We start from the raw sequence: 263,893 nt of genomic DNA, 5'->3' as shown, positions 1-263,893 counted from the left end.
AACAGCAAATGAATCATTGGGGCCTGATTGGATGTGCAGCTAACGGTCGCTACAGCTCTGCTTCAGGATTCCCATCAAAGAGAGTGGCAGTCAGTTATCGCTACAGTGGACAAGAGCTGCTATGGTTGGTACAGAGTATAAACATCAGTGTGGTTTACCAAGTGGCTTAGATTGAGGAGTATCCAAGGCCTGCAGAGCTTGCTAGCCCCACCTTTAAACAGCCTTGTTTTGTGAAGGGCCGGACGGCTTGGGGGACCTGGTCGTGGGATACGGAGCTTCTTAAATTCTAGGCTGCTCCTGCAAACTCAGCCCATATCAGTAGCCACGGAAAGCTATCGTTAGCCATCTGATAGCTGTTTGGTGATTCTCCGCCCCAGTGACACACGCTGCTATTGCGATCGCTGGTAGTCTCTACGGCAAGGCCCAGCTTTGGATGCACTATGGCAACTGGATTCCCCTCTGGAGCAGAGTGAAAGACACTAGTTGGGCTATGTGTTGTGGGAAGCTTGCCTTGCTACTGCCCCAGCGGGAGGGAAGATGTTGGTCTCCAAAGGTCTCAATCTGGTGCCTTTTACTGGCATTAAATTCACCCCAAAATTAGGAAAAATAATCTGTGTCGGGAACTGTAGGCGCTCACAGTTGACTTAATGTTTCATATTGTATGTCCCAACATGCTTGTGGATTAGTAAATTGCAACCACACATCTTTGTGTATCATTGCTTAGCTATATACATGCACACTCTGGTCAAAGGTGAGAAGGAAACTGTATTGCAGTCTCTGTTTTTGCTTCACGTGCTAGGCTGCCAGTTTATGAAAAGTTTTAGGCCTGATTTGCATTGAAAGCAGAAGATATTCTGGATGAAGCTGTGAAAGCTGACCTATGGAGATAAAATCAGTTCTTCTGCAGAAAGCTAGTCCGTGTTCTTCCACTGATTTTTTTTTTTTCTTCCTGTAGCGTGTTGCTTTCCTTGGTATTTTATATATGAACTGCAGATGTTGATACAGTTTTTCCAAAACCTGATACTAAAACTTTTTTGTGCTATCCTGAGGGAGTGTGTCTTTAGAACTGCCAAATGCATCTGTTGACATGGAACAGTTTGTCAAAATGGGGATGCTGCCATCCTTTCTATGAGCACATACTGAGGTGTGTGTGTGTGTGTGTGTGTGCGCGTGTGTGTGTGGTGTGTGTTGGGGGGCGGGGAGGGGTGTTAAATGGTTTGCCCTGAACTGGAGTCTGTTTGATGTACAGTTAAGATCCTGACAGTCTCTGCATTTTATTTTTTTTAGTCCTGTTTGTACATTGACAGCTAGAAATTTACATAAAACTACTGTTTAGCTCAGGCTCTGAAGGCCTGTTGCAAAAGCATCTTGTTTGCCTGCTAGTGTTCCTACAAAGTGAAGGGGCATTATTGGTCAGCATGCCAGGTTCCAGTCAGAGGAACAAGCACTCCTCTTTTAGATTAGTGGAAGTGCAGAGTGCCTCCATCTAACTCAGTGTAAATCCAGAATAACACTGATGGCAACACTGGATTTACACTAGTTTAAATGAGGGCAGAACCTGGCCTTGAATTGGTGACATTTCACACAACAGAGTAGGAAACACACCATTTTGTTTGTTGCAAAATGCGCATCTATTTTTTGCAAGCTTTCAGAAGAAGATTTTAACTGCCATTTGGAACCTGATCTCTATCACACAGGTGCAAATCTTTGCATCTGACTCCAGAAGAGTTGCTCCAGGTATACCCTGCTGACAGAAATCAAATCTCGCCCTGTGACATTTTAAAAAAAACACTGTCAGGTTAAATCATATTTTAAAACCTCACAAAATAAATTTCTGTATTGTTAGATGATTGTAACTGGAAAAAAAAATTAAAAGTCAAGTTCACGTTTCACAATTTATGTAGTTTTTATTACTTTGTATGTTTCTTTCAGCTTTGACAGTGAAAATAGGTCATTTTCCCCTTTTGGTTTCTAGTCAGTTTCAGTTTTATGTTCACCACCACTAGCCCAACACTGCAGTGTTTTGCAACCCAAATACTGCAGGGGGATGTAATGTTTGTGTGGTGGTTTTTGTTTTTAAATTGTTTCAATTTTTTAAATTTTATTTTCTATCTATAAGTGGATATTGGTTTATAAAAGCTTGTTTTTAAACAAAACCTGAGTTTTGGATCCCAATTTGACCTGACAGGTCACTATTAAATGAAAATCATCCCTTCCCTACCAACCTCTCTGGTCCGTGGTATCAGTGCAAAACCCTTTCTTACCATGCTCTGCATGTCGGTTTGCGTTGAGAAACAAAATAAGGACCAATATTCTGCAGTCCTTAATCGAACCAAACTTCCATTGACGTTAACAAGCACCCTGCTCTTACTGGAGTCAAGGGCCAAGTGTGATACGCTCATTTTAAGGCCCTGATCCTGCCCCATTGAAGTCAATGGGAGTCTTGCCACTGGGAACAAGCTTTAGCACTAAAGGCCTGAAGCCGCAGGAGGGGCCTGATTCTCTGTTGTCCTGCATGTTGTGCGCTCATTTACATGAATGCAAATATTGCCGAACAGAATGGCAGTGACTTTACATGCTTTAAATAACTGCACATCGTGCAGGATGATGGAGAATGACAAGGACATTTCTTCACACATGACTAGGAGGCAGCAAGGAACCTGTACTTGTGCATTTATTTATCCTCAAGAGTTTCCCAATGAGCAGAAGCAATTGCAATTGGGGCAAATCATATGCAAAAGCGAGATCTGGAACAGTCTTAGGCAGAGACCAGAATCCCTGTGGATAAAATAATCCTGAAAAACAACCATCTCACTCAATGCTGCAGAAGCCTGATGGCTTTCTCTGCTCTGCCAAATCCTCTCTTTGCTGAAAGAGTTCTGGCAAAGGCCATTTCTCTTTTACTTCCTGGCTGTTTTGGAGAACTGGGTCCTGGACCTCCATCACTTGAGTGCCCCAAATTCCCGTGGAAGTTTGGGGTGTGCAAGAAATGGAGGATCTGTGGATATTTTTTTTTTTTTTAAGGCATAAGCAAAAAAAAAAATGGCAGAATGGGTAAGAAGGAGGGAATCTGTTCAAATGCTTTGCTGAATGAACTCACTCAGCCATCGTACGTTTGGAAAAGATCAACTGTTGGCAAAGGGGGAAAAAAGCACAGGACTTATTGCAAGAATCTGGCTCAGTTTTCCAATAACTTGATTTTTAAATAAGTAAAATTCTAGCTCCTGCACAAACTATGGATATCACAGCTGGCCTGTTGAAAACAATCGCTCTGATGGAATAGCTGGGCTATTCTGATGTTGTTACCTAAACTTTTTTTTTTTTTTTTTAAAGCAAGAAACGCATTGCGTATAAAAAGGTGTCCCTGTGCTAAAGAAACTTAGCACTGGGAAGCCATAGCGCTAGCTATCCGGTGGATCCCTCTTACAATAAATCCAAATACACTGAAACGTATTTATCATAATAATCTCTGCTGTACTGAGACACTGTTGTAGAGAATTTACAATTATATTCTGCTGTGGAAAAGGGTTTTATGGGGGTGGGGGAGTGTCTGTGGAACAGTTGTAGAGAAATATCCTTCTTTCTCTTTTACACACCTTAGCTTTTCCTACACAGTGTGTGTTTGAAAATAAAATAAAAGTCAAAGATTTTGTCTGACTGTTTGTATGAAAATAGAGACTCTCATGTTTTGTGACGTGGAAGATTGGAGTGTCCCTTTGTGTCTTTCCTCCCCCACCCCCTTTAAAAGTAAAATTAACTCTGTTCCATAATTTTCAATTCCTACTATGAAATATTTATACAGAACATAAGATGCCAAGGTGTATGAAAAAGGTGGCATTCTCATTCATGAAAGATTCATCATCTTGGCTTCCCCTACCTGCTACCCACTGCAGATTGACCCACAAACTAATTGGTCTGGTAAATCTAAATTAAATCAAGGACTGTGCTTTTTGACTGGCATAGGCTTTGTACAAGGAATAAAAGCTGTAAAAGGGAGGCTGCTACATAGGGTAGCCTTCTAGACCAGAGCAAATACAGTAGAACCTCAGAGTTATGAACATCTTGGGAATGGAGGTAAGAAAAATGCTGCTTTCCCGTTGTTTGTTTTTTAGTAGTTTGCATTATGATTTAACCAGGGCCGGCACCAGCCCAGCAAGCAGGTGCTTGGGGCAGCCAACGGAGAGGGGCGGCACCTCCTGCTCTTCGGTGGCAATTCGGCGGCGGGTCCCTCACTCCCTCTCAGCGCGAAGGACCAGCGGCCAAATTGCCGCTGAAGACTGAAGCGGTGGCAGTAGAGCTGATCAGGATCGCGGCCTTTTTTTTTTTTTTTTTTTGGGCTGCTTGGGGCGACAGCAACCCTGGAGCCGGCCCTGGATTTAACACAGTACTGTACTGAATTTGTTTCTTTTTTTGTCTCTGCTGCTGCCTGATTGCGTACTTCCAGTTCTAAACGAGGTGTGTGTGATTGACTGGTCAGTTTGTAACTCTCTGAGATTCTACTGTATAACGATCTTGAAGACCACCCCTTGTTCATTTCCTGTTATTAGTTTAGTAGTGGAACCCGCTAACAATATAAAACCAGAATTTCTATCAACAAAAAGGCTCAATGCCCTGTTGCTGAGCGGCAACCTAATAGTTCCAAAGTGAGTTGTTCCAATGGTGAAATACCCACAGTGTTAAAAATTTGCAACTTATTTCTAGTCTGATACAGAATAGGATTTCTTTAGATGATAAATGGAGCAGCAGGATGTTGCTAATTCCTACCTAAGGCAGTTGCATCAGATATGGAGGTGGGTGGGGAATCAGATTAATAAATATAAGTGCCATAAAATAACATCTAGACCTTCAAACCATTTTGTTCTCTTCCCGGCAGTAAACATTTCCTGCTTTATCCTATTAGCCTCCACTTCCCCTATTGGATTTTTGAAAGATATGATCTATCAAGCAGCACACATTTGCATGCAATGTTTTTTAAACAAATATGCCTTGAAAAGTCTAGTAGTGTTGGCTGTGAATTACTGGAGTTGATTAACTGCTTGCAGTTCATGGACTCCCTAAACTCTTTATACGTACCAGCTAAAATCTTGAGTAAAATCAAGGTGAGGTCAGAATTAGGCCCTTCATCTATTAAGCGGGGTTATCACAAACATTTTAATCCTGTGCCATTTTCAACTGTGCTTTCTCTTTACTTTTATGGTTAATAGGTCTGGACTATTAATGCTTTACCAACAGCAATGATACCAGCATGCCTGCAACTTAAAGGGATAATGTTCAAGTTGGGGAGCTCCAAAATTTGACCTATTGCCCTGTACTTAAATTTGATACCAAGAATGCAGGAGAAGCCCTACAGTAACACTTCCATTGGTGGTTCTGCATTGTCTTGGTGCAATTGGCAGTAACTCCTCTGTGTTTAAGTAACAATCCTTTTCTTTTTAAAGCTATAAAAGTTGAGATCAATCTATTACTAGCTGTTATGTTTGCTATAGGCAAAATTGATTTCATTCAGGCAGGTGATCAGACTAGATGGTCTAAAAGGGTTTTTTCAGATCTACCTGCTGAAAACTTTTGACCTTTAGCAACTGGCTATTTCAAAGCGAGGGGGAAGATTACCTTTGCCTGGGTTTTGGCTTAGCTACGGTATCTGAGCACCTCACACTATTTAATGTATTTATCCTCACACGGCCCTGTGAGGTAGGGCAGTCCCGTTGTACAAATGGGGAATTGAGATACCGAGAGGCTAAGGGCCATGTCTGTAGCAAAGGAGGGACTTGAAGATAGGTCTTCTAGTCTAGCACCCTACACACTGCCCCAGCTGTGTTCTCTCTTGGTGGGTGAGGAAAGCAATTGGGGTACAGTGGCACTGCAAACCTCCCTGTGTCCAGGTCATCATGGCTTCTCTTGTTCAAGCGTGCCTCAGAACAGGGGCTGAAATGACACTCACCTTTAGAAACAATGGACTTTCCCACTAAAGCACAGGAGTAGATACTGATTTGTAAAGAGCATTTACTATAGATTTCATTGGAGGCACTAGCGCGATTGATTGCTGTTGCCAACTGCTGATAACAGAGACTGCAGCTGCTTAACCTTGAATACAGAGTTCATCTTCAGCTGTGCTCCTAGAGAAGAAAGAAAATCAATTAAACAGCATTAACTTAGCTTGCTAATCGACAAAACTATGTATGTTTTACTGCCATAGAATAATAAGAACATATAAACAGCCATACTGGATCAGACCAATGGTCCATCTAGCCCACTATCCTGTCTTCCAACAGTGGCTGGTGCCAGATGCTTCAGGGGAAATGAACAGACCAGGGCAAGTTCGAGTGATCCCCCCTTGTCGTTGGGTGCCAGCTTCTGGCAGTTGGAGATTTAGGGAAACCTGGAGCATGGGGTTGCATCCCCCTGACCATCTTGACTAATAGCTAAGTTTATGGAGGAGAGGTTCATCAATGGCCAATTCTTTTTTGAACCCAGTTGTACTTTTGGCCTTCACAACATTGCTTGGCACCAATATTTAATTCACATATAAATATCATCTCTGCCCATCACAGATGCATGTTCATATAAAAAATTCAGAAAGGCTTGAGTCTCATCTGACTAAGGTCCATTTGTATCCCTCTAGCAGTGCAAATGGGCTTTAAAGGGGTTGTAAATGCCAAGGCTGCAGTGTAAATGTAAATCAAACCCTAACTGTCTGTTCATATCCACACCATTTGGTGCCTCTTTCACTTTACACAATAACAATATTAGATTATAAACTCCTTAAACAGCTTAAAGTTTGCAAGCCTACAACAGTCTAGGAGATGGAACACAGAAATACATGATCACTAGGGTCAGCAAATGTTGGTGAGTTTTAATAAAAAAAGACATTGTCCAGAGATTATGTATTGGCCATGTTCGGAAATTTAAAAATAAACAGGCTCTGATCCTGCAAACATTCATGCTGGTTGTCCCATTAAACAAATGCAGAGTGTTTCTAGGGTGAGGCCTGCAGCATCTCACAAATGCATCTTGCAGAAACTTATGCCCATTATAAGTAGCTTCAACAACTGGAATGAATTAGGAGTAATAAGGCTTCATTGCTTTTACTCTGGTCTCGCTCCTGCAGACACCCACCAAAGTGAAAACTGATTAACCGCCTACATTCAGGCCCATTACTATTAACAACTCAAAGAATATTGATTCCACCAGTTGCCTGTACTGTACAGAATATACTGACAGTCATTATAGCAAAGCAGGCTAATGCCTGGTGATCTCGCTGGTTAATCGTTAAAGTGGTTGAATCCACCATTGGACCTGGTAGAAATTCTTGTTTCAAACTGTCTTTTTCCCTCTATTTTAAATGCGTCACTGTAATTATGTGTCATTTGTTCAGCACACTGATGTACTGGCTGCACAGTACACAGGCACCCCTTACCTCGAAGCACTTACATAACACACTGGCAAGAGTAGCGTGTCATACCTCCCTCTAGTGGACGATCCCCTAGAGCATAGCAGCCTACTACTGCTACTAGCTAATGGGTTAGCTCAGAGAGAGAGATGCTGAGGTGCTGACCCCTGCTAATGACCCATGGGTGGAGGCAGGGTCATTTATACTTAGAATCTGAAAGATTCAGAGATGACAGGATGCACTGGGAAACCCAGAGGGGGAAATATTTTAGTAGGTTGATTAAAAGGTGCTTCCTTTAGTGCTCATAAAATGCCTTGTAAGATGTGCAGCCTGATACCCAGAATCCCAACCCATGCATCCCTGGACTCCGTGGCTGTGTGCTCCCAAGCTCCCAGCACATGCCTCCTGGATATCCTGCCTGTGCTTCCCTGCACTCCCAGACCATGCAGCCTTTATACCTTGTCCATGACCCTCCATTTCACACCTGTCCTAAGGGCATGTGGCAGCGCCAGCTTATCCTCACCTCGAGCTGGGAGAAGGCCTTTCGGATGCTCTTCCACAGCCCCTTGAGCTCTGTGCGGACTCGTATCCAGAAGTGCCGAGCCTGGCGGTACCGGGCCCGCCGGACGTCCCTGACAGCGCACAGGTAGGGGTTGGGGGCATTGCAGGTCACCTTGGCATAGTCGCACTCACGGTGCTTGTGGCTGCACTTGCAGTGGCCATAGCTGCAAGCCACGTGCTGGAAGCGCAGGGCGTTGTAGTCGTCCAGATCTAGCTGCAGGCCGGGCCTCGTGTAGGCAATGTCCCGCACCCGGGACATGCTACCCATCTCACAGTTGCAATACCACTTGCTCCACGCCAGCCACTTGTAGCGGGTGTCTCCCACGCCGATCACTCCTCCAGAGCCCACGGTGTTGCTCAGGACATCGTTGCCCGTGGTGACCTCATACCCTCCGTTGCTGCCGGTGATGACCTCATACTCTACACCGTTGGCTGTGGTGAACTCATAGCCTACACCGTTGCCCGGGGTGACCACTTTCTTGCTTGAGACCTCCAGGCTGTGCCCACCAACCTCGGGCGTGGTGGCCCTAGCCAAGGCAGCAGAGAGTGTCTCCATGGCGGTCGGGGCTGTCATGCCATTGATCATGGTGGAGGAGGAGTGGGCGGTGGCTTCTTGGGGCTGGTCGCGCCCCCCTGGGCCTACAACCAGGGCCAAGGCCACCTGCAGGGCCAGGAGCAGGGCCAGGGCACGAGGGAGCGGCCCCATTGTCATGCGGGGGGGCGAACCCCCCCCCCTTTCCACAGGCTCCTCTGGGAGGGGACTGGAGTACCTCACAGGGGATGGGGAGACCCCAGGCTCCTAGGAGGGTTATGGGCGGGGGGGGGGGGGGCAGAGCCTCTCTCAAAGGCTCAGGCAGTTGGGAAGGCTTGGGGCTCCCCAAGCCTCTGGGAGGGGTTATGGGGGGAGGACGGGACAGAATATCGCTCAGGCAGGTGGGGGGGTGCAAGGGATCCCCCAGATCCCTGTGGGGGTTGGGCTCTCTCAGGGGGGCTCAGGTTGCTGGGGGGCACAGGTGAGACCCCAGGGGGCAGAATGACTCTCTCGGGGGGGGGGGCTCACGTAGCTGGGGGGACGGAGGGGAGAGGCCAGGCCCCTGTGGGGGGCAGTCGCTCTCTCGGGGGGGCTCAGATTACGGGGGGCGCAGGGGAGACCCCAGGCCCCTGTGAGGGGCAGTCGCTCTCTCGGGGGGGGGGGCTCAGATTACTGGGGGGCGCAGGGGGAGACCCCAGGCCCCTGTGGGGGAACAGAGACTCTCGGGGGGGGCTCAGGGGAGACCCCAGGCCCCTGTGGGGGGGGGGAGTCGCTCTCGGGGGGGGGGGGCGGATTCCCACAAGCTGTTGCTGGGGGGGGGGGGGGGGCGCCGCCTTCCCCAGGCTCCCGAGCGTCGTTCGAACGGGGGGAGGGCGCGGTGGGCGGGTCGTTGGCTGGGCGGGGCGCGAGCCTGCCCCTGGGTGGGCGGAGGCACGCGCCTGCTTTGCACCGACATTGCAAACCCTGGTGCAGCGGCCAGACCCGCCTCCCGCGCCGGGGAGAAGGAGGCGGGTGCACGTGTTTTGTATGTGGGCGGGTGGCGTGGGGGCCGGCTCAGCCCGGCAGCACAGAGGAGGAGCAGGAGGCATTTGCTGCTTTGCACGGCACGCGGTTTTTTGGGGGGGCTGGTTGCTTTTTGCAGGGCAGCCCCCAGGTGGTGGCGGCGGCGGGGGGTGTGACACACCCTTAGCCTGCTGCACCGGCAGGGTGCATGCATAATGCATTACCCTAGATGCAGGGTTAGCTTGGTGCGGTGGGAGGATGGCATCTGGTCTGGAGGCGGGGCGGAGCGGCTGGGAATTTGTGGCTTTTCAGGAGGGTCTGGGAGGGGCCTGGTGGATTTTTTTCAGGGGCCCCCGGCGGGGGTGGGGTGGTGCAGTTTTTCAAGGTGTCCTGGCGGGAGCCCGGCAATGTAGCGGGGGGGCAGAGACTCTCTCAAAGGCTCAGGCAGTTGGGAAGGCTTGGGGCTCCCCAAGCCTCTGGGAGGGGTTATGGGGGGGTTAGGGTGCCCTGGGGGAGAAGGGGGTGCTGGCTTTGTTCCCTTTGCTCTAACGTGGCCCTGTCTAACCAAACAGCACACAAGGCATCTGTGCCCTTTGCAGGTTCGCAGGGTGATAGAGGCCGAGCTCAGCTCCTGCAAAGGCCATATAGCTGCAGCGTTTGCCCATTGCCCAGCCCTCAGGAACTAGCCCCACTGCCGCCAACACCCCCCCCCCCCCCCAGGGTCCCAGTTTCAGTGGTCCTGGAGGGAGCCCCTCCCTTTACAACTCCATGCTCAGTGCCTTACTCTGCCGCCCCCTCCTTTTCTAACCCAAATTAAGCTATTTTAAGAACATAGGAAGGGTCATACTGGGTCAGACCAAAGGTCCATCAAGCCAAGTATCTTGTCCTCTGACAGTGGCCAATGGCAGGTGCCCCAAAGAGAATGAACAGACAGGTTATCATCAAGTGATCCATGCCCTGTCACCCAATCCCAGCTTTTGGCAAACAGAGGCTAGGGACACCATTCCTGCCCATCCTGGCTAATAGCCATTGATGGACCTATCCTCCATGAATCTATCTAGCTCTCTTTTGAACCCCATTATAGTACTGGCCTTCTCAACACCCTCTGGCAAGGAGTTCCAGAGGTTGACAGTGCGTTGCATGAAAAAAATACTTTGTGTTTGTTTGCTACCTACTAATTTCATTTGGTGCCCCCTTGTTCTTGTATTATGAGAAGGAGTAAATAACATTTCCTTATTTACTTTCCCTATACCACTCATGATTTTATAGATCTCTATCATATCCCCCCTTAGTCGCTTCTTTGCCAAGCTACATGAGAAACCCAGAGTTCAGAAAAGGTACGACGCCTGGCCACTGTCTACAATACGCTCCACTTTTGCTGCCTTCTTCCCAGTCACTGACCCCAAGGAGTTGGGATGCACGTGTTGATCGTTTCTGCCCGTGGCCCAGAGCTTTGAAAATGCCACTTGGCCACGGGTTTTGACAGAGAAACGGCTGAGGAGCCCGACGTGTGTCCAGTCACTTTATTTCATTTTTGTAAACATCCAAACTTGGTACAATAAATACAGTGCCTGTAGCGTCGGCGCTAAACGCATCCACGTGTGAATGTGCAAAAAGTGCAAGCACCAGCCCATGCACCAGCCTTGTCAAAATAGTTACCGCACTGCCATGGGGGCTGCCTAGCTTTGCGGCATGTGTCTGCCATGCTCTGGGAGGGATAGGAGGGGGGAGATGGTACCCAGACTCTCAGGGGATGGGAGTGCCATCTGCTGCTCTCAGGAAACCCCCTCCAGCTTACCCCAGACAATAGGTACGTCTACGCTGCAATAAAAGACCCACAGCACGGCTATGGCTGATTCGGGTTTGGGGGGTTAAAAATTGCAGGGTAGATGTGTGAGCATGGACTGGAGCCTGGGCTCCGAGACCCCCATGCGGTTCCAATCAGGCCTGTCAAGAGAAATTTGGGGCCCCGGCCCATCATATTTGCTGAGGCCCCCTCCCCTCCCATTTCACCTCAGTTACAGACATTTTGGGGGTCCCCCTGAGCCCCTCTTTTCTCCCCTCATGTCATCCTTGATGCCAGTGTTATGATGTGTACAGTGGTTGTGCCTGGCAGCCTGGGACCCCATGGCGCTGGCACTGCGAAACAGAACAACTCGTCCCTGCCCCAAAGAGCTTCCAGTCTAAGGCATCGTTCAAGCAGCTGCTATATTTACATCAAAGAACACAGCTGGGGTTTAGATCAAGGGTAACATTTTCAAAAGCCCCCTAAGTGACTTAGGAGCCTCGGGATATTTTTAAAGATATTTAGGTGCCTAAAGATGCAGATAGGGAACCTCGTGGGCGGGAGCCCCGCCAGCTTTTCTGCCTCATATGCATCCGAAGAAGTGGGTTGTAGCCCACGAAAGTTTATGCTCTAATAAATTTGTTAGTCTCTAAGGTGCCACAAGTACTCCTGTTCTTTTTGCGGATACAGACTAACACGGCTGCTACTCTGAAAGAAGCACCTAGGTGTCTCAACTCCAGACCAATGGGAATTAGGCACGTTTGAGCCTTCCCCAGCACCTCTTTGCACCTTTTGGCTCCCAAGTACCTTTAAAAATCTGTCTCTCAAATCCCATTTTCAAAAGAGACTAAGGCACTTAGGAGCCTAAATCTCCTGGACTTTACCTGAGACTTAAGCTGGGATTTTGAAATGTGACTGACGATTTTGGGTGCCTCATTTGGGGGAGGGGGGATGACAGCTTGAGATACTTAAAGGCCCCTGCTTTTCATAAAGCGCCGAGCTCCCACCCTTAGAAAGTCAGGCCCCCTCAAATCAGACCCCCAAAATCACTAGTCCCTTTTAAAAATCTTGCCTAAGTCACTTTTGAAAATGGGACTTGGGGTAAAATTTTCTAAAGCGTCTAAGCGACAGGCACCGAAGTCCCATCACCTTTCAGTGAGATCTAGGCTCCTAAGGCCCAACGTCTCAGACATATTTAGGTGCCCAACTCCCAGTGACATGCGTGGGAGTTAGGCACCTAAGCACCTTTGAGGCTCTGGGCATAAGGCACTTGAAAATGCATCAAAGTCCCTTCGGTGCTTGTGAAAATTCAACCCCCCCCCCTTGCAGTACCGGGAACCCAAACACAGCAGCATCAACCAGAAAGTGAAACTGCTCGGTACAGACTCTCTGCCTCAACCGAAGTGAAACAAAACAAAAGAGAACAGCTAAGAGGTGAAAAGTGACGTGCCAAAGCCACCTAGGGCTGTTGGGCACCCATTGAAAGTAAGTGCCACCTGGGGAGTGAATTGCCAGTTGTGCCTTGGAAAATCTCCCGCTCAGCTCTGAAAACTTCCTGCAGCTTTAACAGCCTGGGGGTTTGTCGGTAATGTGGCAGGCCATTTGTTGCTTTAAAATGTCAGAGTAACACGGGGTTAACTCTGGCAGCTTCCTCGCCCCCACACGTGCAATGTTATGCGGGGCTGAGGACATACACCCAAGAGATCTTACACTAAACGAGGACTACGGATGCATGCCTGGGCAGCGGACAGAGACAAACAGCAAGGAAGTGTAGTCTGGGAAAGTTAAATGCAAGGTTATTATGGGCCTGGGTGTTGAGAGAGCTGGTTAGTTTCCTGCATCAGACTCCTGACAATAAACGCTTGGGAGAAAAACGCTCTCTGTGAAATACATTTGCCCTTGTCCCGCTCGCCAGCTTGCAGCATCCCGTCACTGCCTAGGGGGAGCTGTGGCAGGATGCAGAGTGAAGTCTTTGACCCTGGGCATGGTATTTCCAGCCACCTGGGTCCTGGCTGCTTCGGTGCCATTTGCAAATGGAGACACTTCCCTTGAAAGGTGCCAGGAATTAACAAAGCTAACGCTGCCGCACTGCTTTCCCCAGCGGGTCCCCGTTCTCCCCTCTCCCTTCCAGGCTAACCTGGAGCTGGTCAGCGTACAAACTGGAGCATCACTTTTCCAGCTGCCAGGACCTGGGCTTTATCTGCCTCTTGGGAACAGAATTCTGCAGCTGGAGCCGAAGTGCCGATTCCACAAGGATGCAGGAGGCATCCAGCGCCTTCTTCCAGAGCTGGATCAGCTCTTCGGGGCTCAAAGGAACTCCTCCTCCTTTGGCCAGCGCTGCGCTAAGGCGAAATTACTCCCTCTCCTGTAGCTGCAGGTGAAACAAAACTTGTTTCCATCCATAAAGCCAACCGGGATCAGTCCGATTGAGACCAACAGCCACTCTGGTTTTAGATCCACAGGGGTACGTCTACACTGTGATAAAAACCCTGTGGCTGGTCTGGGTCAGCTGACTTGGCCTGCGGAACTATAAAAGTGTAGTGTAGAGGTTCGGGCTCTGAGGGATTGCAAGACCAAAAGGGACCGTTAGATCATCTGGTCTGACTGCCTGTCTCACAGGCCAGAGGACCCCGTACTGAGCCCAATAACGCATATGCTCCTATGGTCACGTTTCTAACTGTAACAGCACTCACATAAAAACCTGTGTAAGCCAAGTCCTCCATTTAAGCCGGCCTAACCTTAGAAGCCCCCCAGTGTTTAAACCAATGCATCCATTTAAGCTGGACCTATTTACAAAGCCGCCTTTCCCAAACACGGTCGTTTCGGTTTCTCCTTTAAAGGAACACTGGTGGGAAGAAGTAACGGAGTTACAGAACTACGCAGCGCGACTGCCCCCTACTGGTGCTGGGGTCTGCTGCCGTGCCGCATCACCGCTGTGTGTCCCTGGAGCCGTTCCAGCTGTGATCCAGCCTAGGGGAGAAGAGAGAAGACATGAAGGCACTGATGTGGCCATTGGTCCAGATTTTGTCCTCTGCTCCAGCCCCTGGGCCAGGGGAAAATTCCCCCCAAAGTAGGCACAGTGTACCCTAGTGACCCCGCATAGGGGGCATGCCAGGGGTGGCGATGCAACCCATAGGCAGCTGGGATGGGCCAGGGTGCTCTGTGTTACACCAAGGGGGTGTTCTGGCTCTAGGGTGACCAGATGTCCCGATTTTATACGGACAGTGACGATTTTGGGGTCTCTCTCTTATCTAGGCTCCTATTACCCCCCACCCCCTGTCCTGATTTTTCACACTTGCTGTCTGGTCACCCTGTGTGGCTCCTGGAGCAGCGCAGAATGCAGCAGGCGCAGTGATGGTGTAAAGTCGTGCCATGCCTCTTGGGCCTGCAACACAACATGGGACCCGGACCTGAGAGGAGAGGTCGGCTCAAAAGGGGAACGGGGATGATTTTGCTTTGCGAACTCTGGCCTTGTCTGCACCAACGTGGTTTTGCACGGGGGTGACGTGCGCCAGTGCAAGTCGCCGGCGCAGGCATCGACACGACTGGTCTGAACTGGGGCAGCTACGTCGCTGGTGCAGTTACACCAGCGCAAGCCCTCTCCCGGTGTAGCACTGAGAGCCAGGACTCCTGGGTTCTATTCCTAACTCACTTCCCTTCCCTGTATAAGGGGGTAATAACACTGACCTACCTAAGTGTGAAGGGTTAATAGCCCCCCCTCCCTGGGGGGGGGAATGGCAAAAATTTTGGTGCGGAGGAATAAAAAGGGGAAGAAGGTGACTGGGGAGGGCGGGGGGAAGATTTCAAAGGCTTCCACTTAGTCCTCACTCCCCTGGAGGCGGATGGATCCAGAGCCCCCCATCCCAGCCTAGTCGAACCTGCCGCACCCCACACCCAGCCCGAGGGGCCCCAGCCCTCGACGCGAGCAGGGAAGGATGCTCAACTCACTGTCGGATGCAGTCGGGGATGTGAACTTGCTCAAGAGGAATCTGTTGCGACAGCTCCCACAGGCTGTCCACGAACTGCACTTTCCTGCCAAACTTGGAGCTGGAAGAGGAGGCAGAAGAGGGGGTAGGTTATTCAGGTCACACGAGCGGTCGTTTTCCCATCAGGGCGTCTCGCAGGGCGCCAGGATGACAGCCCTCTAGTCTGGTCTGTTCTACCCAGGTTCCTAGCCCGCCCCCAGCACCGGGGCACCTTTCACAAAACGTGTTAAGCAACATGACTTACATCTCACTAGCCACCCAGCCATACACACTGCCTGTCCAGTGTCCCATCTCCAGCTGTGGCCAACCTCTGCTGTGGCAGAAAAAAAACCCAACCCCAGAATACATCCGGCCAAAATTCCTTCCTGACCCCTGCAGGCCATCAGCTGAAGCCCTGAAACATGAGATTCCCCATTTGCACATCCCCATGCATGCCGGGGAAAGCTCAGTGGGTTTAGGGGGAGATACTCTGTAGCTCGTCTATGGAGTCTCCCTGGCCTCTCCCCTGCCACTGCTGATACATTAGTGCCAGTTAGACAGTCCAAGTGCTGAGTCCTAACAGCTGATTGCACATAGGCCAACAAACAGCCAGTCGATCCCAAGCTGGATGGGAACCAGCAATCTGTCGGCAAAAGGCACTCTGGTGTGGTGCAAATGGGTGTAAGCTCATGGAACTATGCCAGTTTACACCAGGCAAGAATCTGGCCCTCTTATCTCACGCTTGGTGCAAATAGTGCAAGCTCACACACAAATAGGTTAAGGTCAGGACTCTCGCACACACACACCAATAGGTTAAGGTCAGGACTTTTGAAACGGACTAGTAATTTGAGGTGTCTGTTTCTGGGGGCCCCACTTGACACCCCTGAAAGAGGCCTGATTTTCAGAGGGTTGGGGCAGCGTTGCCAGCTCCAGGCGTTCCACAGTCACATGTTCGGCCTCAGATAAATCATGAGATGTTTTTAAATCTCATGATTTTTAAGCCAAACAAACAAGTTCCTTTTTCTTTGTTGTCTGGTCTTTGAGCCTTTACTATGCACTGGGTCACATGCCAAGCTTTCCTCTCCAGCCACGAGGGCAGGAAATGCCCTTTTTTATACGAAAGCCAAGATTTTTCCCGTCATCACCTAGCTCCGGGAGCTGGGGCTTTAAGACAAACATCAAACACGGAGAGAGTTGCCAGCTCTGCTAGTGCTCGGTGCGTTCTAAAAAAACAAACAAACCCCCAAAACAGGCTCCTTTTGGATGCCTCAAATTGGGCCCCTGAATCACGAAATCGTTGACCTGAATTCTGCAGCTAGCATGTGTCCATCCCCAGCGGCTGTATGGCATGGGGCCTATATCTGACTCCCAGCTGTTCGCCCTGCAATCTCAGCTACACTCCATCCTGCTGCTGTTCTCTGGAGGGACTGGAATATGAACTGGTACCTGTAATGTACGACGCTGCACTCTGCTGAACAGCCTGTGTCAGGCTGGCTTATGCTTACTGGCGCCCCACTTTGCTCTTCCCCAGACTGTAGGGTAGGGGGCAGAGGGAAGCACCATGACAAGGCTGCAGCTGGCAGGTGAAATCCAGGTCTTTACACGATGCCCATTGTCACGGTATCTGGGCACCTAGGAAACGCTGGCAGAGTGCATCCAAAAAATCCTGGGCTAGACTCTTACGCTGTGCCTGTCACCACAGTGTCTGGATGCATAGCGGATACTTGCTCCATGTACCCATGTAGCTAACAGCGCTGCTCTCTGGCAAGCAGAGCCCTGGCCTGCATTGCTAGCAGCCGCGTGGAGGCCCAGGCTCAGGGAGGAAATATTGCTGAAGGCGTAAAAAGCTCTCTGCGTGGAACAGTCTGGGGGGGCAGGGAGGGGGCTCTTGTCTCTCCAGCCAGCGAGGTGTTAACACGCTCAGGTCCTGAGCGCAAGGGGACGCACCAGACACTGTGGCTGTTCCTAGCGCCCCCTAAGGGTAGCAGTTGGACTTGCAGACACTGGCTCACAATATTGGAGTGTGGTGAGGCACAAGGGTGGTCTGTTGCTAATAACGTGCAGCCCACCGGGCTTATGAGCGGTCTGGGCACGATCTCCAGGGGTGCTCTGATACTGCAGGCTGGGTGGCCGCCAACCCCCTTGCACACACACCCCTCTGTTGGTAGCCTCCCCCCCGGCCAAGTAAAGCATCCAGCTCACACTACCTGAGGAAGGGGCGGATAACGGCCATCAGCGCCTTGACATACCAGGTGGGATGGACAATAATCATGGCCTTCAGGTTCTTCCGGAGCCTGAAATGATGCAAAGAACACAGGACATGAGGTACCGATTAGCCGGTGGAACTCACTGCCACAAGATATCCCTGAAGCCAAGAGTTCAGCAGGACTGAAAATAGGGTCAGACGTTGATCTAGCTAACGAGACTCCCTTGTTACAGTCGTCAGTGCTGAGGCCGGCACTGAAGGAGGCTAAGGGGAATCAAGGAATCCCGCTAGGGTTCAACCGGAGCTGCATGCCTTTGAAAATCCTAGCTTTAAAAAAAAACACGGGGCTTGCAAGGGCTATAAACAATCTTGCTTCATGGCATTAGCCAACATCTAACTATCGGGAGCCAGTAGGAGGTTTCTGGATGGGCCCCAGGTCCAAGGAAGGGGCTCTGAAGACCTGGAGTTTTTTCTTTTAAAAGTAGCTAAGGGCTTGTCTACATGGGGAAACTGACCAGGGTAGCTCCCCATATGGACACTCCATTCTGGAATAAATCCTGTGCTTACAAAGCCCAGAGGCTGGGAGCTGGGGTGCCAGAGAGAGCCATAGGGTCTGCCTCTGTCCAGCAGCCTCGTTAGACAACCCCCCACCCCTTTATACTCACCACAGCCCAGTGCAGTCCCTTCTTCCAGCCCCTCTAAGGGAGGCTGCAGTTTCCATCCTCACCCAGGCTGGGATTTTTATTTATGGCCCAGCCTGTATCACAGTGTCAGCTTCACTGGCCTTCGCGCCGTGCGAGCCAGGTAGGAAGCAGCTGTTTCCCTGTTGCCAATGACTATGGGGTGCAGATTCTGGCAGGGATCGGGGGTATGTGTGGGGGAAAGGGGTTGAAATTGCAGCCAGCCAGAGCCACCGCTGAACTAAACAGGGAACCCACCCAGTCCCGAGTCCTCCACATGGGCGACAAAGCAGCCCTGGATGGGGAGCGGAGTCTGTGGGTTAGTGCAGATGGCTCAGTATGAAAACTCCTGGGTTCTAGTCCCACCTCCGGGAGGGAAGGTATGTAGGACTCCTGGGGTCTGTCCACAGCTGTGGTGACTGTGGGGCTGGACTCCGGAGTTCTATTCTCCACCCTGGGAGGAGAGGGGGCTCTCGTGATTACAGCAGGGTGGTTGGGAATTAGGACTCGTGTCTTCCGTTCCCAGCTCTTCCATCAACTCCTGATAGAGTCCTGGCTCACCAGTGGTTAAAGTAAGCGGGGGAACGGAAGGGGGACGGGGCTAACATCGAAGAGAGAGCTCCCCCTTTGTGGGCTGGGGAAGCAGCGGTCCCCTGCTGGGTCGTACCGCTGGTCGATGGTCCGGTAGCATTGCTTTATCCAGCCGAAGGCCGGGATCTGGCTGCGGAGTGTGGCGCCATTCAGACACACCAGGATGTAGCTTTCTGCCACCATCACCTCCAGCGTCCCGATGATGTACCTGCCGGGAGAGCAGAGAGGAGGCCTGGAACCAGCCCTCCTCTAGGCACAAAGCGCCTCCACGCTACAGTCGTGGATTTAGCTTCACATCACACGCAACCCTCCCCCCCCCTTCCCCCCCAGCAGTGAGGTAAATTGTCTTATCCCCCACCCCTATTTCACAGATGGGAAACTGAGGCACGGAGAAGGGCTGTGACTAGCCCCCACACAATGAGTAGGGAATAGAACGCAGGAGTCCTGACCCCCTGTCACTTGCGCTAACCAAGAGACCACATTCCCCACCCAGAGCTGGGCAGAGAACCCAGGAGTCCTGACTCCCACCCTCCCTCCTTCCCCTAACCACTAGACCGCACTTCCCTCCCTGCTGCAGGGCTGGGCAGAGAACCCAGGAGTCCTGACTCCCACCCTCCCTCCCTCCCCTAACCACTAGACCGCACTTCCCTCCCTGCTGCAGGGCTGGGCAGAGAACCCAGGAGTCCTGATGCCCAGTCCCCAGCACTAACTACTAGCCCATATTCTATATTAGGCATTCACAGAGCGCCCATTGCTGTAGCATTTAACCCTCTTGTGCCAGCAACTTCCCCGTCCTGACTAGTGCACTAACAGTCCTCATTTATGGTCTGGGACCGGAAGAGACTGTGAGTGAGCTCAGAAGGGGAACAGCCTGCGTTCCTGTTGGCCGCGCTGCAGGCAGCCAGGCAGGGCTGAGGAGGAGACGGTTATGAGCGAGAGGCTTATTTTAAAAGAAGGTTTTGGCACTTTAAGGGTCGATTTACCAGGACAGTAAAGGGTCAGAGAAACAGCTGCGATGGCATCCCAGGACCTCCTGATGTTTATGGGGAGATTCCAAGAATCCCAGGGCAAAGGAGCCCCCACCCACTTACCCACAATGGACTTCAGGCCTGTTCAGGGGTTTATCTGTTCCTGCTGCTCTCGGCACTAGGGCCAATCTCCAGTTACGCTGTCCCTGAACTCAGGGTGAGGGTGGTTTTAAGCCGCCTTTGGGCTCCCGCATATTCTGGTGCCATGGAGTAAATTAGAGGCACCTTGGGAATTCTACCTGGAGCAGGGAATAGCCAGAGTGCCCTGCGCTCTGGCCACACGCCCAGTCTGCCCGCTATGCCAGGGCAGGGCACAGGGCCCTTGCATCAGGGGGCTGTTTGCACGCACTTTAAGGCTCCTTTATGCTGCCAGGGCAGCCTGAACGTACTAAGCATCTGACGCTGGCTCCCCTGCCCCTCTGTGCTGCGCTGAGCCCCACAGCAATTGAGACTGGGGTGGGGGGAAGCCCAGCCCGGCCTGGGAACGTACCCGATGCAGAGGTTTAAGGAGGCAACATCCCTTCTGCCCCCTCCAGTGACCGCAGCTTTACGTCGGCGTCACTTTCCAGTGGGGGGCCCAGGGCCACCCCCAGCCCACCGCCCACTCCCCCCCTCCCAGGCTGTTACCCATGTGGTTTGTTCACTAGCCAGCAGGGGGCAGCATGCTCACCTGAACAGGTGCTCCATCACGTACTGATAGTCAGGGATGCTGCTGTGGGGCAGGTAGCAGGAGGCAAAGAGGATGATGGCGTTGAGGCCTTCTCCGTAGTACCCTGGAGCGACAGAGCCGAGCGAGTGGGTCCAGCTGGCACAGGAGCCTAGCCCCACCCCCTTACACCTTGGCACACCTGTGCTCCCCCACGGGGAAGCTCCGGGATTGGCCCAGACCAGGTCGGTTTGGCTGCTTTGCTTGGCCCCCGACCCACACGGACGGCGCTGCCATTGTGAACGGTGTCCCGTGGTGCTCTGGGGGCCACAGGCTGGGCGGAACTGGGTTTAATACAGCAGGCTCGGATGCCGGGATCCCGTAGGGCTGGGGTCATGGATTTCTTGGGGCAGGGGCTTCCTCTGATTGGCTGCATTTGCTATGCCCCGTAAAGTGCCTGAGGTACTGACCGGCACCATGTAAATCATAACTCTGGGACCCCACTCCCAGGAGAACCCAGGAGTCCTGACTCCCAGTCCCCTTGCACCAAATTCCCCTCCCAGAGCTGGGAATAGAACCCAGAAGTCCTGACTCCCAGCACCACCTGCCCGCATCTAACCACTAGATACTACTCCCCTGCAAGAGTCAGGACTAGAACCCAGGCGTCCTGCTGCCTCCCATTCTAAGCACCAGACCCCAGGGCTACGCGCTCCCTCGTTACCCCCATGGGAGATGACCCTCTTGTAGGGCTCGACGACGCTCAGATCCACTTTCTGCTCCCGCTCGTCCGTCAGGAAGATCCTCCACTTCCGTCCATCCTTGTCCTCGACATCCACCACGCGCCCCTCGCCGAGTTTCTCCTCGAGCAGGCTGCTGTCCAGGCGCCGGGCCCTGGGCAGTTCGTCTGTGGAGGGGAAGGGACGGGGGGGGCGGGGGGGGGAGTGTATTAGGAAAGGCTCCTGGGCTCTTTTCTGCACTTTTACCAATAACCAGAGAGCACCTGGGCCCTGCCTTGTGTTCTGCAATGCATGGCCCCCTCAGGGCACTGGGGTGCCCATGAGATGGGTGTCAATGGGTGTGGGGGAATGAGGCCAAGGAAAGGAGAATCACACCCCCCAAATGACCCAGTCCCCTCCCAAACCTTCCCCCCAAGCCCAGCTCCCCTGGAACCTTCCAGCCAAACATCCACCCCAAACCGCAACCAACCACCCCCGACCCGTCACCCCCCAACCATCCCCCAATCCCTCACCCCAACCAACCCTCGACCCTCCAACCATCCCCCAACTCCATCAAAGAAACAACCCTTCACCCCAACCAACCCTCGACCCTCCAACCCCTCAACCCACCAACCATCCCCCAACTCCAAACAAACAATCCTTCACCCCAACCAACCCTCGCCCCTCCAACCCCTTGCCACAACCAACCATCGACCCTCCAACCCCTCACCACAACTAACTCTTCAACCCCTCACCCCAACCAACCCACCCCTCAACTCCCCAACCCCTCACCCCAACCAACCCCTCACCCCTCCAACCATCCCCCAACTCCATCAACCAACCAACCCTCACCCCAACCAACCCTCGACCCTCCAATCCCTCGTCACAATCAACCCTCAACCCCCAAGCCCTCACCCGTCACCCCCCAACCCTTCACCCCAACCAACCCCTTGCCACAACCAACCCTCGACCCCCCAAGCCCTCACCACAACCAACCACCCCGACCCCTCAGTCTCCCAACCAACCCCTCGACCCCCCCACCTCTCACCCCAACCAACCCCTCGACCCCCCACCCATCCCCCAACCCCTCACCACAACCAACCAACCTTTCGACCCCCCAACCAACCCCCAACCCCTCAACCACCCACCACAACCAACCTCTCACCCCCCCAACCATCCCCCAACTCCATCAACCAACCAACCAACCTCTCAACCCCCCCTAACCCCTTGCTCACCAATCAAAGTGACATTGTGCACACTATATGTTTTATGGAAATATGCTTATGACTGTGAATATGATGTAACTGGAATATGCTTTATGCAAAAGGTCTCTAGTAAGGTATCATAAAAGTTATAACCTACTGAATATATTCCTCCTATTTGTATGCATGAATCATTCTTATATCTGAAGGTAGAAATATGAAGTATAACTCTGAGGGCCTATTGTAATTATGCAAAATGTGGGCCATTAATGGTGGTTTAGAATCTTGATGGCTCACATTAACTAGGACAATTGGTTGTAAATGGCTCTGTTTACTTGCAAACCTTAGTGTGTAGGTGTGGGCCAGCCTGTGGGTAATGAAGAATGAGTCTCACAGGACATGTGACCAGGTCACATGATACTGGAATCCATCTTAAATCTGGTACTTTTCCATTTAGAAGGAAGGGTGAGGACCCAGAGAGACAAAAGATTCCGGCCTTGTGCCAAAGCTATAAAAGGGGGAGGCCAGTCATGAGAAAACCCCTAGTTTCCACCTAAGATGTCTGCTGGAATTAACAAGGACTGTACCAGGGGAAAGGATTGGGTCCAGACTAGGAAGGAGTCTAGTCTGTGAAAGAAGCTTATTGGAACATCTCCGAGGGTGAGATATTACCTGTAAACAGTTTCTTAATGTATTAGGTTTAGACTTGCGTGTTTTTGCTTTATTTTGCTTGGTAACTTACTTTGTTCTGTCTGTTATTACTTGAAACCACTTAAATCCTACTTTTTATACTTAATAACATCATTTTTGTTTATTAATAAACCCAGAGTAAGTGATTAATAACTGGGGAAGCAAACAGCTGTGCATATCTCTCTATCAGTGTTATAGAGGGCGGATAATTTATGAATTTACCCTGTATAAGCTTTGTACAGAGTAAAACGGATTTATTTGGAGTTTGGATCCCATTGGGAGCTGGGTGTCTGGGTGCTGGAGGCAGGTAACCTGCTAAGCTGTTTTCACTTAGAGCCTTCAGTTTTGGGGGCATGGTCCAGACCCTGAGTCTGTGTTGCAGCAGGCTAGCGTGTCTGGCTCCACAAGGCAGGGTTCTGGAGTCCCAAGCTGGCAGGGAAAACAGACTCAGAGGTAATTTCAGCACATCAGGTGACAGTCCCAAGGGGGTCCCTGTGACCGAACCTGTCACTCAACTTCCCTGGAACCGTCCCTCCAAATCTCCAGCCAGTCCCAGCCCCGCCCCCCAAGCCTGCCCCCCATTTCCACTCGCCCTTCCTGACCCACCACTCCAACTCCCCTGCCGATCCTGACCCACCACCTCAGCTTTGTCTAAGCCCCCTGCCATTATGAACCCCAACCAGGCCTGCTTCCCACCCACCCCTGCACCTCAGCCAGACCTGCCCCCACTCAACCCTCCCCTGCTCTGATGCTCAGCCCAGCCCAGGCCAGCCGCGGGCGCATCCTCTCTCCAGCCCCACCTTCCCACTCAAAGTCATGGCCACCCTCTGGCCCGTCCAGCAGCTCGCTCTCGGATGGTGTCTCCAGCTCGTCCACGTTGATGTCCAGGCTGCCGTCCGGCGTGCGCTCCGGGTAATCGCCCGACTGCACCGAGCCCTCGGCCCGGTCTAAAGAGAGGCTGAGATCCGGCGCTGGCAGCCGCTTCTTCATGTGCCGCTTCCCGCACAGCTCCAGGGTGTTCGGGGCAACTGGTGGGGGATGGGGAGGGAAGGAAGGATCAAGACAAACAAAAGCAAGAGAAAAGGGACGTGAAACAGAAAAGAGAGGGGGGAGGGAAGGAAAATGTATCATCCAGAAAACGCCGCTGCTTATGCAACGATCTCTGGATTGGGGCCGAGTGGACAAAACCTTCCCACCCAGACCAGCTGTGTCCTGGCGGTGTTTGGGGATGCGGGGGGACGTAGCCCTTGCCTGGCTGCACCCCCATCACTCTCACACCCAGAACCTTCCCTGCTGGTGTTCTTGGGGTCTTACCTTCCTACCTTCACCCGCCCCCTGGGCACGGCCTTACCTAGGCTGGGCTCCCCGCCGGAGTCTTCAAGGTCCTCCTCAGAGACCTCCTCCGGGAGAGGCCTGGAAGACAGGGGAGGATGAGACACTCAGGGGGACGGGTCAGGGACGGCTAGTGTTTCTCAATGACCGGTCCGTGGACTGGCGCCGGTCCCTGAGATCTCCCTGCCGCAAGCCGGTCCCTGGTATCAAAAAGGTTGAAAAATGCTGGGCTAGAGCATCCCTCCCATCTCTGAATTGCTATGTTCCTGTGGGGGAGGGGGCTAGGAGTCAGGACTCCTGGGTTCTATCCCCATCTCTGGGAAGGGAGTATGATCTAATGGTTAGAGCAGGGCAGGGTCGGGGGGAGAGTCAGGGCTCATGGGTTCCATGCCTGGTTCTGGGAAGGGAGGCAAGGGGCTAGAGCCAGGGCCAGCTCTAACTTTTTTGCCGCCCCAGGCAAAAAAGAAGAGCGCCGCCGCCGCCGCCCCCCCCCCCGCGAGCGCCACACCGCCGTACCCCCCCGCGAGCACCGCGCAGCCGAACCCCCCCCAGCATCACCGAAATCCCTGCCCCCCCCCAGCACCACGCCGCCCGAAGCCCCACTCCAAGCGCTGCGCCGCCCGAAGCCCCCGCCCCCCCTCCGAGCGCCGCGCCAAGCCCCCGCCCCCTCTGAGCGCTGTGCCAGCCCCCACTCCCCTCTGAGCGCCAAGCCCCCGCCCCCCTCCGAGCGCCGTGCCGCGCCAGCCCCGCCCCCTCCGAGCGCCGTGCCGCGCCAGCCCCCGCCCCCTCTGAGCGCCGCGCCAGCCCCCGCCCCCCCGAGCGCCCCGCGCGGAAACAAAAAAAAACCCCTCCAGCGCTGCCCCGACGAACCAATAAATAAATAAAAACCCGAGCGCCGCCCCACCCCAAGGTGCCGCCCCAAGCACGTGCTTGGTCGGCTGGTGCTGGAGCCGGCCCTGGCTAGAGCCAGGGTGGGGACTGTGTGCTCGAATGAATGTTATATCATCACATTGTGCCTCAGTTTCCACATCTGTTAAATGGGAATAATGACACTGACTTCGCTCCAGAGCTACCTACTGTGGAGTCAGTTGCGGAGCAAGTTTCACACCCAGGAGGCTCTGCTGCTGAAACCCTGCCCTGCTGTCCCCGCTATTCCAGCCCTGGGCTGCCCATGCCCAGCTCTGCCGACGCCCCTCAGTCCCAACACACAGCCCCCCCACTTGCTATTCCAGGCCTTGGCTCCTCACACACACACACAGCTCTGCCGATGGCCCTCGGCCCTCTGCCCTCTCACGTCCAGGACGAGCTAGACCAGAAAGTCGCACAATGTAGTGGACCAAACCAAACCAAACCCCATGGGCTGAGACCACCCAACTCATTTCACATGAGGATTTGAACCCAGGTCCCCGAGAAGGCTTCGTCCTGGCTCTCAAACCCCACCTCATGTCATTTACAACGTGGATACTTTTCTGTCCTCTCCCCTTCCCTCCCTCCTCCCCCCCGACACTACCCGCTGGGTAAACAGCAGAGCTCAGCCGGCACAGCTGTGCACCGTTCGGCACGGGACCGCTGGCAACAGCTGCCTATCGGAAGGAGGTGGGAATACAGCTCTTGCAGCGGCGCCGCGGCAGGTGTTTTGCCTGATGGATCCAGTCGCAGACACCAATTGCGCTTGCGTGTGCTCAGAGTGTCTGTGCCGGGTGCTTTCCACTGCGGGGGTTAAATAGAGACTTTGCTTCCTCTTTATGGCCAACTGTTTGCTAGTTATTTTGTCCATCGATCCCCATTCTACAGGAGGGGAAACTGAGGCACAGAGCCGGGAAGCTACTCTCCCCAGGTCACTGGCAGAGCTGGGCAAAGAACCCTGGAGTCCTGGTTGCCCATCCCCCATTCTATCCACTCGATTAGTGCATTCCTTGCCCTGAGTCAGCCACAGAACCCAGGAGTCCTGAGACCGCCAGGCCAGGGGGCTATCTGCTGGTCCACGCCGCCTCTACCAGTCATGTTGCTTCTTGAAAGAGGACAGTTACCCCCTCCCATACTCCGAACCCCTTGGCTGTGCCCTGAGCTCCCTGGTGCCAGCTGCCTCATCAGACTGACACCCGTTCGCCATTTTCTAGTCCTTCCGTTCCCCCATTAGCTCCACCCCCGCCCTCCCCACCCCGCAGGCTGAACCTCTGATCCCCAAGGATGCCCCCGTCCTCCTGACGGTGCAGTTCAAATTCACCGCGGTGGCGCCAGCCCTTTGGGGTCCCTCAGGGGCAGTGATGTGAGTGGGGCAGGGGCCATCTGTGTCACCTCCCACTGCTCCCGCGACAGGGCGACAGGAGATGCGGTGAGGATCCCAGCCAGCACCCCCGCTCTGCAGCGCAGTCCCCCCTCCCGCTGCATCTCTTACCCCGGGAACTCCTCGTCCTGCCATTCCTCCTTCAGCTCCATGTCCTGGATGGATACGGCTCCCTCCCCCTGCTCGGCCAAGTCCTGCTTCTCCGGATCCCTCTGGTCCCTGCAATGCCAACGGAGGAGAGCTTGGGCTGGAGGAACCAGGTTCAGGCCAGTCCATGATTGGGCAGGAGAACGCATCTAAACAGGGACGACCACAAGGCGGCTCCATCCTCAGGGGGAGGTTTGGCCTGAACCGGGATTGCGGCCTTTCCGGAGACAGGCCCCCGGGCTGTGAATGGAGCCCGTCCGCGGGTCAGACCCAGCCGGGCTCCTAGGAACCAGGAGCTGTTACCACCTCCCACGTGGAATGAGTTTGCTGGGGCTCAGCCTGGTGTCCCAGATGTCCCCACCCCAGCTGGCACTAACATCGGGAGCCCCTCGTTGGCAGCTTGGGCACAGAGTCGCAGGAGGGAAGGGGCTCCCGTCTCACCCATCGAGGCAGGTCCCCGCCGGGCAGGGCAGGGCAGGGCAGAGCTGTCTGGCCCTGCCACTGGGACGCCTTCCCCAGGCTGTGGGTCTTTCCCGAGAGCCCCGGGATGCCCCCACACAGCCTCCTGCCCAGAGGGACCAGCGCCAAACCCAGCACCACCAGGGCCCCAGTGCAGCTGGCCGCTGCTCCCCCCTTTGTCCCCGCTGCGAGTGGGCAGAACATGCCCATCCCTCAGCGAGGGCGCCCTCTGCCACCTCTCGGCTCCCCTCCGGGCTTGGTCTGGCATGGCCCGATACGGCCCCCGGAGGGCGCTCTCGGTGCCAGGCCAAGGGAGGGTCGCCCGTTCTTCCAGCTCTTCTGGAGCAGGGAACTCGCTGCAAGAGAGAGATTGTCTCGCGGCCACCTCCCCCCACCCGGGCACACAGGCCCCATCCCCATCCCCCCACCTGGGCACCCAGGCCCCACCTCCCCACCCCAACCTGTCACCTGACCCCCACCTCCTGCCATCTGGGCCTTGCCTCACCACCGGACTCACACCCCACCTCCTCCCTTCTCACCCCCCCCCCACCGTCACCCATGCCTCCTTCTCCCCATCTCTTTCCCTCCATCACCCACCCTCCACCTCCCAACCAACCCCGTTGCCTGACCACCATCTTCTGTCACTCAGGTCCTGCTTCCCCATCCATCGCCCATGACCCAGCCCCTCCTGCTTCCCCTCCTGTTCCCCGTCAAACACCCCCCACACACCCTGTTGCTACCATGGGTGGGCATCAGCGAGGTGGAAACAGGGTGGCAGAGTTGGCACCATCTGACCTGCCGGCTCCCCTTCCTCGCCGGCGAGTGCCCCCGCAGAGCTCAGCTCTGCTCTTCCCCTGCCTACAGCACCCAGGAGATGGACTCAAGCTCTGAGACTGGGACCCAGGTTCGCATTCGGATCCCACCTCCCCGAACCCCAGGGGGTGCTGAGTTCTCCTGGATGCAAGAGCGCTGAGCCTGCAGCACGGCCACCGTCCCCATCCCCCACCCACGCGGTCCCCCAAAGCCTGACTTACACCCCCGCTGCAGCTGGGGAGGAACCAAGACGCCCGCAAGAGGCACCCACCCACCCACCCTTTCCATGACAGCCTGGCTGGCAGAGTCCCTGCCATGCCCAACCCACGTCCCCTTGTCCCGAGCCTGCCCCAAGGCAGAAGCCCTGTGTTGAAACATACGCGGTGATCACAGCTCCTCCTCTTTGACCGTCCATCTCCAGCTAGCACCGGGCTAGAATCACCTCGGCTGGCGTGTAGGGGATCCCGTAGCTGCCCCCCGGCCTCTTGTGGCAGTCGGCAATTACCTCTCAACACTGCTCAGTTACAAACGCGTCCGGCTAGCCCCACTGCTGCTTGGGCCCGTTGCAGGGAAGGAAAACGAGGAGCATTGGAGCGGCTGCTCAGAGCCGGCAGCTTTCCCTTTCTCCAGCCAGGTGACATCAGCCCTGTACCTGGCGGCACTCGCTGGCACGCCCAAGAAAATCAACCCAGCGCCACCCTAGCAAGCCCTGTAGTCTAGCGCAGGGCTGGTCCTGTTTACACAAGCCCGGAGTGCCAGCGCAGCACCCAGCCACTCTGCGTCTCTAAGGAAACTTAAATCCAGCAAGCAGGGGGGTTTAGAAAACAGGTGTCACTTTGGGCCCGCTTTGGGAACGGGGACTAGGAATCTTTTTTCAGCAGTAGGGGACCCCATTAGAAAACGGGGAGCGAAGGTGGATTTGGATTGGCACTGGCGGGCAGGGGGAGATGAATCCGCTTCACTTCCTTGCAAAGGGGCTTCTGAATTAACTCACCAAGACCGGGGGTTTTGAAGGCGTTCGGCGGCCCGTTCCCATCGGCTTTCGATACCATTTTGGTGCCTGACTCCCCGAGGCGCCTCTGCAAAACCTGCGAGCGAACGTGCTCTGTCCGGCGGAAGGGCTTTAGAGCACCGTTTTTGTAATGACACCCTGCAGCCGGGTCCTCAGTGAGTTTCGAATCCGGGCCCTTCAGAGCTAAAGGCACGGACCTGGAGAAACAGCTCCTGGCCTAGCTGCTCTTACATGGACCGTGTCCAGGGGAACAACGAGGCACTCGATGATAGCCACCAGCCGGCCTAGCCAGTAGCGGCAGATGGAGTTTGACGCTGCTTGGTTTGCTCTGCAAGATAGGCAGGATCTTTATTGGCCACTGAAAAGACTTGATGGTGCAGCCGGCCCTGCCTCCTGGGCGCTTCGTTGCTAGGCACAGAACAGTTGCTGCGTTCGCCAGCCCAGCTCCCCACTTTGGGTGATGCAACAACGCAAACTCTCTCCTCTAAGAGACGCCACCGATGGCCTTCATGCTGGGGCGAGCTTCCAGCAAGCTCGCCTCCTCGTGCCAGCTAAGTGGGTTCAGGCGAAGGGGCATTGCCAGCTGGCAGCGTGGTCTAACAGATAGGGCATGGGATTGATTTTCTGTCCACTGCAGTATGTTGTGAGGCAGGAGATCTGGGTTCTAATCCTGGCTCTGATCTGTTGTGTGACTTTGGGCCAACCATGTCCCTCTTGTGTATTCAGGCTGTAAGCTCTTTGGCGCAGGGGCTGTGGCCGGGCCCAGGCGTTACTGTCATATAGAGAACAATCAAGTGTTGACGCGATATTTGGTGCTCTTCTTAAAGCTAAAAGTACATTTCTAGCCTAGTGGTTGCAGAAAAAAAACTTGAGAACAGGACCCGAGCGCGATCCTAAAGGCGCAGAAGCCAAACAGCAAAGAAAAAGAACCCAAGCTTCATTTTTTAATAGAATCTTATGATTTTTTTAGGGCCTGACTCCGTATGTTTGAACAGCTGGGGCTGGTGATTCTCCAATCACTCTCACAGGTGCAGGCAGAACAAGGAAAGGGAGGGGGATTCTCTTTGAGCATCAGTGGAAGCAGCTTTGTTGAGGTCGGTAGAGCTAAAACGTAGCTCAAGCGCTGGTTGAAAATTTTCCGACAAAACAGTTTCCTATCAGAAAATCCTGACTGAACAAAATCAAAATGGTTCCCGAGAACGTATCAGTGGATAATGGAAAATGATCCAAATGTTTCCTTTCAATAAGGTCAAAGCACTTTGTTTTCACTCTATTGTTCTGACGTTTGTGTTATTTTATATCATACTGATGATATTATATCTTCTGTCTTGCCACGTCTCTATTCCGGGCCGGCGACTTTTATAGCCTTCTTCCAAAACTCAAGATTGTACTGTGATTGGCCGTGATGCAAATTAATTCTATCATTTACACAAAAGTCAAAATGAAGCGTTTGGAATTTCAACTCTTCCTGCCAATTTGCGATGAAAGAAAATTTTGAAAGGAATTTCCTGCAGAATGGAAATTGAAAGTTTACCAGATTTTTATCCACAATCTGCCTGGGTCACAGGCTGGCCGTGCGTTGTGTGAAGAACTTCCTCACGTTTGTTTGAAACCTGCTGCCTATTAATTTCGTTGGGCCAGGCCAACTTCTTGGGCCGTGCTTCTTGGGTTCTATCCCAGATGAGGTCATCCATCAGAGCTGCTCCCTGGACTACCCTTAACATTTAGCTCAACATAGCTACAGCGCTGAAGGGTGTGCCAGTCTAACCCCTGCTGTAGATGCGGATGCTTGGGGAGATCCAACAGCAATGAAATGCCCACTTCTGTCGCTGTAGGAAGCAGCCACACTACAGCGCCCTCGCTGTGGAGCTGTAGCACCCGCAGTGTAGACAAGGCCTTAGCTCTGGCTACACCAGCTAAGGCCCTGCTCCCTCTAGTCTGTCTCCAATAACTTCTGCTGTGTTGCAGTGGGAGAGGGATTCAGTTCCCTCCGGACCCTGGGGGCTGTGCATAGAACAGCTGGGCTGGAGGAAGCCAGCGGACCAGGCCTGTGAGGACGTAAGCAGTGTAGGGGCATGGGTCAAAAATGTCTGTGTCAGCAGAAGGGAGAGGAGGCAGCAGTGAAGTGATGCTAAGAGCCAGGGGTACCCTCATGCAGGGATTGGGGTGTCTTCCCCTGCCCAGCCGGCCTCTCTCATCAGGACAACGTGATTAGCATCTTAATGAGCATGACGACACCTTCCCTGCTGCCAACACATTCCTTTCCGGTGATCTGTGGCTTCCGGGCACACGCCCTGCTGCTCCAACCTGCCCTGGGCCGGGAGCTCCCAGACAAGCTGGCACACGACTCGGTTAGCGGGTCCCCGTGGGGCCAGAACTGTGTGGTGCATACAGATGGGGTGAGGCAGCGGAACGGGCTCTAACACGGCTGGGGCTGTGGGGAGGGGGTGCTGTCCACAGTGTCTCCAAGGCCTGGCTTCTTCGCTATTGCATTGCCATCAAAAGTTGTGCACTCGTCATAGATTCCAAAGCCACAAGGGACCATTGTGACCATCTGGTCTGACCTCCTGGCCGCACAGGCCAGAGACCTCCCCCAAATCATTCCTGGAGCAGATCTTGTAGACCAACATCCAAACTTGATTTAAAAACTTGTCAGTGGAGAATCCACCATGATCCTTAGCAAGTTGTTCCAATGGTTAATTGCTCTCACTGTTAAAAATTCACCCCTTATTTCCCGGCTGAATTTGTCTAGTGTTAACTTCCAGCCGTTGGATCCTGTTACCCCTTTCTCTGCTAGATTGAAGAGACCACTAATAAATATGTGTTCCCCATGTAGGTACTTATACCTATAAGTTACCCCTTAACCTTCTCTTTGTCGAGCTAAATAGATTGAGCTCCTGGCGTCTCTCACGGTAAGGCAGGTTTTCTAACCCTTAATCAGTCTCGTGGCTCTTCCCTGACCCCTCTCCAATTTATCAACATCCTTGAATTGTGGGCACCAGAACTGGATCCCACCAGTGCCAAATACAGAGGTAAAAACCACCTCTCTGGCTCCTCCTCGAGATTCCCCTCTTTCTGCATCCCAAGATCGCATAAGCCCTCTTGGCCGCAGCGTCGCACTGGGAGCTCATGTTCAGCTGATTACCCACCACAACCCTCAAATCTCCTGCAGACTTGCTGCTTCCCAGGACAGAGTCCCCCATCCTGTAAGCTGTGTCTGAGCAACTAAGCAGGATCAGACCTGGTCAATATTTGGAGGGGAGACCTCTAAGAAGCAGCCTAATACTAGTGCCTACCTACCTTTTTTCTCAGTAGGTCTCAAAGCAAGTCAATATCATTATCCATTTTACAGGAGGGAGAACTGAGGCATGGTGAGGCAAAGTGACTTGCCCAAGGTCATCCAGCAGGCCAATGGCAGAGCTGAGAATAGAATGCTGGTCTCCTGAGTGCCAGTCCGCTGCTCTTTCCACTAGGCCACACTGCCTCCCTGCTCAGTTCTTGGATGGAGACCTCTAAAAAAAAAAAAGCCAGGCTGCTACAGGAAGCGGTGTCGCAATGCAGCAGGGCGCACTCTCCCCTTGTGAGCTGCTGGCGCTAGGTCCTGATGGAGGCGCTATCTTTCACATGGGATATAAAATCCCCCATCAGGTGCAATTTCCGGCATTCTGGCTTAAAATCCAGCTCCCACAAAATCACCTCCCGCTTGGCAAAGCTGCTCCTGCGGTTCCAACCGGGTGAGCTATGAAATCCTCGGTAAAGCGCTTTACTGCTGAGTGACACGTTGACTCTGAAGCCTAATGGTGGCCGTGAACATTTGCTATTTCATTGCTGCTCATTTTAAAGGGGAAAAGGGGGATTTCGGGTGGGGCACGGGATTGTGGGCAGAGTGTAAAGTCCCACCACTTCCTCCTCGCCCTGCCTTCAGAGGAAAGAGGCACAGAGACATTGAAACATCCACCCTCTCTGTTCAACAGCAAGGGTTTGGGTGTTTTTCTGCTTCACCCTCCTTCAAAGAAAACAAACAAGTCATGAAGTTACCTCACAAGCTGGAGCGAGTCCCTGTATAATTCTCCAGTGATTATGCTCCACCTGCCTTCCGAACCGTAACATGGGCTCTCAACTGTTTTCACCACACCAGGAGCAGTAACGGAGCCTTTTCCAACCCCAGAACGCCCTGCCAATCCAAATCCATCAATTCTACACCCAGAAGGGACGCCATGATCATCCTGCATAGCACAGACCAGAGACCTTCCCCCAAATAATGAGACAGACCATCCCCACCCTGAAGAGTGTCCAGTCTAAACTGACACGCCAGCCAGAGGGAGGGCAAAAGGAAATATTTAATGGGATTAAAAATCTTTAAGCAGCAATGATCATTTAGAGCTTGTGATCTTTGAGTGGGATGCATAGGCAGCATTCAGCAAAATCCACATGTGTTATAAAGCATATTGCGGCAGGGACTGTCTTGCTGTTCTGTTTGTACAGCGCCTAGCACACTGGGCTCCCAGTCAAGATCAGTGCGACACAAATAATAATAGAATTTTACAGTTACGGCCCCTGTGTAAATCCTTGTCATTCCATTGGTGCCACGCCCTGTGACATCAGCTCAAGAGCTGACCCCAAGCTGCTGGAAACTGACAGTGTTTCAAAACACCATTTCTCTCCTTAGCAATCCTGAATCATCTGCTTTTCCCCCCATCACAGAGCTCCATTCCCGTCTTACCCACCGGCCTGCCTACCCTCTCCCCGTCAAATCCCTCCTCAAGGCCCACTTCTTCTGCCAGGTCTAAAATAATTAGCCAGCTAATAAAAGTCAGGGTATTATTGCTGTTATTTATATAGTAGTAATGTCATGGGCCAGAATGGCATGGTGCTAGGCGCTGTACAAACAAAGAACAAAGAGACAGTCATCGCTCTGAGATCCCAGTCTAAGTAAGGGTAGAAATGAAACCACGGATATATGGACCTCAATTTTCAACAGTAACTAGTGATTTTGGGCTGCCAATAAAATTAGGATTCTCATGCTATTTGCAGAGGTGGGGGGGTCACTCCTAAAGTCTGATTCTGAAGTAGTAGCTTACTGCAGCACACATTCCATTGCACTATGGCCTGGAATTTCAGCTCAACTCCCATGCAGGCACATACATAAGTTAGTGCTGAGATCTTCAGAAAGTCTGGTCCCAACTGTGGGTGCTACGCACTGAAAAACCTGGCCCTGTGCATGGCAGCCTCTCTACAGGATCAGGCTCCACTTTCAGAAACCATCCACTTTCTGAGCGGGATTTATCAGCCTGTCTGAAAGGCCAGGCACGGTATGATACAGTCAATCAAATCACAAGCCAATCAAATCACAAGGACAACACATGCCTGATTCTCCAGCTGCCTCCCCCAACAACCCCAAACCGTGTTTGCTGGTTCCACAGTCTCTAGACCCCACACCGATAGGCACTCCCAGGTACACTCAGGAGAGACTCCTGAAGTTGCCTCTCATTGGCCCAGCCAATGCTGTGGACTGGGAACCTGAATCTCCTAAGCTAGATTCAAACAGCGTGGGACACTCTGGATCTCATATACACTGGAGTGGAGTCGCTCTGGATCAGCGTCTCTCAACCGTTCCAGACTACTGTACCCTTTCAGGAGTCTGATTTGTCTTGCGTCCCCCTAAGTTTCACCACACTTAAAAACTACTTGCTTGCAACAGCGGACATAGAAATATAAGTGTCACAGCTCACTGTTACTGCAAAATTGCTGACTGACTTTCTCATTTTTACCATGTACTTATGAAATCAATCAGTTGGAATATAAATATTGCATTTACATTTCAGAGTATAGTTTACAGAGCACTATAAACAAGCCATTGTCTCTATGAAATTTTAGTTTGTACTGATTTCGCTAGTGCTTTTTATGCAGCCTGTTGCAAGACTAGGCAAATCTTGAGATGAGTTGATGTACCCCCTGGAAGACCTGTGCGTACCCCCAGCAGGGATACTTGAGAACCACTGGTCTGGATTAACCAAGATCAGAATCCGGCCTGACGGGGGTCACAGACACCCAGCTGGGCTACTCACCTTTGAGGCTGAAGTTTCTCATCATAGTCTGCGTAGGAACCCATCGTTCCAGCCCTCAGAAAACACTGAAGTTAGCTGGGTTCCCCTCCCACCCCTTCTTTGGGAGCCAAATCCCCAATGGATTTTCCCTCCTGTGGCTCTCAGGACACCAGTTATGGCCCCTGTGCTGCTCATCCCAAACTGGTTTGTCTGCATTAGCACCTCCTGACTCCACCTGATGAGAATTCACTGGGTCCTAGTGCCCATTGTTCCGCCCCTGCAGACAAAGCTCTGGAGTGGCAGAAGGGGGATGTGTGTGTGTGGGGGGGGGGGGGCGATTGCTCCCTGTTACCCCCAGTTTGCCTGCTGCTGTGTCTGGGCCAAGGAAGGTAGGCCCAGGCACAGGGCTCCATCGTAATGAAACGTCCTCCAAGGACAGCATCAGCTTCAGGCAAAATCCCTGGATCCCAACTGGCACCCCAAGCTCAGGGAAAAACTGGGGGCTGCAGCTCTAGGTAACCCTGCAGCAAGATTACCCGGTCCTAGCATTAGACCATAGGCCCAGTGGGAGCAGACAAGCAGCCATGTCCTAAGGACCTGAGAAAAAGGGCCCCCCACCGGCCGCAGGGGCTAGTTATCTGAGACAGACTCCTGCGTCCTATTCCTGGCTCTGCTGCTGACTCACTCGATGACCTTAGGCATGTCTCTGTACCCCAGTTTCCCCCCTCCAGTACAGAACAATGCCCCCATCTGTTCCCGGCAAGATTCCCAGGGGCCTCATTTCCCATATCAGCTAATTCTGAGCACACTGCAGCAGCAGCTCTTTCAGCCCTCTGTCGGGGAAGGGAAGCAGGAAAAGGGGTGCCAGGCATTAGTCACAATTCACACACCCTCCTCCAGCCAATTGAGGAGGAGCACTGAGGGATCCAAAGTCAAAGGTATCCTCTGTATCTCAGTTGTGCCTAGATGTGCTAGGGGCTGTACAAAGAGAGAGCAAAAAGCTGGTCCCCGCCATGAAGGAGCTTGCAGATTCTGGCTCCCAGCCTCTCTCGTGGGCAGGAACCCCAGGATGGGGGAATATGAGGCCCCAGCAGGAATTTGAGCCCCGAGCAGCTCGAATTAAACTCCCAACCTGCTCTCTCGTGTGCGAGCTTGCAGTGCGTGCATGTGGGCCAGCATCCAGGGGAAACGACCAGGGCCGTTAACGACACTGACAAACTCTCCCCCGGCCTCCAGGCCCGGCTCAGCTTTTCCATTGACTCAGAGGAGCCTGGGTTACTGCGAAACGCCATCGGCAGCTGCCAGGAAGCACACTTGGCGTGTGGGTTACCGCAGCGACACGGCCCCCCCGACTTCCCCTGCTCCAAGAACCAGCCACTGCCTCACCGGCTTCCTGTTTTCTCTGCCACACACTTCACTCAGAAACACAGTCAAGCCTTTGCCCTGGCTTTTGGGATTTCCCAGCATCCCTGCCCTGTACGTAAGGGGACACATGCTGTACTGAAAAGGAAAAGCAACGGAGCGCAGAACTAACTCACCCTTGGGCTCGTCACGGAACCCCTTGTCCATCCGTGCCGCTCACCAGGCTGTCGGACGGGAGGGCTTTGAGCAACTCAGCTGGAAAAAGCTCTAATTCAGCGGTAGAACCGCCTTGGGGCTGAGTCAGGGGATTAGGACCTCTGCATGCAGTTCCCAACTCTGCCACTAACTCCCTGTGTGACCTTTGACACGTCGCACCATCGCTCTGGACCTCAGTTTTCCCATCTGTAAAATGACAACTAACTATAAGCCGGTCTTTACCTACTTAGACTGGGACAGAGAGTCTCTCAGGTTGTGTCTGTGCAACACCCAGCACAATGAGGCCCTGATCTCGGTTTGGGCCTTAAATTGCTCTGGTAATATAGATAAGCCTAACAAATGCTGTTTCCATTATGCCGCAGAGTTTCACAATTCAGGGGTGAATTTTCCCCGGATTCATCACAAATAGTCCGCAGCATGTATCTCCCAGCAGCCCTTTAAAAGAAACAAAACTCATACAGGGTAATAGGGTGAAATTCTCCAGCCTCTGTTATACAGGTCAGACTAGAAGAGCTAATAGGCCCCTCTGGCCTTACAATCTAGCACACATGGGCACATGCCTTCTTCAGTTTACATACAAGGGAGACTTTTCCAACCCAGGCGTGATCTGATCATTGGCCCCAGGCATCCGTCAGCTGTGTCTGCATCTGCCCCTCTGCCAATGAGAGCAGGCGCTGATGATGTCATGTTTCCAGGGTGGAACGAACTGATGCTCACCGAGGAATTCTGGGAAGACGGGTCTTTCCGCTTAGATGAGCCTCCAACCCTCGTGCTCATGTAGTTGAATTGATTCATCAAAGCAAGGATTTTTTATTTTTATTTTTTAAAAGAAGAACCGTAAGGCTTTCAAAGCCGGTCACCCCTGCTTTTGCAGGGCCCAGTGATATGGACGGAGAGTGTTTTTCAGCCTTTAAGGATAGAGTCAGTGTAGCGGGGTGGTTACCCGCGCCTGCCCTGAGGGGTTTAAAACAGCCCTGGAGGAGGGCTGTGGAAGGGCAAGATGCCTGGGCTGATTGGGAGGAAGCAGGCTCAGCTGGGGCCATGCCCCAATCAGGGCCCCGCTGGCCCTATAAAGGCTTGAGCCAGGCGCTCAAGCAGGCAGTCACTCTCTGCATTCAGAGAGAGAAGGGCCTGGCTGCAGGGAGCTAGAGACAGGGTACCTGAGTGGAGCAGGGCTGGGGAAAGGCAGAGGAGCTGGGGAGCTCCAGCCTGGAAAGCCCCAGGCTGTGGCCTAGCATAGGCCAACAGGTACTGGGGGTTGCAGAGGGCAGCCCAGAGGTAGGCCAAGGGAGCAGGTCCAAACCTGTCTTAAGCACTTGAGCATATGCTTAACTTTAAGCATCCTTTAAAAAAACAAAACACCCATTTAACTCAAATGCTTGGCAAACAATGGGGAAGAATGCTCTCTTTGTTAAAGATCCTCCCAGCTCCCGGAAGGCTACTCCCCACTTAGTTCTCCGAGCCCCTCCAGCAGAAAAGCGACTTGACATGACTGATATTTCTAAAAGTATAAAACCAAGCAGGGACAATTTTAAGTGCCTTTCAGGCCTTTAAACAAAACAAGGCAGCAAAAATATGGGTGTGACCCCAGTTTACTTTTCCATTTACAAGGGACCTTTAACCCAGCTCTGGCAGGAGGAAAGGAGTGTTTAGACTGAGATTTCCAAAGCAGCCTTTGAAATGTCAAAGGGATGTGGGTGCTTAACTGGCGTAGGCCCCTGGGAAAACCTCAGCCTTTGCGCTTTTATGGTGGTCATCACAGGCCCCATTCACCTTTGCCCTGCACCTTTGTGCTTGGAGTGTCTTGAAACAGTTTAAAAGTGTAAACTGTCACTTTAAATTTCAGGGGTTTTTCCTGGTTCTGCTTGTAAGAGCTCTGTAGGGAAGCATAAGACTGGATCTAGCAGCAATGGTCACTCTCTACAGAGAGCCAGCCTAGAGCACGGTGGAGTGAGCTGTCCCTCTGTTTTAGACTGGGTGACCAGATGTCCCGATTTTATAGGGACAGTCCTGATATTTGGGGCTTTTTCTTATATAGGTTCCTATTACCCCTCCCTCCCCGCCGATTTTTCACACTTGCTATCTGGTCAGCCTAGTTTTATGGAGCAGCCTGTTTTGCGCCTCTCTGTTTTGTGGTTCTTATGTATTAACGCTCTGAATGCTAAGGCTTTGTCTTCACTACCCGCCGATCCGGCGGGTAGCAATCGGTTTTTCGGGGATCGACTTACCGCGTCTAGTGAAGACGCGGTAAAATCGATCCCTGATCGCTCTGCCGTCGACTCCGGAAATCCACCTCGGCAGGAGGCGGCAGCGGAGGCGGCGGCAGCGCGGCAGCGGTCGACTTTCCCGCGTCCTCACCGCTAGGTAAGCCGACCTAAAATACGCAACTTCAGCTACGGTATTCACGTAGCTGAAGTTGCGTATCTTAGGTTGGAACCCCGCTGCAGTGTAGACCTAGCCTTAAATAGTTGTGTTGTTATGACCTTCCAGCAAGAGAATTTGTTTTTATCTAACGTCTCTGTGTTCAAGCCATGATTGTAACAGGGCCGTCTTTTACATCCGTGCAAAGTGAGCGCAACAATGCTACCGTGGTGATGCAGCGGTGTTTCACGCCCCACTCGGCACTGGTGCAAGGAGGTGGGGAATCAAGCCTCATGGAGAAACTTGCTCCGCTTTGAAGAGGGGGGGGGGGGGGCTGCTCTGTGCACCACTCATGTCCCTTCTGCACGTGGGTGAATGTCACCCTCTGTCCCGCTCTTCAGTCTTATCAGGGAGGCAGCCCTGGCCTTCAGACACACCCCTCAAATTTATGAAATGGGTGTGAGAATACCAGTGTGGCTCTTTAGCCCCCTCTAGTGGCTACAAAACACAGAGCCTGATAAGTCTGCTACTGCCTAAAAGTTAATAATGAGTCACGCGGCCTTTTCGCTCAAGCTGGAGAGGCTGGTGCTGTTAGAGACTGGGTTCAATCTCTGCCAATGATCCATCCGTGGAGGCTGTCAATCCACTTGCATCTAAGCCAGAGCAGAACTTGTCACAAAAAGGGTTGCTCGGTCTTTTGTGTTTGATTATGATCTCCACAACAAATACTATGAATAAGGTTACGTTTTAGTCATGGGTATTTTTAGTAAAAGTCATGGGCAGTAAACAAAATTTCATGGCCCGTGACCTGTCTATGACTTGTACTATACCCCTGACTAAAACTTGGCCGGGAGTGCTCTGAGGGGGCGGTCCGGGGACACCGCTGGTGGGGGGGGGGGGGGGGGGGGGGAGCAGGCAGCTCCCACTGGCCGGGAACCACAGCCAATGGGAGCTGTGGGGGCAGTGCCTCCAGGCAGGGGCAGCGTGCAGAGCCCCCAGCCCCTCTGCCTAGGAGCTAGAGGGACATGCCGGCCACTTTCAGGGAGCCCCCCAGAGGGAAGCCCCTTCCCACACCCCAAACCTGAGCCCCTTCCCACACCCAAACTGCCCCAGCAGTGGCCGGTGAGACTGGCCCAGGGGATGCCTGATCTGCTTGGGCAACCCCAAAACCAGCCACACTGGCCGCTGCAGAAGTCACGGAATCCTTAACCATGAATAGGGGGTGGATGGGTGGGTTCTAAAATATACACCACCATGAGCAGGGGGAGAGTGTGTGTGTTAAAGTACACACACACACACACACACACACAACAACACAGCTCAGGGAAGCGCACACATTTAATCCTTAAAATGCAAGACCATCAGAATTACAAAAACAAAAAAACTTTGGTTATGTAATATTTCTCTTTTCATACAACAATTCTGAAATTAATTTTGAAACATAGCATATTTTAGTAGACCTGTGGCCTAAGTAAAAACACAACACCCCAAAAGTGTTGGAAGGTAAATTACCATATCAAATCATTAAAAAAACAACAACAACAACAAAACTAACAAAACTTGACCCTCAGAAAGCACTACCAGCTGAGAACAGCGGCTCATCCTGCTGCAGATGGGCTTGCCGAGAATGGGACAGAAAGGCTTATGGACCCACTGCGACGACTCTGAGGTTCTCATTGGTTCTCTTGCTAAAATGGGATTTATACAATGCTACATTGGATGCAAAATCAAACCGCATTCTCTTCCCTGTGCCTCAGTCCCCTCCATTTAAATAAAGCTGCTTCTCATCTTATTTTGCCTTGATTACATACTGTATATTACTTCAGCTGATACCCAGCTTAACAGGAGCCTGCATCCAGAGTGAAATTGACACCCCCCTCCAAAGACACATCCAACCCCGATTCAGGAAAGCACTTAAGCATGTGTTTAACTTTAAGCACCCTTCCCGAAGAGGGATGCTTTCCTAAATCAGGGCGTGGAGGCCAATTTTGCTGGCTTATGTGATGCATTAACCTTGGTGCTGGCTCCCCTATCCCTGCACAAGGGTGAATTACACCCCAGCTCTGATAGAACTGAGAGTTTCCCTACCCTACTCCCCCACAAGTTCAATATTTCCCTTCCCTAACCCCTCACCCCAAAGCAGATTTTCTTTACCCCCCCAGATTGCAAACGCATCCTGGCTCCTTTGATTACCATGTGGGGCAGCCCGAGCTGGGAGCTCCTGAATCATACCCCAGTAGACACCAACTCGCTGATGGCGAGACACGTCCCCCGCTGTGCCTCACTTTCCCCCAGCTGCACAGCAGGTATAATGACCACACTCACCCAGAGGGGTGCTGCAAAGACTAGTTCAAAAAGGGCTATGTAATATCATCCCCAACTCTAGCATCCAATTGTACCTGGCAGATACTAAAGCTTTTGTTAAACCTTCCAGGGCCTTTCTGCTTCCCTGCTCTTTAGGGCACAGATTGTCTGTTGTGTGTTTTTACGGCGCCTAGCCCCATGGGGTCTTGGTCTGTGACTGGGGCTCCTGCATGCCACTACGATACACATAAAGAAGGAGATCACACCTGGTTCTGTCTTATTTCTGGTGCAAGGTGCAGGACCGACAGCCTCTAAGCCTGAACCTCTCAAGGTATCCTCCATAAATAAGGATGCACGTTGCTTTCGTAGAGACAGCATTACAGCTACAAAATGGAGAGGGATTCAGACGCAGCATTCATTTCCTGGTATCGACCTCATCCGTCAGTGCAGCTCCCAGACCCACCTGTTCGAGCCTGTGCTTGTGGGACATATGGACAGACACAGACAGTAGTGTAGGAGGCTCAGGGCTCCGCCACCAGGGGGTCTCTCTAGGGTGCACGTACCATAGAGACGTACAGTGGTTAGATGATTCACAAGACGAAAGGGAGGAGGGGAATTCATGACACACTGAGGAACGTGTCTGGGGTTTTAGCACCCAAGGCTTATTGACAGCCACCACAGACAATTGAGTTACATGGGTGTCGGACTAGGGGGTCAGGAAGTTTTTCGCCTTCATGCAAGTGCCCCCGCAGAGTGGACCTGGCTTGGGGGCACACGCGGTTACTTGCTAACCTGCAGTGTCAGTACCTGAGGCCTTTTTAGGAGTCACAGGCCATTGCGGTTATCACGTGAGAGCCCAGAATGACAATTCTGGAGAACGCCAGTTCCTGGGTGCCAGGTGCACCAGAACCACCGCTCCAGGCTGAAAGTCCATCCTAAACAACAAAAGCACCAGCAGGGCGGCGGACAAGGGCCATTTCCAAGGAACGGAGCCTGGAAGAGATTTCGAGGCCAGATTTTCTGGTTTTTGCAGGCCCAATTGTACCAACCTGCAATTTAGGTCAATTTGCTGCTTGAACTCCTGCTTTGCAGACAGAGTCCGGGCCATGGGGCCAAGTTTGCAAGAGGGCTCAGTTCCTATGTAAGTACCTAAATAAAATGGGACCACGTGTTCCTTTGGGGCCAGATTAACTAAAGAGCTGTCTCCCACCCCCTACCCTCTGAGGATAATGGGGAATCTCACCCCATCCCTCTGAGAACAATGGAAGCTGCTGGGTGGCAAGCATAAATCATTTAAGGTCTTGGCTACACGGAACATTTGCACTGGCATAAATCTAAGGTGTAAATTTAAATCAATATATGGATATAACCCCTGTGTGGAAACTGATTTCAGTTACGCGTGGCTGATTTTGTTTAACTTACGTCAATTGGGAACAGGCTTAATTTAAACTGAAATAAGCCCCTCCTCCCCTCAGAGCCCACTCAGGGGTTTGCACTGATTTAACGATATTAGTTAAAAAAAGATTTAACTTGAACTGGTACAAATTTTCCATGTAGACAAGGCCTCAAGGAATCTGAACTGCCAACCCACGGAATCGTAGACACGAAACCACGCCTGAAATCAAGGGAGCCCACAGCAAAAGAGGCCGAGTTGAGGGCAAGCTGATAGCGTGGCGCCTTCGATAGTTTAATGAATAGTCGCCACCTGAAAAGTCTCTCCTTCGTCACCTTCAACTATCAGCAAAAGATTAACGGCTACTTTCCAAGGAGAACTATGCAAGGTGCGTGTCCCCAGGAAGGGGAGCAGTAGCGTTAACACAGCTGGCTTTACCAATCAAAGTGGCATTAAACAGAGACAGTAAAAATGATCCAAGCTGTGGGTCAAAGACACACCCTGCCAGTCCCCTCGGGAGAAGGAACAGACGCACTGGGGCATTCTGTACGGTCCATTTCCCCACCTGCAGGTCGGACTGTGCCAAAGCACGGGTAGCTCACTCTCCAGCAGGACGGTAAAGACAGCAGCCTGGGATTTTGGGGTTATTCCCTCTCAGTGACTCGGAAACAAACGCGCCCAATTCACGAGCGCAGAGGAGTTTTTTCCTCATTGTGAGCCCTGCAAACTCAGCCAGGGCTCCAAAAGTCAAGCCAGGCTCCTTCCTTCTTGTGCACCCACCCCGGGGTGGGGGGAGGAACAACAGAAAAAGCCCTATAGAACCTGTAACTGGAAATTAGAAACAATTCCATAGATGATGCACAAGGAGGAATAGACCCGAGCCCCCTCCCCGCAGACCTGGGCTGGTTCCGTGGGGCTAACGAGGAGAGACCCCAGCCCCCTCCCCAGGCTAGCCCCGGTTTGTCCTGGCCCTGGGACCAGCTCCCTTTCACAGTCGCTTTCCAGGGCTGAGCTTTAGGAACCAATCACTAGAAACCCCTTCACACAACCCCTGGACGGCTGGCTGGAATTCCCTGCCCCGGGGGTCAGTTTCCAAAGCTACCCAGCCAGGGTTTCAAAGGGATTGGACAATTACGACCACAGATAACGGGGAAGTTGGGAAGGAAGAGTTTTCCTTTGCGCACGGTGCTGCACAGTCAGGCAGGTACATGACATACCCAATGGCTCACAGGAGGCAAGACGGCTGACTGGGTCACATGGGCCGGGGGAGATGGGAGAGAAGTTCCTCTCCTTTATTGCTGTTCCCCGAGGGGGATTCTGGATGGAAACAAAGCTGCCAAATCTACAGAGGGTTCAACGAGAGTGGGGCCGAGATCTCCGCTCCCACGATGTCAGTCCAACGATGGGGACGCACGGGGTAAGCCTGTGCACACAGAAATGGGACACAACGTGGACTGGGACTCAGGGGCTGCTGGACCTGGGCGTTCTTGCACATAACACAGCACAACTGCTCATGACCTAGGGCCCGGGGACGCAAGAGGCAGCTGCGGCAGGGCAGGGTTTAAAGAAATCACTGTAAGAGAAAGAGGTGGTCCTTGTGGGCACAGTCCGGCCAGGATCAAGCCCCCGGGTGCCTTTGAAGTGCAGCTGCACTTTGCACTGGGGGGTGCCACTCTGCTGGCATTTTGGTTTGGCTTTCCTATGAAATCCCCCGCTGGAGAAGGAGCTCCACGGAGGTCGGTTCCAGAGCATCGCTGACAAAAGCGCCTGCGTCTGGCTTTTATTGCAGAGGCCGGGGTCCACGTCCCCGCGAGACAGCTGGACGTGTTTCGTCCACACACAGAAAGAGGCCGCTCGTTTAATCCCAGAGCGGATTGCAGTCGCGTCCCTGAAACCCGAGCGGGCACCAGCCCCGGTGTCACTTCTTCTCGGGGCTGCTGCTGGCGGAGGGGCGCACCACCGTGATGTGGCTGAACTTCTCGAAGATCGCCTCCGCCGACAGCTTGGGCAGCCCCCTGTCCAGAGGGCACTCATCCACCAGGCTGTTCATGGGGGTGGGAGGCAACGGGGCATCGTCCTCCAGCAGGGCATCCCCAAGCCTCGGGCACCTGGCAGGATCTCTCCTGCCCCTTGGCTCGTACTCCGGGGCACCCGCTTCGCCAGCCACATCCGAGTCCTCCGGGTTCTCGTCGCTTTCGCCGCAACCGGCAGAGGAGTCTTTCGGCTCGGGTCTCGTCGTGCCACAGGAATCCTTGTCCGTGGGATGCATGGGGCCAGCCGTTATGCCCCGCTCCCTTAGGAAGTCTTTAAGGATCGGGAGGACTTTCTTACGCGATGCGACTGTGTTGCCTTGGTGGTAGGCACAGATGTTGGGGTAGAGGTTCCCCAGAGGGGAGAGGTCCAGGGGCGGGTTGTTAGAGTGCTCCAGAACGCCACACACCTAGTGGGGACAGAAACACGAGGGGGTGAGGAGCCGGCTGGGAGCCAAAGACCCTCCCGAAGGCTGAACCTGCTGTCGCAACGCAGCAGGGATGGGATCATGACACACGTAGTGACAGCAAAGCCAGAGCTGAGGCTCACCCTCCGTCTGTTCTGGGCTGGGCCCCCCAATTCCCCTCCTACATTTCTGCCGTTTGGGGCACTAGCCATGTTATTCGGATACACTCAGGGCCCGATCCCCCACTGGTGTAAGCTGGCGCAGCTCCACGAATTTACACCATTTGAGGGGATGGAATTATACAGAGCTTGCCTCCCACTGACTGGATCCTGGGCGGGGGCCCCATTCTGCTGCACCCCACGATTGCTGCTGCAGCACATCTGAAATGCCGGGGTGTGAGCAGAGCCCAGAGCTGGGGTCTCTGTGCTCAGTGCTCCCAGCCGGGCCCTTCTGATCCCAGGGTCGCTGTCCCCCCAAGCTTGGATACAGGTCCCAGGTTGCTCAGTCTGCCGGACAGCAGGCCAGATCCTCAGCTGGTGTCAGTCGGCACATCCCAAGAGAGCGACACTAATTTACAGCAGCCGGGGATCTGGCCCAGGGACTCCAGTGGAGCTACAGCAGATTTACCCCAATCAGGGAGCTGGCCCCCAGACTCCAATGGAGCTACAGTGAATTTACACCAGCTGCGGATCTGGCCCACAGACTCCAATGGCGCTACGCTTATTAGAGTAGCTGAGTGTCAGACTCCAAGTCTCCTGTGCCTGGGCAGCCAGACAAACGAGAGAAAACGCACGTGCCCCCCACAGCCCAGGGAAGGGTTTCACGCTCTCCCAGACAACGCGGTCGCTGTGGGGTTAAGCGTGAGGCACCATAAGGAGCTCAGAGCTTAGCGTTAAGGAACAAGTAAAATCTGTGGACACCGGCTGGGAGGGTAGATGTGGGGGCGGGCGGGGGGGAGGGGGACGGACAGGCTGGGTTCTAATGATCGACATTCAGCTTGTATCTGCCAAGTCCAGCCTCTGGAGCAAAGCACCAGGTTCGGGAGACGCCAAGGGTGCACGTCGGGGCAGGATCACATGGAGGACATTTCCCTTTGGAGCAGAGCCGGTTGCAGGGATGGAAAAAGGAGCCTCTTACCTCCCATCTCTAAGGCCGCCGTCTCCCGCTCGGTCCCCTCGGCTGCTGTGATCTCTGACCCACCCGGGCGATTAGCCCGTGATCCCTCCCACGGCTTTAAACCTTTGACCACAGTTAATGAGTGACGAGCGATGGCGCGGGATTGGGCGGGGGGGGGGGGAAGAGAGCCATTGCTGCACGGCTGGGGATGGGGGGAGTAAACACGGCCTCCCCCCTCACTCTCGTGATATGTTCTCGCCAGGCTCTGGGAAGCACTGAAGCAAACTCTGCAGGCACGTGGGCTGCTGCATTGGGGGCGGCCTTGGAGCCGAAGGGTGAATGCTGACGCTGGCACAGCTCAGCAGCTACCCCGCCGGCTACGGGAGCGACCACGGCATGAACAAGCTCTGATGAACAGGGGATGGGGGGCGGGCCCTGCAGTGCTGAGCCTTGAGGGGTTGGGGGAGGGGGATTCGCGGGGACCTAGCAACACCCACCGAGGTGGCAGGGGGAGGGGAGCAGGGCTCTCAAGCGGTTTTGCTTCCACTTGGGTGGAGAGTGGCTTGGCTGGGAGCTCGGCACATCAGGCAGGCGAGCAGGTTTCAGGGCGGACGGTGCTTGGAACCAGACAGCCGTGGAAGGTGCTGGAACAGCTCAGGCGCTTGGGCCCCGATTCAGCAAAGCACTTGGGTGGGTGTTTCATAAGGCACTGACTCCCACAGGACTCCAGCGCTCTGCTGAGCCGGGGGCCGAGGCCGCAGGAGGGCGGGGGCTGGAGGAGGTAACCCACCGGGGGGGTGCCACAACCCTGTAAATCCTCTCCCAGCCAGCCACCCACCACTGCAGCAAAGAGGAAGGGGCCGGCCTAATCAAGGGAAGAACCTCTGGGAAAGCAGCGTGCTGGAAACGCCAGTCCCCTGTGAGATTTCTGTAGCGCCTATCACTGTAAGAGCGAACGCTGTCTTGCATCTGGACTCCATTCAGAAGCATCTCAACTGGGTAGGCGCTGAACAGGTCACCAATGCTTTTTTGGCAGGGTAAAGAGTGTGCTGGTCCTGCTACAGCCCAGCATGCTGATCTGGGAATTCACAAGTCCAGGGGCATCCAGAGAGTCTGATACCCAGCGGGGGCTCTTCCTACAGGCAGCTCTCTTGTTTTTTATGTTGGACAAACAAAACCCTCAGATCCCAAATCCACTCACGTTCTGCCCCATTTGCAAAAGGAGCAAATCTGTTTCTGCTCTGGGCTCTTTGCAGAAGCAACTAACCAAGGTTCCATTCCTCCCCTCGCTCCATTTCTAGGAGGTTCCCAAGGTGGGGTGGCATGGAGGGGCAGCTTTGGGGGCAGGGATTATCAGGGGTCAAGCGACGGCCAGACTAGAGCAATGGGCCACTATGAGAACAAGTCAGATAGGTTCTGACCCAGCAAAGGGGGGATAGCTCAGTGGTTTGAGCATTGGCCTGCTAAACCCAGGGTTGTGAGTTCAATCCTTGAGGGGGCCACTTAGGGATCTGGGGCAAAATCTGTACTTGGTCCTGCTAGTGAAGGCAGGGGGCTGGACTCGATGATCTTTCAAGGTCCCTTCCAGTTCTAGGAGATGGGATATCTCCATTAATTATTATTATTATAAAGCACTTAAGTCATACATGTCTAGAAAACATGACCTAGGAGGGAAGACTGAAAAAATTGGGTTTGTTTAGTCTGGAGAAGAGAAGACTGAGGGGGGCCAAGATAGCAGTTTCCAAGTACATAGAAGGTTGTTACAAGGAGGAGGAAGAAATATTGTTCTCGTTAACCTCTGAGGATAGGACAAGAAGCAATAGGCTTAAATTGCAGCAAGGGCAGTTTAGGTTGGACATTAGGAAAAACTTCCTAATTGTCAGGGTGGTTAAGCACTGGAATAAATTGCCTAGGGAGGTGGTGGAATCTCCATCATTGGAGATTTTTAAGAGCAGGTTAGACAAACCCCTGCCAGGGATGGTCTAGATAATACTCAGTCCTGCCACCAGTGCAGGGGACTGGACTAGATACCTCTCGAGGTCCCTTCCAGTCCTACGACTCTATGTGACTGAAGTTAAGCACCTGTTTAAATGCCGGGCAGAATCAGGGCGCAAGCACGGGATTTAGCGCTTGCAGGCAGGAATCACAGTGCCCTCAGTTTGTTATATGCATGGGCTGCCGGGACTGGCCACTGAAGCAGGGCGCGGGGCTCGGGAATATCCCTTGAGAATGTGAGGGCAGACCCCAGGCAGGCAGGCGGCATGCCCCGACTATGCTCACCGCTGTCCGCACCGCCACGTGCTGGCTGTACACCGCGAGCTGCCGGAATGGCTCGTTCCGCTCGTTGAAGGAGATCGTCATGGCTACCAACCCGCCGTAGCCGTGCCGCTGGCAGAAGGCGCACAGGTCCTGCTGCAAGCCAGGCCGCTGCAGGAAGGCCTAGGCAAGGACAGCGATCAGCGTCAGAGTCCGGAACGCACAGGCACGCGACGGGACAGGACGGCGGGCAACGCTGACAGCTCCTGCCTATCTTACTACCCCCGCCCCCAGCACCACCCACTTGTCTCATGCACCTGTTATGTCTGAACTGTTCAGACTGCAGGCTCCTTGGAGAAGGGATGCTTATTTGGCAGCAGTGGGGTCTAGTGGATAGAGCAACAGACTGGGATACAGGAGACCTGGGTTCTATTCCCAGCTCCGCCACTGGCCTGCTGGGTGACCTTGGGCAAGTTCCCTCTCTGTGACTCAGTTCCCCACCTGTATTATGGGGATAACAACATTGCTCTGCCTCAGAGGTGGGTTGTGGGGGGAGGTGCTCAGATACTACACTGATAAGTACCACAGAGAAAGAGAAAACCTTCCACTGCCTTGCAAGGTAAATGGGCAGCATTATCCCTACTTCACTGGCAGAGCTAGGGAGAGAACCCAGGAGTCCTAGCTCCCAATCCTAGGATCAGCTTCTTCCCACTTGCACAGGGTAACATTTAAATGGCAAAATGCACAGACACCCAGCGGGTGAAAGCTGCTTTCACTCCTGGGCTCTATTCCCAGCTCCGCCACCGACTCCCTCCGTGGTCCGGGGCAAGTCACTTCACTTCCCCGCGCCTCGGTATCCCCACGTTGCATTGATCCTTACCTCCAGCGTCACGTACACAGCACTGATGGCAAGAACGAGCCCGTCGCTCGACAGCACCTTAAGGTCCTTCCGCAGCATCTGGTCTGTAGTGAGCCCTGGAAAAACGAGAGGGGCAAGCGTGAGTGAAAAGGGACTTTCGTTCCCAGCAGGAGCTCGGATCACTTCCAGGGAGCTTTGTGTTTTGCTGCTCCGAAAAGACTCAGACAGCGCTCGCACACACAACCCTCTGACCACGCTGCTAGGTGGATTCTTGGACTGTTTTCAGATGAATTCAGATACTCGTCTGATTTAGTACCTCCAACTATCTAAGCTCCATGCAGCCCCTGCCCTTCCCATCCGTCCCATTTGATCCCCCCTCAATCCGCGAAAAGCCGGTACCTGACACATCGAACTTGGCTGTCTGCAGAGCCTCAAACAGGACGCTCCTCGCCGGGAGGTCTGGGAACTTGGATTCCAACAGGGCCACGTACTGAGTGTCTTTGGGAGTCACTTTCCCAGCTTCTGGAGTCATATTGACACAATCCAGAATTATCGTACCTTTAAAGCAAAGAGAGCAGCAGTTGACACAGAAACACAGTGTGCTGTGAGCCAAGCCACGAGAAAACAGAGACCATACACAGTTGTTGTGGTCTCAGATATGAGCTGGGGAGTTAGAGCCGCTGGGTCTAGACAGGTGCTTTGGAATATCTCCCCTAGGCAAAGCCATGCTGCAGTAAACTGCCTTGCAGGAGTCCAGGCTTTGCCGCTTCCTGGGTCAGTGCAGATGCAGCCGTGCTGAGCATGCTGCTGCTTAGGGGTCGGTTTTACAGCCAGCAGGATACAGCCTGGGGCACGGGCCTGATATTTGCGGCTGTGGGTCTCCGCCCCAGAACGCTACACCCCTCCCTGAGCATCAAAGCCGGCGAGCACTGCTCTCACCACGCAGCAGGGCGGCCGTCTGTCTGTCCAACAGCTCCGCTGGGCCCTGCACGATCCTCTCCGTCACCAGCGTGGCACAGGAGCCCACCAGCTCCGCGGTGACCCTGCACCGAGGCGCCCTCTCCAGGGGCCGATGGTCGATCACCTCGATCACGGCCTCCTCCAGGGCTGCGTCTCCGCTGGGTGGGCGAGACGGGGAAGTGAGAGTGCCCCTCTCTGGAGAGGTGGGTGCAGGCCGGGAAAGGCCCTGGTTTCGTCCCCAGGCGTTTCTCTCTGCCATTTCTCCCCCCACCCCCGGCCCCAAAACGAGGGACTTAGGGTCAATGGAGTCACCCCAGGGATGGATCCTGTCCTTTTGGCGTCACCATCCACCCCAGAGCATCCAAGGGCGTTATGGCACACCCTGGTGGGCGTTATTGTGTATTTATCGCATCACCCTGGGGATAGACCGAAAATTCCTCCACTCTCGGGCTCTCTTCCTGCCCCCCGAACCAAAAAGGCCGATGCGGGGGGGGGGGGGGGGCTTATTTCCTCTACATTGAAAATATATTGACATGCACATGCAAAGGAGCTGGGCTGAAGGCGGTGCTGCAGCGAGGGGAGGGGGTCTTCAGCCCCTAAACAGGGAAAGGATGGTATGGCAACTGGGGGGGGTGAGGTTGGGGTAGTCATGTAGAGGGGGAGACAATATCCAGAGCGTGGGCAGGGGTGAGGGTGGTGTAGGAATGGGGGGGGTGGCAAGGCGGGCACAGGAAAGGATGGTAGACACGCATGTGGAAGACGAAGGGGGAACACCATCGTGTTTGGGTTCCCAGCGCTGCAGGGGAACACTGTGCAAACCTGCCTGCTCATATCAGAGATTTTACAGCTCATCCCCTTTAGCAAAACCCTCCCAGAGCACCCAGGGATGCAGAGCAGCTGTGGGGAAGCCGCAGCTCCTGTCTATAGGCCCCTTCCAGCCTCGAGAACTCTCCCGTCTCCTCCCAAGGAAGCTGAAGGGTTCATGAACTTGTCTGGACGTCAGATCCGCTCTGGTGGGTAACAGCCCATCCTGCCCAAGCCCTCTGTGCCTTGTCCCATGCTGACCTCCGTGTGCAGAGAGCTGTCCCTGGGAAAGCCCCGTCTCTTCCCCAGTGCCCATGAGACGTGAGCCAACAGCAAGATTAGGAATATTTTAAAGCGAGTCACTTGCTCCTCTAGGGGCTCCCACCTGCCCTTGTGCACCTGTCTTGCATAATCCAGCAAGGATGCCATCCACTCCATGGACAAGACAGTCCCTCTGTTTATAAGGCTAAGCAATTTCATCTACTTCGATTGCATGCTCATTGGGGCAGAGGTCGTCCTTCTGTTCTGTGTCCATACAGTGCCTAGCACAACAGGGTCCTGGGCCAGGATTCTACCACAATACAAATAATAACGTCTTCATTCGCCCATCATTTACTCCCCACTCCATCCTGCCTGGAGCCCCCACTTTCCCCCCCACCAGGGATTTAAAGATAACACTGAGCTGTCGTATCGCGCGTTCTATCCGTAGATCTCAAAGCACTTTACAAAGGTGGTTCAGTGTCCTTAGCCTCATTTTACAGATGGGGGCACAGAGAGGGGAAGTGACTTGCCCAAGGTCACCCAGTAGGTCGGTGGCAGAGCCAGAATTTGACACACACACACACACACACACACACACCCCCCAAATCTCCTAAATCCCCTGCACTGCCTCTCCACTTGCCTCGGCAGGATGTGATGGTCGACCAGCGTCAAGGAGAGGAGGCCAGTCCGGTGCAGCGCATGCAGGTCAATCTCATCCCGGAAGATCAGGCAGCTGTCGGGGATCTGCTGCTCCTGCAGGAGGAAGGCGCTCTCTGTGCGCAAGGGGAACTCCGAGCGGGGGATGTTCAGCACGGGGACAAATGCCGCCTTGGACTCCAGAGAGGTCTGCAGGAGAACGCAGCGAACCACAGGGACGGTTAGCAGCAGGCCTTGGCTACGGAGAGCACGGCCCAGGGTGGGTCCAGGCATCACACAGCAGCTCTAGCGTGTGTTGGTCTTAGTGCTATGTGGTCGCCAGCCCATTTCCCCACATCCCCTTCCCTCCCCATCCTTGTTAAATCCACCCCAGCCAAATCAGAGTGCCAAAGCGGAGCCAAGCCTCCGGGCAGCACTCACCTTTGCCAAGTAATAAGCCAGGGCAAGCGCCGACACCATGGAGTCCAGATCGCAGGCTTCATTCCCCAGCACCACGTGGACTTCCTGCCTGTGCTGGACATGTTCCTGCCAAGAGACAGGAGGCTTTGAATCCCAGCAGAGCAGGCCCAATGCCGCTGGCACGGGAAAAAGACTCACTCCCATGTGCTGACGCAGAAGGAAAATACAGGCCGTCTCCCCTGTGGGCAGGCTGAGCTGGGAGCGGCACGGGGGGGGTGTCTGACATGGCAGGGTCTTCCCGCCCAGCTCCTCCCTGCCTGGCCCAGTAAGGCTCGCTCATCTAGACCCTTTGCTGGCTTAAGGACCTGAGGCTCCCAAGTTCATCTGCTGAGCAATCCAGCACCACACTTGAACCTGATCGCTCCCGGCCCCCCAGAGCATGTGTCCTACCCAAGCACGTAGCCAGCGCCTGCCCCACTCTCCTCCTCGCATTAAATGAAGATGCTGAGCAGGACATCTGCTCTGCCGGGACAGGAGAGGAGTCCGTAGGGTGAGCAGAGAAAACGAAGTGGCCAGTCATGGCTTCCAGGGGCTACGAGCAGATGGGCGAGACCAGGTCAGCACCACACCTGGGCTCCTCCAAACCCTGCTTTTGGATTCTCTGCCACCAAGATGCTCCAAAGGTAACAGTGACCGGACACCTCTGGGTTAGAGGAGCCAATATAAGGAGAGACGTTCAGCTGATTAGAGACGCTCTCTGTAGTGCTAGATTCACCTCCCACTCATCCTACCCCACTGACTCCCCCAGATTTACAGGCTGGCAGTGTTTAGAGACGCACCTCGGGCTGTCTGCCCCGCAGTGACCACCCCGACCCAGCCTGAAACTGACAAAGGAACGGAATCCCTTCGGGAACACAGCAAGAAGGAGCTGCATGACTGTTTTCCACTCGCACCCCTTCAGCTGGCAGCAGCGTCGTTCAATGGCTAGAGCAGGGGACTGTGAGCCAGTACGCGCTCATGCTCAGACCAGGGGACTGGGTATCAGGACTCCTGGGGCCCATTCCTAGCTCTGAAACGTTGGGCCTGTAAAATAAGGTTAATAATACAATACTGTCCAACGGCACAGAGAGGGTATGAGGCCTGCTGCGTGCAAACGGCTCGGAGGCCCTTGGGAGGAAGGCAATGTCAGTACCACCGGCGACTGCTTTGCACTGTGCTCACCGGAGGTCAGCATGCTGCGAAAGGGCTGCTCTGTGTATTGAAACATCTGGGGTTCACGGAGCAAAAGGGAAGGTTTCTGGCAGCCTATAACACAGGCAGCCAGATCTCAGCACTGCGTGCTCCTAACACAGCAGGCCCATAACCGGCTCGTCAGAGACGCAATCAAAACTCCAGCTGCTATTGATTCTCTTTGGTTCTGAAACATGGGGGGGGGGGGAGGATTGAGGGGGGGAGGCACGTGCAAAGAGAGCTGCAAGAACAAGCTCTGGGCCAGATTCTCCTTTCACACCACTTTTACTCTTGTGTAACTCCACTTTAGACCAGTGCCCGTGAGAAGATAAGCAGGCTCCTCTGGTTGCAGCCAGAAGTTCAGATGCAAGGAAAACGGAAAGGGATGAAGGAGGGAGTTTAAAACTGAGGTGCACGATTCTCCGTTTGCCACGAAGTCATTTACAACAGTGCAACTATGCTGACCTGCCAGCATTTTACAGCGGCGTACGTGACTGTATGAAGTGCAGGGCAAATGGAGAATCCGGCCCAAGATGTTTGAGGTTCAACGTGAACGTGGGGGGAAGGGCTGGCTGACACGCTTATGGACTCTCTGAGCGAGCTCCGACACTCCAATCTCCACACTGGCCCTTTTGCTACAGTGCTGAAACTTGCCAATGAAAAGTAAGCCTGCAAACTACACATGGGTAGCTAGGTCTGGGTGACCGCTTATGAATGAAGCATTTGGTACCTGCAAAAGCAAACGGATGCAGCAGCCAAGAAGCCCTCCTTGTCAGACAGCAAACAAGGCAGATTTGCACCAGCTCCCTAAAAGCTATTTGCCATTCCCCGCAGGTGCTAAGAAGCAGCATCCGTTTCCCAGTTACCGTCAAGAGAACAGGCAGACACACTCAGCGCCGGTTTGAAGCCTGGCTGGCCAAGCACTTTAGATAAGCAAGGCTGGGATAGTGCATTTATGGAGTAGAGTTAAGAGCTGCATGTTATCGAGCGAACATGCAAAACAGCAGCATATGGCCCCAGGGAGGAAAGAAAACAACCTCACCGAGAAATGCACAAGCAATTTGCACTAAAAGGCACTCAAAGGCCTTGGAGAGGGATGTGTACAGCCTTTTCAAAGCTAATTTACCTTCACGCTAGCTGGGAATGGCAGCGATGTCCCAGCCATTCCTGCAAACACATTAAATCAACATGACGGGTCTGAGCCATTAGGATTGTAAGAGACACACTAGCACCTTTTGGAATCAGAATGGATTTTTTTTGAGGGGGGGGGGAGGAAAGGCAATTAAAATTGTCATTCCATCTAAATAATACTATCATCTAGTCTGATCTACTACATACCACCGGCCACAGAACCTCACCCAGTAACTTCTGCATCCAGCCCAGACCTTCTGGCTGGGCAAGCGTGTATCTTGTACAAAGACATCCCGCCCTGACTCAGTGTCTGCACCACCATGACCCTAGGAGAGTTGCTTTAGCCTAGTCAGCACTGATTCACTTCTACAGCACCCGGTGTATCTCGATTTGAGATCCTGGGACTGCAATCCATAACAATGGTGGGTCTCTTCCTGAGATACTGGATTCAATCCTGGCCCCGCTATCTCCAGAAGGAGATTGCCAGAACAGAGAGGGCCTTATGGGAAAACATCCAGATTGAAAAGGCGGAGAGGGTTTAGTTTCCAGAAGCGATGCGAGAGGGAATATGATTGAGTATGTAAAATAGCAGACAATGGAGAGAAGAGAACTTGGGACAGTCCTAGTTATCTTCCCAGAACACAAGAACAAAGGGACATTTTTCAGCAAAAGGCAGCCAGTTAAAGACTGTGGAAAGGAAATGGTTTTATTTGTATACAGCGTGCACCTAGCCTGTGGGACTCTCTGCCACAAGATTTCAGCAAGGTGAACAGCTCAGTCAGATTCACAAGGATTGGATTTTTATACTGGTAATGAGGGCCTCCAAAGATACTTTAGGTGGGATTAAAGAAAAGATTGGAAGGGAAATAGACCTTCCTGCTTCAGGGCATACACGGCCACTAAGTGAAGGTGACAGGAAGAAAATTCCTTTACAAGCAGGTTATTCCGTGGCGGCCCACCGCAAGGGTGGCTTGCACCTGCCTCTGAAGCAGCTGGTACTGGCCTCCTTAGGAGACAGGACAGTGAGCTGGCTAGAGAGAGGAAGGGTGGTGCAGTGGTTAAAATGCTAGACTGGGGCACAGGAGATGTGGGGTCAAGTCCCTGTTCTGCCTCAGGCTTCCTTGCACAATTCACTTAGTGGCACATTTTCAAAAGCACTTAAGTGACTTAGGAGTCTAACTCCCATTTTCAAAAATGACCTAGACACCGAAGAGTCCAAACCTTATCGACTCTGAATAAATCACTTGGGTGCATTAGCACATTTTCCCCTTCGCCTCTCTGTACCTCAGTTTCCCCTCTATACAATGGAGATAATAGCCATGCCCTGCCTCGCAGGGGGGCTGTGAGGATAAGTACATTAGATTGGAAGGGGCTCGGATGCTGCGGGGATGGTGATCAGACTCAGTCTGGCAATTCCTATATTCCTAATTTGTGAGATACAGAAGGGGGGGGGGGAAGAAAAGAAAAAAGTTCACTTTTGAGCTACTTCTGCAACTGTAAATAGAAAATGCCAATGGTGCAGACCTGTAGTGATGGCAGAATCTGCTGATGAGGAACTGACTCATTCATACTAACAGAACACGAGGCTTATCTCAGGCGCTGAGTTCATCTTTTGGGTTCAAAACTGAGAGGGGAAGGGGAAGCCGACAGGCAAGGGCAACTTTGGAGACACAGCCACAAAAACAAGTTGCGGGGGGAGGGGTAGAAGATATCCTAACCCAGCATGCCAGGTGGCTCACAGAGCCTTGGCCAGCAACCTGCCAAACTAAACCAGAGTTTCTTCGTACACCATGAGCAGACAGACACCGTGGGGCTGAATGACAGAACGTCAGTCTGGGAGAACAACGAGGAAAGACAGAGGTTATGTCTACACTGGAATCGGAGGTGTGACTGCAGCTAAAACTAGCAGTGAAGACGCAGTGACACAGGCTTCAGTGCGGGCTGGAACAAGCCCGCCAGGGACTCTGGGTATGCGGTCGCATTGCTAGCTCGCATGGGGGTCCGTGCCGCTGTGTCTTCACTGCTAGTTTTAGCCACGCTAGCTAGTATCGACATAGAGAGCACAGCGTGAGAGGGTGTCTACTTGAAAAGTCTGCACCCAACAAGAGTCAAAATCGCTGCTATTGTCTGCCCACAGCGCAATCCTCAGCGATTTGAAGGGGTAATTCACAGAAACAGTAGCATAGCTATATATACACGGCACATACCCAGCAGGGGACTGGAGAGGACTTGAATCTTCTGAAGCGGTCTGATCAAGGGAGGTCACAGACCCACCATCCCAAGCCAGGGTAGTATTCAGAGCAATTTACTGCAGTGCCTAGAGAGGTCTGCACTGAGCATGGAGCCCCACTATGTCAGGCACTGTACCCCAAGACAGTTCCTGCTGCGAAGAGCTTACAGCCTAAGCAAACAAAACAGAAAGGGAGGGGAAACTGAGGCAGAGAGCAGGAAAGTGATTTGCCCAAGGTCACTGGCAGAGCTAGGACTAGGATTAGAACCCAGGACTACTGAGGCCCAGTTCAATGTGCTATCCCACTGGGCCACGGTGCCGCTCAGGCTTCTGGCATCCCCTTTTCTGCTGCCCAACTTTTCTTTTTTTTTTTTTTTTTTTTTAGCCTTGCAAAGGTAACACGCATTGTCTCACACCCAGCCTGCAGGCAGCATTAATTTGCAGGCCCGGCGGCAGCGCGACTTCACGTGAGTCTCAAGCAAATGCAGCAGACTTATTTTTGCGGCAGGCAAAGACGCACACGAATAGCAGCCCGACGACGTCACCGACGCGCTCGGCGCAAACAGGCCGCACTCAATGAGCCGCACACAGAGGCTTGTTTATGTGCAGCCCCAAACAAACAGTTATTATGGAAGAACGCCCATCCTGCATTCATCCCACCAGCTCCTCTCTGCAGTCAGCCGAGTCCATCAGGCCGGGAGAAAGCAGCTTTTTGTGCCGGCTCCCCACACTTCCACCCCTCTCTGTGTTCTGTTTGATCTCTAGAACAAGGGGACCCCTTCTCCAGGTCAGCATTTAGGTTTTGTCTATGGCCTGGCTTTTAGTCACCGGTGTAGTTATGCTAATGCCAATCCCTAGTGCAGATGTAAACGAATGCAGCGTGTGTATCGTACGGGCCGCATTCGCCCCGGTGCCCAGTCCGTATAAACCACTACACCACACTGATTCAGCAGTGAGGCAGATTTGGGTACATGGCCAGGGACCTATTTACCAACAATCTCCTTCTCCCCAGGTCCTACTGCCACAGATGCAGTCAGAGCAGGGCACTCCCCACTCCCATCAGAGAGATGGTGCAGTTGGTGGAACTTTCTCTGTGAGGGCCCTTTAGTTTTGAATTCGTTCCTTCTGCCCTGGTCTGAAACAGTCCTGCCGGGGTACGCTGCCAGGTTCATTTGCTTTTGGTAACAGAGACGACTCCAGCGGAGACCATAAAGACGGGAAATACGGTTCTAGCAGCCAGGTGGTGATTTACATTAACGATGGGGCGAAGGAGGCTTCCTAGAGCAAACAATGCATCATGGAGCACGTAGAACCAAAGACACATGCCGCTTTTTTATAGGTTCATGCGAGTTTAAGGTTGGAAGAGACCGATTAGATCAGGGGTCGTGAACGGTGAATCGGGGTTACTGGGAGCTGCGGGGGGCCGTGCCTGCGGACGGTCAACATAAACAAAATGTCTTGCGGCCCGCCAGCAGATTACCCTGATGGGCTGCATGCCGAAAGTTGCTGACCCCTGGATTAGATCATCTAGTCTGGCCTCCTGAATAACACATGTCACCCAGACACCCCAATATTAAGCCCAAAGACTAAACCAAAACATTTCAGCTCTCAGGAGACTAAACTGCACGCCACAGGCAGAGAACAGGAGAGACCAAGGTGCCACCAAGGGCAGGGAACTGATTCGGTGGAACGTGCCATGGGGAGGAAATTCCTTCCAAACCTGAATATGTGAGCAAGAGCCATCAGCCAGGCGTCTAAGAAAAAGGATTCGCGGTACCACCTCAGAGCACTGGCCCACCCCATCTAGTGTCCCATCTCCAGCTGTAGCCCATCGTTGATGCTTCAGAGGAAGGCAAAAATAATCCCAGCATACATGAAGTCAATTGTGCATCAGGGAAGAATATTCCTTTTTGACCACCCCTTGCATTTTTACAGCCCCGAAAAATAAATACCCGATACCGAAACCTGCACTGGTGTCAGTGATTGCACACGGTGCAGAGCAAGGGAGAATCAGGCCCGAGGCAGAGAACACAATGCGATACACCACTGGCTAAAAATCCTTGTGTTAAATAAGGCCTTAGCACCACTGCTAGGTCCTCTCTGCTACCCAGCGCAGAGGAGCAGGCCGGTCGGTGAACAGCACAGGCAATGTTGCCAGGCAGCGGGGGGGAAAGAGAAAGGAAAAGTGAAGTCCTACTCTTTGGGAGTAGGTGTCCCAGCCCTCCCCTCCTCACTGCAGCACTGGAAGGTAGGTTTATAGAGTGTCACCTGCCTTCAAGACTCTAGCAACATGGAAAGGTGGGGGACTGTCCTTCAGCAGAACCTCCAAGGGATGGGAGGACAGGAATGCCTACCTCACCTTACGGAGGCCCCACGCTTCTCCCACATGTATCACCAGCCAAAAGGCAGCAGCTTCAGGGTCACCCCAAGCAGCACCTCCAGGGACAGACGCAGGGGGCACAGACAGATTGCAACGAGGAAGTTTTAGCACTAATTCAAGAGTTCTTGCATCTGCTGACGAAAACGCCCTTGGAGGCAGACATGTGAAACGCACTCTGTCCATGGCCTAGCATTCAAAACACACACTCAACACTGGGGAAGATGAATGGAATGGGTAAGACACCATGTTGCTAACCTATCCATTTCACAGGGGAAAGTGGGGATAATTCTTTATAGCACTTTGTAACTGTGGGGAGGAAAGTTGGTCTTGCAGCTAAGGCACTAGACTGGGACTCAGGAGATCTGGGTTCTAGGAAAGTCACTTAAATCGCTCTGCACCTCAGTTTCCCCATCTGCAAAGAGGGGATAATCTTCTTCCTCTCCTTCCACCTTTTGTCTATTTAGACTGTAAACTCTTCAGGACAGGGACTGTTTCTTACTCTGTGTGTGTGCAGCGGCTGGCACAATGGGCCCCTGATCTCGGTCACTCTGTGTGCGTGCAGCAGCCGGTACGACAGCCCCCTCATCTCAGTTACTCAGTATCTGTGCAGCACTAGGCTCAATGGGGCCCTGATCTCAGCAGGAGCCTCTGAGTGTTACCATACTACTAATAATAGCAGTAAGTTTTAGTAAGAGGAGATATCACTGCATTAGCTTTGCTATTCATTCCCCCCCCACCCCCAAGAACTGAGGAGGGTTTTCAGAAAGAACAATCAAAGCTGAGGATTAGCCGAGAAATAGGGAGGTTTTACGGTATATTGAAATGTCAAGTAGATTTTTTTTTTAAAATCTCAGCTGATATTTTTACACCTCTGCGCAGAGAGAGATTAAACATATTACCGGCTGCTGACTAGCTCATGTCTCTCCTCAAAGAACTGCATAAAAATACTCATCTATAATTTCCTTACCATAACAAGGTATCAGTGTAGAGAAACATGACAGCGCTACACTCTGGTTAGGAAATCTAAAGCTATTAGAGGAGAAATGTAATTTAAATTGCATAGTAAACAGGATCAAAATAGACAAGCCTCTTCTGTCTTTCATATCTTCCATTGCTCCTCAAGCACACGGATATGACCACAGCCTGTAGCTAGCTGAGTGACCTAATTCTGCATTGCATCTATTAGAAGGTCTCTGAAAAAAGCATTGTATCATGTTAGCTAGGTTTTGGGGCTTTTATTATTTTTTTATCCCTTGACCAAATAAGATGAATGACATTTTCCAGATGCAGAGAGACATTGGAACTCGTGGCATGAGAATTTCTGCCCAAACACAAACTCGTGTCATGGCCACAAACAGCATCCGGATGTCAAAACTCATTGCAAGGAAACACTCAGCAATTATCAAACCTGCTTGCATAGAACTGTTGCCTTCACTTGAATTTTGGCACACTTGGGGAGATGGGAAGAAACACACTCTATTGTAAGAGACAGGCAATCTTCCATTTGTATTTCCCCACCTGGATTATGCTCTATCCGATAGGTTCATGCTAATCACGATATCCCCAAGCTTCTCAAGTATATCACCATCTCAAACACCTCAGAGGCCAGTGATGACTGTTTTATTGCATATCCCAGCCTTACTAACTTATTCCACATAAGCAAAGCAAGAAAATACTAGGCCTCGAAAAGACAAGCAGGGCCCTGAGGCCAGAATGAATCCCTAAAGGAGGGCCCACTCATATTTCATTTGACTGACATGTCTTCATTCATAAGGTCCTTTTGAACCTAATAATTAGTGCTCACAGCACTCTATGCTAACCCCTCTCTGAAAAGGTTGCTGCAAAGATATACGACGTCAGATGTTCCGCTCCCACAGCCCTGTGCAAAAGGGAGGTGTTGTACAGATGGGGAAACTGAGGCCCGGAGACTTCTCCAAGGTCACATGAGACGTCGGCAGCAGGAACAGAACCCACGTTTCCTGACTCGCAGTCATGTGTCTTAACCACAAGTCTGTTCTTTTGCCACTTTGCTCACAGGTCAGAATGCCCCACATTATACATAGCTGTCAGCCTGTGACTGCTGCTGGACAGTTACAAATTGGTGAGGGTGCCCTAGCCCAATGCAAAGAGAATTCTCTCTAGACTCACAGTGCAGTAAAGTCTCAGATCTGACGCACAACTTCGCCCTTACCATGAGTTTATAGCCTGGGCAGAGATCACATGTAAACGAACAAGCTAGACCTTTGCTGATTTTCGAATCAGTGGAGCTCCTTAATTTCTAAAATTTATCTTTTAAATGTTACAGCCAAGGTCTACTTCATTCCTGGAGAGAAGTCTACAATACAGACAAGGCAACCACCTCTATTTCCTGCACTTCTTATTTTGACACTGTAACACGTTCACTTTAGCACTGTGCACAGCTGCCCATCACAGCAGAACTGAAAATGCTAAAGAAATGAAAACAACAGCTTCTCCCTAAGGGCAAAAAACGGGTCATTTCGTGCAACCACTTCTGACACTCCCTCTCCCTGCCCATACACACTAACATTAAACACCAGCCCCTTTGTTTCCACAACTTCAAACTGTTTTCATAATATTTGTCAGTGAACAGGTCCCACAGGTAAAGGAAATTATATGGGTCCAGGATATGCAACAGCCAGTTTGAACTAGCACCAAAACAAAACATCTAGCCTGATGGTAGAATTTAAGTCCAGCATCACATGAAACATCAGAACTAGATGCCACTGGAAAATTGATTTGAAGTGAGTATATATATTTCTTATAATCTCTGGTAAGTCACTTTAAAGGTGTATTTTGCTTAAATTTCGTTCTCTACTTAAATTCGCCCATGATTTTAGCAGTCACTGGTTCTAGGGGTTCTTAAGACAGCAGACAGTGCTTCAAAGTCCAGCACCCCCATAGCAGAAAGTCTTAGGCTGGGATTCTCCTAGGAACTTGAAAGGAGTTTGGTACCCACCTTTCACTGAAAGTCAATGGGATTTGGGAGTCTAACTTCCCTGTAAGGATCCTTTGAAGATGCCAGCCTCAGTCTCTAACTCTCCTGGATCAGGAAAGATCAGCTGCTAACATCATTTTGAAAAGCCGCAGGGGCAGGGGAAAAGCACAGTAGTAATCAGAGCACTGTGATTTTCAAGGTTGTGGTATAAGGTTAGTTCCAGGACGAACACGTTTTGCTAAGTTCTGGTTTCAGTCCTGTCACCAAAAAGAAAATACTTCAATCCCTGGGTATCCTTTGTCCTAGTTCTGCAGGTGTAAATGGGCTACATCAAACTAGGCTCTTCCGTTGGTGCCCATCCCTGCAGCATCTGGGCACCTCAGCCTAGATCCCAGTCCAGTCCCAGAGTCAGGATGAGGGGAGATGGAGGGTCATGGAGGCAGCATGGAGGGGGACCATGGGGTATGGGGAAGCAGAGATTGAAGGGGGGATGGGGAGGCTTGGATGGGGAATGGAGGAAGCTGGAGTACCAGGCATGGATGGATGGGGGAGGAATCGGGGGCAGCGGTTGGCAGGTGCTGGGGGGCAAAGGGGACCATGGACTAAAGGAGCAGGGAGAAGTAGGGGGCAGCGATGGACAGGGGTGAGGGTGGGGCAAGCTGTGGAGGGGAGGTCAGGCTGGGGAGCAGCAAGTGGGGGAGGTGGGTTGGGCGTGGGAGAGGCAGGACCAGACTGTGTGGTTCTGGAGGGCGCAACAGGGGGAGGTTCAGGGGGCACCAAGGCTGAGGGAGCAGGGGGGAGAGCTGGGGCTTGTGAGGGGGGCGATGGAGGGAAAACTTTGTGGGAGCCAGATATGAAGTTCCATCTATGGTCCCCATATGCCCCCCATGCCCTCCTGACCTCACCCCAGCCCCTGCCCCCCATAGCTCCTGCTTCTTCTACAGTCCCTCACCCCCCAGTGCCCTCCTCCTGCTTCCCCCAGCCCCTGCCCCCCATAGCTCCCGCTCCTTCCACAGCCCCTCATCCCCCCAGTACCCCCCTCCTGCTTCCCCGAGCTCCTACTCCCCATAACTCCTGCTCCCTCCACAGTCCCTCACCCCCCAGTGCCCTCCTCCTGCTTCCCCCAGCCCCTGCCCCCCATAGCTCCTGCTCCTTCCACAGTCCCTCACCCCCCAGTGCCCTCCTCCTGCTTCCCCCAGCCCCTGCCCCCCATAGCTCCCGCTCCTTCCACAGCCCCTCATCCCCCCAGTACCCCCCTCCTGCTTCCCCGAGCTCCTACTCCCCATAACTCCTGCTCCCTCCACAGTCCCTCACCCCCATGCCCTCCTCCTGCTTCCCCCAGCCCCTGCCCCCCATAGCTCCCGCTCCTTCCACAGTCCCTCACCCCCCAGTGCCCTCCTCCTGCTTCCCCGAGCTCCTACTCTCCATAACTCCTGCTCCCTCCACAGTCCCTCACCCCCCAGTGCCCTCCTCCTGCTTCCCCCAGCCCCTGCCCCCCATAGCTCCCGCTCCTTCCACAGCCCCTCATCCCCCCAGTACCCCCCTCCTGCTTCCCTGAGCTCCTACTCCCCATAACTCCTGCTCCCTCCACAGCCCCTCACCCCCCAGTGCTCCCCTCCTGCTCCACCAGCCCCCCATAGCTCCGGCTCCTTCCACAGCCCCTCACTCCCCCAGTGCCCCCTCCTGCTTCCCCGAGCTCCTACTCCCCATAGCTCCCACTCCTTCCACAGCCCCTCACCCCCCAGTGCTCCCCTCCTGCTCCACCAGCCCCTGTCCCCCATAGCTCCCGCTCCTTCCACGGCCCCTCATCCCCCAGTGCTCCCCTCCTGCTCCACCAGCCCCCCATAACTCCGGCTCCTTCCACTGCCCCTCACCCCCCAGTGCTCCCCTCCTGCGCCCCCAGCCCCTGTCCCCCATAACTCCGGCTCCTTCCACTGCCCCTCACCCCCCAGTGCTCCCCTCCTGCGCCCCCAGCCCCTGTCCCCCATAGCTCCTGCTCCTTCCACAGCCCCTCACCCCCCAGTGCCCCCTCCTGCGCCCCCAGCCCGTCCCCCATAGCTCCCGCTCCTTCCACAGCCCCTCATCCCCCCAGTACCCCCCTCCTGCTTCCCCGAGCTCCTACTCCCCATAACTCCTGCTCCCTCCACAGTCCCTCACCCCCCATGCCCTCCTCCTGCTTCCCCCAGCCCCTGCCCCCCATAGCTCCCGCTCCTTCCACAGTCCCTCACCCCCCAGTGCCCTCCTCCTGCTTCCCCCAGCCCCTGCCCCCCATAGCTCCCGCTCCTTCCACAGCCCCTCATCCCCCCAGTACCCCCCTCCTGCTTCCCCGAGCTCCTACTCCCCATAACTCCTGCTCCCTCCACAGTCCCTCACCCCCCAGTGCCCTCCTCCTGCTTCCCCCAGCCCCTGCCCCCCATAGCTCCTGCTCCTTCCACAGTCCCTCACCCCCCAGTGCCCTCCTCCTGCTTCCCCCAGCCCCTGCCCCCCATAGCTCCCGCTCCTTCCACAGCCCCTCATCCCCCCAGTACCCCCCTCCTGCTTCCCCGAGCTCCTACTCCCCATAACTCCTGCTCCCTCCACAGTCCCTCACCCCCCATGCCCTCCTCCTGCTTCCCCCAGCCCCTGCCCCCCATAGCTCCCGCTCCTTCCACAGTCCCTCACCCCCCAGTGCCCTCCTCCTGCTTCCCCGAGCTCCTACTCCCCATAACTCCTGCTCCCTCCACAGTCCCTCACCCCCCAGTGCCCTCCTCCTGCTTCCCCCAGCCCCTGCCCCCCATAGCTCCCGCTCCTTCCACAGCCCCTCATCCCCCCAGTACCCCCCTCCTGCTTCCCTGAGCTCCTACTCCCCATAACTCCTGCTCCCTCCACAGCCCCTCACCCCCCAGTGCTCCCCTCCTGCTCCACCAGCCCCCCATAGCTCCGGCTCCTTCCACAGCCCCTCACTCCCCCAGTGCCCCCTCCTGCTTCCCCGAGCTCCTACTCCCCATAGCTCCCACTCCTTCCACAGCCCCTCACCCCCCAGTGCTCCCCTCCTGCTCCACCAGCCCCTGTCCCCCATAGCTCCCGCTCCTTCCACGGCCCCTCATCCCCCAGTGCTCCCCTCCTGCTCCACCAGCCCCTGCCCCCCATAACTCCGGCTCCTTCCACTGCCCCTCACCCCCCAGTGCCCCCCTCCTGCTTCCCCGAGCTCCTACTCCCCATAACTCCTGCTCCCTCCACAGTCCCTCACCCCCCAGTGCCCTCCTCCTGCTTCCCCCAGCCCCTGCCCCCCATAGCTCCCGCTCCTTCCACAGCCCCTCATCCCCCCAGTACCCCCCTCCTGCTTCCCCGAGCTCCTACTCCCCATAACTCCTGCTCCCTCCACAGTCCCTCACCCCCCATGCCCTCCTCCTGCTTCCCCCAGCCCCTGCCCCCCATAGCTCCCGCTCCTTCCACAGTCCCTCACCCCCCAGTGCCCTCCTCCTGCTTCCCCGAGCTCCTACTCCCCATAACTCCTGCTCCCTCCACAGTCCCTCACCCCCCAGTGCCCTCCTCCTGCTTCCCCCAGCCCCTGCCCCCCATAGCTCCCGCTCCTTCCACAGTCCCTCACCCCCCAGTGCCCTCCTCCTGCTTCCCCGAGCTCCTACTCCCCATAACTCCTGCTCCCTCCACAGTCCCTCACCCCCCAGTGCCCTCCTCCTGCTTCCCCCAGCCCCTGCCCCCCATAGCTCCCGCTCCTTCCACAGCCCCTCATCCCCCCAGTACCCCCCTCCTGCTTCCCTGAGCTCCTACTCCCCATAACTCCTGCTCCCTCCACAGCCCCTCACCCCCCAGTGCTCCCCTCCTGCTCCACCAGCCCCCCATAGCTCCGGCTCCTTCCACAGCCCCTCACTCCCCCAGTGCCCCCTCCTGCTTCCCCGAGCTCCTACTCCCCATAGCTCCCACTCCTTCCACAGCCCCTCACCCCCCAGTGCTCCCCTCCTGCTCCACCAGCCCCTGTCCCCCATAGCTCCCGCTCCTTCCACGGCCCCTCATCCCCCAGTGCTCCCCTCCTGCTCCACCAGCCCCTGCCCCCCATAACTCCGGCTCCTTCCACTGCCCCTCACCCCCCAGTGCTCCCCTCCTGCGCCCCCAGCCCCTGTCCCCCATAGCTCCTGCTCCTTCCACAGCCCCTCACCCCCCAGTGCGCCCCCAACCCCTGTCCCCCATAACTCCTGCTCCCTCCACAGTCCCCCCTCCCGCTTCCCCCATTGCCCCCCCAGCCCCGCCCGGCACCTGCAGGGCGGCCCGGCGGCTCCGCACGAAGCGCTCCATGGCGGGCGGGCAGCGGGGCAGGAGGCGGCGGCGGCCGCAGCGGGCCCTGGCTCCGGAGCGAGCGAGCGGCTCCTCCCGCCGGGGTGGGGAGCCCGAGCCCGGCCCCGGTCCCGGTCCCGGCTCCTCGGTACGAGCCACGCGCGGGGCTGCCGGGAAATGGAGGCGGCCCCGGAGCGCCAGAGAGCGGGAGTGTCACTGGGTGGGTGTGACTGCGGGGTTGTGTGTGGGTGTGTAGGGGAGGGTGTGACTGCGGAGGTTGTGGTGTGACTGCGGGGTTGTGTGTGGGTGTGTAGGGGAGGGTGGACTGCGGGGGTTATGCGTGTAGGGGAGACTGTGACTGTGGGGTTGTCTGTGTGTGTAGGAGAGGGTGTGACTGTGGGGTGTGTGTAGGGAAAGGTGTGACCGTGGGGGGCTGTGATGGGAGAGTGTGTGTGTGTCAGTGGGTTGTGTGAATAGGAGAGGGTGTGATGTGAGAAACCATGGGGGGTTGTGATGGATGTGTTTGTAGTTATGAGTGTGTGTGTAATCAGGAGTGTATGTGAATGTGGTAACTTGTGATTTTATAGGAGGGTTATGAATATAGGAGGGAGTGTGTCGGGGTGACTGTGGGGGGTTGTGTTGGGGATGTGTGCGGAGTGTATAGGAATCTGGTCTGAGTGTAGGGGGTTGTGATGGGGAGGGAATGTAGTTGTAAATGTGTTGAAAGGTTGTGCATGTCAGAGATTGTGATGTGTATGTGTAGCTGTGAGTAGTGTGTAGGGGAGAGTGTGTTTGTGTGGTGAATGTGTATGGGATTGGTGTGATTGTGGGGGATTGTGATGGGGGAGTGTGTGTGTACAGTGAATGTATAAGGGTTGTGTTGGTGGAGTGTGTAGGAAGGGGTGTGATGGGGCAGTGTGTGTGCTTGTGAATGTAGGGGGTTTTCTATTATTGTGGGGGTTGTGATGGCAGAGCGTGTGTGTAGTTGTAAATGAGTGTGCATGGGGTTCTGATCAGGAGTGTGTGTGTAAGGGTTGCGATGGTGCAGTATGTGTGGGAGGGTTGTGTGTGCAGGATAGGGTATGTAGTTGTGAGTTTGTACATAGGAGGGTTGTGAGTTTAGGGGGTTGTGATGTGTATGTGTAGCTGAGAGTGAGTGTGTATGGGTTCTGATGGTGGAGTGTGTGTAGGAGGGTTATAAACATAGGGAATTGAGTCGGGAGAGCATGTGTGTAGTTAGTGTGTAGTTTGGTGTGAGTGTAGGGGATTGTGATGGGGCGATGTGAGTGTAGTGGTTGTGATGGGGAGTATGTGTGTGTAATGAGTAGAGGGTTGGTAGTCAAGGGGTTGTGATGGGGGAGTGTGTGTGTAGTTGCGTGTTTGTATGTAGGAGTAAGCATGTTTGCAGGGAGCTGTGTGAGGCTGTTTGTGTGCCGAGGGGTTTGGAAAGCATAATCCCAACTATACATATAAAATGATGGGGTCTAAATTACCTGTTACCACTCAAGGAAGAGATCTTGGAGTCATTGTGGATAGTTCTCTGAAAACATCTGCTCAGTGTGCAGCAGCAGTCAAAAAAGTGAACAGAATGCTGGGAATAATTAAGAAAGGGATAGATAATAGGACAGAAAATACCATGTTGCCTCTATATAAATCCATGGTATGCCCACATCTTGAATATTATGTGCAGATGTGGTCGCCCCATCTCAAAAGAGATATATTAGAACTGGAAAAGGTTCAGAAAAGAGCAACAGAAAATATTATGGGTATGGAACAGCTTCCGTATGAGGAGAGATTAGTAAAACAGGGACTTTTCAGCTTGGAAAAGAGATGGCTAAAGGGAGATATGATTGAGGTCTATACAATCATGACTGGTGTAGAGAAAGTAGATAAGGAAGTGTTGTTTACTACTTCTCATAACACAAGAACTAGGGGTCACCTAATGAAATTAATAGGCAGCAGGTTTAAAACAAACAAAAGGAAGTATTTTTCACACAACACACAGTCAACCTGTGGAACTCCTTGCCAGAGGATGTTGTGAAGGCCAAGACCATAACAGGGTTCAAAAAAGAACTAGATAAATTCATGGAAGATAGGTCCATCAATGGCTATTAGCCAGGATAAGCAGGAATGGTGTCCCGAGCCTCTGTTTGCCAGAAGCTGGGAATGGGCAACAGGGGATGGATCACTTGATGTTCTGTTCATTCCCTCAGGGGCACCTGGCACTGGCCACTGTCGGAAGACAGGACACTGGGCTAGATGGACCTTGGTCTGACCCAGTAGGGCCATTCTTATGAGGGGTGTTCATGTGCTGTGGGGTTGGGTAGGCGAAGGTGTGTGGGGGGGAAGTACTTTGCAGGTGGGGGCTATATGGAAATACACATCGGCAGCAGGTGTGAGTGTGTGTAGTTGTGGGATTTGCGGGAAAGGGGTGGGTGAGTAGTTGCTGGAGGATATGGGGGCTGTGTGTAGGAAAGGGAAGGGGTTGTGCTCCAGTTTGACAGGAGTGAGGCAGATCATTCAGGCCAAGTGACAGGGACAGAGGGAGCTCTGTGGAAGTACTGATGGGGCGGGGGTCTGGCTTTTCACAGTCACACGATTCCCCATCCCTCTTCCAGCTTTCCACACCCTGTAACTGTTGTTGCCCTGAATCCTGATTTGTTGTTCGCTACGTTTCTTTGATCCAAAACCTCAGAAAACCACTGCCAGAAAACAATATTCCCTGCTACCTAGCATCCAAGTTGTGTTTTACATAACCCACTGGCTCTCCTTTAAGAAGGACTCATTGCTGGACTGGTTCTTTTTCCTATGTTGTTGCAGCAGTCCTGCTTCTCATTGTGTCTTCTGAATTATTCCTCTTGCCTTTAGCTAAGCTTCAGATGTGCGACCCAAATCCAGTGCAGCAGCTGGCTTGTGGGAGATGGCATTTCTTTGACAGCTGCGGTTCAGAAATAGGGAGGCCAGTGTGTGAGTGCATGTCTCTGTCATACACTCCCTTTGCAATAAATACGTTAATTAAAAAAGCAAATCGTCACAGGGCAAAAATAACCTGCAGCAAATTGCAATTAGGCCAACAATGTTGCCTGTGAACCAGTTTTACTTCCTAATAAAGAAGCGCAAAACAGATTAAAGAGAAAAGGGTACGTCTAAAGGGTAAAAAAATCAAATATGATTTTAAATCGTGATTGGCTTCAAAATTATGAATATTTTTATAGCACCGCAACATTTTTTGGGGGGGTGTCTTCTTTGCTTTCTGCTATCTGAGACTTTAGGGTTCAGTTGCTTCATGTTTTTAAGCATTTCTCTTCAACCATAAGGACAAGAAAGTTACTTTTTTTCTTGTTTCCTTTTTAAGAGTCTCTTGCAATCTCATGAGTCCAGCAGCTAGAAATATCACGAATCTCGTGAGGCTCGCAATGAAATCTCGAGAGGTGGGAATGCTGCAAGAGTGACAGTGGGTCTTGTGATGCACGTGCCTATCCCTGCAAGCTCATTTCAGACAGGCTGATATTTTTTTGACTACTTAATAACTTGGGCTAGGTTGAAACCTAAACATGAATGGCTCTGCACAACCCTGTGCCATCCATTATGCCAATCAGGATGATTTTTAAAGGTCTTCTGGTGATATTTGTCCAGGGTGAGAGTAGAATTGGCTCTGCTGGAGGGAGGCATCAGGGAGGCATCAGGTATAAAACCCCATGAGCTGTGATGTACTAGTTATAATGTCCAGGTGGCAGCATTTCTTATGGAGATAGGCAAGAGGGGTTTGTTATTTCATCTGGGAGGATGTAGGGGTGACTCATAGAGACCCTGGCATGGGGTGAGGATGAGAGAGTGGGGGGCACACAGCTGCTGGTATGGGAAGCATAGGGGGAAGGGAGACTGGAGGGAGAGGAGAATGGGGTAGCACACAGCCCCCAGTATGGGGGGGAGAGAAATGGGAATTGGTGAAATGAGGGGAATGCAGCCCCAAGCCTGGGGGGAATGGGGGATGTTTGAGGAATGGGGGGTACATGCCCCTGGCATGGGGAGGTTGCAGGGAGTCCCTGGAATAGAGGGGTATGGAAGCGTGGTACCCAGGGAGCTGGAGATGGAGGGATGCGAGAAGCCCCTGAGGTGTGCAGTGAGCTCAGCCTAGGCAAGCTACAAAGTGTGCACCCTCCTAATTAATGTCATTGCAGGGCTAGGCAGATTGTACTCTCTGAATTATTATCTGATCATTTCTGTTACAACCCCCTCAGCTGCTGTCCTAAATTTAAAGAGTATCCCACAACTGGAAGAGTTTCCCCTAAAGATGAGTGAGGCCCCCCAGAATCTTATGAGGCTGGCTTAAAAAACACAGGGGCTTTTTTGTTTGCTTATTTTTATTTTTTAAAGCGAGGTTCTTTTTCTTTGCCATCGGTTGTCTCAATCATGCTTTGCTCCGCAACCATGAAAGCTAGAAACCTACTTAAAACACACATGCCACACCTGAGAGTCACACCTAATCACATGCCTCCAGCAGCTGGAGCTTTAGGAAACACGCACCAAATATTGCCAGACTCACAATAAAATCACAGGAACTGGGTGTTGTTGGATAAGAAACTAGATGGACCAGCCCTCTGACCCAATATGTCAGATCCTGCAGGCCTTAAATGAGAATGATGATATTTCAGTGTAATCCCCAGTAGGTTGATCTGCTTTGCTTTCGCTCTGGACTCTTATCCTATGAGACAGCTCCTGCACATACCAATTAAGGCTAATTTCGTTGGTACTGTTTGCCCTGCCTTTCTTTCTCCAGCCAGTTCTTGTGTATTGCTTCAACTGGAAGGGAGGGGGGAAATAATCTCTTTTCCCTCCTCTTTGGCTGCTGTAAATCCTCCAACCCAGCAGATGTCTCTTCCGCAAACACAAAAGCTAGGCCAAGAAACCCAAGTAGCTTTTCTTTCCCCAGCAGCCTGGAGTCCTGTCCTTGATCAATTCACCCAGGGGGAAAAAAAATAAAAAATAAAAAACTTCCTAGAGAAGGCAGCAAAGTAGCATCAGAGAGTTCCAGGGGCGTGGGGGTGTTTTGGGCACCCCATGCAGGCAGGAGAGCTTGCATGCATCTATGTGTGTGGGGGGGAGGAAAGATACAAGGTTTCAGCACAGTAGTAGTACAATCTGGATTAGTTGCATTTACATTTGCACCAAGAGGGGTGGGGAGGGAGAGCAGCGTAGTGCTGACAACAAGACGAAGGTGAGAAAAGTCGTTCCTTGCCCTGAAGCAGCTTCAGAGTGAAATCTGCAAAGAAACTTTTACACCCATATCAGGTAAAAATCAGGAGGCACGCGGCTTGCGTGGTGGGGAGTGGGACAGATGCCAGCTGTGAAAGAAATATGGCTGCTGAGGAACAGAGTTTGCAGAGGGTGTATGTGTATGGGAGGGGGGTAATCAGTGGGTTGTGGTCACTGTCACATCTGTAATGTAGGTGGGGGGGGTTGGATCCGCAAGGCGACAACTCATTTGCTGGCTGTCTTTGGGGCAGGGGTGGCTGACTCAGTTGGGCTGGTGCACTGTAATAAAATACACCTCTACCCCGATATAACGCTGTCCTCGGGAGCCAAAAAATCTTACCGCGTTATAGGTGAAACCGCGTTATATCGAACTTGCTTTGATCCGCCGGAGTGTGCAGCCCTGTCCCCCCCTGCCCCGGAGCACTGCTTTACCGTGTTATATCCGAATTCGTGTTATATCGGGTCATGTTATATCGGGGTAGAGGTGTATTTGGGGGCTGGGGTTGTTTTTAAGAGTAATAATCTCTCCTGTAGAGCTTTAAACCTGCTGCAGGCCGTTTCCCTAGTCCCCAGGGCAAGCAGTGTCTGTTTGCACGGTGCAAAAGCTTCGCTTTTAATGTCGGCCGGGGGCACCCATATGGGCAAACCCATCTTGCCCCAAGAGCAGCATGCTCCCAGATTCTGAAGCAGTGCAGAATCTGCTGCTCAGAACCCGGCTCTGGGGTTTGCCGGCGGTTTGTTTGCAAAGGGAACTCAGGACGATTATGGAAAAAATGCCCAGCCACCTAGGGTGCGGTGTTTCTACAATTAATGGACAGGCTTGGGAGCGTCTCTGTGTGTGTGTGTTGCAAAGCTTGAGACAAAGATTGCTATGTGGTAAAACACAAGGAGGGGTGGATCCAGAGGCTTGTGATTTGGCTTGGAGGAGTTATCCAAAGCAGGGGGGAAACTTTGCCGTGGCAGTGGCGGCCTGAGTTTATAAGGCAATGAATCGAGAGTGGGAAGTTTGCTGGGACCCTGGCTGCTCTCTGGTTCCGGCCTAAGGCCTGCCATCTCCTCCCCAGATGTTCCTTTTATTTTGCTGCGCTGGAGCGTGCAATCCTGGAGGAGGGAGGGGCTCAGAGAGAGACGCCCCTGGCTCTGAGTCCATGCTGGGTGTGCCCAGGAGAGCCACACAAGCATTGGTGGCTGCTGAGAGCCCAGACAACAGGACCCCAGTTAAGAAACTGGGTCACTCCAGGCTAAGCTCGTAAACCCGTAATTTGCAGTCAGAAGCGGCTCGTGTTCTGGGAAGGGGATGGGGGCCGTGGATCACCCTAGCTTGCCTGTTGAAAAGCTGCTCTCTTAACCCCATCTCTCACGGAGAATGGCGAGCAAGCGAGCTCTCTTCCTTGCTTTGCGGTCCCCATGACTCTGTCCCCTCAGATGATCCTACAGGACACAGCAGTAAAAAGGTCAGCCCTCCTTTTCTGTAGCTATTTATAGAGCACCCATCCCCGTGGCATCTAGGTCCTGAGGCCTAGATATTTGAAGCCAGCTGCTCATGTGGGAATGGAGACCCCTTCTCCTTCCCACCTAGGCCTCTCCGACTTAACCCTTTCTATCCTGGGGCCAAATTCACTGCCGGTGTAAATGAATGCAACTCCGATTTCAATGCAGCGCCATCGTCCCATCGAGCCCCATGGTTTCACCAGCTCTGAGTCTAATCTGTGGCCTTGTCCGAGGGCTTTCAGAGCCAATTGCTTGCTGCTTGTACAAAGTAAATTACAGTTCTTACCCATCACAAAACTTTTAACTGAATAGGGTTTGCATGTAAAGGTCCCTCCTCCCCTCTTGTGTTTTGGTATGTGGTTTGGTATGGGTATGTGCTGTTTTCCTCATTTTACAGGTGGGGAAACTGAGGCATGGAACTGGGAGTGGTTTACCCAGTGGGCTACGGCAAGTCAGTGGCAGAGATGGGGATAGAACTCAGGTGTCCTGCTTTCCCCACTAGACTCCAGGCCTGCTAGCCGCTTAGGACTGAGCCTGGACATAAGCAAGTGACATACTCTAGTGGACTAAGGCTGGGGAGGAATTTGGGTGAAAAGTGTTTTCTTAGGGTTTCACTTCTGATAAGTTGCCTTTGTCGGCTGTGTTGCAATGGCTGTTTTGACAGCTCCGGGGAGTGGCCCGGGGAAGGAATGTGAGATTCTGCAGCATGACATTGCCATGCAAGTCTTGTGATATTTGATGTTTCTTAAAACCCCAGGTCCTGGCGTCATGTGGTGTGGGAGAATCTCAACTTTCCTTTTTTTAAAGTTTCTAGCCCTGGTGGTGGTGGAGAAAAGATTGAAAACATAAAACTGAAAGGCTCAGTCTCTTTGTCGCTGTTTACAGATTCAGACTAACACGGCTACCCCTCTGATACCTAAAGGCTCAGTTATTACTTGTATTATAGTCATAAATGAGGACCCCACTGTGCAAGGTGCTGTACAAACAGAAGAAAAAGAGGGCCCCCATTCCAAAGAGCTTCTAATCTAAGTATAAGAAAAGAGAGAACAGATGTATACAGTCAGACAGGGGAGCACAAGGAGACAAATAATGGGCAGTGCTCTCAAAGGCCGAGAAGTGAATAGAAAGAACCCCACATCTATATTAAAAAAAAAAAAAAAAAAGGCAAACCCCAAACAAATCTGTGATTTCTTTGGGATCCTGACTAGTGACTTTTATTTATTTTAGTACCTGGGGCAGGCAAGACTGGTGACAGCCCCATGACTGCAAATGTTCTGATCGTATTTTCCTTGGGAAGAGACATCAGATATATACTTTTAAAGCAAAAGCATTTCCAGCTGGCAACAGGGCTGGCTTGACAGTCTCAGATCTCAAGTCCCCTCTATCACTGGCAAGGCATGTAACCCCCACTGCTTCTCCCACTTCCAATGTGCCTCAGCCTTGATCTGGGGAGGGGTCCCCCAAAGGGGAAGCTCATGTCCGTGACCCATTCAGTCCTTAGTCTTGGCAGAGAGGTTACCAAGGAGGGTTCAGATGGTGTCTAAACTGCAGGTGGCTTTGAAAGCCTGTTTTCAGACATAAGACTACAGAGAATAAGGTGGAAGCAGGATGCTTCTCTCGTGAACGGTGGGCGCCTGGATCCTGTCTCTCTGTAATCTATCACAACAGACTCCATTACCGCTCGTGCTTTGGCATTAAGGGAGCTGGCAGTGAATTACAACGGCAAGACAGAATTCACAGCTGCGTCAGTATCATTTTCTACCGATTGCAGGGTACAAAGCCCTGTAGCTGGCAACTCTTCACCACTCTCCTTTCTCCCTGTAATCCCCTATGTACTCCGCATGCAAATAGAGGAAGCTTTAATGTATCCTGGCTGCTTTTAAGTGTGCGTTTAAATTTCTCTGGTCTTGATCCAGCAAAGCACTTAAGCATGTGCTTAAGTTTTAAGCACAGGAACAGTTCCAATTGACTTCAGTGGTACTACTAAGGTGCTGATAGTTAAGTATGTGATTAAGTGCTTTCCTGGATCAGGGCTGAAATTATTTGACTTTCCTCTCTTTTTTTTTTTTTTTTTTAAAGCTGTGGTTGTAGCTGGAAAGGGGCGAACTTTACACAGTCGCTTTTTCCGTTCCGTTCGTGTGAATCAGATCTGTAGACCTGACTGAGGCAAGTTTTTTCAGGCCTGTTGCAGCTCTGAGCCTTGGTTGTAGTTCTTCATCCCTCGCTGGTAGAGCCGTCAACAGCTGACTGCCGAGGAGGTGGGAAGAGCCATGAAGGAATTGTTAAGGGCTTAAATTTGCAACACCAACACCTGGGGAGTAGTGAGGGAGCATTTTTGACTTGTAAATCCAGCGAGTCTTAACGATCAAACTATCCTCGAAGCATAAGGGATACACTGTCAGCTTAACTTTGAGCTAAAATTTAGATCCCGTATAAACAAATGGAGGGCCTCATCCAAAGCCCATTGAAGCTACTAGGAATCTTTCCATTGACCTTTGGCTTGTCTACACGCTCAGGCTGTACCACTATAAAGCAGTAAACCTCCCACTCCTGGTCCATGTCTACGGTGCTTGGCTGGTGTAGCCATACTCTTCACACAACGCACAGTTAACCTGTGGAACTCCTTGCCAGAGGATGTTGTGAAGGCCAAGACTATAAGAGGGTTCAAAAAAGAACTAGATAAATTCATGGAGGATAGGTCCATCAGTGGCTATTAGTCAGGATGGGCAGGGATGGTGTCCCTAGCCTCTGTTTGCCAGAAGCTGGGAATGGGTGACAGGGGATGGATCACTTGATGATAATCTGTCTGTTCATTCCCTCTGGGGCACCTGGCATTGGCCACTGTCGGAAGACAGGATACTGGGCTAGATGGACCTAGTCTGACCCAGTATGGCCATTCTTATACTAGTATACTATACCAGCAAAGCTCACCAATGGAGCTGCGCCGCTGTAGCGCTTCAGTGAAGACGCTGCTACACCATTGTGTGAGCTTCTCCCGTTGGCGTCGTTAATCCATTTCCGCGAGAGGCGGGAGCTATGTTAACGGGAGAAGCCCTTCCCACTGACAGTGCTGTCTACACCCAGGGCTAGGTCGGTATAACGGCATCGCTCAGGGGGGTGGATTTTTCACACCCCTGAGTGATGTAGTTATACTGATGTAAGTTTGCAGTGTAGACCTGGCCTATGTATACTGGCAAAACTGGACTTTGCTGGTACAGCTTATTCCAGCCTCTACCCTGAGCAAAACCAGCGATACCAGTAGAAGCACAATGTTGCTGGTACAGCTGTGTACACTCTAGGGCCTTTTGTTGGTACAGCTGTTTCAGCTCTTTGCACCCCTGACCGGCAGAAGTCTGTAGTGTAGACATAACCTTAGTGTGGACATGGGGTTATATTGGTAGAGAGGTGCAGCTGTTTCTGTGGGTACGTCTATACTTACCTCCGGGTCCGGCGGTAAGCAATCGATCTTCTGGGATCGTCTTGTCTAGACGCGATAAATCGATCCCGGAAGTGCTCGCCGTCGACGCCGGTACTCCTGCTCCGCGAGAGGAGTACGCGGCATCGACGGGGGAGCCTGCCTGCCGCGTCTAGACCCGCGGTAAGTTCGGACTAAGGTACTTCGACTTCAGCTACGTTATTAACGTAGCTGAAGTTGCGTATCTTAGTTCGAAGTGGGGGGTTACTGTGGAGCAGGCCTGTGTGAGAAGGCGAATAAACTCTACTGGTATAAGGCATCTTTGTGCTGGTTTAACTGCATCCACAGTAGGGGTTGTACTGGTATAACTATTAAGGTTTTAAAAATAAATAAATCACCTCCTAACCAAAACGGATAGACCAGTATAAAAACTGGGATTCATAGTGATGTTTTTAATGCCAGAAGGAACCATTAGATCAGTCAGGCTGACCTCTGGGCTGTGTTATGGAGAGTTTCACCCCGTCACCCCTCTATCATGCGTGTAGGCTGTGTCTTTGTGAGTTTGGGATCAAGACTTTGAAGGAAAAAAATTGCTGTTGCCACTGGAAATTTCCAGTTGCTTACATGTTTGCAACCTAGACATTGCAACATTGAGATCCTGCACCAGAGAAAGTTACATTGGATTTTTTATTTTCAGTTTTAACACCTATCGAAGGAAATTTTTGTTTGACTCAGTAATTATTGTTATATTTATTTATTTCAAGAGCGCCCAGAGGGCCAAATCAAGAGCAGGGTCCCAGTAGTGTGGGCTAGTGCACTGGATTGGGACTCAGGAGACCTAGATTAGAATTGTAGAATATCAGGGTCGGAAGGGACCTCAGGAGGTCATCTAGTCCAACCCCCTCCTCAAAGCAGGACCAATCCCCAGACAGATTTTTGCCCCAGATCCCTAAATGGCCCCCTCAAGGATTGAACTCACAACCCTGGGCCAATGCTCAAACCACTGAGCTATCCCTTCCCCTGACTCAGCCGCTGGCCTGCTGGGTGGCTTGGGTGGATTTGAATGAATTGAAGCAGTTGGTTTGGGATGGGGTAGGGAATCAGTGCTTTAGGATCAGCATGGAAAAAAGGCCCAGAAACGGGAAATGCAGCCAAGATTTCCAAAAGGGGACCGATGCTGCTGGCCTCGTTTCTGGGGAGCCAACTTCAGACACTTTTTAAAGGACCTAGAGAGCAGGTTCGCAGCTCTGCCTGATAAACAAGGCCCCCTTAAGGCATCTGAAATTGGGCACCCAAAAACTCTGGTTGCTGGAAAGTCCTGGCCTGTATTGCTGTGTGCCAAGCAAAGCTGATATCCGTTAGGGGTGTGTCTGTCCAGCTGCAAATGAGCTGACCTGTAACGATTATTGGAATTATTAGCTCATCTTTCTCTTCTCTTGTGTGTGTTTATTCAGTGAACAGGGAGGAGTCTTGCTACTGGAGCTCCATCTGACAACCCCAATGCTGCCGATACCCCAACCCAATTAAATCCCGAAACGGAGAAAAACAGCTACGGAAGAAAAACTGGAAAGGCAAGTCAACGCACTAGGTGGAAAGACCCACAGATCAGGTCAAAACAAGATAAGAAAGCACCAGCCCCTCTGCTCTGTTGACATAACCTCAAGGCTAGAGAGAAAAGGACCGTTGGGTAAAGAATTGAGAGGAATCAGGAGATTCCAGACCACTGATAAGGCGAGAATTAGCCAAACAACCCCACTGACTTTGCTTTTCTTATTTTATGACTTAAAAATACTTTTTGTAGGAAAATCTTTGCTCTATAGATTGAAGGGGCTGGGAACATACATTTTCTATAATTACATCAGGCTCTTTTTGCAAACTAGTTGTTCTGTCTTTGTTTTGAGTTAAATCTCTCCCCTTCTTTCTAGATTATTGTTACTTTTCTACACTCAGAAAAGCATTGAGACGCCAGTTGCAGACACACCTTTTTTTATTTTTTAAAGGTGATTTTGAGCTATAATTATCCAAAGTATACACACACACACACACACACACACAGAGCAGGTGGAATATTGCATTTCATCAATGTTGAGTAATTGAATTTAAAACAGGAAAGGAAGAGGGATTGGGATTAATTTGCTTTGAGGAAATTGATCGATAAGGGATAGGCCAGGGATCAGTTTGGAATCAGTTTTTTTGGGGAGGCGGGGACATTTAAAAAACCAACTTTCATAGAAACTTCAAAGTGCCTAACAGATTTTATTTTTTTTAATACCCTGGATTGACCAAGCAGAACTAAATAGATTCTGGAACAAGAATTAGACCGTTTTAAAAGGAGTTATTTATTATAATCTTATCCTTTTTAGATATACTTTTTTTTATTAATTTGAACAAATTTAATGGGAAGGAAGGGGAATCTAAATTAATAGACAGGAAGAGGAAAGCGCTCTGAACCTGATAAATGAATAAGAGTTCATTTTGCTTAAAACACACTAGTTTTATATCCTTGAAAGGAACATAGTCCTTGATTGTTACAGACTTGTTACAGACTGTTACAGACAGACTTGACGTGTTTGTAAAGGCTAGGTTGAGACGTGGGGATTTTTTTTTTTTTTTCAGAAGCAGGTTGTGGTGGTTGTTGTTGGTTACCCCCCTCCAGTCGTGTTCAGTGGAATCGGCTTCCCTGAGAATTTGTAGAGTCAGGGACGGGAGCGAAATACGCGACAGTCAGACTGCAGCGGAAAGTGAACCGGGATTGTAGCTGGCGCTGCTTGCCGGAGAGGGACCAGCCCACGCGATCCGCTCCCTGCCCCGGTGAATGTACTAAGGACACCGAGGGGCACTGTGGAAGGGGTTTTGTCTGGGCCAGATGGAGCCCCGACTCGAGCAGGTGGATCCCATGGCTACGAAAGGGGACGATGTAAACACGGAAGTCACCACACCTGAAATCTGCCAAGCCCCTCTGGGGCTAGAGGAGGACACTGCTGGCATGGGGGATGGAACCCAGGCTGCAGCAGGGCAAGGCCGCATGCTGAATGGGCAGGAGCCAGGAAGCCCAAAGGGGATTGGGGTAACGCATAGCGAGGAGGCTCCTTCTGGGCAGGGCAGCTCGAGCTGCCAGCAGGCCGCAGGCCGGGAGCATGAGGACACCCCAAGGAAGGATCCGTCCCCGGGAGCAGGGCCCAGTGACGAAGCCAGGCGGCTGGAGCGTGGGGAGCCAGAAGGAAGAGCGGACCCCAAAGAGAAGCAGCCTCCCCCAAGCGGGAGCATCCAAATGGGAGGCGTTGACTCCCCGCCGGACGACCCCATCTCCAGCCTTAGCCCAGGCACCGCAGAGCAGGCATCTGACGCCACCAAGGCCCGGCCCCCAGCCGGCGAGCCCGAGCCTGACTTCTATTGTGTGAAGTGGATCAGCTGGAAAGGGGAGAGGACACCCATCATCACCCAGTGTGAGAACGGGCCCTGCCCACTCCTGGCCATCATGAACATCCTGTTCCTGCAGTGGAAGGTAGGTGGGAGCTAGGGGAGGCCCAGTACTGCCGTTCAGAGCAGGGGCGCTGGGCGCGAGGAGGGGGCGGTAAGGACCTAGAGATCGAATGTAGTTCATGTGAGAGGCTGCTATCTAGTGGCACAGAGGAGGCTACTTGTACTGAGAGGTTGGATGGCCCCAGGGTTAGGACACTGACCTAGCACTGGGAAGACCCAGGTTCAAGTTCCTGCTCTGCCACAGACGCTGAGACACCAGTCATTAGCATCTCCATGCCTCAGTTTCCCCAGATGTAAAATGGGGATAATCGCCCAGCCCCACATGGGTGCTTGAGGCTATAAAGTGCTCAGATACGATGGGGCCCAGATAGGTATCCAGGACACGGGGGAAACCTGCCGCAAGGGGGAACTTAATGGGTGGTGCTAGCTACCTGCTGTTGTGCACGTGTGGGGAAACGTGCACCATGCTCCTCAAGCTGCTGTTGTTCTGCAGCCGCTGAAGCGTTGGCGTTCTGAACTCCCGTTGTCAGGGTTCTTGCCGGCGCCAGCCCACTGAAGTTGGTGGAAAGACTCCTATTGCCTGCAGTGGGCTTTGGAGCAGGCCCTGGGTATCCTGGGATGTGTCTGACATTATGGTAAAAATAAGTCTAGTCAAGTCTCATGCTTCAGGGCACCTGCTGGCTACCGCAGGGATCAGGAAGGATTTTTCTACCTCCGTGCTGTGTTGCTAGGTAGCAGGGCCCAGTGGATCAGGGCCTGAACTCGGGAAACCTGGGTTCTATTCCCAACCCTGCCGCTGATTTGCTGTATGACCTTGGGCAAGTCACTGCCCCGCTATGTGCCTCAGTTTCCCCATCTGTAAAATGGGGATAACGCGACTGATGCGGTGTGGGAAAGTGTTTAGCAATTGATGGATGAAAAGTCCTGTAAGTGCCACCTTATGGTGGGGTGGTTGTTTTATTTCCATCTTCTGAAACATCAGGTGTTGGCTGGTGGTGGTGTGGGTTTCCCGACATGGGATAATGGGTTATGAGGGCTAATGGTCTGAATCAGTATGGCAGGAGGCAGACTAGATGGACCAAGTGTCTGACCCGTTATGGCTGAAGCGGGGCTACCGGGTTAGCTGGACCATCTCATGTGGCATGGCAAATCTACGTAAGGATGTTATTGGTATTGATTATCCCTGTGCCCTGATTCAAGGGGAAGCCTCGAGGGTCAAAACAGTGCTGGGAGAGAGGGTCCTTCGCTAACTTCCCCACCCCCCCTCTGTCTGCAGGTGAAGCTCTCCCCCCAGAAGGAAGTGATCACGTCGGACGAGTTGATGGCGCATCTCGGTAAGTGGTGAATTCAGGAGAGCACCTGAGGGGACTGGGCTTCCCAGAGCTATGCTGTGTTCCTGGGGTGCTCAAGATTCCCATCCGCTTCTCTGGGAATTCTAGGTACACAAAGAAGAAGACAGGACCGGACCCTCCTGCCTGCTTGTGTGGGTGCCTTTCTCCCCTGCCCCAAACACAAATGGGAAACGGGCTGCATTTAGTGCGTCTCTGTTCTGTTCCCCCCACCCCACTCCCTCCATCCCAGTCTTCATCCCCTGATCCCATCAGGACCATGCTGCAGGGCTAGACTGAGAGCCATCAAAGGGGCCTTTCCATTGAAGCTGTGCAGGAGTTACCATCTTCACCATCATCTAGATCCAGCCCACGCCCAGGGATAGGCAAAAAGGAGACTCCAGTTCCCGGCTCTGCCACAGACTCCCTGTGTGACCTTGGTCAAGTCACTTAGCCTCTCTGTGCCCCAGTTTCCCCATCTGTACAATAGGGATAATAGCCCTGTTCTGGCTCACGGGGGGGAGGGGGCTGTGAGGATAAAAATATTAGAGAATGGCGCCCAGGTATTACGGTATTGGGGGACTATATAAGTACCATCCATCAGTAATAGGGACTGGGTGTTTTCTTGTCTCAAAGGCGACTGCATCTTGTCCATCAAACCCCAAGAGAATTCGGAAGGGTTGCAGCTCAACTTCCAGCAGGTGAGACCATCTGGATCCACCCCCCCCACACACCTGCAGAGTATCGAGGGAGGTCCGGGCGGCAGGGTTTAAAAATGCCTATCCTGTCATCCTGAACCGCAGCCCCACTGCGAGGGGGAGAGACCTCGTGCGCTGCAAAAGGAATCTGCAAATCAGGGAGCTGTGTAGCTAGCAAGAGTAGTCTAGCAGTTAGAGCGCTGGACAGGAACTTGTTCTGCCATTGGCCCGGTTGATGCCCTTGTGCGAGCCACTTAATCTGCCCGGTGCCTCAGTTTCTCCACCTATTTAAACAAACAAAACCCCCAACGTGTGTGTCTATATAAAACAGGGATGGGCAAACCGTGGTTCCCGAGCCACATGCGACTCTTTTACAATTAGTGAGGGCTCGCAGAGCCCTCCATGCTCCCCCCCCATTCTCCACCTACCAGACTTGAGCCCCGAGCCCCGGCAAGTGCCTCCCGTGGGGCAGAAGCCCCAAGTCCTGGCAGGTGTGCCCAAGTTCTTGAGCTTCTGTAAATTGTTCTATGCAGCTCGGAGGGTCAGTGAATTTGGCCAGCCCTGATATAAAATAAAATAAAAGTTATTTAGGTAACACTTTCCATCTGGGTTATAGGGATTAAAAAAAATTCCACGCTCACATTTGTTGCTGGTGAAGGCCAGATAGGTGCCTGAACGCAGACTAGTTGATTGAGCAGGCAGCGGCAGGCAATTTCAGAGCATGCTGCTCCATCTTCCTTCGCCCTGTGTCCACACTCGGGATGCCTTCTGCCTCTACGGCACTTTCCACTAGGGTGAGAGAGGAGCCACTGAACCTAAAGGAGAGTGTTGGCCCAAGAACAAATGGGGATTAAACTGGCCAGGAGTCAATGGAGACTGGAAATTTAAAAGCGGGTTTCTAGCCACCAGAGGAGGGAGGTTCTGGACCAGCCTCCAATACGAGGGGGAAATGGCCTAACTAGTGTTAAGATGGAGCTTGATCAGTTTCTGAATGGGCTGACGTGGCAGGGTTGTCTGTGCTAGCAGGACGCTGGACTCAGTGACCCAGAAGGCCCCTTTCAGACCTGTGTCCTCCGTTCCACATGAGCATCTTGTCTGGATTTCGATCCGCTGTGCAGCCTCCTTTAGTTACTGTATGCAGCACTGGTTACCCCAGCCCCAAAAGGATAGGGCAGAACTAGCGCGGGGTTCAGAGAAGGGCAGCGAGAATGGCTGGAGGCCTGAAAAGACTGCGATGCAGCGAGATTGGAAACATTGAGATTGTTTTACCTTACAGAGGAGGCAAATGGGGGGGAAGGATAGCTCAGTAGTTTGAGCATTGGCCTGCTAAACCCAGGGTTGTGAGTTCAATCCTTGAGGGGGCCATTTAGGGATCTAGGGCAAAAATCTGTCTGGGGATTGGTCCTGCTTTGAGCAGGGGGTTGGACTAGATGACCATCTGAGGTCCCTTCTAATCCTGATATTCTATGATTCTAAGAGGAGACACCGTAAAACCATATGCAGTAATGAATGGGACAGAGAATGTCGAGCAGGCACTTCTGTTCTCTCTCTCATTTATTTGAGAACAAGGGGACAGTCGATGAGATTGAAAGGTGGTAAATTCTAAGCTAATAAAAGGAGACGTGTGGTTAACCTGTGGAACTCATTGCTGCTGGAGGCCACTAAGGCCAAGAATAGAGCACAGCTCAAAGAGGAGTTGGGTGTCTATATGGAGAACAAGTATAGCCAGAACTAGAATAGCTAATGCTGACTATATGAGCACTGGAAGGGAGACAGAACTTCAGGGTTGAAATCCATCTCTGTAGGGGCTAGGAGGAGCTGTTTGGTGAGGCTGGTCATCCCACATCTGCCTCCTGTGGGGTTTGTGCACCTTCCTCTAAGGCATCTGGAGCTGGCCATTGTGGGAGTTGGGATACTGGGCTTTAGGTGGGCTCGGGTCTGATCCAGGCTGGCCATTCCTATGCTCAAAGCACTTTGCAAGCGCTTGTCTACACGGGGAAATTGATCGGCATAACTAGTGCCGAAGAAGCTCTTCCGGAGCAGCTGTCCTTGTGGATGCTCAGTTCCAGAATAAAAGTGACTTTATTCCAGAATAATTACTCCGCTTTGGAAGTGCACTGATTATTCTAGAGCAGAGTGACTCTTGTTCTGGAGTGGAGTGTCCACACGGGGAGCGATTCTGGAGTGGCTCCTCTGGTCAATTTCTCTGTATAGACAAGTCCTGACTGAGTCTCACAGCTGGCCCTGCTAGGAAGTTAATGTGACAGTAGTGCCCGATTCGGGATTGGGACCCCATTGTACTGGATGCTGCGCAGACCTCACAAGAGACGGTCCCTGTGCTGGGAGGACACAGATTGGTGAAGTGAGGGGCCAGAAAGAGAACCCGAGAGTCCCGACTCCCAGTTGGTACTGCTAGGAACGCTAGCCGAGGATCAGGCAAGTCCCAGAGAGACTCTCCCTGCTCGGGAGTGCTTATGAACGATGTGACGACAGGATGAAAGAGACCGACAAGGCAGGGATAGGAGGAAAGCAGGAATCCCAGCCCCTCCCTTGCCACAGCTCCTCTGTCTCTTATCTATACAAGGTGCTGTCCTCTCTCTTTCCCAACTCCAGAACGTCAACGATGCCATGATGGTCCTGCCCAAACTGTCCACGGGGCTCGACGTGAACGTGAGGTTCACGGGCGTCTCCGACTTCGAGTACACCCCGGAGTGCATTGTCTTTGATCTCCTGAACGTCCCGCTGTACCACGGCTGGCTGGTGGACCCGCAGGTGAGCGCCGTTGCTGTAAAGTCCACCCTGTGCATCGAATGGATACAAGCCAGAGCCGGTGTGTCGGTGCATGGAGGGGGGTGGAGCAGGGGAGGGGGAGACAGCGTGATCTAGTGGATAGAGTCCTTAACTGATCCTTGTAGCACTGACTGGCGTCTCCAGCTCTGGCACTGCCCTGCTGGGTGACCTTGGACAAGTCCCATCCCTGCCCCGTGCCTCAGTTTCCCCATTGCAAAGTGCTTTGAGATCTGCTGGTGAAAGAGCAATAGGAAAGAGCTAGATGGCATTATGGTTATTATAGGAGCGGGGACAAAGGCAGCTGTAAATTCAGAGGGGGTTTTAGGAATTGACGAAGCTGAAGTCCTGTCCAGAGCTTCTTAATTCAGCTTATGGCTGCTGGTAGCTGGGAACATCTGGGGGGAAAACGAAAGGTTTGGAGCCCACTCAAGGGCCGTCACTCCACACAGCGGGGTGACACCCATCCACGTCAGCTCCAAGAACAGAGGGGACGGTCTGTGGGAGGGGACGGTCTAGCCGGGCAGGAGATGGTGCATTCTGTCTCTGCAACGTTGTGGGTCGTGCCAAGCTGACGGCAGTTTCGGCCCCGACTGCAGAAGGAAGTCGAGCCCAGCCCCCAGATAGCGGGAGAAGAGCAGAAATATCTCTGGGGCCAAGAGCCAGTGTTTGGGTCGATGCTGAGACACAAGGGCGAGCGGGTGGGTCGGGGGGGTTGCAGGTGAAATCCTGGCCTCGCTGAAGCCGACGGCGAGACTCCTGTGGGCTTCAACAGAGCCAGGCTTTCTGTGCCCGTCGGCTGCTAGTTTGAATCCAGCCGGGCTGGTAGTGACCAAGCACTCTGCCCCCCCCGGAACGGGGCTCCGGTCCCATTTTCAGAGCAGATGTGTCCGGATTGCACCCCCAAAAAGCCACCAACGTAAGAGCCGCCCTCGTTGGCTGCCCAGCAGAGAGCTGAGGATGGAGCGGGCCACTCTGGCTGAGATCTCCCCATACAGAAGGATGGGCTGCCTTCTTCCAGGACAAGTGGGGGCAGGGGAGCAGTGTGGTGGCCTGGCTGTCCCAGATCTGGGAATAACCAGGGGCCCCGGTCTCCTTCATTTACAACTTAAAACCAAAGGTGTAGCTAAAAGACCAATGGCGACACCAGGGCAGGTTTGCCCCATTGCTGGCAGCGGCACAGAGGGCAGGCAGCCTGCACCGCCCCGAAGCAGGGGCAGTGGGCACCCATCTGGCCCTTACTGGACCCTCTGGTTCTTCGGCCCCCCTTGGGGCTTTGCAAGGCAATGGATAGCCAGAGCGCAGGGCTGCGCCAGAACCCTGGATTGGGTGCAGGGCTGGCTCTGCTTGAGGGGAGCATCCCCTTGAGGGGCAGAGGGGCAGGTTGCACGGGCATTAAACTCCCTGTGCACCGTCCTCGCTGGCGCAAAGGGGCCGCAGGGTAGCGACCGGTCAGGCCTGCGCTTTCCCTTCTGGCCTGGCTTAAAAAACCCTCTCGGGAGCCCTCCTTGGGCCATCTCCTTCCCCCTCCCCCCTTCTCCTCCAGAGCCCGGACGCGGCCCAGGCCGTGGGCACGCTGAGCTACAACCAGCTAGTGGAGAAGATCATCACCTGCAAGCACTCGAGTGACCCCAACCTGGTCACCGAAGGTAAATCCCCATCCCCCGGAGAGCTCAACTCCCCGACCTGGGCACGGGGGGGACGTCCTGGGTGCTGGGGCTCCCCTGGCCTTCGGGGGCTCCTGACATTGTTAACAGAGGAGGAACAACGAGCTGATTATCTTTTTAGCTGTACCTCCCCCGTCCTGCAAGGCGCCGAGCTTCTTCCCCCCCCCCCCCCCCCCGAACACCAGAGGGCACTCGCCCCTCGTTAGGGGCATTGTGAGGGAAGAGATTTCAGATCTGCAATGGAGTAGACCCCATGGCCAGATTCACCCCTGCACTGGTACGGGGGGAGGGTACAGTCTCCCCTAATCAGGGGTTATGGGAGCCTGTGCCACCCTTAGGGGACCCCCCCGTGTGCCAGCGGAAGAGTGCAGAATAACCAGGGTACAGGCTTGCTCACGGGCAGCGAGGAACTGGGGTTCCCCAGGGAATCGGAGGATGTGCATCCGGCCTTTTGAGGGGCCTGGCTGCGTTGAGGGCGGGGGTGCTGCAGGTGGGACACTCCCCCTCACCCCATTTCCACCAGCCCACCCAGTGTCGGCAGGTGGGAAAAGCTCAGGGAGGAGCCACCCTGCGCCTGGCTGCGTTTCCGTTCAAGGCCTTGCTGGGTTGCCCTTGCTGGCGTCAGACAACCGGGCCGTCAGGTTGCGCCCAGGAGGGTTAGCTGGGGACGAGGCATCAGAGCCATTCCCTGGCTGCCTGGGCAAACGCTGACTCCTTTACAGGCATGGAGGGAGCTAAACCACTGCTCGGCAGAGCACCTGTACCCCCCCACCCCAAAGGTATTTCCTCCCAGCCCCTACTGCTGCTCGGTGAAGCTGCAGCTTGTTCGCTCTAGGCATGTGCTTCCCAAGCTGTGGGTCGCTAGGCAGAGTGGCCCAGTGGGTAAGGCGCTGGATTGGGACGCAGGAGACCTGGGTTCCGTTCCCTGCTCTGACACTGAGCAAGTTACTTCCCTTCCCTCTGTCTCTGGTTTGGTAAATGGATTTAGCTACTGTCAGTCAATTTGTAGGTGCAAGCTGAACCGGTTTCACACCCAGCACCATGCTGAGCGCCGGTCTAACAACCCCACCCCTGTTCACACCTGCACCCCACCCCAGCTGACAACTCGTTTCTCCGCCCCAGGCCTGATCGCCGAGCAGTTCCTGGAGTCCACAGCCACCCAGCTGACCTACCACGGGCTGTGCGAGCTCACGGCCGCGGTCAAAGAGGGGGAGCTGAGCGTCTTCTTCAGAAACAACCACTTCAGCACCATGATCAAGCACCAGGTCAGCCCGGCCCCTTCCACCCACACCTCTGCCTTCCATAACCGCTGCTGCGTGCTGGGGAGGCTCCAGGAAAGGGTTAATGGGCTACTGAAGGCCCAAATAGAGACATTGGGGAAACAGAGGCACAGCTGCTGCCCCAGCACAGCCCTTTATGGCCCGGTGCGGCATTTGTGGCAGCCGTGCCTCAGTTTCCCCAGTGTCTCTATTTGGGCCTTCAGTAGCCCATTAACCCTTTCCTGCCTTGCATGGAGGCTTGTGTGCCCCACTAGAGGTGGGGTGATGGTGACCCCTTGATTGCGACGTCCCCATTGTGAATCACAGGCTGCTGCTCCGCCCGCCTTCCGAGGGCTCTCAAGTGGACGCTGTCTCTTATTCATCTCTCCACAGGGCCACCTATATCTGCTGGTCACGGACCAGGGCTTCCTGCAGGAGGAGAAGGTGACCTGGGAGAGCCTGCACAACGTGGATGGGGACAGCTGCTTCTGTGACGCCGAGTTCCACCTGAGCCAGACCCTGGGGAAGGAGGCGGCCGGCAGCTCCCCCCAGGAGCAGAGGCAGGTGGACCAGGTAGGAAACAAACGGCTCAGCGGAGGCCCGACTGCGCTGGGAGGTGGTTAGTTACATTATTGTAGCTGAGTGGTTAGAGCAGAGGGGGCTGGGCTTCAGGACTCCTGGGTTCCTTTCCAGCTCCAGGCAGGATATGTGGCCTAGAGAATGGAATTTGTAGCTCTCCTGCTCTTCTGACTGAAATGTGTCACCTCCAGGAATCGATATCTACTGTAGCAGGATCCTTATCTTTAGGACAATGTTGTCTAGCGGTTAGAGCGGGGTGACGCTGGGAGCCAGGGCTCCTGGGAGCTGTCCTGGGTGGTCAGTGAGGGAGATAGGAGCTCAGGATCTCTCTGGGTGGCTCTGTCTCTTAACCCCTCTGAGCTTCCATCCCCCCCTGCACACACACTCCCCATAGAGCAAGGTTGATAGAACCTCTGGGGGCGGGGAGAGGGGGTCATTGCGGACAGGTGACCTAGCCCAGAGCCTCCGAGCCTTCCAAACCCCCCTCTCCCGATAACCACTGCTAAAGTGAATTCATGCAGAGGCCTGTTGAGACTGACGTACCTCCTCAGCGACTTGTCTCTAGTTCCTGCCCCTAAGTGTTTTGCAGCACTGTTAAATGACTGCTGCGTTGCTCCCCAGAGGTGGCCGCATGCCAGCGCTGGGCGAGTGAGCCCTCTTTGCACACCTGCTGCGTTGCTCCCCAGAGGTGGCCGCATGCCAGCGCTGGGCGAGTGAGCCCTCTTTGCACACCTGCTGCGTTGCTCCCCAGAGGTGGCCGCATGCCAGCACTGGGCGAGTGAGCCCTCTTTGCACACCTGCTGCGTTGCTCCCCAGAGGTGGCCGCATGCCAGCGCTGGGCGAGTGATCCTGTACGTGCACAATTTGTGTAGGGCTTTGGAACCCTCTGGGATATAAGATCTCCTCCTCTTCCGTGTATCTCACTCCCTGGAAGTCCCAGCACTGACCACGTCTTTTCCCCCCCCCTTGCCCCCAGGACTACATGATAGCCCTGTCCTTGCAGCAACAGCAGCAAGGCCCCTCTGCCCTGAGCGACCTAGAGCTTGCGCGCCAGCTGCAGCAGGAGGAATACCAGCAGCAGCAGCAGCAGCAGCCAGCGACGCCTCCTGCGCAGGTAATGGGCCCTGGCCTCCCTCCCAGAATACGTTGCAGCCCCATCCCACTCCCCTGCTATGAGGACCTTCCTTCCTCAGGGATTCTGGGGAGCCTGTCAGTGCTGCTCCTAGACCGGCCAACAGGGGGAGCTGTGGGGGTGGCACCCTCCTACAGCGAGTGAGACTCGAACTCGTGCCTGCAGGGTGGGGCAGGGTGGGTCCATTCCAGCCTCCCTTTAACCCTCTCACCCAGGAGTTGCTCAGCCCGACCGTCCCTCTTGTGTGGGGACGACGCGCCGGTCACACTCGGTGGTGCTGGGACTGCTACTCCGTCCTGTGCAATTCTGTCTCCTCCTCCCCACGGCCTAGCTGCGGCCCGCAGGCCTTTGCTCCGTGGCAGAGGGCGGAGCGGGGATCTGCGGCTTTGCATGGGAATCTAACTCCAAAGCCTCCGTGTTCTCCGCTGCAGCAGCTGCTGCATCTCTCAGGACAGCGACTGGAGCCTGGAAGTGAGGCCGGGCACCTGGGTTCTGTTCCCAAGCCCGTGGAGGGTGCCAGGGGGGAGACGCCTATGGAGGGTGCAGTCCTGGAAGTGGGGACCCATTGACTCAGATTCCTAGCTCTGGGAGGAGTATTGCCTAATGATTAGAGCAGGGAGCTGGTGCCAGGACACCTGGGTTCCATCCCTGGCTGCGCCAAGGCCATGTGCCAAGTCACTTCCCCTCTCTTTGCTTCCATTGCCCCTTCCTAGGAGAGGCTATTGGTGGGGAGGGGAGGGGAATGGGACTGGTCTGAAAAGCACCCTGAGATCGCTGAAGGCAGCGGCTGCTTTTTCGTCTCCTTGGTTTCAGGGGAGAGCTCAGCCGTCCAGCCGGCCGGCCGGGGAACGCAGGCAGAGACACAAGCAGGAGTCGGACTGCGTCCTCCTCTAGAGCCGCTCGCCCCCTGCCTGCTGCTTTCGGACCCCTCGCTCTCCCACGGTCCTGCCGCGTCACCGTAAAGACTCCCAGACGACAGCCCCTGCGGGGCTCGCCTCACCTCGCCTCCGGTTCCCCCGCCCGCCGCCCTCCCCAGCACAGGACCCGCGTCCCTAAGAACTCGGTCCTGGCTCCCGCACTGCGGGGGTGAAACCTCGGGCCGTGCTGCTGGCGTTTCCCCGGCCCCTGGCCTGTGCATCGCAGTGCGTGGGGGCCGGGAGGGACCTCGCAGGGCAGAGTCCAGCTGGGCTGTGCATCGCCTGTGGTTTCTCCTCGCCCCCGACGCCCTCAGCTGTACCTCGCAATTCTGAGCTCTCACCAAAGATGCCGAGTGTTCTCCTCTCCCAGCTCACGCCGGGGCCAGGCCCGGGGCTGCTCTCGCTCCCGCTGGCACCCTCAGAGCTTCCTCCCTGCAGAGCTCTGTGGTGGAGGCAGAGGTCAGTGATCAGAGCCCAGACTCCTGGGTTCCATTCCCAGCTCCGGGAGCGGAGTAGGGTCTAGTGGATAGAGGGGTGGGGCTGGGAGCCAGGACTCCTGGGTTCTATTCCCAGCTCTGGGAGTGGAGTAGGGTCTAGTGGATAGAGGGGTGGGGCTGGGAGCCAGGACTCCTGGGTTCTATTCCCAGCTCTGGGAGTGGAGTAGGGTCTAGTGGATAGAGGGGTGGGGCTGGGAGCCAGGACTCCTGGGTTCTATTCCCAGCTCTGGGAGTGGAGTAGGGTCTAGTGCTTAGAGCAGGGTGGGGCTGGGAGCCAGGACTCCTGGGTTCCATTCCCAGCTCTGGGAGCGGAGTAGGGTCTAGTGCTTAGAGCAGGGTGGGGCTGGGAGCCAGGACTCCTGGGTTCTATTCCCAGCTCTTGGAGGGAAGTGGGATCAGTGCTTAGAGCAGGGTGGGGGTGGGAGCCAGGACTCCTGGGTTCTATTCCCAGCTCTTGGAGGGAAGTGGGATCAGTGCTTAGAGCAGGGTGGGGGTGGGAGCCAGGACTCCTGGGTTCCATTCCCAGCTCTCACCCTGACTTGCTGTGGGATGCTGGAGCAAGTTGCTTCCCCCCCCCCCCCCGTTCCTCCATTTCTCCATCTGATAAAGCGGGGGGCGGAGGGGAGAAAAGGGGGTGATGGTACCGGTGCACCCACTCCTTCCTCAGATGCTTTGGAATCCACAGATAGAAGCAGCTGTGATGCTGTGAAAACACAGAGGCTTATTTAACAGGGACGAAGCGGCAGCTGCCAGCCTCCCTCGGGCAGGGGCAGCTAACCCACCAAGCGTGCCAGGCAGCTGCCCGGTGCCTCTCGTGAATTCAGTGCAGGATCTCTGGTGCAGGGGGAGCACTTACAAAGGTGGAGGGACACCCGTGTGTCCCTCTCCTGCCGCAGGTGCAAGGAATGCTCTGAGTTGCTGCCTCCTTGTTTCGATTCTCATGGCAGGGCGAGCGCAGAATCTGAACGAGCCCATCCCATCTAGTCTCCCCTTGGGCGGGCCTGATCCTGCACTCAGCGGTGCCGCTGGGAATTCGGCGGGCAAGGCCATCGGTTCTAATTAACTAAAGCAGCGTTGGCTGAGGAGCGAGTGGATCCGGGGGGGATCTGTCGGGTCAGAACTCTCTGTCCAGCCCAGTGACGCGATCCGAGCTGCAGGAAGCGCATTTTCAGGGTGCATTGAAATAATTACAGAGTAAAGCGCTCAGAGCCAGGGGGCGGGTTTGGATGTAAATTCCCTGCTGGGACGAAGCTTTCCCTTAGCCCTCTCCGCCATGGCAGCGTCCTCCCTCCAGCAGGGATGGGTTAAACCAGGCCCTGTGGAACACAGCCCGAGGAAGGATGGTGGGTCGTTGCCTGGGCCGAACCTCGTTGGCATCAGCAGCCACCTAGCTGGGTCGGGGGAGGCACTCGGAGCTTTGCAAGTTGCTGAGTGATGCAGGACACTCCTGGTCTAGCAGCAGCCAGCAGGACTTGCAGCTCGAGTGGGGGAGAGTGCAGTTACCCCGGCTCCCGGGTGACTGCACACTGGATCCCAGCGCCTACCAGGGAGGAGGAGAATTGACCGAGATGCTTGTGGCCATTCCAGGTCAGCGGTGGCCGAGCCCACAAAAATGTCCAATATCCCACAAAAAGCATCTCTTGTTCCTGTCCTTTTCTGGTTCTGCCCGATACCTCATCCTCGTCTAGACAGCCTCCTCCCCAGAAAAGCTGCAGTGGGGAGGGGCATGTTTAGGAAAAGGGATCAGGGTGGCTACCACGTGTTGGTTAACCCTGCCCCGCTCCTCATCCTGTGACGTCCCCCACCTCCACCCCGCGGATTGAATGGGATCAGGATCAAACCTTGAGGATACGAACGACCCTTCTGCGGTAGGCGCCTGGGCACTCCCTTTGACAGTGGGCTGGGCTCTGTCCCCAAGCTCTGACACTCTCGGGCTCAACGAGTTTTACTCTTTCTTTTCTACTCTCCGTTATTTGTAACACTGCCTTAGACGTTTGGAAATAAAAGTGTCTTTCCCTAGGGTGCTGGTGTAATGGTTTGGGGGACGGGGTGTGTCTAGGGCTGCGGGCTTGTTCCTAGGCTGCTCATGGGGTGTGTCTGTCTCCCTAGGACTGGCGTGATGACTTTCTGTATGTCAGTCTCCAGGGCTTGTCTGTCCAATCCAGCCCTCGGGCTCCAGTCTGCTAGGTGTTTGTCTCTCCCCCGAGGGGGGAGGAGGGATGTCCATCTGTTTGTCCATCCAGCATGGGTGGGGTGGGGGGGCATTCTGCCCCTTGCAAAGAACACAACCCCCCCCCCTCAAATTCCAATTAAAGTCCAGTGGGAGTTGCTCCTCTGCGAGCCAGGCATAGTGCCTTTAGGTAGGTCCTACATAAACCGTGAAGACTGTTGGGGGGTTTTGTTGTTGTTTTGGTGGCAACAGAGAATAAATGAAAGTCCTTGGTGTCTCACCCATGACCAAAGCACGTCTCGAGCCCAGCAGCCTTTTCCTTCCAACTGTTGGGGCCTCCAGAACGGGCTGCCTGCAGTGTCTTTAGGGGATGTGGCCACTTTTGGAGATGACTGAGACTCGACAAACTCCCTTCCTGCAGGTCTCTGGCAGAAGAGGGTGTTCTGTGTCAGGACTAAACCCATCCCCCCCCTTCCCTATCCACTCTCCAGTTTTGGTGTCTGGGTTTGTCCACGGGACTGGGAGTTACTCTGGAATAGCTATACCTGATTAGCATCCTGTGTGGACACTGAGTCTGGATTGAGGGAATTTGTTCTGCTGTAGTTTAATCTGGATTAAGATAAAAAGGAAATAAGGCACTCTTCTGCCAGAATCAGTGTCTCTATTGAGGAATAGCTACTGCAATGTAAATCCATGCCCTACCTTAATCTGAATTAACTTTTGAGTGTAGACAAGCCTTCATTCGGTTTGTTCCAATCTAGCAGCCCAAGACGCTGCACCTCAGTAGCATAACCTCCCTCAGTCCTAACCTCAGCCAGGCCCAGCACAGCGCCGGTGTGGGAAATGGACAGCGCCTTGGTATGAGCAAATGAGCCAGGAATCCAATTTGTGTTTAGTTCTTCTAGCTTTTCCGAGGCCCCCTTTGCCAGCCTGTCAGTCACCCGGCGGGAGCCACTGTTCATCTTCTCTTGCTAGTCTCCATTGCCAGCAAAAGGTACATTTAAAAAGTCGCTGTTTATGTAGGACCTGCCTAAAAACGATACGTGGTGCTACAGCAACAGTGAACCGTTTCAGGTGTCACTGAGCAACTGACCCCTGGGAGGCAGGACGCCTGGGTTGCATTTCCAACTCTGGGGAGGGGCGTGGGGTGTGGAGAAGGCCTGGGAGTCAGGACGCTGACTCTGCCACTGGCTCCTTGGTCTCCCTGCATCATGCCACCTCTGGGCTGAGAAAATTAAAGGGGACGGCTGCTTCATTCTTTCCATAACCAAGGGTTTCATCATTTATTTTTTTAAATGACGCTTGTTTCACTTTGGCGGAGTGATTCGGTTCAGCAGAGCTGCAGGGCCTCCCATCGGCTTCTTTCCAGGAAACGAACAGGGCGAGCGCTCGATTCTAGCAGCGTTCAGTCCTACCAGAACCCTCAGCCCCCCCGCATGCCCTTGGGCCAATCACGTAGCTTTTCTGGGTGCCGGCTCCCCATCCATGCAAGGGGGATAACAACACCGCCCTGCCTCCGAGGCGCTCTGAGTCCACGCCACTGCGAGCGGGGCCAGATATGCATATGTGGCTCTGCTAGAAAGTTGTACCACTTTGAACTATAGCCTAGTATAATTAAAGCAGCAAACCCCGCCCTGCTTGGCCCTACGCTACAGTGATAGACCAGCAAAGCACGTTTACACTGGCAAAACCGCACTTTCACCGGTCTAGCTTGCGCCAGCCCCGCCCAGTGAAATGAGCGACGCTGGTAGAACTGTGTATAGGGTGGGGGTACAGCTCTGTAGCTTGGGGGATCACGCTGCTGCCCACCATAGCTATACCAGCTGAGGTCAGGGTAGCCCTGGCCTTAAAGGGGCAGCTCTCAGCTATATGCTGGCAGAAGTCTATAGCAGAGGACTTCCAGGGGGTACTCAACTCATCTAGATTCATGTTTCATAGAATATCAGGGTTGGAAGGGACCTCAGGAGGTCATCTAGTCCAACCCCCTGCTCAAAGCAGGACCAATCCCCAACTTCCCTAAATGGCCCCCTTAAGGATTGAACTCACAACGCTGGGTTGAGCAGGCCAATGCTCAAACCACTGAGCTATCCCTCCCCTCCTCAGCCTTTCTCAGCCTGGGGGTTGCAGCCCCTAGGAGGGTCACGGGATGAGTTTAGGTGGATCGCAAGTGCAGGGCCAGCATTAGCGGGTGGCAAGCAGGGTAATTGCCCAGGGCCCCACATCACAGGGGGCCCCGCTGCCTGAGGCTCTGACTTCACACAAGGCTCTCACTGAAATGTAAGTACAATATTTATATTCCAGTCGATGCATTTGATAGAATGATATGGTCAAAAGGAGAAAGTCAGCAATTGGTCAGTAATGGTGTGGCTGTGACATGCCTGTATTTTTATGTCTGATTTTGTAAGCAAAACTGAGGTGAAACTTGGGGGTACACAAGACAAATCAGACTCCTGAAAGGGGTGCAGTCGTCTGGAAAGCCACTGATCTATAGGGTAGGCCTGGCCCTAGTGGGGATGCAGTTATATGAGGAGAGAGGTGCATTATGCCAGCATAGCTAGTCCTATATGAGAAGGGGAATCAGCCATACCAGTATGAGGTGCTTTTACACTGGTATACACGGTATGATTTGACCCATTGGGCTGACTAGACTGGTTAAAACAAAATCACCTGATTGACAGTTATGAAGGTAGAAATTTTAATAGTGGCCAGGCCAGAGAGAGGTTCAATTTTCCTGACTCTCTATTGCCAAAGTCAAGGGATCGAACACCAGGTATCAGGCCTGCAAAGATCACAAGCTTGGCTAAAAAATCATGAGCTTGTTCAAAAATAATAAATGTGGAGTCTGGCGCCCTGTTCCCCAGGCCCCGGTTTCTGAACTTTGAGGGTTTCCCTCGGGTCACATTCTCAAGCCCAAGGGCTAAAAATTGAGAGTGTGTCTACACAGCAGTGTTTTAGCAGCTGGAGCGCTGGCCTGCTGGGTGACCTTGGGCAAGTCACTGCCTGCTCTGTGCCTCAGTTGCCCCATCTGTAAAATGGGGATGGGAACACTGCCCTCTGTTAGAAAGCCCTTTGCATTCTGCAATAGCAGAGCTTGGTATTATAATTAGAGAGAGAAATACTGGGGTAACCCTGGGTGTGGCCCCTCTTATTTCAGTAGGATGGGGGGTGGTGGATTTCACTTAAACCCCTTCCCAAGTGACATAGCTAAGTGGCCCTCTTGCACCAGGATAGGTGTGTCCATGGAGGAGGTTATACCAGTATAACTATATCAGTTTAAAAAAAATCACATTTTTAGGTGATACTGGAAAACTTTCCCATGTGGACAAAGCCTGTTTTGAAAATGCAAGCCAGTGTTCCCCCAGAATCACATGACTCCTGGAGCTGGGACTTCAAGAACATCACAAGAATTGGCAGCACTGCTGATTTCGCAGCCCCGGGCCGGCTGCATGTCCTGGTATTCCTAGAGTCCAAGGCCAGAAGGGATCATTGTGATCATCTAGGCGGAGGCCACACAATTAAGTATCCAGGGTCCTGGGAGGGCAGGGCTTGCCCGGGCAGCCACCCATCCCTGCTCTTGTTATTCAAGGCTCGGGTATGCGATCACATACCCCAGCTGCAGCGTAGATGCACCCTGCTGAGTGCGGCTCGTGGCTGTTTCCGTGATAAAATGGCAGAGGAATGAACCCGATGTCACGGGGTGGACTCATGCTTCCCACCCTCCCTGGTGCACCGCTCCCCACCATTGTCTGCAGGCCAATGGGCTGAGCGGGTTTCTCCGAAGCTGGCAGCCACCCTACAGGTCTTCCGCCCTGCACAAGGCTAGCAGCGCTGCCTGGTAATCGCCTCTCATCTCCACCTGGAGCAAGGAAAGGAGAGAGCAATGAGACATTTCCTCCTCCTCTCCAGCCTAAACCTTTACAGCAAGCGCTGGAAGAAAGCAGCATGGTCTAGTGGTTAGAACAGGAAAGTTGGTGGTGGAGGGCCCGGATTCTAGGCCTGACTCCAAGGAGCAGGCTCCGGTCTTGCTCTCACTCAGCAAGGGGCTGGGAGCCAGACCTCCTGGGTTCTAGTCCTGGTGCTGGGAGGGAAGTGGAGTCTAGTGGGTAGAGCAGGGAATCTGGGAGTCAGGATCACGGGGGGGCTTGGTCTAACGGCTCTATGCCCCTGGATTCTAGGGCATGCTGTTGTTGGGTCTGTCTCTGCCCCCGGGGAGAGCGCAGCGTGCTGACCTGGAGACAGGAGTACAGAGACTTCCCATGGCGCTTCTTGAACTCAGAACGGATGCTCAGCAGGTCGGTTTCACTGCGGGAGATCAGGATGCGGATCAGGACTTTGTCATCGGTGCCAGGGCCCTGGGGGGGGAAGGGGAGGTGCATGCTCAGGCTGGGAGATGGAGAAATTCCAGCCGCTAATAGATGGGAAGTGGAGCCCCAAGTTCCGGAGGTAGGGGTCACCGTATCCCTGTTAGTCCATACAGCCCAGTATCTGCCCCCGGCCAGCAGACTGATCTAATGCAGCATCGGCCCCCCTCCCACTGGCTAAAGACCCTGCCTGACCCTTGTGGCATTCAGAGAACCCCCTGCAGCCTGAACATCACTGCCGGGCTCCCCCAAAAGGGGGCTGGGCCCATACGCTGCCGATGCACCGGCGCGGGTTGAAGGCGACTCACCTTCATGGCGCTGTGCAGCTTCTCGGCGAAGTAGCGCGGGGTGTTCCTGCACACCGAGGCTGAAATGAGAGAGGGGCTCAGGGTTCAAACCATGGCACAGGCTGGCTGGCGTGCAGGGGGCACCGCTGCCCTTTGCTGGGTGGAATCAGAACTGCTCCACTGGGTGTCATAAGCCCTGTACTGTACACAGCGCCTGGGGATTCTCCCATAGCTGACATGACGATGGGGGGGGTTGTTAGAGTAGGATTCTCTGCCCTGGGGTTCGCTGCTGTTGCCTTGCACCATGGTGTCACCTGTCACATCCTAAGGGACCACAGAACTGATACAGACCCACGACTGGGTTTAGTACTGAGTCGTGTTCTCCCCCAGCGTCCTCTGTTCTCCCCCAGCGTCCCCCCCAAGTGCAGGGCCAGCAGGAGGCAGAGCCAGCGCCACACTGCCCCGTTCCCAGCGTGCTTCATCCCCCATGACCCCTTCAGTGCTCAGCCACTCAGCGGGGGCTGCCAGCCCAGGAGGGCTCGCTGGAGACAACACTGCAGCTGGCGTCTGCGAGGCGAGTGCCGGCCCGCTAGCAACTGCGCTGACACGGAGAGGCCAGCGGACGGCAGTGCTCCTTAGCAAGCAGGTGGCATTTGTCCCGGTGCCCCAGGGGCAGTGATCGCCCCTCTTGTCCCTCAAGGCCAGGCAGCTCGGCACCAGCCCCGAGTCACCTATCGAGCCCAGAACCCTTTGTGCCCACTGCCATGCGCATGCTCGTGTTCTTCTGGGCCTCAAATGGAGCCCAAAGCCTGGCTCTCACACTTGACACTGCAGGGTCTGTTTATAACGGCTTAGTAAATAAATGAGTAGCTTGGCCCAGGCTCCCATTACGCTAGGGGCTGTACAAAACCAGTCCTTATCCCACAGAATGTATAACCTACATGAATCAATTGAGTGTTATAGATGGACTCAAACAGGGTCCTTATAACCATCTATGCCCCCTTCTTCTGGTGGCCGCATAGACACGCCCACCACCCACTACTCATGTCTGTACCATGTCTACCGTCCATTTGCCAGGAATTAGCCCTTTATAAATGGGGCCCGCACCCGGCGGGTGACACCATCAGAAAACAGGGAATCTGCAATAGCGACTCCCACTAAATGTTCTCTTCTACCTCTCCGGCCGCCATCCCTGAGCACCTCCCAGGCTGTAGCGGATCGATCCTCCCAACCTGCTGTGAGGCAGGTAAATGCCATGGTCCCCATGGGAAACTGAGGCACAGAGCGACTGGCCCAAGGTCACCCTGGGAGTCTAGCAGAGCACAAGTGCCCAGCTGACACACTAACCCCTGGGCCATCCTGCCTCTCTGGACCCCACTAGACTGATGGCACTCTCAGGTTCAGGGGACCCAGCCTCAGCCCGGTTTAGTGCTTACCCAGGGCCAGCATGGCGGCCTGGCCATCTCCCCGGAAGCGCTTGCAGATGGTCTCCTCCACCTCCAGCCCGTGGGATTTCCGGTACTGACCGAACACTACCGAAGTTGGAAAGGGGAGAGTTAGTCCTGGCCTGCACGCGGCGCGCTTTGCCGGGGGGCCGGCCCGGGACTCTGTACCAGCAAAGCGCTCCGGGGGCAGGGAGACACTGCGTATACCAGCCACACTGCGCTCTTACGGGTAGGGCTTCGCCCTGCCGAGCAAAACGAGTGACATGGGTAAAATACGGCGCTGCTGGCATGACCACATCTACCCTGGGGCCAGGACGCCTCCAGACATTTTTCACATGGTATGCGCCTGCCACCCCCGTCCTGGCTGGCTCCCCCGGGCAGGTACCCACTGCAGTGTCCCTTGCTTGTAGCAGGTCTCCAGGCTGTTGCTGAGCGAGTCCTGAGGGCAGAGCAGAGGGGACATGGGCTGATGGAGGCTGGGCAGCCCCCCAGTGGGGAGACATGGTGCAGGAGCCGGCCCCACGGCAGTGGTAAGGAGGCGCAGTGCTGGCCACCCCACTGACCATGGGTCAGACCTAAGCAGCACTCGGACCCCATGCATCAGATCATGACACCGCTCACTCAGACTTGGCCCGACCAGCACCCTTGTCATGACCGGGGGGCTGCAGGTCCACACCTGAGTGGACAGTGAGGTGGCCGCTGCCACTTCGCCTTTGCTGCCATGGGGCTGGCTCCTGTAGGGCTTCCCCCCAGGGCCCTGCCCAGCCGCACCCTGCTTCCAGGAGTCCATTAATTTAGTTGGGGATTGGTCCTGCTTTGAGCAGGGGGTTGGACTAGATGACCTCCTGAGGTCCCTTCCAACCCTGATATTCTATGATTCAATTTCCAGGGGTACCCCTGAGTCGGGCCACATGGACACAGAGAGAGAAGGGCCCCGACTCCCTGTGCCAGCTCCTAGCTGGTGTGCGACGCCAGGGGCTCCCTGCAGCAGGGCGTCCGGGCCTTGCCTCTGCTGAGATGCTCAGGGCTTCGCTGCGTGAAGATGCTTATCCACGTCCTCTCACCGGCCCCCTCGCTCCTGGCTCCTGGGTCTGCAAGAGCCTGGAAGGAGGAGGAGAGCGGTGACGGGCTGCGGGTGCTGCGAGAAGTGGCGGCCCCCCCCACCCCCCAGGGGGCTTCCCCATTAGCCTGGAATTAACCCCACTGTGTTCTGGGATGCAGCAAGATGGGACCGGGGGCACCTATTCCAGAGCCATAACCAGGCAGCTCTGAGCAAAGCTTGGCTTCACTGGGGAAGCTCGGACCTGAGGCACGCAGGGGGCATGTGATCCAGCAGCACAGGGACGAACAGGTGCAACGGGCAGGGACAGCCGCCCATTGGCGCCGATCGTGTCACACTGGCGGCATGTGGCTGGTGTACAGCAAGGTGCAGTACTGACTGCTGCCACTGGAGGGCTCCTTGGCCTCCTTTGGTCTAAAAGCAACCCCGCCCCAAGGCAGCTCTCTAGGGTAACTGAGCAGGATCCATGGGGACCCCGTGAGGCAGGGAATCAGTCCAGCAGTAGGATTTCAACAACTCACCCCCCCACCTCGGGCACATCCCCAGGCTCACCTCGGCATCCTGCTGTATCAGGGCATAGTCGATGATCCCGCTGTAGTGCTCGCGCTTCCCCTGCAGGGTAGAAGGCCAGAGAGACGGATTTGTGACATGGTCAGAGCTGGCGTCCCTCGCCCCACAACCTGCCTAACGGTATGTCCGCTCGCAGTTACAGTATTCAGCCACTAGAGGACCCTTGGGTGGGCTGTGTGGAGGAGGCAGAGAGTGACTGTCTGGTAAATAACAGAAACAAAGCTGGGTCTCAAGCTGGGTGGAAGCTTGTCTGTTTGCCAGTAGCTGTATGTACCACGATGCCCACAGATGCTGAGGGAAGGGAGTGTTGGAGATGATAAAGTAGATGGGGGAGGGCTCGCCCCCCCCCCCCCTTGCTTTGCTGGTTTCTGTGACTGAACAGTGGTCCCCAGTGTACGTGCCCATTCAGGTCATGCGGAAAAGGAACCAGGCAAAGTTGTACCTTTGCTAGCGCCAGGAGAATTTCCTTGAACCAACCGCTGGTTTCCGAGGCTATGTCCTTTTCAGGGTCTGCTTTAAAATCTGGAGACAGAGAAACCACCCTGGTTAAAGGGGAATTCAGCTCAGTGGCTTGCATGGGTAACACCGCCGCCAGCTAGAATATATGCAGGGATCAAACTAAGAGACCTCTGGATCTAAAAGCAGCAACCTCTTCTGCTTGAGTGAAAGGAGCACCCCTGGTAGGCTAGCCACAGAAGCCTGTATATATACTCTAGCGTTGGGGTGGTGGGACAGAAAGCTACCTTAATGTGCGACCACATAGGACTGGTCCAAAATTTTTCATTGAAACTGTTTTTTGACAGAAAATTGGGGGTTTGACTAAAAAAAAAATAATAATCACAAGACATATCTGCTCCCCCACAGAAAAGTTTCATTTTTCATTGAAAAGCAGAATGCCCCAAAACTGAACTCTTTCAATTAGGAAATGCTATTGCAGTGCTTCGTGGGAGCTGTAGTCCAGGTGCCTCATGCTCCCCATGTTCCTCTCTTGGGCTAGGCTCCCTGGCTGGACTACATTTCCCATGATGCATCATGGCCAGTGATTCCCATGATGCAGCACCTCCCCCACCAAAAGGGGAGAGCATGGTCCATCATGGGAGATGTAGTCCAAGCAAGGAGCCTGGCTGATAGATGACAAAATGATTTCCCTCCCCTTCCCGCCATTTTCATTGAAATTTCCCACGAAAAAGAATCCCAGCCGGTTCTAGAGACACACGGTTCCAAATGTCCTCAGGTTAACAGGGCCCTTCCTCCCGAGCTCAGACAGCGCTAACCTGGGGCTCCCCTCACAGCCCCTGGCCTTCCCCGCCCCCACTGTTACCTTGCTGGTAAAAGGCCAGGCTTTCTCTGAGCTGCTGGTTGGATCGAGTGGAGAGAATTTCAGTCAAAGCATCTTCGTCAGTGCCTATGCCCTGTGAAAGCAAAGGGCACAGAGCGGGTACAGGAGTGGCTGGCACAGGAGTGGCTGGCACGGCTAAGGGATGAGGACGAGCCCGCTGCTGGCTGCACTGGAATAGGGGGCGGATAGAGCCAGCCCGAAGGGGAAGCACTAAGCCAGGAGCAGGGATGGGCGGCCCTGTGGGCAGTGATGCTGCTTTGTGGCAAGCTAGCCCTCGGGACGGGGACGGCATTTGCTGCCTGTTATCACGTCCCCCTTCTAACCTCTCCGTACAGCTCCTGCCACCCTCCTTGTCTGTGCTGCTCTTCTCGGACCTCCCTCCAAGGTGTCACCCCAGAGCGGCAGGATACCTGGGTTCTATGCCCACGGACCAGCTGGGTGAGCTTGAGCAAGTCCTTTCCGCTCGCAGTGCCTCAGTTTCCCCTCCAACTCTTCGTCTGGTCTGTTCTGACTGTGAGCTGCTTGGGGCAGGGACTGTCTCCCTTTGTGTCTCTGCAGCGCCCGGCGCCATGGGGCCTCTACACATCATATATGATAATATCACATCCCAGCACCTTGACTTGGCCAGTCCAAAACCCCCTTGAGCTTTTCTGCTGCTATATCCCCTTTGCAAGCCCCTCACTCACTGCCCCCTCCCCAACTCTTCCTGCTCCTCGGACCCCTCCCACTGACCGGATGAATTTGTCGAATCTCCTCTGGGTATTTTCCACCTGTGTTTATAATCTCTCTGGCGGGCCCCTCGCTGCTGGACGCGACCAGGCACAGAGTCGGGAGCAGGGCCACGTGCACCCCACCGGCCTCCCAAGGGGGAGCTGCGTCCCCAGGCCGTACCTGCATGGCCGCCCTCAGCTCGTGAGCGTCGTACTGAGCCGGCGGCTTCAGCAGCCCCACGATGACCCGCTCCAGGTTCCCAGACAGAGCCGCTTCCATGGATTTCAGCAGGTCCTGGAAGAGAGCCCCGGAAGGGTCAGAGCTGAGGCCAAGCAGCGGCCTAGCTCCAGGCCCCAACTCCCCTGAGACAGGAGGCTTCATGCATTTGGGGGTCCCCCTGGCTGCTCCCTTCCTCAGGGCCCTGCGAATGGTCACCCCAAGTGGGTTGGTCTAGCAGTTGGAGCATGAAACTAGCCAGGACTCCTGGGTTCTGGGAGGGTGTGTGGTCCAGTGGGTACAGCAAGAGACAGCAGGTCAGGATTCCTGGGCTGTATTCACGGTTCTGCCACTGACTCGCTGGGTAACCTCAGCACAGCCTCAGTTTCCCCATTTGTTAAGTGAAGAGAGTAAGGGCTCCCATACGGGGAGCTACAAGGGTTAATAAATATTACTTGCACAGAGTTTCAGATGGAAGCCTCTAGAGAAAGGAAAAGGGTTGCATTGAGGTGGCCAGTGTCTCCGGGTGCACCGCTGCCCCCTAGTGGAGAGATTTGGTAATGTGTCATAAGCCCTATACTGCCCACAGCTAATGGAGATTCTCCGTTGGCGCAAGTGCTGGGGCCTAGGCTATGGCTATAGGAGGATCAGAGCAGTTGCAGTGAGGATCGCAGTGGCCCGTTGTGCAGTGTAGAGGCAACCAGGATGTGTTGGGTTATTAATATGACGGGGTGGGGGTTGAACCCAAAGGAGCATGGGGACACAGAAAGGAGCCCGCTGAGCGGCTGCTGTGTCTTCCGCATGGCTGGTGCATTGCCAAATGCCCGGCACATGGCCCCACCTTGTGCACTAGGGCATGTCTCTGCAGGGCAGACAGACTCCAGTGCCTGAGACCGGCCCCAAGCGGACACCATCACTGCTGCTGAGAGCCCAGCCCAGCGCCCCCCGGGGCCCTTCCCATCACCTGCTTGGTGAGGGCCTGGAACACCTTGGTGATCTGCTGCCTCTGGGCGCTGGTCCGATTGGTCAGCACATCCAGGATAGCCCCATGGTCAGCGCCTGTAGCAAGGGGGCAGGAAAACTGGGTGTGAATATTCAGCTGGCTGCCGGGATCCCCTCCCCGCACCCCTCCACGGTGGGATCGCGTTACCATTGCCCGCGATGGCCTCTACGAGGTGCTGTACGTCACTCTCCGCGTCGAAGCCCAGGTAGGGTTTGATGGTGCCCAGCGTCCCCCAGGCTGCTGTCTGTGGTAAGAGTAGAGACGGTTAAGCGGGTAGTTGTTATTGAAACTCATATATGGAACTTGCTGCTGTGTGACATTGTTGAGGTGAGCCTGTGGGACTCCCTGTTACGGGATATTGGTGGGGTTAACCCAGGGGATTCACTGCTGCTAGATATTAACATGATTAGCTTGTGGGGCCTCTCTGCCCCAGGTTATTATTGAAGTTAATTCATGGGACTCCCTGCGACTGGATATTACTCAGTTTAACCTGTGGGACCCACTGTCATTGGATAGTACTGGGGTTAATCTGTGGGACTCCCTGCAGTGGGATATTACTGAGGATAGCCTGTGGGACTCCCTGCCACTAGATATTATTATGAGAGTTAACTCATGGAATTCACTGCTACTGGAAATGATTTAACCTGTGGAACTCACTGTCATTGGGTATTACTATGATTAACTTGTGGGACTTCTGCCATTATGGAAGGTAACCTGTGGGACTCCCTGCTACTTGATATTAGTGGGGTTAACCCAATGGAAACCCAATGGAAACTGTGGTGCTGCGATTGCCCCCAAATCACCCCCTCACAGTGCCCAGGGTGATCCCCAAATCATCACCCCCCACTTGCTAGGGTGAAACGCTCACCATGGTGCCCAAGACCATCCTTAAAATACCCATGATGCCTACAGAGACCCCCCGAAACACCCTTCCACCCATGCCCCACGATGTCCAGGGCAGGGATGCCAATGGTGCCCCCCTCCTCCCACGCTCCGTGGCACCACTCACCTGCTGGGCCAGGGGCAGCTGGCTGAGAATCTCGTGGGCGAGGGAACGTCTGTCCATCCCGTCCCCCAGGAGCATCGCGTCGTCTTTGCCAGCAGACGGCTCTGAAAGGCAGAGAGGGGAGGGGGTGAGGCCCCCCACGGGGAGACTTAACTGTCCCCCCGGCATCCCAAAACAGCCGCCTTCAACAGGCCCGGTCATAGGCCTGATTTCCTCAAGCCTGATCCGATTGGGGTAGGAGGGCTAGTTCCCTGCCCCGGTCCAGGCCTCCTGCCAGCGCCCTGCTCCTTTGCCGGCCCTCGGGGACAGAGGACGGAGAACTGCGGGGCGCGTGCAAATTCAAAGGGGACGGATTGAGAGCCCTGGAGGCCACCTTATCTACCCAGCTTGGACAGCGGCAGAGCAAACTTCCCCTGCATAGTGCCCCTGCTCATGGGGTGTGTCCCCCAGCGCTGCCCTGGAGGGGATTAAGTGCACCCCAGTGGGACAGGCACTGACCAGAGAGCCACGTGGGAGACAGGACACCTGGGTTCTATTCCGTTATCTGCTGTAAGACTCTCAGCAGGTGTTTTGTGCCTCAGTTTCCCCTTCTACCCGTAGCTGCCTGCTCTATTTAGACTGTGAGCTACTCGGGGCTGGGGGGCGGGGAGCAAAAGGGGCCCTTTGCCCTGGGCCTCCCATTTTAGAGGGCCCCCTAACCGGAGTGGTGCTGCAACCCCATGCACTAGGTTGCAATGCCCAGAGTGGGGAGCCAGCCCTGTGGGACAGTAGCCACCGCTGCTGGGCGAGTGCAGGGCAGACCCCTCCCACCACCCTGGGCTTCCCCCCAGGGAAAATATTTTTGGAAGGGTGGGGAGCCTCTCTTTTAGATTTTGTCTCAGGCTCCCCAAAACCTCTGTGCACCCTGCAGGGACTGTCTCTCAGGTGTGTCTGGGCAGCGCCCGGCATGATGGGGCCCAGGGCCGGCTCCAGGCACCAGCCGAGCAAGCTCGTGCTTGGGACGGCAGATTCTGAGGGGCGGCATTCCGTCCAATCCTAGGGTGGCACGGACGCCCTTTTCTTTGTTTTGTTTCTTTTTGGTTTTGGTTCGCTGCTCCGGCCGCCCTGCGCCCTGGTGTTTTTTGTTTGTTTGTTTGTTTTTCTTTTGTTTCGCCGACGATTTTCAGCGCGCCACGGAGGAGGGGAGCGCCCTGCTGGGTGCGGGCTGCGCACTCCATCTGCCCCAGCCGGTGCCAGGTCTGCAGCAAGCCCGGCAGGGCAGCCCGCGTCCTTCCCTCCCCGCCGACCGACGACTTTCAATTCACCTGCAGGCGGGAGCAGCCCGGAGCCCTCCCGGCAGGCGGCGCGGCGGGAGGGGCTGAGTGGCGAGCGCCCCGGCTGAAGGAAGCCCTGGCCGCCCCCCTTCTCTCCTCCCCCCCGCTAGCCGGGGGGCGCACTCCGCTGCCCGGGGCATGTCTGCAGCGCAGGGAGTCCCGCTAGCCAGAGTGCAGCCGCCGCCCGACCAGAGGCTCGCCAGCGCAGCCGGGGGAGGCAGCCGCGAGCCGCCAAGTAAGTGGCACCGAAAGTTTGCACCCTGTTTTTTTTGTTTGGTTCGCCGCTCCGGCCTCCCTGCACCCTGGTTGTGGGTATTTTTTGTTTTTGTTTTTTTGGCTTGGGGCGGAAAAAAAGCCAGAGCCGGCCCTGATGGGGCCCTGATCACGGTTACTCTGTGTCTGGGCAGCACCCAGCACACCAATGTTCAGGCTTCTACAGCTTCGGTCATTGGCTGGAGCTCCATTGATTTCAACAGAGCACTGCTCATGGACAACAGCTGGGGACCTGGCCTGCACGTCTGCCGCTGACACACACTTCCCTGCGGTGAGGTTTTCCCTGAGCTAAAGGGCGTGGATCCAGTTTTGCCAACGTAACCGATGGGTGTGCGCTCTCGTCCCTCTCTGTGCTGGAGGTGAGCGGTGACAGCTCCAGCCACAGAGTGTTGGCGCTTTCGCCCAATTCGTCACAGCTCCTGCTTTTGACGGCGGAGGGCCCTGGCGTGTCAGCCCAGCTGGCCATCAGGCAGACGGGGATCATGGCGTTTGAAGGGAATTTGTTCATTGCGGACAGGGCTTTAAAAGCAACCTCCAAAGGGGTGAAATAAACGAGGCCCATGCTAGCAATCCAGGCCGCGTGTCTGGGGTGAGGCGAGACCGCTTTGTCTAGAGATCCAACCAGCTCTTCAGTGCAGCCAGAGCCTTTCCACAACCGCCTCCCCTAGGGCTGGCCTCCCTCAGCACCAGCCAGCCCCAAACCTCTTGCTTTCCAGGCCCCCTCGCCAGCCTCTCTTTCTCAAACCGCACCCGGCTGGGGGATGGGAGGGCGCAGTCCGTGACACATGCCTTGGACAGGCGCCAAGGGGAACTGAGACCCACGAGGGCTTTTATTCGGACTGTTTCGAGGCTCCGGGTTGCTTTTTAACTCAAACATCTTGGGAGGAAAGCCAGTTCGAGATGCCCAGAGCTCTTTGCAGGTTGCCTCTCCCGGCCTGGCCTTTAGCGCGGAGCTGGAGCCTTTGCCACCAGCCCGGAGATGGCCTCCTTCTCTGGCTCCCTCCTCCATCTCCCGGCTGCGCTTGCTCGTGACCGCGGCCCAGCGAGCCGCCAGGCAGAACTAACTTGTTTAGTCTATTGCGAGCGGGGAGCTGAGATTCTAATCTGGTCTGCGGGGAGTCTGGCGCAGGGGATGGGGGGGGAGTACGCTGGGGAGCCTTGCACGGGAGAGAGAGCCTTTCACAGCACGCCCGGGGGAGCGTTGCTCTGGGGATCGCGGCATTGGGGGGCTGCACGCGCTCCTTCTTCTCCGTGCCCAGTGCCCCTGCCCCACTCTGTACCCCTCTCCCTCTTCGCTGCAGCCCCATTGGGACACGGGGATCCCTTACTGGTGTGAAGCCCTGGGAGTGGCAGACATCAAAAGCAGGAGTCCCCCTAAAGTGTAAGGCAGATTGGCCAGTTAGTGGGGCTCCATCTCCCCCCTGCTTCTCAAGCACTATTTGAGGTTAAGCTCCCTGTGGAAATGCTAAGAATTATTATGAATTAATGAATCCACCCTGTGGGAAGCCGGTAGATGTATGCGTCTGTCCAGCTAATCCCCATTGGGATCTAGGTACTGGACACGCTCTTGATCATCAGCTGCGGATCCACCCCTGTTAATTAGCATCATCCTCATTCCACACATGGGGGAACTGGGGGCAGAGGGAGAAAGTGAGTGGGCCAAGGCCATGGAGGGAGTCAGTGGCGGAGCTGAGACTCGCTCGCAGGAGTCCTGACTCCCAGTTCCCTGCCCTCACCACTGGAACACACTCTCCTTCCAGAGCTGGGAAGGGAACCCAGGCGTCCTGACTCCCACCCACCCACCCCCGCTCTAACCACTAGACATCACTCCCCTCCTAGACCCAGGAAAGGAACCCAGGGGTCCTGACTTCCTGTGTTGTACCCATTAGATCACCCTCCCTCCGGTAGATAACGCTCTTCGTTTGCAACCCAGCTGGTTTCCCAGGGGCCTGGCCAGCGGAAGAGCTGGATTTCCCAGAGACTGAGATAGATCTGACGAGGCTGCACTTACCCCGAGCCGCGCTAGACAGAGTCCGGATCAGTGCACGCTATGACCCGACCAGTGTGTGTGCTCGGCTGGTGCAGGGCAGGGGCAGGACTAAAGTAATCTGATTGGCTGAGGTCCACACAACTGGTGGGTGTGTATCATCTGTCCCATCCCCACCCCACCCCCGAACAAACACCCTTCTGTGCAGGTGTGGGGACGAGGGGGGGCATAGAAAGAACCCTCCACCCCCTAACCCACCCAGAAGCAGCCATGGCAACCCACACATACAGCCTGCCCATCCTCCCAGCAGCCGGATCTTTCAGGACACTGGCTGCATTGTATTGCGCAGTCCTCGCTTGACGTGACATCCACCGCCAGCCAGTACCCGCTGGGGCAGCGGGCACCGGAGGGATGCCCCTCCCCGGGGGGAGCAGTCATTGGGCAGGGAGCTGCTGGCGAGAAGTGCAAAGAAAAACCTGTCCAGCGTGTCGCTCCAGAGCTGGGGTGGGTGGGAGCAGAGAGTCAGATGGTTCTCAGCTTGGCTTGTGCACCGTGCCAAGCTTCGCTCCTGCTGGGGGATGCCAGACGGGCCGTGCCCCAAGGGGAGCACTGGGGCGAGCGGCTCTGGTTTTTTGGATCGGTCGTGACCGGACGTGGGTTTCTTAGTGGGGAGGCAGCGAGTTGACTTGCTACAGCATGACCTGGGGACGGGTTCCCATCGGGAAGCCAGAGAGGGGGAACAAGTGGGGTTGGCCAGAGGCCAGGCCTACCAGCGCGGATCATTCAGTGGAGAAGACGGGTGGCGGAGGGGTTAGTGTACTAGCCTGCCCGTAGCGAGACCTGCTTTCAACTCCCCCCGCTGCCTCTACGACCTTGGGCAAATCAATCAGGCCCAGATCCTCAAGGATATTTAGGTAACTATCTACCCCTGAAATCTGGGACTTAGGCCAGGTCTACACTGCAGGCCTATATCGGTGTAACTATGTTGCTCAGGGGCCACGTCTAGTGGAGCCTGGGATTTGGGGGCGGAGTTAGATTCCCAGCCTGCCATCCTGGAAAAGGCCTCTTGGCCTGGAAGATTCTCAAGGCAGAACGACCTACCCCTCCATATACACAGTGCTTGGCATGGAAAGGGAGTCTCTGGGAGGTTAAGAGGGGAAACTGGGCAGAGGAGTGCGGATTGTAGGATCATTGGGGGCTAAGCCACTGATATACAGTGGGGTGCAAACACCACCTGCTGCCACTGAAGGTCTGGTAGGGCTGGAGCAGCTGCAGTAGACCCAGCTGCCACCAGAGAGTGCCAGAAGGAGACAGCACAGAGCATGGATTTTAGGGTTCAATGGGACCATTGGAATTCAGTCCCACACACTCAGAGCCCTGTGCCTCCGTCCCCCATGGATCCTGCAGCCGCACCGGTTCAGCAGCAGCTGCCGCTGCCTCTTAGCAAGCAAAAGCTGGTGTCGGCTGGATCCGTCTAGGTGGCCAGCGGTGCGTTTGTTGCATAAACCCCCACACCTGCGTGTGCTGGGCTGAAAACGCGGGGGTGTCTCTCAGCTGTCCGGAGCTGCATCTAGGGGTGCACTGAGCTAGCCAGTCTGACTCCGAGCCTCCTAGGCCCAGCGCTTCCAGCTCAGGGGAGTGAGATATGGAGCCGCTCGGCTCTAGGGTACAAATTGCAAACGTCCCAGCCGGCGGCTGTTGGCTGGCCTGCATGCAATGAGCCAGGTGGGATGGGGAAAGCTTGCCCCGGCCATCCCCATGCTGTGCTTGTTCTGTGGCTAGAGAGGGGATTTCAGCCTCCTGAGGCCCTGTCCATCAAGCCAGCAGGAAAAAGCTGGATGGGGTGGGGGAGATCTCGGTGACTGGCGGCTTCTTTCAGGCATCTGTCCACGCACAGTTCCTCTGGGTGGCGTCCACAGACTCCCTTTTGGGGCAGCAGGCACAGTCTGGGGTGCTCCGCTCGGTGTCCCCTTCTGGGTCCCTCATTTTGACCCTATTACTGTACCCCCATCCCTCTGCTAATTTTTAGTCCCCCATGCTCAGTTGTCATCTGGGTCCTGTGGCCCCGCCTACACCTGAGGAAGGCAGGGCCTTTTGGTCCAGTGGGCCCTGCCCACCATCTCAGTCATCAAACAGGCTGGGGAGAGCTGATGGCCTTGTGATATGACCCTGTGCTAGGGGACTGGGGTTTGATTCCCTGTTCTGCCATAGACTCCCTGGGTGAGGTCCTTAACTGCTCTGTGCCTCAGTTTCCCACCTGTAAAATGGGGATGGTATTTCCTCAGCTCCCAGGCAGAATTCACTTCTCTTTATTCCCCATCTGGGGTTAAACAGAAGCAGGAAGGAACCTGGGCCATTTTTCCGACCTCCCAGGAAGGAGCCCGGAGGCCCTGGGTGACTCAGCCGGCCCCCTTGCTGCCAGACTGCATTCCGAGCAGAATTTCCTTCCTTGTCGAACAAGATCAAACAATTCCTGCCTCGGAGGAGAACGGGGAATAAGTAACAAAACCACTGATGAGGGCGGATCAGATGGGCCCAGAGCCCCGCGTGTACAACACGGCAAAGGTTTCCGTGCCTGCCAGCACCTGACTCCTGGCTCTGACGCCCGGAATGCTGCGGGGCAGTCACTGCTGGAGGGCAGAGAGCAAAGTCCAGGGCTGGGTCCCAAAGCTCTCGCTGGGGGGGGGGGGGGTGTTGGAGCTGGGGTTGGGAACTCGGAAGCCCCCCCAAAGTTAGAGGGGATAAATCTTGGGTGTGGGGTTCATCTCTGCATTCGGGGTGAGGAATCTTATCTTAGCCCTACATATGCCTGTCTGCCTAGCTAGGGCTTGGATGTGCCGCCCATCCCCGTGGCATCTGACTCCCCAGCCGAAGGCGCCCCCCAGCTCTTTTGTCCCAAACGGTATTTGCTGCTGTCAAGCCTCCTCTGAACTCTTCTGTTGGGATCTGCTCTCCCTTCCCAGCCTCTTTGCCCCCAATACCCGAGCCCACCCCACAACTGAGCAGAGCCCCCTCCCCAGCCCACCTGCTGCAGCCCTACAAAGAGCCCCGCCTCCCCCACTTCCCTGGCCCGACTCCCCACTTATTCCCCTCAGCCTCAGCCCTTTCCCTCCCCTGCACCTCCTCACCCCTCTGCGCCTGTCTCCTTCCCCCCACCGCTGCCCCCCGCATGCCTTGTCTCCCCGCTCTCCTGAGCAATGCTTTCCCCTCCTGGAGAAGGGCTGTGTTGCAGCTGCTCAGGTCCAGGTGAGCCAGCCTGCCCCCTGGGGAGAGGGAAGGGGCAGGAAGCCTTGGCTGCCCGCTTAGTACCCATGGTAGCTGGGAAGCCGGGCACGTGCCCCCCAGCCCAGCTGGGGAACAACACTGCAGCTGGACCCATCTAGCCCAGCATCCTGTCTTCAACAGTGGCCAATAGCAGATGCTTCAGAGCAAGGTGCAAGCACCCTGCAGCGCTGGGATAACCTGCCCCCCAGGGAAAGTCCCCGGCTGATCCCAGGAGCTAGAGATTAGTTTATGGCCCTAAGGAGAGAGGTTTACAGCCTTTCCAGAACCTTTCACTCCTCCCCGCTGGAGGTTTTCATTACCCACATCCATGTCTGATCCTTTCTGGAATCCCTCTAAGCTCTTAGCCTTGATGCTATCATGTGGCAGTGAGTTCCGCTGACTAACGGCAGGTTGCGTGAAAAAACAGTCATTGCATCCCACTGTGATGCAGCAATGGGGTCTGGAGTGCCTGGCCGCCAGGGCCCCACCCTGTGCTCTTTGCAGACCCAGAGCTCCCATCGGCAGCAGTGGGAGCTTCCGGCATACAGGCCCCATCCCCAAGGTTAGAATAAACCCCTGGAGCCAGTGAGCCTGATCCTCTTGCTAGTCAAACTGCCTCTGATGCAGAGATTCTGTGGGCTGGACAGGGGCCAAACAGCTTTGAAGACAGATACTGCTGCAGGATCTCTCAGGCTGTGGACGTGGACAGGTTCCTGGTACCAGAGGTCCGAGGGACTATCTGCCTGGCAAAGCCAGCCGGGGAGGGAGGGAAGCTGCCATACCACACCCTGGGTTGGCTGGATTTTATTGACTGAATTTCCTGGTGCAATATGAGGCCACACTGTCCCCTGGAGTTTAGAGACCCTGGCTAGACACTTGCACGCTCGAATTTTAGAGGGTAGATTATTATTGCCTGATGCTATAGATCTGCAATAAATAGGCCAGTTCTCTCAACATCTCCCCTGTTCGCGCCCCCTCCCTCCCTCTCTCTGCTTTCTCCCAGATGGCCTGGCATTGCTTCCCTATTGTTCTCTGCCCGTCCCACCTTTGTCTGAACGGCAGTGAGGGCTATTATTATCATTGTTATTTATTAGGTGTATTACGGTAGCGTCCAAGAGCCCCAGTCACTGAACCCAGGAGCCCCCAGTGCTAGGGGCTGTACAGACTGAACAAAAAGACTGTCCCTGCGCCAAACGGTTCATAAGCGAAAGGTGAGAGCATGGTACAGGGAGGCAGGATGCCTGAGCTCTAATCCTAATGATGTGTGACCCCCTGGCATGTCATTTCTGTGCTCCATGACTCAGTTTCCCCCCCCCTGTAAAATGGTGGTACAGACCTCCACTTTGCCCAGAGCGTGGCGATCCTGGGATGAAAAGCGCAAGGTGTTTATCATCTGATCTGATTATAAATCTGTTCTGGGAAGCTGGGCAATGCCAAAGGAGAGAGGCTCGTCAGAGGAGGGAACTGCTAATTGTTCGGCAGGTTACCTTGCTGCGCCACGCCTGTTCATGGCTGTACGGAGAAAAATATAGTCCTGGTAGATATTGGGCAAACTTCCTTCACACAGCTGTGCCGATGCCCCTCAATCCCGACCCGCAGCCCCCTGCTATCCTAGCCCTGGGCTTCCCCTGACCCCCGCTCTGCTGATGCCCCTCAATTCCAACCTGCAGCCACTGCCCTGACAGCCCTGGGCTAGCCCAAAACAGCTTTCCCGATGCCTCTTAATTCTGACCTACAGGCCTCCCATCCCCCGCTATTCTGCCCCTCCTCCCCCAGCTCTTCCGAGACCCTGCATCATGACTTGCATGCAGTCATACCCCACCCCCTGGTATTCGATAGTCCTTTCTCTAATTTCTATTCGTCACGTCTGCGGGTTTTGTTGTTGACTCTGCTACTTGACTTGCTGCGCGACCTGGAGAGATTCACTTTCCCTGTCTATGCCTCATTTTCCCCATCTATAAAACAGGGATCACAGCTCTTCACCGAGACACAGGGGGTCTAATTCATTAGTGCCTGTGAAATGCTTTGAGATTTTCCGATGGAAGGTGCGAGAGAAATGCAAAGTGTCATTATTATTATGGTAAGAAAATCTGTCCATGTAGGAGCTGTTGCAGGGCTAGCCCCTGGGAACTTTATAGCAAGAGGGGGAATTGCACATGGATCCTTCTCGCAAAGCCCAAGCCCATGCCCCTACCACTTGAGCTAAAGGAGAATCACCATTTATGTATAGGACATATGACACACAATGGAGTTGTTTCAATTCCATCCAGTAGAGGGCCACTCTCTGACTCTCCTTCTATATCTCTCACACACTCTGCCGTCCATTACAATATTATTAATGTAATTGGTCATTATTTAAACTCCATTTCCCAGCAGGCTATGATCCCCATTGCTTTAGCCTTAACATTTCTCAGCACTTACACTGCTTTTCACTTTCAAAGGCTGTGCATTCATTAGCTTTTAATCACCCTATTAACAAACCACACTTTCTCTACCTGATTTGGAGAAGAGGGGGTTGTGTTGTTGGAGGCGCTCAGTACGTAATCCTCAGCTGTGAGTATGCAATTTTTTCCAGGAATGCGAAGCCGATCACTGCTCCTGCCCTTAATTATTATTTTTATTATCAATAATAATAATAACGCTGATCCCCTTTCTGCTTCATATTGCCAAGGTGCAGCAGATGGCAGCAGAGTAAACATAGAGATGTTTGTATTACAAACATTTGCTCAGCAGTGACTCAGCAGTCCTGTAGGTCTGGTAAATTAGTTCTCCCCAGCTGGGCTTTTCCAGGCTCGTGGGCCCTCCAGGCCTAATGACAACAAAGCTAAAACCTTGGACTGTAAAGCCCTACCCAGCTCTTGGCTTTCATTCGGTGAGATGAGCCAAACCGGATGAGTTTTTGCGAAAGACTCACGTCCCGATCACACAGCTGGAGTCAGATGGGCAGGGCCCAGAGTGGCACCAAATTCTAAGGTAGATTGAAGTCCAAGTGTCAAATAAATAAAGAAATTTAATTTAATTCTACTTTATTCTGAGTTCTATTCCCCGCTCTGCCACTGGTGACCTTGGGCAAGTCACTTCCCTGCTCTGTGCCTCAGTTTCCCCAGCTGTACAATGGGGATAATGATACCTACCTCCTTTCTAAGGCACTGTGAGATCTAGGAATGAAAAGTGCTGGATAAGAGCTAGTTAATAATCATTTCAATATATAATATAATTATACAATTATTATTATAAATCGCATACACACAAGCCTGTTCGGTACAACACATTTTTTCTGTGTACTAAAACCAGTCGTACTCTTTGGGCCTTTTGGAGAATACAGTCCAAAAAATGGGCAGTGTGGAGCCTGGGATAAAATGTTATTAAGGCGTGTGCTAATGCTGACTGTTAATTAATTGTTACTCATAATTAATGGTGCAATCATGCTTGTATTGTTTATTGTGCTTGCTCTCTTGTTGTTTTGATCTAATCTCTTCATGATTTCACTTGCTTACAAATTTGTTTGCACGCCAGCAGCCTGCAAAGGAGGGCGGGAGGCGTTTGCAGACAGATGCTCTGGAACAGACATGCAGGGAAGGGGCTCAAATTTTCAAACGTTCTTAAGTAATTTAGGAGCCCAGATCCCACTGGCTTTCCTTGTGGCTGACGCTCTGGAATCGCTCAACTATTTTAACCAGCGTTCCTATCCGGGGCAGCATTTAGGGAGAGGTTGATAGAACTGGACATGTTTAGTCTAGAGAGGAGAAGACTGAGGGGCGACCTGATAGTCTTCAAATATGTTAAGGGCTGTTATAAAGAGGATGGGGATCATCCAGAGCCGTCCCTAGGGTACGGCGAATCAGGGCAGCCGCCCTGGGCCCCGCGCTTTGGGGGACCCCGCGGCCGAATCGCCGTACCCTAGGGACAGCTCTGTGTGTGTGTCGTGCAGGGGGCGCTAGGCCGGACTAGTGGGGGCAGGGTTAGCAGGGCCGGCGCAACCCATTAGGTGACCTAGGCGGTCGCCTAGGGCACTACAATTTGGGGGGCGGCGACTGCGGCAGTATTTCGGCAGCGGGACCGTCCGCTGCCTCTGTGGGGGTGGCATTTCGGGGCGGGACCTTCTGCTGCCTAGGGCGGCAGAAAAGCTGGCAGTTAGGGTGCAGGGGCCAGACTGGCGCAGGGGGGTTAGTGAGGGGCCTGGCACCGGCAGCAGTGACCCAGCCTGCCCCGCTGGCTCCCGGCGTCACTTGGGGGAAGGAGGCGGAAGCTGGAAAGAGGAGGGGCAGGAGTGGAGCAAGGGCGGGGCAGGGACTTGAGGGAAGGGTTGGAGTGGGGGCGGGGCCTGGGGTGGAGGGGGCAGGGCCTGGGGCAAAGGGGGCGGGACTGTCCCGGGCCCCGCACCCCCCTAGGGTCGGCCCTGGGCTCATGAACTCTTCTCTGTGTCCACTGGAGGTGGGACAAGATGTAACGAGCTTAATCTGCAGCAAGGGAGATTTAGGTTAGAGCAGGAGTCGGCAACCTTTCAGAAGTGGTGTGCCGAGTCTTCATTTATTCACTCTAATGTAAGGTTTCGCGTGCCAGTCATACATTTTAATGTTTTTAGAAGGTCTCTTTCTATAAGTCTATAATATATAACTAAACTATTGTTGTATGTAAAGTAAATAAGGTTTTTAAAATGTTTAAGAAGCTTCATTTAAAATTAAATTAAAATGCAGAGCCCCCCGGACCGGTGGCCAGGACCCGGGCAGTGTGAGTGCCAGTGAAAATCAGCTCGTGTGCCGCCTTCGGCACATGTGCCATAGGTTGCCTACCCCTGGGTTAGAGATTAGGGGAAACGGTCTAACTGTAAAGATCGTTTAGCATTGGAACAGGCTCCCAAGGGAATTCCCGTCACAGGAGGTTTTTAAGAACAGGTTGGACAAACACCCATCAGGGATGGCCTAGGTTTACTTGGCCCGGCCTCAGCGCAGGGGGCTGGACCAGATGACCCCTGGAGGTCCTTTCCAGCCAGACATTTCTCTGATTCTCCGTGTCTAACTTGGAGCATGTGCTTACGTCCCACGTGCGTGCGAGCGCTGGCCTGCATAGGGATAATTTCCTGAATCGGGCCCTGGAAGACTCAGCGGGTGACCTGACCCTGCTCTCATTTGACCACCCTGGGAAGTTTGCCCAGTGACTTCAGTGGCAGCAGAACTGCCGCCAAAATGGGGCAAAGGCTCCGCCCACGCTGAGCTCATTGCAGGATCGGGGCCATGGGAGGGCGAGGGGAGAGAGGGGAAGAATGTCGCAACCTCTGCTGAGGCCACACAGAGGAAACGCTCAGTGGAATGTGATTCAGGCCAGAGAAGTGACTGCGCAAAACACTGACCCCGCTTACTCAACCTGCTCCCTGCGTGTCTCTGAGTCACATCCCCTGATCCTGGCAACTCGGCCCTCTCGCTCCCTGCCAGCTGGGGGGAGTGAGCGGCGGGTGTCCTCTGGACCCACTGAATTGCCAGCTGCAGTGGCGTTGTGCCCAGGGGTGGTGGAAGGAGCCAGCTGGAGTTTGCGATCTCGGGGGTGCTGTTTAGGGGGGTGCTTCTCTAGACGTCAGTGGCCTGGCAATGACTACAAGCCCCGGCATTCTGGGCTTCTGTTTTACTGCAACAGCACCCTGAGATCAGGGGCCCTAAGTCCTGCTTGTCCTGCCCCCCTCCCCCCTCCCTGTTCCCCACCCCTGCAAGAGGTTACGCCAAAGACGCAGACAGGGATGGGAGCGCGGAAGTGCCGAGCTCTTTGCATAGCCACTTCAAGAGACAGCCAAGGAAAGCAGGGTCTAGTGGTTAGAACAGGGGTCTGGGCATCAGGAGTCCTGGGTTCTGTCCACAGCTCTGGGAGGGGAGTGGGGTCAAGTGGTTAGAAGAGCACGCAAGGAGTCAGGACTGCTGGGTTCTATCCCCAGTTCTGGGAGGGGAGTGAGGTTTAGTGGTTAGAGAAGGGGGGACCAGGACTCCTGGGTTCTCTTTCCCAGTTCTGGGAGGGCAGTGAGGTTTAGTGGTTAGAGAAGGGGGGACCAGGACTCCTGGGTTCTCTTTCCCAGTTCTGGGAGAGTTGTGGTGTCTAGTGTTTACAGCCAGGAACTGTGACTCAGACGACCTCAGTTCTACTCCCACTGCTGGGAGGAAAGCAGCATCTAGCAGCTAGAACAGGGGACTGAGCGTCAGGGTTCCTGGGATCTATTCCCAGCACTGCCTATGCAACCTTAGGCAAGTCCCTGCCCTGTGCCTCAGTGTCCCCCATCTGTAGAATGGTGCTGAAGTCAGTGACCACATAGGATTCTGCTTACCCAGAGAAGGAATTAAACCTTTTCTTCCTGCTGGAGCATGTGTCACTGCCGGAAAGCCCCTGTGAGTCAGGCTGAACCGGAGCCAGTCCTGTTAGGGCAGGATGGGATTACGTGCCATATGTTTCCCGCTAGTTCCCATCACACCCCATATGGTTAGAGCCCCCGATGCAAGTTGGGGACACTGATCGTTCTGCTTCTCTGCGCCTCTGTCATGCACTGGGCAGTGTGCGTGATGGCTCCCTCCTCCCCGGGGGGCAATCCACAGAGGACATGAGCCGGTTACAGCCCTGCACGCTAGAGGCTTGGCTCTTTGAATCACACTGCAGCAGCGCCTGGTTCAGTCCTGGTGTGGGTGGCATGCATTCTTCTGCACGGGCCTGGATGGTGTCATGGTGCCGGGGCTATGGTGGGTGGCCCTGGTTGCAGAGGGCAAGACGGCCAGGGCTAACCTGATGGAAGGTTATGAAAATCACGACAGGGACCTTCCCCCCCTCTTCCCCAGGGAGCCAGGGCAGACAACAGAGCACCAGGCTGGTATGTTTACAATGATCGCGGTTGCTAGGCGGATGGGATTTCTTGTTCTGTACCGGCTGAAGCTGCACCAGGGTGTGTTTCTGCATTCCTAGGCATGGCAACCCACAGCCAGTGCTGTGCATCACGGCTCTGCCCAGCACTGCGTGTTGGGATTGTATTGGTTTAGCCTCTCACGGTACGTCTACATTGCAAAAAAAACCAAAACCCAAACCCTGGAGCAGCGAGTCTCAGAGCCTGGGTCAACTGACTCGGGCTTGCGGGGCTCACGCTACGGCACTAAAAGCAGCAGTGTAGATGTTCCCACTCTAGCTGGAGCCCAGGCTCTGAGAGCCACCCCCCCTCGCTGGGTTTCAGAACCCAAGCGGGAACGTCTACATTGCTATTTTTAGCCCCTTAGCCCAGAATCAGTTGACCTGGACTCTAAGACTTGCTGCTGTGGGTTGTTTTTTTGTAGTGTAGACATACCCTTAATCGACTATGGATTTGGTGGAAGGTAATTATGCATCTTGGTATTATTAATTAGCATTCTCTGAAAGGCACCCAAAATTGGACAGACAGACAGGCTCAGCGGACGAGTCTAGGTACTGATCCTGCAGTTGGGCCCCCTGGCCGCATGTGCAATCCCATGGGGCAGCAGGATCAGGGCCTCAATAGACCCTTTTCACACCATGGGGCAGATTTCCAAGGGCTCAGCACCCACAGTCGGGGCTGGGGGCCGGGGTTTTCTAAACAGCTCCGCTCCCATTCGGCCACCAGAACGAGTGGCCCAAATTTCCAGTCCGGCACCCAAAAGGGTCACTTTTGGTGAGAGTCTTGGCACCCAGGATGCTTCCCATGCGTTGAACTCTTCTGAAAAGCAGGTCCCTTGTACTGTGGGGAGCTGGGCTCTCTGGGAAAAGGGTTGACCGTATAGCTGTATTTAAGGTACTTACGGGGCTCCTCCCATTACCAGAGCATCTGAGCGCCTCACACCCACCCTGTGCAATAGGAAAGTGCTATTATGGACCCCATTTACAGATGGGGGAACTGAGGCCCTAATCCTCAAAGGTTTGGTCCCTAGTCATTTGCCCAAGGAGCCTGGGTAGAGTAAGGAATTGCACTTAGGTTTGCCAAGTCCTAGGCTAGTGGGCTAACCACTAGGCCAGTCTTCCTCTCTGGGGAGGGGTTTGTTTGACCTCTGTCATGCCTCACTATCTTAGGTTCTGACCTGGCCCCCACCACCCTAGTATCTGAGCATGTAACAGTCTTTAATGTATTTATCCTTACGCCACCCTCGTGAGGCAGGGCAGGGCAGTTATCACCATTGTACAGATGGGGAAACGGAGGCAAAGTGACTGGTCCAGGGTCACACAAGGAGCCCGTGGCAGAGCAGATACTTGAACCCAGGCCTCTGGCTAGTGCTCCGATCACTGCACCAACTCTCCCTCCCTGCCTTCTCCCCGAGTGTCATGGCTCCATGCCCCCATGTTTAACACGCCAGATATTCACTCTCGCCCATTAACTCTTTAGTTGCTGTTTTATGGATGACTTGACACACCCCTCCCTGAGGCTCAGGGATGCTTCGCCCGCCCTACGGAGGGGGCAGAAACCTCCATCCCTCTAAGGTAGAACTACAGTGCAAAGAAAAGACCCCTAGCAGCGAGCCTCAGAGCCAGGGTCAACTGACTTGGGCTTATACTAGGGGGCTAAAAATAGCAGTGTAGCTCTTTGTGCTTGAGCTGGAGACCCTCCGTCCGCACTGGGTCTCAGCACCTGGGGCTCCAGCCCGACTGTCTACACCAGGGGTCGGCAACCTTTCAGAAGTGATGTGCCAAATCTTCATTTAGTCACTCGAATTTAAGGTTTCGCGTGCCAGTAATACATGTTAACATTTTTAGAAGGCCTCTTTCTATAAGTCTATAATATATAACTAAACTATTGTTGTATGTAAAGTAAATAAGGTGTTTAAAATGTTTAAGAAGCTTCATTTAAAATTAAATTAAAATGCAGAGCCCCCCGGACCGGTGGCCAGGACCCGGGCAGTGTGAATGCCACTGAAAATCAGCTCGTGTGCCGCCTTCGGCACATGTGCCATAGGTTGCCTACCCCTGGTCTACACTGCTATTTCTAGCCCTGTAGTGCCAGCCCAAGTCAGTTGACCCCGGCTCTGAGACTTGCTGCCGGGGGTCTTTTATGGCAGGGTAGCCGTTTCCTCAGTCTTCTGGCCCTGGGGTACTCCCTGCAGCCGCCAATTGGGTGTCCCTGCAAATCACAGAATTAAGCCCAGTCAGTTATACGCCCTCCCCCCCGCAAGCACACACTTCTCCATTTGGTCTGAGCAGGCCTGCCGCTCGACAGAAAGCTGCCTGACTCACCACCGTGGCCACCGTGTGAGTTAGATGCCTCCCAGGCGGCCGGTTGGCTGTGCCACACATCCGCTAATTGCCGGCGCTGCACAGGTGGGTGCTGCAGTTTATTGGGTGAGTGGAGGGAGGCCCCTTCAGCCACCGACAGCGACTTCGTGGGGTCACTTTTTGGGGCTAAAGGAAGAGGACTTAGACTTACAGCACACTGGAGTGGGGCTCAGGTGACCCAAGTTCAATTCCTAGCTCTGCTGGTGACCTTAGTTTCTCCATCTGTAAAATGGGGACAATGACACTGACCTTCTTCATAAAGCACTTTTTGATCTACGGCTACAAAGAGCTAGGGATCTGATTCTGTTGACAGCATTGGCAGGACAGCAACTGGTGTGAATTGTGGTGCATTGATAACTGTGTTAATTATAAACTGTCACTTTAAATTCTCGGGGGCCTTCCTGGCTTTGCTGGCAGGCTAGGGGGCTCTGTAGGGAAGCATGCGATATGGGCCCAACAGCAGTCAGTGCCAGTCTGCAAAGAGCCATGCTAGAGCAAGCTGGGGTGAGGTGTGCCTCCCTGCCTTAGGGAGCAGCCTGCTTTGTCTCTCTCTGTTTTTGGTTCTTGTGTGTTAAGGTCTGGAGTTTAAGAAATAAAATCGTGTTATGCTACAACCTTCCAGCAAGAGTATTGATGTTTTCATCTAACATCGCAGTGTGCATGTCCAAAGCAATGGACTCTCCTTCCTTCTTGCGATGTTGGGTAAAGGAAGTTGGCAGCTCATAGCTTGGTGATGGTCAGAACCATGGAGTACCAAGGACCGAAGTAGCATTCCTGTCCTCATGTTACAAGGCGCTCTGTTTGTCTACTCCTCTTTGGATTCACTCCATAGCCACCGACACAAAACCCTGGCCAAGTGCCATCGAGAGCTCTATTAAAAGCTCTTGGTCGGTGTCCCTTGCCAGCACCCTGTTGCCTCTTAAATCCAGACTCAAGGGCCATTTTTCAGGGAGCACCTACTACTTCTCCCCCTGATAACAGGAGGTTCCTATGTCTGGTTTTCATTTGGCCAACCTCGGGTTTAATCTTGTAGCCAGGCAAGATTCTTCGTTTTCCACTACCAGGCAGGGTTGCGCTGTCTACCTTCAGCTCCTTTGTGTTTAACACCAACACCCAGGTTTCACAAGAGAACTCTGTGCCTTGGCAGGAGTTCATAAGAATGTATTTTAGCTGGTTCCAGGTAGGGTTTATCAGACCTGCCGCTATAGCATGGGATAGGGCGTGTCCAATTGCTCTCTTGAGTTTGCAAATATAGATGATGTGCCTCAGTGTTTCTCCAGCCTCTGATACACCAAAAAATAAGCCAAGCTGGGTTCTCACCCAAGCATCGGGAACTATGGCACCACATTGTGCTTTGTGCCACTGTAGACAAGCACCAAGAAAGCAGCATAGAGATTTCCCCCTCCCTATTGAGTGGCACTGCAAAAGCCATAACAGAGATTCTCATTGGGTGCTCTCTGTACTGCCACTGGACATCCTGGTACACTGAGCGTGGCATTGCTGACTCTCAAGCTATGATGGGCCCCTGAGACTTTCCACTACACGCTTCCTCTTTTGGTTTCTCTCACCTGCCACTCTTGCATCACGTTGGTCAGATGCTCAAGCTGTGTGTCTCCTCCAGGCAATGCAACAGCACCCCCAGAGAAGAAGCTCAAAGGAGCAGTCTCTAAAAAGCTAATGCATCAGGTGACACAGAGATGGCATCTGAGGTTTAGAGTCCTTCCCATCAGCCAGACTTACTGACAGGACTTCCCCAGCGGCAGAGTGAAGGTTGCAAGGAGGGGCTGGTGTGCACCTCGGCATTTCCTAGTTTTCAGAGGTTTAAGTAAGGGGGCCCCTCAATGTTCTGGAAAGGCATGAGGCCAGCCAGACTTAACGCTGCAATAACAAATTTCAGAGTAGCAGCCGTGTTAGTCTGTATCCGCAAAAATAACAGGAGTACTTGTGGCACCTTAGAGACTAACAAATTTATTAGAGCATAAGCTTTCGTGGGCTACAACCCACTTCTTCGGATGCATATAGAGTGAACCATATATTGAGGAGATATATATACACACACATACAGAGAGCATGATGCTCTCTGTATGTGTGTGTATATATATCTCCTCAATATATGGTTCACTCTATATGCATCCGAAGAAGTGGGTTGTAGCCCACGAAAGCTTATGCTCTAATAAATTTGTTAGTCTCTAAGGTGCCACAAGTACTCCTGTTATTTTTGCAATAACAAAGTTTCTGGGCAGTGAATTTCCCTAGTTGTTTGGGGAAGGGGGGGGGGAGTGAGGCACACAAATGAGGGGCGCAAGGAGGCTTCCTGGGAGCACCTCACTGCAACTCAGCTACCAGCTCTGCCCTCCTCCTTGGGGCAGGGATGGGCCAGTAGGGCTGGAGTGGCTCTGGGGAGGCAGGAAGGTGGTATGCAATGGGTTCTGAGCAGCATATCGACCATTGGCAGACAGCCAGGGAGAGTGGAGGGGAGCCCCAGGTGCTGCACCCCCCACTGGGAGCCAGCGTATTGGGAGGGGGTTCTGCATAACCCTCTGTAGCACAGGAGGGTGCAGAGGTGTGAACTGGCCCATTGCTGCCTTCCTGATGCCCCTTTGAACATGCTGGAATCCAGCAGTCACAGCTACTTGCTGTTGTTTGATCACACTCAGGAAACAGGCTCTGTCATCCTCATACACCTTATCTCTCTATTGATCCCTGTATCTATCGATCCTCATACACCTCATCTCTCTATTGATCCCTGTATCTATCGATCCTCATACACCTCATCTCTCTATTGATCCCTGTATCTATCGATCCTCAAAGACCTCATCTCTCTATTGATCCCCACATGTATCTATTGATCCTCATACACCTCATCTCTCTATTGATCCCTGTATCTATCTATCGATCCTCAAAGACCTCATCTCTCTATTGATCCCCACATGTATCTATTGATCCTCATACACCTCATCTCTCTATTGATCCCTGTATCTATCGATCCTCAAAGACCTCATCTCTCTATTGATCCCCACATGTATCTATTGATCCTCATACACCTCATCTCTCTATTGATCCCTGTATCTATCGATCCTCATACACCTCATCTCTCTATTGATCCCTGTATCTATCTATCGATCCTCAAAGACCTCATCTCTCTATTGATCCCCACATGTATCTATTGATCCTCATACACCTCATCTCTCTATTGATCCCTGTATCTATCGATCCTCATACACCTCATCTCTCTATTGATCCCTGTATCTATCTATCGATCCTCAAAGACCTCATCTCTCTATTGATCCCCACATGTATCTATTGATCCTCATACACCTCATCTCTCTATTGATCCCTGTATCTATCGATCCTCATACACCTCATCTCTCTATTGATCCCTGTATCTATCGATCCTCAAAGACCTCATCTCTCTATTGATCCCCACATATATCTATTGATCCTCATACACCTCATCTCTCTATTGATCCCTGTATCTATCCATCCTCATACACCTCATCTCTCTATTGATCCCTGTATCTATCTATCGATCCTCAAAGACCTCATCTCTCTATTGATCCCCACATGTATCTATTGATCCTCATACACCTCATCTCTCTATTGATCCCTGTATCTATCGATCCTCATACACCTCATCTCTCTATTGATCCCTGTATCTATCTATCGATCCTCAAAGACCTCATCTCTCTATTGATCCCCACATGTATCTATTGATCCTCATACACCTCATCTCTCTATTGATCCCTGTATCTATCGATCCTCATACACCTCATCTCTCTATTGATCCCTGTATCTATCGATCCTCAAAGACCTCATCTCTCTATTGATCCCCACATGTATCTATCGATCCTCATACACCTCATCTCTCTATTGATCCCTGTATCTATCTATCGATCCTCAAAGACCTCATCTCTCTACTGATCCCCACATGTATCTATTGATCCTCATACACCTCATCTCTCTATTGATCCCTGTATCTATCGATCCTCATACACCTCATCTCTCTATTGATCCCTGTATCTATCTATCGATCCTCAAAGACCTCATCTCTCTATTGATCCCCACATGTATCTATTGATCCTCATACACCTTATCTCTCTATTGATCCCTGTATCTATCGATCCTCAAAGACCTCATCTCTCTATTGATCCCCACATGTATCTATCGATCCTCATACACCTCATCTCTCTATTGATCCCTGTATCTATCTATCGATCCTCAAAGACCTCATCTCTCTATTGATCCCCACATGTATCTATCGATCCTCATACACCTCATCTCTCTATTGATCCCTGTATCCATCTTTCTATTGATCCCTGTATCTATCTATCTATCCATCCAGCTATCCGCGTATCTCTTTCTCTGTCTCTATAGATCCCCGTCTCTCGCTACTGATTTATCAATCGACCCCGTCTCAATCTATCTATTGATCCCCGTATCTATCCATTTATCCCCCCCCACCTCTCTCCCGCCTCAGCCTGCCCCCCTCCCACCCCGCCCCCCGAGGAGCGGCCGCGCGGCGGCGGCAGCAGTGTGGGGCGTGGCCTCTGGCCGGCCCCGCCCCTCCCCGCCGGGCCCGCCCTTCCTCCCCGCCGGCGGCTGAGGCCTCGCGCGGCCGATCGGTTTCTCCGCGGTCGACTGCTGGGGCTTGACCAGGCTCTCGCGCGGCGGCGGCGGGCACGTCACTTGGGCAGGGCGCGCGTTGCCCGGCGCCTGGCAGGGGACCGAGAGGCCGCAAGGAGCTCGCGCGCGCTCCAGCTCTTCCACAGGTGAGGGTGAGTGTGTCTGAGGGGGGGGGGCTCGCCGCCCTCAGGCTGGGCCCCGGCCCCCGGCCCGGGGGGGTGGTTGGCAGCGGCGCCTGAGGGGAAGCGACTTGCGGCGTTTGACGGGAGTTGGCTGCAGGGTGGGGTTTCGCCAGGCGGCTTCTCCCCGCCCCAGCGGCCCGAGAGAGGGAGAGGAAAACAACGGCCCCCGCTAGGGGGCGTGTGCAAGGGGAGCCCCCCCCCTTGGATAGGGGGGGTTGGGGAGGTCTCCATTTCTCCCTGTCTTTTGTGTGTGGAAGTAATTTTTTTTTTAAAAGGGAGGGGGGCGGTTTCTGCAGCCCCCCCCCCCGCCCCTTGCCATGACTAATGGCTTCAAACGGGCTTTGGTGCATTTCAGCCAGTGTCCGCCCACCTGAGAGTTCACAAGAAACTGATTCATGGGGGTGGGGAAGGGGAGTCGGTCCCTCTCTGCCTATTGCCTTTGATGGCGCCTGGGCTTGAAACAGTCCAAGACAGCGTTAACCCCCCCTCCCAGCCCATTCTTCGGTGTCTTTTCCACGCCCTGGTCTTCGCTTTGGCGGGGGGGGGGGGGGGGGGTTGCCAAGTTTGTTTGCCAACGAGGAGGGGGGGGTCCATCGGCTCTCCCGTTTGCAAAAAGCAGAGAGGCGGGAAGCGTTGGCGAGGTTACGTGGGCCGGCCGGCGCAACTTCTGTGCCTGCGGGGTGTGGGAGGCCTGTCACCCTCCCCTTAAAATGAGGGAATGCAACGGGCTGGGTGGATCATGCACCGCCAGTAGGTTGGAGGAGCGGCTGTTGTCCCACTGTTAAAGTATCTTACCCCCCCGCTGGATGGGTAGTGCCTTATGGAGTTTGGACGATGCAGTTTGTGCGATATAATTATTTTCCAAGTAGTCTATGGTCTCTTCCCCACCATACTCCCTACATTTGGGGTACATGCTTTCTACGTTTATAAGGCTTTTATTCATTTGCTTCCAGGTTTTTTTGGGAGGGGGGGGAGAGGAACCAGCCCTGCCCTCAATCTTGTTGCTGTGGTGAGTTTGAGACCTTTCCAAAAGCACACGGTTTTGCAGAACGCGTAATGTAACTGGGAAGGTTTGCAGGGAGCATGTTTTCCAAGGCCTCAATTACCGGAGTTTATCTTGTTTTGACTCTTCAGATGTTAAACAGCACATATCTCTGCCGAGTCTTTTTATGTTTTTTAAGCTCCTGGGCTCCTGACTTCCCACTTTCTGAATTCCAGGAGCCGTAATGTGACTTGCCAGTTAACGAGTCTGAGTCAAAGCGGATTGTAGTCTGTGGAAAAGATTCCATATCATGCATTAAGTTCTGGATAAATGTTCATCTTCAGAGACCCTGTGTTTCGGGGGGATTGAATCGGAGAGGACGTGAACTTTTAATGGGGCTTAAGGGGATGGCAAAATGCAAATTTAATAGCAGCTGGGCTCCTAACTCCCCTAGGGTACTCTGAAAACCCCAGTTTTATGTGGCTCAGGAAAGACCACACAGCAAGTTGGACGCCAGGGAAATTCCTGGCTCCCAGCCCCATGCTTCATCTGTGAGTACATTCTAGCATTCAGTAAAATAGGTTTCATTATACAGAATCTGAGGCTGCCTTCCAAAGTAAGATAGCCGGATCTCTGGGCTCTCTCTTAAACAGAACGAAAGACTCTGTTTGTAATGTTCATTGATTCAGCAATACAGGTTCTCAATTACCATATTTTTTTGGGGGGGGGGAGGAAAGGGGACAGGAGCCCAGGGTGGCAGAACCCTTGTTGACTCTGTACGAAACAGGGGGAAGGATGGCCCCGTGGTCAGGATACTAGTCTATGACTAGGGAGATCGGTTTAATTCCCTGCCCTGTCACAGACTTCCTTTGTAACCTTGGGCACGTCACTTAGGAAATCAATGGAAGTTAAAAGCCTAAATACATTTGAGCATCTGGGCCTTAGTTCATCTGTGCCTGAGGGTCCCCAACTGTAAAATGGGGGTGATCCTTCCTCACAGAGGGTTTGGGAGGATAAATAGGGTAAAGATTGTGAGGTGCTCAGATACTACAATAATGGGGGCCAGATAAGGACCTTAAGTTAGAATGTCAAGTATCAGAGGGGTAGCCGTGTTAGTCTGGATCTGTAAAAAGCAACAAAGAGTCCTGTGGCACCTTATAGACTAACAGATGTATTGGAGCATAAGCTTTCGTGGGTGAATGCCCACTTCGTCAGACGAAGTGGGTATTCACCCACGAAAGCTTATGCTCCAATACATCTGTTAGTCTATAAGGTAGAATGTGTAACCTGCTTGATGCTAAAGTAATTCTTGGGCACCTTTTAAAATTAGCCTACTCTGTACAGAAATAAGTCAGTGAATTTCTGGCCAAAGGAGGCATGTTGATAGCTGTGTTAAAGGGGATATGTTTCTACCTTTGAGATAAAGGTCTCGTCTCAAATCTTGTTTTAACCAGGGTCATCCTAGTTCTAGTTTGTATTTACTGGGGAGCCTGAATCTTTGGCCTTGTTCGTGGTGGCTCCAGCTGACAACCCTGGCACTGAGCAAACCAAAACACTTTAAAAGCAAAAGTTTCTGATTCCAAGTTCATCCCAAAACAACCCTCCTCTCCATTTCCATCTAGATGGATTAATTCCAAGGAGCATTATTTATACAGCAAATCTTGCAAGGCTCTCAGTGGAAAATGGTACTTGATTTACTCTTTCCTCTTTATCATAACTGCAATTATAAATATTCCCTCTTAAAAAAAAAATATATAACAGCTTGGCTGAGTGAGCAGAATCTTGTGGGGGCACAGGCAGCACCTGGCACTTTGCAGAGATAGTTTAAAGAAGTGTGTTCTGCCACAAAGAGCTTTCAGTCTGAAGCAAATGTAGGATGCAGTATCATTACCACTTCTGTCTCTTGCTAGTGCTTTGGCCTGATCTTTTGGTCTGGTTTGAGCAGGGTGGTTCCCCGCACCCATGTGGAACCACACTTTTGGGCTGGGATTTGCGTGGAGAGGTCAGATTGCAAGATGGGGGGGGGGGGAGGGTTTGTGAGCACCCAGTTAACCAAACGTTAATAATCCATGCATTTTCCCTCCCGCTTCCCTAGCTCCGTGATTTGAAGTGCTGGATAATCAAGACTCAACTGCTTCAGGTTAATTATTCACATCAGTAGAGAGTTTCATATGAGCTATCTATTTTTGAGTGTAGATTTACCCCTTTTCTTCCCCCTCCCCAAATGACTGGTGATTTATTTTTTTGATGCTTCTGTTTTTGGGTGCCCAACTTGAAACACCTTGGGCCAGATCCTCAGCTGGTGTAAACTGTCATAGCTCCATTGTGGCTATGGCAGGTACTTGAGACACTCTGAAATTCAAACCCCTTTTAAAGCGCTTTGAGTTCGGTCCCACAAAATGACTCATTGCTTTTGAAAATCGTGGCTTTGTTATTTTTAAGCCAGCAGTAGCAAAGCAGAAGTTGTCCAGATGTAATGTGTTAACTATGAAGACAAAAAGACTCTATTCTCAATAAATCCCTACCTGTCACTCAGGAATTATAGGATGTCAGATGGGTTGAAAGAATTTTAAGAATATTGACCTGTCATCACTACTGCTCCATGTGTGTATGTTTACATAGGCTGATCTGTTTCACTTTTGTTTTTAGTTACTTTCACTTTCTGGTTCTCATGCCCCTTGGATAGCTGTTTGGTTGGATTTGGTTGGAAATCCATGTGTGGTTTTTCAAAAGCACTCAAGGCCCTGATCCTATAAACACTTACACACAAACTAAACTTTTTACTGTTATGAGTAGTCCCATGAATGTGTTTTTAAAAAAACATGAAATGAAACCAGGAGGCAAATAAACAGAACTCAACACTTAGATTTCAAAGTGCTTTGCAAAGGAGGTATCATTATACAGACAGGGAAACTGAGGCACACAGATGGGTAGTGACTTGCCTGAGTCACCCAGCAAATCAGTGGCAGAGCCAGGAATAGAACAAAGTCTCCTGCGTCCCAGTCCAGTGACTTACCCAGTAGGCTGCACTGTTGGGTTCTGTTGATTTGCCTTCTGTGGTGTGTGTGGTGTATTTTGTTTTTGTTTTGCCATTAGGGGTCATGTTTTCAAGCTTTTCTCTGCAACCACAAGGGCTAGAAGTGATAGATTCTCATGTAACCTCCTGACTACAGGACCGGGGGCTTTTTTAACAACAATTATCACAAGACTCATGATTCAAATTGCAAGAATCGGCAACACTTCTTTGCAAATAAATCCTATTTCTCCCTTCTAACCTTCTGAAAGCCTTCTCCAAATAACTGAAAAACCATGTGTGTGAATTTTTATGCATGTATGTTTAAAAAAAAAAAAAAAAAAAAAAAAAGGAAATTGTGGAGGTAATGAAACTCCACTGCTTAATCACTGCTCTGTTGTAACCCCACCCTAATCTCTTATCTGTAAAGTTGTCTACTTAAATCAGGATGCCTGTCAAGTGAGGACAGAGGTGTTGGCATCTTAATACTGCAGAGCACATGAGATGCCTTCTGGTGCTGTATCAATAATAATGCCACTTTAAAACAAAACAAAACAAAACAAAACCCCTGCTAACCCTAAATTTGGAGACTAATCTTAAATTGATGATGTCCCTTTAATTCTGAGGAGCATCACTGCCAATGCTACAGATTTCCCTGGTTTTGGGGATCACAAGCACATAATCTCATTCATTCATTCATTCATTTTTTTTTAAATTAAAAAAAAAAAAAGCATGGAATTAGTTAAACAAAACCCAAACTACTTGATTAAATTCCAAATGCAGCTGATAAGCTTTTTCATAGCCTGCAGCTGCGTGTCTACCTCTGTTTAGATCTCTGAATCCAGCTCTCTGCTCAGTTAGTTGCTTACATTCTTTGACTGACAAAAATCTCTTTTCTTAATGGTCTGGCTCTCTCTAGCTCATCAGCCAGCGAGCTGCACAGTTCTCTATCAGAGTGGCTTTGTGGTCTAGTGGGTAGGACACCAGCCTGAGACTTGGGAAACCTTGGTTTTCTTCCCAGCTCTGCCACTGATTTCCTGTTTGACCTTGTGATTCCCTTTTCTGGGCCTCTCTTTTCCATTCCCACCCATTGTCTGTCTGCCTAGTTTTTGTTTGTTAGGCCCTGATCCTGCAAACGCTTCTTATCATGTGCCTAACGGTGACTCATGGAGGTAAAATTAAACATGTGCATAAGTGCTGGTAGGATCGGGGCTTTACACTGGAAAATGGGAATGATAATCAGTCCTTGTCTGTCTGGTCTGTTTAGATTGGGGGCTCTTTACGGGCAGGGTGTGGTCCTCACACAGTCTGTGCAATGCCCAGTGTGACAGGGCCTTGACTGGGGTCTCAATGTGCTGCTGTGACACACTGAAGCAACAATGAGGATGTTATTTTGGCAATGAGTTTATCAATCGGTTTACTCTTGATTAGCATAGGATGGAGGGTTTTTTTTGTAGACTAGTTTAGGTAGCCAGTCTAAGCATCTGAGTTCTGTGGTCTTGTGCTTATGACCATGTGCTGATGTGAAGCAGTCATAATTCTCCTATTTTATTATTTGCATCATAACAGTGCCTAGAAGCCCCAACTGGATCAGGGTCCCATTGTGATCAGTACTATACGTAGAATCATAGGACTGGAAGGGACCTCGAGAGGTCTTTTAGTCCAGTCCCCTGTACTCAAGGCAGGACTCAATATTATCTAGACCATCGCTGACAGGTGTCCGTCTAACCTGCTCTTAAAAATATCCAGTGATGGAGATTCCGCAGCCTCCCTAGGCAATTTATTTCAGTGCTTAACTACCCTGACAGGAAGTTTTTTTTTTTTTGAGTTCCTGTCCAGTGCCTGAACCATTTGCTGCCCAAACTTTTGGAAATGTCTCATCAGCCAGGTGTGGCAGTGGGACAGTTGGAACGGACCAGAGCCATACAATGGTTGGATGTTTATCTTTTAAAAACACCCCAAACCTTGAAGAAAAGTTCTAGTTCAAACGGGAATTAATTCGGGGCAGTTCTTGGGCCTGTGCTATTCAGGAGGCCAGACTAGATGATCACAATCTTGGAATCTATGAATCTATAAATGAAAAATGAGCTGAAAAGCATATTAACTGACTTAATGATGCTGCTTTAGTCATCCCATCCCTAAAATGGACCGCAGCACTCGTTAACCCTTGCACTCCCCTGAGCTAAAGGGATTGGCAGAAGAGTAACTGAGGGATTGATTTCCCCTCCCCCCTCCCCCCTCCCCCCATAGGCTCTTTCTTTAAATATATTTTGTAAGTAGCTATTTTTGCAAAAATTCTGTTAGCGATCTAGGGAATCTCACACAGTGTTCATTAAAAACTAAAATACTTCTGATTAGCTGTACGGGTTAGTAAACAAACCAAGCAATAAGGAAGGAGGTGATCAAAAGTACCCCAGGGATTTAGGGACCCAAGTCGTATTGACTTTGAATGGCACTTGTGCACCTAAAAATCCCTTTGATGCTTCTGGAAAATCTTCCTTTACATTATCGTTAATACGATGAGAGGCCCTGTGGCCTGGTATGTAGGATACTAGACTGGGTCTTGGAGCCCTGAGTTCTATTCCCAACTCTGCCACTGGCCGGCTGGGGGTCTTTGGACAAGTCACTTCCTGTCTCTGTTTCCCTGTGCGTTGAATGGGGAGACAGGGATACTGACCTCCTCTGTAAAGCGCTTTGAGATCTAGAGATGAAGGGAGTGATGTGTAGTGATTAGAGCCATTTGAGAGATCAGACTCCTGGGTTCTGTTCCTGTCGCCGGGTTGGATATCAGACAGGTCACTTCCCCTTCTTGGTGAGAGACAGCCCCTGTCCCAAAAAGCTTTTAATCTAACCCATCTATAAAGAGAAGATAATGCTCACCCACCTTCCTCTGCTAAACCAGACCATAGTCTGTTGGGCACAGCAGTGGGCTGGGTGCCAGGACCCCCTGAGTTCTAATCTTGGCTTGGCCACTGACTCGCTGGGCGACCTTGAGCAAGTTGCTTCCCCGCTCTGTGCCTCAGTTTCCCTCATCCGTAAAATGGGGGTAATGGGATTTTCCTCCCATACGAGGGGGTTGTGAGGCCAAATCAATGTTAAGCTCTTTGGGATCCTCTAATGCAGGGGTAGGCGACCTGTGGCACACGTGCCAAAGGCGGCATGCGAGCTGATTTTTCAGTGGCACTCTCACTGCCCGGGTCCTGGCCACCGGTCCGGGGGGCTCTGCGTTTTGTTTTAATTTTAAATGAAGCTTTTAAAACATTTTAAAAACCTTATTTACTTGACATACAACAATAGTTTAGTTATATTATAGACTTATAGAAAGGAGACCTTCTAAAAACGTTAAAATGTATTACTGGCACGCAAAACCTTATTTTAGAGTGAATAAATGAAGACTTGGCACACCACTTTTGAAAGGTTGCCAACCCCTGCTCTAATGCAAGGTGTTAGGGGAGTAGGGCTGTAGCATCATGGGGCACCTACCTGCCCTTTGTGCCTTTGATCGTCATCAAATCATAGAAATGCAGGGCTGGAATGGACCTGGAGAGGTCATTTGGTCCAGTCCCCTGTGCTGAGGCAGGCCAAGTAAGCCTACAGAATCCCTGACAGGTGTTTGTCTAACCTGTTCTTAAAAACCTCTGACAGGGGTTCCACATCCCTGTTGGTAACCTGTTCTGGTGCTTAACTATGCTAATAGTTGGGACATTTTTCCTCCATTGCACCCCAGATGGTCTCAGTTGACATATGGCAGCTTTGATCCATGCCAGCTACAGCCCTTGCTCCCATTTGTTTTAGCAACAGCATGGATTTCTTGCTGTTCTTTTCCCTCCCTCCTCCTTACAAATCTTCCTTACTTAGCAAAGCTTCAAGACTGAAGAGGAGGGTGTGGAGACAGGCAAATAGAAACCAAGTTCCTTGGAAGAAGTGTCATTCCCTCCCCCGCAGTCTATTGAATCTTTAAGTAGACAAACTAATATTAGCTCTGGCACGGGGCAGGGCAGACCTCCCTGAGCCAGCAGGTCAATCAGGGGGCTTGGCGCACTCATCCCTTGTTTCACTGAAAGTAAAATATTGATTGTACAGCGAAGATGCCAGAGGCACTGATTTCCCAAGGCTGGAGGGTCATGCCAGTGGGGGCCTGTTCTTGGTTGTCATTCAAACCTGTAATTCCGGACGTCAAGATCCTTTCATGGGACAGCTCTGCTCCTCCCCTCTCGCTCATCCTCTCTCTGTGGTCTGACGGATAGAGCCTCAGGAGACCTGGGTTCTGTTCGCAGCTCTGCCGTGGGCCTGCTGGGTGACCTTGGGCAAGTTGCTTCCCCTCCCTGTGCCTCGGTTTCCCCATCTATAGGATGGGGATAATGAGACTGACCACTTGTGTAAAGTGCTTTGAGATCTCCAGATGAAAATTGGTAGGCAAGAGCTAGAGCGGTGTATATACACAACCCTCCAGCTCTTATCTAGTGCTTTTCACCTGGAGAGCTAAAAACACTTTACAAATATATAACATTCCATTGGTGTTTAGAGGCCGCAACTGAGATGTGGGCCCTATCATGTTAGATGTGGTACATTCACATAAGGTAAGTCTACACTGCAATAAAAGACCTGCAGCTGGTAGTTGTTTCAGTGTAGTGGCTTGGGCTTGGGCTGGAGCCCGGGATCTGGGACCCACCCCTTACAGTGGGTTTTCCGAGCCCAGGGTTCAGCCCAAGCTAGAATGTCTACGCTGCTACTTTTTAGCCTCTCAGCCCGAGCCCATGTTGACCTAAGTTCTGAGACTCTGGGTTTTTTATTGCAGTGTCGATGAACCCTCTAGGGGATGGTCCCTGCTCCAAACAGCCAACCATCTAATGGACGTGAAGTGGGAGGGGAAATGGAGAGACTTGCCGAAGGTCAGGGCTGAGAATAGAACTCCTATCTCCTGACTCCCAGCCCGTGCTACCTCCCTGTGTGATGGTCCTATTAAATCTGTATTAGTGCAATGGGCTACATACCCCACCTGAGCTGGGATCTTATCCCTCCCCTCACTCTGGGTGCTACAGGATTAAATCTCCCCTGGTTGCATTTTGATTTGTACTGTGGTAGCTCTTAGACATCCCGTAAGTGCCCTTTTGTGCCTGAACTCAGAGATTATGAATTTAAGTGGGGAGGGGTCTGTGCACTGGCTTTTTGCAAGGGGAGGATCTAATTTTCAGAGGTGCTGTGTCCCCGCAGCTCCCGGTGACAGCTGTAAATCAGGCCACTGATTTAGGTGCCTCCTGTTAGGTCCCTGATTCTGGAAATCTCAACCCTGAACTGAGGAAAATCAGGACCCTGGTCTGGTTCCCTGATCCTCAGCTCTGGTTTCCGTCATCCAATGTCCTTTACTTAGTGAAATCTGAGAGTGCGGCCTGTTTGTGTTAGTGCCTAATCCTGCTTTGTGAGATTGTTTTCCTTCTTCTTTGTCCTCCTGGTTCCTCTGCAGCAGGGGGAGGGCGGCCAGCATAGCTGTATACCCAGCACTGCCTTCCCTAGGAAGGCTGAAGCCTGGGAATTTAGCATCTGTGAAAGTGAGGATGTGCTAATGTCACCCAGGCATAGGGTGGACAAGTGCTACTGCTCTCTAAACCTCAGCCAGCAGCACTCCTCGCTCTTCCAGTCCTGTCTACACACTCCCACATCACTGCTGCTTCAATCCTAACTCGCAGCCTCTACTGCCATTCCTGCCCTGAATTCCCCCACCCCTCAGCTCTGCCAATGTTGTAGAAGTGCAGGTAACTACAGTGGCATCATAGACTATTGGGCTGGTGGTACAAGATGGGAATTCTACAACAAGTGGGAATATGGATGAATTGCCAAGAGGAGTACAAAGGAATAGTACAAGCATGTAGGGACAAAATCAGAAAGGCTAAGGCACAAAATGAGTTCTGCGTAACAAGGGGCATAAGAGGCAATAAGAAGAGGTTATTTAAATACATTAGGAGCAAGAGAAAGGCGGATGAAAGCATAAATTTTCTTAGCAGGGAAGGAGAGCTAATAACGGACAAGGTGTTCAATGTCTATTTTGCTTCAGTATTCACTAGAAAGGTATATTGTAATTGTAACCAGATATTTAACACAATTAATATTAGCAACAAGGGGGAGGGAACGCAAGCCAAAATAAGGAAATAACAGGTTAAAGAATATTTAGATAAGTTAGATATATTCAAGGCAGCAGGGCCTGATGAAGTTCATACTAGGGTATTTCAGGAACAGTCTTAGAGCCATTAGCAATTATCTTCCAGAACTCATGGAGGAGGGCTGAGGTGTGAATGGACTCAAGAAGGGAAAACATAGTACTGTACCTCTCTTTAAAAAGGGGAACAAAGAAGACCTGGGGAATTATAGACAAGTCAGCCAAACTTGGATACCTGGAAAGACACTGGAACAAACTATTAAACAATCAATTTGTAAGCACCTGGAGGATAATAGGGTGATGATTAATAGCCACCGTGGAATTGTCAAGAACAGATTAGGGTTACTGGCCTAGTAGATGGGGGAGAAGCAGTAGATGTGATATATCTTGATTTTTAGTAAGGCCTTTGACACAGGCCTACATGACAATCTCAATAGCAAACTAGGGAAATGTGGCCTAGATGAAATTACTGTAAGGTGCATTTTGTAACTGGCAAAATGATTCCTCTAACAAACAAAAACATGAGGCCTATCACCTGCTTAAAGCCAAAGTCCAAAGGCGGCTATGTGACATCAAAGACAAGTGGTGACAAGAGAAGGCCTCTGAGATCTAGGGTTTCGTAGACTAGGATGACATGATAAGCTTCTTTCAAGCAACAAAAGCTATATATGGGCCAAGCTCCAAAGGCCCAATCCCCTTACATTCTCAGGATGGCTCCACCCTTCTCAAGGACAATGCAGTCATTAAACAACTCTGGAAGGGGCACTTTGAGAGCCTACTAAACCGCGAATCCACGGTCTCTGAAGACTCCTTCGAGTTTATTCCACCACGCTCAGCAATGGAACACCTTGCTGATCCCCCATCTTCTGAGGAAGTCTGGCATGCCATCACCCAGACAAAAAATCACAAGGCACCAGGCCCAGACAGCATCCCAGCTGAAGTTTTTAAAGCTGGTGAAACAATGCTCCACCACAAACTTTGTTAACTCCTTGACAAAATCTGGACCTCTGAAGAAATTCTACCTGACCTTAAGAACGCCAGCATTGTTACAATATTCAAGAAAGGGGACAAATCTTTGTGTGGGAACTACAGCAGTATTGCTCTCCTCTCAATTGCAGGGAAGATTCTTGCCCAGATCCTACTAACCTGTCTCCTTCCCCTTGCTGAGGAATTCCTCCCCGAATCATTGTGGCTTCAGGCCATCCTGAGCTACAACCGACATGATCTTCGTGGCACGACAGATTCAGGAGAAGTGCAGAGAGCAACACCAGGAACTGTTTATGGCATTCATCGACCAAACCAGGGCCTTTGACTCTATCAATCGTGATGACCTATGGAAGGTGCTGTGTAGGTTTTGGCCACAGAAATTCATTTCCATCAACAGACTACTTCATGATGAGATGACTGCCACCATTTTGTGCAACAGCTCAGAGACCGAACCATTCGCACCGGTGTCAAGCAGGGCTGTGTCATTGCTCCAACACTCTTCTCTATTTACCTTGCTGCGATCCTGATTCTCATTTGCGACCGCCTTCCTGACAGAATCTGGATGGCTAACTCCTGAATCTTCGATGTCTCCAAACAAAATCTAAAATCACAAAAATTGGCATCTCTGACCTTCAGTCTGCAGATGACTGTGTCATTCTTGAACACACAAAGGCCGACCTGCAAAGCACCCTAAATCTTTTTGCAGATGCCTATCACAGCCTGGGTCTCTTTCTCAACATTGGGAAAACCAAGGTACTCTACCAGCCCTCACCTGCACAAGCTACTCTTCATACTCCACAAATCACCATGAGCAGAGAACCCCTAGAAAATGTGGACTATTTGCTGTACCTTGGCAGCCACCTCTCCCAAACAGCCAGCATTAACACAGACATTGAATACAAGATCCGCTGTGCCAGCACATCTTTTGGAAGACTACTCAAACGAGTCTTCAGTAGTAGGGATCAAGATACCAAGATTTTGGTGTACAAGGCAGTTGTCACCCCCACCCTTCTCTATGGATGTGAGACCTGGGTAACCTACAGACGACATTTCAAGCGGCTGGAGTGGTTCCAGCAACTCTGCCTCAGGAGCATTCTCAGCATCAGCTGGGAAGACCGACGCACTAACCTCAGCGTTCTCTCTGCAGCCAACATCAGCAGTATAGAAGCACAGGTCATGAAATACCAACTCCACTGGGCTGGCCACTGTACATATGCCTGACGCTTGCCTCCTGAAGCAAGTGCTCTTCTCTCAGTTAAGTCAGGGAAGAAGGGCTTGCGGAGGGCAGCAGACGAGTTTCAAAGACCTACTGAAAGTACATCTTAAAAAGGGAGGCATCAACCCAACAAACTGGGAGGAGTCGACACGGAACAGAACAGTGATGCCACACCATACACCAAGCCACAGCTCACTTTGAGGAGAACTGACGTGCTCATGAGACAGAGAAGCGACAAAGGAGGAAAGAAAGGGCACAACACTCCAGCCAACAACTGTGTCTCCTCCAAGATTACACCTGTCACTTCTGTGGGAAAATCTGCAGGGCAAGAATTGGGCTCCTCGGCCACTTAAAAACTCACCGATGACCCCCCTTGGCAGACATCATCCTCGCATCGAGGGATAGCTGAAGAAGACGACGACTATAAGGTGGGTGCACAACTGATTGAAAAACCACTGTCAAAGAGGAGTTATCTGTGTTTCGCTGTCAGATTGGGATGGCATATCTAGTGGGTGCCACAAGGGTCAGTTCTGGATCCAGTACTAGTCAATATTTTCAGTTATGACTTGGATAATGAAGTGGAGAGTATGCTTATAAAATTTGCAGATGACACCCATCTGGGACGGGTTGTTAGCACTTTGGAGGAGAAGATTAGAATTCAAAACAACCTTGACAAATTGGTTCAAAATCAACAAGATGAAATTATGTAAAGAGAATTGCAAAATACTTCACTTAAGAAGGAAAAATCAAATGCGCAGCTACAAAATGGGGAATAACTGTCTAGGCGGTAGTACTGCTGACAAGGATCTGGGGGTAATAGTGGATCACAAATTGAATCTGAGCCAACGATATGATGCGATTTTGAAAAAGGCCAATATCATTCTGGTGTGTGTTAGCAGGAGTGTTGTGTGTAAGACATGGGAGGTAATTGTCCCACTCTGTTTAGTACTGGTAATGCCTCAGCTGGGGGACTGTGTCCACTTCCGGGTGCCACACTTCAGGCAAGATATGGACAAACTGGAGAGAGTCCACAGGGAAAGCAACAAAAATATCAGGTTTAGAAAACCTGATCTATGAGGAAAGGGTAAAAAAAATTGGGCATGTTCAGTCGTGAGACAAAGACGACCGAGGAGGGACTTGATAACTGTCTTCAAATATGGTAAGGGCTGTGCTAGATTGTTCTCTATGTCCACTGTGGGTTGGACAAGAAGTAATGGGTTTAATCTGTAGCAACGGAGATTTAGGTTAGATAATAGGAAAATCTTTCCAACTATAAGGTTAGTTAAATGCCAGAATAGGCTTCCAAAGGAAGGTGGTGGAATGCCCGTGGCTGCAGGTTTTTAAGAGCAGGTTAAAAAAACGCCTGCCAGAGATGGTCTAGGTATTCTTGGTCCTGCCTCTGTGCAGGGGGCTGGACTAGATGACCTCTCGAGGTCCCTTCCAGGCCGAATTTTCTATAAATTTATGGCTCCAGCATCAAGAGTAGCTACTCCGCTTGCCAAGAGGCAGCCTGCTGTAGCAGTCAGAGCTGGGATGTCCTGAGTTACCTCTGTGTCTTTGAGCAAGACTCTCCCACTTTCTGTACCTCGGTTTCCCTAGCTATAAAACTGGAACTAATGCGTATCTCAGTGGAGAGGGACTGGGGCTTCATGTATGGTTGAACGTTGGCTTGGTGATGCCAGTGTGAATAAGCATTAAGCGCTAGGGTTTCTATTGGCATCCCTCTAGGAGGTGAGTGCATGCAGGTGGACAAATACCTGCTCTACATTGCAGATATTGAGCACTGAGGTAGCTGCACTAATGCAAACCCCTAATGTGTACGTGGGTTACACCAGCGCAGCACAGTTTCCGTCAGTGCTGTTAACCTGGCACAAACGGTGTCCACGCTAGGGAATTTGCAGCAGTAGCAACCATGCTGGGGAATGAATCCCCAGTTGACCAGGCCAGAGATCCCTGCAAAGTGGTCAGTTGATTCCTTCAGAGGGGATACCAGAGCATCGGTTGCCAATCCCCTAAGCAAACACAGAGGAAGAATGGTCTGGGGCTGAAGGTGCTGGCCTGGGACTCGTGAGATTTGGGTTTCGATTCCCAGCTCAGCCACCGACTCCCTGTGTGACCTTGTTTGGGCAAGTTAAATGATCTCTCTTGGCCTTGGGTTCCCATCTGTAAAATGGAGATCCTTTCTCCCGCCCGTCTCTTGCTCTACGTTTGTGCAGCACCTGGCACCTGAGCTGGGACCTCTGGGTGCCGCCATAGTACACACACTAAAGTAGCACTGTTATGTGTATTTAGGGATTATCATGCAGTTCAGGGTATTGTCACTGCAGGGGAGATGAGTGGAATCCACTCCTCACACTCATTGCTGATGGGTAGATTGGAATAGCTTTAGGGCAGTGACTTGTCGTCTTGTTCTGTGCTTTGTACAGCGCCTTGCGCCATGGGGTCCCTATTCATGACAGGGGCTGAGAGGTGCCGTAATACACCTAATAAATAGAAATAGTTTTACAGCAATTTCCTCCCCAAATGTCATATCACTACTGGAAGGCCAGATCTAGACTAGAGTCTTTTGCTGGTATAGTAATGTAGCTTAAGGAACTGATTATTTATTTAACATCTCTTCTGTACCAGCAAAACCGCAGTGCAGGCGCAGTTATTCCGGCATGAAAGTGGGTTTGCTGGTGTAACTGATTTTGATTGATATAAGCCATACTGGCAAAAGCCCTCTTTTGCCAGTATATGATGCATCTGCACTAGGAAGGTTTGCTGGTTATAGCTACACTGGCAAACCCTTTCTAGTGTAGACCTGGCTAAGATGTACACCTCTACCTCGATATAACGCTGTTCTCGGGAGCCAAAAAACCTTACCGCGTTAAAGGTGAAACTGCGTTATATGGAACTTGCTTTGATCCACCGGAGTGCGCAGCCCCGCCCCCCCGGAGCACTGCTTTACCGCGTTCTATCCGAATTCTTGTTATATCGGGTCGCGTTATATCGAGGTAGCGGTGTGCTGATTTCAGGACCATTATTTTTGTCCTTTTCTAACAGGTATGAAATCTTTCTGAAAATACAGCATTGCTCTATTAAAAATGATACCATGGGGTTCTATATTGACTGTTGTTTTCTTAGCTCTATTACGGTAGCCACTGTAATCTTTCATCTTGTTGATTTCAGCTCAGGTCCTGTTGTGCCAGGCCCTGTACAGATACAGTGAGAGCCAGTTCCTGCCCTGAACAGCCTACACTTTAAATAGCTAGATGATGTCTTCTGGAGAGAATCTGCCAACCCCCCGGAGTGCTCAAATCTGATGAGGGTGGTTCAAAAAAAAAAATCATGAGATCTTAATAATGGGTTGTTTTTATTTACTTCCTGTGTCTTGGACCCTTATAGGGTCAATTGTCCAAGCTTTTCTCCACCATCATTTTAGCTAGAAACTTGCCTTCTTTTTTTAAAATTGTGCCGAGATCACAGGACTCCAGGAGATGGGGCTTTAAGGAAAAAAAGCAAGTCTCTCAATATTTTCTGAGACTTGCTTTTTTCCCTTAAAATCATGAATGTTGGCCGTGCTGAACTTGCTTAGTTTACGAGTAAAAATTGGGTGAGGGGTATTGTTCTGTCATCCTTGCATTCTGGGCTCTTTAGGGTGAAGACTAGGACTTCTTCTGCCTCAGGCAATCAGAGTTAGTTAATTCTGATGCATGAGCTAGATTTTGTTCTGGCTCTTGCTGCCACAGCTGTGCTGAGACTTTGCAATTCTAATGGAAGAAAAAATTCATGCTGGCATTAGTGCATCAGTGTAGTTATGCCCATGCAAACACTTATCCTGGAGCAATTTAATCTGGTCCCTTATGGAAATAAGATGGATGGCGTAAGCCTGCTTTACCTGCTGCAGAGCTCTTACATTGGGGTTTTGCAATGATTATACACCTGCAAATGCCCTTAGTGACTAAGGTCTTTTCTACACTACAAAATTCAGTTGACCTAAGTTAGGTCAATTTACAGCCATTGCAGTAATTATTGCGGTGTTCATGTCCACACTGCGCCTGTTCTGTCGATGGTGTGCGTCCTCACCAGAAGTGCTTCCACCGACTTAACTGTGTGGGGCACTGACAGTTGGCGCCCCCTGCCTCGAGGCCAACAGCCAAGAGGCGATGTAAGTAATGCAATAGGTATTAAGTTGGTGTAGTGGTCAGCTTACATCAGCGGGAGCGACATTGACCTAACTCTGTAGTGTAGACCAAGCCTCCAGTAAGGCGCTTGTCTGAGTTTAAAGTCTGGGGCTGTGGCTGTGCATCCCCATCCTGAGTAGACTGGTTGAGTGGAGGAAGCTGCCGTTTATTTATTTATTTATTTATTTATTTTTAACAGTGTCCCTTTAAAGGTGTGCCCGTTCCATGGCCCTGTTGCTGTATCCTGGGGATTTTTCATCCCTGTTAGGAGGCAAGAAATGTTCAAAGTGGGAGACCCTGGTGCCAGTGTGTGCTGGTGGGTTGGAAGAATAATTCAGCTGGGTGGGGTGGGGAGATATTTGGCAAGAACTAATGTCCTCAAGGCAAACGCCTGCCACTTCCTATGGCTGCTTCGGCAGAGTGGGTGTGATCTGTGCGCTAGAGGAACGTTGGATCTGATGCACTGCTGAGAGTCTGGAGGGTTACCCAGGATTTCTGCCCGTGCCCCTGAGATCAGAATCTGACCCTTAGACATGCAGCGAAGAGAGCAGTTCCCACTAAGGCAGATCCTGTTGGGTTTTTCTTCAGCACTCAGGGAGTCTTTTTACCCCAGGTCTCGGGTCGCGGAGCTAGGTTAATCATCTCTCTGTGACCCTCCAGAATGAGGGCAAAGTCCCTGAGCCAAACCTTTGGCCAACATGCCAGCAGCACAATAATTTCACAACCCTGTGGTGACTGGCTGGGTCAGGTGGGCTTGAGAATGTTTGCTGAACGATCTGGCGGATAAGACCTCCCGGCTGCTAGCGGGGTGCTGATTCAAGGGCTAGGTGTGGATTTCCATGACAGCATGCAGCTGATCCCGACTTGACAGCAGTGTCTATAAGTCACGTGACTCCTCCGCACCTCATTGCTGTCATAGTTTGGTCAATATATTTGTTGTTTGTTCTAAACCTGGATTGCAATAGGGTAACCTCGGTTCCCCTCCTGAAGCTCTCCTGTTGCTTTAAGTGCTTGCAGAATTTTCCTTGTTCTGGCCTAGTTGGGTGATCATGGGTGAGCCATGTCCTTCTGTGCCTCAGTTTCCCCATCTGTACAATGGGGTAATGATGCTGACCTCCTTTGAAAATAGTTTGAGATCTGCTAATGGAAAGCACTAGATAAGAGCTAGGTACTAGTAACCAGTTCCTATCCTGAAGTGCTGTGTAGTGTTACCATGTGGCTGTTAAGCACTAGCAGCTGCCACATTCCAACCCAGAGGTGGCTGCATCTTTATAGTGGCTGAAGGGAATTGGTGTAGATGGCTTGTAATTTTGTAAAAGGATTTGGGGCTTTCAAAATGATCAGGAAGGATGAAATCAGATCTTACGGCACCCGTGAGACCTGGCTGTGTATTTCAGATTGAATAAAGGAGCAGGGAATTCCGGAGAAGTGAAGGCCCTGGGCTGGGACTCGGGTGACTGGGTTTCGATTCCCAGCTCTGCCACTCCTTTGGCTGAGGCCCTGAGTAAGTAAACTCCATGCTTAACTTTAAACCTGGCTTCAGAGGGACTGGAGCTTGTGCTTAAAGTTAGGTACATGCTTAAGGGCATGCAGCACTTTAACTACATTGGTTTAGAAACTGCTACAGTTAAAGAGGTACAGCACCATAGCATGAGCCTTTCTGAGTGCCTTTATACCAGTATCACTGCGTCCACAGGTTGTTCCAATTTAATTATGGTGGCAGAAAATCCCACCCCTAACCAACTGAGTTAAACCTGAACAAAAAATGTGAATGGAGCCATGAATCTCTGGGCCTCAGTTTTTCATCTGTGAAATAGGGATCATAATCCTTCATTTGTCTGGCTTATCTATTGAGACAATGAGCTCTTTGGGTCTCTTGTCCTCTGTCTGTGCAGCGCCTGGCACAATGGGGCCCTGATCTTGGCTGGTGTCTCTAGGCACCTGTAATTATTATTTATGTGCATTGCGGTATTGCTTAGGGCCTCCAGCCAAGGACCACAACCCACTAGTGTGATTAAGTCTGATGTGCAGGGACTGTTTGAGACACGCGAGGGCTTTGCCAGCTTCTTTTGCCCTTGGGTGCAAAAGTGAGTTCATAAATCAAACCTTAGGCATCTTGCTCCTCGACTGTCTTTATAACAAACCAGCCCTGGCCAAAGAACCATTCTCTAGAAAGGCACGTTGGCTCCTTTAGGGAGTTTATCTGTGACTTGTTCTCAACCCTGCCCAGTGGCTACTAATAACATAGCATCTCCTTGCAGCTGTTGACTGGACACCCTGGGGATAGGGATGGCATCACAACACGCGTGCAGATTCTGGAATGCCTAGTGCTAGGGAAGTGGAACGGGCTGTGCACTTGGCCAGCCTGGCTTGAATCAGCACAGGTTTGCTGACCTATGGAACTTGCAGCAACAGCAAAGTAGCTTAGAAAACATTGGAGAGTGGGTAGGAGGTGAGATGCGTTCCTTGATGTGGTGGGTCCTTGCAGTAATCCCAGGTACAACTATGCATCTGGCCATTGCTTGAGCTACCAACTGGTGTTGCCCCCACCATTCCTGCAGAATTTGGAGCATTATTGGAGGTTGACTGGTATGAGTTGGTGTCAGCAATGGGATACTGGACAAACTGGTGCATTGTCTTGTTTCAGTTTGTTGCTTATATTGCAGTAGCAGCTATATACCTTTTCATGGGGTCAGCCCATGTGTCCGCTGCCTCAGTTTCCCTTCCTTCAGCTCCCCAATGACAGCACATAGATGCTTGTGAATCAGGAAACAGCCCTTCCTGGTGGGTGGCTTATTAAAATATCACACTGCAGTGTTAACGACAAATCCAGAGGGGCAGCAATAGGACTCTTTCTGAGGACTGGATGCGTCACTTTGTTGGGGGACTCCCCACACATTCCACTGCGTGCCATCTCCCCGCCTAGCCTGAGCCAAAACGTGTGACCGTAAGTCACTTCCCAGCCCTCCCGTAATGCCTGCAAAGCTGCTGAGCTGGCAGCGCTCGGCCCTTGTGTCTGTGTTCCCTGCAGCAGCCGTTTCAGTCCTTGTGCGATTCCCTGAGATGCCTGTCCTGCACCAGGCCATGGCATAGCAAACCTGTCTGCTGTCCCAGCTGGGGCCCAGTCCAGTGTCTGTGCTTTGCTTCTAACTATGGGGCTTCCACCCACCGAATGTTTGTGAGGGGTAGAAGAACTCGGGTTTGAGAACCAGGCCCAATCTGCTTTGCAGAGTCTGGGTCCCAGGTCAGCACAGAGTGAGGGGGGCGGGGAAGAGCTTATTTTCCAATTCCCATTTGGATGTGGCCAAAATTGCACTGTTCCCATCAGTGCTCTGTACCCATCAAACTTGGTACTTTGTGGAGGTGGGTGGAAGATCAACGTCCCTGGTTTGAAGAGGGGGAACTAGGGCAGAGAGGGGCCCAGCGTTTTGCAGCCAGTCAGCGAGAGAGAGCTGGGAATGGACCCTAGGAGTCATGATTCCCAGTCCTGTTAGCTCTAACCACTAGATCTGCTCCCACAGCCAGTAAAGGAACCCAGGAGTCCCCATTTGCAGACTTGTCCCTTATTAGCTAGGCCGCAGCAGGCCCAGAATGGCGAAATCTAGCGTCTCCTGGCTACTGTCATCTTCAGCTGCAGTCTCTGTGTGTCTATTTTGTGTATGTTGCATTGAGAGCAGCTAGGTTGGTTGGCTTGCAAACACAGTGGGTCTTCGCCATGGGTGTGTTCGCCACGTGGCTCTTCCTCTTGAGTGACTGAGTTATTTCCAATGGCTTGGCTGTTGCTGCTGTGCTCTTAAATCCGAATGTATGTGAGAGAGAGCACGAGCACCTGGCTTGGGGGGGGGGTGAGTGAGCTGTGCACACGGGGTGCTCTGGGTGTGTGAGACTGTGTGGTAACCTCTCCCCTCTATTTCCCAAACGTGAGCCTCTTGGCTCACCTCTGTGGACACTCGCAATGCGCTTGGGCAAGGAGTACTGACTTCGTTTGAGGAAGTCCCTGCCCCACCCCGCCCTGGAACACCCCATGTGACTCAGGAGGAAACCACAGCTTGTGACAAGCTGCACCATTGGGTGTCCCTGGCTCTTGCCACATGCCTGCCCAGCTACACCCCTCCTCAGCTCCCTGTGTCCTGGGCTTCCTAGCTAGGCCCTTGCCCTGGGAAGGGGGACAGTCTCCTTCCAGGGTCTTGCTCAGCAGATGCATTGAAGCAGCACTTCAGTAGCTGTGGGGGGTGGAGGGGTAGGGCCCTGGGCACAGCCTTGTCTCTGTGACTGCAGCCAAGATCTGTGCCCTTCCCCAACTCCCGCACTCCAGATCTCCATGTGCTGCCCATGTCTCTGCTCCCTTCGCCCACTCCACACTTCCCCGCCACCCCCTCTGTGTGCGCCCAGCTCGCTTGTCCCACCCTGCCTGCTCCCACGTACCTCAGTGTCCTGCGGGGCAGAAGCCATGTCTTGGCAGCCTGTGCACGAAGCTGGCTATGCTCAGGATGCTGTGCACTCAACGATCGGATCCATCTGGCTTCGCAGGTAGCCAACCTGCTTCCTGGTGCTCCCTTCCAGGGGTCTGAGTGTGGGGGCTCACCATCCCTGCCATCAGGGGTCACCCCGCATCCGGGCTACAGATTAAAGGAGATACCAGCTATTGTCTGCCTAAGGGCTTTGGGCCATAGCACATCCCTCTGGGGTCAGGGCCACCCCTGGACTGGGGGATCCTACGAAGAAAAGGCTGAGGGATGGGGGGCTTTTGTTGCTCTTGCTTGCTGTGATCTGGGAGCCCCCTCGACTCATCCCATTCCCCATGCAGCCATCAAGGCCCCCGTTCCTCTTGTGCTCCCTGCATGTGGGGTGAACGCACCCGTGACCTGCCTGGCGTAGGGGGTTATTGCATTGAGGGCAGTACTTGGGGGCTGTCGAGGGCACCCTGGAACGTAGGAGCAGGCGCTACTGAGGGAGATGTGCTCCTCTGTGCCGGCTGACCAGGTGGCTGTGACAAGGTGCGTTTGCAGTATCCGTTTCCTTGGTACCTCTGCATGGTGATCAGCAGCAGCAGGAGATCTGGGAGTTGGGACTCCTGGGTTCTGTTTCCAGCTCTGTGAGGAAAGTGGGGTCTGCTGGTTGGGGTGAGGGGGTTGGGAGTCAAGACTCCTGGGTCCCACTCTTGACTCTGCCACTAACGCATTGGCCAAATCACTCTGCCTCTCTGTGCCTCTGTTTCTCCGCCCATAAACTGAAGGGGTGTGACACTTTTGCAAAGCCCTTTAAGATCTATAGATGCAAAGTGTCCTAGAAAGCCTTGGTGTTAGTGCGTTCACTGAACAGAGATAGAACAAACTGATCCATCCAGCTTCACCTACGTGTGTGTGTGTGTGTGAGATGCAGCACATCAGCGTGGGACCAGTCAGTGCAGCTGCAGGGACTCTCCCTCAGTGTGTTTCTGTAGCACCCGGCACGGCGAGGCCCAACCTGCTTGGCCAATAGGCACTCGTGCTGTAGAGCTGTTCCACAACGACCTGCGCTGTCTGGCTGCCCCTCCCGTCGAGCCTCAGCAGCGTGCACAAGGCCCAGCGCCTGCAGCCCCGCTGCAGCTCCGCATTGAGAGATGCAGCAGTGGGAGAACCTGGGAGGAGCTGCTCTGCTCTGGAGACCTGGGGTCACCCGGCGTCATTTGTTTTCCACGGATGGTATTTAAGACAAGTCCTGACACGGTTAGTTTCCTAATCTGCTAAACCTGCTAAGGGCAGGGGGTGGGTGTGCATGCACCACTTCCATCCTGTCCTCTCACCACCTGGACTAGTAGCTCTTCTGCTTTCTAAATCCCGCAGCTTCCAAGCCTTGAAACGCAGCCCCTTCCCCAGCCCCTCTACTTGTGAGTGGGGGACACAAATCTAGCCTAAAGCAAGGCCAAGGGTCTGTCGAGCAGTCACGTGGGGGCATAGGCGTCGACTCTGGGTGCTCCGGGGGCTGGAAAAATTGGTGGGTGCTCTGCACCCACCGGCAGCCAAGCTCCCCGCCCAGTCTGCCTCCTCCCCTGAGTGCGCCATGTGCCCACTTTTCCCCCCTAGCTCCCAGCGCTTGCCCCGCGAAACAGCTGTTTCGTGCGGCTGGGGGGGAGGAGGGGGAACGCTGCACACCAGGGGAAGAGGCGGGGCAGGGATTTGGGGAAGGGGTTGCAATGGGGGGCGGGGCAGTGGCGGGGAAAGGGTGGAGTCGGGGCGGGGGGGCGCAAGCACCCACTGGCGCCGGGGAAAGTTGGCGCCTATGCGTGGTGGTGAAGGGTGCTAGCAACACAAGACCATTCATGTTCCTTCCTGTGAAAGACTTCAGCTCAATCAATTTAGCTTATGTCTCTGGGATCCCTTGCTCAAATGAGCCCAAATTTGGACCACTAACCCTGCCCCAGGAAGCACAGGAGTTTTCAAGAAGATGTGAGACAGCATGTGGATTTTAGAGCACTAGGAAAACCTGGTTGTTGAATGGTAACTTGGGCTATGTGTACGCTTACAACACTACAGCTGCCCCAGAGAAACCCTCCCATCACTGTAGTCAATCCATTTTCCCGAGAGGTGGTGGCTGGGTTGCATGAAAAATTCTTCTGTTGGCCTAGCACTGTCTATATGGGGACTTAAATTGGCTTAACTATGTCACTCGGGGGGGGGGGGGGGGGGGAGGGTGGATTTTTCATACCCCTGAGCCATGTCACTGGGTTGACCTAATTTTCTAGTATAAACCAGCCCCTAGTCTCAAACTTATGTATAGCAGAGCTGCCTCTTTGCTGTAATCAAAGAGAAGGTTGAGAGGCGACTTGATCACAGTCTGTAGACACCAACATCAGGAGAAGGTTTCTGCTCTTGAAGTGAGCAGACAAAGGGAGAATCAGCTCCAAAGGCTGGAAGCTGAAACTGGAGTAATTCAGACTAGAAATAGTGCTAAATTTTAAGTGAGGGGAATTGATCTTTGGAACAGCTAACCCACGAACAGTCTGTAACTCAAGGTTGGGTGCCTCTTTTTTAAAACCTGCTCTAGCTCAGCCAGAAGTTATGGGGTGGATGCAGAAATTGCTGGATGAGGTTCTCTGGCCTGTGATGCAGGAAGCCAGACTAAATGATCATAATGATCCCTCTTGGCCTTATGCTCTGTGACTGTCTGTTATCGATCAAGCCCAAGATATCCACTTTTTAAAAATGCCTTCCAAATTCATGTTCTGAACAAACCTATGAGCTCATTAGAGAGAGAGACTTCTACCCGTAGAAGAGCCAAAGAATTCAACTAACCTCAGCAAAACCAACCAACCATGTTAATAGATAGTAGGCACACGCTGGGCCCAATTCTCTGCTGGTGTGAACTGGTAGAGCATTACACTAGCAGTGAGTTTGCCCCGGTTACACAGCAAACCAGGAGTGCGTTGGAGAAGGGTTACATCGTGTAATGCACGAGGGGTGGGAACAAATGGTGCGATACTATATAGTCTCTGTGTATTGTTGCCTCTCCTGTAACACCAGATATTGGGGCCTTGCAGATCAGCTCCCTACGGAGGGGAAATCTGTGATGCCGAGGCTGGGTATATTCGAAAGGTCACTTGTTTTATTTATACACGTACACCAGTCCTGGAACAGGGGTCGTCAAACAGCACACAGAGCAATCCCTTCTCCCAGGAATCTCAGCGGAGAGCCAGTGCTTAGTTCTCAGGGAGCAAATCTGTGTCAAGAATTGGCTCCCATCAGGGCTCAGGCACAGAGCAAACATTTGCACTGCTTCTGCAACCTTGTCTAAGCAAAATCTATCTCAGCATGTCTTCCCGAGGTGGAACACTTGCTCACACACCAAGAAAAGAATTTGGGCGGCTGTAACAGTGCCACCTGCTGTAACAATAGGTATGAAATATCACCCATATAGTGATTGTGTGGTGGTTTAATTTGCAAATTTAATCTCCTTTTGGGGCATGCCTCAGGGTTGCTTATCAACTCAGCCCTAAAACCTGGATTAAAGGGTGTTTGTGTGTATTATAACTCTATGTGCAAGTCCTAACAGAAAGATTAATGTGCTTTGTGATCTCTACAGAGTGTTTTCTTCAGATCCTTCTCTGAGAGGGGGACATCTGACTTAGTTTGGGCTCCACAGCGACTTTTCTCTCTGGAGGGTGGGAGCCAGTGTGTGTTGAGTTGCCTTTTTTTTTTTTAAATAAAGAAAACAAAAACCCCCCCACAAGTCTAGCGTCTCCAAGTTCAGCACTCAGCCTGTCCCTTGGCCCTAATACAAGGAGCCAAGTCCAGCATGTTCAGGGTTGTTTACTAGCCTGGCTTGAATCTGCATTGCTTTGCCTGATTGACCGCCTAATGCCTCGACTTTGATGTCATCATGGAGGTGATGGAATGGGAAGAGTGTTGCTCCAATGCTTTGAGATCCTCCAACACCAGACTTAAGGGGAGTGTTTTATCGTTGATGTATCATGTGGCAAAGACCCATCAGTCCAGGATTGTCTGTTGCCCACCAGATTCTCAAGAGCCGCCCTTTGTCCCAGTTTGTTTGTAGGTGCAGGTTTGCTCACTTGGGCCAGAATTTTCACAAGAGTCTCAGCTTCCATTTAGGCACCAGAACAAGGGCCCGGTGTCATCACAAGAGCTCATCATTTCAGGAGCATGTTGTTAATTAACCTTGCCCTTGTTTTTGGTGCCTAAATGGGAGCTGCGACTCTTGAATGCCTGGGCCCTTCTGCTCATCTGTAGACTGTCTGGCCCTTTGGTACTTAAACGCTGTGCGAATGATTGCAGGTGGTAAACTTCCACCCAGCCATTTGCAAATTGTGGTGATGGGGCAGGGGATGAAGGGTTGTGGTTGAAAGTTAATCCCTTCTTGGCTTTTTTAAATGAGCTGGAGTTGCATGAAACGCTGTGTGAATTGTGTTCTAGGCCATGAATTAGCGGAACACTTAGGTCCATGTGTTGGATTCAGCCCAAATTGGGCACGTGCTTAACTTTAAGCACATGCTTCATTGTGTGCCTAGGTTGGGGCCTGCTTTGACCGTAGCAGTTAGAGGCTGGAACCCTTTATGAAGCTCCCTTCTCCTTCAGGTCCTGACCGATCCTACAGAACGCCGTCCTACCCACCCTCCCCGGTCTGTTCTACAGTTGCTTAAATTTATCTTGGGCAAATGACACTTAGGTGGGGCGGGGATGTGATGCGTGTTCAAATACAATTGCAGCGTGAAGCTCCGCTGATTGCTGCAGGGTGTGCCTGCTTCTGTACTCATTTGGGTTGGGCTGGCTTTTTTTAAATTTTGGATTAATCCCATTAATTACGGCAGTGCCCAAGGGCCAACCTGAGCCTGAGATGGAGCCAGAATTTACCAATGTACATTGCCAAAGAGCCACAGTAATACCTCAGCAGCTCCCCCTGTCCTCCAGCGCCTCCCGCCTGCCAGCAGCCCCACCAATTAGCACCTCCCCAGGCCTCCTGCCCAGCGCAATCAGATGTTTTGCATGCGCAGGCTCTGGGGAAGGGGCAGGGGCTTTGGGGGTAGGGGTGGAGTGGGAGCAGAGCAGGGGGTTGAGCAGTGAGCACTCCCAGGCACATTGGAAAGTTAGTGTCTGTAGCTCCAGCCCTGGAGTCAGCACCTATGCAAGGAGCTGCATATTAACCTCTGAAGAGCCGCGTGGCTCCGGAGCCACAGGTTGGCCACTCATGGCTTACAGTCTAAATAGATCAAACAGGCACAGGGTGAGGGAAAGGGCATCCCCCACAAAGGCTGCCAACACTGTATTTCAAAAATAAGGGGCTGTTTTCTTAGCACCCTCGCCTCACCCCTCCTCTCAGTATCATCAATAATAATAATAGTAATACTAAGCAGTACTTACCTATGTTTGCCTGGGGTGTTTCTTGCTGCTTTTTGCAGCACTTAGCCAGCCACCAACCAGCAGTTACGTTCCTCTGCTGGAGACATTGGCAGTGACTGCGAGTGGGGAGGCTACGCCCTGGGAGTACTGACTCCCCCTTCCCCCTCCACAGGGTCCCTTCCTGACCCGGGCCCTTCAGTGCAGCTCCAGGGCATGCCGCCCCATCCACTTGCCCTGCCAGACAGATCCTGCGCAGGGAAAGCAGATGGGGCTGCACTCAAGGGCTGGAGTCAGCAGGGGGCAAGTATTCATGGGTGCACCTTTCCATTCCCCTCCCAACCTTGGCCTGGCCTTTGACTGCGCCCTGCCTGCTTTCCCTGTGCAGCAGCAATGAAGGACCCGGGCCGGAGGGGAGTGGAAAGAGGCACCCATGAGTCCTGGCCACCTGCTGTTGAAATACTAGAAGGTGTCCTGATTGAGTACTGGACAGGCAATTTTCTATGTAAATAAGGGACATCTCGTTTGTAATTTGGGGACTGTTGGTGAGCCCTTCCCTCCCCACCCCCCCACGATAACACAGCCTGAGTGTGTATGCATGAAGGCATGCCCTGCAGTGATCGCTCTTTCTCTTGCCCAGCTGCTGAGGACAGATCCATTTTGAATAGCCCTATTGAGCACCGGCCCTGGCCGCGCTGGGTATTCATTTAACCCATGTGCGTTCTCCACGTGTTGCTTGCACAGCTCTGATAGAGGCCTGGGCAGGGCTGTTGTGGCTGCTTTCCAAGCCCGCTCTCCCTTCCCCAGCGCTGTTACCAGCTGCACCATGTACCTTGGATGCCCTGGACCTGATTCGTGATGGTGGACCGCTGGGAGATCTCTGGTTGGGCTGCAGGCCGGGGCTTTTGGTGCATTTGTGCAGTGGAAATGAGGCCCCCCCCCCCCCCCCCTTCCCATTCCTTCCCAGAAAAAGCCCATCTGCGTTGGCAGCGTGAAAGCTGGGATCACTGCCCTGGTTTGCCGCTCTGCTTTTGATCTCTGCAGTGTGCGTACAGCAGCGCAGTGGCTTGGCGGGCTCCCATCTGATTGTTGTAGGGGCTCAAGGCGTGACTGAAGCAATGGGGCGAAGGACTGAGGGGCATGTGCAAGCTGGGCAGGCTTCTTGCTCTCTGTGCAGGGAGTACTCGACCTGGGGCCTGGATTTTCAGAGGGGCAAAGTCTGCAGCTGTCCTGGGCTTGCTGTTGCTCAGCGCCCCTAGGAGCCAGGCTCTCCCCACACATACCCCAGGACCATCTGGGGCTCTGTGTATATCAGCTGTTGTGGGCTCCGGCTGCAGAGAAAAGGAACAACACAGGTTCCCCACCCACTGCAGCCCGTTCCAGTTCTCAGATGCCAGGGCGGCCCAGCCCCCGTTGCAAGCCCCCTTGCCTCTAGCACTGGAGAAGCATCCTGTCATGGAGTGGTCCCGACAGTCCTTTCCAGCCTTAGTTGCAGCCCACAGCCACCCCGGTGGTCTTGACCATGCCATGCTATATTCTATTTGTTTCTAGTCAGCGCCAGGTTCCCCACTTGTGTCTGCTGCAGCAGCCAGTCCTGCCTACTGCTGCCTTCTGTCAGGCTCCCCGCTCCCCCCAGCACTTCCTGCCTGTTTCCTTAGATAGCCCTAGCTGCTGGGGCGCTTCCCCCTCACATAGCCCTCAGCTGCAGCTCTACTCAGTTAATTGGCACCCTCTATCAGCTCCCTGTCTTCCTTCCAGTTAGGTTCTAGTTAAGAGACTGGTGGGGATTTGAATTAGCCCCTGACTCAGCACACCCTGTCACACCTCCCCTGTGACTGCCATCTCCCAGGTCTCCGTGTATGTGTGTGTGTGGGGGTGCTCAGGTAACAAAGAGGCTCCCGCAGGTGGGGTTGGGGAGAGCCTTGCCTTGTGTCGCTGCTGCTCTGTAGGGCTGGACAGCCCACGCTGCAATGCTGCCGCCGTCCCAACCCAACTGACAGATAGATGGTGGCAGCAGCAACCCAGCTTCCTGTCCCCGGCTCGGCTGTGCTCAGGAATCCTCCCCTTCGCCCTACTTTGCAGCCTTATTGCTTGCCCTCTGCAACAATTGTAAGGGGTCCCGATCCTCCTGGTTGCCAGGCAGCCTTCGCTCCCACTGACTGGCAGGAGCAGAGGATGCCCTGCACCTGCCAGGGGACATGCAGCCACTTGGGGGATTGGGCAATAAGGTGCCCAAATGCACCCTGGGTGGGCCTCTGTGCCCAACTCTCCCCTGAACCCAATCCACGCAGTCCCTAGAATGGCAGGGTGAACACAGAGCTCATCAGCCGGAGAGGATCTCTGTGGCTGTATGCCCGGGTAGAGACCCTCCCCTGTAATCAAGGGGACCCTGCAAAGAAGGGGAAGTCAGGTTAAAATTAACCAAGAGGGAGTGGGGTCTAAGGGTTGGAGCAGGGGACTGGGCATCAAGACTCCTGGGTCCTCATCCCATTTGTGTCACTGGCTCACTCTGTGGCCTTGCAGCGGGTCACTTACCCTCCTTGTGCAGGCTTCCCCAGCTGTACCCTTCTCTGCCCTTTGGAAAACAGAGGGTCAGATGCTCAGCTAGGGTAAATGGGCATGTTCTCACTGACCTCAGTGCAGCTGGAACGTCATAGGACGTCGTTAGGCTCCCGTCTCCTTAGTACCCGAGCACCTCATGCTCTTTAGTGTATTTATCCTGTCATCCCCCTGTGGGCGGGGGGGTGCTGTTATCCTGTACACGTGGGGAAACTGAGGCACAGAGCGGTTGATTGACTGTGCCAAGGTCACATAGGCAGTGTGGAAGAGCAGGGAGTTGATTCCAACTCTCCCAAGTCCTAGACTAGCGCCCTTCCTCTCCATGCTGCACTGGCTTACCCCAGCTGAGGCTCTGCCCCATAGATCACCGAGGGCCGAGAGGGCTCTGAGTTCTGTGCCTGCAGGGGATGTGGCATGTAGAACCCGACACTAGGGGCTGTGTCATTGGTTTCCGAGGGCTGGGAACTTGGTGTGAGGCCATGACCATGCCCGGAATGCTGTCCCCTTTGGGACGCTTGCATCAACAGATTGCAACGCTGCTGCCGCGGTGGCTATTCTAGTTCCCTGGGCGCAGCACATCAGACCAAGTGCCTGCCTCGAGAGAGAGCTCACGGGCTGCCCCAGAGAGAGCGTGCAGTGAAGACTGGAGCTAGTGCCGTGTTGGAGGGGGGTGGGTTATGGGCACTTTCTGGACACCTGGCAGCTCCTGGCCCCCAGCAGTGTGTGCTCTGAACTGCCTGTTGCACAGGATGGGGATAGAAGGGTCTGTAGGAGGGAATGGGAGCAGGGTATGACCCCTGTGAAAGATCATGCATCCCACACTGCTTCTCTGGGGTGGGACTCCGGATGCCTGGGTTCTATTCACAGCTCTGCCACTGACCTGTTGATGACCTTGGCAAGTCACTGCCCCGTCTCTGCCTCAGTTTTCCCTTCCATTTCCTAATTAGGTTCCACCTGCTCAGTCTCTTTAGACTGCAAGCTCCTTGGGGTGGGGACCGTCTCTCGCTCTGTGTCTGTGCCGTGCCCAGCACAACGGGGCCCTGATCTTAGTTTGGGTCCCAGAGTGCTACTGTAATACACATAATACCTGTCGCCACCTGCTCTGGGTTGGGCTATTGGCTGCCATTGCGCGTTGGGATGGTATGGTTGACGGTGCGTTTGCTGGTTGGTTGAGCACATTGTGGTGGTGTTTGTGCCGGTGGCCGTGTGTTGGATCTGCAGTTGTTGTGCTATTGAGCAAGTTTTAATGCGGATCAGCACCCAGGTTTCCCTTTAATGATGTGAGACGCCACTTGATGGGGCAACAACTCTAATCAGCGTTGGGGTAGTGGAGGGGGGCTGGTTATTCGGCACCTGAATCATCCATTTGGTTGGGGTTTTCCCTTTTATATTTTTGTATCATTATTCAGATGGATGGGTGCCAGTAGTGGGGAGACGGGATTGGGGGTCTGATGGGAGAGGCCAGCGGCTGGGTGTCCAGGGAGTAGGGGGATGGTATGGGATAGGGAGGAAATGACAGGGTAGGGCAGAATACAGGGGCTCAGGTCTGTGTTCGGGGTTATAAGGGGATGGAGGGAGATGGGTGGATGAGGGGATGGAAAGAGAGCAGAGGAAGAGTGTGATGGGCAGGTTAGGGGTAGGGCAGGGAGATGGAGACAGGAGGGGAGAGAACCAGGAAGTGAAACTGGCCAGCCCAGCTGTTGGTGTCTGGGCTGTCAGTGGTGCAGGGGGAGTGAAAACCCCAGCCCGCTGTGCTCTATAGATTCGATCTCAGTCCCCTCCAGGTTCGATGATATTTTTAAACCGGCTTTGATTGAGGCGCGGGGCCGGCCACTGCTCTTGGCAGTGCTGGGAGCTGCCATGCCGAGGCTGGTGGCGCGACTCCAGATTTACCCTGGAGTTTAGCCCTGATAAAATCCACCCTCGTGTGCGTGCGTGAAGAGGCTGTTTGATGGTTCCGAGAGAATCTGCCCACCCCGCTGACACAGCGGTAATGCTTAGTGCTCCGTGGACGCTGCCCACGCTCACAGTAGCAGGCACCATGGTTCACAGTGGTGCATTCGTGGCAGGATTCCTTCTCTCATGTGCTGCGGGGAGCGGTAAGTGCTTAGGAAATGGTTCACTGGTGCTCCAACGCCCCATGTGCTCTGCTCCCTCCCCCACTGGGCTGCGCCAGGCTGCAGAGCATGACTGGTTCCTCTTGAACAGGCGCACCCTGTGGCCGTAGCCCCACTCTGTCCGTTTGCCTGGGTTCTGTCTCACCCACACCTCAGCCAAGCCTTTTTGGGGGGCATTCTGGCAGGCGAGGCAACTTGTTGCAGGGAGGGTCCATCTTGCTTGAGTCTGCCCCCAGCACGAGGGACTGCATGTTGGTGGGGTGGCCGAGCCAGTCTGTCCAGTGGCCCAGGCAGGGTGCCACGTAGCAAAGTCAGTCTCAGGTGCACACCAGACTCTGGTGAGTTGACTCCAGGCAGAGCCAGGTGAATATTGGCCTTTTTGGTTACCTGCTTTCTGCGCTGGGCAGGTCCTTTGCTTCTCAGCGTCTGTCTGGACAAGAGAACTGACCAGGAGAAGGGCCTGGGCTGCCCAAGGCCAGGAGCAGGGAATGGGGTGAGTGACTGGCTTGTCCTTGCATTCTGCCGTCCCAGCACCAAAATGTAGCCACCTCTGGGGAGGGGAGGGGCAGCTGTTAAGCTACACCCTAGTGTCCTATTCCTCTGAGGGGCTCAAAGGACTTTGAATGTAGTCCCTTCCATATTTCCCATGTGGCAAGTGTTAGTACTGTTCCACAGGCTGGGAAACTGAGGCACAGAAGCAGGGAGCAACCTCCCTAGGGTCTGTTAGAAGTGGGAATAAAACCTCAAAGCATCCTTTTACGCTCAGGCCCAGCTATGGGACAGAGGAGGTGACTGGAGATCCAAGGTTTACCGGACGGCATTAGGTTAGCTGCCCCGCAAAGAGCCACTGAACAGCCCCCCCCCCCTCCACCCCCCCGGTCCAGGCCCGCAATATAATCAGAACGCAAGTCAGCTGGCCACGCCATCTCTCTGCAAAGTTGGCTCCAATCCACCAATGCCTGCAGCCCTCCCCCTCCTGGTGCTATTGAATAGCTAGTAGTTAACATGGGTCTGGGAATGTCCGCTCCTTGCTTCAGGGAGCCCTACAAATGCGGCAGGTGCGAAGGCGGGTGGAAAATCCTGTACCTCCTCCCTGTCCCCCAGCAAACCCATGCTGGGAGCCTTGCTTGAGATGATCAAGTCAACTGGACACTAGATATGCCCCAGACTAGTGGGGTCTGGTGCCTGAATCCCACAGTTAGGAGAAACTCCAGAAAAGCTCAATCATAGCAGTGTTGGGCTGGAAGGGACCTCAAGGGGTCACCTAGTCCAGCCCCCTGCGCTGACCCTGGACCAAGTAAACCTAGACTATCCGTGAGAGGTGTTTGTCCAACCTGCTCTTAAAAACCTCCAGTGACGGGGATTCCACAACCTCCCTTGGATGCCTATGCCAGAGCTGAACTAACCTTAGAGTCATAAAGTTTTTCCTAATATCTCCCCTAAATCTCCCTTGCTGCAGAGTAAGCCCATTACTTCTTGTCCTATGCCCAGTGGACAAGGAAAACATTTGATCTCCATCCTTTGTAACAGCCCTTAACATATTTGAAGACGGTTATCAGGTTCCCCCCCCCAATCCCCGGTCTCCTTTTCTCAAGACTAAACATGGCCAGGTTTTTACCTTTCCTCTTAGGTCAGGTTTTCTAAACCTTTGATCATTTTTGTTGCTCTCTGGCTTCTCTCCAATATGTCCACATCTGTCCTAAAGTGTGGCACCCAGAACTGGATGCAGTACTCCAGCTGAGGCATTACCAGTGCTGAATGTAGCCGGACAGTTACCTCCCGTGTCTTACAAACGCCACTCCTGTTAACACGCCTCAGAACGATACTAGCCTTTTTCGCAACTGCATCACATTGCTGGCTCTTACTCAATTTGTGATCCACTATAACCCCCAAATCCTTGTCAGCAGTGCTACCACCCAGCCACTTAATCCCCACTTTGTAGTTGTGCAACTGATTTTTTTTTTTTCTTAAGTGAAGTACTTTGCACTTCTCTTTATTGAATTTCATCTTGTTGATTTCAGGCCAATTTGTCAAGGTCATTTTGAATTCTAATCCTGTCCTCCAAAGTGCCAGCAACTCCTCCCAGCTCAGTGTCATCTGAAGCTTTTATGAGCATACCCTCCAGTCCATTATCCCGGTCATTAATGAAAATATTGGATAGTATCGGCCCCAGGACTGACCCCTGCATGACCCCACTAAATCTGTCCCCCTCCCTCCCCCGCCAGTTTGATTGCTAACCTTTGATAACTATTTTTGAGTGGGGTCTTTCTACCAGCTGTGCACCCACTTTCCTCTAGACCACATTTCCCTAGTGTGCAATTGATAATGCCATGTGGGACTGTGAGAAGCTTTACTAAAATCAAGATCTACCACATCTACTGCTTCACGCCATCCACTAGGCCAGTTATCCTGTCAAAGATGAAAATTAGTTTTGTTTGGCATAATTTGTTCTTGACTATTGCTTATCACCCTGTTACCTTCCAGGTGCTTACAAATTGATTGTTCAATAATTTGTTCCAGTATCTTTCCAGGTATTGAAGTCAGGCTGACTAGTCTATATTTCTCTGGGTCCTCTTTGTTCCCCTTTTCAAGACAGGTACTGTACTATGTTTGCCCTTCTCCGGTCCTCTCCGACCTCACCCCTCCTCCATGAGTTCTGGAAGATCATTGCTAACAGTTCCGAGATTGCTTCAGCTAGTTCCTTAAGTACCCTAGGGTGAATTTCATCAGGCCCTGCTGACTTGAATACTTGACTAACTTAGCTAAATATTCTTTAATCTGTTCTGTCCCTCTTTTGGCTTGTGTTCCCTCCCCCTTGTTGTGAATGTTGTGCTGAGTATCTGGTCACCATTAATCTTTTTAGTGCTCCTTAAGCTATAGAGTATTACAACAGCCACAGAGATTGGGACCCTGGCTGGGCGCAGAGTGAGAGACGGTCCCCGCTCTGATGAGCTCACAATCCGAATAGCCAAGGCAAAGGCGGGGAGGGAAAGCAGAGGCATATGGGGCAATGACTTGTCCAAGGGCAGTGGCAGAGCTGGCAATAGAACCCAATTGCCCTGCCCATGCAAGAAGGGGGAAGGTGGATCTTGTGTTTCTCCAGCACTGATGAAGGGCAGCCATCTCTGGGGTGGAGCACAGTGCCAGATTGCACAGCATGTTATGCAGCCGCATGGGGGAGGGGAATTGTTTGGCGGGTTTCAGCCTTGTTTCCTACAAGCTGCTCACACCGAGATGGGCCTCGATCCAGACACTGGGGCAGCCTCCTCTCTTTGGCTTCACTGCCAGGGAGCGGGCTGGACTGGAATCTGTGACATCCGCTCTGCTTGCACTGGGCTGCTGTCAGAGTGGCAGGGCAGTAGCCCTGTCCCTGGGAGCCAGCCCCATGGCTGATCTGGAGGGTCTTCCTCTGCACATGCTGGGGCTGGGGGGCAGCAGAGAGCCAACCTGACAGTCAGCACTGAGAGCCCTCCCACCCCCTGCCTCCAGCTTCAGTCTTGGTCATGCCTGGCTGGTCGTATGCCACCAGCCTCTCTGCCGCCCAGGCACGCTCTTCCAGGCTATGCCAGCCCTGTCTTCGCCTTGCCGGTGAACAAGAGATGCACCCCAGTCCAAGAGGCCCTTTTGAATCGTTCCCCTGGGATATCCAGCCCCTGATGCTCACAGAAATCCCAGCTCCTCTGCCCCCGCGGGAGCAGTGTGCCCTAGTTTACCATAAACCACTCTGCGCTTGTGAGCACTTTTAATAAAACCAAAGCCAGTTTATCGGAGAGAGAATAGAGATTTAACTAGAAACAAGAGTGAGCGGTGGAGAGAAAAGGTTGCGATACAAAACAAAATGCAAAGCTGGGTCAGCACATATCAGTAGTTCCCTTTCCTAGCTAATAAAGTCGGGTTCCCCCCCAATGTTCAGCCTGTTGCAGAAGAACCAGGATCCAAACGTTCGTGAAAACACCCCTGCTCCCCAAGGGGTTTCCTCCGTGACTAGCTCTAAAGAACCCTTCCGTCCTCTGACACTGAAACAGTTTTTTGTTCCTGTTCACAGCCTGGGCGAGCCCGGGTCTTGTTGCAATGCTCCTTTTTCACCTTTAAGAGGTTTTGATTGTATGGTGCAAGGCTAGACAATGGAGCCTTGCATTGCATTACTGGCTAAATAGAGGAGGGGTGACAACTCCCTCCTGCCTGCGTGGGCCGTCACCGAGACCTAGATCCTGGTGACTGATTTTTTTACTGCAAGTCCATAAAGCATACTGTCAGTAGAAATACATTAGTCCTTGCTAGTACCCGTACAGTTGTGAATCTTGACAAATTACGAGCTTTCTTTAGACACCTTACAGCAGGGGTGGGCAAACTACGGCCCGTGGGCTGGATCCAGCCCACCAACCGTTTTTATCCAGCCCTTGAGCTCCCGCTGGGGAGTGGGCTCTGGTGCTTGCCCTGCTCCGGCACTCCAGCCGGGGAGCAGGGTTGGGGGCCTCTCCACGCGGCTCATGGAAGCAGCAGCATGGCCCCGCTCTGGCTCCTACGCGTAAGAGCAGCCAGAGGGCTCCGCTCTGCACGCTGCCCCCGCCCCAAGTGCCGCCCCTGCAGCTCCCATTGGCTGGGAACCGCAGCCAATGGGAGCTGCAGGGGTGGTGCCTGCGGACAGGGCAGCATGCAGAGCCGCCTGGCTACGCCTCTGGATAGGAGCCGGAGAAGGGACATTCTGCTGCTTCTGGGAACTGCTTAAGGTAAGCGCTGCCTGGAGCCTGCGCCCCAACCCTGATTCCCCCTTCTGCTCTCCGAACCCCTCAATCCCAGCCCGGAGCACCCTCTTACACCCCAAACTCCTCATCCCCAGCTGGAGGCCTCACCTCCCCCTCACTCCCCAGCCTAGAGCCCCCTCCCACACCCTAAACTCCTCATTTCTGGCCCCACCCCAGAGCCCTCACCCCTTCCCGCACCCCAACCCAATTTTGTGAGTATTTATGGCCCACCATACAATTTCTATTCCCAGAAGTGGCCCTCGGGCCAAAAAGTTTGCCCGCCCCTGCCTTACAGCTTACTCTTGATGGATAAAAATCCTGTAAGACATGTTTGGTGTAGTGAGTTTGTCAGGTCTGAGGTGAGAGTTGTTCGCAAAGAACCAGGGACCCTTTGCCAAGGAGCCTGTGTGTCTCAGCTGGGTGCTGCAGTCATCCTGGGAAAGCCACCGTCACCCGCTCAGCCTCCCCTATTCTGAGCCCCAGGCAGAATGTAACCGGATCTCCCACGTGTGGCCGGGATGGGCTGGGGGGGGACTAGTCACTGGAACTCTGCATGGAGGTGAGCGAAGGCTAGATGCAGAGCTGCGTGCATTTGTGGTGTTGGCGCCTCCTACTGATGCTGTTGATTTGTACTGTGGTAGCACCTCGGGTCACCATTCGGGACCCCTGGTGCTAGGTGCTGTACAAACAGAACAAAAAGCCAGTCCCGGCCCCGAAGGATGTACACATCTATACTTAGAGAGCGTCTTGACTTGAACGTGGCATGTGACCTGCTGTACATCTGTCCCAACCCAGACCCTTTGCAGCCTCTATAAACCCCATGGTGCTTTTCAACCCTAGAGCCTTCACGTTGGCTTCCCTGGATTTCCCCTGCGACTTCAGTCACATGCAAGGTTCTTTCCTTGCTAAACTGCCGTGCGGTGTTTAAACAGCTGCAGCATTCCGTCCCCCTGTGCCAGCTACGTTCTCACCACTTCCCTGTGTGTCCTTAGCACTATAGGGCTTACGGTGATTCTCCTTCTGCTCTGGGACAGGAGGGGGCCTGTGCTGTGATGAGCGGTGGGATCCCGGGGCTGCGAGGGTTGGAGCAGCCGTGATAAGTCGTGTGTCCGTGCTGCTTCCGTGTAGCTGGGTGCTGGGAATCCGAGGATGGAGGCGGGGGCCTTGGCCACTGTTGCCCAGGGGCATGGGTAGGAGGCGCAGGGAGCCCTGGAGCATGAATGAGTCACTCCATTTGTCTCTCTCCCCCTGCAGGATGTTCCAGACGTTATACAATTACTTTTGGTGGGACCGGCTCTGGTTGCCGGTGAACCTGACATGGTCGGACCTGGAAGACAAGGATGGGCGGGTCTATGCCAAGGCTTCGGACCTCTACATCACCATCCCCTTAGCCTTCCTCTTCCTCATCGTCAGGCACCTCTTCGAAATGTGAGTACCTAGGGGAGGCCAGGTCAGCATCCATTCCTGCAGCCTGGCTGGAACCAGCTTCAAGGAGCTCCCCCTGGTGGACAGTGAGGGAATATCCAGCCCCTAGAGGAAGCTTTGTCTTTAACACCAGACAGTTGAGGGCAGATTTTCATAACACTGGGTGCACGTTAGGCGCGTCTGCAAACCCAGACCTTGTTAAGGTGCCTGAGCGGTCTAGAAAATCTGGCCCCAGTTCAAATCCCCACATCCCACTCCCTTCCCAGAGCCAGGAATCCTGATTCCTTGCCCCCTGCTCTAACCACTAGACCCCACTCCTTCCCAGAGCTGGGGTTAGATCCCAGGAGTCCTGACTTCTAGACCCCACTCCGCATCCAGAGCTGTGAACAGAACCCAGGAGTCCTGAATCCCCCAGTCCAGTGCGTGGGTCAGGGGTGCCTTCTAGGCTCTACGGACACTGGCTCAAATCCTGATTGGGTGGGATGGGACAAATGAAGGGGGAGAATCTCCTTATTTCACGTGGGCTGTGTCTACACTGCACTTCTGTCGGGCAGGAGTGTGAAAAAACTCCCTGACCGACAAATGTTTTACCGATGAAAAGCGCCGGTGTGGATAGCGCTTTGTCGGTGGGAGACGCTCTCCCGCCAACAAAGCTACTGCCCCTCATTGGAGGTGGTTTTATTTTGCACTGCGTACCTTACAAGGGTACAGCTGTAGCGGCACAGCTAAGGTACACAGTATAGACATCGTCTTACACACGCTGTCCCTCCCTCCAAATACTAAAAAGTCATAAACCCAGACTGCATAAAACAGCAGGCAACGGACTGCAGGCTGCGACCTGCACTGACCTCTGAGGGAATGAGAGAGAGCTTGGCAGAGGGTCTCTAACCTCCTAGCTTCTAGGAATACGGAGCATGTGGCGTATATTTATATGCACCCGTCCCAGGCAGCACGGCACAAACGCTCGCATTGTGCACTCCGGCCCCCGATCCCGAGTATCTCAGCAATGCTGGGGGCTGAGGCAGGAACAGCTGGGCTGAGGCACTAAAGAGCAATTTGTTGTATAAACCACCGTCGTGGTGACAAATGGAGACGGGAGAACAGAGCTGGCTTTGTTGGTAGATCGGGCACGGTGGGTGGGCAGAGCTCCATCGGGAGCTGTCCGCCCGTGTTGTGCGTGTGCCCTGGGTGCTCTATGCCTGTGAGCATCTTGCTGTGATCGCAGCTGGATGGGAGGAGCAGCGTGAAGCTGGGGGAGGAGGGGGCTGGGTTTCTGTGGGGATGTCTCCCCACATGTTGTCAGCAAACCACCTTGGATGCCCAACCCCTGTGGGGTGAAAGCAGGGGCCTTGGACTGGGAAGTAGGGGGCTGGAGATGTTTCTTTTCTATGTAGCAAAGGGAAGATTCACTTTCCCAGCCCTTGACTTTTTCTTTCTTTCTATCTTTTCTCACCCGTTTTCTTTTTTCCTCTCCTCTCAGTTAAAGACATACTCAGTCTTTCTCTTTGCTTTCATATCATTCACTTCTCTCTCCCTGAGCCTTTCTTCTCTTCCCTCAATTCATTTTTCTTTCGCTCTATCTCCCCAGCCATCACTTCAGATCCCTCACTCTGATTTTTAATCCTTTACTTCCCCTGCAACTGTCAGTCACCTCCATTCTGGCAGGTCTTCTGATCAAAACACCCACATTGGTAACTCTAACTCTTTGTTCCAACTGCTGGGAGTCCGGACTCCTGGGTTCTGTGCCCAGCTCTGGGAGAGGAGTGGGCTTAGAGATGGGGAGGCTGGGAGACAGGATTCCTGGATTCTGTTCTCACCAACTGTATGACACGGGAGTGAGTCCAGTCCCTTCTCCATGCCTCAGTTTCTCCATCTGTAAAATGGGAAGGATGTTAAGATTCCTCCCAGGCCATCTGTGGCACATAGCTGCACCCCTTTGGCCCAGGTAGGTTTGCTCTGTCATGTGGATTTGACTGCCACCTAATGGCCACTGCCCAGCAGAATTCTTGTCAGTGACTTTACAGGCGGCTTTGGAGTTCTGATTGATTGAGGGAATTGATTGTCTATATGGATTTGTTATGGTAGGGCCTACAGGCCAAGCAGTAATGGGTGTGTCTTTGCCAGAAGCTGCACAAATGTAGGGTGAGACGGTTCCTCCCCTGAAGAGTTATAACCTAATAATTAGGCGTATTATGGTAGCACCTAACAGCCCCCTGTTGCCAGGTGCTGCACACACTAATAATTCCTCCTAACTCTTCCGTGGCACTTCCCATCAGTAGATGGCAAACTGCTGTTCTCTAGAGAGCCGTGTCCTCCTCCCCCTTGCACAGATGGGGGAAAGCAGCAGTGCTGTCCCTTTTCCAGACTGTGGCCCCAGGTTATAACAACGCCGGATCGCCACAAAGGGAAGGGCCTCCATGTTCTAAAGCATTATTCTAACCACGTGTTTTGTGCCTGTGCTCCCCATTCCTCTTCCCCCCCCCCTTCACTCCACCCCCAGATATGTGGCTACCCCACTAGCCGGGCTTTTGAACGTCAAGGAGAAGATCCGATTAAAAGCCACCCCAAATCCCGTGCTAGAAAAGTTCTACGCTTCATCCACAAAACACCCCAAGCAGGTACAGTGCATGCTACCGGCGGGGGGAGGGGGAGGGCTGTATTGCCTGCAGCCTGCGACAAGCGTGGCGCTGGGATTGCACCGGGGTGCTGCAGGCGAGGTGTCCCGGGCTGCCTTCTCCCACCTCTGGGAGCTGATCTGCATGGGGCTAGCCGGGCGCCTGGGGCGTTAATGTGATGGTATTAAATGAATCTGGCTCTGTGTGTTGGAAGAAACCAGGAGGCGAGTTGAGGAGCTAAGTGGCTGCATTTAGGGCTCGGGGGTGCTTCTGCATGCAGCTTTAGTGATGCAGGGGCTAAAGCACTGGTCTTTCCCCCCGGTGGGGTGGGGGTCCATTCCTGATCATTACAGGCGCTCTGCCTCATTCCCAGTAGGTCGCTGGCCAGAGCGGCAGCCTCTGCCCAGGGGGTTCCCAGAGCTGGCATAACAGGGAGGAGGTACCAGGCAGGATTGAGGGGCATTGGCACAGCTGCTGGGGCAGAGGGGGAGCCCCGGGCTGGATTAGCAGGGGGGATGTGGGTTGGGATTAATGGGCCTAAGGCTGGGATAGCAGGGGGCTGCCGGGTGGGAGTGAGGGGCACCAGCAGAGCTGGGGGTGTGAGGAGTTGGGATAGCAGGGGATGGGGGTCAGGAATGAGGGGTCCAGGCAGAGCTCTGTGTGGGGCAAACCCAGAGCTGGGCTAGCCAGGGTGGTACCGGTTAGGATTGAGGGGCCCCGGCAGAGCGGTGTGTGCGAGGATAACAGGCTGCGGGTCAGGATTGCAGAGGAGCTGGGACCCTGCACTTGTCTGGTTCAGCCCGTGTGCTTTCAGCTTCTCACTCTCTCCGGCACCAGCGCCCCCCAGCCCTTGTGGCCACTGGCTCTGAAAGCTCAAAACAAACCCCTTTGCGGCTCCCTGGGCCTGCAGCTCCCAGCCTGTCTCTGGGCCTGGCTGCACGGTAACAGCGGGCTGTGGCTGCAGCGGGTGTAGACAGACCCGATCTAGCTAGCTCAGGAACAGCGAAGCTGCACCAGCACCGGCTCAGGGCCCGTGGGGGCTCCTGGAGAGTTGTTCACGGGCTAGATGCCCCCACCTGGCACCTTCACTAGGGCCAGTACCTGAGCTCATGAGACCAAAGCGAGCCTGGGGAGCTCCGCGCGAGCTGACACCCTCTGCCTCCCCCGGTACATGTGGCTCCTGACTCCCACTGACCACCCTGTCGTCTGGTCCTGGGGCCCAGCCAGCCCCTGGGTCGCCCTGGTAACCACCCCCGGGTCTCTCCCCTCCCAGGGCGACATCGAGATGCTCTCCAAGAAGAGCGGCTGCGTGGTCCGGCAGGTGGAGCGCTGGTTCCGACGCAGGCGCAACCAGGACAGGCCCAGCTTGCTCAAGAAGTTCCGGGAGGCCAGGTAAGAGCCTGGTGCCGCTCGCCCAGCCGTGCAACGGCGACCCTGTCGCACCCTGGTGTCTGCAGCGCCCCCTGCAGCCCATCTCCCTTTGAACTTGGGACCGCCTTGTGCTCTCTGCCGAGCTGGGCAGCGTGGGGTGGACCTGGGGCTCTCACAGTAATGAGACCTGGCAGGGGTTGGCGGGTGGGTGGTTCTCCAGTGGTGGTGAAGGGAGCGTCTGTGGGCTGTGAGCGCTGGAACGGCGGCGGAGGGGGCCCCGGGATTCCATTTGGGGTGATCCCCTTAAGCCCATAGTGCCCTGTCGCCCCCGTGCACTGCATCAGAACTGACTGGGCTGAGCAGGCAGGTTTGGTGGTGGTGGGGGAGTGCATGGGAGCGGAGGAGCCTATTCCCTCCCCAGCCCAGCTGGGCTGTGAGCATGGCTCCAGCTTCAAGGTGAAAGGCAAGAGGGTGACAGGATTGAGGGGACTCTTAAAGCCCAGCGGCTGCAAGGCTAGCTTCCCCCCGCTTTCTCACAGGGCCTAGGACAAGGCTCCATCCCTGCTAGATCATGAGACAGGCACAGAAAGGGGCCCCGGTGACCCAGACGGGCACTTCAACCCTGTGTCCCCTGGGCCGGCTCCCTCTGGAGCTCCCAGCGTCTGGGGCTCCCTACCTGCCCTTCCCATGACGTGTTCTCTCTCCCCTTCACCCCGCCCCGTGCTCCTCTGTTGAGAACCATCTGCTTCCTTTTTCCAGTTGGCGATTCACCTTTTACCTTATTGCTTTCATTGCTGGCATGGCCGTCATAGTGGATGTAAGTAAGATCTGCCATTTCGACCCCTTCCCGGTCTCTCGTCCCGTCCTGGCCAAGCTGCCGTGCTAACCCCTGCCCTGTCTCCCCCCCCTCCCGCTTTTCCTCACAGAAGCCCTGGTTCTACGACTTGAAGGAAGTGTGGAAAGGGTACCCGATCCAGGTGAGTCCAGCGCGCGCCTGCTGTCGGGTTAGCGCCCCTGGACAGAGCCGGCTGTTTCTCTCCTTCAGCTCCACAAGCGGAGAGAGTTTTGGCTCGTCTCAGCCTCCAGCATAGCTGCCTGGGCAGCCAATGAAACACAGCACGGGCTCCCTTTTTCATTGGGACGCACGTCCATCGGTGCCCGTGCTCCGAAGTCAGGATGGTTACCTGGCAACTACTTGGTGGTTAACATTTCCTTGGAGGGAGTTCTGAGGAATTGCTGGGATACGTGGCCTGTGGCCACCTAGGAAATCCAGGGTGATGTCAAGGCTCCGATCCTCCTGCTTCCAAAGTTCAGGTCCCTGCCGCTTGAGCTACAGGAGAATCCCCATTCGTTCTGTGCAGACCTGGGCTTATGGCACACAGCAGTGCCATTCTGATCCCATCCAGCAGAGGGTGCGCGCGCACATGCTTCAGCAGAGCATTGGTACGATGAACTCTCTGGTCCCGTTTTCCTTGCAGACCACGCTGCCGTCGCAGTACTGGTACTACATGATCGAGCTGTCGTTCTACTGGTCCCTGCTCTTCAGCATCGCCTCCGACGTGAAGCGCAAGGTAGGCTGTCTCCCGCGTGCCTGGCTGTGCAGGGGGGATGGATGGAGATCCATGTGCGTCCCCAGTCCCGGGCTGCCGCTGAATGGGGAAGAGATCTGGCGGCTCTGGGCTGGCCCTGCTGCCCCTGCGGGGGTCTGGAGAGAATCCCCTGTGCCCTGATCAGTCCTAGGCCTCCAGGACATGGGCGGGGAGGGTCTGCTGGGGTCAGAGGGCTTCTGCTTGGGGCTGCCTCCATTAGCTCCATAGGGCGAGCAATGGCCCCCCAAGCCAGCCCTGGTACTAGGAATGTGGCCCTCCCCCCCCGACATGGGTGTAGTTGCTTGGTGATCCCCAGGCAGCCCCTCTCAGCCCCCCTTTGGGATATCGCAGGGGGGGCACATCTGCCTCCCTCCAAGAGAGGATTCTGTGTCCAGGGCTGGGGGTGTCTGGGCAGTGCTGGACAGGGAGGGTCTGGTGTGTTTGGGGAGGGGTAGGAGGTTTGGCAGGGCCTGGTGTATCTGGGGCAGGAGGGGCTGGGCTGGGGTCTGACCCCTCCTCTTGTTTGTTGGGGGGGTTAACCCCTTCCTTTCCCCTCCCTTCTCTTCCTGGCAGGACTTCAAAGAGCAGATCATCCACCACGTGGCCACCATCATCCTGATCAGCTTTTCCTGGTTCGCCAATTACATCCGGGCGGGGACGCTGATTATGGCCCTGCACGACTCTTGCGACTACCTGCTGGAGGTGAGTGCAACCCCCCACCCAGTCCCCGTGGCTCTTCCCCATGGCTGATGCACCACACGACCACGATGCCAGTGAGAGCAGAACCCCTGGTGTCCCCGTGAAGCCAGTAGGACTCACTCCCATGGGGTGGGGGGGGCTGCCCCACTGAGCCCGGCACAGAACCCTGGAGTCCAGAGACCCAGGGTTGTGAGTTCAATCCTTGAGGGGGCCATTTAGGGAACTGGGGTAAAAAAAAATCTGTCTGGGGATTGGTCCTGCTTTGAGCAGGGGGTTGGACTAGATGACCTCCTGAGGTCCCTTCCAACCCGGAGATTCTGTGATTCATCCCTGGTCTACTTGGACTCTCAGCTCCTTGGGGCCGGGGACAGCGTCTCACTCTGTGTCTGGGCAGCACCTGGCACACCGGGACCTCTGGGTGCTGCAGCAATACACCTAATGTGAAATGGATGACTGTGCGTTTCATTGAGACGTCCGTCATCGGGAGCTGGGGGCTGCTCTCCAGACGCAAGCCCTACCTGAAAACCAAACCATGCAGCTGCTGTTAGTAGTGCTGCTCTGTTTTAGTGCTTAGAGATTCCAGCTAAGGGCAGGACCCTGTTGTGCGAGGTGCTGTAGGTACAGAACGAGACCCGGCCCCTTCCCCAAGGAGCTCCCAGTCGAGACTGACAAGGGTGGGAGACAGGCAGGATTTGACAAGTGGGAGAGCCCCCGAGAGACTCAATGACTCATCCGAGTCTCCCGAGGCCCACGCTCTGCCCCCGGCTCACATCTCCCATGCCTCAGAGGCACTGCAGCTTACTGTGGCCTTGGCCTCTCGCCCCCAGTCTGCCAAGATGTTTAACTACGCCGGCTGGAAGAACACCTGCAACAACATCTTCATCGTGTTCGCCGCCGTCTTCATCGTCACGCGCCTCATCATCCTGCCCTTCTGGTGAGCAAGCGCCCCAGCCTCTGACCGTGGCCTACTGCTACTCCTAGGCCTGGGACAGCATTGCGGGTGGTGGGGCGGGAAAAGCTGGCTGTTGGAGGATGATCCCGGAGTTTCATCTACGTGGCAGAGCTGGGAATAGAACCCAGAGCTCCTGAGTGCCAGTCTGGCCCTCTAGCCACTAGGCCACGCTGCCAATTTTGCTTCTGAGCGGCGTGAGCCAGGAGGGTCGCGTAGCCGCCTCACTTTCAGTACAGCGAACATGTCTGAGGTCTCCTGTGCTCTCCTGTAGGATCATGCACTGCACGGTGGTCTATCCTCTGGACCTGTACCCACCCTTCTTCGGCTATTACTTCTTCAACTTCATGATGGTGGTGCTGCAATCGCTGCATATCTTCTGGGCGTATCTCATCATCCGCATGGCCCACAAGTTCATAACTGGAAAGGCAGGTTCACTTTCTCTGGCAGGGAGGGAGGAGGGGGTGTTTTTGTTTTTTCCAGGTCACCCTTCACTTACATTGGAACCCAGGGGCCAGGAGGGAAGCAAAGTGAAGCCACTGCTCCGGGGAGGATGGGGAAGTGGAAGAGATCAGCAATTTTTAAGACCGGCCAGGGGGCGTTTTCTCGAATTAGGCACTTAAATCCCAATGAGGATCTGGGCCTTGGGGCTTTAAGCAGCAGCATGATTTGAGGCTCCAGTGGCGCGTCCGGGGCCAGTAGGGCCACGTGCTGGCTGGTGCTCTAGGAATGGGAGAAGTTTGCTAGGGCAACAGCATGGAGCAGGGAGAAGCCAGAGCTCAGTAGCGAAGTCCTGGAGCATCTCTGGGGAAGGCAAGGCAGTAGGGGGTCAGTGGGACCTGCGTGCCGCAGGGGTAAACGGGGAGGGGGCCTTTCACGTCGCAGTGGTGAGTGCAGCTCCGTTCCAGGCAGTATCTGTTACCATCTGAAGTGTGTGCGGTGGCCCCCATGTGAGATGTGTGGGAGGATTTCACCCAGTTCCCAGTCAAGTGCCTGGCTCACAAAGCCACCTGTACAGCTGGCACTAATGGAGGAGGGGCAGGGCTGTGGATGGAATGGGCCTCACTAAGCCCCGCTCATGGTGTTCCACAGGGAAACTAAGGCACAGAAGCAAAACGGGTCATGCAGCAAGTCAGTGGCAGTGCTAGGAACAGACCCCAGGAGTCCTGACGCCCAGGCCCACTCTGCTCGAGCCCGCTCGCCCCGTTTCACTTTGATTCGTGAAGCCCCTTTCTTTTCAATCCCTCCAGGTGGTGGAAGACGAGAGGAGTGATCGCGAAGAGACCGACAACACGGAGGAGGAGGAAGTGACGAAGAACGGGCCTCTTTCCAACGGACACCCCGTCCTGAACAACAACCACCGGAAAACCGATTGATTTTAGGCACATGTGGAGGTGTCGCCAGCTCGCTGCCCGGCCCCACCACCATGGGCATCAGCTGAGGCCAAAATGTCAAGAGAACTTCAGCTTCCACCCTGCCACCGACTGTAGTGCCAGGGTCTCCCTCCTGTCCCCTATAAATAGTTACTCTCCCTCTTCTCCTCAAAACGGATCTAGTGGAAATAGCTGACCCATCTAGGGGGGAGGCTAAAGGAATGGACCCTGGAGTGCCAGCACCAACCCTACATGTGTGCTTAGAATACATCATTTGAGGTCAATTTTCTTTCCTGTTGCTGCAGATGGAAATGTGCCAACTTTGTGGGGGGAGGGGTGGTAGTGCCTTGTGCCACCACCATACCGTAGTGTCCTTTCTCTCTGCATCCACACCCAGCTGCCTTAAACCAAACTGGGACGCAAGGATTCCCTTCTCCACGACTATCTGGCCCCATCCCCAAACTCTAGGTGCATAGTGGAAGGCACAGCCAGACTGCTACATGAGGGAGAGATGGCAAATTGCTCTCTCTGTTTTTGTGTTTTATACACACACACCCACCCACACCCACAGAGAAAGCTGGCGCCAGTTCCTTCCCCGTGTTTTAGTGGTGAGGTATGGTTTCATTGCCTCTCGAGTTGCTCTGTTCTCGCCTCTCGAGTTTCTGGAAGGGAATCCCCTAGCTGTGTGGCTGGTGGAAATAACGCACAAAAAGCAGAACTCTAATGTCCTCCAAGGGCTTGGATTCAATCGCAAATTGTTCCCCTTCGTTGTTGGGTTTTTTGGAAACGACTGCAAGCCCTCTCCCCACACTCCTTTCCAGCTGTAGAGGAAATAAGTGTTTCCCATGCAGGGAGCGTGGAGTTTATTTTGCTTTCTTGGGTACTAGCAAAGGCATGAAATCAAAGCCTAGGTAGGCCAGAGACCATCCTGTCAATTTCAGCTAAGCCCATTCCTGCAGTTCAGGCCCTTCTTGGGAGCCTTTCGCTCCGCTGCGGGGTGAAGGAGTTCAGGGACTAAGATGGACGGGTCTCGTTTTGAAAGAAGGGCCTGGTCCCCATTTTGGCTTTGCTACTTGCCACCGTTAGTGAATGGAGGTCAAAGCTTTGGCGGCTGGCTCCCCAGCATGACCGAGATGTGCCCATTGCACCCAGAAAAGCAAAGGAATATGAGGAGCAAAGTCACTGACTTGCTCTGGGGAGCAGGAAGGAAGAGCAGCCAGAAGGAATTTGTGCTCGGTTTACAGCTCACCACCACAGTAACAGACTTGTGGGATCAGGTGACATTCGCTATACCATGGGGGAGGCTAAGTTAAGTAGATGAACGTCTGGGTATTAATGGCTGATTTATTAGACAACACTATTGATACTTGCTGGAAGGAAGCTGTGTGGTTTAGACACACTACCTAGTATCTATTTCGATGGGGATTTAATACATCCCATTGTTTTGCTCTATAAGAATTGGTTCTGATCACCTTTAAGAACGATCTATTCCACTTCCCTTCTAATGTGCTTTTTCCCCCCCTCCGCCCAGGCTATGAATGGACAAATGAATTTGCAACTGATTTTTTTTTCTATTTATTTTTTTTTTTTTTAAAGCTAGGACTAAGTACAAAAAGGAACTGGACTGCAGAGAGTCTTTCATGTAAAAACAGATTCGGTGGGGGCTGAAATGCTGAAGGCAATAAAACTTTCCAGGCTAGACAGAGGGATTGGAGAAAAGGACCATTAACCTAACTTCAGACCAAAATGTTGAGTTTTTTAAAAGTTAAAATTTATTAAAAGTTAAATAAAAACTAAAACTTCTGTAAAAACAGGCGTGGTGGTTTCTGTTGGAGTGTCACCCTGTTCCCACCCCCCCATCTGAGGGGTTTGGATCAGTATGAAACACATGGGACAGCTTTCATATCAGCTATGCTACTCTTGCCAGACTTGAGCTGGTGTGGTTTTCACAGGAGCGTCCTCTTGTGGTGGTAACGTGCTCACTACAAGCATCCCAAGGCTAGCAGGGATCAGCTCCCGTTTTTAAGGCATCAAAATAAGCAGCCAGATTTTCAAAAGCGCTCACTCAGCCTGCTCGGGTTTGACGTCTCCTGGAAACCTGGATGAGGCCCACTGGGAGGTGTGGGGAACTTTTGAAAGTCTGGCCTTTATTTAAGAGCCTGAACACTTGGGGGAACCAAGCCCAGAGTGTGGGTGTTGCATGCTTGGAGAGGGGGTTCAGAACTTCACCTGCTTTCTACTGCCCTACTTTTAAACACAACTGGCCTCCCACTTCCTAGAAAAGCCACCTGCTCCACCCCCTCTGAGGCTCCACTGTTGAAATACTGATGTGGCTACGGGCAGCTGTTCCTACAGGCAGCTTGGGAGGAAGGAGCCACTGATTTAACTCTGCTATTCATAGCACTTCTCCATTAGCATTGCAAGATTCCCATGCAGCCCCTCAAATGGACAGTCAGCGAGCGGAGGAGCTTTCAGATGTCCTAGGAAAGGTAATTACTGTAAAACACTTTAAAAGCCATGGTCAAACTCTCTCTCCCCATTAGCAAGGGTGGAGTTCCTTTTCTCTGCTCAGGAGTGACCCCCTTTGCTGGTCCAGGGACCCTCCGTTCCCATGACCCATTCATTTCTGACTAGCTCAGTAGAAGGGCCTGCTCTTTGTAGCTCAGTGCCGTGCAGGGTGGTGACGGTCTGGCCCTGAGCTGGCTTGCTGCAGGCTGGAAAGAGGGAGCAACTGGAAGAGTTTACTTCCCCTAGCTTGGTTCGGTCACGCTCACTGTGAACTCAGCCTTGCCCGTGCCCCTTGCTGCGGTTTGACAGCTGGTGCCTAGGGATCTCCTCTAGAGGTTCTGGCAGATTCGTGGTGACAATGCCCACGGTCCAAAGTGTGTTAAACTAAACATGCTGCACTAGGCTGAGCTGAGTAGAACCTGCTACAGGTTTAGGATGGTAAAGTGCATCTCTTTGTAAGCACGGTTTAGTTTAATCAGAGACCCCTTACAAGGAAGTCACTCAACCCCTTAGGATGTGCAGGGACCTGGACAGGCTACAGCGCCGCCACCTGCAAAAAGAGGCCTAAAATCACGTGTTTGCTTTAAGGAAAGGAGCAACTTTTAGCTTCACCCGCAGCCATAACCCTTTGGTTTTGGAAAGCTTAGACTGGCCCCTGAGAAACCCCATGAGCAGGTCCAAATAGACTAAGTGTGCGTGTTTACATGGCAGTGGCCCAAGCTTACTCCCGCCCCTGTCAGCAGGTATGTCCCCTCTAGCAGCCCAGGCCCCACTAGAATTAGTTACTGTCCCTTTGAAAGTGACTTGGATTTTACCACTTCAGTTTCCATCGCTAGATACCCTACTTGAAGAGCGTTTTAGGAGGAGACCGACTCATTAAAACTAAGACACTCACTGTTCTGTATCTTGGGTACATATGTAAATAAATTACATGCCCCAGACATAATGAGCTATGGTTTTTTTGTGATTGTTCACCCTGCTAAAGCCAGGTTGTGTGGAGGGGGTGCAGCAGCCTCTTTGGAGCTTGTTTCCATCCCCAGGAGATCAAGCTCCTCCTGCAAACCTGCAGCTGCCGTTAGATGCACCGTTCTCTGAGCAGATAGTTTTAGATTCGTTTCCATTGTGAGCTATGTGCCCTGGCATCGCTAGCCGCAGGGAAGGCTGGGCCAAGGAATTTGACATGTACTGCCCTGAGGAGGGCAGTTGTCATGCAAAGCTCTAAGAGGTAGTGTGCCTTCACCTGGCAGGGGGAATAGCATGCTGTAGTCCTGCCGCTGCAGAAGAAGTTAGTCTGCTATTTGATGGAGCTATAACATAGCCCTAGAACAATCTAAGCATCTTCAGCTGTGTGACCGAGCACCAGTCTCCTAAACCTCTGGTTTCATACCCTCCTTGCTTCCTCTAGCTAGACAGGGTGAGAGAAGTTGGTCCCATAAAATATTACCTCACCTGCCTTGACATGCTCATACTCTAGAACCAACATGGCTACTACAAAGGGTTCTCCAGTTACAGCAAGTAACAGCCTTGATCAGCTTTGGTCTCGCTCTACTGCAGTCAGAGGAGTTATGGGCCGGAGTTAATCATGCCTGCGGTGAGTATTTGATAAGCACAGGTAGGTACAGCCTCCCTTGCTACAATTAAGTTGGATCTTATTCCCTCCACTTCTGTATCATCTAGGAGCAGGTGTACAGAAGCCTCCCGCAGTACGAGCCATAATGGGCTCAGGCAGTGCCTTAAAGACCTGGGTTTGTTCACTAACAGACAAGTGATTGTTGGTCCCAGTGTCCGATTCCTAGGCAAAATCCCATGTGCTCACTCCAGTTCGCCCACTACCTGAGCCCCCAGCTTGCCTCTGTCTAAATCCACTCCTGGAAGTGATGCTTTCCCCCAAGCCACTTTCAAGTTCACGCTGTACTGCAGGGTGGGGGTATTTATTTTTGGTTTTTTTTTTTTTTTAGGAAAGCATCCATGATTGCTTTCAACAGCCGCCAGGTTTTTTTTTTTTTTTTTTAACAGCATGTTCAGCAATACCACAGGAAAATCCCAGTACGGTTCCTGGATTGGATGATCTACCCCTGGCCTCTCTGAAATGCTTCCCTTTGATAAGAAGAGGGCACCAATTCTAACTGTAGTTGCCCTAGTTTTTTGGGGATGGGGGAATTTGACATGGCAGACTTGGGTACAACAGAGGCTGGCTGTAGGATGGCGAAGCAGGGGACCCTTCTGTAATGCCTGCCTAGTGTGTTTCATACTTGAATTGAGCTGACAGGTATTAAGTCTCACAGCTAGCTGATCAGTGCATGACCCAGTGAAGACAGATCTACAGCAAAGCAGTAGCTTGCTGGGAACATTGCTGTCCATCTCAGCCCTACGCACAAAGCCAAGCGACCCCTGTGTTAGCCTGATAGTGTTGTGGTCTGTGTACCTGTGGGCATATTTTCAAGTGAACAGGGCAACTCCAAGTTACTGTAACCAGCTTTGTAACAGCTACAATTACAAATAAACGCAGTGTACTTAGAAACCGCTCGAGATGAACTACAGTACGTCACCCTCACAGACAAAGGGTTGGGCGGGGAGGGGAGGGACAATGCCTGTGGTTGAGAATCAACCTTTTTCTGGCTCAGAACAACTGGAGCCCGGGGGAATCCAGGGCCAGCAGCCCAAGTCCTTCACGATGCGGGCACCAGCGTGGTTAGAGCAGCCTGCCTCGGCATTCGATAGCGCCACAGCAGCACAGGAGCTCCTTGCCCTCCACGCTGCCCACCTCGTAGTTATAATCCCAGGTCAGCTCAGTCCCGGCTCGTATCCTCCTGAGAAGGAAGGGAGGCACATGTGTTACTTAGCTAGCAGACGCAGTTGCTGGCCTTGCGGCTGGGAGATTAGGGTAGCTCCCAAGGAAGCACGTGTATCGCTGCCAGCAGACACAGGGCAAAGCTTATGCTTGCTCATCAGCGAGATCCGTGCCTTGGCAGCGCCCCCAGCCTCGACAGAAGAGAAGCATTTTGCAAGCTTTGCACAGAAGCAGCCTGCGTGACAAGAGGTGGGTGGGGAGAGGGCGGCATAGCCAGCGGCTATGGACCGAGAAGGTTTCCCTGCTACCGCCAGAACGTCCCAGTGGTGCTGCATTTGCTCTTTTTGGGAAGACTCCGGAAAGCCACAGAAAGTGAAGGCTGGTCCAGTACATTTCGTTATAGGAGTCAGAGGCAGGACGGTCTAGCGGTTAGAGCCCTAGCCTGCAACCCAAGAGACCTGGGTTTAATTCCTTGTTCTCCATTCTGGGCCTCAGTCCTCATCTGTACAAGGGGCAGAACAGCCCTGTTCTACCTCCTCAAAGAGCTGAGGTGCTCATGTGCTACAGTAATGGGGGCCACAGAAGTACTTGAGAGATTAAGCTTCACAACCTGTGAAAGGTGCAATTTCGCCAACGATTAACTGGCCGCACCTCCTCCCCCCCCCCAAGAGCTGAGAACTTGCAGCTCCCAGTTACTTTGGCAAGAGCTGGTGCTGCAGGCCCCGGGGGAGACTTTCAAAGGGCACAAATGGGAGTTGGGTGCCTAAACTGCACCTTGTGTCTTTGAAAGTCTCTCCACGAGTCACTTGCCCAAGCTCACAATAAGCCAGGGACGGAGCTAGGAAGAGAAACCAGAAGCCCTCACTCCCCAGTCCCAGGTCCCCATTAGAATCCTCATGGCGTAAGCCAGTAGTAAAATTTCCGAAGAGGTCTTGAAGTTTTAAACCTCCTGAACCAACAGGAACTAAAAAGCAACCAGTGTCTCCAGCAGTAGCCCTACAGCCAACAAAACTTCTCCGACTGGGCAGCATCAGATCACTTACTTGCTAGCGAAGAAGGCAACCCAAGGGAAACGGAGGTCATGCGTGTCCACAAAGACATTCTGCACAAACAGATTGGGGCTGCAGCTATGCTGTAAAGGGACAAGAGAAGCCAAGTTGTGACCAGGCACTTGTGGCAGGCAGGGAACAGGCAGACTGGGGGATGCAGTGTTTTTAAAAACAGGTAGATCACTAATTAAGCCACTGAATCAGTTTTAAGCCCATTGAAATAGGGGTTACTATTGTCTTACCACACACGCTACATGGAATAAGTCCCAAGATTTAATAGAAAGTGACATTTACTCAGAGGAATGGCTTTTGTATAACGTTCTGTCTTGTAACATATAAAGAGCCTGTAGTGTTTGTACTGCGTGTATTTCACACAGCTGCACTTAGCATCCATCTTCAACCCTTGCATTTCCATCCCCCACCCAATATCAAGAGCAAATACGCTCGGTTGGGGAGCAGCTTCTTTGACAGGTTTCACTTCCTTGCTAAGCTGGTCTAGAGTCGAGCACAGAGCGACAAACAACAGACTCCCGTACAAACCTAAAGCAGACAAGCTGCAGGTTAACGTCCACCTTTAAATGATAGAAATATAGGGCTGGGCGGGACCTGGAGAGGTCAAGTCCAGCACGCTGCACTGGGACAGTTCAGTAACGGATGTTTGAAGCGACACCGAACTCAAGTCAACCCCTATCCACTAGGAACTAACCTAACAGCCACCAGAACTGGCAGGCACTGATCTCCCAGGAAGAGTAAACCCTCCAGGACAGGGCTGAAGTTCAGAGTACGGCAAAGGGGGAAGTTGCACTTGAGGCTAGATTTGGATTCACAAGGATACCTAAGAGAAGTGAAACTCCTGTGCAACGTTTGCTCAACTCAAACAGAAGCCGAGAACCAGACAGCACGGTTGATGCTCCTGGAGGACACACGCACATCACCCTTTGCAGCACTGCCTGGGAGAGCGCGTAAGAACAGGAAACTCACATTGAGGTAACGGCCAAGATTCCCTTCGAGTTTGGCATCAATGATATAGCAGGACTCTTCGCCGTCATAAAACTGGCGGGTGTTTTTGCGCACTAGCATGTTCTCCCCCTTGTCAGCTGATGCCATATTGGTCGACTTTATGGCAATCCCGTGAGTCGATTTGAGGGCAAAACCCCGTGTGGACTTCACTGCCACTTGCCTTTTCACGGGGCCTGCCAAAACAGAGAAATAATCACCGAATGATTTCCTCTCACTTCCTTAAAGGGGTCTAAGACAGTGACGTTACTTTAGTGGTAGCTGGGGAGCTGAAATCAGTTCAACTCAACCAGCACTGCCTGCTAACAAATTGTCCTGTTTCAGCCAAGACTCATGGACCATTCAGGATTCAGCTTCTAGAGCTGGGACAAAATCCTGAATCCCCTCTGAAGCTGGGACCCAGGAGACCTGGGCTCCCCACTCAACGCCAGTCCGTGCCCAGAAATCCACAGGAAAACAAATCGATCTTTCTTCAGAATCTCAGGCCTAACGTTGTCCAGACGGAGTAATTTTGGGTGCCCATTGTGAGGTATCTTAAGAGGGGCCCGATTTTCGGGAAGTGCCGAGCACTCATCTGAAGTCAGGTCCCTTTAAAGTGTCTCAAGTTGGGCACCCAAAGCCAGTCACTTTGAGAAACTTTAGGCCTCGATCAGAATTTAGTCTGTAGTCAGCTGCACTGGGACCAGTGTAATATGTAGATACGGTTATTCTGCCCAGGGCACTACAGACACATTATCAACACCTCCTGTCGCTTCTGAACACAGTTTCTTCTTCTGCATCTGCCCTCTGTACAGAGCTCCCTGTTCAATCCCGTTACTCCTTAGCAAAATGCCGCTGTTGCACCTACCTAGACCGGAAGAGGAATTCTTCTTGTCGTCGATGTCCTCTTCCTCTGAGCCAGAGGAAATAGTCTGGATGTCATCACTATCATTCGTGTTGCCCTGTGCTTGTCCTGCTGCGGGCTGGCCATTCTCCCCCTCGCTGTCCGTGCTACTTGACAGCGTCAGCACATCCTGTAAACACGCACATGTACCAGCGGCTCAGAGGGGTTGCAATGCAGGCCAAAAGCATCTTTTTACCTTCTCCAGAATGCTGCTAAAGCCTCTATTAACTCTCCTTCCTCCAAGGAGCTGAGGTTAAATATTGTGCCTTTCTACAGAACCTTTCAGCAACCCTCAAAGCCCTTTCATTCATTAAAACTTCCGATACCCTTGGGAAGTCATTTTAAATACACACATGGAAAAAGCAGGAACAGAACCCAGAAACCCTGATAAACAGGCCTAGAGACTTCAGAAAAATGTCTATAGCACCTTTTGGCTTGAAGACTATTTGGACAGGAAGGATTTTAGCCACCTAAATGTGCAGCTAACAGTGCAAAGCAACACTACAGTCCACAGTTTATTAAATGGGAAAAGAATAATGTTCAGGTTGAAACGGCAGGGGGAAATCTGAGAGGCTGGTTAGTAACTCCAAGGTGGAATTTGACCAGAACACTGAGAGATAATACTCCTTACCTTGCTCAGTGAAAGAAGTTCTTTAATGACCACTAATGGTCAGAACTTTGGTTTAATCAACTTTTACAATAGCTACCTTTTTTATGTTCTGCAATTAGGGGTTAATGATGCAGAAAGTGTTTTGATTAAAAAAGACCCCAAATTCAGTGCCCAATGTTGTATGAAATATATGACACACACAAAGAGCTAAGGATCACAGAACACAAGTGATCGTCTGCCCAACCTGGAGCGAACAATCTCTTACAAAAAGAAATAAGTCAGAAAGCGCCAAGATCCACCCACGCCAATCCATGCTCGCTGGAACTGCAAGAGATCTATTACATGGGATAGGTCTATCTGACCCCAACAGATGCTCAGTGTCCTAGGGGAAGGCATAAGGAAACCTACGATCCCTGTCAACGTGCACTGGGGACAATTCCTTCTTCACACTAATTCTGGCAATCATCTGAACCCCACGCACGTAAGAGTCCCCACAGCGGGGTCTCTCACCCCATTTAGACCAAGTCACTACAGCTGCTTTCCCAGAGCCTTCAAAACCCAAATACAGGGGCCTGCAATTCAAAGCAAACCCTGGAAAGACGTAACCCCAAGGAACTAGCAATCATAATCCACTGGACTGGGGGGGGCTCTTCATCAGGCTGGAGCATGTAAAGGACTTGAGTTTAAAGAGGGCCTCACGCCAGCCTGCAATTTTGCAGTGCAAACCGAAAAACCCACAAGGCACAGGCCAGTCTTCAAAGCTCAGGCCCTAAAGCATGATTCTTACGTCAGCTGCTTGCTGGGGAGGAGCCAAGTGCCTTTTGCTCTGATGCATGATCGTCTTGCTTGGTGGCCGCCGGATCCCCTCGAGTTTCATGGGGCTTGGATTATAGCCATACACCTTGCCGGTCTCGGATGCCCTGGAGGGAGCAAGAACAAAACAAGTCACCCACGCCGCTTCCTAGCCATCTCCCCAGCCTGCCTAGGGATACTCGGCATCGCACTGATGCCCAGGAGAGCGTCTAACACAGAACTGGAGAAGGTAAGAGCCGGTCACACCTGACTGTGTAATTTGCTAATCTAGCCAGTCCAGTTCCATGGCCTAACACGCAAGGGCTTCACCAGCCTCGGTAGTAACGCAGCAGTTTCCCCGGCCCCTTCTGTTGGCACAGAGCTGGTTTCTCACTCACTGTGCAGATCAGTCAGCTACCATGGACCTCCCTCATTGGCTGCACACGGAGGCCAGCTTAATTACCTGGGAGGCATCTACCTGCGACAGTGCTTGTGGCAGTAAAGGTAGCTAGCGCGCACTGGTAAGCTGCAACCTTTCACTCAAATTCAAATATTTCAACACTTACATCGAAAGCTTGTTTGGCTCTTCAGATTCCTACAAAGTGAAAAACGTAAGAGACAGTTAAACACCTCTTCTGCAGGCTGCATTTCGCTTTCTGTGAATATCTATCTAGTGTCTCAGAGACTTAAAGTACTGTAACCCACTAGCCATAAGACCCAGGTGCTATAAACAGAGACTCTTCGGGGGACTGGTTTCCACTGGATACACCTTCATCTGGGACTTTCCAGCCTTCTACAAGGGCTTAGTTTTCAATCTCATTTCCATAAAGTCCACTCACCCTGCTCAGCCCAGGTTTGAGCCTTAAATCTGTCCGCCGGGGATTAAGTATCTTACAATATGGCACTTCAACTTCCCATAGGAGACTATTCCACACGCCAACAGAGCTCACTGTTAAATCTTCCCCTTTCTTAATGTCATCCCATTCCTTCAAGTAATAGCCCTTGGATCACTCCAATCCCCCAACGCTTCTACCCTTTAGACAGCTACATTCCTGTTTGTGGCCGCTTAGCCAAGTCATTAGGTATTATGTAAATTAGTACTTGGGGCTTTTGACACTTCTCTACTCAGTGCTGCAAATCCCTTGAACGTGCTGAACGTGTCTGCTGGAGGAAGGACGGTCTCTCTCGCACAGGGGGTCTCAACCTTTTTCTTTCTGAGGCCCCCGCAACATGCTATAAAAACTCCACGCCCCACCTGTGCTGCAATAACTGGCTTTCTGCATATAAAAGCCAGGGCCAGCATTAGGGGGTAGCAAGCAGGGCAATTGCCTGGGGCTCCAGGCCACAGGGGCCCCCAGGAAGCTACATGGCTCAGGCTTTGACTTCAGTCCCGGGTGGCAGGGCTCAGGGCCTGGGCTTCAACCCTATGCAGCAGGACTTCGGCTTTCTGCCCTGGGCCCTGGCGAGTCTAATGCTGGCCCTGCTTGGCGGCCCCCCTGAAACCTGCTCAGGGCCCTCGGACCCCCTGGTTGAGAACCACTGATCTAGCAGAAGGGGCACTGACCCGGGACTGAAGTCTTGGGTTCTATTTCTGGCTCCGTCACAGCCTCCCTGTTTGACCCTGGGCATCGCACTTGCCTTCTCTACACCTCTGTTTTCCCAAGTATGCAATGGGGATGCTTCCCTACCTCACAGATACCAAGGCGAGGTGGGCTGTACAAAATGGCACCGTAGCCTAGCTGAACACAGCCTTGGGATCCAGGAATGCTCTAGTGGCACGGCTGGTCCAGGCATTCCCCTTCTCTGCACCTCATCTATAAAGAGGGGTGATGATGCTCCAACTCCCCAGTGACGGGGAATGCCATGTACTTAGAGAATCATCACAACAGCCTCTCGCTTACCTCCTTCTTCTGCATCTTTGAGTCGGCATCCAAGCCAAAAGCCTCCTTGCCCCCAAGCCCAGAAGTGGAGGGCTTCTCTCGGTCACCCAGGACTTCCACTTTGCCTGCCTTGACCTCGCTGGCCTCGTTCATCTTGAACGAGGAGGCGCTATCGTTGTCCTGGAAGCTGTCTGACATGCTGTTGGAGCTCAGCCAGGAGGCCACTTTGTTTTTGGAGGTTTCCTCGGACACGGGCAGTTTGCAGGCAGCGGCCACAGCGACCTCGTCGTGGCTGATCTGCCTGGTGAGGCCGGAGTCCTTGGAGGCTGTCTCAGACAGGCCGTTCTCCTTCTGGCCCCGGGTCTGCCGGCGGGTGGCATAGCTACGCCACACCGAGCTGGTGCTGAAATCCTCGTCCTTGCAGAAGTTGTCGTCGGAGCTGTCCTCGTTGGACTCCTCCTGCTCCTCGGTGCCGGTGTTCTCTTCCTCTTCGTCCTTCAGGTCCACGCCGCTGCTGTCGGAGGAGCACTTGGCATCGCTTTCGTAGCCCTCCTTGAAGTTCTCCACGCTCTCAATGTGATCCAGGTTGGCGAAGTACTCGTCCCCCATCTCCAGCCCTTCTTTGTCGGCAAAGTCGTCGGTCAGGATTTTCCCTGGAAAACGAGCGCGGCCTGAACTTTAGTGGGTGTGTTATGCCTTCAAAAGGAAATAGGCCTGGGCCTACAGCCAAGCCTACACCCAAGGCCTGGGCCTACACCCAAGCTGTGCTCTGAAAACAAAGCATGCTACGCCTGTGGCTAATCAAGGGGGGTTAACACAGCTTGGTGTGCCTGAACGGACCATGGCTGACCCCCAAATCAGGGAGCAGGAAGTATAACAATAGCTGACTAAGGCCGGTGGAGAGTTTTCCACTGAAGCTATTTTTCATTGGATAATTGGGTTTTGACTCAACAATTTAAGTGGGAAAAAAAAAGTGTCTGGCTTCCATGGAAAAATTCAACTTTGTTAAAAAGCCAAATACCAGAAAACGGAAAGAAAACTTTTCATCTGAAATGCCGCCATGGGGCCTCATTGGAGCTGGAGTTCAGGACCTTCATGTTCCCATTCTCCTCTACATGCCGGGACCCCAGAGGGACTACATCTCCCACAATGCAAGCACAAGCAAGAGGAGAGCCCATGGTGTGTCATGGGAAATAGAGTACAGCCAGGAAGCCCAGCCCATAGAGAGTGAGGTCTCTGAGGCACAATTTCCAATCAGCCCTACTGCGGAGCTTCTCCGGCAGGTCACTGAAACAAGCTGTAAAGCCAGCAAGGAGAACCCTGTTTTAGGCACTTTCTTTGTTTTGTTAAACCTACTGCACTTTAATGACTGCATGACAGCCCTACCCAGCCAGGGACTCTCGGAAGAGAGCACTGATTAGCCAGAGTGTCCAGTCTCTATACTGGCTATGATATCTGGACTCATGTAGGCCAAGAACACAAGTTCTTATAAGAAACTAGCACGAAGGGAACATCAACACTCAATTATTGGCAACCCAGGGCTAGACTGTTTAAACGAACAGGAAGCTACGTATGCCCCATTCTGCTGAATGAATGCCGCAAGGGAAGCCTTCACTCTTAGCAAATGCTTCCCTTCTCAATACTGGCATCGCAGTCACCATGGTTTCTGTATTTCCTTGTTTACGGGGAAAAGCAGGGCTTAAATTGCAGTGCGTCCTTAAATGAGTTGAACATGCACGCGAGGAGGTGTGTGACAATTCCGTTCGAGTCTGACATTTTGTAAAAAGAAAACCTAATGCTGGTGTCATTTTACATAAATATTTGTTTGGTTTAAGAAAGGGTAGGTTAGTATTTGATTTCTGGGACTGCTGGCGATAGCAGCGCGGTCTAGTAGGAGCAGACATTTCATAAGAGAGAGAGCTGTGTTAGTCGTGCCTCATTTTAACCAAAGGACTTCCAGGTGGATATTCAGTACCACTGCGCCATGGCAGCTGTACCTGCATAGATGCAGACGAAAGAGCCCTTGGCAATATCGTCAAGGCAGCGGATTCCCCAGCCTTTGTTCTGAGTCTTGAATAGCTGGAGTCTGACTTGGAGTCCATGTTGTACCAAGCGATTGGTGCACATGTTCGTGTTGCATTTGCATCTCTTGTTACATTCATAGACTCTGGGAAAGGGAAAGCAGATGGTTATCGCTGCAAGTTTCAAAGCCCAGACTGAGCTCCTAAAACACCACCAAACAGAGCTGAGGCCAGGACACTCCATTTGAATCTTGCCATGTTACTTTAGCACTGCCTGGGTTTTGTAGATGTCATATTATGACAAGTGGGGAAATCCCAACTTTCAGCTCTAGAGGGCACATAGCATTGGTAACGCTTGTTACAGAAACCAATTTAAAACCCGCTGAGGACAGTTTTAGAATATCAGGGTTGGAAGGGACCTCAGGAGGTCATCTAGTCCAACCCCCTGCTCAAAGCAGGACCAATCCTCAGACAGATTTTTGCCCCAGATCCCTAAATGGCCCCCTCAAGGATTGAACTCACAACCCTGGGTTTAGCCGGCCAATGCTTAAATCACTGAGCTATCCCTCCCCCATTCACAGCTGAGGAGCACTGGACCTATCCCTATTAGAGGTAGAGGTGGACAGAAGTCCAGACATAACCCTGCATCTCAAAGTAAATCGCTTGCCATAAGATGTGAGTGATTTCTAGTGACGTACTGGGGGATTTGAGACACCCCACGTAATAAGGCTGAACCGCTGTAGAATGAAATAATGCATAAATTACTTTGGTGCAGAAGCCCCCTGCTTTCTCCAATGCATTTGTGTTACTAATACCAATAAATAAATCAGCAGTACATTGAGAATTCAGGGACAGCATTACTATAAAAATAACTGCAGTTGACTTGTCGGTCCACTACAATTTAGCAACTCTTCTTCTGTGCCCATCACCACGGTACCTGAGTGCCTTCCGTTAGAGCATTAAGCAATGTGACAGACGGCGCCCACTGATTGCATTCACCACATTCTGCAGTGAAACTGAACAGGTCACAGAATATCCAGCCGGCTGCATCTGACTGCCACAGACGCTGAACCCCTCCCTGGTGCCGTGTCTAGGACCAATTTTCCATGGAGCTTTAGCAATACCTTGGACTTGTACAGTCTAATCCGAGGTGCTCAAAGTGCTTTACGGCAAAGTTCGTTTTGCAACAACACATGAAAGGAAGAATTGCACTATGGGGAAGTTGCTTGCGGGAAGGATGGTGCCCTAGTTATGACACTAGTCTGGGAATCAGGAGAGCCAGCTTCAATTCCCTGTTTCATCACAGATTTCCTGTGAGACTAGGTGCAAATCACGTAAGCCCGGGCCTCAGTTTCCCCCTCTGTAAAACAGGAATGATGTCGTGCCCTATTTGTGGGGTTGGTTTTTGTTGAGAATAACTAGATTAAAATTGTGACGTACTTGATGACTACAGTGATGAGAGTCAGACGTGTCTTGCCAAACGCCAGGAGTTCCGATGTGTACACCTAGCTCTCCAATGTGTTGTCAGATTGACCACACTGGCCCCAGAAATCCAGCATAACGAAAGCACAGGGCCACTCTACTCACCCTGTGGGGAGGCATTCCTCCAGCCTCTTGTGCTGGTAGCCAGAATTGGGGTTGATCTGCCCACCGGGGGTGCAGCCTGTCGCTTGGACCGTCAGCTGGTGGCAGGCACATTTAGATCTGAAATCACAAATCCCCCCCCCCCAAAAGATTTATTTTACACCAGTTTTGCGAGAGAAGTCACATACACGTGAGGGGGTCTGAACATTTGGGACTCTCTGCCAAGGGCAGGACTCTCGGTAAACAGTGCCACAGCACATCACTGATGGCAGGTTACCGTCAAAGATTGGCTTGCAACAGAGCCCCTGTCCTGCTGCCCGGGCACAGACGACTCGAGCCACATGGCAGAGCCAACTTTTACCCCAAACATTTAACACTGCTTCCCCAAAGCAGCAGTGGATGCAGGACGCTAGTCAAGAGCAATCCTGAGGCAGTGAGATCAGAGCCATAATCTGAGACCTTGATACGTGCAAAAGAAATTAGAACAAACAAAATGCTATTGTGGGCTGGATCGTGGGAACCCCGCACTCAAGCGGCCTCCAACCCTAACCTGCACCCGCACAAGGGGAAACAACTTTTGAGACAATCGGAATAAAGAGGTGGATTTTAGAATACTTGGGAATCGGCCGAGAAACAGTAACTTAAGTCTCAACCTTCCGACTGCAGTCAGTTGGGAGGCTCCAGCCAAGTACCCTAGAATTGGGAACTGTGTTCTCCATAGGGAGCCCTGGCCTCTGAGATTTGCTTCCTTACCACCACCCACATACTGGGCAACCAAGCCAGGAGCTGGTAACATTCAGGCCATGCAGCGAGGCCTATTTGCAGAGCCTTTCCTCAGCGTGTGGCCCAGAGACTGGAGGACTTGCATACAGAGTCACCTACTTGTCTCTGCAGCCATCTTTACAGTCGCAGCCCACGAGGAACTCCCAGCCGGTGTTGATGTAGACCCCTTTCCCCGGGATGCGCTCCTTGCTATAAGCCACCTGCGGAGGAGGGGTGGTGTCTATCTCGTTGACGCAGGACAGCGGCACGTCCTCCTTGCCTTTGGTGATGTCTGCAATGTAGTAGAAGGGCTTGTAGGGCTGGAACTTGCGGTCCACCAGCACGTAGGGGTCTAGGCAGAACATCTCCAGGAAGAGGAAGTCGCAGTCCGTCTCGAAGATGTAGCGCTCGATCTCCTGCATGGTGCGCAGGCACAGGCCGCACGGCGTCTTGTAGATGACGTGGAAGCCCATCTTGCGGTTGACGCGGCGGCGGGCAGTCATGCGCCGAAAGTCGTAGAGAAGCGGGATGAGGAGGGGGTTCTTGCTGCGGTACTGGTCGCTCCGGATGGGGCGGACCCGCGACAGGCAGGTGTAGCTGCAGACGTGGGGCAGGTAAAAGAGCTTCTCCATCGGGGCCCGGTAGGAGGGCTCATTGGGCACCCGCTCCATCATGCCGTGGAATGGCTGCGCCGCACTGCTGCCTGGCTGGCCACTGGAATAGCTTCCACTGGGGGGAGAGAGAGAGAGAGAGACAGCAAATAAGATACACTAAGGATCCGCCCCCTGGAGAAAAGCAACACCACCAGCTTGATTTGGCACATGAAGCCCTCCTCAGAGACACTGTAAGATAGGCTCACAAGGGAAGCACCACTGACTACACTGAGCAAAAAGCCACAGGGAATAGGGGGATGACCCTATGGTGGCTGAGGATGGACAAGAGTTTCAACTCTATACTGGGAGCTGCCTAGTACACCTGCACCATCGTAAAGAGAGATCAGGTCTTTTCATTATTAGGATTACCACAGCACTTACGAGCCTTGGTCATGGACTAGGAGCCTAACGTACTAGGCTAGGGGTGGCCAACAGAGCCACATGTAGCTCTTCAGAAGTTAATACAGCAGAACTTCGCTAGAACATGCGCCGATATAGCGCGGATTCTTTTAGAACGCGGTCACGGACATGGCTCCCACATGTAAATATTTACATTGGTAGTCATGGTAACGCGGTCCCCGCGTTAACGCGGTACTGTGCATGGATCCCGATTCCCACGTTCTAGCAGGGGTCCGGTGTATGCGGCTCCTTGTATAGGAACTGACTCCGGGGCTGGAGCTACAGGCACCAACTTTCCAATGTGCCGGGGGGTGCTCACTGCTCAACCCCTGGCTCTGCCACAGGCCCTGCCCCCACTCCACCCCTTCCCGCCCCCTCCCCTGAGCCTGCAGTGCCCTCCCCCCTTCCCCCCAGAGCCACCTGCACCCCCGAAACAGGTGATCCGGAGATGCGGGGAGGGAGCGGGAGGTGCTGATCGGTGGGCAGGAGGTGGGAGGGAGCTGATGGGGGGGGCTGCTGACGTATTACTGTGGCTCTTTGGCAACGTACATTGGTAAATTCTGGCTCCTTCTCAGGCTCAGGTTGGCCACCCCTGTACTAGGCGCTGTACAAACAGCAGTCTCGTGTAAAATATGTACGAGCCCAGGGATTCTGCAGCATGCATGTTAAAGGCAAACCAGACTAGAGCTTGCTTACCGATACTGCTGGTTCACTGCCGTTTTTCCCATGGGAGGAGTTTCACTTAGCACAGGAGAAGCAGGTGAAGAGTGTCCAGACCCCACAGAGCCAGGACGGAAGGACGTGCTTTTCTTGGCCACTTGCTTTCTGGACTGAGCCAACTGACTTTCGGAGCTTCTACACAAAGGAAGAAGAAGGATGCACGATTTCAAGGCCAGATGCTCACATGAGTGGCAGGGGTTAACAAACAGAACCTGGCACCTAAAACTCTATGAAAATTCGTGATCCTGCTCACCCCATGGCAGAGCTCAGCCCACTGCTGCCTGCCAGAAACAAACTCAAGCAAAGATTTTCTGTGTGATGGTATAATCCGTTCAACCCAATAGAATATGTACAGGGATCCCAGGTTGAAGATAAAGACTACATTTTAGAAATGTTGTTGGCACACAGGGGATTTCTGGGAAGTGGGGTGGGCGCTTGAGAATATTACACTAATTTCAGGCGTTTCGGAGAAACCTGGACAGCCAAAGATCCCTAGGCTGGCAGAAACAAAGCAGAGCCTTTGGGATCTGTACTGGTGGCACTTTTCAGCATCAATGAGAAATTAAGAAGTGTCCCAGTTGTAATGCTCTCCTTACCATCTCAGCTAGCAGCAAGAGCGAGGGGAATATAGGTCTCCTCTCTAGACTGAGCTGTGTGAATCAATTACAAAAGGGAAGCCCAACTGCTGAGTGAAGTAGAACATCTGTACCGGAAGATGCCGGGCGCTCAGAAGAGCGCAATTAAGTCTCATTCTTTGCAGAGATGATGGTAGTTTCCAATCCAAATTACACACCGACTGACGGAATGTACCATATGTGAAACCAACCATTCTATGTCAACCATTGGGGGGGCAGGGGGCAGAGGGGCTACATTTATATAAAACAAGTTCTAAAATCCAGGACCAAGAGAAATGTCTGTGAACACATAAATCCAGGGGAAAATGGCTTGAAGAAGAGATTGGTATCCTGCAGCACTTGCAATCCCAACACTGTGGCATTGCACAAGAACCTGAAAGTGAAGGACTAGAAATCAAAACAAGACCAGGCAACGTCAGTGAACTAGGAGTACACAAGACACCAAGGCAAAGATGCCGTTTTTTCAGTTTTAATAATCATAATCTTAAAAGTCTTTACGAGTAGGATTTTTAACCCAGCCATGTCCCTTTGAACAGCAGCACTACTTGAAGTACGGAGTCTGTTTTTAGTTTATACTAGAAACTATCGTCTTTGCAGCAGTTTGCCACACTAAAGGCAAAGGGGCTTAGAACAACAGCTGTAGTCCGAGCCACTTATCTGCAACTATGTGCTTCGAAGACAGGATCTTTAAAAAAAATAAATAAAAAAAGATTTAAGATCCCAGAGTATCTTGCAGCCACTGGAATGACTGCTCTATAACAGAAGAGTGCAGCTCGGACAGCTAGAGGAAGTCTTTATCCTGCAGTTTAGCGTAATAGACTATCAGTCTATGGGTGGTGCTGCTGTTTATCATCCTGTAGCCTCCTCAGTTCGAATTACTTTAATGGCAGCAAAGAAGTCCCGGTCTTGTTCTGAGGATGTGGCCCTGGGAGTGGAGAATGAGAAGCCAAACTCTGCGTTCTTCAACCACTTGGGAGTAGGACTCTCACCTTGGCTATGAAAAGAGGAAGAATGAAACTACAGCTTGGATTCACAAGCCTTGGGAAAGCGTTAGGGTTCGAGTGGTGTGGATTCGCTAGTTGGCCACTATGTTCAGGGCAGAAGGATTTGTATTACACTGGCATTCGGGGCTACAGGCAGCGGCAGAGACTGTGTTACTTGCATGCTGCTACGTCTGGAAAGAATCTCGTGTGTAACGCTCAACTTGCTGCACTGGTTCACTACAGCTTGGGCACTTCTTATCTCCCTTTTCCCCGTGCAAAGTGGCACAGTCACAGCAGAAGACATGTAGGCAGGGTATCATGCGTCCATAAATTCTGATGGGAAATCCACAGTGGTGACAAAAGTGAACAGGGACAGTATCTTTTTCTCCTAGGAAGTTTATCTTGAAGTCCCAACACACGTGCTCAGGAAATCTTGCATTCTCCAACCCACAATTTCCATTGCACTGCTGCTTCTCTCCTTCGTCAAGTCCTCCTCCGGCACTAGGATGTGCCTCTGACGGTGGCCAACACGTGCCTCTTGCGGCGAAAGGCGCACGTTGGATTTGGTTGGAGATTGGCTTGATCAGGTCTGGTCCGTGACCATCAAGACCAACCAAGGATTCTGAATTCTCAGTGCCTTGTAAGTCAGTGAGGTCCATGAGCCGGTCAATCCAAGTTGAGGAATGCAAAGCAGCAGGGGGCCAATGCCTGGATCGTGACATGAGGGAGTAATTCAGAGAAGCAACAAACTTTGTAACTTGGAAATACATCAAGTGTGAAGCATTAGGATTGAACAAGGACAAGAAGCTTTGCTCAATGGGTACTGTGCTGTCAGCCTCCCCGCCCCAAGATACTCATCCATCAGCCTTTATCTACAGTCTCCCCACATTGGAATTAAAACAATTGTGCAACCAAGAAATAAGCCAAGTGATGGAAGAAACCCACACCAGAAGACTCCTTCCCACGGGAAGGGATGGAGCCAGGAACAACTAAGCACTGGAGCTATTTGGTGCAGCAGAGAGAGAAAGCAGAGAATTAATAAGATACTTACTCCATCTCAGCAGGCTGTGGGGAAACAGACGGTGCAGCTAGAGACATTGCTTGGATTTGTTCTATAGGTTTAAACTGGGTGCTGGTTCCTGTTAATTCTTGCGTGTATTGTACTACGGGCCCTTTGCTCCTCACAGCACCTGGTGGAAGAGAGAATCTCTGCTTCAGCCAAAAGATAGCTCAGTGGTTTGAGCATTGGCCTGCTAAACCCAGGATTGTGAGTTCAATCCTTGAGGGGACCATTTAGGGATCTGGGGCAAAAATCTGTCTGGGGATTGGACTAGATGACCTCCTGAGGTCCCTTCCAACCCTGATATTCTATGATTCAAAGATTGGTGCATTAATTAACTACATGATATTGGTAGATTCCACTTACTGCTCACAGAAAAATATGCAACTGAACTGTGAACAACAGATTGTTAAACAATCAAATCTATTCTTTGGAAAGACTTCAGACCGACAACCACAGCACTGAATATCTAGCAAATAGCAACGTTGCAGCTAGTGGGAGATGTGTAGACTCAAGAAGGGTTAAGTTCACATTAGCAAAGTTAAGACAGCAAGAATCCCATTTTCTAGTGCTGCAAGACACCGGTGTTGCCAATTATCTCCAACAGACTGGACTCTGAACGCAACTAATTTCCTTGCCAAGTCTTAAAACTAGTGAATGATGGGCCAATCTTGTAGCCCTGATTTGGTCAAAGCTTCCATAGGAGTCCTGCCTGAGAAAGGAGTTTAGGTTCATGCCCTGAGACAGACACTTGGGGGAGTGACATACCAACATTGGGACGAGTCCTCATCTGCCCTCCTTGTTTCTTTTCCAGAGTGGAGGCCGTGGAGGTTTTCATGCTGAACATAGGCTCCAGGCGCGTGGAACCACGGTAAATCCATTCACAGCGTTTGTCATCCTGTGGCAAAGAGAGAATATTGTAACACTCACAGCATCTGTCTGAGATGCAAGACAAGAAGTGTGTGTGTGTTTAAGGGGACGTCAAGATTTGAAGTATATATACAAAAGTGCATTCATGTTACACTATTTCCACAGTGTATTAAAACTCAGAGTTTAAAAATCATAGTGCACTAAATGTGCTCTGAATCACACAACAGGACAAGTGTGTCAAAAGCGTGCAGAAGAGCATGCACTCTAGATGCACTGTATTGTACATGCAGAAGAGAGAGGGTGAGCTTTTTACAGCTAGAAAGGGAGGGAGACTCATGCAAAGGAAAGGTAGAAGATGGCAAAGCTGGCAAAAGATACAGTAAGGAGAGGGAGTAAGGATTGCATTCGGAAGTAGGCGCTTTCATTTAAATGATGGCCTTGCAGCTAAGGCACTGGATTGGTACTCAGAAGACCTAGACTCTATTTCCAGCTCTGCCACCAACTTCTTGGGGGATGCTGAGCAAGTAATCTCCCTGAGTCTCAGTTCCAAGAATAATACTTTGTTGCCTTAAAAGGTGGTTGAAGGATAAATTGGTTAGTGTTTATCATCAGGATTTCACATACTATGAAGGCCACACGAGACCTAGATAAGCGTGGAAAGAGACAGGAAATCAGGGAAGGGAATTAAGCAGAGGGAGGGGTGGGGAACAGTAGTGTACTAGGACAGCAAGACTATCACTTAAGCTTCTGGTCAGTTTCACACCAGTTTTCTCACACTAGCACCGTCCTCTTATGTTTGGATTCAGGAGGCCGCTGGGAGGAGTTTACAGTCAGAAAGAAGCCAAAACAAAAAGCTTCCCATAGACCGTTAAATAAGAAACAAAACTGGTGTTATCTATTTCAATTTGAAAACACACATCTATCCTATACGGAGCCTAAAAATGAGACATTTTTAGGAGCATCTACGTGACCTAGGAGCCGAAGCCATTTTTGAACACATGACTTGGGTGCTTTGGAAAATTTGACCCGCTCTCGTTTTAAACAAAAGTCTCTCAGGTGGCATCTCCAAGCCCACCTACAGCTATCGGACCATGTTCCATGCAGAACGGAGGAACTGCCAGGCTGGATCAGAGCTGAGGTCCATTTAATCCTGCATCCCATTTCGAACTGTGGTCAGTAACCAATACACTTCTAATTTACTTTCCATGGCAAAGAAGCTCATTTTGTCTGGCCTGACCTACTGGAGAAGGGAAGTCCTCAGCCCCAGATTGGAAACATCTCAACAAAATAAACCCAAGCTTCCCCCGTTCCAAGGGTAGGGAATGCTTTCATACCAGGAAGAGGATTTTGACCAGACTGCCATCCACTTCCTCCACTCTGGATTTCCACCAGGTCCCTTCCCATTCTGTTTTAATCAGCTGGCCGCTCTTCAGCAATACCATGGGACGGTTTGGGTAGGCACTGATGTACTCCTCTATGAAATCACGACAGGAAACGTCTTCTATGTCTTCCCAGGTCTTCTTTACTATTAGGAAAGAAAAAAGGCGGGGAGAAGGCTTTTACAAAGACCTTCTCTGCAGCCTCTCCGGTGATATTCCAGATGGATTTTACGTTAAACAGACAAGACAACTAAGACAGTCTAAAAGACAATGAGGGATCATAATAGAATGATTACTGTAATGCAAATACTTGTAATCAAAAATAAATATAAAGTGAGCACTGTACACTTTGTATTCTGTGTTGTAATTGAAATCAGTATATTTGAAAAGGTAGAAAACATCCAAAAATATTTAAATAAATGGTATTCTATTATTGTTTAACAGTGTGATTAATCAAGATTAATTTTTTTAATCACTTGACAGCCCTAGTAATAATTTGATTGTTACGTTCTGCAGCTTCTTGTGCACGGCAAATCTTTCCAGGCAAGGCGTTTAATTCCAACGCTAGGACAGAACCCAGCTAGAGCCCTAGCAAAGCATAGGAGCGTGCAAACCGAGAACTCACGTGGCCTGCAGATCGGGTATAGCTCCGACTGAGTGACGTAAGAAGCATAGCCATCGTCGAAGAAGATCAGGAACCTGGAATTAAAAGTGTGACAAAGGGGCCATGTATTTAATACGGCGATGAAGCTGCCTTATGTGATGAGAGTAGTGCTCATGAACGCAGCTGAAGACACCTCACCCACAGCCTGTTTGTATTACTGTAGTGCCTCGGAGCCCAAGTCATGGCCCTTTGTGCTAGGCACTGTACAGACACAGAACAAACATCTGCCCGAGAGAGCTTACAATCCAAGTTAGCTGATACTTCCACTTCCTCACCATGGATCGGAACAGCAGTGGAGATATCACACCATCACAGCACAAGGGAATCCTTCCCATTTAGCCTCAGGGGCTGAGGAAAGGAGAAGCAGTGCTTCTTTCAGAGAGGCCCCAAAGATTCCCCAGCAGTGAGGAGCAACAGCAGGGCAGGGATCCCAGCCAGGACTTCTTCCCAGCCTTGGATATGAGCGTGGCAGAGAGAGGATTCACCCTCCCATTCGGCAGGACAAAGCTCTCTGCCCCAAACCACAAGGGCCAAGAGCAGAAGAAGCCGCAGTCGGACCGTTCCCACAGACAGGGCTTACTCCCCAGAGGCAAAAAGCACCCCCCAGCAGCACCTCTGCACCCTTGAAACACTGACATCAGAGATTGTGCTCCACAACAGATCGATGGCCTCCGAGTGGCATCCCATCCCTAACCAGAGCATGCATCCAGGAGGGAGGAGTTTATTTTCTAGGCAGTTCAGGTAAGCAGAGGGGCAGTTAGAAATAGTTTGTGTTTGGGGGGAGGGGACGAGAACAAAACCAAATAGGAACCAAACCCTGGAATCACTTTTTCTGGGGACAGGGGGCATTGAGATTACAGGGGCTATGGATTTATAGAGTGGAACGTGGTAGCTGTTTAATGGCATACAGTAACACTACCCAACAGTTTTAGGACAACAGCATCTAGTTGAAGTTATATTACAAAGAGATCCCTGATCACCTATAAAATAAGTTGTATTTGCAATATAGCCTCTGAACGCAGTTAATTTTAGATAGTTAACTATTTGTTGCACACAGCTTTGCACGATCAGGAATTTATGACCGAGTCATGTTTGATTATTAATCTTCTCTAAGGAAGATTCAGCCTAAACCATATTTGGAAGAAAGAACCCTGCCTAGTTAGCGGTAGATTTGTGTACCCTGTTTTAGGCCTACAATCTCTTTTCCTTAAGGGCTTCTCAAGGGAAGTGATACTGGTCATGCTGCTGGTCATTAATACTTCCATGGCCTATATTTCTCATCATAGTGTTTTAGGGCAACAGTTGCTTTGGGCTGTGTGGAGACCAAGGGTATGTCTACACTGGAAAAAGGCGTGTTCTTAACTTGGGTTAGCTAACCTGGGTTAAAAACCAACATTGAAGACACGGCAACTCGTCTTAACAGATCAAATTAAGGCTTATAGGGAGCATGGAGTTGGACTCTGGCAGCTAACCCGAGTTAAAAGCTGAATTGCCATGCCTTCACTGCTAGTTAACCTGGGTTAGCTAACCTGAGTTAAGAACACACTTTGTTGTTGTTGTTGCAGTGTAGACATACCCTAACTCCTGGACCCTGTAAGCAGGAGGGTCATGGCATTAGCAGGTGCGATTTGACTATCTCAGAAGAAAGTTGCACACAGAATAGGAATTCTGACTGTATGATTAGTGGAATGGGAACGCTTCTCGGGCTATTAAGCATCAAAGATCCAAACCACTTCACTAAAAAGCTGGTTCGCCCAAATTCACAACAAGGTTTAGAATCTGAGACCCAGCCTCAACTTCACTATAGTCTTACTATTCTACATATACCTGCCCCTGAGACTGGGACCACCACTATGGAGGAGGAGGTTGTTTAATACCTCAGTTTATTCTTCATGTTCGGTGTTTCGGCCACAATACCAGCATAGAGCCAGACTTGATTCCCATCCTTGTATTTGGCCACGACCCGGCTTCCAACGTAGAGTTTCTCAGCAGAGGGATGATAGTCATACGCAATGTGATTGCCAGAAAGCAAACTCTTCCCTTTGTTGTCGAATTTCACTTTGAACTTCTTACCAGCACCTGAAAGGCATTTTAAAGAGGGCTACGGTCAATGAGAACCACGTCACTTCACACTGAGATCCCACTACCAAAAAGAACCTCAGATTAGATTATAAAGCCAGAAGCAACCATTGCAATCATCCAGGCTGACTTCCTGCATAAAACACAATCATAGGACTTCCCTGTTTTAATTACTCTTTGAACTAGAGCATATCTTTCGGCAAAAACATCAACTCAAGTCTATGATCCAAGATAGAAACACTTAAGAGGAGTTTAATTCAGAAGATTACTAGCAAGACCACATCATTTATCATCCCTAGTTAGAATATTTTGCACTTATCCAGCATCTTTTCATCCAATGATGTGAAAGCACCTAGACATTCAACCTTGGCACCCCAGTGTGACACACAAGCATTATGCCCTTTTACACGGGGGGGGGGGGGGGGGGGGGGGAGGGGGGAAACCGGCACAACTGTGAGGAGATACGATTTGCCCCACCATCCGCTCTGTGATAAAACTGGGACTAGAATGCAGGAAATCTCGACGAAACTCCTCTGTTTGAAATAAAGAGCCCATGTTACCTCCAAGCGCTTTTGCAAATATTGGAACACACACTGTTATCTCAACTGCAGGAACAGTTCTAGTAGTAAAAACTAAACAGAAGTTTGGGGAAAATATAAACCCTCCTGCTTCAGAATATAAAACAACCTCCAATGGGAGTCAGGAAGAAACTTTCCCTGGGGACGGATTATCCCACATTTGCCTCCTGAAGGGTTTCTTAGGCCTGGTCTACACTACGACTTTAATTCGGATTTAGCTGCTTTAAATCGAATTAACGCTGGACCCGTCCACACAACGAAGCCATTTAATTCGAATTAAAGAGCCCTTTAATTCGATTTCTGTACTCCTCCTCGACGAGCGGAGTAGCGTCAAAATCGGTATTGTCAATCCGAATTAAGGTTAGTGTGGCCGCAATTCGATGTTATTGGCCTCCAGGAGCTATCCCACAGTGCACCATTGTGACCGCTCTGGACAGCAATCTGAACTCGGATGCGCTGGCCAGGTGGACAGGAAAAGCCCCGGGAACATTTGAATTTCATTTCCTGTTTGCACTGCGTGGAGAGCACAGGTGACCACAGAGAGCTCATCAGCACAGGTAACCATGCAGGCTGATAATCGAAAAAGAGCATCAGCATGGACCGTACAGGAGGTACTGGATTTGATCGTTATATGGGGAGAGGATTCAGTGCTAGCAGAACTTCGTTCGAAAAGACGAAATGCCAAAACTTTTGAAAAAATTTCCAAGGGCATGATGGAGAGAGGCCACAATAGGGACTCAGATCAGTGCCGCGTGAAAGTCAAGGAGCTCAGACAAGCCTATCAAAAAGCAAAGGAGGCAAACGGTCGCTCCGGGTCAGAGCCGCGGACATGCCGCTTCTACGCCGAGCTAAATGCATTTCTAGGGGGGGCCCGCCACCACTACCCCACCTCTGACTGTGGATTCCGAGATGGGGATAATCTCATCAGGTACACCTGATGATTCCGCGGAAGGGGAAGAGGAGGAGGAGGACGACGAGCTGGCAGAGAGCACCCAGCTCTCCATTCTCCCCAACAGCCAGGATCTGTTTCTCACCCTGACTGAAGTACCCTCCCAAGCCTCCCAAGCCAGTACCCAAGACCATGACCCCATGGAAGGGACCTCAGGTGAGTTTACCTTTTAAAATATAAAACATGGTTTAAAAGCAAGCATTTTTAATGATTAATTTGCCCTGAGCACTTGGGATGCATTCGCAGCCAGTACAGCTACTGGAAAAGTCTGTTAACATGTCTGGGGATGGAGCGGAAATCCTCCAGGGACATCTCCATGAAGCTCTCCTGGAGGTACTCCAAAAGCCTTGCCACAAGGTTTCTGGGCAGTGCAGCCTTATTCCGTCCTCCATGGTAGGACACTTGACCACGCCATGCTAGTAGCAAGTAATCTGGTATCATTGCATGACAAAGCCTGGCAGCGTATGGTCCCGGTGTTTGCTGGCATTCAAGCAACATCCGTTCTTTATCTTGCTGTGTAATCCTCAGGAGAGTGATATCGCTTAGGGTAACCTGGTTGAAATACGGGAATTTAATTAAGGGGACAGAGGTGGCCGTTCCTACTGGGCTGTTTGCCTGTGGCTGAAAAGAAATCCTTCCCTGCATTTAGCCAAGTGCAAAGGGGGGGGGGAGGATTGGCCCAGAGCTTTTCGCATTTTGCTAGCAGGGATCTTCCCTGATACCAGCCACGCGGTGGGGGGAGGGATAAAGCACTCATCCCAGAGAATTCATGGCGGGTTGGGGGGGGTGTTAGTTTGGTTCCTGCAGGGATCTTCCCTGATACCAGCCACGCGGTGGGGGGAGGGATAAAGCACTCATCCCAGAGAATTGGATGGTGGGGGGGTGTTAACCTTCAGCAGCAGAAAACAAGCTAACAGGAAAACTGCAGCACAACGGGCTTTGCTTGGTATGTGGGAAAGCAGGGCGCAGAAGCCTAAAGACAGTGGCTTACCATGGCTGCCTGCAAGCTGAATTCTGTTGCCCAGACCTGCGTCTGTGATCTCTAGCAGCAAAGCCACAGGCACTCAATATTAAGAGGCAAAATGCGACCTTGCACAGAAATCACATGTGCTATGTAATGTGAATAGTATTTGTCACCGTGAAAGAGTATAAGCATTGTTCTGAAAAATGTATCTTTTAAAAAAATTCTCTCCTTTTTTCACTCCCTCCAGCAGGTGCAAATGTTTCAAGCCTCCCTCCTCCTTCCCGAAGGCTATCCCAGATAAGGCGTCGGAAAAAGAAGACGCGAGACGAGATGTTTGCAGAAATCATGCAATCCACCAGGAGTGAAAGAGCTCATCTGAATGAATGGAAGGACACGGTTTGCAAGTATAGGAAAGAAGCCAGTGACCGTGAGGACAGGAGGGACCAACGTGAGGACAGGAGGGACCAACGTGAGGACAGGAGGGACGCTCGAGTTGAGAGGTGGCGTCAGGAAGATCAGAGGAGGCAGGATGCAACGCTGGGGCTGCTGCGTGAGCAAACAGACATGCTCCAGCGTCTGGTGGAGCTTCAGGAACGGCTGCTGGAGAACAGAGTGCCGCTACAGCCCCTGTATAACCCCCCTACCTCCTCACCATGTTCCATAGCCTCCTCACCCAGACGTGTAAGAACACGGGGGGGGAGGCTCCGTACACCCTCCCATTCCACCCCAGTGGACAGCCCAAGCAAAAGGCTGCCATTTTTTAAACCTTTTTTTAGTGGGCTTTTCCTTCCCGCTGATCCTCCTCCCAAACCCCACTCAGGTTCTCTCCCTCTTTTTATAATCAATTAATAAAGAATAAATGATTTTTAAACAATAGTGACTTTATTTCCTTTGAAAGCAAGCTGGGGGAAGGGGGAGGGTGGGTTCCTTACAGAGAATGAGTCAATAAAGGGGGCAGGTTTTCATGAAGGATAAACAAACAGAAATTTCACACTGTAGCCTGGCCAGTCATGAAACTGGTTTTCAAAGCTTCCCTAATGCGCAGCGCTTCCTGGTGTGCTCTTCTAATCGCCCTGGTGTCTGGCTGCGCGTAATCAGCAGCCAGGCGATTTGCCTCAGCCTCCCACCCTGCCATAAAGGTCTCCCCCTTGCTCTCACAGAGATTGTGGAGCACACAGCAAGCAGTAATAACAATGGGGATATTGGTTTGGCTGAGGTCTGAGCGAGTCAGTAAGGATCGCCAGCGACCTTTTAAACGGCCAAATGCACATTCTACCACCATTCTGCACTTGCTCAGCCTGTAGTTGAACAACTCCTGACTCCTGTCCAGGCTGCCTGTGTATGGCTTCATGAGCCATGGCATTAAGGGGTAGGCTGGGTCCCCAAGAATAACAATTGGCATTTCAACATCCCCAACGGTTATTTTCTGGTCTGGAAAGTAAGTCCCTTGCTGCAGCCGTTTAAACAGATTGGTGTTCCTGAAGACGCGAGCGTCATGAACCCTTCCCGGCCAGCCCACATGGATGTTGGTGAAACGTCCCTTGTGATCCACAAGTGCTTGCAGCACCATTGAAAAGTACCCCTTGCGGTTTATGTAGTGGGTACCCTGGTGCTCCGGTGCCAAGATAGGAATATGGGTTCCATCTATCGCCCCACCACAGTTAGGGAATCCCATTGCAGCAAAGCCATCCACTATGACCTGCACATTTTCCAGAGTCACTACCTTTTGTAGCAGCACCTCGGTGATTGCTTTGGCTACTTGCATCACAGCAGCCCCCACAGTAGATTTGCCCACTCCAAATTGATTACCGACTGACCGGTAGCTGTCTGGCGTTGCAAGCTTCCACAGGGCTATCGCCACTCGCTTCTCAACTGTGAGGGCTGCTCTCATCTTGGTATTCTGGCGCTTCAGGGCAGGGGAAAGCAAGTCACAAAGTTCCATGAAAGTGCCCTTACGCATGCGAAAGTTTCTCAGCCACTGGGAATCGTCCCACACCTGCAACACTATGCGGTCCCACCAGTCTGTGCTTGTTTCCCGGGCCCAGAATCGGCGTTCCAAGCCTATAACCTGGCCCATTAACATCATAATCTCCAAAGCACCGGGGCCCGCGGTCTGAGAGAATTCACGGTCCATGTCCATGTCCTCATCACGCTTGTCGCTGCGCTGCAGTTGCCGCCTCCTCCTCCTCGCCTCTTTTTTCTGGTCCTGGGTAAGCATAAACTCCACGAGAACGCGCGAGGTGTTTATACAATGTTCATGACTGCGTTCTGGAGCTGAGCGGGATCCATGCTTGCTGCGGTATGGAGTCTGCAGAGTTCACTCAGGAAAAAAGGCGCGAAATGGTTGTCTGCCGTTGCTTTCAGGGAGGGAGGGAGAGGCTGTACCCAGAACCACCTGCGACAATGTTTTTTGCCCCATCATGCACTGGGGTCTCAACCCAGAATTCCAAGGGGGGTGGAGACTGCGGGAACTATGGGATAGCTATGGGAAAGCTACCCACAATGCAACGCTCTGGAAATCGATGCTAGTACGGTAGCTTGGACGCACACCACCGAATTAATGTGCCTAGTGTGGCCGAATACATTCGAATTTATAAAATCGGTTTCCTAAATTCGAATTATATAAATTCGGATTAATCCCGTAGTGTAGACATACCCTCACACCTTCCTCTGAAGCAGCTGGTCAGTATCAGAGACAGGTCCCATGAATAGATGGACGATTATTCTGGTCTGGTATAGTAATTCCTATGTTCCTAACAGCATAGTTCTGCCATCTCAAGGACACAAGTTCTTAAGAGAGAAGATTCCAGAGTCTGACCAACCCTGAGCTAAGCTATGCTAAAACAGAAGGTTCAGGTACCCTCCTCAACATCAGGTATTAGCAACAAGAAAACATTAAATAACCAGTGGACTGGCACCGATCTTTAGACTCATTTTCACCCCAAACAGGCTGCTCTGATGCATAGCTGGTGAGGAGAGCAAAGGACTATGTATTGAAACTCTTCATCTGAAGGAAAGATAGGATGGCCCTAAGGATATGAAGAGCTCAGATATGGTGACATGCAGCAGCACAAAACCTTAAGATAGCATTTGACTTGCAGGTAGCAAGTTCAAAGCCAGGCCAGATGGGAGTGTAGTTGCCACTGCAACATACAATACCAGGCCACTGCAAGTCAAATAAAATGGTAGTCCAAATCTAGTTGACAAGGCCACATGGCAGTAAACTGCACTGCTACTCCCCTTGCTGTACTTGTTCTGCACATGGAAAACTGCAAATCTAGCACATGTTGGTCACTAAATTCAAAATGACGCTTAGCATGTTGCATTCACCTTGAGACACCGCTGGCTAGTTTACAGCCAAGACTGTGGGCCTCACTCACCTACTGCCTGGATTGCAATCAAAATTCCTTTGTGCCATGTCTTGGTTCTCTTCTTGCCTAGGATACGCATACCAACCACCAGGTCACCGTCATTGCTGAGGTCACCCCCAGCAAGTGCAGAGCTCACCTGCTGGGACACGCCAACAGAGATTGGTGGAGAGGACAACCCATCTGTCCAGGAGAGAACAAAAGATAAGTCAGAAATCATTTTTCAAAGCAAACTTCTTACCTATGCAACTAAAAACCACTTCAGCTTAGAGCTTGACAAGCTAGAAACCTCATTAGCTTTCCATCATTTATGCTATTTCACTCAGCCTAAGCTAGTTAGTTTCACTTTCAGGTTCTCACGCTCCAGCTCAGCGATGTTTGGGTGGCAAATCCTGCAGGGCTAGGTGTAAACTAAGCCCTTTAACAAAAGCACAGTGTTACGAGAGTGTTGCTATTTCTAAGAGGGTTTGGAAAAGATTGTCAAGAGACAAAACCTAAAGTTGGGGCACGAACCACCTGATAGTTCCTTCAAGCAGACAAGTAGCAAAGAAGAGACAATGGTCTTTCTGTAACATTCTAGAGATGGATTACTGCAATCCTCCCAATCACTTTCTATCTCAGAACAGCAGTGACCTGTCTTGGGTTGAGATAAAAAGCCTGGGCACATGGCTAAGCCAGTAATGGGACTGCCCTCTCACTCCCTCACATACAAACACACCCTTTTGCAGGTCCTGGGCGTTTGTTTTTTTGTTAACAGCTTCCATAAATTTCTGAACATCTTGGGCAGACTTCCTCATTGCAGCCATGGCTTCTCGAAGCTACAGGGAGGGAAGAAGGAGGTAGAAATGAAGACACTTTTCAATATACAATTATTATTTTTTTTTGAGGAGTTGCAACTTCAACATGATTTGTTTGTCCTAAAAGTTTCTCAAGGAACCATGATGAAGCTCAACAAAATTTAAGATTGGCAGCTCTCCAGAGCAAGGAGTATCTTTTTAAATGTTTGCACAGAGCCTAGCACACCAGCACCCTGATCGCTACTTGTAATACAAGAGCACATTACAACACAAGTCTTTTCCAACTCACCAGCGTCTGATCCTTTGAGATTCTGTTACTTGTATCACCTAGATTTAAATTAAAGAAAACAGAAAAAGCACTTGAGGCTTGGAACTGATGCTGGAAAAGAGTCTAAATCAGACCACAACCTCCTCCTGCCAAGACACCAAAGCAAATGGAAGGGGGCAAAGGAAAACATCCATTCCCAAGGAGAAATATAATTTAGAGTATAGTTCTTTTACACATTTATTAGAAGATCCACTCTGTTAAGCCAAAGATTTACATTGGTCATTGGAGTGGGCCACTTAAGACAAGTTTCACAGTTCTCATGAAATGCAGCCACCTCTGAGGTGAAAGGCACCAATACAGAGGGATAATTGCCACACAAGCGTTGGGGTCAACAGGCAAGGGAAAGTTTTGGGGTGGAATACCTGGACAGGCCTTAAACTCCTAAGAGCTACGGAACATTTAAAATCTATGCAGGTCCTCCAGAGTCTTTACTTATAAGGACTCTCCCAAGAAATACATGCCCAGTAATCTTAATGGAACTCATTTTATATACCTAAGAATGACTGGAGGGACATGCCAATCCTTCTAGGGTTAAAACATGTAGTTCCAAGCAGTCCTGCTATTTCAAAACTGAGGCTTATACCATTAAGCCATCCCTCTTCAAACAGGAAGCCCTTGTAAACAGAATCTCAGGATAACTAAGGGCCACATCTTGAGCAGGTACAACACCTAGTGACTTCAATGGGAGCTGAGAAGTGCTCAGGATCTCAGCCCATGACCCAAATTTTGCCTCATTTTTTGAGGCGAGAGGATTCCCCAGGACCTCCTTCCATTTCACCCTCCTTCTTCCCCACCAAAAAGCTGTGCTTTGGGATGGGTTAACTAGCCCTTCTGGCTGTTGAGTGCTGGATGCAGCTTATCTGCACGACTCCTGAGACAGCAGGAGAATGGGGAGGGGAGTGTCATTTGACAGCTTCCCAATTTAACTCCTTTCAATTCAGGGAACAAATGCACTGACTTCACAAGTACCACTCTTTATTACACTTCCCACAGACTTCATGGGAGTCTCCATCTGGTTCTCCACAGCCTGAGAAAGAGTGGCCCATTCTTGAGGATGCTCCTTCACCAATTCCCCCTTCCCCTTCGTATTCTTTCCAGGGATACATTTTCATCTCCCCCACCCTTCACCAACCCACTCCCCAATGTCACATGGAACACTGAACTGTGCTTCCAACCCGAATCAATACTCATAACATCGTCGTCATCCTCATCTGGGATTTCGATCACTTCCGTGGGCTTGGAAGCTGAGTCCTCATCTTCAGAGCTGCTCTCACGATACTGAAGGCCCAGCTTGGAGTAGAGATCTTTTACCAGTATCTCGCATTTACCAATGGCTCTGCAGCGTATTGGGGGAAAAGAGGGGCAGAGAGAAAGCTCCAAGATGAGTACAGCTGTACCCCACCCCTCCCAGAAGGAGAAGGTTTTGCACAGCAGCACCTGCTACATTAAGGGGCTACTCAGCAGTTGCACTAAGCAGAACTGTGACTTCACCTCAGTAAACAAACCATAATTAGGGGTTGGACAAACTTTAACCTGAAGGACTCAAAGCCATGACAGAACGTGGCTTTGCACGAACTACACACAAACAGGTACCGAACCACACAAAGTTAGCGAACACTTCCGAAAACTTGCCCACACATCAGTGGTAGAGATGGAAATAGAACCTGAGGGTTTGTCTACACTACCGCGTGGGGTTGATCTAAGATACACAACTTCAGCTACGTGAATAGCATAGCTGAAGTTGACGTACTTAGATTTACTTACCGCGGTATCTTCACGGAGGTAAGTCAACAGCTGACGCTCTCCCGTCGACTCGCTTGCGCTCCTCATTCTGGTGGAGTAGCAGTGTCAACAGGAGAGTTGTCAGTGGTGGATTTATCGCATCAATACTAGACTAGACACGATAAATCAACCCCCGCTGGATCGATCACTGCACACCAATCCGGTGGGTAGTGTAGACAAGCCCTGAGACCCAATTCCCTGTTCCAGCATGCTCCTTGCTACCTCCACTAGCTCACTGTTCAACACAAAGCTGCCACTGCAAGTGTGCCCACCTTGAAGCATCATCGAAGAGCTGGTCGACATATGCAACTTCTGCTTCTTTCTGTTCCACATTCTTTTCCAGCTCTTCCAGCTGCTGTTTCCGCTGCTTCACACACTCAAACTTCTCCAGCTCCTCATCGATGAATTGCTGGAGCTCTTCCATAGAGATCCCCAACTCCTCCATCACTTCTTGCTGCAACTCTGTTACTTCCGGAGAATCCATTTTTGCTAAAACCAAAGCAATCAAGAAATATGAGACAACATGCAAGGTTTCCAGGTTTTCCTCACACTCTCTGTAAGCCACAGCACATGTATTTTACCACTATACTCTCCTGACTGCAGCACAAGGTCTCATAAGCATATGAACATTAGAACATAAGAACGGCCGTACTGGGTCAAACCAAAGGTCCATCTAGCCCAGTATCCTGTCTTCCGACAGTGGCCAATGTCAGGTGCCCCAGAGGGAATGAACAGAACAGGTAATCGTCAAGTGATTTATCCCCAACAGGTGTACATGAAGTGGTGCTTAACTTGAGCTGACTGAACGTTTAGATGGAATCAATAAAATGTTCAACATAATCTCAAATATCCTGCTTTCTTCTCGAAACAAGAAGCTACACTGAATACGACTATTCAGAATGCTGCTTCCAATACACCAGCAACAGAGTGGGAAGCAGGAACACAAAGCTACTTTTTCCAGGTAATTTTGTTTTGTTTATGAAGAACCTTTAAACCAAAGTATCTACATTTTGGGTTGCTGGAAGTGGTTGTAAATGAATTAGGGGGCTGAGGGGCCCTAAAACAGCTAGAATTTCAGTTTGGACAAATTCTTCAAGCCTTCTGAATTTTCAAAGTTTACACCTCACCATCCCTAACCACCCCCACCAATCCCCTTCATAGCCATCTGAGACACTGCTGGGCTCACTCCCATGCTAACACAAGTTCTACTTGCCTAACCAGAGAGAAAAAGAGAACATAACCCCTCTGTTGGCATCCAGTACCCCAAGCCTACGTACATGAAAATAACCCAAGACTGCTCCCCACACATCTATCTAGAGAACATGGATCACAACAGCATCTAGATCCCTGCCCCCAGTTCCCCCACCCAACATCCGTTGGCTGCAGCTCCTCCAGCCACACAGCCATCCCTCCTTCCCACAACTCCTGTCTTTCCCCTATGCCATCCCATTTCCTTTGCCACTTCCTGGCTCCAGCCACCTTCTCATTACTTTCCTGACTCTCCTGCTTTCCCCCTGGTCCCATGGCTCCGGCCACCCCCCTGCAATCATCTTCTGGCTCCCCAGCTCTCACCTCAACCCCTATCTCCAGCCCCCTTGGCTCCCCAAAGTCATCTTCTCTCCAGAGCTCCTGGCTCCACCCCCATCATCTCCTGGCTCCCCGGCCCTCTTTCCACTGACTCCCTTAAGCCATCTCGCATCTTTCAGCCCCCCCCCCGCCCGAGCCACCTCTTATGCTTCTACCACTCAATCAGCTCCACCCTTATGTCCCCCACTCCAGCCTGCCTCCCATCCCACTCCTTGGTTCCTGCCTCCCCCATCAGCCCCTGGCTCCCCAGAGCCTCCCATGCTCCTTCCCCAACTCACCCCCCCCCCGGGGCTCCCCAACCCCCTACCTCCAGAGACCATGTGTCCCTCCCCAGCGTGCCCGTGGATCCCCAGAACCCTCCCCTACGTCCCCCCCCCCGGACCTCCCCCATTGCCCCCCAGAACCGTACCCTACGTCCCCCTCCCCCCCAGAACCCTCCCCCACCACCCTACCCTACGTCCCCCTTCCCCCCAGAACCCTCCCCCACCACCCTCCCCTACGTCCCCCCCGACCTCCCCCACCGCCCCCCAGAACCCTCCCCATCGCCCCCCGACCTCCCCCACCGCCCCCCAGAACCCTACCCCCCTCCCCCAGACCTCCTCCCCATCGCCCCCCAGAACCCTACCCTACGCCCCCCCTCCCCCCCCAGAACCCTCCCCTACGTCCCCCCGACCTCCCCCATCGCCCCCCAGACCCCTCCCCCCAGACCTCCCCCATCGCCCCACAGACCCCTCCCCTACGTCCCCCGGACCTCCCCCACCGCCCCCCAGAACCCTCCCCTACCGCCCCCCCGACCTCCCCCACGTCCCCCTCCCCCCAGACCCCTCCCCCATCGCCCCCCAGACCCCTCCCCCATCGCCCCCCAGACCCCTCCCCTATGTCCCCCCGACCCCCCCATCGCCCCCCAGACCCCTCCCCTACGTCCCCCCGACCTCCCCCACCGCCCCTCAACCCCCGCCTCCAGATACACACACCCCATATCCCCCTTCCCGCCCCCAGCCCCCCGGGCCTGCAGCCCTCACCTCTCCCGGGGGGTGGGGGGGGGACAGTTTCTGAGGAGCCGCCGCCAGGAACGGACCGGATGGAACCTTACGACACTTCCGGCGACGGTAGCCCGCGAAGCTCAAGTGAACTCCGATTGAGAGCGGGACGAGAGCACACAGGTGGAGACTGCGCATGCGCTAACAACGCCAGGTGGGGGCGCTCTTAAAGGGCTAGCGGCCCGTGGGTCTGTTTGGGCCGGTGCGCGTGCGCATGCGCTGGGAGAGCTGCGAGACCCTTGTTGAAGGTGTCGCACCAGCGGGCTGAGGCTTCTCTTAAAGGGGCAGGGGGAGGCTGGGAGAGGGAAGGTGACTTGCCCGAGGTCACATGGAGAGTCAGTGGCAGAGGCGGGTATGGAACTCAGGAGTCTGCCCTCCCACACACACACCCTTCCAGAATCCCTGTTGGAGTCATGGGGGCTACTTGGGCACAAGTCTCTGAGCGGTGCGTAGTTGGGTGCTACATGCCCCTACGCTAGTGGTGGGACCACATGGGGGATAACAGTCTACTACTGCTGCTCCTTCATCTCAAATGGGAGAGGCCTGTGCTGGAGGTCGAGAGAGTTCAGACAGTGAGGACCTCACCAGGGGTGATTACACATGCGCAGAATCACAGGAGAGAAACACCACGCGACCCATGCTAATCGTGCACAGATACCATGGTTATGGGTGTGCAGGAATAACAGAGTGTGATGTTCTGCAGCCACTCGCTTGCCCCTTGTAGAGACAGCTGCCTGGCATAAGCAACCATCTCCTACTCCGTCTTGCTGTCGGGGTCAGCCGGCCCAGATGGCTACTACTGTCTTCTTCAATAAGGTGTCACAGGAATCTACTGTTTCAGACAAAGAAAGTCAAGATTCCTAAATTCAGTTTTTGGTTTGGCCACTGGCTCACTTGACACAAGGGGTTTAGTATATTCACTTACCTCCCAGAGGTTTTATGAAGCTGAATTCATTGCAACGTGCTTGGAGGCCCTCAGATGGAGGGTACCGAGCATTATCATTAGTGTTAGTTTCTGTCAAATGCACAATTTAAACTACGGAATCTTCATTTTCCCTGCAGGGGCAGGGATTACAGGGACGGCAAAGGAGTCAAACTCATAGAATTGATTAGCAATTTCCCTCCCCTTTATTGCCAGTCAATTGATCTGCTCTTCCTCCCACGTGGAGGTGGGGATGGCGCTGTACGGGTCCACGATAAGCTTGGCGCACCTCACGATCATGGCCATCAGGAAGAAGCACATCAAGATGACAAACCCAATGGCAAACCCCTTGTCCACGTCAACGTACGGCTGCACTGTTGGGCTCTCCATAGGGCTCCGCCTTCACACCCTTCTCTGTCCTCTGAGCTCCCGCACGTCCATCACCTGCATGGCAGAATTTGGGATGGAAATCATTATTGTTGATAATAATTTGTATTGTGATACCACCTTGGGGTTCCAATTAAGTCCCCATAGTGCTATGTGTTGAAGACAACACAATGACAGTCCCTGGCCCAAAGAGCTAAGTATGGAATCAGAAGGGCATATTACCTGCCATGGCAGAAAATCCTGGTGTTTTTAGCTCATAGGCTCATAGACTCTAAGGCCAAAAGGGACCATCATGATCATCTAGTCTGACCCCGGCACTTCACAGGCTACGGAATCTCACCGACCCACTCCTGCAATAGGCCCATAACCTCTGGCTGAGTCACCGAAGTCCTCCAAACTCGATTTAGAGAATTCAAGTTACAGAGAATCCACCATTTACTCTAGTTCAAACCAGCAAGTGACCCAGGCCCCACACTGCAGAGGAAGACAAAAAAAGTTCCACGGTCTCTGCCAATCTGACCTGGGGGGAAATTCCTTCCTGACCCCGAATATGGCGATCAATTAGACCCTGAGCATGTGGGTGAGACCCACCAGCCAGACACCTGGGAACGAATTTTCTGTAGTAACTCAGAGTCTTCACCCTCTAATGTCCCATCTCCGGCCGTTGGAGATATTTATTAACAGCCAGCATGGATAGGCCATGTGTCATTGTAGGCAATCTCCTCAGATCACCCCCTCCATAAACTTTTCAGGCTCTTTCCATTGCCCATCAACCCCAGCCTGGAGCAAGCACGTTCCACGTAAGGCATGTGCCACAGCGCATACTGCCTTAGTTATGCACCAAGGAGTGCTCCTAAGAGAGGCCTGACTCTCCCACATTCCCCTAGCCACTGAGCTATAAACTCATTCTCACTCTGCCCAATTCATGTTTATTTCTCTATATCTACAAAGTGGACCAGCTTCAAGAGGAGAGATGGAGAAAGGCCGATCCTGAAAAACCCCTTAGCCCACTGGGTAGGGCGCTCATCTCAGGGGGCAGAGACCTACGCTCAAGTCCCTTCTCTGGTGCAGGCTTTGGCCGTCTAACCACTGAGCTATGGAGTGACAGCTCCTCCTGTTGTGTTTTTGTGGGGGGCCTGCTCTGGTAGACATGCTCTATAGTGGCCTCGGAGCATGCCTGTGCTCCCATTCCCCATAGAATCATAGAATATCAGGGTTGGAAGGGACCTCAGGAGGTCATCTAGTCCAACCCCCTGCTCAAAGCAGGCCCAATCCCTAGACAGATTTTTGCCCCAGATCCCTAAATGGCCCCCTCAACTCACAACCCTGGGTTTAGCAGGCCAATGCTCAAACCACTGAGCTATCCCCCCGTGCACTGAGTATAATAGCACCTCCCAGGGGGGTTGTGAAGATATAGACATTAAAGAGGGCGAGGTGCTCGACCCAACGTGATGCATGGAAATACCTTTGATAGGTGACCTGATGCACCATCCAAATGATGGTGAATTTCAGTTTATAAAATAACTTGTTTACGTCCTGCTGTCCATTTAGTTCCAGGGGAAAATGACACTGAAAATACCAGGCTGAAATCTTAGCACATGCCCATGCGATGTCTGGTGGGGGGGAGGGGTGTTTCCCGCGTGATTTCACTACTGGTGTATTTTCACTGTTTCAGGTGTGTAGTCACGTTGCTTAGCGCACCCCTGGAAGCTCAAATGCTACAGTGGTGAGCATGATGTAAGAATCTGTATAGAACAGAACTGGTGAAAGGTGCTGGATGGACTGGCTCAATGACTCTGGAGTCCTGTGTTTATCCAGAGACCATGGGCAGCAGCAGGGTAAGCATCCCTAATTCCCCCTCCCCTGAAGCCTCTCTCCCTATTCTGGAAGGACTACGATCGAGAGGGTCGCTCAGACGCTGGAGCCTGCTCAGTCCTTGTCATCTTGAGCACCTCACAATGTTTACTATATTTATCCTCACGACATAAGTGAGCAGTGGGGCTATTAACCACCTTTTGCAGTTGAGTTGCAGAGAGACTAAGTGACTGGCCCAAGGTCACACAGGGATTCTGTAGCAGGGAAAGGACTTGAACTGAGGTTCCATGAGGCTCCAAACTCTTAGACCCTCACTAGCATTCATATGTCTGAGGGGAGCAGATATCGCCTGCTGGGGTGCCGGTTGTGCAGTGTGGACACCTGTCACTCTGGTGATATACCGAGACCCACCCACCTCATTTCGCGTATGCCACCAAACCTGTGGAGTTAAAATGAGTTGCAATTCCCTGGTGGGCCAGGAGGTGGCACAGAAAGAAACTGAAGCTGTTCGGTAAAGAGACTGTTAGAGCAAAATCTGACATGGCTGTTAAAGTGTCACAGAGGAAACCTGTGGAACTGAACCCAGCTCTCCCAAGTCATCAGCACCCTGACCACTGGGCCACCCTCCCTCTCCTTATGCCTCCTCATGACCGCCCCTTGGCCTGCCCGTAATTAGCCATTTTCTTGCGAGCAGCGCGAAATCAGTGGGTCTTGAGAGATCGGAGGCAAGCGAGTGGCTTTATGGATCAGCTCGAGGAGGGTGTTGCCAGCATAATGCGCAGCGGGGGAGGTGGTGGTGATAAGAGAGCGGTGGGAGAAGCAGATGATTGAGGGATCAAGGTGAGCACAGTCAGGGTTAGTGATGTCCCCATTCAACCGCCCATTCTCGTTGCTCCCCTGAAGTGTATCTGATCCACGGGAGAGGGAGAGACACAGTGGCATGAAGGAGAGAGTTAAAGGAGTGTAACAGATTAACCATCTCCTATGCTGATGTTTCGATGTATTGGGCCTGATTCTCAGTTACTCCATTCCCGCCTTTGGGGCAGGAGCACGTGGGAGGTTGGGTGTTAAGGTGCCTTTAAGACATTGAATCATAGACTCACAGGACTGGGAGGGACCTCCAGAGGTCATCTAGTCCAGTCCCCTGCACTCCTGGCAGGACTAAGAATTATCTGAACCATCCCTGACAGGGGTTTGTCTAACCTGCTCTTAAAAAACCTCCAATGACGGAGATTCCACCACCTCCCTAGGCAATTTATTCCAGTGCTTAACCACCCTGTCAGGGAGTTTTTCCTAATGTCCAACCTAAACTGCTCTTGCTGCAATTTAAGCCCATTGCTTCTTGTCCTGTCCTCAGAGATTAAGGAGAACAATTTTTCCTCCCTCCTCCTTGTAACAACCTTTTATGTACTTGAAAACTGTTCTCATGTCCCCTCTCAGTCTTCTCTTCTCCAGACCAAACAAACCCAATTTTTTCAATTTTCCCTCATAGGTCATGTTGTCTAGACCTTTAATTACTTTTCTGGCTCGTCTCTGGACTTTCTCCAATTTGTCCACATCTTTCCTGAAATGTGGTGCCCAGAACTGGACACAGTACTCCAGCTGAGGCCTAATCAGTGCAGAGTAGAACGGAAGAATTACTTCTCCTGCTTTGCTTACGACACTCCTGCTAATACATCCCCGAATTGCACTCAACTTATTCTGGGCCCTGCCCAGTCCTGATGTAAGTCGGAGCAGTCCTACAGCTGCTCTAACTTACACTCCACTACCCTGGGAAGCAGAGCTTAGCCACAGTGCGTTGACCTCTGGCTTTGCCACAATTCACTCCCTTCACCGGAGGCTAGTGCAGGACCCTTGTGCTGACTCCACACCAGCTGGGGAGGCCCTGTGTTGGGCAAGGATTCTCAGGGGGACTGTTTTCACCCTCTTTTAGGCTTTGTTATGTTGCTAATGCGGCATATACAGCAGAAAGATTTTGACAGTGGAAATTCTGACGCCCTCAATTGCAGCAGTGCACGGCGTAAAACAGTCACAGTGTTGGAAGAAGATCTGCGACGCCTCCTTGTTTTTCGTCCAAACAGACACGCCTCCAGGCGCTTTGGATGGCAAAGATTCGGAATTTCCCTGTTTTTTCGCCCCCTTCTGTTTAGCCATCTTCATTTCATTGGCTCCCATTAGTAACACGCCTAGCGAGGACATGTCAGATGATGGGCGGGACAGTAGGTCACGGGTCAGCTGTGGTTATGCTGCATTCAGATCCTCGTTGTGATTTCCAATGTCCATGCTGCAGCAGGCTGTGTGTTTTTCTGGTGGTGCCTTTCCACCTCTCCAGCGCCAGTGTAAAGAGTTTGCTCAGCTCCTAATTGTGAAAAAATCAAAATCTTTCTCTTTCCAGCAAAACCAAGAAACAGAACAGTGAGCCGCAGCTGCTCCTTTGCTAAGGAAATTTGGACTCGGTTGGTAAACAGCCTCCCGCCCCCCCCCCCCCCCCAGCTAAGAAAACAACAGCTCAGCCAGGCTATCAGGGTGCTGACTGATTTGTAACATCAGGGCTGCTTTTGACCTTTGCAACTCACAAGTTGCAGATCTTGATTTGAATTACTATAGCAACCCAGACACATAGGGAGAGACAGTTCCTGTCCCAAAGAGCTCACAGTCTGAAACTAGGGGCAGGAGGGAAAATAAAGGCCCAGATCCTCAAAGGGACTTACATGCCGAACTCCCATTGAAATCAGTGGGAGTCAGGCACTTAAATACCTTTGCGGATCTGGGTTCAAGCGGCTTACCCAAGGTCACAGGAGAGGCATAGCTAAGATTAGAGACACCCCCCCCCCCTTTTTTTTTTCCAATGCCAAGACCAGAGCCTTAGCAATCAGATCTCCCGGGAGTGGTTATGGGGCATCCAGGCCAATTTAGGAGGAGAAAAATGTTTGTCACGAGACAATGAGATAAATGAGGATTTCATTGGAAAGATTTATTTCCATCGATTCAAAGCCCTATTCGCTCCGAGATGCCTGAGACTGTGAGGACTCATGTCCCTGCCATGCCTAGCGAATTTAATTTCGATCGCTTTGCTTCGGGTTGATTCATCTTGTTTTCATGCTGTAATGCAGTTACATGTGCAGGCGGGGTGGGATTTTCCAAAGCTGTCGGGGTTGGCTGCTCTCTCTGCTCCTAAATAGGGTTGCCAGCCCCCCAGGATTGGCCTGGAGTCTCCTGGAATCAGCATCAATCTCCTGGTGACTATTGAAAGCAATCCAGGAGATTTTAATAGGATATTTTAACAGGGCTGCCCAGAGGATTCAGGGGGCCTGGGGCAAAGCGGAGGAGCTGCAGTGCTTGTACTCACCCGGCGGCGGTCCAGGTCTTCGGCGGCATTTCGGCGGCGGGGGGCCCTTCAGTCACTCCGCGTCTTTGAAATGCCGCCGCCGAAATGCTGCCGAAGACCCGGAGCGACTGAAGGGCCCCCCGCTGCCGAAATGCCGCCGAAGACCCGGACCGCTGCCGGGTCAGGGCTCGCGGGCCCCCGTGGGGCCCGGGGCAAATTGCCCTACTTGCCCCCCCCTCTGGGCGGCCCTGTATTTTAAGAACAGGACATTACATCATGTTGGGGGGAAACATCTGGAATAGCTTCAGTCAGAGTTGGCAACCCTACTCCTAAAGCACCCGACATTGGTCTTAACTCTGCTCCTTCGTCTTTAATGGGAACAGCATTAGGACAATACTGAGGGTATGTCTACACTACAGCGGCACAACTGTGCCACTCTAGCACTGTAGTGTAGATGCTTCTTACATTGCCGAAAGGGGTTTTTCCATTAATGGAGGTAATCCACCTCTCTGAGAGGTAGTAGTCTTCTGTTGACCTAGGTGCATCTACAGTGGGGGTTAGTTCAACCTAACTACATTGCACAGGGAAATTTTTCACAGCCCAGTGATGTACCTAGGTTGACCTAAATCAGGGATTGGCAACCTTTGGCACGCGGCTCGCCAGGGTAAGCACCCTGGTGGTCCGGGCCAGTTTGTTTACCTGCCGCATCCGCAGGTTCGGCCGATCGTGGCTCCCACTGGCTGCAGTTCGCCGCTCCAGGCCAATGGGGGCGGCAGGAAGCGGCGGCCAGCACATCACTTGGCCCACACCACTTCCCGCAGCCCCCATTGGCCTGGGATGGCGAACCACGGCCAGCGGGAGCCGCGATCGGCCGAACCTGCGGACGCGGCAGGTAAACAAACCGGCCCAGCCCACCAGGGGACTTACCCTGGCGAGCTGCGTGCCAAAGGTTGCCGATCCCTGACCTAAGTTTTAGATGTAGACCAGGCCTGAGTGCTTTCAACAACATGGCCTGTAGTTTTTTGAATGCCCTCTCGTGGCAGGTCTCGTTACAGTGGTTCTCAGTACAAGAAAGGCCTTGTAGATACTATTATTCAGAATGCCTAGCAGGAAGTTGGATGAGTCTGTAGTTGGAGAATGGAAAGTAGAGCATAGCAGAGTGTTAACAGCAAGCTTTAAAGCTGTGTCTTTCCTTATTTAAAAACATCCTAATGTGACTGCATGCACGCAGCACACCTGCTCAAGGCGCACATGCAAGCAATGGACGGACTTTGCTTTTATGCCCGGCATTTTGTAGCTAAAGATGATTGAGTCTTAATTATAGATTCTTTCTACATCCTTCAATTATTCGTATAACTGGCTTATTAAATCCAAACAAATTCAAATGAGGAATAAGGCGCAAAATTGATTAACCACTGGGACAAACTCCCAAGGGAAGTGGTGGATTCTCCGTCTTTTAATGTTTTCAGGTCAAGTCTGGATGCTTTTCGGAAAGAGATTTTTAGCCAAACACAAGTTATTGCTTTCAGTACAGAAGTTCTCTGGCTGTTCTACAAGGGGTCAGACTAGATGATCTAATGGTTCCTTCTGCCTTTAAAGTCTATTCATCTTTTATGTAGGTACAAGTGCTCTGCTAGAATACACATATATTATTAGTTTCATACACTTTACTGCCTAATGCATTCATGATAACGATTGTGCATTTCTGTGATACCAGAGTATGTGATTTAACAAGAACATGGCGTGAGTCATCTCAGTCTGGCAGCAGCTATGCAAATATAAGAGGTTAATTAAAAAAAAAAAAGCCACTTTCCATACCAGAATGATTTTTAACAATTCATTATAGAGCTCTCCCTCCACAAAACAGACTGTAAACATTCATTGCACAATCTTAGCTCTCGTCTACACTGGAAAGGGTTTGCCAATGTAGCCAAACTAGTAGAGCTAAACCATCAAACTCTCTTATGAGGAGACAGTTTATACAGGTAACAGAGTTTGTTTGCTGCTATCTCTTCTAGTTCCCTAAACAAAATAAGCTGAGCTGCCAAAAGTGCTTTTTTGACAGAAAAACTAGGGGTTTTGCCAGTACAGCTGTGTCATTTGCGCTTTGATTTTTTTCACACTCCTGACAAAGCTCTGTCGGAAAACTTGTAAGTGTAGACCAGGCCTCAGTAATTTTGGCTGCTGATTAAATGTGTTGCTATGAGGCTTTGTGTATTAATTTTCTGCACTGAACAGCCAGTTCTTTTAGAGATTGTCACACTGTAGGCCCCCAAATTTAGGTTGAATACATAGGTGCTGGAAGTAGGGGTGCAGGGGGTGCTGCAGCACCCCCTGACTTGAAGTGGTTTCCATTATATACAGGGTTTACAGTTTGGTTGAATGGCTCTCAGCACCCCCACTATAAAATTGTTCCAGCACCGCTGGTTGAATAAGAAAAAGAATAGCCCTCATTTTGTTTTAAATTCTATTCTGAACACAGAAGTTCTATCTTCTGTTTATTAAACAATTTGGTGAAAACACACAGTCATCAAAATCGTCTCCTTTAGTGCTGGAAACAGAAATGCAGCAACTTCTGGCCAGCCAGAAAGTGAAACTGACTAGAAACAGAAAGTGAAACTAAGCCGCCTCCTTCCATTGTCCAAATGTGCAAAGAAAGTGTAAACAAACAGCATTGATGGTGAAAAGTCAATAGGATTTGAAAAATTCATAACCATCCATATGTCATTTGCAAGAGAGATGGCTGAGTATGGGGCTAGACAGCTAGATTTCATCACATGCACTATATATCATTTGAGCACAATTATAGACACACAAGAAATACCATGTAAAGAAATAGAATCCACAGAAAGTTACACACTGTATAAAGATTTTGCTAAGTGTAATATAACATTGGCGACCCATTACCTTCACACATGTCTGGATTTTATTGACCTCTGGACATTCCTTACCTACCCCAAAGGATCTTTCAACAGCTCCCATCCTCTGCCCCATGGTGCGACGTTTTCATTACCCTAGGCAGTCTAGCTGGGGCTGTGACTCGCTTGCTCTCCCTGACTCCTTGCTGTGTTTGCTGCTACAGAAGCTTCATAAATACTTCAGAAATGTGACAGCATCGAGTTTCAGGCACTCCCAGTAATGAGAGCAAAATGATCCCTCACAGATGAAATTATAGCCCAGGTCATCAAGAAAATATTTCCACAATTGTCTTTCAACAGCGTGATGAAAACTGTGCTGAGCACAGAGCGCATGGCTCAGCGGGAGAGGCAACCTTTCAAACCAGATTCTCACCAGCCGATGCGTGTCTTAACAGATTGGTCAGTAAGAGGTGCTATCATATTATATCCCCCACCAAGGACCTGACCCTTGGTTCTAAACACAGCCATGTTTACTTCCACTGTGCCTGGGAATAACAATTTGCTGGGTTGGGCTTTAAGGCCTGGATCCTGGGAGGTGCTGAGAGCCCTCCACTCCCACTGATCTCAACGGGAGCTGAGGGTGCTCACTGCCTTGCAGGATCGGGCCCTGGGTGTGTGTGTTTTTGCACCACTTGCTCAGTTGAATCGAAGGTGGTTTAGCACAAGGCCTACACATCACTTAAGTCTCACTTAGGCCATCAAAACAAGACTTAAGTGGTACCTGAGTCCTGGGCTTGCCTTCCGCATGGGGCATATTTCACCCTTAGGCCCTAATCATGCAGCCACTTACGTACATGCTTCATTTTAAGTTAGCAATCTCAGATGGGCTAGTCACCCTGGTACAAGCCCGTGCCGCCATGCCTTGACTACTATTGTTACCCGTGCATTAGAGAAAAAATATTTTAAAACAATAAAACAATTACTCGCATATTTACTCTCATCTAATTCAGAACTGATAAAAGGAGATACTTTTTTCACACCTGTGATTAGACTGTGGAACTCATTGCCACAGGAAGTCATCGGGGCTAAAACCTTCACAGGATTCAACAAGGGATTGGACATTTATATGGATAACAAGAACAGCCAGGGTTAGAAATTTATGCTGACACATTTTGGAGGAGATATTACACTTCATGCTTCATGGCTTAAGAATGTGGTCTACTGAAAACGATGTTAAAATTACAAGCTATCACTAACTCATAAGGGGTTTCCTGGGTTTGGTGATATGCTAAGGGACTCTGTAGAGAAGCGGGAGATCTGAGTCTGTCTGCAACCAGGTAGCTTCCTTAGAGTAAGACGGGTTGAGTTGTCGCTCTTGGTTTTTTGGGTCCTTGTGTGTTATCATTCTGAAATCTAAGATGTAAAGAATATTACGTTGCGACCTTCCAGCAAGAGATCTTCTTTATGTGTTTCTTTAACTTCTGTGTGCATATGCCATGAACATAACAAAGACAATCTCGAGCCAGTGCCACTAGGGATTAGGAAATTTCTTGCACCTTTCCCTGAAGCAGCTGGTTCTGGCCACTGTCAGAGACAGGATACTGGGCTAGATGAATCTGGGGTCAGATCTAGTCTAGTATATAGTGTTTCATTTCCCCCTTTGCCATGCGGTAACTTTATCAAAGTGGAGGAAGTCTGAACAAGTTACAGAGTGAAAAAAAAAGCGGGGGTGGGAAGTGTATGGGAAAAACCCTAGACATCCATCATTCTGTGGCACAGTGTAGCTAAAAAGGAAAAAGGGGGGGAAAACAAAAATTCCCAATTTTGAACACTTTTTGAAAACTGAAATGAAATTTGCCATCAAAAATGCCCTTTTCCAGTGGAAAAAAATCATTTTTGAATAAATCAATTTTTCAATGTTTTGTGGTTTTTTTGGTCAAAACATGTTGACCATTTCTAATTTATCGGGGGGAAAATGGGGTCATGGTGCTTATGAGAATAAGAATGGCAGCTGGAGTGACAACAGCTAGGATGAAAATGACAAGGCAGCCTCATGCTCCAGGCCATAATTTGATCTCCAGCTGAGCTGCCAGGAAGAAATGCCCTTCATTCCACACACCCCAGTCATGGGACATCATTTTTAATGTTCGGCACCATGGAAAAGGCAGATTTAGCACCACCTTCGGAACAGGCTCCCATGAGCCTCCTCCTTCCTGATCCAGATGCAAAAAGGATTTAGGGGCCGAACGCTGAGAAGCACCTTTGTTGAGAGCACTGAGACCCTTCCCAGAGAGGATCAGAACCCTTGCAAGGCCAAGCCATATCTAGCCAAGGCCATTTTGATCACATCCATTTGGGAGAAGTGTCCAGTGTAATCCAGAGTCAAGCCAGGTCCCCAACGAGGGAATCCGATTATATGAACTCTGCTAGATAAGCGGATTACATACACCTTACCGGTTAAGCAGAAGCAAAGGTCATTTTATCCACAGGGGCAAACACCCTCTTGAGTGGCAGGGAAATTGTCACTTGCTTCTCAGAAGCATTCAGAGCATGGGCAAGACCAGCTCCAGGGGAGCTGAGCTCACTGTTCATTCTGCTGGCATGGACGGAACAAGAACAACTCCCCAGCCTTCTCTGCTCTGACTTGCCGTGTTTCATCGAGCGCCATTCAGAGAGCAGAGAAAAGCGGCAGCAAGAAAATCTCAGGATTATTCGGAAGCACTTGGAGGCCCCACCCAAGATCGGAGCTCCCTTGTGTCACGCACGGCACAGCCTCATGGTGAGAGGCGAGACAGGGCCTGCCCCAAAGAGCTTACAGCCTGAATGGACAAAGGAGGGGAGGGGAACCAGAAGTGCTTTGCTTAAGGTCACACAGCAGAGCTGGGATTAGAATCCAGGCCTCCCAAACTGGTCCTCTAACCACTGGACCACAACACAGCAGATTAAACAGCCACAGCCGATGCTGATGCCCTATGTAGGAATTGCCACATCAGATCAGACCAATTGCCCACCTCAGCCTGTGTCCTACCTCCAACGATGGCCAGTACCAGCTGCTTCACAGGAAGGTGCAAGAATTCTCCTATAATGGACAATTACTGGGCCTAATTCAGCACCCATTGATGTCCATGTAAAGACTCCCATTGACCTGAATGGGCACTGGGTCTGGCCCAGAGAGACTGAGCCCTAAATATCTTGGTCCCGGTCCTGCATCCCTTGAAGTCAACGGGGGTTTTGGCGTGGACATTATGGGAGCAGGGCTGACTCCATTATGCAGAGAGGTAAGGACACCACACCAGAACAGATGATAGGTCCGTCTGATCTGATGATATGACAATACCCGATGTTTTGGAGGAAGGCAAACAAAACCTGAATGAGGCACCTAACCAACTGGGCAAGTCTTTACTTTGGTGAGAGGGATATTTTCATGGCCATGACTGGAAATCAGCATGGGCCGACTTGTCACCTTGAGAGCACCTAGAAAGGACCCACTGTGCTTGGATCTCCCCTCTTCTCTGGGGAAGGGAGGTTGGCCACCTGCAAGGCACTCTCCCACTGTTCCTGGATCCCACACAGCCTCTGCACATGGGAAGTGTTGGAGGGAAGGTGGAGAAAGGCGGAGACAGGGTGAGGGGGAGCTGATGCTTCAGTGCCCCAGGCTACTGGCAGTATATCTGCGAAAAAGTAAATGCCCCCTGAATGAGGTACCAGGGAATTGGTGTATGCAGGAAGTCTTGAAGCCATGCTGTCTGTGAGCTGGAAAGATCATAAGCCCTGGAGCTGATTCACTGCATAGACAGGTCTGGCCTTCTGGGATTTGCAGGTTTGTGGGTCTGAATGCATATGTCCGGGGGCGTGTGTTTTTGCACATCACTGCAAAGAACTGTGCTTGCTGCAAGTGTCTCATCCCTCTTGCACTTGCCTCCTTTTGTGTCTCAAAGATTTTAATCTTCCGGAGGAGATGAACACCTGCTTAAGGACTTTTCAGGATCAGGCCAGAGTGCCGAGCACTTTGCAGGGTTGAGGCCCGAGCCCATACAGTGCTTTGGGAGTGCAGAAGACTGCAGAAATGGAAGGTTAATTTTTTTTGTAGTAACCGAAGGCGGAGTTAAAAATAACCTCACGCACAAAAGCCCAGGGGGAGCCAGTTTCCCCTCCTCCCCCTGCCCCAGGCTCACATAATTTATGTTAATGATTTATAGGGAGCTTATTGCCAAGGCAGCTAAGGGTTTATTTACAAAATTAAAAACACCCCTCCATCACAGAAGATCTCCCCACTCCACCCCCATGCTGCCTCACTCAAAAACATCATTGCCGCAGCTGCCACCAGCAATATTAGCGGCCTCGCTGTCAGGGGAAAAACCTGACAGAAGAATGAAGACAAATCCCTCCGAAACTAAACCAAATAAATGTGCCTGGGCTGGGCAGACAACAAACTCAGGTGCCAGCAGCCTCGCCAAGGGCTGAGAGTTCCCATGCTGGAGCCCTCCACTGAGAGCAGCCTGCTACCACTGCCGGGGTGGGTGCAAAGGTTGTCACATGAATCCTTGCCTGGGATAGCCCAGTCCCTAGTTGGGGTGTGTGTGCGTGCACGCACTGAGCCCCACATTGTAGGAAGAGAGGAGGGGAAGTGCATGAAGGGGGGGGAAGGAAGGGCTCAGCCCCAGGTGGGGGGGAAGCACATGATGGGGGGGGGGAAGGGCTCAGCCCCAGGTGGGGGAGAAGCACATGATGGGGGGGGGGAAGGGCCCATCCCAGGTGGGGGAGAAGCACATGATGGGGGGGGGGAGGGCTCAGCCCCAGGTTGGGGAGAAGCACATGATGGGGGGGGAAGGGCTCAGCCCCAGGTGGGGGGGAAGCACATGATGGGGGGGAAGGGCTCACTCCAGGTGGGGGAGAAGCACATGGTCCACAGGTGGGGGGGGGTGAAGAGCTCAGCCCCGGGTGGAAGGGGGGGGCGAGCTCAGCCAGGCTCCTGGCCCTTTAAACCCTGCCTTACGCCATCCCAGTGACGTCACCCAACTACACACCCTCATAACAAACTCGCCCTTTAAATCTTTCCCAGCAGAACAACCCCCTCTTTGGCCACGCCCCTCTCTGACCACGCCCCCGTAGGCGGGAGGGGGTGGGGGGCGGAGCGTGCGGAGACAGCCTAACTGATGTTCCAGGTGGCCCCGCCCCTTTCCCCTCCGTGCCCAATGAGGAAGGGTCAGGGCGCGGCTCCCGCCTCCGCTCCCCCGATGCTGAGCGGACAGGTTCGGTTGCGCCGCAACGGGGAGGGTTTTCCTGCGCTGCCATCTTGGAAGTGGCGGTGGGACTGAGCGAGCGAGCTGGGGGGGCGGTCCCGGGACCATGGCAGCCGCCGCCAACCCGGGTGAGCGCAGGGCCCGCCCGCGCGTGGCAAGGGGGCCGGGGACCCTCAGGGGGCCGGGGACGGCGTTAAGGGGGAAGGGGATGGATGTGAGATGGGCCTGGCGGAGGGGGGGGTGGCTGATGAGGGATCTAGTGGACAAGGCTTGGGGGAGGGGTGGAAGGGAAGCTGGGGGGGGGAAAGGGGTGACCTGGAAGGGGAGGGGAGGCGAGGCTGGGGGAGGGGTGACTTGAAGGAGGGGAGGCTGGGGGGGAGGGGTCACCTGGGGGGGAGACTGGGGGCGGGGTGGAAGGGGGGAGCTGGGGGAGGAATGGAAGGGAAGCTGGGGGGAAGGGGTGACCTGGAGGGGGAGTGGAGGCTGTGGGGGAGGGGTGACCTGGGGGGGGAGCTGGGCGAAGGGGTGACCTGGAGGGGAGACTGGGGGCGGGGTGGAAGGGGGGAGCTGGGGGAGGAATGGAAGGGAAGCTGGGGGGAAGGGGTGACCTGGAGGGGAGGGGTGGGCTGGAGGGGGGAGGGTGGGTGCCAGGGATGTATGGTCTGAACTCAAGGTGGTGGAGGTTAGAAACTCTAGGCCTCAGAGTTGGGGTTGGAGTGGGTCCCCCTCATATTTAAGCTTGGGGGGGAAGGCTTAGCTGGGGCCTTTAACGGGGAATACATGAGGTGGGGCTGAACTACCCCCCCCCATGAATCCTCCCCTATTTTTTTCCTTCTGCACTTCAGTTTTGTGCACCTTGTTGGGTTGTGTTGCTGGCTAGCGTGTATCTACTTATACCCCGCTTCCCTTCAAGGTCCACATGTGCATACACTCCAGACTGTATGCTTAGCGCCTATGTCTCTCTTTCCCAACCTCTGTAAAATCATTCCTGGTTGCCATGCTGTAGGTGCACTCCAGAGAATTCTTATTTTTGTGATTTTTTTTTTTTTAATGGCTAGTATTGGGGTGTTATTTCCAGATCTTTTATGTTGTATGTTGACTTGTTTTTGCCTTAGCAACAGTTGATTTTGTTTCTTGCTAATTGCTCAAAATGTAAGGACTTCGCACATTGTAATTCATAGCAATAAAAACAATATCCCGTTTCATCATTTCTAAACCGATTGTCAGGCAAAACTGACAGCACACAAGGGCATGAGTGGAGTGTGTAGTCTGCTTCTAACTTTCTCTCTTTGTGAACTCTGATTTACAACAGGCACTCTTTTTGTCTGAGTGTAGGGGGAAATCTGGTACTTCTGATGCTTGCTGATTTAAAATTGAATCTTTCCCACCTCGTAGATTTCTGGCTAAATTCTTATCTCCTTTGTATTGGTGTATATCTGGTATAAGTTCCTTGATGTCAGTGAAGTTATTGTTGATTTACAGTGTTGTAACTCAGATCAGAATTTTGGCCTCTGCTTGTGTTCCTTTGAGTTGTGGTGTTTTTTGAATATTCTCATTTGTGGCTTGAGGCTGATTAGGGGTCTCGGGTTGAGAGAGTTCAGGTTCATCTAGTACTGTTCAATCGGATTTTGAAGGATGACATTTTCATTCTAACTAAACAGAACTTGGGTATAGTAACCTTTTGTGGCTTTCAAGATCAAGAAAGCATCTTGGGTCTTTAGCTTGTGGTGATCTTGAGGCGAGGGTGCAGCACTGACGTCTAGAAATACGTGGTTGTGGTTTCACATATAAAGAACTGAAATTTTACAACAACCTAAAGCTAGAGTTCCCCATAGTTGAGTCATTGATGCTTGTGTTGCCATTCGGTCAGAATATGGCAACTGAGATTGAAACTTAGACCCCGATCCTGCAAATACTTACACATGTGCTTAACTCATCAACGAGACTCCTCAAAGTAGTAAAAAGTTAAGCATGTACATATTTGCAAGATTGGGGCCTTATTAAAGACCTTTCTTGTCTGCTCCTTTCTTCTCTGCTTAGACTGTTGTTGTATTTTAGTGTTGAATATGGTTTTCTCTTGCAATTTCATGAGCAAAAGAGGTGTAGTTAAATCCACAGCAATAATTGCTTGGTGCAGTAAAGCTAGAGAAAAAACATTTTGTAAACCAGACTTTGTAGCACAATAACATTTCTTTGAACTACAAAGGAAATACTCAAATGAGTGTTTTGTATTGTTCACACATGACAAAATGTTTATGCAACTTCATCCTGCTGAGTTGCATGATATTTAGCATTCTAGAGGCACTCTTTAAACATTGCTAAATTCACATGTCAGGAACAAGTTTTCCATCCGTGGTTAATGTTTATAACTGCATGGCTGCAGTCTGACAAGCAGAGCAATAATATCTTGGTTCTCTAAACAGGACAAATTATTTGCTCTCTGAGTAAGCATTCATTGTATACACAAGGATAATGTTTGTAAGATAAATTATTTGTCAGCCGCTGTCCTTGCAAGCTTTGACCCCTTTTGTCTTAAAAAGTGGACTGCAAAGTTCAAGTGAGTCACTGTATATTTCTGGGCTTAACTCAATGTCCTCCTATTAAGGAGGCTGTGAGTGTGGTGATGGGTAAAACTGGTCGCAAAATATGTTGCAATTTACAACTTGTTAAAAGCACAGATGTTTCAAAGTTAGGCCCAGATCCTTAAATTCTGCACAGGAAGACCACTGTGCCCTTGTGGACCCTTACTGACTTCACTTTCTGCAGGTGCAGGGTATGTTTGTGCCAAACAGCTTGCAGAATCGAGTCCCAAGCCTGTTTAGTGGAAACATTCAGTGCATGTTTCTGGGCTTAACTCAATTTTCACATTAGCCTTGCTGTTCATAAGTGCTTATGTTTCAACCTAAGCAGCAAGCAATAACATATTGCTGAGTGGACTACAGATGAAGCACCTCTTTTCATTTAAAAAAAAAAAAAAAAAAAAAAGTACATCTCCCATTTTAAATTTCTCCTTAAAGCACCATATCTTCCACCACGCAGTCCTCCAGCAGTTAATCTATGGCTCCCCCATAGCTTAAGGTTTCATTGCTTAATGGAAGAAGGATTTAAACAGCTGAAGAGAATTGCATTGTATTTTAAGGATAATTTTTAATGACAGATTTTGCTTGTTGGTAAGATTTTTGATTGGAATGGCGCAATAACATCCTGAGAATAAAAGGGAATAGTGAAAGGAAAAAATGCCTTTCCGATGGAAGTGTACAATGAGGCCTGCTTTACTCTCATCAATCTACAAGCGTAATATTTATTTGGATTATGGGAACACCATTAAGGTCGATAGGACAAATATTTGACCACCTAGTTTTGTTATGAACTTCCATTCCCTGTTGTGCATATCTGCTTTTTTAATATTAGCAGTAAAGTGAAAGGTACAAGGTTTATTTGTTGTTGGATTCTTGTTAATGTCACTTTCTTTTCCTAGGAGCCTTGGTAAAGCATAAACTGTGTCCTGACTCATAATAAATCCACAGCTTTTTTATTTATTTTTTTAAAATGTGCTCTGTTTTTTAATCTGCCTGAGATGCTAAAGGTGACCAAAACATTTGGAAAACTTGTAACTTTTAAGGGTAATCAAAAAAAAAAAAAAAAACTGGACAATTACTTATGTTCAGGTTTGCTGTGATTTCTTTCCTACCCTTCCTAAACGGGGGGGGGGGGGAACCTATTAACATCGGCTTTATTTCCCCATGTTAAGTATCCTCACACCTTCTATAGGTCATCTCGATTATCACTTCAAAGGTTTTTTCTCCTGCTGATGATAGCTCATCTCAATTGATTGGCCTCTTACAGTTGGTATGGCTACTTCCACCTTTTCATGTTCTCTGTATGTATAAATATCTTCAGTCTGTGTTTTCCAGTCTATGCATCCGATGAAGTGGGCTGTAGCCCACGAAAGCTTATGCTCAAATAAATTGGTTAGTCTCTAAGGTGCCACAAGTACTCCTGTTCTTCTTAATTCTGAATTCAGGCGTTCTGTCTTTCAAGTTTTTACTTCTATGGTATTCCACCATTTTGATGCCACCAGTTGAGGCATCCTCCTTCACAAACAGAATTGATATGCAAATCTGGATATTCAATTTTAAATGCTAGAAGAGAAGGAAGGAACTGAAGGTTATGTTTCAGCCTCTTCATAGCTTCCATCCAGAACAGGGTGTTTTGTATTTGCAGTCAGTCATATTGGGTAGAAATGCAAAAGATTCATATCTTCTCTGAATTGCTTGATTTTTGTTTTGTTCTTTTGTGGTCCTGGTTTGGTGGTGTTCATTTGATATAATGGGTGTTGAAGGCAAACACGTATTGCTTCTGAATGGAGCTGATGTTGAAGAGCTGCTGGAAAGGCTTGGACAGGGCCGGCTCTAGGATTTTTGCCGCCCAAAGCAAAAACAATTTTGGCCGCCCCCCCCCCCCCCCCCCGTTTTTTAATTACCCCACCCCCGGCCCCGCCTCAACTCCGCCCCTTCCCCAAATCCCCAGCCCTGCCTCCTCCCCCCAGGCTCTCAAGCCTAGGAGGGAGGGAGAGGGAGAAGCGGCGCCCACTCAGAGTCTCCCCCTCCCTCCCAGGCTCTCAAGCCTGGGAGGGAGGGGGAGCAGCGGCGCGTGAAACAGCTGTTTCGTGCGCCGCGGCCGCTCGGGATCTCCCCCTCCCTCCCAGGCTCTCAAGTCTGGGAGGGAGGGGGAGCAGCGGCGCAAGAAACGGCCGCTCGGGATCTCCCCCTCCCTCCCTCCCTCCCAGGTTTGAGAGCCTGGGAGGGAGGGGGAGACTCCGAGTGGCCGCGGCGCGGGCGCCGCTTCTCCCCCTCCCTCCCAGGCTCTCAAGTCTGGGAGGGAGGGGGAGCAGCGGCACGCGAAACGGCCGCTCGGGATCTCCCCCTCCCTCACAGGTTTGAGAGCCTGGGAGGGAGGGCGAGTAGCGGCGCGCGAATCAGCTGTTTCACGTGCCGTGACAGCAGCAGCGGAGGTGAGCTAGGGCGGCCGGGGCACATTTTTAGGGGCGGCATTCTGGCGCCGGCCATGCCGCCCCTAAAAATGTGCCGCCCCAAGCACCAGCTTGTTTTGCTGGTGCCTAGAGCCGGCCCTGGGCTTGGAACAAAGACTTACATCTTATCGTTCTGGCTATGTTTCTGTGATGACGATAATGTAAACCAGATCCTGTTTGCAGGGTCATGGAAGATTTGTCTTTTCTACTTTGACAGATAAGAGTCTCTCAATGACGCATTTGATCTTGCAGAAAGTTGGTTTCTTCACACTTAAGAACATGACTCTTTCCTGTCTTCCTGCTTAATTCCCGACAGTGTTTACAATTTACTTCAATAGAATAATGCTATTGTTGTGTCAGTTGATCTGTTACTTCAGACCATTCAAATGCTTGTTTCCTACCACTTCATTTGTAGGCAGCTTTAGTCAAAACTTCATACACTGACATTTGGTAATCACTAATTTTTAGTTTGCTGTATTGGTCAGCAGTTTCCACATTTAATACAGTGAGAATAAGAAACTACTTAATGAAGTCAATGCTGAGGACTGAAAAAGATGAAGAAACCAGTGGCATGCCCAACCATTTCAGACATTTCTAGGTTAGCAACATCCTGAAAAGTTCATAACTCCACCATTTTTCTCTTGTGACCATTGATCCCACCCACTAGCCATGTCCTTCTTTTCAGTCTCTCCAGCCATTTCCCTTCACCTCTAGTCTCTTGGGTAGTTTTATAACTGTAATGTTCCCTAAGGCACCACAAGCCTTGGTCTCATCACTTCCCTTCTAATTTCAATATAAAATTTGTATTCTGACTAAGATTGGAAAAAAGATTGGAGCCTGATGTTTGTTTAACATTTGAAAGGGATTTGTTATGTTCATATAAATATTTCCAGATGACAAAAGTTCTCATATTTTTAACACAATTTTGAAAGAGGGTTCCCCCACCCACCCAGGTGAAGGGAACACAAATGGATTTTCCACAGCCCTTTTTTTTACCCCTTTAACACTTAAATATGGGACTTGTCCTTCTGTAGCACTTTCTACCCTTTGATCTCAAGGCACTCTACAGACTTCGTTTTCTTAAGCCTCACAACTGTCCCCTGAGGTAGGCAAGTGTGCAGTGCGGTTCCAGTTTTTACAGATAGGGAACAGGCAAGGGATAAAGTGACTTGCCCAAATTCACATGGTGCATCTGTTTAAAAACAAAAAAAAACAAAAAAAACCCCAACCTGAAGCCCTGAGAGCTTGGCTCTTGGAAATGCGGTGAACATTCAGACAGATCAGAAAGGAGCTTTCTTTTTAGAAACAAATAAATAAAGAAATAAAAATTGCTGTTTTGCTCGTAAATCAGTCTTAAAAATATACGGTCATTTCCTTCCTCCGTCTTTAACCGGAAGTTCCTCCCGCCTTAATAGAACAGTGACATACAGTGTCAGTTTCAGGAACTCCAGAAATGCAAATATCATGGTTTAAACAGGAAAAAATTACGTGCACCATAAAGCCAACAACTCCTTGAGCAGCCACATATACACAGGTCTAGACAAAAAGCAAACACCACCTTTGAGATTTCTTCTAAACCACTTAAATTACCCTCAAACCGAGGATTAGGTTTTACGAAACAAATGAAGCAACATCAACACCATATCACTGAGTGCTATAGGCTTTAGATCTCAAGAGACAGGAGAAGCTATGTATTTAAAATAAATAAATAAATCAGATTAAAAACTATTGTGTTCCCCAAACCTTTAGGCAATTAAAACATTTAAGAGCCTTATGCAGCAATAGGTGGTCTAGTCACCAGAAAGGAGGTAGGGATAGGATGTTTTTTTACTAAAACGTAGGGGCTGGAAGCTCCAGGTCTTTCCAGACACACCGGGAACTCATCACTTTGTGGGAAAATTCTTTGAATAGGTTTTATTTTTTAAATATCCATACAAGTTTGACAGGGAACATAGGTAAGAACCTAACTGCCCTTTGCCCTTAATCTCCTTTGCCATATTGAATTCATCTGCAGAATGGGGTTTTCATGCTGACAGAGTTTTGGGGCTTTTAGTAAGCCGTCAAAAAGATGAAATACCCTCTTACGTTGCTATAGTTAAGTATTTATATCAGAATTCCCATGCTATTGATAAGGCTGAGAATAATGGCTCTGCTAATTGCCAACTCAATAGTTATTCTACAGAGCAGTCACCCTTGGTAAATTCTACAAACTGGCATAGCCTTGCTGTGATATTATGTGATATATTTGGTATGAACCAAACTCAGGTTGGGGGTGCAAAAGAGACTAATGCAGCCTAGTGGTGTATTTTGGTGAAATGTTTGGGGAGAACTGCATGTACTGTTTAAAAATGCTTTGGAGTATTAGGCTTTAATCTCTTTGAAATCAGATCACTTGAATTATTGCACAAATGCATAGCAAAAAATGTTTCCGACTATTAACAATGACAGTTGTTAGCCTATATCTTTTTGCTGTGTGGGGAGTGATTTTTCTCACAAAATGGCTTTAAAAATCCCCCAAAGCTAGTCTAGTCATGGAATAGATAATTCATATTTCACGCCCAATAGATCTAGTATATGTTTCTTGATTGATTTGTGGCTGTGTGCTGTTCATTTTACTCCGAATGGATGGATTTTATGGTTCATGACAAGATGTCTTGATTACAGTACTCTTGGCTAGCTAATGAAATTATTGTAATGATCTATAGTGATATGAGAACTTGTACACCTCTACCCCGATATAACGCGACCCGATATAACACAAATTCAAATATAATGCGGTAAAGCAGTGTTCCGGGGGGCCGGGGCTGCGCACTCCGGCGGATCAAAGCAAGTTCGATATAACGCGGTTTCACCTATAACGCAGTAAGATTTTTTTGGCTCCCGAGGACAGCGTTATATCGGGGTAGAGGTGTATAGTGTGTTGTATGCTGTGTAGTATAACTGCAGCAAGAGAACAAAAAAAATGTGCTGACTGCAGTGTTTGTAGTACTGTAAGCTGCCAGAGGCGTACTACTTTATTTGTATTGCAGTAGCACATAGAGGCTCTAATTGAGATCAAGATCCCATTATGCTGGGCCCTGTACAAGTTCCTAGTAAGACAGTCCCCTGCCCCAAAGAGCCTATAGCCTAAATAGGCAAGAGAAAGTGGGAAGGGAAATGGAGAAACAGAGAGGAGGGGTGACAGAGCCAGGAATAGTTCCCGGAATGAAATCCTGGCCCCATTGGCTTCAGTGACAAAACTCCCATTAACTTCAGCTGGGTCTCTTGTGAGTTCCAGTCCAGTGTTCTATCCCCTGGACTACACAGCCTCTGTCTCCCCTATCCCAGCTGGTCTGTTGAGGCAGGAGTGTTTTTTCACCCTTAGGGCATGCTGCAAGGGTCAGTTTGCCCAGGCTGTAGTTGGAGAGTCTGGCGGGATTCTTTAGTTGGAGCGAACAGCTACTTTGGTTGCTTTGGGCTTGTCTACACTGGCGCTTTACAGCGCTGCAACTTTCTCGCTCAGGGGTGTGGAAAAACACCCCCCTGAGCGCAGTGTAAACAGTGCCCCAGCGCTGGGAGCTAATCCCCTCGTGGAGGTGGAGTACCTGCAGCGCTGGGAGAGCTCTCTGGCACGCGACCACACTCGCACTTCAAAGTGCTGCGCTTTGAAGTTTTGAGTGTAGCCACGGCCTTTGTCTAACACTGGGTTAACAGTTTAGTGAACTTGGTTGTATGTGAGCCTAGAGGTTGGTGACACATTATAGAAATGTGAAAGATAAATACCTATCTAGTGCCCTATGTACACTACAATTCAAACCATAGTAACTAGAACCGTACGCCAACACTTTTCTTGCTAGCAATGCACTTGCTCTGTGTAGAGCAGGCCAGTCTGAACAGTGATGTTAGCCGTTTGACAAAGCATACTATGTGCTCCATAAATAGGCTTGGCAGAATTAGATTTGATGTTTTTTTTAATAATTTCAGTGGATATCAATGGTTTTTTGTTTTTTAAGCATTTTTTTTTTTTTCAATTTAAGTTTTCACTGTTGCAGGAAATTGTCAGGGGAGTCGTAAAATAACTATTTAGTGATGGTAGACTTAGATTCAAAAAGTTTTGGAACCATTCCATTATAAATTGTAAACATCGTATGTCAAAATATACAAAGTAAATAGCTGAACTCAAACGCTAAAGTTCCCAAGCAGCATTTTTCCTATTCTGCCTATCTGTAAATGTTAATGGAAATATTTTGTTGGTTTGCATGTGTACAGTGAAATTGACATTTACTGATTAAAAATCTAATCTTTCTGAGCCATTTATAAAATAGCTTAGGGCACAGAGCAATCCTCTTTGAGGGCCAGGGAAATCCTGCTTAGTGCCAGTGCACGGACTGCTTTCAAACCCAGTGCCTGAGCTTGCAAGTAACTGAGAACCCTCCACTCGTATGAGAGTTGAAAGTGGTTGACGTTTAATAGGCTTTGCCCCATTGTTTGAACTGTGAATGAAGAACTTGAAAGCTCTTTGCTGATGCATTTCAGATTGTTTTCAGGTAAGAATTGTTGTATTCATGTCTTAAATCTTTCACGTTACCATTTTGAGCATCTTGTATTTCAGGTGTGGAACCTTTTTATAGCAGTTTATTTCAGTATCAAGTACCACAATCTCTGAAGACCATGACCATTTCCTCCCACGGTTCTTCTCTTTCCTCTGGTTCCCTTCTGTTATAATCTAATGTAACATATCCCAATTAAATAACATGCAAAAGATTTTTAGTTCCAAAAATGGTTCTAGATAGGAGGGGTAACTTATGCCTTGTTTAACCAAAGAACTGTTTCTGGGTGAGGTTTGTGTGATTTGCATCTTACCATAAAGTTTTCAGTCTTTCAGTTTAAAAATGAAAACACAAACCACGAACTCATCACATGCTGACCTTTGATTCAATAATCCTTCAAATGGGTGGGCAGTAGGCAGGTTGGATCTTTTGTTGCAATGATTAGATGCTTTTTCCATTATGCTATTACTGTGAATGTCCTTCTCTTTCAAAACCACAAACTTAGCAGAGATTTGGTATTCCCAAGATCTCGGTTTTTCCCTCTGATCTATTTTATTGAAACATTATACCATTCAGGCAACTTAGTTACTGACTTTTTAAAGCAAGTAATGTAATTAACATATTCATTTAGAGGTTTATATGGTTAGACACAATTCTTACTTGGGGAATGAACCATGAATATGTTAGAATGGGGCAGGAAACATCTCATTAAATTTAATTAACTCAGCTCTATACAAAATGTGAATAATTCAACTGGCTTTGAATTCTAACATGCATATTTTAAATCTGTCTCTTTTCTTGTGCTCCCAAGTTGCTCCGGGTTAGAATCTTTACTTCAGCTTAGAGGGTTTGCAGCAAAAACCTTAGTCTTCCCTTAATAAGAACTTACTTATACTGTGCACTTCTTTCAGTAAAAGGAAATCGCTTCTCTTGGGTTAATTGTTGTGGCACCAAAAATGGGGACAATGCTGCTATGTCAGGTATGCTTTCTCCTCCATTGTTCTGCCATTCGATGGAGGCACATGGTTAATATATTTGTGGTCAGATGGAGTCAGTGCTGTTTAGCTTTGCGTTTCAGCGTAATTCCTCAGTGTGCGGTTATATTGGAACTGTAGAAGCAAGCAGGGATTAGATCGCTTCATAAAGGACAGACAGATCTTTTTGGCTCGATCACCAGTTTGAATCCAGCCCAGATTGGTAGTGACCGTAGCTGCTGTTGTTCCATGTTGTTGAGGACAGGTAATGAACAAGAGTGTTACAATCCCACTAGAGCGGTTGAGGGTTGAATGGTTTCAGGATGTCTCCCTGGTCCAATTCAGCACAGTTACTTACATAATAAAACTCCACTTTTCTACCATGTTTCATCTGTAGATTTCAAAGGGTTCTACAAACATTAATTTGACTGCCCAACACCCTTCTGAAGTAGCGTCCATAAGAAAAATGCATGAAAATGTACTTCCTAGTGCCAGCTCCAACATGAGTTTCATTCTTTCCCCAATTGTATTAATCATTTTAGTAACTCGCAGCTTTCCTTCCCTCTCCCTTCTGCATACCAGAGTGGGGCCAACTAGCATTTGAGACAGTCTCCGCTTCCATCCATGACCACACCAAGCTCCTCCTCCTCCTTAAAAGGAGCACATCTTTGAGTTTGACGATCTGAGCTTTTGATCTTATGAAAACAGCATGTGCTTAGATCCTCAATACAGGCTCTGGAGAGGAGAGCTCGATGAGAATCCGACTTGCACATTGTATAAAGTCTACCCATTTAAATACATTATGGGCTTAACTGCATTGGGGCTCAGATTTAATCACTTCTAATGGATAACGTGCTTCAAAATCTGAAACATAGTGGGACTTGGCATAATTGCTTTATCTCTCCTGCTCAGAAATGGCATCGGATGTTCCCTCTTTGGGTGCAGCAGTTGCTTCTGGGAACCCTGGACCTGGTACACAGGCTGGAGTAGCCATTGTCCAGAGGACAAACAAGAGACGACCAGGGTAAGTTGTAATCACTAAAAACACAGTAAGCTCCTTGAGACAGTGTCTGCTTCCTTGCAGAGCAATTTGTGTAACCTAGCAAGGAGTGATCAGCCTTGTAATGAGGAAACATCCTTCCCTTTGAAAGGATTTAACTATTCCTCTGTCGCTTCAGCTACCCTTTGATTTCTGTTTAGGCCTTGTCTACACTGCCATTTTACAGCGCTGGAACTTTCTTTGCTCAGGGTGAAAAAACACCCCACCCCCCCCACCCCCCCGAGTGATGCAAGTTTCAGCGCTGTAAAATGGCAGTGTAGACAGTGCTGGGAGTTATTCCCCTCACAGGGGTGGGGTTTTTTTTTTTTTACAGTGCTGGGAGAGGAGCCGTGACTACACAGCCATGTTGCGCTTAAACGTCGGTTGTGTAGACATACCCTTAGTCTTTTTATCTTGTGTCTTTTATGCAAACCATATCCCCAAATGCCTCTAAGCTAACATGATTAGAGTTAAAAGGTGCAGTCAAAAGAGGTTGTTTCAGGACAAAAGAGAAAAGATGTCTTCATCCAAGGCTGGGAATGACATTGGGGGGAGGTCACTGAATCACAGATATAAGGAGTCTGCTCCAGAATATGGTAGCTGCAAAGAAAACACTTCTGCTGGTGCAGAAGCTGAGACTGGGGGAAGGGATGGAGAATGCCAGTGGATCAGTAATGCTCCTGCAACGCCTTTCTGCTGAGACTCTGTAGGGGGAGGTTTATTATAGCAGTAGTGCTTGCCCTGCAGTTTTATTTTGCTAAAACACCTTTGCAAGTTGAAGGGACAGGGAAAGCACACTTGAATGGTTTCTCTTAAAATGCCCATTGCTGGTAAAATCCTCTTATTTTGAAGCTGACTAAAACATTCCCTGACCAGCTTTGCTCGCTGCTCCAGCACAGGTCCCTCCCACTCTGCCGCATCCTTGTTCCTTGCATTTTATTTACAGACTCGTATGCAGCTGAGCTGGTTCTGTATGCCAGGTTCCAACTTGAAACGAAGCAAAGTGATAAGTCTTTTCCCCCTCCCATGCATACAGAAGGTGGTCACAATAAAAATGGCGGCCCTTGTCTAATGCAGTGATGCCATCTAATGTCACTAAGAATACTAACTGGACCGTTCAGACTTCACTGACTTTTATTTTGTTTTCCTTTTTTAAAACCAAATTCTCCAGTTGGAGACTGCCACTTGGATCAGATCAGGGTGTGCGGAGTGCAGGGAGCTACACCTCTACCCCGATATAACACGACCCGATATAACATGAATTCCGGGGGGGTGAGGCTGCGCACTCTGGCGGATCAAAGCAAGTTCGATATAACGCGGTTTCACCTATAACGCGGGAAGATTTTTTGGCTCCCGAGGACAGCGTTCTATTGGGGTAGAGGTGTATCTGCTTTATCAGACCACTCGCTGTTCTGAATCACCCACAATACTTGGTAACCGAGGTTAACGCATGGCGAAGGTGATCTCATGCCAAATGGCCTTCCGCGCCATTGCACATTCCATTTCTGACAAGTGCATATGGGAAGCCCCCTATTTGAATTTCCTGGCTCTTCCCAGTATTACTGTAATGTGGGGTTGTTTTTAATATTAGCTTCAAACAAATTCTGCATCTTTCCAAGGTGCAAGTTGCAGGGCTGACAGTTTCTCCTTTCGAGCTGGTTATCCACTATCTCTGGTAATGGTTGCTTCTCCCGCTTCTGTTTTTCAGGCTTGATTTTGATGATGATGATGATGAAGAAGAAGAAGGGAACAAATTCCTCAGGTGAGGCGGCTCTTTCCAGTCATACGCTCATTAAAATATACAAAACTTATGGTAAAACATGAGGTGAAAACACTCTCCGCACGGTGAGGGCTTCCCTCCCAGCACTGGTGGGAGTGGGCTTGACCCTCTTTGGAGGAAGGTACAGCAGCCCTCCTTGGGCAGGGGGATGATCTGCAGTAACACAAGGTTTGTTGGATGGGGGTGGGGAGAATACAGATGCTCAGCATTTAGGATCAGCTAATCAAAGCAAGGAGACTCAGATAAAAACATTTCTATTCACACATCCCTGGTGTGCTAAAGCACTAGAGATCTCAGAACAGTATGTGTCCTCCTGCATCCCAGTATGCTGTCCTATCCAAACCGACTGGAGTGAGCCAAAGAGACAGCGTTAACTCTCTGGAAACTGGACTGGTGTGTTCATTCACACCATGCAGTGGTATTTGGGTAGCTTTCAGACGGGGCAGACCTGATAGTGTCCTGTCATATGTTCGATTGCTGCCCCCTGTGTTCGAGTATTCCTGTTAGAACGCCTAAACCAGAAATGTCTGCTAGTAGTGAGTCGCGATGAGCCAAGATAACACCGGTACTAGCTATACAGTAATACATCACTCGGTTATTTCAGTTGATAAGATGAAGTATGGCGCTGCAGAAACATCCCTGCTAGTGTAACAAAGTGGCTAATGGGGGAAAGCAAATGTGATTTAACTCCTTTTAGATCTTTCAAAGGCGAGTTAAGCAGCTGTTCAGGGTTTCCTTTGGGAATACAAGCCCAGCCTAACAGCATGGTTCTCCTATAACAAGGTCAAACCCTTTTGCTAATGAGCCGAGTTTCCATTACTGTCCTAGCAATTTGCCATTCAATCTATTGTACGGATGCTCTAGGTTAGCTTACCCCAGCCCCCTACTGCTGAGAACTCCCAGTGGCTGCAAACGTCCCTGTTTATCATAATCCATATGGAAGATTGGGAAGTCATGAAGAGCTCATGTAATTAATCTGTAGTCCAGTTACATGGATTAGTTTTTTGATTTAGACAACTCTAATGCAATCCTAGGATGCATTAGGTGAGGTATTTCCAGTGGATATGGGGAAGTGTTATTGCCATCATACAAGGCACTGGTGAGACCTCTTCTGGAACGCTGTGCTATTCTGGTCTCCCATGTTTAAGGAACATGAATTCGAACTGGAACCTTTAGCCGTTCTCTGCATGATCAGAGGAATGGAGACCCTACCTGACGAGAGGAGAGTTAAGGAACTTTGCTTGTTTAGCCTAACAAAATGAAGGGTGAGGGGGCGTTAGAATTGCTCTCTTTAAATACATCTGAGGGATAAACACCAGGGAGGGAGAGGAGTTATTTAAGTTAAGGGCCAATGTTGGCATAAGAACAAATGGATATAAACTGGCCATCAATAACTTCAGGCTTGACATTCGATCAAGGTTTCTAACCATCAGAGGAGTGAAGTTCTGGAGCTGCCTTATAAGGGGAGACATAGGGGTAAAAAACCCTAACTTGTTTTAAGACTGAGCTTGATAGGTTTATGAGTGGTGCCTACAATGGTAGATGGCCCATCGGCGACTGCTATTAGCAAGTATCTTCAGTGGCCAGAGATGGAACACTAGAAGGTGAGGGCTCTAAGTTACTACAGAGAATTCTTTCCCAAGTATATGTCTGGTGGGTCTTACCCACATGGTTAGGGTCTAACTGACTGCCATATTTGGGGTCGGGAAGGAATTTCCCCCCGAGATCAGATTGGCAGAGACCCTGGGGGATTTTTTCATCTTCCTTTGCTGCATGGGTCACTGGTTGCTTGCTGGTTTGAACTAGAGTAAGCGGTGGAGTCTCTGTAATTTTAAGTCTTTTACTGAAGTCCTCAGATCTTGATTTACTCAGCTAGAGGCTATGGGCCTACCACAGGAGTGGGTGAGTGAGTTTTGTGACTTGCAATGTGCAGGAGATCAGACTAGGTGATTATGACGTTCCCTTTTGGCCTTAGAGTCTGAGTCTAATGAAGCTCAAAATCCTTATGTCAATTTGTCAGTTTTTCCCAGGCTGCATGGCATTTTGCTATGCAGTTTAATGCCATTCAAGCTTTGGAATGGCTAACGAGCATGACAGTGGTTCCGGCTTCTTTATTTTTGTAGTGTATGTAGGATTTATCTACTGAATTCTAAGTCATTGAATGGATGAGGCTATGGGAGAAATTGCATCTTCAGAGCATAATTTAAGCCGTTTTACTTATGAGATTCAGGCAATGGGAGGTGGCTGATCGTGGTATGAGATCACTCTTATGCGTCATATGGAAGAAATGTAACTAATAAGCTTATTAATCTCTAAGCACTTGAGAATGGGAAACAAAGCTATGACTTCACTATGTCGGGTTGTAACTTGTATTCTACGTAACTGGTGTATTTTTTTCAGTGTGGCTCTCCCACACAATTTAATCAACTTGTTACTTTATTGTTGAAAAGGAATGACATGCAAGTATTTTAAAACATTTTTTCCTTTTTTCCCCCCCTCCTAGATGTGATGATGATCAGATCCCAAATGATAAAGAGAGATTTGCCAGGTAAGAATTCACAGTACTGTGGTCCATAAAACCCACAAAGTCCTACTGCTTACATCTGGGGCACCTCCCCTACCTGGTAGTGCATGTTCATCACCCTTCTCATTTTTTGTGTTGTTCTGAGGAAAGCCTACATTTTGCACCAGGGAAGCTAGAAATCCTGCAAAATTGCTTTAGAGAGCAGTTTGGTTGTAAAAGGTATCAAACTAATTCAGTGTGACTTTTTTGCGATGCTTCTCCTTGTTCAGCTGTCGATTAGGAGCCCCCAAATCTTATAAAAATACACGTGTGCCGCATGCTTGTAATAAACTGTACTTGTACGGCGTTTCCTTTTCTGCCTGTAGTATGCCTCCTGCGTGTTGCCTACTTGTATATTTTGTAAAGGAATTCTGCCAAAGCGGTGTGGATAAATGGGTTGGGTTTTTTTTAAGAGACCAGATAATACAATAGCCTTATTAGAGGACTCTTTGACCTTGAAGTTTGAGGGAAGTGTCTGATAATGTTGGTGCTGTAGCACTCTTTCCTCAAGCACAGCTGAAGTCAATGGGAGCTGAGGGCATTGACCGCCTTGCAGGAAGCGCTCTGTACCATCTAAAATTGGGCACTGGCACTGTTGTCTTTCTCCGGTTGCCTTGGGCGCATTGAAGGGGCACCGCAGGCCTAGAATGAAGCTAATTTAAGCTGATTTGAAATGATTAATTTAAATGGTTTTTTTTAACGTGACTTTGTAATGTTGCTAAACGTTTGAGGGTTATGTATGTTCTGAATGCTGGCTCCAGTCCACATCTTCATTGTGAGAGTCCATTTTGTCTTCTGATTTTGCTAAACTCTTAGCCAAAATAAGCCGCTCTAGAGCATTAGCATCAGTGCATGCAGTGACTTGTATTAAGCAGCTAAATCATTCAGCTAGAACCAATGAAATGCCCTAGATCTAAATGCTCCTGAACTTGGTGGAGTTAAAATACAAACTTCAGAGCATGGGGCTCATCTCTGGGTACAAATTACGGCCCTTACTCAATGTCAGAACTGCTAGTATTCCTCCGGAGAGAAAGCAAAGGACGTTACTTGTGTTTATAAAGAACTTCCATTCACTAAAATGCTGTGGGCAAAGGGCCTTGCAGTGTAGTGGGTCGTGGATCTTGAGGTTTGGGAGTGCAGAGGAGGCAGGAATGGTACTGACCCTTCCGTAGGGAGCCCTTCTCAGGCCGAAGGACAGTGTGTGTGCCAATGTTGGGCCTCTGAAAGGGGAAAAGATTAAAAATGGTGTGTGGGGGGTGGGACTTTGGCAGAACTCCTTGGGTAAGCTGTAGTGTTCCTGCATTGGAGTTCTATTGTTACAGCAGCTCTGCATTTCCAGGTTTCTTTCCTAACTCCTTGTTTCAGTGCGTTTACACTGGAGCCGTAACCTTCTTAACAACAAAAGTCTCAGCACAGAGAGCGAACTCTCAAAACCAGCCTCTTCAGGTCTGTTCTGGGCAGTACATGCATCTACAAGATAACGCTATGGGCTCAACTTCACTAGGCTTTTGTACTTTGAGTTAATTGCCAGTTCACTTCCGTTCACGTTAACCAACCTGCACTGGCTAACCTGTGTTAAAAAGACTTTTCCCTAGTGTAAGCATGGCCTTGGTGGCTTTTGAAGAAACTTAAATATAATAAAAAACGGCAGATTCTTTAAGCATTATCAATGCATAATGTAGCACAGGTTCTCTTGGTATCATCTGTTGTGATACCCTAGGACTGCTCTACAGGGTCAGAATGTTAGCTCTCGAGTTGGATATACTGTTTCAGTCCCCGACCCTTCCCAGGAGTTGTTAACTCTACAATACTCCAAGCCAGTGGTGCAGTGTTGCACGTGAGGTTGTGTGGAAATTCATCTTGACCCTCTGCATGTGATCAACTTACACCCTGAAGTATGAGATCAGGTTCTCCTTATCTTGGCATACATAGCTACAAATGTTGGCAACAATGGACCTTATAATTACCCAGGTTAAAACAAACAGCTACCGTCTTTAACCTCCACTCTTGTGGTTAAAAAATTAAACAAATGAAACAGCGGAGGCATTGAGCTGCTAATGTGCGGGACCACTGTGTCCAACATCATTCTGCATATCTTCAGCACTTAGAGTCTGTTCCTTATCGATGTGTAAATCGATACATTCTCTCCTATACATGTTGACTGTAAGGCATCCCGCAAGATAGCAAGTTACTTCAAGTGTAGAATAGGAGTACTGCAAATACCTGGGTGTTACATTCATAGAATCATAGAAGATCAGGGTTGGAAGGGACCTCAGGAGGTCATCTAGTCCAACCGCCTGCTCAAAGCAGGCCCAATCCCCAACTAAATCATCCCAGCCAGGGCTTTGTCAAGCTTGACCTTAAAAACCTCCATACATTGCTGCTGTATGATTACTCTTTATCAATCTGTGTAGAATTGGAAACTCTTTCACTACTGCTGGAATGAAGAATGCAGTAAAGAATGGGGTTGGATAAAATATATATTTATACAACACAATTGATCGTGATACCCAGGGACTAAAGTCCTTTGTATCCACGGAATTAAACTGCACCTATTTCGCCCATTAATCCACCTCTCCTGGGACCTCTGAGCAGCTTTCATATGGCCACCATTTACCAGCTGAGAGTCTCTCTCACCCCACCCCCCTTCTTCCTCAAAATATGTATTGAGTAAACCAGGGCTTGAAAGTCAAACATCAGCTATTCAGTACAGGACTAATAAGTTTTAAGCCCCAGTATATCACAGTTGGCCAGTGCTAGAAACTTATGCTCCACTCCATGAATCCTAGCTATATTTTGAAGAGCATGCTTTTTTTATGCCTGGCAAGCAGTGGGAGATTAAACATAAAATTGTAGCTCCCTGACTTATAGAGAACATTTAGTCTGAAAACTTACAAATTTAGCTTTTGAGTCATTATGTGGTACCTAAGGCAACCTGGTTTGAAGGACAGAGAGGTTTGGAAAAAATACCAGCAAACTTTTGAAAGTCTCTCTCTCTCTCTCTCTCCTCTCTTTCCCCCCTCCCCCCCCCCACCACACACACACACTTTTCTGTAACAATCCTATACGAGCATACATGTTGTTGTGATTATAAGGTTTCTGTAGGCCCCTTGTTTAGATGACTTGCACAATACCTTTGTGGTTTCACCGCTCATGCATAATGTGGTCGTCCCAAATGTGTGCCAACTCCTTCTCATCACGTGGTGTCTGTGTATTTAACAATGTTATAAAGGGCACTTGTGTCTTGGTCTCTGACTCTTGGCATTTGTGGGTGTCCTTGTATGCAAAGTCTGAGTATGTTAACACTACAAATCAACAGGCTGTGTGTATTGATTAAAAATACCTTCTTTCTCATTACTTAGGGAGGTAAGTGTGACTGAGAGTCAGGACTTCTGGGGGCTTTTCCCAGCTCTGCTGCTGACCTACAAAATTATTTCGGTGTGGCTCAGTTTACCCGTCTGTAAAAATGAATCTAACACTTGTCTACCTTATAGGCTTGCTTGATGTTTTCAGAGTGCTTTGAGACACTTTGATAGAAGATGCTAGATAAGTGTATAACACAATACATTTAAAGACCTTCTTGTTTTGTGATCTGTTTTATTACAGAACAGATGTATCTATAAGGTTGGGTTTCCTAATACATCTTCCCATTTTTTCTTTTCTTTAAACTTTTTTCCATTTTAGCTTAGTTCACTAATTTTATTTTTAGGTCTGATGATGAGCAGAGTTCAGCGGATAAGGAAAGACTTGCCAGGTAGGTAGGAGAATGGAGATTTCAAGCATGGCAAAACAGAGTACTTCCTCTCCTTGATGTTTCTGCAGGCATCCCCACTTTTTTTTTTCCTTATCTGCTGCAATAAAGGACTTGAAACTGGACAGACTTCTGGAAATCTGTGTGATAGTAAAACTTCAAGCTGTATTCTCCTTGTGAGAACATCTTGCGGGAATACCCTCAAAAGAATTGGTTTGCATCCAAACCCAGACAGCAGGAAGACTGCAGGGCAGTGTGTGGCTGGGCCAGTGCTTTCACAGATTACTGTAGCTCTGCTAACTTCAGCCTTGGCAAGTAAAACCTCTCTTCTGCTGGACTGAGAGGCGCTAGGTGCAGGAATACCCAGTTTGTAAGCTCCTGCCACGTTGCAATGGTGCCTTTTACCACTGTATAAATAGATATCATAATTGTATTGGCCAGACTTCTTCTAAACGCCAAATACTGGTTTGGTGTATGGCAAAACAGAATGGGCACTGTGCTCTAAAAAAGTGAGGTTTTTTTGGTTTATTTTTTAATCTGTTATTGATAAGTCACTCCTCTTAAGTAATACATGGAATCATTACATGGGTTTGCGTGTTTAGAATCTGTCAAGGTTCTGGTTGGCTTATTACATGCTGTCTAAGAAGCAGAGACACCACCTGGAAGTGCAGCGTTTCATAGTTGAAATATTTCTGACCAGATAAGAAAAAGATGGTCAGTGGCTTACAGGAGGACCCCTAAGTGTGTCTCTGGCGAACGAGGGACTTTTTAGCTGCTTGTGTAGACAGTAGAATGCAGTACTTCCAGGAGTCCTCGTTCTTCTTCAATTAAGCAGTGACCCCACAATCTCTCGTTACGGCTGTCTTGCAAAATCCTTCTTGTTGGGAAGAGGATTTTGCAATGGGGCAAGTAAAATATCATTGATTTCCCCATTATCCTGACAGAAAGGGTAGGTGAGTAATACATGTCTGGGCAGGTAAATTTTCATTGCAATGGTGGAAAGCTAAATTAAAGATGAATGGGATATTCAAAGCACTGTGCCGAATGCTATTCCCCCTTCAGCAAAAGGCAAGTCCCTATTAAACAACTGCATAAGCCTAATAGGTGACTCTTCTTTTTTTTTTTTTTAAATTTTCCCTTTTTCATCTATTGTATTTAGTTCATTTTTTACTGTTTCTTCCACTTGCTGTCATCCATCCAGTTTCATCTCCCATCGTGTGATTCCTTGCATTGATCCACTCTGTTTGCACCTCTAATCAATCTTTCCTATAGGAAACCTGGCATTATGTTCTGGTTTGAAAAATCCACGTTCATAACCCAACTAAATTACACTTGGTCCATAAATGCAACATGTGAACACATGCTAGCCTCTATCCTGGGGGTGCCAATAGGGAATGATCCCCCAGAAGCAGATGGATTCCTGAGAGAGGCATGTTTAAACCCACTAGTGGGATCAAATCAAGGAACGTTAGTTCTAATGCATCTCTAGGAATCTGTACCTCCGCACCGGCGGTAATGTGGTGGGACACGGGGTACTGGTATGCGTCTCGCAGGTAAGGACGTTGGGCCGCTTGTAGAGTTCACTTTGTTTTATACTAGAGATGAAATTGCCTCCCAAAGAAATTAGCAAGCCATAGTGCCTAATGGTTGTATATGTGAAACTCCAGCAGTGGACAGAAATTACATTTACAACCGCTCTACAGCCTTTTTGTGTGTCCAGATGGTGTAAAAGGTGCCTTAGTGTAACTGAGAATCAGGCCTGTAGCGTTTACTTATTTCAAAGGAGCATCACCACAGTAACTGTGAGGAAACCTATATTACTGTTGTAGGTTAGTGGTTTTCTGCAGAACGATGCTCTCGATCCGCTGAAGAGAGCTTCCTGTGTTGAAGTAGCTTAGCCCTAACTTAGTGTCCTTCGCGAGACTTCTTGAATAAATATAATTTAGAGCAAGATGCTCTTGTGTTTGGCAAAGATGTCCTGGCTCTAGCTTCTCTCCCTTGCACTTGTTTTTCCCGTGTTCTTTCATGCATGCCCAGCATGAGAGGCTTTTGCAGCCCTTCTAACTTCTGACGACCCTGGCCCATCTTTTTGTTTTGCGCTCCGGCCTGGCGGGACCCCAGGAAGGGTTGACGAGGCAAAAGAGCTGAGCCGTTTGGCTCTGGTGACCTCTCCCCATCTGCTTTCCCAGGGAGAATCACAGCGAGATCGAGCGCAGGCGTAGGAACAAGATGACCGCCTACATCACGGAGCTGTCAGACATGGTGCCCACCTGCAGCGCCCTGGCTCGCAAGCCTGACAAACTGACTATCTTGCGTATGGCTGTGTCGCACATGAAGTCCTTGCGGGGCACTGGCAACACCTCCACTGATGGCACCTACAAACCCTCCTTTCTCACTGATCAGGTCTCTGCTGATTTTGCTTCTAAGGAAAGACTGAAAGAGCTCAATGGGTAGCTCAGCCAGAGGGCGATTAATGTGGGGGAGACCTAAGAGCTTAAAGGTAGCTGGTGGGTGATGACTGTCTCGCCACTGGGTTAAGAACGTGTCTATTCTGTATGCAGGAACTCAAACACTTGATTCTAGAAGCAGCCGATGGCTTTCTGTTCATAGTGTCTTGTGAGACCGGAAGGGTGGTGTATGTCTCGGACTCGGTGACTCCCGTCCTGAACCAGCCGCAGTCCGAATGGTTCAGCAGCACCCTGTATGACCAGGTGCATCCTGACGACGTGGACAAACTGAGGGAGCAGCTCTCCACCTCGGAGAACGCTCTGACAGGTAAAGCAGCCTGCTGTGGAAACTCTGCCATGCCGATGATTCCCAGAATTTGTAGTGCACCCATTGGCCTGGCGTGTGGATGATCCCAGTAGGCTAGAACTTGATCGTTAGTATTCATGATAAGAGGAACAGACCACCCTGGGCCTCTAACAAAGATCCTGAGGATGCATCAGAAGATGCATATAGGCTGAATTTCCATTGTTCTCCTTGTTCATTGTGCTAAATCTGTTACTGGGAGGGGCACGCTACTACACCCCTGTTAAAGCATGGAGTCTCTCACTCCATCCTCAAATATGCATGGGCATGTGACAGACTCTACCTTTCTATCTGACAAGTGGATGGGCTGCCAAGGAACCCTTAAACAATGTGCCTGGATCTGCTCGAGCCGTTTGAGCGTTGAGGCCTTTCCTTTTACCCCTCTAGCATCAGGGCTGACCATAATGCTGTCAGCCTCTGGAGCAGGGGCCCAGCTTCTGTAGGAAGACGCAGACCAAGAGCCTGTCTTTAGTTTCAGTGTCACGTAGGATTTATGCACTGCTGTGTCCTGTTTTAAAGCTGGTTATGTAGTAGCTGCTGCTTAGAAAATTAAGTGGTGCCCGGTATGCTGTCTGGTGTATCCTGGTGATACCGAGTGACGATCCCAGAAGTTTTCCTGTAGAGCAGCATCACTTGGCTTGTCTTTTTCCCCCCCCCAGGTCGAATCCTTGATCTAAAGAGTGGGACAGTCAAGAAGGAAGGCCAGCAATCCATGAGAATGTGCATGGGCTCAAGGAGATCCTTCATCTGTCGAATGAGGTAATACGGGGAATCCGACTCTTACTTTTCCCACCCTGTGTTAAGGGGATTGTACAGCTCTCAGAGACGTAACCACAGGCAGCTCGAGAACTCCGGGTCTGTTCCAGCTCTGCCGTTGTCTTGCTCTGACCTTGGGCAGGTCACCTAGCCCGCTGCTTCAGTAAAGTAGGGCTAGTTACCCCCAAGAGGCGGTAGCGATGTCCGCTTCTCCCATCAACATAGCACTGTCTACACCGAACATTCAGGCGGTGTAATGGTATTGCTCAGGAGTGTGGATTTGCCACACTCCTGAGTTGACCTCATTATACTGACGTAAGTTTGTAGTGTAGACCAGGGCTCAATTCATGTTTATGAAGCATTGTGGAATCTTGAATAAAAGGGCAAAGTATCTTATTTGCAGTCTTTACCATTGGGGTTTACACTTTTTTTCCCTCTTGACTGGTCCAGGTGTGGCAACAGCTCAGTGGATCCAGCCTCCATGAATAGACTCAGCTTCATGAGGAGCCGATGCAGGTAAACTGCAGTGATCGCGTTTAAAGACGATGCGTGTGAGTCTCGCACCACATTGAGTAACAAAGTAAAAAAAGACCTGAGAGCGGCGTGGGATGCGTGGTACATAAAGCATATATGAGATGGTATAGCACAGCCTCTTTGAGTGCTTAAATATGTACGCTGTCGATGGAGTGAGACCTTAGCAATGCCACTTTCCACAAGACACTGTTAATGTGCAGATTAAAACTTCAGACCATTATTCTATGCAGTGTATAGATTAAAGTTCCAGCAGTAGAGCACAGGTTGAGATTCTGTTCCCTTCGGCTTTAATATATTTTTGAAAACAAGCAGTGTTACTTTTAAAGGACATCAAGGCAGGCTCAGATGTCTTCAGTGCCTGGAAATCACAGCACATGTAATAACTCCATTGTGCATGCATCTGACCTTAAGAACATAAGACCGACCATACTGGGTCAGACTAGTGGTCTGTCTAGCCCAGAGTCCTGTCTTCTGACAGTGGCTGGAGTCAGATGCTCCAGAGAGAATAAATAGGACGGCAGATCTTCAGTGATCTATCCCCTGGCATCCAGTCCCAGTTTCTGGCAGTCAGTGGCTGAGGCTTGGTCTGCACTACAGAGTTAGGTCAATATAAGGCAGCTTAGGTCGTCCTAACTCTGTGTCTATACTATGACGTCACTCCCGACGATGCAAGTCACCCACTACGCCAATGTAATACCTCCACCCTCCACACCCCGGGTCTGACAGCCTGAGCTGTTTGGGACACCCAGAGCATGGGGTTGCGTCCCTGACCATCTTGGCTAACAGCCATCGATGGATCTAAATTAGGTGTCATTGGGTGTGCAGGCTCAGGGACTACGCTCCCTCCTTGAAAACCCTTCATTTCAGTTATTTAAAGAATCCAAAATAAGCTGAGCCTCTTAAACATAAAGAGAATAATCTTAATTGTTTTGTCTTCTCTAGGAGCGGCTTGGGTGCAGTGAAAGATGGGGAGCCCCATTACGTGGTGGTGCACTGCACAGGGTATATAAAAGCCTGGCCCCCAGCAGGTAAGGAATCACGCCAGCTCCTTGAAATATTCGAGTTACCAAGTCTGCTCTTAAGCTAGTCTGTGGTGTTTGCACGTTCTTGTTCTTGCTTTCAGACTGCCCATGTTGCTAAGCAGGGATGTTTGGAGACACATTTCAAAATTCAGAGAGAACTAAAAAGGGTACCGAACTCTGCTGAATCAGTTCCTATAGGTCTGAGGGTTTATAGAAGGATGGGATGTTCCTGGTGGTCAGGAGAGCGGGTCTCGCTTTCAGAACACAGTCCAGAGAGAGTCTAGAGAACCTGGTGCTGAAATGAGACTCACATTATCCTTTCCTTTGACTTTCATATAACAGTTTGAGTAAGTTGAAAACTGCACAGGTGTTGAACTTGAACATGTCTTTAGCCTGTCAAACCCTTTTGACTAGGAGAAAGTGACTGGCAACAAAGTAACAGTAAGGTGTGAAATATTGAAATTGGAGCTTCTTCTCTTGCTGCTTCCTGTGTGGGATTAGGGGCTTCTGGTACGCTTGTCATGCTGTAATTCCTTAAACATTCTCTCGCCTTTTTGTCTCAGGTGTCTCATTGCCAGACGATGACCCAGATGCTGGTCAGGGGAGCAAATTTTGCCTTGTGGCCATTGGCAGACTACAGGTGAGTAGAAAGAAACTTTGTCATTCAGTGGGAATGTGGTGATGCTGAGAATTAAACCACCTTCCTCCTTTCTCTCCAAGGGCCTTGAGCAGTGTATTCTCTCCATGCAGCCTGTCTATGTTCCTTTCCTCCCAGCCATGTCATTTGTGGGTCTAGATAAAGCAAACACAATAACTCTCTGGAGAATAAAACTTAACGGTGGATTTCCCACAAGCCCAACCCAGCACTCTGAAACCTGCCAGGTGCATTCTGGGGACTGACGTACCAGCAAGTGCACTGAATGCCCCATCTGGCTTCACAGTTCCTGCTCTCTATCTCATGCTGGCATCTCAACTCATGGGGGTGTTGTGAGCATCACTGCCCTTTGGAAATGTGCAAAGGGCTGTATAAATGTTGATAAATATTTAATTAGCCTTTGAATTGGGTATGGATTTACCTGGGCTCAGATGCAGCTTTATTCCACCTTTCTGACATACCTTAGAGACATTCCTATTTAATATCTGCCACCTGTTCCTTTCCAAGCAGCGATGCCTGCTTCATGGTTCAGTGGGAGAAAATTCTGTTCAACCAGGCCAAGCACCTATTGTATATGTTGGCTGGGAGGGCATACTTGCACCTCTGAATGGCTTTCTTTAAACCTGAAACCAAATCTGTCTTGCTTTTCAGGTCACTAGCTCACCCAACTGCACAGACCTGAACAATGTTTGTCAGCCAACTGAGTTCATCTCCCGACACAACACCGAAGGCCTTTTCACCTTCGTAGATCACCGCTGCGTGGCTACAGTTGGCTACCAACCACAGGTGAGAAACGGTAGAAGCTTCCCAATGTAGATTGCTGCAGTTCAAACCGGCTTCCCCTCCCCCTTGCTCCACATGTCATGGCTTCAGTTGTCTGATAGAACTGAGCTAAAACAAATTAGTGGTTAGGTATTGAACCAGCCATCAATTTCAGCTCCACTAGATGCTTAGAAAACAGATGAAAGGTGACAAACCTGAGGAACTGTCGCAGATTGAGGTGTCAATAGAGGAAGTTTTGGAACAAATCGATACATTAAACAGTAATAAGTCACCAGGACCAGGTGGTATTCACCCAAGAGTTCTGAAGGAGCTCACATATGAAATTGCAGAACTACTAACTGTGGTATGTCACTTATCACTTAAATCAATTTAATTACCAAATGACTGGAGGATAACTAATGTGACACCAATTTTTTAAAAAAGGCTCCAGGGGTGATCCTGCCAATTACCGGCCGGTAAGACTAATTTCAATACCAGGCAAATTGGTTGAAACTATAGTAAAGAACAGAATGATCAGACACCTAGATAAACACAATTTGTTGGGGAGAGTCAACACAGCTCTTGTAAAGGGAAGTTGTGCCTCACCAATCTGCTGGAATTCTTTGAGGGTGTCAACAAAGACGTGGACAAGGGTGATCCAGTGGGTATAATGTACTCGGACTTTCAGAAAGTCTTTGACAAAGTCCCTCACCAAAGGCTCTTAAGCAAAGTAAGCAGTCGTGGGATAAGAGAGAAGGTAACTCATGGATTGGTAACTGGTTAAAAGATAGGAAACAAAGGTTAGGAATAAATGGTCAGTTTTCAGAATGGAGAGAGGTAAATAGCGGTGTCCCCCAGGAATCTGTACTGCGACCAGTGCTGTTCAACATGTTCATAAATGACCTGGAAAAGGGGGTAAACAGTAAGGTGGCAAAGTTTGCAGATGATACAAATTTACTCAAGATAGTTAAGTCCAGAGCAGACTGCGAAGAGTTACAAAGGATCTCACAAAACTGGGTGACGGGGCAATAAAATGGTAGATGAAATTCAATGTTGATAAATGCAAAATAATGCATATTGGAAAACATAATCCCAACTGTACATACAAAATGGAGTCTAAATTAGCTGTTACCACTCGAGACCTTGGAGTCATTGTGGATAGTTCTCTGAAAACAACCGCTCTGTGTGCAGCGGCAGTCAAAAAAGCGAACAATGTTAGGAACCATTAGGAAAGGGATCGATAATAAGACAGTAAATATCATAATGCCACTATATGAATCCATGGTATGCCCACACCTTGATGCTGGGTGCAGTTCTGGTCACCCCATCTCAAAAATATATATATTAGAAACAGAAAAGCTACAAAGAAAGGCAACAAAAATGATGCCAGGGTGTGGGAACAGCTTCCATATGAGGAGAGATTAAAAAGACTGGGACTATTCATCTTGGAAAAGAGGCGACTAAAGCGGGATAGGACAGAGGTCTGTAAAATCATGACTGGTGTGGAGAAAGTGAATAAGGAAGTGTTATTGACCTCTTCATGAAACACAAGAACTGGGGTCACCCGATGAAATGAATAGGCAGCAGGTTTAAAACAAAGGAAGTACTTCTTCACACAACGCACAGTCAACCTGTGGAACTCATTGCCAGGGGATGTTGTGAAGGCCAAAACTATAACTGAATTCAAAAAAAGAATTAGGAGGATAGGTCCATCAATGGTTATTAGTCAAGATGTCAAGGATGCAATCCCATGCTCTGGGTGTCCCCAAGCCTCTGACTGCCAGAGTCTGAGACTGCCAGGGGATGGATCCCTCAATAATTATTCTGTTCTGTTCATTCCCTTGGAGGCATTTGGCATTGGCCATGGTCAGAAGACAGGACCCTGGGCTAGATGGAACATTGGTCTGACCCAGTGTGGCCATTCTTGTGTAACACAGATCAGTGGAGGGAGGTGGATCTGGCATATATTTAGAGCAAATTTGATTGAAGCAAGGTCTTCGACTCCACTTCTGAGTTACAGATTAAACATCAGGGTCAGCTGCTGTGGTGCTGTGTTTTGTAAAAGTGCATCAATTCTAAAATAGGTGGATGGCCTGATGTTTTTGTCCCGGAGAGTTGTATGTGGGAGTTGTAAGCATTAGTCCAAAGTGGAGCTATTCGAGCAGGCCGAAAGCAGGGAGTCTGCTTATTAAATGGAGACTTTTTTTTTCTTTTCCTCTTCAAAATTAGGAACTCTTGGGGAAAGATGTTGTGGATTTCTGCCACCCAGAAGACCAGCAGCTTTTGCGAGACAGCTTTCAGCAGGTAATATATTTAGCCACCTTGGCTGCTTAGAAGTTGATCTGCATCACAGCTCGTAAACCAATATTCCTATTGGCCGTCTGCTGTGCAGTGGAACTAAACTGGTTTAGATTTTTATCAAGGCAGGAATCACACCTCACTGGCCTTAAATTTCTCAGTTACTGAGTAGCATACATTTGAATAGATTTTTTAAACACAAGAGAACTTACTAACATGCAAAATTAAACTGGGTGGGTTTGCGTGTCTAATTTATTTTTGAATTCCTCCTTTTGCTGCTAGTTGTCTGAGACCAGAGATGTGAGTACAAAGTCTTGACATCAAGGCCATGCATCAGTGGCTGTGTTCGGACACCTTACGCATGGCAAGGCAGATGAACTGGTGTCTGAACTTTAAATGGATGTGGCTTGCTGGCCCTCTTGCTGTTATTACTCTCTCCTCTGAGGGCACTTGACTTGACAGGGCAGGAAAGCCTCCACTACTGATGATTCTGAAAAGCAACTCCTCATTCGTTTGACCCAATAGTAAGAATCATAAACAGCAGACAATCTTTGGTTGCTGGAGAAATTAACTTTTTTGTTCTTATTTTCGTATATTCCATTGCTGCAAAGAGCATTAATTGAAGGCATAAGAAAATGCTACATTCCACTCCCATATCATCATCCTGGGAAGTCAGACCATTGGAGGAATATAAAAAGAGTTTAAAAGAATAGAGTAGTTGTATTGTGGCTGGGAAGCAAGGTACAATATTGTAGCCTTACGACAAAGAATGCCATAGTCAGCTGCTAGCAGGGTGGGTGTTTGCTTATAAACAACACTGTTCTCAAACGTCTTCTTTTTATCAGGTATTACTGATGGCGTTAAATTTTTCTAGGTGGTGAAGTTAAAAGGCCAGGTTCTGTCAGTCATGTTCCGATTCCGGTCCAAAAACCGTGAATGGCTCTGGATGAGAACCAGCTCCTTTACCTTCCAGAACCCCTACTCAGATGAGATTGAGTACATCATCTGTACCAACACCAACGTTAAGTATGTACATGGCAATGGCTTTCAATCCATGAGCACTTTCAGCGATAGCATGTGCACTTTGCCTGACCTAGTGCCTCCCCGTATGACCAGCTACACAGATCAGATGCTTTATGAGCTCGGGTTCTCCCACCATCACCCCCTCTTTCTCCCTCCCCACCCCAAACTTCTGTGCTTTCCTGAAAAGTCACTCACTACACTGGGCAGTATCCTGACAGTGGTGCAGTGCCTGCTACGAAATGCTTTTAATATGCATAAAATGGAATTCTGTTGGATGCTCAGTTGGGAGTTTAGGGAGCTGTCAAAATTCAGTTAACTCCTGAACTTGCTGGTGATGCATTGACTCTTCAGGCTGTATATCTGCATTTGGAGTGTTAATACTAGGAGAATGTATTTTAATGTAGCACTTGGCTTCCATGGCAGCAGGATGAGGCATGCATAGGTTGGGGACTGGATTTTAAAAGCCACCATTTGAATGTGAGCTGGAAAATCCTCAGCTGACACCAGAAAGTAAATATTGACTTTGGCGTTGTCTGCTTGCTTCAGTAGCTCATCCTAGAGTCAGGAAAGAATCTCCCCTAATTGTGACACTGCAGTAAAAATTGTGCTCTCTCGGTTACTATCTTCATAACCCACCACCCGTTCCCTTCTTGGCCATCGTGGTGGCGTGGCAATACTGTGCCATAGTTGGCTCTCCATCGTGGGTAGTCGAAGGATGCTGCCTCTTCCTAGGGGGAGCACAAGGCTCTTTGTGCAGGCCTAGGCACTTGAGATCCTGAGAGGGAATGCTCAAGTCTGGCAGGCACGTGTCTTGTAATTGCAGAGCTAATATTGGCCTTACAGGACGTCTGCCCAGCTGGACAAGAGGCAAGCCAGGCCATCTGTGCTCGTGGACAAAGAGGGCAGCGTTTAAGTTGGATGTTCAGGGTCCCTTCTGGACCTTTCTCAATCACGCTATACAGTCAGCAGTGCACCTTATCCACCCACCAGTAGGAGAAACCCATTCTAATCAGACTCCCTTAAAAAGATTCAGAGCAATATTAATTCGGTCCCTCTAGGGGCTTCCCTTTGGTTCTAGACCACCATGATGTGAGCATGGGGTAAGGATCCAAGAATCTGTATTCTAATCATGCTTCTGATGTACACTTAGCTTTTCCTGGCATTAGAGGCATCTCTTTGATCGTATTCTCTCCTCCTCTTATTCAGTCCACATAAATCCATTCCCATTTCCATACTCCAGCTTCCAAATATACCACTCAAGTTCAGACCAGAAAAGCACAGCTGTGCAGCGGATAGCATGTGGTGCACTCCAGCCGCCAGGCTCTTCGCTCTGTGCTTCGCTTTATTTTTCACAGACCCAAGTACACTCTGCTGGGCAGAAGCAACAGCTTTTAAAACACATGTTGAGATGTATCAGATTTTTCTACCTTACGGGAAAGTTTGTTAAAGTTGAGTTACATTCCGCTGTGCAGGCTTCACGACTAGACCGAAACAGAGCCCAGAGGATACTTTCAGCGTTTATATTAGGCTTAACAGTTGCCCCTTACTGAGGGCATCCTGCTCGATCCATGGTTTATTTACTGTCTCAAATGGTAAGTCATGTATGTTTTAGGCCTGGTAATCTTGGGAGTGCTGATTATTTGAACTGTATCTAACTGCTGAGGCTTCCAGCATATACAAATTTAATAGCAGCTCTTCTTCCTGTTGCGTATGTTGGGGAGAGGGGGGGCTAGTGCCCTTTGGATCCCAGCTGTGTATCCCATTAGATGTCTGATTCAAAGGTCGTTGAAGTTTGCGGATCGGTCCATTGACTTCATCGGGCTTTTGCAAAGATGAGGCTCTCGGACCCACGACTGAACCAAAAAAGGCAAATTTTAAAGGACCGTAACTGACATTTGCACCCTTCCTTTTCTCTCTCCCTTTTTTTTTTTTTTAAACAACATTAAGGAACTCAAGCCAGGAGTCTCGGCCTGCTGTGTCTAACTCAATGCAGCGGCCACAGCAGGGACAGAATGTCAGCCTCCCCCTGGACATGGGCACAGTTCAGCTGGCGTCAAGGTAAGAGGATTCTACTGCGCCTTTAACTTTGGTCGTCTCCTCTCTTCCCCTACCTGGCCACCTTGTTTTTATAGGCCTGTCAGTTCTCTCGTCTCGCCCCTACTTTGCTCTTTGCCAAAGGAACAGACACTCTAGGGTTAAAGGTCTGAGTCAAGAGCTCCAAAATATTTATTACAGCAATCAGCCGACCTAGTTAAGTAGCAGGGCTAATGCTGAACTGGTAATTAATTTTTAAATGAGCGGAAAAGAAGAATAGCTGATCTGCTGGAGTCCAATGGGCCATGCAGGAGATTGATTGCTTACAAGAGAGTTGAATGGTTGATGCTTGTGAGCCTCTGTCGCAGAAACTTCCTTTTGCAGGGTCGAGTCTTAATCTGGTCATGCTGGAAAATATTGGGGGTTTTTGATGGGGCTTGAGCATAGGCAGAATCTCCAGTAGTACTGTAACAGTCCTGCTTGCTTTTATAGAGACACTCAAATTCCTGGCTGCCGGTGGGTCAGGGCTCTGTTGTTTTTAGCAAGACCCAGTTCTTATTACAGTCACGTTCTGTTTTAGGCAGCAGCAGCCACAACAGACTGCGCTGGAAGTGGTCCCAGGAAGAGAGAGTCTGTCTGGCTATGACCACTCGCAGGTAAATCAGCAGGGATCTTGATGGTCTTTGGTCTGTGTGTTGTGATCCGTTCCTGACTGTAGATGAAAACTGGCCCATAGAGCAGTAACTTGAGGCCCCCGCTTGGGAGTCTGAGTTGCTGGGTTTCACTAGAGCCCATGTTGTGACTTTCTGAGAGGACAGAGTTGGGCCTGCCACCTGCCCTACATGAGTCATGCCCTCGTCTCTCCATCAGGTGTGCTGGCACAGCCTCTCTTGCAGGGCAGGGTCAAAGCTGCCTCCAGAATTCTGAGTGCACTGGTGTGCAGTCCCTCTGCTTGGGGTGCCCATATCCCCCCTGAGAACCACCTCTGTGCACCCCCTATTTTTGAGCCGTCAATACGCTCCGCACCATCAGTCTGGACCAATCCAAGTGGACATTGAGTCTGCGCTAAAGCACCTTGCAGACCAAGGTGTATGTAAAAAGCCAGGCAACAAATGCCCTCTGCTCTTTATCATAGGCAGTAGGTTCCTAAGTGGCTTCCTCTGTAATCTCATAGGCAACCTTCCTTTGCCCTCTGTTTTGCCTACTGGTTGCTTGTGCTTATATCTCCCACCTGTGATCCAGGTTGCTGTCCAGCCTGTGACTGCTGCTGGCCCAGAACGCAGCAAACCACTGGAAAAAACGGAGGCTCTGTTTAATCAAGAGAGGGACCCGCGGTTCAGTGAAATCTACTCCGGTATCAATACAGGTGGGGATCGTGGTGTGCAGAGATTGCTGAGTTAGCCTAGAGGTTCAGTTGACTCTGTTCCTCAATCTTAGTCCTGGCTTGGTATCCTCACTTGTTCTGTTTAAATGGATCTAGTGCTAGGGACAGGGGCTGAAGTGGCAGTGGAGAGAGCAGTCCCTTCTTTTGCAGAACAGGAATGTCTCTGGCATCCCACTCACCCACCAGTCTGCCTCTAACCTTTCCCCCTGGTTGCTGCCTTCCCAGCAGTGCCTTCCTCACTGCAGTCAGCCTCTTGGCAACGCTTCGGGAGGCCAGGGGCAGTCTTTTTGCCCTACGCCTTGGGCCAAGTGTCCCAGGTCTGGGATCTCCTCACAACCCCTTCTGCCTATCCCCAGAGAGCAGATTTGTTTTCCGTGACTCAGAACAGACAACAGTGAATGTCCTAAGCCCCGAAAAGATCTTAAGGCAAAGCTTATTAGAAAATTGAGAGGAAATCAAATTAATAAGCTGTTAAGGAACCATCTGCGGGCTGAGTCTGGGTAATGTCTGTAACAAGACTGTCCCTTATCTAGCCAAGCCGTTTAAGCCAAAGAATCAAACTTGACATGGAGAGCTCAGGCGTTTAGCTCCCTTGCTAACAGCCTTTGTCTTGGCCTCCCTCCATCAGCATTGCCTTGCCATGGGCTCTAACCTGTTTGCCTTTCTTTCACAGATCCGAGCAAAGCCATTCCTGCCAGCACAGTGCCGGCCAATCAGCCGCTCTTCCCCCAGGGAAACACTTTCACTCCTGCGCGGCCCACCGAAAGTTTCAGGTGAAGCTGGCGCGCTGGACTGGGGTCGGGTTGCTGTGAATTGTATCTTTCTCTTTCTGCTCTGTCTGTCCAGGCTTAGTTTTCTGGAGGGGCAACAGAAGAAACGAAGGTTGACAGTGCTTTGTGGTGTCTGGCCGCTGCTGAAAGATAATTGGACTGTAATAACCATCCAGAATGAACAGACTGTTGCCCTAAAGGGGACTCCCAATGCACCAGAATTGACTGTTTGTTGCAAGTGCTGGCATATTCCATATCACAATGGAATATGCCTGCAGTTCTTAAAATGCAAGTTTAAACCAAACCCCTAAGAAATATGTGCCACGGTGTCCCTAGTACTCAGACACGATTGTCTTTTCGTTCATTGAAGCCATTTGGTTTTGCATGTTTGCTTATATTAATTGCCTGCCAGACAGTAGCTAGACGCTGGTGGAAATATTACTACAAATGGACAGACAGCATCGGCAGACGTGCATGCTCTGTCACATCATCTCCAAGTTGGGCTGGCGTCCCAGCCCAGCACGCGCTCTTGTTTTGTAATTGAGGTATAGAAGTTGTGTGGGCATTGTAGATTACCTCCAGATGCATCGTACCTGTCTGCCTATGCTGGTAATGCCTCCTAAGGCACATCTAGTGGCAGTTGTTAAATCTGGGCTAACTCTTTAAAGCATGTTCTCTTCTATTCTAGAAACAGTAGCATGGTACCCCCTGTCAACATCATCCAGCAGCAGCCTGCTTCAGCAGGCCAGATTTTAGCACAGATTTCTCGCCACTCCAATACCACTCCAGTCACTGCAACCAACTGGGTGTCAGCGACGCGACCGTCGTTCACGGCACAGGTAACATTTCTCAGAATGCCCAGGGAGCCTTTTCCCAAGGGATCCAGGTTTGCAAATAAACACACACCTTGCTGTCACAAGAATTGCTCTTTCGTTAGCATGTAATATTAAAGTGCTCTGACGGGGTTGACTTCTGAATAGCAAAGTGATGGAGAAATTTCCCTGGCACGTGGAGTGGGTTGTGTTGGATGCATTCAACAACTCCAGTTTGACAGCGATTGCCATCCCTTAATAGCTGAAATCCCAGCAACTACTTGTGTGAATTGGTCCAGATCATTTCTCCACCTCCACCCTGAAAACAATTGCTCGATCATTGTGCCGAACTGGGGCCCGCCTGGCACAATCAGCAATAAGAGTAGAGCTCGTCTGGGCAGGAGACAGAACGTCCGCAGGGGCCGGTCCCAGACGAGAATGAACTCCCCCAGGAACGAAAGCCCATCCTAAAGCTCCCCTCCTTCCACTCCAAGGGCAAGGTGCATTTCTCTGACCTGGCCTTTCCTGTTAGATAAATGCATAGCACCAGGTATATTTATAAAAACCAAAAGAAATCCCCTACTAAACCAAGGCACTTCACTGTACATCCTTCTCCGTCTGGGGAGAGAACAGATATGTGACAGATGTGTTGCTTGATGCATGACTGGAAGGCGCTCAGGTATAGAGAGAGTTCCTCCAGATGCCGGGCTGGGGCAGATTGGCAGGGAGAAGCTTGCAATGCACGTGCTGTACCTTCTTTGTAGGTAGGGAACGTCACTCACCAGAGCTGGGTCAGTCCAGCACCCTGCGCCGTTTTCAGATTTAGAGCAGAATAAATACAGCGTTTACTTCTCTCTCGTTGCCGTTCTAGCAAGTGCCTTCCCAGACTGCAAAGACTCGGTCCCCTTCATTTGGAATGGGGAGTTTCCAAGGCACCCCTTCCTCCTTCAGCCCCATGTCAACACCTGGTTCCACAGCCTCCCCGGGCAGGGCTGCTTATCCAGCCCTCGCCAGCCGCGGCACAGGCTTTGGTAAGTGTCATTCATGTCGCACAAGGAATATACGTAGGATCTTGCTGTGGGGGTGGGGCCAGGATAAAAATCTCCTTTAAAAAGAGGCTTGTTTGGATTTGTGCTTCAAGATAGGGTTAGGGCCAAATTTGGGGCAGATGCATCACCCCACGTCCTTTGTCTGTTTGTTGTAAAAATGTCATGGATGCTCTACTAGTGTCACTTCTAAACCTGAATTCCTGCCTCTCCTCTCCCCCAGCTGTCCTTGTTGAGCAAGGGCTGACGCAAACCGAAGAGACTCCAAACCGCTGCAGCATGGGCGGGGGGGGGGAGGGCGAGAAGGGACTCCTAAAAATTCACAGGTTGATTAGAGTTGGAAGGAACCACTCGAATCCCATTGTCCTGACCTTGCCAGAAATTCAGTCTAGAGCTGGTTGGACAATATCCGGGATGGATCCTTCATATTGCAGGATCAGATTTCCTTTGCTGTTAAGTGGCTGGGCCCTGGAAGCCCCCTCCGTGTTATTGCCGTACTAAGTTGTCCGCCTGAAGCAATACCATTGACCAGCCAGTGCTTGTGTTTACTGACCCTTAAAGGCTCTTGGGTAGAGACTCTTCTGTGGACACAACTCGCTGACCTTGTTACTCTGTTGAACAGCCCCTGAAACCGGGCAGACCCCAGCCCAGTTCCAGACACGGACAGCGGAAGGAGTTGGCATGTGGCCTCAGTGGCCAGGACAACACCACGGGCGGAGCTCTGGGGAGCAGCACGTCCAGCAGCAGCCAAGCCAGCCTGAGGTCTTCCCAGTAAGATGGCGTTTTCGTAACCTGTTGAGGGAGGGCTGTAAAACCTGGGGGAACGTATGGGCTTGGTTTACAAAAGCGCAGGAAGTTGGCTAGAGTGCAAGCTCCTTGGCCAGCGTGATGTGAAAGCCGTAATAATCCCAAGTGGGGCTGGATCACTGGGGAGGAACTGGTCAAGGGATCTGGAGCTGTTCACTTCTATTAGGTAGCTGGTTTGGACCTGGCTGAGTTTGGGATCCCAGCGGGGCCTGACTTGTTCCAGTGGACAGGAGTCCACTTCACCCAGCACCACCAGAATCGGCTTGAATCATCACTCATCAGTCTCGGAGGTACAAAAGTGGCCGCAGACTGACCTCCCCTCTGAGGCGTTTTGTCCATAACTGAGCTAAGGCCTCCTGGCGGGGCGCTGTGCAGAGCTCGTGTTGCTGCCTGAACTGGGCCTGTTCTGTGGAGAGAGGGAACAGTTGGGTTTTCAAAACAAAGTACAGCCCCATAATGACTGTTCACAGGATTCCTCTGCATTGTGCACTCCACAGGGTCCGGTTGTCAGTTTCAGCCCCCCGTTTGCCCAGGGGCGTGTAGCTACAGTTAGTCACTGATCGTATGAGAAATATAGCTTGTATCTAGACTATGAAAGGCAGTTGGAATGGGTCTGCAGGACTCTTTAGACTGTAAGCTCTTTGGGGAAGGGAGTATCTGTTCTGTTTTTGTACAACGCCTAGCACAATGGGGCCTTAGTCCATGACGGGGGCTCCAACTCCTAAATGCGACTACAGGACAGATACAAAACTTATTTTGTTCTTCCAGGACATGCTGTCAATGCTGGGAGACCAGGGAACCAACTACAGCAATGAAGAATTCCCAGACTTAAATATGTTCCCTGCCTTTTCAGAATAAAATAAAAAAAACGAAACCCCCCTTACAAATTTTATATAAATATCTATGTGTAAAGGAAAAAGCACCTAAGTCTTTTTTCTCAGACCCCTGAACTTTCTAAACACTTCCTACTTCCTGGAGGTGGAAACTTCCAACCAAGAATCCAGAATGGACAGCTCCTCCCGAAGGAGGAGGCAAGGTCTCTGCAATGCTGCCAGCCCTGCGTGGATGACGCGTGGGATTGTTCATCAGGCGGCGTCAGGACTCATGAAGCATTGGAGAGTGCAGGAGGGAAACTCCCACAGACTGCGGGATGCACGCAAGAGGCTTACTCTGTGCACTGGGTTGGGAGGAGAGACTCCTGGCTCCTTCAGCAAGCACCTCCCAGAGTTCATGAGGTGCTTTTTAAAAATGTCAGTCTTCTATACCGTGACTTTTTAAAGACTTATTGTAACGGCTTAAATGTTGGAACCTTTTCCCAAATGTTACCCTAGGATCGAGTTATAAAGGGTTAACACATGCTGGGGATTACAAATCCTTCTTGGCTTAGCCAGCTGTTCTCATTGGGACTGCAGATCACCTCAGCAAGGAAGCTTTTGTGTCATCTCTCTGGAGAGGAAAGAGTGGAGTTATTACGGGCTCCCCGGCTTGTGATCGGGGTGTGTTTGAGAAGCTTCCATGTTCACGGGAGCTTAGCTTTGGAAGAACGTGTTTGTTTGAAATCCCATCTCTCTTCCATAAACAGTGCAATTAATATGGGTATTTTAGTTAGCATGATCTATAAACTTGGGGATTTTTCATTCACTTAAAGATGGGAAAATAATGAGCCATAAAGTGTTAAATAATCATATGTAGCTTTGCTTTCTAGATGCACCAGTCCACAACTGATGGCTTCAGTGCTGCCATAAACCAGTGTTAAACGGGTTTTCAGTGAGTGTATCTATTGAGACTAACATGGCACTTTTAGTGCAACTTTACCATTTTTATCTCCTTTCCCACCATCTCCATTTCTGAGTTGTAGGCCCAGCTCCTGTTGGAAACAGACTCTTCTGCCTCTCTCGCTTCTGGGTAAGGGATCTGGGTTTTCCAAGAGTTGTGCTCTTCACTCAGCTATCAGAGTGGCAATCTCCAGTCTGACGTTCACTGATCCCTTAAAGAACTTCTTACTGCCAGGTGCTGATCTATTGCCAAAATACAAAATGGAGGCGAGCGAGGCCGGTATATAACTTAAAGATTCAAGCCTTGTGTTCAAATTTTCTGGCACCTTCCCTGGAAAAACTTGTGGCAAACTTCACACTCCCTCCTGGCCCTGTTTTTTAAAAAGCAATGGTGAAACCAGTACCCATGGCAAGAGTTTGCTGCTTGCATTCAGTAAGTAGATCTGTCTGCTGTTGGGTTCAACACTTGGAAACTAACTCTCCAATGCTGTGGTGGAAAAAACAGAATCTTTCCCGAAAAGGGAAATCTGTTTTTCTTCAGGATTAAATCTGTTGGAAGTTGGTCTTGTTCCTTTAAAGCATGCACACTGCTCCACGTTAAGTGAGATTAGGGATGCTGACCTCCTGGAATGCCCTGGGGTGACCATCCTTCAGCCAGTAAGGTCAGAGCTAGACAAATAAAGGAATTTCCACTGGTTGGCAATTTTGCAAAAGTAAGGAAGAAATTTGGCTGGGTCAAATTTACCATTTCATTTCGATTTGTGAGCATTTTCAAGCTTCTGAATTTAAAAAAAAAAAAAAAAAATGGAAATTTTGAAACTAAGTTCTTTCGAACTAATATTTCAACCTTTTAAATAAAATGAAATAAGACATTGAATTTTTTTATAAACAAAACAGAGAACTGAATGCAAATTCAAATGTTTCATTGGTGAAAAATCTGCATTTTTCATAGAGTTTTGTGCAAATAATTTTGCCTAGCTCTAATGGCAAGATTGTCAAAAGGAAGGGTGTGGTCTTTGTCGGAGTAGTAGATCTTGGGGCAGGTGAGGGTGGAGCAGTGTTGAGGGGGAACCTTTGCCAGCTCACATATACCCTCCAAAGAGCAGATTTGCTAGACTTGTAGGGCAGGTAACCTCTATCTGTGGAAGTATTGGAGCAAAACACATTTGTGTGAGTAACTGTTGTAAAGTGCGATGAGACGTTTCAATATTTTCTGTACCCTGCCAGAGATGATAGTGACACTAGGATTAGAAGAACCAAACCTATACTGTATTCTCATGCTTTCGTTGTTAAAACAGTGTTCAGACACTAGTGACCTTGGTCAAATCTTCAAAAACTCTGAAGTCCCGTTTCAAAAGTGATTCAAACAATCGCTTTTAAAAATGGGACTTAAGCTTCTAAATCACTTATGAGCTTTTGAAAATTTTACCCATATACTTAATCTGCTCTCTGCTGGGTGGATTATAAGGGTGTTGAGCTGAGCTAACAGCAATAACTGCATTCGGCTCTTCTCTTCAGCTCTGGCAGTTCACCATGTTCCAAATAACTTTATCACTAGCTCTTTGGCTGTGGAGCCAAGGGGTTTTCTCAGGCTTAGAGCAAATCTGTTTCGTAAAGTTGTAATGTGTTAACTCTCCCAGGTATTTCTACTCAGTATGGCAGTGTCTGCTTGTGAGTTAATTTGCAGGGCTTGTGAGTTAACTTGTATCAACAGGATGGCAGAAGCATGCGTGTGAAAATGACTAGAGCTGTGTCTGTGACATCTCCCGAATGGTAAAGCTGTAGTCACTTTACCAGTCTCATAAAGGTGAAGGCAGTTCTAGCCTTGAAAATCAGAATGAACCTGTTGACAAATGCTCTGAAACTATATGGCCATAAGGAAAAAACCTGTTTCTACAGAAATCATGTACTGTATGCACACTATTGTAACACGATATTGAAGAGAGAGTCAACCTTTTTTCATTCTACCGCTAGAATCTTTCCTGGGGCTTGCGGTGGGTGGGAGACCACTTAATAAGGGCAGTTGCTTGGCTTTTGTTTTTGCATTGTTTTCTGCAGTCAGTTCTCTCCAGTGGTGGTCTGAATTTCCCATCTCTCAGGCAGAGAGCAGGGCACATGCATGGCCAGACGAGCTCCTGCTAGCTGGGTAACTACCTTCTCCACCATCACATTCATAACTCCTGGGTGACCAGGTTTGTTTGTTTCTTAACTGGGCTGCTACCAGCAAGGGGGAGAACTTGGCTCTTAAGCCGAGATGATGGCCCTTGCCAAGGGAAACTTGCCACCATGATGGCTTGAGCCCCCTCAGCCCTGACCTGGGGGGACCATTTTCCCCAGGAGGTAGCGTTGCCCCCACTCTTGTTGCTCAGTCATGGGCCCTTTTGTTGTGTGTTGTCCACAAGGGACAAAAGGACACACACATCACTGACTCA

General features: G+C 51.3%; 8 protein-coding genes across 12 annotated transcripts; 3 read left to right on the top strand and 5 right to left on the bottom strand.

Annotated features, from left to right (window-relative positions):
• Window positions 1-14,198: 14,198 nt before the first annotated feature.
• BNIPL (BCL2 interacting protein like) lies at window positions 14,199-28,321 on the bottom strand. Its single transcript, XM_065420250.1, is given in 11 exon segments — window positions 14,199-14,241; window positions 15,220-15,318; window positions 17,444-17,530; window positions 18,790-18,921; window positions 20,412-20,514; window positions 21,109-21,291; window positions 23,796-24,023; window positions 24,347-24,408; window positions 26,726-26,833; window positions 28,255-28,304; window positions 28,307-28,321. Coding segments are annotated over 11 exon segments (1,110 nt in total).
• Window positions 28,322-44,646: 16,325 nt separating this feature from the next.
• Window positions 44,647-52,681, bottom strand: PRUNE1 (prune exopolyphosphatase 1). The gene is made up of 7 exons (XM_065420503.1): window positions 52,499-52,681; window positions 52,062-52,267; window positions 50,336-50,514; window positions 49,796-49,954; window positions 49,418-49,512; window positions 48,562-48,720; window positions 44,647-45,168 (listed from the first exon to the last, which is right to left on the bottom strand). The coding sequence occupies exons 1-7, from the start codon at window positions 52,679-52,681 to the stop codon at window positions 44,647-44,649; spliced, it is 1,503 nt and encodes a 500-aa protein (XP_065276575.1).
• A 26,778-nt stretch (window positions 52,682-79,459) lies between these two features.
• On the top strand, window positions 79,460-90,780 carry MINDY1 (MINDY lysine 48 deubiquitinase 1). Of its 3 annotated transcripts, none has more exons than XM_065420181.1 (9): window positions 79,460-80,343; window positions 81,598-81,655; window positions 82,286-82,350; window positions 84,961-85,119; window positions 86,681-86,783; window positions 87,924-88,066; window positions 88,454-88,633; window positions 89,616-89,753; window positions 90,585-90,780. In XM_065420181.1, the coding sequence occupies exons 1-9, from the start codon at window positions 79,705-79,707 to the stop codon at window positions 90,663-90,665; spliced, it is 1,566 nt and encodes a 521-aa protein (XP_065276253.1). In that variant the 5' UTR covers window positions 79,460-79,704; the 3' UTR covers window positions 90,666-90,780. The 3 variants fall into 3 exon arrangements, with proteins under 3 accessions (XP_065276253.1, XP_065276255.1, XP_065276254.1); XM_065420183.1 differs by having other exon boundaries at window positions 80,021-80,343; window positions 89,643-89,763; window positions 90,580-90,780; XM_065420182.1 differs by having other exon boundaries at window positions 80,021-80,343; window positions 89,616-89,763; window positions 90,580-90,780.
• Window positions 90,781-97,148: 6,368 nt separating this feature from the next.
• On the bottom strand, window positions 97,149-105,431 carry ANXA9 (annexin A9). Its single transcript, XM_065420355.1, has 12 exons — window positions 105,357-105,431; window positions 104,495-104,591; window positions 104,309-104,403; window positions 103,309-103,422; window positions 102,400-102,490; window positions 101,521-101,600; window positions 101,061-101,120; window positions 100,456-100,549; window positions 99,440-99,535; window positions 98,025-98,083; window positions 97,585-97,707; window positions 97,149-97,211 (listed from the first exon to the last, which is right to left on the bottom strand). The coding sequence occupies exons 1-12, from the start codon at window positions 105,429-105,431 to the stop codon at window positions 97,149-97,151; spliced, it is 1,047 nt and encodes a 348-aa protein (XP_065276427.1).
• A 20,681-nt stretch (window positions 105,432-126,112) lies between these two features.
• On the top strand, window positions 126,113-174,547 carry CERS2 (ceramide synthase 2). Of its 2 annotated transcripts, none has more exons than XM_065419819.1 (11): window positions 126,113-126,193; window positions 163,253-163,426; window positions 165,924-166,041; window positions 167,312-167,430; window positions 168,169-168,226; window positions 168,336-168,386; window positions 168,888-168,980; window positions 169,572-169,700; window positions 170,525-170,631; window positions 170,921-171,074; window positions 171,897-174,547. In XM_065419819.1, the coding sequence occupies exons 2-11, from the start codon at window positions 163,254-163,256 to the stop codon at window positions 172,020-172,022; spliced, it is 1,128 nt and encodes a 375-aa protein (XP_065275891.1). In that variant the 5' UTR covers window positions 126,113-126,193; window position 163,253; the 3' UTR covers window positions 172,023-174,547. The 2 variants fall into 2 exon arrangements, with proteins under 2 accessions (XP_065275891.1, XP_065275890.1); XM_065419818.1 differs by having other exon boundaries at window positions 126,119-126,199.
• Window positions 174,548-176,544: 1,997 nt separating this feature from the next.
• Window positions 176,545-208,790, bottom strand: SETDB1 (SET domain bifurcated histone lysine methyltransferase 1). The gene is given in 23 exon segments (XM_065420002.1): window positions 176,545-177,337; window positions 178,362-178,450; window positions 179,349-179,560; window positions 180,238-180,397; window positions 181,665-181,797; window positions 182,236-182,264; window positions 183,571-184,202; window positions 185,547-185,716; window positions 187,158-187,274; window positions 188,037-188,602; window positions 189,432-189,503; window positions 189,661-189,823; window positions 192,358-192,496; window positions 193,135-193,264; window positions 194,571-194,761; window positions 195,241-195,314; window positions 197,157-197,358; window positions 203,230-203,351; window positions 203,932-204,035; window positions 204,304-204,341; window positions 205,506-205,678; window positions 206,397-206,613; window positions 208,734-208,790. Coding segments are annotated over 22 exon segments (3,846 nt in total). The 5' UTR covers window positions 206,609-206,613; window positions 208,734-208,790; the 3' UTR covers window positions 176,545-177,219.
• A 1,099-nt stretch (window positions 208,791-209,889) lies between these two features.
• Window positions 209,890-210,063, bottom strand: CTXND2 (cortexin domain containing 2). The gene has a single exon (XM_065419803.1). The coding sequence runs from the start codon at window positions 210,061-210,063 to the stop codon at window positions 209,890-209,892; it is 174 nt and encodes a 57-aa protein (XP_065275875.1).
• A 13,281-nt stretch (window positions 210,064-223,344) lies between these two features.
• ARNT (aryl hydrocarbon receptor nuclear translocator) lies at window positions 223,345-262,315 on the top strand. 2 transcript variants are annotated; one of them, XM_065419850.1, is made up of 22 exons: window positions 223,345-223,432; window positions 234,752-234,863; window positions 236,587-236,640; window positions 239,162-239,206; window positions 242,931-242,975; window positions 245,162-245,375; window positions 245,534-245,747; window positions 246,443-246,542; window positions 246,990-247,055; window positions 248,016-248,101; window positions 248,659-248,735; window positions 249,402-249,536; window positions 251,742-251,816; window positions 252,685-252,836; window positions 254,781-254,891; window positions 255,448-255,523; window positions 256,110-256,233; window positions 256,925-257,024; window positions 257,710-257,860; window positions 258,705-258,864; window positions 259,502-259,650; window positions 260,455-262,315. In XM_065419850.1, exons 1-22 carry the CDS (start codon window positions 223,411-223,413, stop codon window positions 260,542-260,544), a joined length of 2,358 nt encoding a protein of 785 aa, XP_065275922.1. In that variant the 5' UTR covers window positions 223,345-223,410; the 3' UTR covers window positions 260,545-262,315. The 2 variants fall into 2 exon arrangements, with proteins under 2 accessions (XP_065275922.1, XP_065275923.1); XM_065419851.1 differs by lacking the exon at window positions 242,931-242,975.
• Window positions 262,316-263,893: the final 1,578 nt, after the last annotated feature.

Source organism: Emys orbicularis, chromosome 20, assembly GCF_028017835.1.
Source record: "Emys orbicularis isolate rEmyOrb1 chromosome 20, rEmyOrb1.hap1, whole genome shotgun sequence".
Classification (NCBI taxonomy): domain Eukaryota; kingdom Metazoa; phylum Chordata; order Testudines; family Emydidae; genus Emys; species Emys orbicularis.
Note: the sequence above shows the minus strand (reverse complement) of the source record. Positions and strands in the feature narration are given on the sequence as shown.

Bases quoted from the DNA above. Each gene is read 5' to 3' on its own strand.
- MINDY1 (XM_065420181.1), top strand. From the start codon at position 79,705: ATGGAGCCCCGACTCGAGCAGGTGGATCCCATGGCTACGAAAGGGGAC. The intron at 86,784-87,923 runs GTAAATCCCCAT...TCTCCGCCCCAG, and splicing joins CCCCAACCTGGTCACCGAAG to GCCTGATCGCCGAGCAGTTC. The intron at 88,634-89,615 runs GTAGGAAACAAA...CCTTGCCCCCAG, and splicing joins AGCAGAGGCAGGTGGACCAG to GACTACATGATAGCCCTGTC.
- PRUNE1 (XM_065420503.1), bottom strand. From the start codon at position 52,681: ATGGGAGTGAGTCTTTTTCCCGTGCCAGCGGCATTGGGCCTGCTCTGC. The intron at 50,515-52,061 runs GCAAGTGGAGAG...TCGCCCACCCAG, and splicing joins GACCATCACATCCTGCCGAG to CGGAGACGCAGCCCTGGAGG. The intron at 49,955-50,335 runs GTGAGAGCAGTG...TTTGCTTTAAAG, and splicing joins GACGGCCGCCCTGCTGCGTG to GTACGATAATTCTGGATTGT.
- ARNT (XM_065419850.1), top strand. From the start codon at position 223,411: ATGGCAGCCGCCGCCAACCCGG. The intron at 239,207-242,930 runs GTAAGAATTCAC...TTTTATTTTTAG, and splicing joins GATAAAGAGAGATTTGCCAG to GTCTGATGATGAGCAGAGTT. The intron at 245,376-245,533 runs GTCTCTGCTGAT...TTCTGTATGCAG, and splicing joins CCTCCTTTCTCACTGATCAG to GAACTCAAACACTTGATTCT.
- CTXND2 (XM_065419803.1), bottom strand. From the start codon at position 210,063: ATGGAGAGCCCAACAGTGCAGCCGTACGTTGACGTGGACAAGGGGTTT.
- ANXA9 (XM_065420355.1), bottom strand. From the start codon at position 105,431: ATGCTCCTGGGGGACGGGATGGACAGACGTTCCCTCGCCCACGAGATT. The intron at 101,121-101,520 runs GTACAACTTTGC...TCTACCCTGCAG, and splicing joins TTCTCCTGGCGCTAGCAAAG to GGGAAGCGCGAGCACTACAG. The intron at 97,708-98,024 runs GTGAGTCGCCTT...TTCCCCCCCCAG, and splicing joins AGCTGCACAGCGCCATGAAG to GGCCCTGGCACCGATGACAA.
- CERS2 (XM_065419819.1), top strand. From the start codon at position 163,254: ATGTTCCAGACGTTATACAATTACTTTTGGTGGGACCGGCTCTGGTTG. The intron at 167,431-168,168 runs GTAAGAGCCTGG...TCCTTTTTCCAG, and splicing joins AAGAAGTTCCGGGAGGCCAG to TTGGCGATTCACCTTTTACC. The intron at 171,075-171,896 runs GCAGGTTCACTT...CAATCCCTCCAG, and splicing joins ACAAGTTCATAACTGGAAAG to GTGGTGGAAGACGAGAGGAG.